The 253,314-nt window shown below is 47.8% G+C and overlaps 11 protein-coding genes across 20 annotated transcripts; 6 read left to right on the top strand and 5 right to left on the bottom strand.

The window, feature by feature from the left end:
- Positions 1-39,204: 39,204 nt before the first annotated feature.
- On the top strand, positions 39,205-61,446 carry MRPS18A (mitochondrial ribosomal protein S18A). Its single transcript, XM_075089212.1, has 6 exons — positions 39,205-39,394; positions 39,543-39,574; positions 43,063-43,167; positions 50,187-50,310; positions 51,131-51,197; positions 60,637-61,446. Exons 1-6 carry the CDS (start codon positions 39,295-39,297, stop codon positions 60,779-60,781), a joined length of 573 nt encoding a protein of 190 aa, XP_074945313.1. The 5' UTR covers positions 39,205-39,294; the 3' UTR covers positions 60,782-61,446.
- Positions 61,447-62,632: 1,186 nt separating this feature from the next.
- RSPH9 (radial spoke head component 9) lies at positions 62,633-81,772 on the bottom strand. Of its 2 annotated transcripts, XM_075089211.1 has the most exons (6): positions 81,420-81,741; positions 81,012-81,174; positions 80,316-80,445; positions 79,607-79,753; positions 68,766-68,823; positions 62,633-62,883 (listed from the first exon to the last, which is right to left on the bottom strand). In XM_075089211.1, the coding sequence occupies exons 1-5, from the start codon at positions 81,647-81,649 to the stop codon at positions 68,768-68,770; spliced, it is 726 nt and encodes a 241-aa protein (XP_074945312.1). In that variant the 5' UTR covers positions 81,650-81,741; the 3' UTR covers positions 62,633-62,883; positions 68,766-68,767. The 2 variants fall into 2 exon arrangements, with proteins under 2 accessions (XP_074945312.1, XP_074945311.1); XM_075089210.1 differs by lacking the exon at positions 68,766-68,823 and having other exon boundaries at positions 81,420-81,772.
- Positions 81,773-108,732: 26,960 nt separating this feature from the next.
- Positions 108,733-120,231, top strand: LOC142055363 (epoxide hydrolase 1-like). 3 transcript variants are annotated; one of them, XM_075089224.1, is made up of 10 exons: positions 108,733-108,972; positions 110,312-110,335; positions 111,618-111,831; positions 112,633-112,813; positions 113,612-113,842; positions 114,181-114,310; positions 115,199-115,413; positions 118,242-118,350; positions 118,668-118,793; positions 119,777-120,231. In XM_075089224.1, the coding sequence occupies exons 1-10, from the start codon at positions 108,944-108,946 to the stop codon at positions 119,976-119,978; spliced, it is 1,461 nt and encodes a 486-aa protein (XP_074945325.1). In that variant the 5' UTR covers positions 108,733-108,943; the 3' UTR covers positions 119,979-120,231. The 3 variants fall into 3 exon arrangements, with proteins under 3 accessions (XP_074945325.1, XP_074945327.1, XP_074945326.1); XM_075089226.1 differs by having other exon boundaries at positions 115,241-115,413; XM_075089225.1 differs by lacking the exon at positions 110,312-110,335 and having other exon boundaries at positions 108,858-108,972.
- MAD2L1BP (MAD2L1 binding protein) lies at positions 120,063-123,991 on the bottom strand. Its single transcript, XM_075089229.1, has 2 exons — positions 123,142-123,991; positions 120,063-122,504 (listed from the first exon to the last, which is right to left on the bottom strand). Exons 1-2 carry the CDS (start codon positions 123,547-123,549, stop codon positions 121,974-121,976), a joined length of 939 nt encoding a protein of 312 aa, XP_074945330.1. The 5' UTR covers positions 123,550-123,991; the 3' UTR covers positions 120,063-121,973.
- Positions 123,992-124,733: 742 nt separating this feature from the next.
- GTPBP2 (GTP binding protein 2) lies at positions 124,734-135,753 on the top strand. 2 transcript variants are annotated; one of them, XM_075089223.1, is made up of 12 exons: positions 124,734-125,043; positions 127,358-127,384; positions 127,990-128,174; positions 128,481-128,589; positions 129,133-129,330; positions 129,617-129,791; positions 130,432-130,651; positions 131,095-131,230; positions 131,641-131,699; positions 132,406-132,577; positions 132,857-133,021; positions 133,451-135,753. In XM_075089223.1, the coding sequence occupies exons 1-12, from the start codon at positions 124,855-124,857 to the stop codon at positions 133,646-133,648; spliced, it is 1,833 nt and encodes a 610-aa protein (XP_074945324.1). In that variant the 5' UTR covers positions 124,734-124,854; the 3' UTR covers positions 133,649-135,753. The 2 variants fall into 2 exon arrangements, with proteins under 2 accessions (XP_074945324.1, XP_074945322.1); XM_075089221.1 differs by having other exon boundaries at positions 124,768-125,043; positions 130,435-130,651.
- A 2,355-nt stretch (positions 135,754-138,108) lies between these two features.
- Positions 138,109-148,066, bottom strand: POLH (DNA polymerase eta). Its single transcript, XM_075089217.1, has 10 exons — positions 147,885-148,066; positions 147,661-147,795; positions 147,341-147,570; positions 146,787-146,956; positions 143,375-143,478; positions 142,236-142,355; positions 141,519-141,642; positions 140,781-140,846; positions 139,916-140,079; positions 138,109-139,106 (listed from the first exon to the last, which is right to left on the bottom strand). The coding sequence occupies exons 1-10, from the start codon at positions 148,019-148,021 to the stop codon at positions 138,248-138,250; spliced, it is 2,109 nt and encodes a 702-aa protein (XP_074945318.1). The 5' UTR covers positions 148,022-148,066; the 3' UTR covers positions 138,109-138,247.
- A 211-nt stretch (positions 148,067-148,277) lies between these two features.
- XPO5 (exportin 5) lies at positions 148,278-178,660 on the top strand. Of its 4 annotated transcripts, none has more exons than XM_075089213.1 (33): positions 148,278-148,458; positions 148,788-148,909; positions 149,552-149,624; positions 150,226-150,363; positions 150,677-150,859; positions 151,872-151,913; positions 152,779-152,805; positions 153,149-153,334; positions 154,007-154,083; positions 154,532-154,631; positions 156,080-156,163; positions 156,580-156,705; positions 156,951-157,041; positions 158,483-158,611; positions 159,402-159,517; positions 160,420-160,575; positions 160,992-161,033; positions 161,610-161,717; positions 163,029-163,228; positions 163,850-163,949; positions 164,727-164,908; positions 169,830-169,930; positions 171,066-171,162; positions 171,706-171,842; positions 172,477-172,574; positions 173,045-173,091; positions 173,299-173,393; positions 174,261-174,323; positions 174,846-174,928; positions 175,679-175,786; positions 175,973-176,110; positions 176,269-176,433; positions 176,962-178,660. In XM_075089213.1, the coding sequence occupies exons 1-33, from the start codon at positions 148,354-148,356 to the stop codon at positions 177,100-177,102; spliced, it is 3,660 nt and encodes a 1,219-aa protein (XP_074945314.1). In that variant the 5' UTR covers positions 148,278-148,353; the 3' UTR covers positions 177,103-178,660. The 4 variants fall into 4 exon arrangements, with proteins under 4 accessions (XP_074945314.1, XP_074945315.1, XP_074945316.1 ...); XM_075089214.1 differs by having other exon boundaries at positions 161,628-161,717; XM_075089215.1 differs by lacking the exon at positions 151,872-151,913.
- A 1,920-nt stretch (positions 178,661-180,580) lies between these two features.
- On the bottom strand, positions 180,581-183,943 carry POLR1C (RNA polymerase I and III subunit C). The gene is made up of 9 exons (XM_075089228.1): positions 183,812-183,943; positions 183,645-183,716; positions 183,440-183,547; positions 182,846-182,978; positions 182,607-182,726; positions 182,250-182,402; positions 181,922-182,071; positions 181,246-181,362; positions 180,581-180,895 (listed from the first exon to the last, which is right to left on the bottom strand). The coding sequence occupies exons 1-9, from the start codon at positions 183,884-183,886 to the stop codon at positions 180,777-180,779; spliced, it is 1,047 nt and encodes a 348-aa protein (XP_074945329.1). The 5' UTR covers positions 183,887-183,943; the 3' UTR covers positions 180,581-180,776.
- A 30-nt stretch (positions 183,944-183,973) lies between these two features.
- YIPF3 (Yip1 domain family member 3) lies at positions 183,974-189,559 on the top strand. Its single transcript, XM_075089227.1, has 9 exons — positions 183,974-184,330; positions 184,414-184,620; positions 184,694-184,800; positions 185,419-185,464; positions 185,853-185,945; positions 186,427-186,558; positions 187,089-187,202; positions 187,669-187,792; positions 189,072-189,559. The coding sequence occupies exons 1-9, from the start codon at positions 184,256-184,258 to the stop codon at positions 189,191-189,193; spliced, it is 1,020 nt and encodes a 339-aa protein (XP_074945328.1). The 5' UTR covers positions 183,974-184,255; the 3' UTR covers positions 189,194-189,559.
- A 4,775-nt stretch (positions 189,560-194,334) lies between these two features.
- LRRC73 (leucine rich repeat containing 73) lies at positions 194,335-200,662 on the top strand. The gene is made up of 6 exons (XM_075089230.1): positions 194,335-194,764; positions 195,221-195,381; positions 196,399-196,521; positions 197,756-197,856; positions 198,536-198,719; positions 200,202-200,662. The coding sequence occupies exons 1-6, from the start codon at positions 194,493-194,495 to the stop codon at positions 200,270-200,272; spliced, it is 912 nt and encodes a 303-aa protein (XP_074945331.1). The 5' UTR covers positions 194,335-194,492; the 3' UTR covers positions 200,273-200,662.
- A 1,557-nt stretch (positions 200,663-202,219) lies between these two features.
- On the bottom strand, positions 202,220-242,465 carry TJAP1 (tight junction associated protein 1). 3 transcript variants are annotated; one of them, XM_075089218.1, is made up of 11 exons: positions 242,314-242,465; positions 241,287-241,361; positions 219,375-219,469; positions 217,681-217,730; positions 215,686-215,844; positions 212,593-212,621; positions 211,319-211,480; positions 210,599-210,665; positions 208,760-208,867; positions 207,954-208,037; positions 202,220-206,263 (listed from the first exon to the last, which is right to left on the bottom strand). In XM_075089218.1, the coding sequence occupies exons 5-11, from the start codon at positions 215,809-215,811 to the stop codon at positions 204,947-204,949; spliced, it is 1,893 nt and encodes a 630-aa protein (XP_074945319.1). In that variant the 5' UTR covers positions 215,812-215,844; positions 217,681-217,730; positions 219,375-219,469; positions 241,287-241,361; positions 242,314-242,465; the 3' UTR covers positions 202,220-204,946. The 3 variants fall into 3 exon arrangements, with proteins under 3 accessions (XP_074945319.1, XP_074945320.1, XP_074945321.1); XM_075089219.1 differs by having other exon boundaries at positions 217,677-217,730; positions 242,314-242,455; XM_075089220.1 differs by lacking the exons at positions 215,686-215,844; positions 217,681-217,730; positions 219,375-219,469; positions 241,287-241,361; positions 242,314-242,465 and adding an exon at positions 212,718-212,831.
- Positions 242,466-253,314: the final 10,849 nt, after the last annotated feature.

Consider the following 253,314-nt stretch of genomic DNA (forward strand, 5'->3'; position numbering starts at 1 on the left):
GAAATCCCTCCTTGCCCTGGCCTTTCTCTTGCTCTCTGACAAGAAGTCAGACTCCATCCCAACACCCACGGCCATTCCCACCACACAGCAAGGCTTGCACTCTCCAGGCAATGGAGAACACCATCCCTCTGATCATGCGCTGAAGACACTGCTGGCCATGTCACAAGGAAGAGGCTGGGGAAGAGCAAAGAGCAGGCTGCCAGTTGCAGGAAGTTTGGAGACCCCACAGCCTGCTCCTCACAGGCCTGTGAGGGCTTCAGGAAAGAGGGGACATAAGAAGGAGCAGGTCCTGTGCCAGACAATGTGGTCTGGTAGGCCCTGGGCTGCGGATCATCATCTCAGCTCCACAGGATGACATGATGGGGTATGGCAGACCCACATGCACAGTAAGCTACCAGATGTTACACCAAGTGTCAGAAACAAGTGGGTACAGTAATACCATCCATCATCACCTCAACCCACTCCAGAGCCAGGCATTGCCCATACCCGGGGTCACAGCCCCACACATGCAAGCTGGCACCACATGGCACCCCGGGGAAGGGTTCATGCTGGTTCCTAACCCCTGGCAAGGCTGGCAATCAGTGCTGAGAGGGGCTCACCACCACCACGGCATCAATAGCTTTGGCACGCAGAGCCACCTACATTCCTTCCCCCTGACTCCAGGGCAGAAAACCAGGCACTGCCTGGCAACTGGCTGTGTTATTTGGGGTTAGGATCCTGGCCAAGTTGGTGGGTTTGGTGCGTTGGCCACGCTGCAGGCAGGGCTGGCTGCGTTCACAGCGCAGCAGGGAGAATGTGCCACTCACAGGTCCCCAGCCTCAGCCCTGGAGGGCTCTTGCCACTTTCTTTCCACCAAAAAACCCTGTCCTTGAGGAAGAAGCCTGGTGGAGAAGGCAGCTCCCAGCAATGGCCAAGAAGATCTGGTGGTAGGCTCTTTGCCTCTGCAAATCTCAAAGGCTCAGCAAGGGAAATTATCAGGAGTCCTGAACTGTCAGACAATGCTCCATCCTAACACAGACATGGTAACAGTCACAACTTTTGCCCTGATGTCCACAGAAACCTTGCACATCCCTGCATCATTCTCAGCCTTTGCCTCTTCACCAGGTATTCCCATGAAGGAGAAAACATGGATTTGTAATTAAAGCACTGGGCTCAGGACTCCCTTCTCTGCATGCAGCAGGCAAGTCCCTCCTTGCCTCGGTCCCTCCCTGGGACCCAAGGCTGACAGGTCACTGCCCCGTGGTGGTGAGAAAAGAAGGCTTCTTCACTTCTGGGGTGGTGAGAAAAGAAAGCTGCTGAGGGCTGTGTAGGCATCAGCCCCCATGCTTCCTGATGGAAAGCACATTAACACGTAGCTTGTGCGTCATATTTGCAGTTTAATTAAAATCAAAGACAGGCAGGAGAATAGAAGGGGTGCGTTGGCTAAGGGCCACTTATCCTGCCACCCCCATGCATGCAAAGCCTCCATTTGAGGCATCTGTACCTCTCCAGGGACACATCCTTTGCTCCCAGACTGTGGGCAGAGCCCTCTCATTCCAGCTACCTCCTGCCCCCTCGCCCTGCAATTGCTTGTGAATTAAAAGGAGCTATTCTTGCTACTTCTTTTGAAACCCAGAGGTTCCCACAAAAAACGCTTCTACAAAAAAAAAAATCTATGCTAACAGGAGCCTTCAGCAAGGCACCCACCTTTGTCTTCCTGCCTCATTGCCACCCACTCAAATCAGCAAGAGGAGTGGGTGGCATCTCCCTGCTGAGAAGCAGAAGCACTAGGAAGGTGGTCCAGATACCAGAGTGGGAAATGCAGTGGTCTGCAAGCACTTGGCCTCAAATCGAAGTGGTTTATTTCTGGTAACTCAGCCACAGCAGCTTCCAGTAACGCTCATAAAGCTCCTTTCCGCTCAGGAGACGTTGGCTTCCAAGGGCCATTGTAGCTAGCATTCCAGTTTGGCTTCCTTTAAAGCAAGCTGGTGGTAGGCTGAAGTCAATGAGGGAGCTGAGTCTGCCCAAGATCCCACGCGGGGGACACCAGAGATTTCCTAACAGAACCCGCGAGGCACATTTACACTATGAGTAGTGATGAGCCAACCTCATATGGTCTGGCCAGCATCCACGTGTTTGGAGAACGAGGGGACAGGATGGCTTATGAAGACTTCCTGTTCCTGTCACTCCTAAAACCTGCCTTATCCAGGCAGAGATTCCCAAAGACCTGCTCTCAACAGGTTGATCACATAATCTCACTCCCACCAAGCCCAAGACAGGGCCGTCTTAGCTGGGAACAGATGTGCCTTTGCCTTACATCTGTTGTAACCTAATGATGTCTTACATCGGCACTCTCCCACAGGGAAGCTGGGGACACCTTCCCAGCCTGGAAAGGCATCTCATGGGGGAGTTGCAGGAGCAAAACCACAGCACATCAAAGCCCAGCTTTGCCCAGAGCTATTGTACAACCATATCAGTGACTCCATGCTGTTAACATGCCACCAGAGCTGCACCAATGTGGAGTGAAGTGATGCTGAAGAGGCCATGGCCCAGCCAGCTACCACAAACTCTTCTCTAGCCATGCCAGACCCAGTCGCTGACTGCTAGCCCACTTCTCATCAAACAGAATTAGGACGTCTCATCTATCATGCTGTCCTGCCTCCCTGACACACTGGAAAACAGTAGCAGGGTCACAATCAGAGCACCAGCTCCAGCAAGGCAGCTCTGTGCAAAGCATCACCTCTGCTCCCCATGGCACCCCTTGCTCTGTGTGGTATTTCTCCTGACTGCATACGTCCAGCTCCTCACCATTGCCAGAGCTGGGCACTTAGTCCTGAAAACTTGACCCTGACCAAAGTCCCTGCAGATTGTAGCTCCAGTGGCTAAAGAGCACCACCTGGGCACTTTATAAAGCAATTGGCTAACATTACTTGTTGGTCATTAAAAATATTACGTGTTCTGCACTTTATTGATCAGCTAGGTTCAAGGATTGCACAACCACCCCTTTTAACTGCCTGGAGTTTGGCCCCTTTGCATTTCAGCCTGTGCCCCCTTCGGCTGAGACTGAAAGCTGCGACATACCGAAGCTTCTCTGGGTTTCTCTACACCATCTATTCTACAACCACGTTGCCCCTATTTCCTCTTCAACCTACTGACAAGGCCACAGTGCTCCCTTGCTTGAGGCCATGCACTTTTCAAACTGCTCCTTTTTTTGCCTCCTGTCCTGTCATTTTGGGGCTCAGAGCTGGTCATAAGGCTCTGAAGAAGGATGTAGCACCAAGACAGGGAAGGATGGAGCAGCACGGAAAGACAAAACCTCTGCCTACAGAGAGCACACCCAATGGGTACATGTAACTCTGCCTGAGCAGCATCCCACTGTGTTAATAGACATGCACATGTAAACACACCAGCAACACACACACACACCCCCAAGCACCACTATTTAACACCAGCATGCTGGTTCCAGAACCCAGGTCAAGGGATCTGCCCCTGAACCTCCAGATGCTGCTTCCCATTTATCTCCCCTCCCAGGGACTCCCCAAAGCACTTGCTGCAACCCATCTTCCAACCCAAAAGTCAGGGCAGGAGCATCAAGCAGATTGTCTGAACAGATCCCATCTCCCGCTCAGGTAGGCAAGCACTGCCAGCTTGCTGGGGCCAGCCAGGGGCCATTGCTAGCAAGGGGGGAAGTGATCTCACTCCCAGCTGATGTGGAAATGATGGGGATCAGCTGAGAGCCCATCCCAGCCCCCTCTACTGCTTCAGGCTGTGCTCTGGCCTTTCCTTGGGGTAGTCATTTTAATGACTGAGCATGTCTCTGAATTTCCTGCCAAGTTTCAGTCACAGGGATGGAGAGAGAGCAAAATACATGCAATGAAGGGGAAAGGGGAACAAGGCAAAGGGAGGGAGAGACATGTTATCTTCAGCACGTCAGCTGGGGAGAGAAGGGCCTGAGCAAATGAAGGCAAGCAAAGCAACGTGTACTAGCAATGGGTGGGTTGGGTTCTCCTCCAGGCCAGCCAAGGGCCAAAGCTGAGCATGTAGGTGAGGTGCTACGGCAAGGGAGAAACACAGCCAAAGAACAAAGAACCCCAGTAGAAAAGGCAGAGGAAGAGAGTGGAAAGGTGACTAAGGGTGTCAGCATCTCTTTCTTCCCCAGAGTCCTAATAAGCAGGAGTATCTAGGAGTCTTTAGGCTCTAGACATGAGAATTAGTAAAGAAGCCAAAGACTCTTCTACTCATGCCTCCCCACCTCTCCAATCCACTCACACCACTGCCTCCACCCCGCTTTGGTTTGGCCTCTGGGCAAGAGAGCCTTGAACTAGTCCCGTCCTCCTGCAGTGACCAAATTTCCCCAGGATATGCTAAAAGTGCCTCCCCACATCAGCTGTATTTGTCACTGTGGTTTTTTGCCAAGCCAGGACCTGAGCGCAACCCAGCCTGGGCTCCTATAACCCACCTGCCTCCCTGTGGGACCCCACATCGCTGGCCTCCAGCAGCCCAGCACACCAAGGTGGGCAGGAAAAGCTTTTTCTTGGTTTTGGAGAGGGGAAGAAAATGAGAAGCTGGTAAAAAGAGAAGAGCTGATGGCATCTGCAGTGTCACCTCTCTATGCAGACTTGGGTTCCTTCTGCCCCCAGTTTTGCAAATAGCCACATATACTATGCATTGATATTAATGCTAATGTTTTAATTATTGTTACTAGTAACATAATTGATATTAATAAACAGTGCTATCTGAGGACTGGAGAAAAGCTTCACAGCAGATCCAGAGGAGAATGAAGTCAAGGAGAAGAGAAACTCTCCTCTTCCCCATGTTACGTACAAGGAGAGTTATGCTTCCCCTGTTCCCCAGGTTTTATTTAACCCACAGTGCAAGACATGTCTCAAAAAACTGCCGAAGCCTGAGTCTTGACTCAGTGGGCCAAAGCTGCTCACAGCCAGCTCTTCTGACAGACGTCTTCCCCCCCCCCGCCCCCCCGTGTTCTGTGAGCTGAGCTCTGCTTCACAGGTAGATATACCACATCTGCACTCCCCGCACCACGCTCAGGCCCCACGCCACTGCTCCCCACCACATCACGGTCCCTCTGGCATATCCCAGAGAGACAGAGCTGGTGTCCTGGGCTTCCTCTTGCCCCACTGGGAGCCACCACGCCAAGTTCCCCCTTGCGGCAGTGCTGAGCTGGCCTGGAAATGACTGCAAGTGGCCAAGGAGAGGAAATTAATTCCCAGGCCCCTCCGCCACAAAGCCTGTGAAGCTAATCATGGAACTTTATTAAAAAATAATAACGGTGATAAAAAGGCAGAAAAGTAAGCCGCCTTGGAAGCTGTTCAACCGTGAGTGCAGAGAGCTCGGGAGGCCCTTTCAAATGCAAACACAAGCGAGCCTCCTCTGGGCCAAGCAGCGCTTGGGGCGGCAGGTTGCAGTTATCAGCCATGCCGAGGTCTAGCACCAGGTCACTTCTGATCAAAACCAGCCCCAGCTGGCTCTGCTGGGAATGAAACACACCCCCTCACCGCCATTTACCAGGATCAGTTCCCGCCTGGAAAGCAATGAATGAAAGCATTTCACAGAAACTGGCAGTGCCTCTTCCCAGCAGTTTTCCTCTCTGCAGCCGGGGATTCCCCAGCAGCATGCCTGAGGCTTACCCAGGTCCTGCTCTGTGCGCAGCTCAGAGCTCTCCCAGCAGCCAGCGATGCGGCAGGACCAGGATCGTCTCAAAAGCCTTTTTTGAAATTTTTTTTAATAGTGTTTATAAACAAAGCATTGCTCAGAGAGCTCAGGGTGCACACCTGGGGCTCCCCCAATATCACAGAAACCAGGTGGGGCAGGGTCTGATGTCCCCAGAGGTACTTCTACCTTGTATTGGTATTTCCTAACCTCTTCCTCCCCAGACCCTCCTTCACCACCACTGCTAGGAAGGGTGAGGAGGTGGGAAAGTCCTGCTGATTTCCTTCTAGTCTGTTCTCCCATCAGGGAGCTGGAGTATGACCGAGACCCATGAACACTCCCATCAAATATTTCCTGGTTTCAGCTGGGATAAAGTTGATTTTCCTCCTAGTAGCTGGTACAGTGCTGTGTTTTGGATCTAGTATGAGAATAATATTGATAACACACCGATGTTTTAGTTGTTGCTAAGTAGTGCTTACACAGAGTCAAGGACCCTCCAGCTTCCCATGCTCTGCCAGGTGCACAACAAGCTGGGAAGGAGCACAGCCAGGACAGCTGATCCAAGCTGGCCAAAGGGATATACCATACCATATAGCATCATGCTCGGTATATAAGCTGGGGGAAGTTGGCCAGGAGGCAGCGATCACTGCTCAGGGACAGGCTGGGCATTAGTCAGCAGGTGGTAAGCAACTGTATCGTGCCCCACATGCTTTGTATTATTATTATTATTATTACTACTACTGTTTTACTTTTTATTTCAGTTATTAAACTGTTCTTATCTGAACCCATGAGTTTTCTCAATTTTACTGCTCCAATTCTCTCCCCCATCCCATGGGGGCGGGGCATGAGCAAGCAGCTGTGTGGTGCTTAGTTGCTGACTAGGGATAACCCACGACAAACTTCCACCCATGCAAATAGTGAGAAGCCAGCCCCTTCCTGGAGATAAGGTATCATTGACTCCGAAATGCTCCTTGAAGTCCAGCCTATTCATTTGTGCAGCACCTCCCCTCCCTGCAGCAGTCCTGCTTCACCACTGGACATCACAGCTTTCCTGCACTAATTACTAGCCTCCACCTGTCTCTGACTTGGGCTGCTCTCTGGAAGTTTCCTGTTGTCTTTTTGGCATATTTCTAGTCAGGTGAGCTTGCTTGATTGGAGGGAAGGCCTCGCCTGATTTATCCTTCCCACTCTGGCAGATGCCCCCTGGGTTGCCATAGAAGAAGTACTCCAGCACATGCCCTGCTTCTCTTCACACTGCAGTCCTTCATCCTTCCAGTGCCCACAGCTTGTATCTCTCACAGGAAATGTGTTGTCTCAGCAAAGCCTGATGCTCCATTTTCCATCACACCTGGAGTACATCACCCCGTCGGTGAAGTCCTCCAGGCAGAAAATTCAAGTCAGCATTCCCCAGTGCTGGAACGACCCCTTTGGCATCAGCCCCTCAGATGATCCTGTCCTTGTAAAGATTCACCCTGCCCATTTTCCCACTAGCAACTAATGGACAAAATGGGCATTTCATGCAGGCAAAGCCCCTATGGCAGAGGAACATCTCCAGGCAGGATGATGTGCTCCTCCAGGGAGCATTTTTCTCACTCCAGGAATGAGGGAGACCCAGGCAAGAGGCAGGAGCTAAAGGGGTAGCTCAGGGACAGAAGACGCAAAGCCACTGCAGGAAACAGAGCTACTGGGGAAAGGGACCCTGCTATGGCCTGTGCATGGCTGGGGCCACCAGGGCTCAGCCTGCCACCCATCAGAGCCATGGCTGCGGTTGGGCCATCACCATTGTACTGGGTTCAGCCAGGACATCCCAGACAAGGTGACGCTGTGGCCATAGGAGATGGAAACCACTTTCCTGTGTTCAGTTAGTGCACATTGCCCTTCACATGACCTTCACGTTGCCCATCCAGCCCCTTTCTTCTGTTCCTCTCTATAGAGCTGTCCCACTGTGGTCACCATGAGCAGGGCCAGACCAGCTCTTGGGAGCCAAAGGCACCTTCCAGAGAGGCCCTCCTGTGCCTAGCCAGGACTGGGTTTGCCACCCTGAGTCAGTCCTCAGACAAACTGCCAGCAGCCTGCCTCCCTGAAAACACAGCTGGTGCCAGGGCAGAGCACACCTGCTCGGTGCTTCGGGTGCCTCACGCACGAACGTGCCCACAAGTAGAAGAGGCAGGGAAACCACAAAGCCTGTCTCCGCATCTCCCCATCCCCGTCACCTCTGGATGCGATCAACAGGAAACCAAACATCCTGTACACACAGCATACCATGTGGCGGGAACAGGAGCTTATCTTCCACTACCTCTGCAAGCCTGCCTGTACCTCCCAAAGCTCAGTCCCACTCCCAGCTCCACCTAACAAGGAGAGGTGCAAACAAACTGCCAGCTCATGCTGACCTCTTTGCTCCCCAGGGAGCCTCCCAAGCACAGCTCTCCTCCCCTTCCCCTCCCCAGGGCACATTGGAAGCAGAAGAAAGTGCTGTTCCTCCACCACGAGGAGGAAGGTAAGCTGCAGCCAGCACCACTGCAAACCCAGGTGCCTTCCCAGGGGTTTGTTCCCCGCCAGGTAGCACCCGCCAGGCTCAGCCCCCAGTGCCTCACAGGCTGAGCAAGGAATTGCTCCAGCCTCTGGGCTTGTCCTTCTCCCCAGCCCCAGGGGTGTCCTGGAGCAGCCCACAGAGTTACACCAGAAGGAGAGGGCAGCAAGCATTTAGGGCAAGGGGGTTAACAGCCACTGAAGGCCACAGGCAAACACCTTAGCTAGGGGAAACTGGCACCAGAGTCCATTCTGCACATCTTGGCACTATTTATGAGGTTTTCCCTTGCAGTCTCTGCTTTCCTTTGGGCCAGATCTCATACTGTTGAAGTCACAATCCCAGCATGAATCCATTGCTACCTCTGTTATTTCCACCGTGTGGTCCATTACCCAGCTGGGTGTCTTGGAGGTAAAAAGCAGCTCTTGCAGCTAAAGTGACCATATTGCTGCATGCTTCATCAGGGCTGGGAGTTTTCATCTTGAAGGAGAAATGAAGTGAGAGGTCACTGCGCTGCCTCTGTTAGGTTAAATGTTAATTTGTCTGGGGCTTTCCTGGAAAGTCAGTCACCTGGGAGCTGTGAAGTGCCTCCGGGGAGGCTGAGAGGGAAGCAGAGATCTCAGAGATCACCCACAGATCTGGAGCGCATCTCAAGCACTGAGATTGAGTAAACCCCGTGAGCAAGTTCTCCCTTTCCCCAAGGATACCCTCCCAAGGGAAAACACATGCATAGCTAGTTACTGGAGAAGACACTGCACCAAAAGCCACCAGCTAATTCTTTGCCTTCACCTGCAGGCAGAGGAGATACACCTTTCACTGGGAGCCTTCCACATTTCCCCTTCACTCTGCCCAGCAGAAGGGGCCAAGGTAGGGATGCTGAAGTGGCTGCCCTGGGTCCCCTCGGGCTCTTTGCACCCCTCCACCCTGCTCCCAGGCTCTGGGAGATCATTATCAGCCACTGGTGACCCCGGATTAGCTCTCACCACCTGCCAGGCTCCTGCCACCCCCCATCCATTATGACCCTCCTCCCTCCTCAGGGGCAACCTGGCTTTCCGGACCCCCCTGCAAGTTTGTCACACAAGGGGTGGTGGGAGCCCTAACTGATAGCCCATGACATGCTAATCCTGGGATTAGCCAAAGTTCAGAGGTTAATTACAAAGGTGTGGAGAGGAAGCGTGGGGGAACAGGAACCACAGCAAGACCCAAAATGACTCCTCCGCCTAAGCAACAAGCCTGGACCCAGGTTGGCTGCAGTTTCTGAAAGACAGCCTGAAGAAGGCAACATTCTGGGAGGATGTGATCTCCCATCTGGGGTCGGTGGGCTGATCCCCCCCAATTCCTGACCCATCTCCAAGCCACCATGTGACCCCAGGCCCCAGCTTATAAAACTGGCGCAGCCCTTCCCACAGGAGGTTGAGGAAACTAAACCCGTTGGAGACTGTGCACAGCTTTAATTCAACCCAGGCCATGCAGGAACATGAAATGTGGACATGCAGGGCAGATATTTCAGGGAGAGGCAGCAGGATTTACAAATCTTCCCACCCAGACTGATTTCTCAGACATCTCTGCAGCAGAGAGAGGCATCACGCAGGGAGACCTGAATGGGCTCCCAAGCGGGAAGCAGTGTAAACGCTTCAACCTCAATTCATTATCAGAAAACATCGCTAATTTGCTCCAGCACAACCCTACTAAGTGCGGTTTTCTGGCTTCCAGGCCGTGAAGTTGCTATCTCCACAGGACATCACTCATGGATTAAGTAGCTTTACCCACCCGCAGAGAGCTGCCTGGGTGCCCAAGCATGGCATAGACAGCCCCATGCCACCCGCCAAGCCCTGCTGATTGCAAGGGAAAGGGAGGGACAGTGGAGGGTCCCTCCCCAGCCAGGGTCTCCAGGCAGCAGCCCCTGGGGAGTTAGTGCTGTCGGCCCACCAACAGGTTCCTGGCATGCCCCTCGCCCGCCCCATCACTGCCGCATCCCTAGGGCTTTCCTCAGGGATGTCATTAGTCAGAAACTGTGGCGTATGACCGCACATCTGGAAAGAGTTAGATGACGAGAGCCTCTGCCAGCTGTCTTCATTTAGGTTTGTTCATACTTGGAAGCGCTTTGCAGCATGATCTGTAAAATAAAAAGTTGCGCTGATTGACATGAGTGGAGGGTTTCCTCTGAGGCGCTCCCTGCCCCCATCACCTCAGCCCTGGATGCTAACATTAGTACACATTACATATGGCTGGCTGCCGCATAAGGTGGAGAAGACTGTGTAAGAATAATGATGGCACAGCAGTTAACCATCACCTTTCTTCCTGCTGGAGTATGACCAGCAATGTCCCCCTGGCTGACTCCAGGACAGTCCCAGTGACACCACCAAGCTTCATCACCCAAGGGTGACCTGGTGGGGCTTTGGCATCACTCTGCTGGGAAGTCAGGGTCCATCCCTCAGGAATGCCACCCCACGCAGGGTGCTGCAGTGCAGAAGTGGCCCATGGGCTCTGGGGCTGCCAGTTTCTCCCCCATCCTCATTTCTGTATGAGGGGCTCCTCCTGTCCCCTTCCCAGGCCTCAGCAACCCCCTCAGCTCACATATTTTGTTCTGCTGGTGGAGGGAGATGGAGGAGAGCTCCCTGCCACAGGGACGAGGCAGGGTCTGGCCTCCCTCCAGCCCTTCCCTCAGACCTCCACACACCAGACTGGGGTGGCTGGGCAGGTAGCGCTGCTTCCACTCTGAGAAAGGAGATGGGAGGGGAGCCACCGGTGCTGCAGGGCACACTGGGCACAGGGTAACACAGCAATGAGCATGCATGTTTGGTGATGTGCATCCTGCATGACCACAGTTCAGGCATCCTTCACCCATGAGTTTAGCCTAAATACCTAGGTACCTGCAACACCACTGAGTTCAGGAAGGGCTGGAGAGCTCACTAAAGAAGCAGACTGGAAGCTCAGGGACCTCCCATTTCCACACCTCGCACCAGCTTCCCATCTGAAGCTGCTTCTGCTGCTTTGTTTTCGGCTGCAGCAGAGATTAACAAGGTCTGGGGTCAACCAAAGGAGACTATCAGGAGAATGGTGTCTAAGCTTCACTGAATCTTCATGGATTTGTCAACAGACTTGGGATCAGCTGTTCCCAATCTGATAATCCAAGTCCCACGCACACAGCCAGGGGCTGCTGGGAATACAGCTGATCTGTTTTAGGATCCCCCAGGGTTGGATCCTTCCCACAAAAGATGAAGCAGGATAGGAGCGGCCAACCACTGACATAGAGTCCTTCCCAAGGAAAAGGATGGTACTATGCGGGGAGGGAAGTGGGGAGGTGTGATGCTGGGGGAGTATGTACCCCTGCAATAGTGCCATGTGTTTGCGCAGCCATGCACAGACTTCCTCAGCTTCTGCAGGGCACGTGTGACCTGCCCAAAAGCAGCATGGGGGGCTTACAGCAGACTCCGGGTGATCATCTCATCTGTGTGATACATGATCTCCCAACAAGGCTGCCAATGCTGGGCCCCAGCCAAGGGTTCGCGTTCCTCATGACATGTCTTCAATTAATGGTTTTTTTCCCCATTTTGTTTAAAATTGGGGTTAAACTGCTTCTAAACAAATGTGTTGGGGTAGCCAAAATATCTGCTTTTCTGCTGGCTGCTTGTTTGGCATCCATGCCTGGCTGATGCTAAAATATTCTTTCTTCCCACCCGCAGTGAGTGAGAAGCAGCTCAGGAGGTGGGGTGGGCACCGCCATTCAAATACCCAGAAAGCCAAATTCATTAAGTTCCCTGCTGCTCCCATGTCTCATCCACAACCCCAGCATTTCCCATGCTGGCTATGTGCACTGTATGCAGTGCCTGGGTGGAAGCACGGGAAAAGCGAAGGGAGTTTCTCCCCTGGGTAATGTATCTCCTAGGGAAGGGTCCAGTGCTGGGTGGAGCAGACAGGAGGCCTGTGAAGGAGCAGTCATGGTGGGGACAGGGCAGCAAGCAAAGCCCTCCTGTAGCACCATGCTGCTGCACACAGCAAGCACTGCTTACTCTGCTCACCCTGCAGCCCCTGAACCCAGCACATACCAACAGCACCCAGAGAAACAAACCCTCCATCAAAGGGGCTGCAGTGGCCCCCACCAAAGTGTCACAGCCCCATCCACCCAGGACTTTTTCAGCACCTCATCAGCAGGGGAGCAGCACCAGGGCTTGTCCACCCCATGGAAGGAGATGGCTTCAGAGATACCCTGAACTTCAGGAAGAAGTAAGGATGCACTCAGGCAAAAGACAGCACACCAGGGGGTGCAGGACAGCCAGCACCCTCTGTCCCTGCACTCACTGCAGAGATGTATCCCACAAAACACAGCAAAGTCCCTCAGGGACTTCCACCCACTCAAGGACGTTCTAAGCCCTGGCTTGTCCAGAAACATGCCCTTGGAGACATTTTCCAGCTGCCTGCAAGGAGGCTTCTCCATACAAATACCCTTGCACTAGATGCTGGGAAATTCCCCTGCTCGCAGCCAGGACCTGACCCTCTGCGATTCAGAGGCCAGGTGGCTGAAGGTACCAGGGGACCGAAGGAAGTTTACGTGCAGGCACCGATGAAGGCATGCAGGTGCATTACTAGATCTGCTGCATGCCTTGGGAAGGAGCCAGGCTGCACAGCGTGCAGACACCCTGTGACTCAGAGCAGCCTCGCCAGCCCGGTATCAGGCTCGGACTGCAGCTGTGGAGCCCACCAGCAACACAGACACAGGGGAAACCTCTGCTTGTCTCATCCTTTCCTTAAGAGGCATAAGGAATAGCACCACACTCTCCCTTCCTTCTTTTTCCCCATGCAGACACAGACCCATTCATGCTGGCAGAAAACCACAGTCAGTTTTGGGATTGGGAATGGGGCTGTTTAAGCAGATTTCAGCATCCCGACACACTCTTGCCACCTGCAGGGTTAAACACAGCCCCCTGCCCTCACAAGTGCTCTCACCAAAACTCCCAGAGCCTGACATGCCAGCTTGACTCTGCAACAACCTAATAACCAGTGGAGAGAGCATTAAACTAACTGCTCCAGCTCAGCAGCCAGATTCATCCCTACTCAGACACGCACCTGGACACCCATCCATGATGCAGACAACTGCTTACGCCAAGGCATTCAGACCACAAACAGCCCTAGCTGTTTTGGTGAGCCTGAGAGGCCATGGTGGGAAGAAGACGTTTCAGCATTGCAAGCTCCTGTCCCTTTTGCTAAGTAATAACCCAGTGGGAAGAAATGCTGCTATCAGTTCACACCAACCCCAGGCTGAGCGATCCCTGCCTCCTTCCACCTTTTATTTCCGTCTCCCATTTCCCAGACTCATTTTTCCACACTCATCACTGCCTGGCTCCAGATGCTCAGGATAGACCTGGATACCAAAGAACAAAACACACCCATCAGGTCAGTCCCTGGATCCCAATCAGCAGCTATTTGAGTTGCACTCAGGGACTTATTTTTGCTGGTGGCTTACACAGCCACTGAATCCTCAGCCCTGTGACTGTAGCCCCACAAGATGAGGTGTCAGGACCACACATCTCCTCCTTGCTGTTCAGCCCTTAAGCCCTTAAGCCTGCAAGTGTGAAGGGTTTAGGTGTAAAGGCATAAAGGACACCCCTGCTGATCCCATGGCTGGGCCAGCACTGGCTCTTTCAAGGAAACGGTCTTCAAAGAAAGGGCCACAGAGCCCAGGAATATCTATCTCACTGCCTCTGAGTGAGGACCCAGAGCCCCTCTCCCAGCCTTTGAGGTAGGAGCTGGCTGGTCTCCTGTGGAGGATCCCCCTCAGCAGGGCTTTGTGTCCAGATGCCACCACACAGGAGCATCCAGTGAGGAGGGAGGATGGTTCCCTGTTCCCTGGTCACCAGCAGCTCACTCACTGCCTTGTCATGGTGACCCAGACAAGTTGACCTCCAATGAGTGCTCCCCCCCACCGAATACCCATGAGGATTAATTCCTTCCCTCTTAGCAGAAATGTCTCATGATGCAACAAGTTTTCCTTTGTTTCCTCAGTACCTGAGATTTAGGGCTTTGATTGCCCAACACTTGTCTGATGAGCTTGAAGGGAGGGGGAGGGAGGTTGAGCTGGTGTCCTCAGAACTGATGAGTATCATCCCAAAACAGCCTCAAGCATGTCGTGAAGGTCTGTCCCAAGTCATTCTCTGTTGAACTCAACGTAGTCATACAGTAAACATCCCAGTCTTCAACCCAGCAATGTCAGACACCGAATGTCCCGATTGGCTGCTCACGCACGCTACTCACGTATTACTAGAGAGCACTGACATTTTCATCACAGCATCAGAGTGGGATTTTATTTTTCCAGTCTGTTGTGACTCATTGGTGAGCAAGTCGGGACATGTGGATGGCGTCTGGTGATGGCGTGCCATGCGTACGCACATCTGGGGGAGTAATTAGATGTATGGCCACAGTCAAACCTCAGCCTTCCTCTGTGGTCCCACACTCAACCTGGAAGCCAGAGACCCAGGGCAGAGTTCAGCCTCACTGACCCCAGGTTGGGGGGAGCTCTGGTTTGAGGACATTGCTGGGGTGAGAGATACTCCAACGTTCACTTCAGCCCTCACTACACAGTGCCCTATAAGCAGGGTAAATGGTGGTGAGATGATGAGGGGGGAAGGATGCTGGCAAGGCTCTCAGTTCCCAAGGCCCAGCACCACACGCTGTGGTACGTGTCCCCAGGGTACACCATTCCCAGCCCCAACTGCCCCAGACCCTCAGCTCAGTGGCATGTCAGGCAGGGCATCTCCCAGTGGATGCAGCCAGCAGGAAGCATGGGCATATTCAGCTATGAGAAATGAGGCCCCATTCCTCAGGGGTCCCATGCTGGACAAGCAGAGATGACATCCACAAAATATTGCTCTTTATTTGTAAAGGGCCCTTTCTCTTTTCTTTACCCTTCCATAATCTCCATCACTCTCTCTCCACCTCTGGCAGCCCTCCTACCTCTACTCCCAAGGAGGAGGCTATGATAATGGCAGATCTGGATAATATCACTCCTCTGATGCCCAGAAAGCCTTTAGTATATTTTCTAAGAGCTGTCTCAGGGTAGCCATGGCCCGGGCTCAGGCAGGCTGAGACACGTGGAAGGTTTTCTGCCACCCAGAGCTCTAATGGGGAGGTTGGGGATTCTCCAGGTTTGGCAAGGTGTGAGCATTGCCACCCAGACCCCTGCAGATAAACTCCAGGGGTGAGAAACGATGCAGCTGCCAGGGATGATGGCCGCCCAGCTCAGCAGGGGAGTCCTCCCAGATGAAGAATGGCTGTAGCTTAAGAAATGCAAAGTTTTCCCATATTTCCCTTTATTTTCTATCCACCTCACCAAACATCAGACCTCGGGGAACATGCAAGGAGTAGGACCACAGTAAGCAGGAGCCAGTTGAACCCACAGACCCTCTGGCAGGGCCACCATCACCCCTGGGTTCACACCAGTGTATGCTCCTCCCTCGGGGCCAAAATGCCACCAGTTTTCTGCCAGGAGGGCTGCTGAAGGGCCATGGAATGGATGCTGCCTCCTTCCCAGTTCTGCCAACAGGAAGGCCAGGCAAACACAAATCTGTAAACGGCCCACATCCATTTTGAAAAATCCCTTCATCAGCATAACAAATGCTTCCTAACAACATGTATCGAAGATATCTGCACTCCCATGCTCCATATCAAAGCTAAGTCTTCTTGGTAAAGCCAGGCTGGGCTGGCAAAACCTGCTTGGCTATTACGGCCTGGCACAGCCAGGGACCTTTGGTTTAGGAGTTTCACGCTATTGTCTTTCATCAGCTCTTTAACACACAAAACATAAAAGCAGAGCGCTGCTCAACCTCTGCTCTCTGCAGAGGAAGCAGGAGTGAGTGTTTTCAGGCTGCTTTTAGAGAAGACAAGCTTATTCCAGCCCACCCCAGCCCAGCTGTCAGCCTTCCCCTTCACTCATAGTCAGGGAAAGGGCTCACCCGCCCCAGCTGTCTCTCCACCCCAGATACCTCACCAGATGTTGGCCATTAACAGGGACCGGCATGAAGCAGGGCTGGCCTCTGGGAGCAGCCTCCATGTGCTGTTAGTGGTACGGGTGTGTAAGCAAGAGCATGCGTGTGCAAGCCAGCATGTGTGTTTGCAAGTGTGTCTCCAAGGGATGCAGTAACATAGCCACTCCTTTGGCCCGCTGCCAGAGGTGAAACATCTTTCTCACACACACACGCTCTTGGCTTTTTGCTCACCCTTGCCCCCTCGCTGTTTTGCAAAGCCCTGGACCCAGCTGACTCAACAGCTGAACTATCTAGAGGCCCTGAGCTGGAGGTCTCCCTCCTCCTCAGCCACGTTCAAGTCCAGCTTTCCCAGTGCCAGCTTCTGACGCTGCTTCTGCTGTCCCCCTTCGTCTCACTTGCTCTTGTCAGCCCAGATCAGCCTCACACACATGAAAAGTCCAGCTATCTGATTCATCTTTTGTGGGTCCTGAGGTAAATGAATCCTCAGCTTTCGTTTTCTGAGGACAGAGTGGGATCTGTTTACTCAGGGAGGCAATGAAGTCATTTTTTTCTCATTTATGCCAATAGCGGAAAAACATTTCAAAGGGAAAGGAGTGGGTTTAGATCTGGCCTCAGACAAAAGTCAAGTTAACTCAGACCAGAATCAAAGGCAAACAAAGCTTCTGGGTGGCTTGTCTGTAATACTGATAAGCCCTGACCCACGTTCTCCACCACCATGATCAGAAAAAGACTCTCCATTATGGACAGGGGTACAGCCTACAAATCCTGTCTCTTCGTTCCCTTTCCTGGCCACCCAACCTCATCCCCTCCCACTGCTAGGGCATGATTTCAGCAGTCCTGCCTCCCAGGTGCCTGCTTCATCCATTAGGTCAATTCCTGTCCTAAAGCTGGAAGGGGAGCCCTGGAGTCCTGCTCTGGCCATTTGGCATCAGTGTTTGAAAGAGCTCTTGTTCCACCCACTGAACCCAGCAGGGGCTGTGGAGGCACCTAGGGATAAAACAAAAAGCAGGGCTGGCTTCATCTGTACACGTCGCCCCTTCAGAACGTGGTCACAGGATCCTCAGCTCATACTTAGCTCAATGCCAGGAGAATCTGAGGTCAGGTACATCTCAGAGGGATGGAGGAAAAGCCTTTGACCCAAACTGAATCTACAAGAACGTTGTCTTTAACATAAGGTTTTTTCTCTCAAACCTTTTTCTGGTCTTAACATCTTCACCATTTGGCATTTAGACGTTGCAGCACAGCTAGCAGATGCAGCAGAGTGCATTAAACACTGGGTGACTGCTTAGGAAGATGAGCAGAGGCTTGTTTGCCTTTCTTGCTGCAGGACCAACGGCAGCCTCTGCTCCCACTGTTCAGTTGTGAGGAGCAGCACCTGAGAGGTGGCTGGTAGACCACAGTGGCTGATAGCTTCAGCATTTCCACAACTTTCTTGGCCACAGTGGGTCAGTGGTCTTAGGGGTGGCCCCAGCTACCACATGGCCTCTACATGCAGAAAAAAAGAAAAATCAGCAAAGAGCACAGAGCCGTGGACAATGTATTTATGAAAATCTGTGTTACTAAGCAGACACGCAGCTGGGATTCACACCAGCTGAAGTCTCCACTCCCCCTTGGCTCTGCTCCCAGGTATAATGAGTTGTACTCAAGGAGCCGAAGGGTCCTGCTGCCAGATCTGCGTCCAACAGAATAGGCATGGGGGCGATCCATGGTCATGTAACCCCCCAGGACTGGAAATGTCATCATTGACTTCACTGGGTGCATTTTACTGCTCTCGAGAACCCCATAGAGCGACTCACTGACATCATTCCTATGGCTGGGCTTGGCAGAGGCAGTGGGGATGAGGCCCACAACAGCCAGCAGGCCGGGGATGGTCGGCATGGTTTCCATATGTTAGTTCTTTCTCGGGACTCTATCTTTGCTGCTCAAAAGCCTCAAGTGCCCTCTTTAGCTCACTGGTGCAACAACCGTGACTGCTGCTGTGTATGCAATTTCAGCAAATCCATAGCAAGACACCCTGGCTAATGGGGCAACTGACTGGAAATCCTTTAGCTGCTCCTGCTATAGGCAAAGGGAAATGAAAGGAATCATCCACGCAGAGCCCTTCCTTGTTGTTGAGTTGGCTATGAAATATAAGATTTTCCGTGCTGCTGGAAGATTTTCAACAGGTCACAGCGGGATTGTGGACTATAGACACATTTGTGCTTCCCCAAAAGGTACCTGGACACTGGTAAGTGGGACATACAAGCACATGCCAAGAGATGGGCAGAGGGGAAGGGGAAAGGAGCAGGGACAGCTGGAGAAGCACAATAGCAGAGCACTGCTCCAAAAATGATCAGCAGAGAAAGAATAATGGTTGCCATTATTAATTAACATCATTATATTCCAACAGTTGAGGTTCACAACATCCGTAAAGCAGACCAGGGTCACAGGAAGCTTCCTCCCATTACACTTCTTTCCAAAAGGAAGTTAGAAGAGGACAGATTTAACTTTACCTGGAGCAAAATGCACACACCAAACAATGGTGTTGCCCACAACTGGCCATTGAGACTAGCTCTGCATCTCAGCACTTCAAAGAGAGAAAAATAAAGGCTATAAGTAACATAACAAAATGGATAAACGTATCTTGCCCTAATGAGCAAGAGAACTAGCTCCTCAAATATACTAACAGATTAATATATGTGCACACAGTCACAGAGCAAGATGTGTTTGAAATGAGGAGAGATTTCACTGCAGTTTGGGAACTGAGGCAGTGAAGACTTCAACACACAGTCTTGGTCAGGATACTATGAACAGGGCTGTAGTTCTGTTGGACTCCTCATTGATGAAGAGGAAGATCACGGGTCTGTTACCTCAGCTGGAAGACAGCACTTCCTGCAGTCTAGTTTCTCCTGGCACTAGCATGTGCCATTGGGTTCAACAAGGGAAAGTGCCAAGTCTTGAATCATAAGGACTTCCTGCTCACTCCGCAATGACTCAGAAGATATCTTTCTAACATCTGTCCACTTCTTATTTCCCTTTTCACCATGCTGTTCGTATTAGATACGGGTAGTCAGACAGAAAATATTACACAGCCTGATTTCTGTTACCTGGTGTGTCAAACTAAAGCTCCTTTCTGTTTTTTCACTTGCTAGTAGGCAAAACTAGTAGGCAAAATGCTTACTGGTAACTTTGTGGTGCACTTTTTTCTCTCTGAGATTCAGCTGGTGCAAGATGATTTCTGGTGCAGGTTCTCTTCTGGGAAGAAACTGACATGTTTGGACTACACCTTACCTGATATTTCTCAGTCAGCTTTTTTTTTTGTTTCTATTTGAAAAGCGTCAATTTACTGGAAATGAACCTTACTGTGCAAACTTCTCAGGGCTGACAGATCACACAAGTCAAGGTTAGGTACTCAAGAAGCATGTGGGAGACCCAGGTTCATGGTCCTCGTCAAATGGACCAGAGAACCTAACTCACTACACTGCTGTGGTTCCTTGGACAGGATGAGGCCTGTGCTCAAATACCTCACCTCAGGAATACTGAATCCCCTATACAACATGAAACTGCTCCCTTGGGAAGAGAGAGAGCAACTCTACACCGATACTCACAGGATGGGGAAAATATCCGGGATGACAAAGACTGAGACCTCAGTCCCTGCTTCAAGCCAAGCAGATATTTAAGCAGCTCTCACTTACAGCATCTTCAAAATATTGTGCGCCACATTGCTCACAGTGCTCCGGGTGGCCACTGTACTCACCATTACTGCAGCAATCTTCACCTTGCAAATCTGACCTGAAGCACTGTTCATGTGCCCTTTCACTCAAGGGGATCAGTGGAGATGGCTGAGCTGCTCCCAAAGCACAGACCCAGTCGTTAAAGAGCAAAGCATTGAACACCTGCAAAGATCAGCCAGGTACCCACTACAAGGGCAGTCAATAGTGACCACAGGAGATGTTAAAAACTGTCTGGGCAGCCAGTTGATGAGCCACCTCACTGCTGAGAAAACAGTTGGGCCTAAATCTCCTGCAGAGCCAAAGTTCCTGCTGGCACACCCAAAAAGCAGTTGGGATTTCAGGTGCTCCAGGCTGCCCACTGGAGACCCTTCTCCTTGCAGGCCCTGGACAGTCCCTGTAGGCAGCACCCAAGCTGTGTCACACAGTGGTCCCAGGCAAGTATTTTGCCTCATCCTCCCCACAGACCCCATTGCCTAAGTAGGTCCATAAAGCTGGTAAGAAGGCAGCATCTCCAGGAAGACTGAAAAACAAGACAGACTGGAGCAATTAAAAGCTATGCCGCATACCCACTACTCTCCAGCAGAAAGCACATGGTATTGGTCCACAAGCCACATCCTGGTCATTTGGCCCTCAGTGTCTCAGTGCTCCTTATCAGGAGCACAGCCCCCACCACAAGCCATGCTCCACCACCGCCAACAGCCAATAACCCTGACTCCCAGCCAGCCACAACAGCCCAATGGGCCAAGAACTAAATAATAATCCCCAGGGTTTTCCCAAAGCTCAGACTTTGTGTCCTTTTTCTCTACCAACCTACACCTGATGGTATAAGAGGCCGCCTCTGGAGCTGGACACTAGCTGGGGTTCATTTTGCACAGGAAGAACTCACTCTCCAAGTTGCAGTGCCCCAGAACCTCTGCCTGCCTGCAGCAGCCCTGTGGTTGGGCACATGTTTGCCATCCTGTGGGAAACTTGGCTATGAGGGGAGCTTTGCAAGCTACTCCCAGCTGCTCCTTGGCAAAGCTGCTTTCTGGAGGAAGGAATTCCCTATCGCTAGCTGGTTGCCATAGGCTAAGGCGGGCTGCACCCTCTCTGCACTCCTCCTGCTCTTCCTCCCCACTCCCAGGTGCTAGCCCTCGCCCAGCCAGGGAGCAATCCCTCACTGCCCTGTTTCAGGGGGCAGCAGCTCCTGGGCTGCAGTACCAGCCCTCTCAAATGCAGAAAGGCTCTGTGCAATGCAGCTACCCCTGGCTCTGCCCTCCCCAGACAGCCCCATCCCTCTCCAAAAGCCCTGCTGGCAGAGTGCCTCCTGGCTGCTGAGAAAGCATCCCCTCGGGGGCTGCTCCTAATTGGTGGTTTCCTCCTCCTTCTCTTATGTCGCTGTGTTTTGCTTCCTAGCTCATATTTTATAAGGCTGGCTTTTAATAGGCCGTGGAGGCTGCCAGAACTGAGTCTACCATCTAACTTCTACTACTGGGAGAAAACATCCTGTCTGCAAACCAGAGAATAGCCATGGCTTTGTGTCTGGATGCAGGCAGGGCTGGTGGGCCCATCCAGAGGCCAGTAAGAGCGCTAAGCTTTGAGGCTTCAGGCCTTCAACAGTTTGGGTACTGCCCAGATATCACAGTGATAGGTGCCGTAGCCCAAAGAAGACAACCTGGGAGTGGTTTTCACCATGCACTCCTGAGATCCACTAACCCATTATATAGTGTATGCAATGAGCAGGTGAGATCTTCATGGACCATAAACAGCCTGAATATTACCTTCCCATCATTGCTACACCCTCCTTCTCCAGGTGATCATCAGCTGAGAGAGGGAAGAGACGAACCCAAAAACAGCACTACCTGAAACACAGACAGATTTCATTGCTGTATGCCCCAACTGCTGAGGAAGGAGTGAATGGACACATGTAATATGCCAGGACATGACAAACATACAGGAGAAGCTGCCTTCTTCCTTCAGCGGGCCCAGCACCTTTATCACAGTCTCACTGCTGCTGGGAAGGTTTCTCCTCTCCAAAGAGCCCACACATGGTGTGACTACTGAACCCCACACGTGGCTGGCAAGTCATGAGGGGCTGTTTGTGCTCCCACTCCATTTTGCAGAACTGGCCAACGTGCTGTGAATTACTAGTGTCAGATATCACAGGCACATCCCCAGCTGGATTTTCCATTCAGAGGGGAGGTATTGGTTCAACAAAGGGCAGCAAGCACCTCCCAAGTGTAAGAAAGAGGGGTGACTGTCAGAGAAGGGTCAGGGTTTGATCCCCTGAGTCCATCCCTCCTCCTCACTCACTGAATTGAGGATGGGTTGCTCTGAAGTGCACGGCTTGTCATTGCCTGCCAGTGAATATTCAGGCAGCATATCTCCCATCTCTGAGCCTTTGATCCTATTTGCGTACAAATGTTCTCGGAGATAAGGGGCAAAGGAGACAGAGGCAGGACTGTTTCTAAAGAGAATGGTGTGCCCTCTGCTTTCCCATGTAGAATCAGGAGCGCTGAGTCCCTTCCAAGCCACTGGCCTTGTACTCTGGGGACAAGCCCCACCACCAAGCCTGGGCACCAGGGCACCAAGAATAAGCTCTCAACTCAACCCTGTGAATGGCAAAGCAGGGTTTATTTAAATATGAATTATTACTAACGACTGCACACATTACAGTAGAGCATAGAGGTTCCAGCTGAAATCATGGATTTCAGGCACAAACATACATACACAGAAGCTCGTCCCTGCCATAGAGCTTAGAGTCTAAAGAAGAGCAGATGCTGATGCAAAAGGCCTCAGCAGGGAACAGACCAGAGGCTGGCTCAGTCCAAGCTGAGTGCCTCAGCTATCAGGTAACACATGTAGGGAGGGAGAAACACTGGGGGGGAAGCAGGGTCTGTAAAAGAAAGCAGGTAATGTACATGGCAGAATCGAGCAAAGAGATTCACTGGCACAAATCCCCTGCACAGTGCATTCTTGCAACAAGAAGGCACCCTGATGAAAGCATAGAAAATACTTGCGAAGTGAAAGACAACTGGGTGTTGCTGTTGCCCTCAGACACACAAGGATGAACAGATATTCAATAAGATGAAGAAGCAACCAGTCCAAACTTCATCAAAGTAAGTAATTTCATTCACATCATCTGTAATTGGGTAAACCATCCCTAACACAAGAATATGGGGAGGCCAAGAATTTAGCAAACCTTACAAAAATATTGAACAATGATGTGGATGAGAAGGAAAAGAAAAGCATAATAAAGATAGCTAACAATGCTTTTGGAAAAGATGCTAAAATTCATACTTCTTGTCCCACCCCCATTTCTAACAGGTAGGAATCAGAAAGTGATGTTAAGTGTGGAACAGATTGTTACATCTGCCTACTGCAAACTTCTTGCACCTTCCCTTGAAGCATCTGGCAAAGGCATCAGAGAAAGCATCGGGGCATGAGAGACAGCATCCTAGAATAAATGGATTTTGGGGCTCACCCAGTTTGGCCGTTTCAAAGCTCCAGGTTTCTAGGGTCAAGATTGCAATCTCCATATTTGCATATACAAAGTCCTTGCAGACACCAGGGAACTGAAGCCATTTGAAGTAGCATTCCCAGTGCTTGTGATGGGTTGTGGATCTCATTATACTGTTCCTGTTTTTCCTTAAAGCTCCAGATCTTGATGACAGATGATTAGGTGAGAAACACGTTTTCTACATAAGACAAGTTTCTAGTCCTCTTGATTGTGAGGAAAACCAAAAATTATGATCCCAGTGCAACATGCTTTCTACATGACCGAAGTTTCTAGTCCTCTTCACTGTGGGGAAAACTACAAAATCCAATCTGAAGGCAACTCTAAGGATCAGAAACTGAGGCAAAGAGAGGAAAGGCAGAATTTATTCTTTTACAAAAGTTTGTGATTTTAAAGTTTTCGTGTATTTTTGTGGTCCAGATTGAGATGTCTGAAACCTTGGAGCTTAGAACACTGCATTTAAGGCAATATGAACTTCCTTAAGCTCCCTCACATCTCAGATCTTGCTAGCTTCTCTCAGTCACAGGGCTTCTGCTCAGCAGCTCTCCAGAATCCCTCTTCTGTGGGGTCTGTCTCCCTCCACGCTGCTGGCTTTCTAGATTTCATCAGAAATCCCATTCGAGTCACTGTTTTTCTTAAAGCTCCAGCTCTCAGACTCACTTGATTATGCAAAAACATACAGCTTATAAGGGAAAGTTCCTACCCTTAATAACTGCCAGGAAAAGTTAGCAATGGAGCCTGAACATAACCCGAAAGCCCAATATTGCAGGCCTGAGAAAAACATCAGTATCTTCTTACACTATTGAGACATTTATGATTTGAGAGGTTTGGGTCTTGGATCGTGTATCTGAATTTCTGCTGGCAATGTTGCTCTCCCCACCCCTCTGTTTTGAATGGGTCTCTCTTGCCTCCAGCTTGCTGCTATGCCCACCCAAATTTACACCACCACTTCCTAAAAAGGCTAAAAGGCTAAAAAGGACTCCACAGTAGTATGGGTTCTGGATGAAAAAGGATTTTGATGTTCATTTCCATCCCTCAAACACCAGAGCTTTGGCAGAGCTCAGTTCAGCTCAGGCACTAGTGGCATGTCCTTAAAGTAGTCCTGGGCTCTGAACCAGCGAATGTCAGCATTGTGCCTGCCTCCCATCTTCCAGCTGAGGTCTGTGCCCTTGTCCTCCCTTGTCTCAAGGCACAGCATCCCCTGGTGCCAGGGAGAGAATGCAGCTTTCCTCTTCTACCTCTGCTCCATTCTTGGCTCCCCAGTCAGGTGAGCAGAGGTAACTAGGAGCTGGCAAAGGTTATGATCAGTTTCCCAGTGCTGTTGTAATTTAGCTTTTGTTTCTGCAGCACAGCACCCTGTCGAGGCTGGGCTTTCAGAGTCCCAAAGCCTTTCCGCCTGAAGCTGGAAGGAGTTGGGACCTGACAGTTAGGGCATTCACAACTTGCATGGGAAGCAAGTTAGTGCTCAAATCCAGGCTCTGACCCAGGTTTAGCATACAGTGTGAACATACCCACGTACTGCAGTCTTGTCCTGGGGCCAACATCTTGTGGCAGCATCTTGAAGATGAGGGGACACATCCCCTAACTTTGTGTAACCTGCTCAGCGAGGAGTTTCCAGTATGTCCCTCATCCCAGTATGCAGGTGTGTGAGATTTGCATCTGTGGCTGCTGCACCGGCAGAAATTTCCAGGGAAGGTGTGTTTTCCAGCTCGTTTCTGTGCCAGTATTGCCGCCACCTGGAGATGAGAGGAATGAAGAGCTCCCAGCCATTTCCCTACCTTCATCCCTCTGCCTTTTCTCAGCCACAAAGCACCCTCCTCTACTTCAGCTGGAGGGAGAGCTGGCAGCCTCTCAGCTCCTGTGGTTACAACGTTCCATGCGTACAGCCTGTTGCAAGCCCTGCTCTGAGAATGACAGGGCCCTTACGCTCTTGGTAAAAACACAGTTCCTAGGCACTAGGGGAGGCTTTGGCAAAAGAAAGTAACCCCCACTCAGCATACTTTCAGTGCTGCACCTTCTGGGAGAAGGCAACTTGCCCTGGGCTTTCCTGTTCTTGTTAGTTTAGAATTTAAGTTGCAGATCCACATGAATGAATACATGCTTGTGTGTTTGACAGCGCTGTGCATGTAAAGGAGAAGGGGTTTTCTGCACATATTTTATGGTACTGTTTGGGTACGGAGATGGGAGAGAGCTTATGCACTGCATGTGCACGTGTGCATTTTCCTCTTGTCTGCATGTGCATGCATGCGTATGTGCATTTCTATATTGTGTCTAATAGGCTCTTTGTTTCTCCAGAGAAGAAGGAAAAGGAAATCCGCATGTAATGAATCCATTTATTTTATGGAGCTCCCCTGGAGAGGGGCAAGGGAGCACAATTTATGCAAAAAATCAGGCAGCTGCTGTTGGGAGGGGGACATCAATCTGGTTTTGATTTTCATTCGTAAGTGGAGGTGGCCACACAAGCCAAGGCCTTGTAAACTCCCTGTAGAGGAGAGTGGCCCATTGGTGTGAGGCTGTCAGAGCCTATCTGGCCATTAGTATCAAGGCCCTCTCCCCTGCATCTGACTAACTCCCGTCCTGTTGTCCAGCATTCCTAGGACATTTTTCCCCATGCTAAGGCCTCCCATTAGAAGACAGAAGCAGAGCTGTACTGGGGCACAGACTGAAATCTTTGTATTGAAGAGCAAAAAGCCTTTGCAGAGCATTTGCAGTTCATGTCAGAATCCAGTGTATACTGTATACTATTAAAAAAAAGAGGCAACATGACTTATATGCTACAGTCTAGTTCCTCTCTGCCATTTATAAAAACACAGGGAGTGAGGTGGGATGGAAAGACTCCTGGCCTGGAAGAAATGGCCTGGAAACTAGATGTCACTCATCAGTCTTTTTTCCATCCCCACCATTTTGCATAACTCAATGCATACTGTCAGGGCTGTGAGTGCAAAGGGACAGTGGAGAGCTTCCCAGTGGGAAAGATGTCTTAAGAGGGGCAGATCTCTCAACAGAATTCTGTTCTATTATCTGATTCTTCATCAGACTAAGGGTCCATGGAGTTTATCCATCAGCAGCATAAGAGAAAACTGCATATAGCATACTCTAACTCACACTATGACTGTCCCATATGACAAGGAAGTTGCATTTGGCTTCCTGATGATCTCTCCAGCTGTCTGTGCCAGGCACAGCTCATATGCAAAGAATCTAGCTCAAAATCTAACTCAGGGTCTGTGTTCTTCACCATCACCTCATGCATGCCTGGTGGAGGTAGGCTGGTAAGTGGACAGACAGATACATCAATTCAGGAAACCAAGAATGAAAACTAGACTTTTCTGAAAACTGTCCTCACATGCTACTAGCAATTAATTACTGGACAAAGTTAATGAATTCTATAAGTGTGTAAAAATTTGTTGATCTGAGTTACTCTCTGTAATTCACATCCCTACAGAAGGGACAGATTCTCTAGTTCTCAACACAGAATGATATTTTTAGATCCCTCTGTTGTCCTAACAGAGAACAGACAGCACTTGCCCATTGACACTGAACTTTAAAATACTTTTCCTTGGCAGAATTAAGGCCCAGTGGTGGGTCAGCAAGAACTTGGAAGAAGAGGTGTGGTTCACTTACCACTCCCTAAAATGCCCAAACTGCCTTGCAGGAGAAGGATTAATTTTGACAGCTGCAAAAAGGAAGGTGGCTCATTCACATGTAACACCTTTGTTGATTTTCCAGGTAGTCTTTCCATGGCTCTCTAAGAACTTCCTTTGCTACCAGCTTATTAGACAAGCATGTTTATGCTATGCTGCCAGAATTACAGCGCCTCACATCACACTGCTCTGGCATTACCAGGCATTCTGAACCTCTCATTCCCTAGTATCTGAAATGGAAAAAAAAAAAAGCTGCTTTGATAGTATAAAGGCCAAGTATGCACTCATGTGAAATGCTGACTTTAGAGTAGCAGCCACAAGGAATGTTTATTTCTGAAACCAGTGGGATCAGAGCCTCTTCCTGAAGCTGAAAGTGACAGGTCAACTGGGCCATCTGTTTTCAGGCCAAGAGAAGGAGCTGCATTTGCAGGCCATGCTGGAAAAAGCTCCTTGACCTGTGGAGGAACAGACCACGTCACAGAGCTTCCAGAAGCAGAAGCTTTCAAGGATAGAGTTGGATCCATTTCACAATTTTGTTTTGAAAGAGATATAACTCCACACTAAGTCTCAGAACTACTAGCCCTGTAGCAAAGACTAACAAAGATCAGCTAAAAGGCTTCAAATTTACAATAAAGTGCCATTATCCACACTTGCCCCTTGAGAATCCCCAATTCAATGATTTTACTCCATTTGCGAGACAAGACTGAGAGCCAAAAACCTAAAATACTGTGCAAGCTGGGTGAGTAGCTAAAAGTAAACAGATCACCTTATAATGCTCTCCTGTTTTACATTTTCCTTCCTTGTATATAAACATGGGTATCTTTAGTAGCATTGCAAAGGATATTTAGAATTAGGGAAATGTCGAACTGGTTTAGCTCTCCACCTCGTGCATGTTTTCACCTCCACCTATCAAGTGCATATGTTTCAAGTCATCTTATGAACTGAACATCTTATGAAATCTTGGTTGAATGATACTGTATCTATCAAAGTTTTTCAATGGTCCCTTCAGCTATGGCTTATGCAACTCTTAATTTTAATGTGTTCCTCTTCATACAGACCTACAGGGAAGAGAGGCACAATTATGTCCCAGTTATGGTTAAGTGTCTGAGGAACTCAAAGACTTAAGGCTTGTCCCACACTGCAAAGCTCATCCATCCAAAGAGGGCTGCTGATGTAATTGTGCTCATGTAGATGCATTTAAACTGATGCAACCCTATACTGTCTTCATTTTTGTCACTGGCTAAACAAGGGAATGGCCCTAGGCAGGGAAGAGAGGAGGCAGTAAACGATGCCCAGTCCAGCAGAAAGACTTCAAGACATGCAGACCATATTCCCACTAGGTGGCTCTGCCAATGTAGCTATCCTCTTAATCATTTGGTAATTACTCTAAGCTATTATTTCTCAAGCACAACCACATAGACCACATGTAGGTACTCTGTTCTTCATGAACGGCCAGCATACAAAAGCTTATTCTTGCTATTCTCTTGGAGTTTGACTTTTGCTTCTAAAAATGTGTCATTTGACTGGTCACAAGAAAAACATGTTGGAAAAATCCCTTCATGACTTGCCAAGGTCATGTAGAAAGTCTGTGGCAAAGCAGAGAATTGAACCCAGGTGGCCTGCATCCTCAGCTAGTCACCTAAGAACACAGATCAGATGCTGCATTAGAAGCAGGACAGCCTGGAGGCATCCTGAGAAAATTTATGCCATCACCCAGATGTAACAACCCAGAAACAGGTAGCAAAATAATCCTGGGAGAACAGGTGAGCTGCCTTGAGAGATAGACACAAGGGCATGCTCAAATATGCTACTGCATGGCTAGAGATATGGCATGCAGAATATCCCACAATGTAGCACTACATACATTTGCATGTCATGCTATGATATGACACCTCTTCTCCAAATAGACAGCTCTGAGGAGAATGAGAGGAAATAGTTTCCTGCAGTACCTCTGAAAATCAAAAGAAGCCTCCATACAACTGGGGTGAGGACTACACAGTGGAATTAGACAGCAGATGTGAGCAGAGAAGGTTCCAGCCTGGCCTTAGGGCACCCACAAAGGGCACAGTAAATTCTGCTACTCCTTCTGCAAAAGCTATAGGTCCATTGCTGCCTGTTTGGAAAGAGTCTTAGAATACAATGAGGAAAGTTGAGAAAAACTTGAAAAGCCCAGTCTAGTTCAGCTGGTCAAGAACAAAGTCCCTTCTAGCAGCAAGTAACTCAGCACATCCCTGACTCCTCCATCTAGGAGGTGACTTCCATCCAAGAGCTCCTCACCAGGAACTACACCTCTGCAGTTCCTACTGACTTGGCCTCGTGAAACTGACTCCTAATCAAGACTGGTTTAGTGAAGTTCATACTGGATCAAAACTGACCTCAGCTGGCTCCTGTCATTTCCAAAAAGCTCCTGCTGATTTGGCTGACTGTCCAAGCTCCAGGAAAATTGCATGTAAGCCATGCATTCGCAGAAGGTAAATTCTCCCTTTCTGGAACACAAAGGAGACAGGAGCAAAGCCAACAGGAACAAAGTCATTTTGTCTGGATGGAAATGTTTGCAGCAACCCCTGCTCTAGGGCTACTGACCCTGAGCAGGACACCAAGACATCCTGGGCAGAACAACATCCTGTGCTTCAGTGGAACAAGCTGCCCCAACCCCTCAGTCACTTTCTTTCAGCTTTTTTTTTTCCTGCTCCAGGCCTGGACACCAGCACAACCTCATGCTGCAGCCACTAGAAGAGAGAAATATCCTTACAAAGAGTTATTTCATCTTGTAAGGGGCCAATGATTTAGTCCCAAAGAGGACACTCAGAGGCACCCTGTACTTTGGAGATGAGCCCAGCAGGATTTTCATGCACTTTCCTGACCCCTCTCAAGCCCTAGGCAGAACCAGGACTCAAAATGATCACTTTGATTAGAGGCTTATGGCCACTTAAGCATCTGACTTCCACGCATGGCCCACCTGGCAAGGCAGGCACACCTCCTCCAAACCCATGCTGGGCCCATAACATTTGCAGGCTGTGTGGGCTGCTCTGCTTCAGGACCAAGGAGCCTGCCGCATTCCCCTCCAGCTGCGTCGTCAGCAGCATCATGCTGACAGGTTCAAGCCATGCAGAGAGGGTTGTTTTTATAACCCGCACTCTTTTAACAAAACTTAGCCAAGCTTATTCCTCTATCTTATAGTCAAGATCACCTGCTGATCAGGGGGATTCAGATTCCTAAAGGAAAATTGCAAAAAAAAAAACCAGGAAAGATTGACACATAGTAGCATCCAAAGAAGAAGAAAACACCTTAGCACTAACTGGTTACTCCAAATACTGAGCTTTGCTAACATCCCTCGTTCCTGACTGGCAACAGCCCTCCTTTCTCTGTTGTTCCCTGGTGTCTCCACAACAAACTGCAGATGATCCTCATACTGACCTGCAGCTCTCCTACTGTTCCAACCCTGGGACCACAACATACTGCCCAGTAGTTGTCTTTGAGCTTTGATCGATAGCCCCCAATGCCACAGTGACACGCTGGTCTACTCACTAGTTAATTGTAACCCAGCTCTGTGATCCCATAACCCATCTCTGCTGACATGCCTTGGCCTTCGCTCATGACACCCCAGCTGTTCTTGTCCCAGATTCACAGCACAGCTCCTTCCATGCACCTCAGCCCTGACTCGTCACCTCCTTTAGCCTATACAGACAGAAACCAGCAGATGTGAAACATGAGAGTTGCTCTGCTGTATCAGTCCCAAGGTTTCTATAGTTCAGTATCTCACCTCTAGAAAAAGCTACCAGACAAGTGAGGGGAGGATGTAAAATCCACTTAGTAACCTGTCCAACATCCAAACTTGAACTGATATAAGTTTAAAAGCCAGAAACATTATGTTTATTCTGGCTTTCAATTATGTTATTAATAACTACAGTGACTCTCCACATAACTTGCCATTCACACACTGCCCAATCAAGTATATTCTCAGTAATAACGATGAGCACACTGCTTAGGTCTTTTCCTAAACTAAAAGAATTAAATTAGAGCCCTTCAAGATGTCTGAGCAAATGAATTTTCTCACAATCATGCATTATCTTCTAACATTCCACAGGGAACTTAATGTGCCATTGAGCTGCCATTTCAGTAAGCTTAGCTGGGTCTCTCTGAACTTCCTCGCCATTCCTGTCTAGTCTTGACCAACATAAATTTGGCTAGTGCCACATACTAATATCTAAAGCTCCCCCAGTGCAAATGAAATATAACAGGATTCTCAACAATGCCATTTGTTTTTTGTTTAAAAATTTTTGTATTGAATTTCATGCTCTTGCATCCACAGCCCTGGAGACCAAAGCCCCCTTCTTACCCAAAAGGAGCTGCACGGGCAAGACAAGAAAAAGTTTCTTCACAGTGTGCTGGAGGATCAACTCTTATGTTCCCTAGCGAGATTAGGCTCTGAGGAATATTTAGCCCACAACTTCTTTGATTAAGCTATCAATGAGCACAATGAAAGTCCAATGCCTTTTTGAGACAGGGATATTCTCACCCACTAGGAACTGGACTACAAAAAACCAACTTATTTCACACATGTGCTGCCAAAGATCTGTCAAATGGAAACAGCTTATTGTGAAATGTTTTTGTCATGAGAATGAATATTCAATCAAGAACAAAACAAAATCTATCAACTCTCTGACTTTAAAAACAAAAAGCCCTCTGGCCAAGAGTTTGAAAGTTGTTCACCACCCCAGTTGGCTTGAGATCCAGGATCCAACGAAGTTCAAGAGCTGCTGCCCAGTAGGGCAGAGAATGAGATCCCAAACAGGTGTGGACCAGGTGTGAAAAAGTAGAAGGTTAACACACCCCATCCATCACTGGACAGCACATCTGTAAAAATGGAAATAAATATTAACTCAAGTCAAAATCTTGTCTGGAGATGAGCAGAATTTTCCCCAGTGGCAACTAAAGAATATCATGTGGTGAGGACTGCAGCTGAGCTGATTTACTGCTAAACTGTGCTTGTATGGCTGCAAGAGGCTTTCATGCCCTCACTGCTGAATTGCTTCTTCTCAATACACGAGACAAAGGGTCCTAGTGCTCTTCTGAATACCTCTCTGATTCATTTTTCCAGTTACAAAGCAAATGGTTTGAAGTTTCATTGTCTTGCCAGACTCATAAAAAGAAACTATCAAGCACTAGCCAAATTGTGAAGAACAGCATGTTTTATGAAAACCCAATTAAACTCTGGCCATCAGTATCTCACTTTTATCTCTGCCGAGCACTGTCTCAGCTTTCTTGTTGCATGCCAAGCTCATAATCTTCTCTGATTCACTCAGTGAGATTACAGTTAACAGTTTTGTTTTGTTGTTTTGAGGGGGGAGGAAGGCAGAGTCCTTGTTTATATACAAGATCTGCAGGGTACCAGAAACAATTATCGTTGGGGTCAGGAGGGGAGTTTATTTCCATGCCTCAGATATCAAAATGGGAATTGCTTGTCATTATCACTCACACAATGCCTTTCCCAGGAAGAACTGACAGAAATCAAATGAAAAGAGAAGCAGCACTGCACTGCATTACACTTTGGAAATCCACATCAGTGGAATAACTCTTTGAGCTGCACAACATGGCATAGGCCCATGTAGACCCTACAGTCCAATGTATCAGGAGAATTTGAAAGCGTCACAGAAGTCCTCCCATGCCCTTCTTTCCCCAAGGGAAATTTCCTTTTCCCTTACCTGCCCCTGAACAGATAAGGTACCCAGCTGGTTGTGACTCATATTAGGAAGCCCTAAGAAATGCAAGAGAATATTGTGTTTTCACCTGACTGGCAAGGAGGCCAACGCTACTATTTTCCAGCAGCCTCCAAGCCTCTTTCAGGCCACTGATTGATGAAAATAAAGGATTTGCTAAAAAATGCAATGCAACAGATTGCAAAGCACATACAGTTAGGGATGAAGTAAAACTGATTTTAATAGACCAACAACCATCACTCCAGATTATCTGATCTTTTTTCCAACATGCCAGTCCAGGAAGCAAGCTTGATGGTGACTGAAACAAAACAGAGATGTCCTACTGTCTTGTACTGATATCACTCTTCTATTGTCTTTTACTGTCTTCTATTTAGAAGACTGTCTAATAAGAATGTCTCCTATTGTCTACTACTCAGTGTAATTTTGGAGCTAAGTGATAAAAATGCAGTGAGAAGGGCAGTCCCTGCTTTTTTTTTTTTTTTTCATGATATTTGAGGCTTTTCCTGCTGGACAATATCAGCAAATGCAAAAAAAAAAAAAACAACCCTAGAGAGCAAATATGTTATTTCCAGATTTGCAAAATGCAAAGATAAATCAAGGTTCAGATAACTGCTCTGTTGATTAGACTAATCTGCTAGGAGTCAGGGTGGTAGCAAACATAGGTGTGTACAAGAAATGCCATGTTCTAAACTTCTAACCAGCTGGAAAACAGCAGCATCACAAAGAAATACCACTCTGAGAGCTACATCAACAGCACAGTTGCCTAAGTGAGCACTCTTCTCAGAAATACTTGGAGGAGTTAGACGACTGAAAGCCTCCAGAGTGAAGGGCTTTGAGGTGAATCCAGCCGATATATTTGTTATATGGTGCCAGCATAATTTCCCCGAATGGCTAGAGAAAAGTGGAAGCATGAAAAGGGTCAGTTGGGAATGTATGTGCATGTGGGGGAGGGGGGCAAAGAAAAGGCAAAACTAGCTGAGAACAGGCTCCATTTAAATTGCATACAGACCTCACACAAAGCACAGAGAATTGGTCAGTAGATTGAAGCCATCTGGCTGGAGGAGCCATAAGAGGAAAACCCTGCTGGAGATCTCTCCATCACGTCCCATCATGGTCCAACATCAGAGCACAGCACGGGCTTCCCCCACTCCAAGCTCATGGAGCTAAATATGGGAAGAAGATCAAGAAGAGGGCTGCAAAGTTCATCGTTATGACAGAGCCTCTACTCTTCTTGCAAAGTATAAACCCAGCTGGCACTCTCTCCTGCAAGCTATTTCAGTCTTGACTCTATGGCTTTTTACAAAAATCCCACTTCACTTAAAGTCTAGGTGTTTCACTCCTGGCTGGAGTGGGCTGCAGAGCCTGTTCTGTGCTCAGATAGCCTCGCGTCAGTCTTGACCACAGTGATCAGAGGCTGAGCTTGTGGATCCTTCTCTACTCGAAGACAGGGATGTGAAGCTTACAGAGGTCCACGCTAAATACTCAGTGAAGCATTTTCTACAGTGAGGCATCAGTTTGCCAGAAGGAAGAACTAGGTATCACTGGTTTTGCCTATGCTGTCCCAAGGCCTCTCTGATAAACCTCAGGCTTTGGTGGCAGCAAGAGAGAAACTGAGTTGAGGCTATATGTGCTGCAGGCAGCTGGCTTCAGGCTTTCATGACTCCCTAGTGAAAGACCACCCCAGGGCTCTCCTCGTGTGAATGAACCAGAGGATTCCAGGTCTCCTCCTGCTCATCCTCGCCGTTTACAAGCACGTCTGTAGTTGAAGGCATCTGTTACAATCCAGCCTGGAAACATCTGAAGACACAACATTTTTATTATAACATTTTTATTATAAAAACATATAAACATGTTTTAAAATGTATAAAACATATTTTATTTTTATGGCCCAGATAATCCCTCTGACTTCCATTAATGCAAATTAGCACTGCCTGTGTTTCAGCACACTGGTATCTGAACATTCAATGATGTAGTGGTCTTTATGCAACCATCCCTTACAAATTCAATGTTTTAACTGTCTGTTTTTTTGAAGTCCCTCCTTCACCTGGGTTGGAAAACAAAAGGCACTTAACATGTAGAAAAATTTAAGCTTTGGAAGTTTGCCTGTCTGATTGCCATGGTATTGTTACAGAGGTTTATTCCTTATGATTCTCCCATGCAGCCCAAATATTAATTGCCAGAGATCAAATCTCAGTGCAAGTGGTTCAGTTGTTTTCCATCATTTTGACTTGCCCAGATGGAGCATTCCCAAAATGTCAAAAGTCATTAATATTTTTTAAACACTGAAAATCTCAGAACTTATCATTTCTGTGTCAGAAATGACTTTCAGTGATCTTAAAGGTTTCTCCCTCTAACACATGCCATCGCTGAGGTATTTCAGCTGGTGTCAGCAATGCCACAGATACTGGGTATAAGAACAGTAGCAGTGAAAACATATAAGGAGAGGGGCGGGGGAAGAAACAGAACTGAAGCGCCCTTGAAAAAGGAAGTTGGATTAATTTTCCCACTGGATTTTTCTTGTTTACACTTAGCTCAAAATCTTGGAAGGAAATGTAATGAAATTATTACTTGGTTATTTTACTTTGAAAAATAACCATATCCACTGGGAAAATAAGAAAACCTTAAAAATATAAACAAGTTATTTTCAAGTGAGTCACTCATTCTCCTACCAGAGTGCCATCTCTCCCTGCTTTCTTTGCAATGTTTCCTTCTTACCATCTCTAGCCACCTTTTCATCCCCCTCTGCACTTTGAATTATTAATTTCTGTCCCAATATTATTCTCCTCCACCCTCTGAAGTCTGTTTCAGAAGCTGGTTGTCACTTCTTCATGGACACAGGCATTTGGGGTAAGCTGCTGTTGCATGGAATGGGTAGGCCTTTCCTGCTGATGAGCACATGGCCACTCTTGACAGGACACCTGATCCACATATGCAAGATGAACCCTGCAGGAGCCTCTGCTCCCTAACAGACTCGTGACACTGGACAACCTTCAGAAAGGTTTCTGTATTGCAGTGGTTCAGTAGGACAAACCACATTTTTGTTGCAACATGATTATTAGTTATTCCCTTCTCTTATTCAGACTTAAGGCATTTTTGTCACTTTTGTATTTTACAGTCAGAGATTTGAATTATCCAGACATTTTTTATGTAACTATAAAATATTATTGTAATATGCTCTTCCTCAGTGTGGACTACCCAACAGGATAAACCTGTGAACCTGTGTTTTTCTCGCTACAGCCGAGCATCCCCTGAACAGTTCTCAGGATCTGTAGCATTTAATATACATACATAGCCAACAAGTCATCTTGAAGAGCTCACTAAATTTGCTCATTTAAAATCTTAGATGATCAATTGTTGGACTTGAACACATTTCCTCTGCTTTTGATCACTCAACATCAAACTGCAAGCTATAATAAAAATTCTAGACATTTTGCAACCTATTAGTCACCAGATTCAGAAAGTTTCCTGATTTTTCAAGAAGGGGGAAGGGAGGAAGGCTGTTGGATGCAAAGTGAACACTGACCTGCACTGACCCCTTCTGGAAAGCACCAAAAATGTACCATTGGAAACAAACCTGTACTGGTCTGGGGGGGTGCATGTGGGAACTACGTGACCTGGTAATAGCTTTTTCCATTTTGATTTCTATGACTTTTAGTCATGTTTGGTTGGAACAACATCAGCTTTCATAAGCTATTTGCTCGGGTAAGGCTCTGGAGCAGACATACATGTCATCCATTAGCATCCCATGGACCAGAAAAGGCCCAAAGGACCAGGAAAGTTTCTTTGTAGTTGGAAGCAGAAAATAGTAATATGTTATAGGAAATACAAAAAATTGCAAAACAGAATTCCATTTTTCACACAAGAACAGAACACAAGTTCATATGAAAAGCAAAACAGAGCCTTACAGAAAATCTACAATGTCTTATCCCAAAGCAGTTCAAACATGGGAATACCATTTCTTTGAGAACAGTCCCATAAAATCTCTAGAGGCAATAAGCAATTAGGACATAAGTTTTTAATCTAAAATACAATACTCCCTTGCTCCTGACCAGATACACACTTGGGAGCGCAGGTTTAATTTTAATTCAAAAGGAAAAGCAGTCATTCTTCAATGGTCCATGACATCCCGTTCCGCTCCTTGGAAACATCCAGTTCTATCTAAACTGGATGACCCTCCGCAGCGCTGACAAATCACAGACCACGGCTGAACCGACTTACAGAACAAAAATTACTCTCTTTTCTCTCTCATGTACATGGGCATAGTATTCAGGGCTATTTTTCTTTTCCCCTGAATACAAGGGCTTGATGAAATAAACACATTCAAAAATTATCTGCAAGAAATCAGAAATATGTCAAATTTCCAAACTTGGAAAGAGATGATGGGCTTCAACTCAAATTGGCACATGCTTTGTTTGTCTCCTTGGGACTTGATGGTCTGCACTGCTAACAGTTGTAGAACATACTCAGAAGACAAAGAAAACATCTTGGGAGAAAAGACAATTCGCTCAACCCAGAGGCCAAAGGCTTTTAAGAAAGCAACTATCTTCCTTCTTTGCATTATGTGTCACTTAAATGCCTTTAGAGACAGCGTTTGTCTGAAGGCGAGGTGAGCAAGCAGAGTACTTACTGTATCTGAATTATCACCATGTTGCTGGCCTCTTTCTGTCTGACCAAAAGCCATAGTGCTGCTTAAGTATCTTCATCAAAAGTCCTATGACATGCAGAAACTCTCGAACAGCCCCAAACCCTCTGTCTACATATCTTTACCATGGTGAGCCAGCACTGTGCTTACCAACTGTTTGTTTCTAGCCCATGAAGAGAGTCACCCCTTTAGTTTTCCCCATCACAAGAGGCAAGGAAGCCAGCAGAAGAAATTGCATTTAATTTAAGCCATTGAATAAACGCTCCTGTCAGGCTGTTACAGCCAAACTCCTTCCACTAGGATAAAACTCTCTATATAAAGGGAAAAGAAAAAAACCCCACACTCATAAAAACACGACATCACTACACCACTGTTTCTCCTCCTCATAAGGAAGTTATCCCTAGACTGGATAGCAGTAAATATTTTGTTTGGCTCTTATGTTTAATCTTTTGGACAAGCTAAAGATCGCCCTGCTTCTAGAGATCATTATATAGCATAATGCAGCGAGAGAGGAAAGGATCTCTTCTGGCAAGCATTCTTACTCAATTTGTTCTCCGAAAAACTGGGATGGCCCTGTTTTCATTGATTGGCATGGAGCACAAGAGCCTGCCCTCATTCCCACCTCTTTGGAAAGTCAGTGTTGAGTCCTTAGATCTGCCATGGAGAGATATTTGCAAACTGGACTATAACAAGAAGCAAGTGTAACATGCAGGAGAAAGGAGGTGGAAGGCCTCCTGAGACAGGAAGACCAAATTTTATTTTACATTGAATTTCATATTTATGTCACAATTTATATTTACACCACATTTTATCTAGAAACTCAGAAAAATGTACAGAACATTTTTCATGAGCACTGTTGACCACTGACGGAATAGAACAGCATGAATGTCCATCAATGCACATGACTTCCAAGGGATTTTTGTCTCACTCCGCTAGTTTTGCTTCCTGCATATTTTTTTAAAAGAGTTGAAACGACGAAGAAAAAGCAAACAAGCACTTGGGGACACCCCATGAATGACCTTCACTATCACATCCAGTTCAACTCAACCTTAAGTATGCTCTTCATGAAGATACAGCATTACCATCTAAAATGAATGGTCTGTTGGTGTCTGAAGTCCCAGCTATCTGACACACCCCATCAACTGGCACCTCCAGGCTACCATCCACCAACAGCAGGTGGAATAAGCTAAGAGATGAGGCATGCTAAGAAAGACAATGGGAAAAGTGATCTCTTAGCAGCCTACAAGTTGCCCAAGACCTGCCAAAGGCAAGTAATATTAAAACAAAAATTGAAATCATCTAAACAGGATCAGTTACAAGAGTAACTTTACAGCCTGGCAATATGATGCTTCAAATATTTAGCATTACATGCATTACATGAGCCAGTGCACGAACATGCACTGACCTCAGCATCCCTGGCAGATACAGATGTGAAACAGGCAGATTTGAAAAAAGCCCCTTCCCTGCACCCCGCAGCTGGCCTGAAACATCCCTAATGTCCCCCCAGAGCCCATCCAAACAGAGGACCCTCTCCACCTCAGTTTAAGCTAAACCACCCCTCGCTCTTCCTTTCACTGGAGAGCCAGGAGTGACTCAGGAGCTGTCAGGAGTGTAGCTCAGGTCTCCATAACATGAAGCCAGCACTACCTCTACATTCACCTCCACCCCAAGCCGATAAGAAGTTAAAAAAAACCCAACAACAACAACAAAGCTTAAAACAAACAGACAAACAAAGGAAAAAATAAGGAAAACCAAGGCGCGGCGGGGAGGGGGCGGGGGGCAGATGCCGGTCAGGGTAATAACGGCCTCGCGGCTCCTCCTTCCCATCAGGTGACAGGGGCGGGGGAGAGACGAGCATCAAAATGGCGGCGGCAGAGCCCGCCTTCCCGCCGGCGGAAGCGGTAGTGACGGTAGCGACAGCAAGATGGCAGCGCCCAGCCTGCTGCGCGCGGGCTTGAGGCGGTTGTTTACCGGGCTCTTCGGCAATGCTTGGGCCTCGCCGCCGGCCCGAGCCCTCCGGGAGGGTGAGTCCGGGGGATGCCCCGCGCCCCGTTGCCTCACCGCCGTCGGGAGAGATGGTTGCGTTTGCTGTAATTCACCCTCTCCCCCCGAAAAGTACTGTTTCTTACAGGCTGAATGAGTCTCATTTTGTCCCCCCGTCTCTCTTTGCAGTCGTGGAGGTGACTGAAGGCAACACGACCACAGTAAGTCCTTGCACCACTTTTCCTCAGTACCTACCCTTGCTGTCATTTCTTCCTCCTTCAGTCTCCCGTGGTGTGTGTCTGTCCGCGTCTGCCTCCCCGCCCCCACTCCCCCCACCCCCACCCCCCGCCCTAAAGGAAAAAAAAACGAGCAAAAGGGTCGCCTTTCTTCCTGAAAGACATCCCAGGAGTGAAGGGAAGGCAAAGCCCAAGTAGGAATGTGTTGTGAGTATAGGTAAACCGGATGAAGGGTTTGGCTGCCAAAGGTCAGGTTCATCACCCTGTTGATGGTAACGAGTGCCTCCAGTCCGAGCCACTCATGAGCACCAAACCCCTTGCCGCACTTCTGGTAAAGTTGGAAGCCCTGACCAGAGGCACTTGGGTCCCAAAACACAAGAGGTAGTTCTCCAGATGCATTTGTTTCTTAAAGTAGTGACACTTGGAGTCGTCTTGAGCATAGGCAGGTGCAAAGGAGGCTTGCCCAATGGCTTTGTCACTTTGCCCTGGGCCATCAACACGATGTGGCATCACAGGGTGGCTCTGTGCCAGCTGCGTGCCACTCACATCACTTGCCTTTGATCTGTCTTGTGTTTGTTAATCACTCTGTGTGTCATAGTGACTGCAGGTGATACAAAGTTTGCATCTTGTAATGCATTTGGTAAGAAAAAGCTTTCAGTGAAAGGGGTGTCATCAAAGGAAGATCTTAAACACTAAAGGAAAACTGCTTTTGAAAATAAAACAAGTTTGAGATAACTGAAAAAGAAGAGCATCTTTTCAGCTATGGCTTAAGACAGGAAGGAAAAAGACTAAAGCAGTAGAATTAAAACTTTACGTAATTAACACCATCTGATCTGTTGCACTTTATCAAGAGAACCGTCATTTTTTTGAAGAAGCATGGAAATTATTGGGAGCAGGGGGCAAAGGAGATTGCATTATTCTGCTCACATTACATATGCCAGTAGCAATCTATGCTTTGGCTAGAGACAGGCAGCACAGATATTTTGACATGTGTAGACACAATGAGGAGAGTAGAGCAGGAATTATTTGGGAATAGCTAGAAGACAGTGTACTAAATGCTAATCTATATATACATAAATAATGAGGGGACAGACTTGAAACAGATAAAACCTAGTTGTTCATGCTTTTGAAAGTCTGAGATTCCATCTTGTCATATCTGTATTAGTGGACACTGTCATGTTTGAAACCTGAATGGAGCAGGTTACATATATTTTAGATATATAATATCAAATAGAATATGGCAGTTAGCAAGATCTCTAAGACTGTCAACAAAAATAAGTTTAAGGTGTGACAGTAGGTGCGACGGAAATTCTCATGTCTTCAAGCGCCAGACTACTAATCTTTGACGAGAGACCTGAAGAGAAGAGCTTGCAAGCATGCCCTGAAGCTGTTTTAACCAAAACAAGGTGGGAGTATGCACACCAATACAACACACACAGTGGATTGCTGAACTTTGCACTCAGCCAGTTTCAAAGGGGATGTAATCCTAATACATTAACTGAGGCTTGAAGAAAAAAAAAAAAGGTATGCATTGCAGCAGCAGAGCCCTTCAGAAAAATAATTCTTCCTGGCCCATTGCAGAAAAATAAGGGACATCTGGATATTTCTACTGTAGAATATTGTAGCATCAATCTAGGATCTGTCGGTGCCCCTAGATGAGGAAAATCTTGTAACAAATGGTGTAAATTCACAAACTAAAGGGCTGATATGTTTCTCAGCATATCCTCTGGTTGCTCCGTTTCTCCTACCAACTCTGTCAGTCTTTTCTGAATCAGTCTTTGTATGTGTCCTTGCTTTTATCAGTATTGAAGGAAGCGTTTGACAGGAACTAGATGAACAAATCCCAGAGAAATCGTGATTTCATCAGCATACTAAGAATGTAGAGCCCCTGTATTCCCTCTGAGTTATTATTCTTCTGTTGGAGAACTGAGTGGGTTAACATTATGAAAGCCCTCAGTAGTTGGGGAGTAATTGCCAAAAACTGTACACTGAAGTTTATCTCAAGAAAAATTGATATTGACGCAGCATTCTGAATCTTTATTAATTTCCAAGAGGGAATTACAGTCAAAGTATAGCCTGAAGCCAGACTGGCAAGAATCAAGACTGCATACATTGGCTTCCCAGAAAATAACTTTACCAATTAATAGAAAGTTAGATACCAGCCTATATTTTACATTTATAGAGTTCTTTTTTTTTTTGTTAAAATTGGCTGTTCTGCTTGTTGGGCGGAGGAATCTTACTTAAAAGTTTACAGTATTCTCTATTTTTGAGGTACTGAGATGCTTGAAGTACAAATTACTTACCTGTTTCCTTTTTGTTATCACTAGACAAGAAAGACAATTCCATGGTTTAAAATAGTTCTGACAGTTTGGCTGGATGCCAGTGTCCCATGCACACTTACAGAAAATGTCATGCTTTTCTCTTCCCAGGTTTTCAGGCACAGAACCTGATGGTTCAGTCTAAATCAGTCAGCTTTTTTTCTTAAAAGTAACATTGCATTCTACCCAGGATTTCTTTTTAAACTCTCTTATGCTTGTGCTATTTGAGGCTGTCAGTTGGTGTTCAAAAACTGGTTTTAATATTAATTTGACCAGAGGAAATTTCCAAAATATTTTGGAGGAAAAAAATGGCATAGTTTTATTGTCCTTTTCTGTCCATTCAGCTGCAGTTCGAGATAGCTCTTGCTTCTATTCCTAAGTCCCCAAAAAAAAGATAAGTGCACAGATAGACTTTATATTGCTAACATGTCTACAGTTAGAAAACATATTTCTCAATTTCTTCCCATACACACCTTCTGCATCTCTTTACGCATTACTTTTGAGGAAACTTGAGTGTTAGATGTCACCACTTTGTAGTGTTATAGAAAAGATTATTAAAAGGAATTTTTCAGGGAATTAAACTGGATAAAATATTGGTGTGTTTAAAAAAAAAAAAAACGCCACAAAAACCACACACAACCACCTCCTAAGAGTCCCTTCTTAAATTTAACTTTGAACTTTGGCTCAGAATTTTCCCTGTTAGTGATTTATAGTCTAGCAAGCCCCTGCATGTTTTGGTCCACAACATGCTTCTGCTAGTCTGTGGCGTTCTTGTACTCCCAGAAAAAAGTTTGTTAAAGGACCACTACAATTTCAAGGCATAGTGGTTCAAAGGAGTACTGCAATAGATGGAATTCAGGCAAATATGAGAACTTCACACTGACTGTGAACTAGTTTACTAAAACATAGACAAGAATTTACGAAATGGTTCTCTATGCCCCTTGGATTTGTTCTTTTCCCCATAGTCTGTGTATATCCAGAGTGCTTGGTATATCCTTATATAAGCAAGTTGAATAATGCAGATGCCGTTCCCCTTACATCTGCGCAGTGCTGGTCAACATGTTGTAGACTTGAGGAAAAGCATTCCTCAGGTCACAGGTGCAGGTAGAAGTCTAAACTATGCCTGATCATTATATCCTTTGAATTGTTCCCTAGATTGAAGGGAGAATTATAGAGGATGCTGAAACACCAACTCCTCCCAACCCCTCTGGCCAGTGTCCCATCTGTCGCTGGAACCTGAAGCATAAGTACGATTATGTGGTAAGTTTAATGAAGGAGAGTTCCCCCATCCTCATAGCTAGATAAATACTGACGTCAGATCTATGTACTGCAAGACCTGCCCCTCTCATCTTTTGCTGAGTGTAGTAAAAAGTTAACTCCATCTCTGCTTCTCTTGGGTGTAACAAGAGCTTCCTACATAGTAATTGTTTGCCTTGGCTGATGGTGTTCCTGGGAAAAAGAAGGATGAGCTCATATCAAATAGGAGGTTTGGAGTTATACACATGGCCGTCTGATCTGAGAAGGCCATGTATGTCTCTTGTGCCCAGCTGCCTTTCAGCATTGCACTTCCAGGAGAATCAAAACTGGAATGCAACATTTGGTCAACTCAGGCCTGTTCTAACTCCAGAGAGGCCAAAGACTTGACTAGATCAGTTATATGTCTTCAAGCACTACAATTTCTTGTTGGGTTATTGTTGACTAAGGTAATAACAGTTTTATATAACTTTTAAAACTCTTGATGGGTTTGAAGGAGAGCATACATGTTTACATCCCTTGCAACAGAAAAAATAGGTTTGATTCAAGCTTGGTGCTGGAAATGCTAATGAGAAGTTTATTAACTCTTGAGAGAATTACTAACACTAAATGTAGAATATGGGAGGGAAATCCTGCACTGCTTTAAAACAAAAGCACAACAGTCAAAAACACCTTAGAATAGGAAGTGTGAGATGGAAGATGCAGAATATAACTTTACAAGAGGTCATTCAAACACAGAGTTTAGAAGAGGACCAAGTGCCCCCTTGCAAGCTAAAAACCTAGTATTGGAATTAGAAAAGATGACGACCAGACAGGAACATGCTGTTACTAAGATAAGACAACAGAAAACTCAGAATAAGTTAACGTCAATAGGATTAGGGCGAGAGAGATACAAATGCTTCTGGAGCAAAATAAATCTTTGTGAGAAAGTCCATTAATGAGAGAAGGGGACTGAGAGCTGCGTTTGCTGCAGAATGGCTAAGCTGCTTGCATGCAGTCCTAGCACACACACACAAAAAAGAAAAATCATGTTTTAATATCTAGGTAGTAATGGCAATCTTGCAAATGTAAAACAACAGGGAAAAAACAGGTACAGAAATAACTTAAGCATTTAATTAGGTACAGACCAGCAGGTCTGGATTGCATGTAGCCCCAAGATGGTAAGGGAATTAGCTAACAAATATATTACTTCACTTGCAGGATTTCCTTAAAGCATGAAAAAATCAACGCATCACCAAATGGTTTGAAAGTAGCAGGTGAAATAATGAGTAGTTGAGAGAGGAAGGAGAATGATGCTGATGATTACTACTTGATAAATCAAACATTGCAAATTCCAAGTCAAAATGGTATCAGCTAGGAGTAAAAACAAATGACCTGTTGGATAGGACTAATTATGGCTCATTAATTATGAAGAACATGAATACAGAAATAGTGCCAGATTAAATACTTGCAATTACTCCAGGCAGGTGAAACAACAGATGTGAGATGTAAACAAAATACCAGTTCAGTATCTATCAAAGCCTGTATTGCAGAAATTGTCTAGGCTATGAGCATTGTCTGTGATTTTGACTCGGGCTGTATGCAATATTAAACAGTAAAATAAGTTAGGGGAGGGAAGTATTTAGCGTTCTCTGGTCTGGTTTCCCAACAGTCTGGGAAAGTTAAAAATACAATGAATTTGCAGATGATAATATATTAGGAGAAATGACAAATACCACTAAGGTATGGAAAGTACTACAAAAACAGATCGTGTTTGGTATGTGTTGCCCATGTTTGAATACAGTGATTTCTTGCAACTCTTTTCTTTGTGGTTACTGAATAGTGCTGTGATCAAAACAGACCAATTACTTACGCTGGAAAATACTTTCTTAAAGGTTAATATAGCTTTATGTGACTTTTAAATGCAAGGAGTCAATAGTATTTTTAAACTGGGTAGTTCTACAGATTCGCAGAAAGCATTCTGTGAGTCACACATTAACAGCTCCAGAGAAACTATAAACTGATGCTCAGGGATTAAACGAGCCATGGGAGTGGATTAAATCTTGGAAATTAATATGTAGACTCACTTTCTGCTGTTGTCTGTGGTAGAAGACTCTGTTGCAAGTAGAGATAACAGTGCTATCAAGATCCAAAGAAGCAGTTTTAGACAATGTGATGCTGTGGAGCCTGACTTCCAGGATTAGAAGTAGGCTGTTGGTCCCAACAGACTACATCAAGCATGAGTCTTAGGTGTGTTTGTAGATTGAGCTAAGATTACAAGTTGTCTTTCGCACTTCAGTTTGATTCTTAAAACCTGATTTCTATTAGTCAGTATAGAGGCAAAGGCAAACCAAATGTGAGGAGAGATCCTGCAGCCAGAGCCTTGAGAATCATTGCTGAGATCGTTCTTAGAAATTGTCATCCCAAGAGACAAACTAGGAACATGTCAATCCTCACTGTCATGTAGCTTTTGAATGCATATCCATCTTGCATATATATATATCCAGTACTCCTGCTGTAGAGCAGAGAACCTGGACAATAAGCTAAAGAGGGCAGTATGAACTGGTATTTCAGAATTACAGAAGGTTTTCACCTCAGTATTTAGAAGCATTCCTTTGTGGGGCTGATGAGAACTAGGAGAAATTTCAGTTCTGGAGTACACCACCTCTTCTGCTTGAGTAAGTCCCTTATATGTTTGAATGCTTTGTACCAGTCATGGATTTTCAGGCTCTTAAATGTTAAGGTGAATAAAGTCTCCCTTTCTGCACAAAAGCATTCTCTGCTATTTTTCTTGGCTGCAGCAGTGATAAGTAGCAGAATCTTGACATGCTTAAATAATAAAGCGCAAGCATTTAACTCTGTGAGTAATTAAACAGTGGCACAGTTTACTCACTGGTGGTTAATTGTCCTAAAAGGCTGTAAATTGACAACAGCTATTTTTGTTAAAGATATAGCCTAGTTCATACAGCATAACCTATAATCTGTGCTTGGTAAGAGATCAGAATAGATGGATCACAGTGGTTCCTTTGAGATTGATAAACTGAGACCAGTCAGTTGCACAGAAGGGAAAGTGTGAGCTTTTTTGCTTGGGATGCTTGTAATTAGACTGAATGAGGTACTATGAAAAGGGAAGTGTTGCATTAGCCCCTGAGGGAGCTGAGTAATATGACCTCATAGGACTTCCCTTTTGTCATGTGCAACTAGCACAGTGTAAAGTAGCAGCATAATGAGTTACTTTGGCTGTCAGAGGACTGGGGGACCAATGTCTCCAAAGTTATTAATCAACTGAACAGGCATTGTGAGCACTAGCAGGTCATGATTCCAACCTGCCTCAGCTGTGGTGTGGAGGGCTGCAGTTGTCTTTGCCAGTTCAGTTGTTAGTCTCTGCCGAGGCTCAGGATAACAGAGCCTAAGGTATAAATTCCCACAGTTTGTGGTCTGTGTGTGTCTGTTCATTGAAACAGATCTCAGTTGATTTTTTTTTTTCCCCATATGCATTGGAGATAAAAAATTATTTTGGTCACTGTCAGGATGCAACCAGATTGAAACATGCAGTCCTGTTACAAAGTTCCTGGAGAATGGTGCACAGCTCACAGAAGTAAGGGAGAAAGGAAAAACTAGACTCTTGTATTACTGAAAATAATGGCTGGCAGACTTGGCTGAGACAGCCCAGTAGTAATTTGGCTACACAGATGGAACTCTTTGCAGTAAATGAAGGTTTTAATGACTCGCATGTAACCAGTCAAGGATCCTGATTTTCAGGATTAAATTTTCAATTTAATATCTGCAGATATTAAAAAGCAGAGATGCTTCCGGATTTTAGTTGCAAACCATTCACAAGAAGGTGCTGTATATAGTGTTTTGTGTAGCAAGTTTATCCAGCCCTTTTAGAGGTGAAGGCTAAACTTGTTTTTCATTTTCCCCCTTATCCATTTCATCCGTAGTCTGAGTAAGCAGTAAATATATCATCTTGCTTTGGCAGCAATTAGGGGAAACCAAACTGCAAGCTTTGCCTATTAGCCCTAGATTAATTCAATCCAAGTTGTTTTCATCAAATACTGCAGATTACAGGGGTGGGAATCTGGGCCCAGCCTTGTGGGAGCTGTCCAGTGATTAAAGCAAATCTGTGGTTACAGGCTTGGCTGTTCGCTAGCACAAAATGTGAATTTCATGGAACATGACGGCACCATGAGAACTTGCCAGACATATTTTTTTTTCTTTGACCGCTTCACATACTTGTTAGCTTCCCTCCACAGCTGCCTCAAAGTTGGCTGTACCTGTCTGCTTTCTCCCTGTGGTAAGATTCATCTGTGCGAACACTCTGGGAGAGGCACCTGGCCTGTTAGCTGTGGGGATCTTCAGAAATGGACAAACCTTCTGTTGATTGCACAGCATTTTAAGCCAGACTGTAAGCTGGAGGTGCAGCAGCTCGGACATAGATGATTTCAGTTAAGAAATGACTGCCACACAAGGGTGTTGGTCAATTGGTGACGCTGTTGGTCAGAAATGATAACAGAATGGATTTCCTGGGTTTTTTTTTCCACAGGGAGAAAAAGACTATCGCCCTTTGCTTCTCACCTCCCCCTTTGAATGGAAACACTTGATAACAAGCTTGTGACTCCATGAGGTGTGGTGGTAATATGAAAAATCACTTGGACCACACACACCCTTCAGAAGAGCCTGTGGCCTACTTAGGCTTTCACGGCTGCGAAGACTGGAATAGAACTTGCCGACAGCTCCCTTTTTCCTCTTCCCCACAGAGTAATGCAATAGGGTAGCAGAAAAGTGTAGAAAGTTTTTCTCTTTCTGGGTACATGGAGCTGAACATCCCCCCTTCGCTTAGGGAAGTGATATGCTTGTGCTAAAAGGCAAATTGAGCTGTTGGTGATTCAGAGAACTGGATGGCTACAGAAGGGGAAAAAGGGGGATGAAGTCTTGCTCTAGTTTTCTGAATCCAATCTGGTACATTTCAGGAGTGGCCGAAAGTCAATGCCCTTGGACTGCTTGGCTGGCCTCCATCCAGTTTCCACCAACGCAGCTGGCACCAACTGGTCCCCTGGTTACTATTCTCTTTGGCAAGGCCATGTGTTAGCTGGGCTGAGGACACTTTGCTTCCTTTTTAATCATAGAGGGCATCTCAGGAGCTTGCTGCTAGTTGCTCAGCTGTGCTTTTCTTGTTCTTTGGATACATCACCACTCTGTATGGTGGTTAAGTCATTTTCTATCAGCAAGAAGTTGCCTAACCTGCTGTGTTTTCAAAGGAACTGGATCTGAAAATCAGTCTGAACACATTTATTGCAGCCAAGTGGAGGTAGAAAGGAAGCTAGATAAAGGAAGAGGGAAATTGTGTGTCATGATGGTATTAGTGAGGGTGGGATTGAAGGTGGGGAGTGGGAAGGACAAAAACAAATCACAAAAACCCGAAACAAACAAAAAACCTCTAAATTTTGACTGCAGCGCTTGTAATGACTGATTCTGACAGATGATGTCATACCAGAAAGCCACACTGAATTCCAGTAGCCCACTTCAGTGCTGAGCTGGTCTTGTGCAGTGGTGGTAGATGTATAATTCCTAGATAGCTAGGTTTTCTGAATATTCATTTTATATCCACTTGTGATTGTTTGCTTTTGCAAGGGCAGTAAATGAAGCTAGGAATGCTCCAGGGAGCTTTTTGTAAAAGAGCAAAGAAAGGGGGATGGGAGCAGGTCTGCAAATCTGAACAACAGTCAGTCAGGGTCACACAATGTGAAATGCAACAAGCACTCTTTGTTCTTGCCTCCTGCCCTAGAACGGGTAGGGTTGTAAAGTGCTGACATACCTGGTTTGAATTCTCGCTCTGTCAGGGTGCTTGCTGGCAGGTTCCTTCCAGCCTGCAGGCAGCCTCCACATGGTCTGGCTACCTCAACTATGAACATGTTCAGAACAGTGGTGGAGAAGTAAACCCAAGTAACAAGTCTATCAACAGATGGGGGGTAAAAAACAAGCACAGAGTTTCCAGAGGCCCTTTGGGCCAATTTATGATGATGTCAGCATGTCAAGAGGACCTGCCTATATTGGCCTGAGGGATACATTTGCCATGGTGCTGTGTGCAAATGGAGAGCGCATATCTAAATACTGGGCTGTTGTACTGTGTAAAGTTAACGGGACACTCATGCAACAGCTCTTTCTGCTGTGTTTAAAAATCTATCATCCCAGCTCTATGATACTATCTAATCCTAAAGATCCCTTTAATTTTGTTTTCATTAAAAGTGTTTTAACACTTCTAGAGTTCTTAATTGGAAAGGTCAACAGCAGTGTAATCTAAATGATTCTTGAATCACAGACGAACCCTCGATGTGCTCTGAGTGCTCCACCCATCCAGCATGGCTCTAACAGCCCCACCTCATACAGACACAGTCGAAGGACTGAAGGCAGCAATTTATCCTATTAGGTCGTTCTCATCAGCACATGTTCTTTTCTTACAAAAAGCTTCTTCGTGCAAGATCTTGGACCATTTCCCTGCTCTCCACCCCTCCAGAGAGACATGAGGGAAGCTCCACCATGGGAAACTGAATAAAAGTTTCAGGAGTAGATAGCAGAGAACAATCCTGCACTGAGGGAACAAGGAGGGGGCCAGAGGTGATCTAACGTATCTGTGACCTTTAGGATAGCAGCTGTGATGGCATTTTGAGTTGTGTAAACACTATCCATCTGTAGGTCTTGTGTAACTGTGCCTGAGTACCTAGGACACATTATCTTAGCTAGAATCTTGGAGCAAGCAACAGTGAAGTAGCAGAGATTGCAACTGACATCATGTGTTTACACTAGTGAAGTCAGGGGAAGACTCAGACCATATGAGTGACCTTATTGAGCTAAGCTGGCAGGCAGAGTGACAGCAAGAAAAAGCCACTTGTCAGGCAGCAGCCAAAATGCATAGGAAGGAATCATTGCTTTGTTCTGCTTTGTTTTGAGTTATGTACGCAGCACAAGGGGCAGCCCAACACCTAAGAATCACTGCAGTTAAAGTAGCTGTAGCATTGATGGTTTTGCACCTCTCTCACTCTCAGGATGTCTTGCTGCTGAGTCAGTTTATCCGTTCTGATGGAGGGATGCTGCCCCGAAGGATCACAGGCCTCTGTTTGGAGGAGCACAAGAAGATTGCTGTCTGTGTGCAGATGGCTCACCGTGCAGGTACCTAGCCTCCTCCTGAAACAGCCCCTTACTGTGGGGTACCCATAGAACCCCTTGAGAGGGGTCTCCCGCCTAATTGGTATAGCTCAGTGAGATGTCAATTGTCCAGTCACCCAACAAACTCATTATGGTCCAAGTGCTGGGACAGGATAATGGACCAGAGACTACTTGTACTGCTTTCTATATGTCTTGGCTCCTGCCTTGGCAGCAGACATTTATCCCTGTAGATGAGTCTACTGTTGCATAAAGATCTGGGAAGTGGCTCAGTCTCAAGTAACTAAAGATTAAATACCAGCTCCTGAAAGCACTTGATTGAGTAAGCTTGACCTACCCCATTACTAACATGCACCTACCTACCATCTGGCATGTGAAGACTTTTTTGCTTTAAGCTGGGAGTGGGACACAGGTTGAGACAGTCAGAGTAGTGTGCTGATCTTTATGCCTGGTACCTGAGTTGCATCCAGGTTAAATGGACTGAGAATTTTAATAGTCAGATTTTCATCACGGAGATGGAATCTGATTGGACATCAGTGCCCTATGTCCTCCCTTAAAGCCTCTTCAGTGAACCCAAGTGGCTGTATCTTTGGTGTGTATTTCCTCTCTATACCCAGCAGAACCTCCTAGCTTCTCTTCGGCTGAAGTGCAGGTTCAGCAATGACTAAAGATAAAATACCCTTTCTACTGTACTTAAGTTTTTGCTGTGTTGTCCCAGTGTAGGGATCTGGGTTGTCTGGCTTACAAGGTGTAATGTAACTTCTGGAAGCTGTAGAGGCAAGGAGGCACTGCAAAATATTCTCATGCCTTTCCTTTTCTGTTTCAGGTTTGTTGCCAAACCATAGGCCTCCACTTCCTGAAGGGCATACTCCCAAGAAACCCAAGCTCAACAGGTGAATAGTCTTGTCTTTCCACATATCTTGTTGTTTTTTTTTTTCCCCAGTAATACATTGGAAGAGGAAAAGCGGTTCCTCAAAACTGGGTAAAATATGCCTCAGGCAACAGAGGTCGTAAAGAGTACTCATAGCATTTCAGAGAAGGAAGGTCTGTCACGATTATCTCTTGTCAGTCTTCTAAGGACAAACTACATCTCTTTCGAACCATTTATCCACACAGGATTAAAACTGCCACATGTTAAGAGTCTGCCCTTCCTTCCTCAGCTGCACTCGCCTCCTCGTAACTAACACTCAGTCACAGGAGGATGCTGCAGAGATGGAGTCACAGCATCACAGAGTAGTTGAGGTTGGAAGGGCCCTCTGGAGATCATATTGTTCAAGTGACCTGCTCAAGCAGAGTCACCTAGAGCAGGTTACCCAGGACGATGTTCAGTTAGGTTTTGAATATCTCCAAATATGGACCTTCCACAGTTTCTCTGGCCATCTTGTTCCAGAGAACCACCCTCACGGTAAGACAGTGTTTTCTTACATTCAGACAGAATTTCTTGTGTTTCAATTTGTGCCCATTGCCTCTTGTCCTGTCACTCGGCACCACTGGGAGGAAGACAGAGCCAGCTTCTTTACTCCTTCCTTTCAGATATTTGTAAACATTGGTAAGACCTCCCTGAGCCTTCTTTTCTCCAGGCTGAGCAGTCCCTTCTCTCTTAGCCTTTCGGTGCCTGGCCCTCAACAGCAGGAGGGTGCCCAGGAGTCCCAGCAGCAAGTGGGGGGTCTAAGCAGCCAGCAAGGGCCCATCACAAGCCTTGTTCCCCTCTGTGCCATCCCCGTTTCCCCCCGTCAGCGATTTGCCCTCCACCTGCCCTTCCTGTGCAACAGGCTCTCTTCCCCCTCCCCAGCCTGAGTGGCCCCTGGCCTCTGGTGGGCAAAGGGAAAGCCTACGGCCGCCTGCTCCGCTGGGCACTGGGAGGTGCTAATCCCCTGTTTATGACCTCACACTCTGTTTCCATGGGGATGTCAGAGCAGTTTATGAACCTCGCATTAGCAAGCTGTGGGGTTACCAGAGGCCATGGGGCTGTTGCTGGGAGAGCTTAGGCTGCAGGGATGGCGGTAGCCAGAGACTCCTGCATTGCAGGTCTGGCTCTCTGCAGTGGAGATTTGAGGCAAGCTCTTGGAAATGTCCCATGGATACTGGCAGGCTGCACACTGGATATCAGTGAGGATCAAATTAGAGAACTACATTTGATGCAGCCCTGTAACCATCAGATACCTCAACTCTGAAAACTTCTTTCCTGTGTCTTACAAGTCTTTGGGATTCTTCTTTAGTAGCTGTGGGGTGAAGCACATTATATAGTTAGCACTCACATAGCAACCCTGCATAGCAGGTTGAGACAGGAAATGGTAAATCCTGAATCTTGCTGGAATCACACCAGATCTAATGCCTCGACTCTTATAAATTGTTTCATAGACTTTCAGTGAGAACAAAAACCAGATACCTCTGGATATGTTCTACATGCAAGTAGGTATGCTATACCTCTAAAATGAAGATACTTGAATTGGAGATTAATATCCAAGCCCTCCATATTGCAATGTTAGTCCCTCCCTACACCACCCTTGTTTTTTTCCCTCACAGCAAGGGAATGTAGCAAGCAGGGTAGAAGCAGAGTTTAGAAGAAGAGAGCAGAGCTGTTGCTGAGGAGATGGAACAGCATTGAAATAGGCAGGCTTTGGGGTCTGGATGGAGATAAGACAATGGGATCAAGAAATCAGATTGAAAGTTTTGGTGGTGGGGCTGGAACTAAATAAGTGAATCCCAGAGCCAGGATATACTGCAGGGGTACTTCGGGAGTGCTCCCTTGGTCCCTCACAATATTGTCTTCTCAGCCTGCTGGAAGGGGAAAGCCCTGTGTGTTGGAGCTTTGTGAAATCTTGGCCATTGCGGTTCTGTGAGAGTTTTGACTGTGCATACCCCCACCTATGCTTCCCACATTGCTCTCTGAAACAGTAGCTGGCACCACATAAGGCAGGAGATATAAATTGCTTCCTTCCTCTAGCCTGAAGGGTACCCACATGCTGAAGACATTCAACCAGTACTTATTTTGGGAATGAAGCTGGAGCTCATATCAAATGTTTCCCACATAAATGACGTGTCCAAGCTTATGTTGTCTCTGCCTTTGTACTTGTTTCTAAAGCTTTCTATAAGTCCAAAGTAATTTGGGAAGCATTCAACCAGTGGTGCTGTGAAATGCAAGTCAGCCAGCAGGGGAGGACGGGGCAGAATTGGGCTGGGACTTCTGAGTGGAAAAAGTGGCCTTGTTTAGTACCACGAGAATGTGACCAGGTCATCCTCTAATCCTGTCTGGTGTAATATCAGGGCACCTAAATTAGCTTGTCATTCCACTGTTTGTGTCTGCTGGGTGTTTTAAGTGTCTATCCATGAAGGGATAAACAGGATGTACAGAGAGCCAGTCATAGCAGGCAGTACATTGCACAGTTAAGTGAGGTATTTTCTAAATCTCCGAGCTTCAGCTCTTCTTGAGATCACAGTATTGGCTGCTCTAGTTGTCTTCACTTCCCTGCTTAGATGAGAGGTAAGAGTGCCTTTTTGTGCTGCTGCTGTAGCCCTGGGAATGCCAATGGGCAAAACTGAGGTGTCCCATAATATGCCTGGGCCCCTTATTAAAGCTCTTCCAGGACAGGAACACAGGTAATGTACATTCCCTAACATTGGTTTAAGCAGCCCTTGTGCTCTCCAGCTCTGCCTGCAGTGATGGCTTTTTCCGTGCTCCACCAGTGGGTCTACTCTGAGTGTGGTGTTGAAATACGCTGTTATGCACCCCATCCCCTCCAAAATAACCCTCACCAGCCACATTTCAGGAGCAGACTGAAGGGCCCATGTTGTAGATGCTGGAGCATTGCCACCAATTGTAGAATTGCTACCAGCTGCTTGAGGGACCCTTAACCTAATCTGTGAAGGAACCAGGGATCCTGGCACAGCTTTGCTGTGTACTGGTGCTTGCAAAGGTGAGAAGGGCGTCACTTGCTTGGCCCTGTAGCAGTCTGGTCCTCCTTGGTCAGAAGAAGGTAGTCGTGGAGACAAGCCAGCGAACAGAAACAGAGACAAACTTGTGTCCGGGCTGCAAACTGAGACGGATAGTTCTTACAGGTGGGCTAGTAGTATCCAGTATACTGAGAACTTAGTCCATTCCCAGTCAGATGTCCTCTGTTCCTGCTGTCTCTCCCCCTCTCTCATCTGCACTTACCCTTGCCATCAGGAGCTTGCATTGCACATGGAAAAATCATTAGCATACAGAAGACACAGTTCCTGCTACACTGTTCTAAAATAGGAAGGTCCAAGATGAAAAGAATAGACAGAGCACCGTAGAGGTGTACTGAGTTTGTCTCAATGCTATGACAATAAGATTTGCTCTGCTGTGGGACAGCATTTCTCTCAGTCTCATCTGTACTTTTGTATGCTCACCCCTTCTGCCCTGAAATTCTTCTCATTGCCCCCCTGTAAGCAGTGTGTTGTCTAACTCTTCACTCTGAATTGAGAAATCTTTCACTTTTTTAAGAGGGACTTCTGAGAAGTCACTGTCCACTCCAGATGTTACCCCACATACTTCTATGAGAATTCCTACCATCTGGGGACAGAAAATCTTACATTGAGCTGAAGAATGATTTGCAGATGGTAGAGTTCTTGACATTAGACTACACTATCAGCTGCTGGAATGACAGGACCAAGATGAATACCTAAGATAAATTTAGGGACTAATTCTACTCACACCACCTGAGACTGAAGGAGATTCATTGTGGGGAGTGTAACGAAGTGGGAGTCAGAGCCCAGTACCCCTATCATAATATAGACCTGAGCATTCACTTCCTGCATGTAGGCTCTGTGGATGTTCTATAGACTCAGAGCAGCAACCCCTGCCTGGCAGAAGTCTGGCAGATTACTTCATTTGGATGAGCAATCCCTTTCATTTCTCTCCAGTCTTGCAAAGTTCTGGTTGATGCTCCCTTTGGCCAGGCATCTTCCAGGCTTGTGTCAGTATTTTTGAGAGCAGCTTCATCTGCTGCTGAAAGAGGGACAAAACCAGCCTGATGAAAAACTGCTTTGTTTCTGCTCTTGGCCCCTGAGATGACGTACAGGCCAGCTGCATGGGAGGAGCTCTAGCTCCTGGGCAAAGGTGCCAAGGAAGTACATAAAGAAGGGCTGAGGAGCTGTGTTAATGCGTACTTTTGAGAGCACCAGAAAAGCTGCTCCTCAGCTTTTCCTTGGCTGCACTTGTGGCTGTCTTGGCTTATGTCATGGTCACCCTGTTTAAAGTGAGCCTGCTTTGAATACAAAGTGTGTGGTGTGCGCTAGGTGTATCACCTAGCTGAGACTGAGATGTAACATGCCACCGTATGGAACCATTGGCAAACTCTCTTGTTTTACCAAAGGTCAGGGGTGCTGCCCTGCTGTTGATCTGGAGTGTGGATTTATTATGCAGAATGCCTCTGCCTGCTCTGCCTTTCCAGAAGGCATTCTTCTGGTCCTTACTCAATGATGTTTTCCAAAAAGCAGAATCCCTGCTCTATTTTCTGAAGTGGTTTTATTGTCTCCATTGTATGAACTTTGGACATTCCCTCCTACATGCCCCAGAGTTCTCTGCAGAGAGGTAAGAATTTCCCTGCTTTGCACTGGGTCACTTAGCAGCTGGCCTCCCTCTAACCCACCCCATCTCCTGATCCTGTTTCTACTGCTGGAGTGCAAGAGGAAGAGCAGAATGCTTTGGGAAGTAGTGGCCTGCAGGTCCTGCCTTGTTCTTGATCATCCAGCGTTCTAGCTCAGTATGAGCTCACCCATCCAGGATGTAATTTAACGTCGAGGAAGAGATTGGGAACTGCAAAAGAAGGTGTAACATGAAAGTGAAATTCCAGTTTGAGCCAAGTTGTGTGGTCCTTGGGTGGTGGGAGATGTGTAAGAACAGTGATCAGTATTCAACTGGGGAGTGTTCCACAGGTCTCTCCCCTACCCCCTGCAGTTGGGGTAGGGACTTGGACTTTAGTTCTTTGCCTTTTTGCTTTCTGCCTGATTTATTTAAAGACAGTGATAGCTCATGGATGTTATCACTTGACTGCTTTACTAGCTACGGGTGCTTTTGAAGAAATAGAGCCGTTGGAGTACTTACATCATCCATAAACTCTTGAGTGTACCATCCTCCCCTCTCTTCTGTATCATTTGCCTGCAGAACTTGGACATGGAAAACCAATGAAGTTCACCCCATGTCAATGCAGAATTACTCCCTATGGTTTGTTTTCTCATGTTTGGCCCAGTCTGGGGCTTTTGCTGCTTCCAAGGGATGAGTCCACAAGCAAAATTGTCTTGCAGCCAAGGATTGTTCCTTCATCCTCAGCCTGAATTCTCCTTTTCATAACTTCCTGCTGTTATTTCTGCATCCATTAGTGCTCCAGCCTGGCATGTTCCCGTGAAGTGCTACAGAAACAAAATATTTTCACTAGCCCATGAGGCCAAGCAAGTTCTCAGGGATTTCACCAACACTGTGCAGAGTGACAGACTGTTCTCATATTCCAGATTCATGTGTGCGCAGGCCACCACACACCAGAATCATTTGGGAAACAGTCAAGTACAGCTGCAGGTCAAACTTCTATCCTTGCTTTCAGGAATGGAAACCTGAATAGCTCAGCAGTTTTCTTTCCAGCGTGGAAGTTGTCGCATGGCTAGTGTGGACTAACACTCTATCCAGAACAGTCACTGAGTTCAGGCCAGCATCTAGGTGCTCTCCTAATGTAGCACTCATTTTCTTCTGGCAGGTCCAAAATATTGGTTAAAGCACAACACTGTGAAGTTTGTTCCCTTTCCAAAAGGACTAAGGGATGTCACAGAGTCCCTGAGTCTGGGCTGTGTCAGCAACAGGTGCTGTAGATTATGGAGTACTTGGTTATGAGTGCTCAGCTGCCACTACATTTCCAGCTTCCTACTGGAAGAACAGAACTTGGCACAGATAATATCCAAGTCAGTCCCTCCTCTGTCACCTGAACTGAAGAAGTTGCTATGTGTTAGGAAAGAGGCAGGTTCCGTATGAACTCCTCATGAATTACAAAGTTCTCAGGCTCTGTGGACACCTCTTGTCCCTGGGAGCAGAATCTGGTTTCACTGCTATCAGCATTTCACTCCAGCAGCATGTGGTTTCTCTCATCTGCATGGAAACTGTGCTGTGCGTAGCCTGTGGATTCAAAAGCAAAGAGCCAGAGTGGCTGCAGGTGAGCAAAGCCAAGAGATGTCATGGGAAGGGATGTGGCAGGGAGGACGCAGTCTTGCCAGCACTTTGATCGAGTGCTTCCTGCAGTCTGTAGCCCTCTGCCTTCTGCTCTTAATCCAAACAAAAGCCAGATTGAAAGAGTTCAGTGAGGGTTCAGAAGTTCAGCCTTGAACTGCACCAACATGGCCTTTGCTCGGGCTGCGTGCAGGACTGCAGTTGCCCCATGGGTAGGTCGTTTCCTGTACCCAGCACATGGAAGCCCTGTGCACCTGCTCCTAGGTGTTATGTGGCAGCCTCTGAGTGGGAAGGCTTTGGGGCCCTCCTGTTCACTGAGTAAAATCCATGGAAAGAGACTTCCACATGCCACGGAGATTTTAGGCTATTGCCATGACTGCAGGTAACTAACCACAGTTGTTTCCATCCTGTCTGTATCGTGCCTTTTCCCATCAGGGAAATCCCACCAGGATTCCCATCATGCTTTATCCAAACTACTGATTTGTGCAGCTGGAGCCTAGGGATTCTGGTTGTTGACCAGGATCCTACTGTACTTCCAGAGGCATGCAGACCCCAAGGTGAGTTGCCAGTCCCCAAGATTGGCAGTTCTGTCCCCCTTTGTCCAGAGTGAGAGCTCTGCATGCTGAGATAACAGGATAGGAGACTGGACCAGCTGTACTTGGCATCCACATGGAGGCTCTGTCCTGACAACCCTCTGCTGGTTGAGAAAATTCAGACCATCTGCCAGTGTGTGTAGGTTATTGTAAAAACTCCCAAGACAAAGCTTGTGGTTGGATACAATGGCAAGCTGGGTGACTTGGCTAGAAAAAGGGGTATGCTACCTTACATGGACAACAGAGTTTGCAGAAAAGTCCTGTGTGCTGGTCTTTGAAGCTCTCATATGTGAGTTTCATGGGTTGTTTTTACTGTCAGGAAGAAAAAAGTCAGTCTGTGAAACAGTAGGAACTGGGCTTAGTCAAAGAGGAAAAGGAACTTTGTAGACTGACTGCTCTCAGCCGTCAGCCTTTTGCCACTGCTGAATCAAGGTAAAGGAAAAAAAAGGCAGCAAACAAAATAGGACAAGTTTGAGTTTGGGACAAAGCAAGTATTAAAAGCGCTAAAAGCAAATGTGCTCCAGGAAGGGAAAGCATCCAAATGTCTGTTTCAGCTAACAATGAAAAGCCGCAGCCTGCAGTCCCCAAAGGAAGCCAAAAGCCTGGACCAGAGGGTTGGATTAGACCTGCTCAAAAGAGAAATAACAAAAGCTTTAAAATCAGGCCATTACTAAATCCTCCTTCCTATGCAGAATTGGGGTGTGCACTTCCAGCCCCCATATAGAAACAGGGATTTCTTAAAAAGCCACTGTCTCTCTAAACCTGCACACAGTGTTGATGTGTATCTCACATTTACACATTCACTTCTCCCCCAGTGAGATCATTTATTATCAAGGGAGCACTTTCCCGTAAGTGTGTGGACACATGATCAGAACTGCACTTGGCACACTGATGCATTAAAACAATTTGGGATTTTTTCTTCCACTCCAAGTGCAGCAGTATCAAAACTTGTGCTATAGACCTCATCCTGCAGCAAGGGGAATGTGAAAAGAACCTGACCCCATGTGCCCATCAAATAACTCTCTTTCTCCCAAAGGAGCTGCCTTTCCATAGTTCTTTGCCAGATTCCAAACTGGGGACCTGTGTTTGGGCTCTCTGAACTCCTTTTGCATGTGAAATTAGAGACAGGAGAGTCTTTCCTACTTCCTGTTCTGATGTTGTGGAAGGGATTCCACTAATGCACTAGCATAATATTAAAGGTCAAAAGGGACTAATTTAATGCATGCATAGAACAAGTGGCTGGATCTTGCTCTACACCATCTCTGAAATTCTTCCTCCTGTTGCTTCTAGGTGTTTTAACTGTCATAAACTTCTCAAAGAAAAAACAAAGCATTTTGGAAGTGGCTTCATTTCAGAGGCAGGAACTTGCAAATGCGATTTATTTTTCAGTCTGTTCTTTGGGATTGCTGAGGAAGAGTGCTAGGAGAATGGGCTGATATTATACAGCCTGTAGCTGCCTGGCATAGCAAGCTTTCTTTGTAGTTCTCAGCAATGTGCCAAATGCCTTCAAACAAATGCATTACGTGGTCTCTGTCCAAAGTTCTTAATATCTCAGATTTGCATTATGCAAATAAAAGGTAACAAAGCTGTTTGGGGAGAGGATGACTGATTGAGGTTACATTAAGACCATGGGATTGCTCAACAGAGGCATGCAAACATCGCTGGACAAAGTTTATCAGTCTGTTCCAAATTCTAATTTGTTGGAGCACTGTTTGTGCAGATTATGCTAGGGTTTTACTTTGAATCTTTATTGTCTGAAAAGACTCCTCTTTCTCTAAGGACCTCTATTCCCCTCTCTACTGGTAGCAAAAGATTTAAAGCCTAACAAAACTCCAGGCCACCCAGCCACAGCGTAAGATTTCCAGTAACTGATTCTAGATCTAAAATCCCCTGCCTGTTTGCAAAGCCAAATCTAAAACTTCAAATGGTCAAAAGCAGAGGATATTTGCTGGACATTGCTTTTCACAGAGATTTGTGGTTGTGATGATAATTCCATTCTAGTACCTCTTACATTGTAGGTTCTGACTTCCTGCACCAGCAAGCTGCAGTAGTATTGTACAGAGAATGCTAAAGCAAATTGGGACATATGAAAATACAAGACTAGGCCAGAAACCCATCCCATGCAGAAAAAGTAACTGATTATCCTCTGAAAGTAAACAAATCCCTTTTTAGAGGCTTTATTTTTCACAGAGTTCAGCCTTTGTAATTAGTTTACCTTACTGAGGCCAGCTGTTGAAATGGCACCTCCTATAGAGGCTGGATGCATTCAGTCTTGGATTTAGTTGCAATGAAGGAATTGGGCACTCCAGTTTAGCTACAGGTGGACAACTTGCCAGCAGCCTGGAGACTACACCTGATTTGTTTTGTGCTGAGTACAGAGGTGCAGCTTAGAAGTTCCAAAACAAATATAAATGCCTTTCCAATAGTCCCTTCTCTCACGGTTATTCCTTTAATAAAGAGGCATGTGGGGAGGCAAAGACTACAGTGCCCGGTCCTGCGTCAGCTGGAACCCTTTCTCAGTGATCAGTCTCAAACTGAAATGCGGTTGTGTTGTTTTGACAGGTATCTGACCCGCTGGTCTGTCAGATCTGCAAAGCCCATCTGGAGGAGGGGCCCCAAGTGGTGCAAAATACCCATGCCAGTCGGACATCCTTTGCTGAAGGATAATGTCAAATATACACACAAGCCTCTCTGTTTAAACCACTAGTGGCCAGAACTGGCACAGTCACTAAGCACAGGTGTTTTCCACTGTTCTGCTCTTTTTTGCAAGTTTGTCAGTAACGCCAATTTTCTTATTCCAAAACTGTCGTTAGTACTCTGTTGTCTCCAATGAACGAGCTATGATCTGCTCCTCCAGGAGAACACAAGATTCAGCAAAGCAAAGTTCAATGTGGAGAATGATTTGGAGAAAGCAGGGGGCAAAGACTTTTACCTCAAAGCCAGAAAGGATCTGAAGGCTTTTGTTTCATCACAGTCTATGACTGGGTTTGGAAAAGGATGTTTCCTTCTCTTTCAGTAAATGGTGATTCCCCATTAACGTGTGTTTCAACTCAGATTTGCCTCATTTGCGCTTTTGTACCTGTGATACTGATGGAAGAAAAAGACTCGTGCAGCACAGTGTTTCCTTGGCAGTAACAAAAATTGTTAATGACTACTGAGGTTAATTTTTTTTATAATCTGTAGTATGCATAATTTGCAGCAGAACACCTGTGGCAGTGGCAGACAGGCGTGCGACTTACATGTCGCCTTAAGGATTCCTGGTTTGTGCTTCACTCCTGGATCTAGCAAATACAGAATGTTGACATCCTTGATGACTTGGCCTGTTTTTTCCCTCTGCAAATAAATTTACCATAATGTATTTGCTATAATGTATTCCGTGTTAGTGATATGGCTGCTTCCTGGGATAGTTTGGGGCTGATGTACCATAATTTTCCGTCCTGTAACTAATAGGTGGCACCATTTCTCTCCACTCCACACAGTACACGTATGCACCTTCTACCTACTGACCACTGCTACTTGAGGAGTACTACTTATGGGCCTGGTATGAAAAGCTCATTAAATTTATCAGGGTCATTACTGCTTTGACTCCATTTCTTTGATATTTATCTGTGGCTACAAATCAGCATAGTTTTTTTGTGTACTACTGTGCCACTTAACCTTGTACTGCTTTCATCAGAATCATCTGCTAATACCTATCAGCATGGACAGGAACAAAGGGTATGGATAAACCTGTATTACCCAGGAAATCAAATTAGATTATAATGGTTCTTTTTAGCCTTACTTTGTGAAATGGAAGCCCTACATTCAGCCCCTTGAGCTGGCCAAGATCTTTTTGCTTTAGGAGACAGAGCCAAGACTTCATTAACTATACAGAGATAAAATCTCTGACTGACCATCTCTATTTTATGAAGCTTTGCAACGTACAGCCCTTCAGAAAGGAAGATTTTTCTTTCTTCTCCTACATCCAGAAGTTACTATGTCTTCTAGCCCAGGTAGCTGTGCTTGGTGATCTTTACTAATGGAAAAGTCACTGGATTAAACCATTGCCTTGAAATGAACCTGAATTAGCACATTTTGCAAAAGACCAGGTGATGCCCACGGTTAATTTTTTTCAACAGTTTAGTGCCACGAGCTGGAAAGATCCCTCTAATTTTGGTGAAACCAAACATCTGAAAAACAGAATACTCTCTCAATATGACTTTCTAGAGTTCAAGGTTTAGTACTGAACCCTCACAGTATGCACAACTTTCTACTCTGACTCCAACTCTATTTTTGCTTGTCATTCATGGGTGACAGCAGGCATTCATTCATGTTGTCTCCAAATTAGTTTTTGTGTAAGTATGATGTCTTTGTAATCTGACAGATGGCCTAGGTTTGGTTTCTGACCTAGGGCTTCACCCATCACAGAAGAAAACACCATTTGTTACTATTTAAAGGATCTGCAGTGACACATTACAGGGAATCCAATCTGGAGTTGAGGGAGGACTGCACACAATGAAGTCCTAGGGAAAGAATCAGGGCCAGACTCCTGGCACAAATGAATCCTGCTCAAAGGGCAGAGGTTTCACACATTTATTAGAACAAGCAGTAAACAAAAATGTAAGTATAAAATCTAAATGTTCTCAAGTCCTCATCCCAGACAGGAGAGTCACAGCATGAAGGGCAGATCTAAGTTCTTCTCACCAGTGCCAAAGTAGACGTAGCCATATTGTTTGGTCATTGGGACATGGTAGAACGTCAGTCCCAGCCACAGCAGGCTCCGCAGCACCACCACAGTGTCTCCCTTCTCTAGCTGGACAGTCCAGGAGCCTGTGCGAGAACATGTGCTAATGAGTCACTGCAAAGGAGAAAGAGGCAGCATTCCTGGTGTAAGCTGTCCCTCCCTAAGCTAGGAGAAGGGCTGTGGTGGGTTCTGCCTGACCAGTTCACAGTGCACAAGGCTGCAATGGAGTTTGTGACACCTGAAAAGAGGGAACTCAGGGAGACCAGAAACCTTGATACGCTCTCTTGTCAGTTCAGCATTACAGGTTGCCCTCATTTCCACATGTTTGTGTCTAGTTTCACACGGTAGCATATTCCCATGGCTATGATGGTAATGTCATATGCGTCACAGGAAGGGACCCTTGGAGCTCCAGACTTGTTTAGAGACTACAGCTATTCTTGGCTGCTTCTGAGTGGGCAGCAGTTACTCTAACAAGCTCTGCCACTGACTTGGTCTAGCTAATAGCTACAGAGAGCCAAGACTAGCTATAGCAATCCTGCATAGGTATGAAATTTCTTCGTAAAATAAAACTCATACCATGAGTAGTGGGAAGAGGAAAAAGGCGCTTTACTGCTCCAGGGAAGCCTGGTTTCCCTGATGCAGCAACTGGGAAAAGAGGAAGAAGAGAAAGTGAAAAGCAGGGTATTTCCTATCAGAGAAATTTACAGAAAACGTTAATTCTCTTCAGTCTCTCTTGGCTCCACCGTTGAAGAGGATATGCGTGGTAGGGGCAAAGGGATTAGTTTCCACATTAATTTTGCTTTGGCTCTGCAGAGGAGGTTCAGAGCCAGTATGAAAATGCAATTTCTCTTGGATGCAAGGAGCTCTGAGCCACTGAGTATTTGTTTTGCATCTGATACAACATCCTAGGGACAATGCCGGAGGGGAGGGGGCTGGAGCATCAGCTTGGATTCAATGCCGGAGGGCAAGGAGCTGCCAGGGCAAGAAAATAGCAGCTTCACCACCAAATCAGTAATGCCTAGAGGCTACAATGTAGGGAAGAAGGCTCCTGCTGAATCTCCATCTAAAAGCAAAAGCAGCTGTTGGAGATGTCAGGCTACTACTGGCCTAGAGTCAAGCGGTCAGCCTATCTGTACCCAAAGCCAAAATCCGCCAATTCCAGAGTAAGCAGAAAGCCCATAATGTGTTGGGCCAGTTAGACGGTATTCATCCTTGTAGATAATTTTAGGCTCATCAATTTATGCTATGACTCATGCTTACTCATGTCATGGTTAGCCTGCGGAAGGGCTGCTGTGATTGCTGTCAGCTGCCAGTCCTCCCTCTCCCACTAACTTCTGACTCTTGGCCAATTTTAGTCACATCCAACAACAGGCTTTAACACCACAAGTTTCTACAGCAGGTTGCCACAGGACATGGCCCAGAGGTTCGCTGCAGCTCTTGACACTCTTTGTTTGGCCTGCCAGCAGCTGGGAGGAAGCACAGGCTGTTCAGCTTGCCTGGTAGCCAAGAGGCAGCAGCTATCTGGGCAATCAGTGCATGCTCACTTACAGTACATGTAGTCTCTTATGCCATTCATGGCAAACTACAGTAGTTGAGGGCTTGACAGAGGAGGGAAGTTGAGCAGAAACATATATATGGTGTCTGCACAATCAGAAAGGAACAACACATTTCAAAGCCCTATAAAACCAGGTGTCGCGAGTTGTGCTGCTCACTCATTACCCATCTCTTTGTATTTCTGTACTTTTCAAAAGTGGCTTGGGCACCATTGTTTCCCCTGTCTACTTCAGTTGCAAGTTCCACAGGTTTGCTATACCGCAATATGCACAACATAAGTCTTGTGTCATCTTTGATCTGTTACCTTTCAAAATACCCTCTTCAGTTACATGCAAACATGGAACACATGGAAATGGAATCACAGAATGGTAGGGTTTGGAAAGGACCTCCGGAGATCATCTGTCCAACCCCCCTGCTTGAGCAGGCACACCTAGAGCAGGGGGCACAGGAACGCATCCAGGTGGGTTTTGAATGTCTCCAGGGAAGGAGACTCCACAACCTCCCTGGGCAGCCTGTTCCACTGCTGTCACCCTCAACAACCAGCAAGAGCCCCTGCCTTCCATGAGAGTCACTGAACTTTCTGACAAATGCACTCTGGCTGCAGGATAGAAGTACAAAGGAGACATTCACAGTCTTTAAAGACTCAAAAGATTTGTGCACTGGAGAACTGCTTACTTCTGACTCACTAAGATCCATGTTTCCACTAAAGACAAACAGCTGGAATCACAGTAAAGCAAAGCACCATTTAATACAGGGCAGGATCAGTACAGGTGTGCGCCATTTTGTCACCTTCCTTGCACTGTGACATACTTTGCTCAAGTCCTAGTTAAAACATGAGCTAGCATCTTCGCCAGCAATGGTTTCACATACAAGGCAACCCCAATCTCCCATGCAGCCTGTCCAGTGCCGCTCATATGGGCACAAACTGGACTGGGTCTTGGTGTAACCTGGAGTAAAAGCACATATTATGGTTCAGCCACTGGGATTACAAATTCTGACTGACTGGGTCTCTGACAAAATCTGTATGTTCTTAAGAAACTTCACTACTTGCATAGCATGGAAACCCAGATGAAGAACTCTTCACTACAAGGCAGATCATCCATCCAGTCACTGAAGCACTACAACTATCTGCTGTCAAGGGACAAGCTTTCAATTTCTTGAAACTACTAGTTCCCAGCATTTGCTAGTGGCAGTAGCTAGACTATGCATAGCGGTGCTGAGGAACAAGTGGCAAGCAAATAGGTCTGAATGTAACTGCGACAAATAACTTCTTCCATTTTGCCTTTGAATGCTGAACTGACTTTGCTGTCAGTGCAGGGTACTTGCAGCTTGAACTTACAGAAATGATTGGCAAGCCCTTCATCCAAATACTGGTGGTTCTTGCTGCAGCTTTACACATTGGTTTGCAGGGGGACTGTAAACCTTTGGAAGAGTTTTCTCTGACAAAATGATAATGGAATGAGGAACTCTCGTTGTCTTTGATTTAGGACCAGTCCTCTGAGAAGCAAGTCTGTCAAGGATAGGACTATGCCTTGCCTTGATGGGTGGTGAAAGCCTTTGGGGATTATCTAGTTTGCTAATGCCTCCCAACATACCAGAAGCATCCAGCAGCCTGGGTACATGTGATAGCTTGTATATGTGTGTACCTGTTTATGTACACAGATGAACTCTTTGCCCCAAACTATTTACAAAGACCAGAGGAAATGCCCGGAGCGTGACAAGTGGGAAAGGTGAGGGGAAAACAGGGGTGTTAATGTTCTCAGCAACTACATCTGGATTCAGACTTCTTTTTGTTGGACAAATTTGCAGAGAAGGTAAAGTTCAACTTGATTAAATCCCCAATCTGTGCTCTGGTGCAATACAGTACATGGATCCATGATCTCCTCAGAACATTTACCCAGTGTCACACAGGCTTATCAGTCTCTCCAGAGTATTGATCAGCAGTTAACTGCTGATCAAAGGGACTTCCCATGCACCTTCACACCTGGCAGAAATGGACAGATGTAATCCAAGATAGTTCCATTCGCTTTTATGCTAGATCTCTGAAGGCTGTGATGTACGACTGCTTCATTTCCCTACCTTCTGTCCAAGCTGCAAACTCTCAAAGGGCTCAAGTTTTTAATTTCATAAATGTGAGACCTTTGCAGAATAGTTGTTATACTTTCCAGCTCTTTCTGTTCCTTGACTCTGCATCTATTTCTGTGCAAACATGGACAATAAAGTTTTGCTGATGCTGCTTAAATCTTCTTGTGAAATGAGGACCTGAACAAAACAAGCAGGTTACTTAAGGGCAGTCCCAACTGGACTGATGTAACATAGGTTGAGGAAAGGAAAAATTACAAGAAACTGCCTGAAACTGTAATGTCATTTTCACTCAGATCCCATGTTCAGCCAGAATGATGATTAGTCATAGAGCTGCTCTGTATTCTGCAGAGCCAAAGAGCAGCAGCAGTACCACCTTCCACCTTTTAATTACCAGATCACTGGGGACGTTTTTCTAACCCAGCTATCAAAGGTGATTTATTCAGTATAGTTTTCCAGACTGGACTTTTGCAACACACAAAATCCATTCAGAAACTGCATTTGATACACAATGCTAGTGTCTGCCTTCTAAGAAGAAGGCATCATGTTAAAGTTCTGGAACCTATCTGCTGATTTTGGTCCTTTTCTGTAAAGGAAGAAATTAGAGCCCATTATCGCAGTACTTTCTTTTTTTCTTCATACCTCACCACACTAGCAGCATTTGAGGAAATGGTCCAGAAAACTAAATATTTGAACTCTTAAGACATGGAGAAAGTTCCTCTCCTTGAAAGATCCAAGATAATTGTATCCTTTTCCATCGCAGCTCAAATCTCACAATCTTCAAACAACAAGATGTTTTTTCAGGCCCACCTTTCTTGGAGGAGTTTGAAATAACGATGTCATAAATCACTCTAAAATTACTTTAATCAGTAGCTAATGAACGGTATGACATAATAGCTTAAAATGAATATGCCTTCTTTCCTCCTTCAAGAGAAAGCCTTAGAAATGCATGCAATAATACAATATAAAAAGGGATGAGAATTATGAAAATTAAATGCTGCTTTTATCCCTTTCTTTTTTTGTTTGTTTGTTTTTTTAAACTTCCATGCTATTACAAATCATTCTTGGAATAAAATCATTGCATAGGTAGGTGTAGGTCTGTATTACTATAAAAATGCAGAAGCAGGATGCTGGGTTCAAATCCTTTCTACCATCAGCTCAGAATATCCCATGGCAGCCTGTGCTCATCACTGCCCCTGTGTCAGACAACATGTCTCTTACTGGGAGCCCTGGAAGCTCAGAGCATCAGTCTGTAAGGTACATCAAGACTCCCAGATAAAAGTCGTCAGGAAAAAAAAATTAAAATTACTATTATTTGCATTGGAAGGAATACAACTAGCACTAGGAGACAGCAAGTAAAAGCTGGCTTTCCTACAGTTAAATACTGATTTTAACTTGCATCTACATGGGAGCTGTAGCCTGTATTGTCCCTAAATCAGACAGCAGAATTAACTTCACTCATCACGCAAAGTTTGCTGAGGTACAGGGAACTGGAGGTCACTGCTCTCACGCTAGAGATTTCTCACAGTAACACTCCTCTGGTGAGGCTTCCATTCTTCAAAATACATTTTTTTAAAACAGAAAGTTAATTCTTAAGCTGCAGCCTAAGGAAGCCAAGCACTGCCTGTGCTGGAACTATTGCCTGTTGCTGCTCCAGAAGGGAAGGGAGGGAGCTGCTGTGTGGGAGGAAAGAGCATGGGAAAAATATCCGCTGGATGAAGATCTGGAGCTTCCTATTCCCTCTTTGGATCAGGCTGCAGCCTCCACCCCTCCAAACACAGGCAGGAATTCTGAGGAGTTCCTTACATCTTTCCCAAACAAGAAAGTGCTTTGAAGATCCTGATGCTCTCCCAGTGTTAAACCACTGCCTGTTTTATGGCCCTTCAACAGCTGCCAGGACACCAGGGCTGAATTTCAGAAGTCAACCTCCTTCTCAGCTTCTTCTTCCTTTCTAGTCGCCTATAGAAATCCCTGTCTCATCCCCCATGTCTGTCTCAGCTACAGGCTGAATCTTGTAATTCGCAGAGGCAGTAGGGTGCGTGTTAGCTTTTAAACAAAAGCCTTTTAAGAGGGCTGTTTGCAGAAGAACTTTCCTGCCATAACTGGTCCACTTTCAGTATGACCTCTCATAACATTGCTGCTTTGGTGGTGATTCAGCAATGCCTCGTTTCAGTGCAAGCTTGAGAGGAAACAGCTTTAAAAGCTAGACAGCCTGATACAGAGGCTCCATGTTGCAAAAGCTCACAGAGGGTCATAAAAGTGACATTATCAATTCCTCTTCAAAGGAGGAAATGTCTCAAGGGAAAAACAGCTACAGCATGGTTGCACTTACCATTAATGCAACATGCTGCCACAAGAACAGGTTTTAACAGATCTTGCTGCGGTCAGTCCTGAGTGAGAGTGAAGTACCGAGTTATTGGACAAATATTAACACCCAGAGAGGGGCAACAAAACCATTTCCCTTTGCAAAAGCAGCCACTGCTTGGCTGTGTGACCCCAAGCACTTAGCTCTGACAAAGCTACACTACACCCTTGGGATTTAGCTTTCATTTCTCTCCAACAGAAAATCCTACACTGGGAAGACACAACAGCTTCCTACTTCTCATTTGTTGTCTGTAAGGAACAAAGACAAATTGCAAAGCAGAGCAGCTGCAAGGAAAGGTCACTGCGCTCTGACTTTCAACAAATTTCGCCACACAGACATTCCATGCACAGCCTACCAGCCATAAGGACACATCCAAACGCTCTTATGCGGGGCTCAAACTCCTTCATGCCACTTACTGGCTGCAAACTAAATCTCTTTCATTTGCTTGACACACCACCTGCACCCCATATGTTAACACTGCTGTCAATATTTCCAATTCCCCATATAACTATTTAATAATAATTAAATAAAAACAGACTGGTTGCAGGTTCAGTAGTATTTTAAAAAGCCACCAGAGCCAGGAAAGCACAGCTTACAAACAGTCAGATGCTGCCAAGTGGCTCTTTCATGGTCCTAATGCCTGCCACATCTTTGACACACAAATACAACCATGCCCAAACCTCAAAAGTAAAATCATCTTACTTCAGAGGCTTTTTCTCTCCATTATCCTCTCCCACTGAGGACGCCTCTGCAGCACAAATGATTAAGACAGGCCTGGGCCTTCTGTTTACAAAGTACCTGTTTCCTGCTGACAAGGAAGACTCAGGGATTGCAATGTTGTCCCAGATGCACAGTATTCAGGTGCCTCCAAGTACTGCGTGAAATTCAGGCCATACTTGGACATCTGACAAGAGTGCTGCTTAATCCAGCTGAAGCAGCCTCTACCCTCAAACACTTATTCCCTCCCTCATCACACTTCCATCATAGAGACCACCGAAGTGTTTATTTACTGCTCAGTGAACCAGGTCAGGGAAACGATATGGCTGAAAAATAGTCTAGTCAAAAATAAAGTTATTTTTCCAGCTGGAATCTGGCTGCACAGCCAGCAATGCCAACACAAAAGAAGTGACAATATGCAGGCATAAATGAGCAGCAGAGGATGGGAAGGACTGAAAAAGCTAGCACAGAACTAATATGCATCAAATTACAGCCTCCCTTAAAGCCCAGTTAGTTTGCCCTTTAGTCCTAAATCCACCTGATAATTAGACTAGAGCTAGAATCCTTTTTACTTTTTTGTTGTTAAGAAAAAGATGCAGACTTTGCACAGAAAGCATCCAGAATAAAGATTTGGAAGGGGGCTGTGCACTAGCGGAAACAGCAAGACAATATGCAATCAAAACTTGTAAGGAGTAGCAAAAACTGATTAAAATCCCTGCTATTTGGATTCTGACAACTACAATAGATCATTGTATCTTGAGTCGCCTGTAGTAAATTTAGAAAACTCTCAGAGTGGCAAAGGACCCTCCTTCCAAAGCACAGGTTTATGCTGGATCCCGTCACACTCCATATTTCTTGTTCAGCTGGTCGCTGTGGAAACGTTTTTGGAGCGTGCCAGGAGTCACGTAGCATCTACCTGGGGAGCCCCTGCATTAATCCGTCACCTTCGTGGGCTTCTGTGAGCCCATTGGTTGGTAGGAAGAAAAAGGAGTCGTCTCTTGCTCCTCCCTGCTCCAAATGAAAGACGCTTCCTCTAAATCTTGCTACAGGATTTCAGGCTCAATTCAGCTTCTTTGGGGCCTTTGTCACCCAGCAAATGTGATGTCTTTGAAAGAAAGATTAACAGTTTGATGAAAGGATGCAATGGACAGCTTTGTTCTAGCCTGCTTCCCCCTAGAGCTTTCGGTCACTGTCACTTTCTTACCCACAGGAGAATATCTGTCTGACTCTCAGAGGAGATTATGGCCACCTTGTAAGATTTTGCCTCTCCTGATAACAAAGCACTGACCACTCTGAGGAGGTGATAATGATGAACAGGGGCTGGATTAGGGGCAAAGAACCTCACATTGATCTCTGAATTCTGAGAGAACACAAAGCAGTTGCTGCTGGGATTCAAAACCCACTGAATGCTTAGAGGATGTCCAATTCACTCTCCTGCAGGAGGGGCAAGGCTACAAGCCCTGTCAGTCTACAGCTGTACTTCTTACCTCATCAGTAAATTAGCAGGACTAGTTAAAAAAAAGGCCTAGGACAAGGAACAGATGGCATGGATTATAAACTGTCAATGTTTTCACATACTAAATTAGATATGAATTCTGGCCCAAATTACCTGTGAATTACCCAAATCACACTGAGATCCACACAGAACAGTGCAGTTGTGTTGATATTCAAGCTAACTCTGAACACTAAAGATGGCTAAGCATCTTCTAGTGCCTGGGATAGCCTAGCTATCTCTGCACAGCACAACTGCTGTACAAATATACCCATAGATGAACCATTCCTTGTCCTTTTCCCTCTACACACAGCCACACACTCCTTCAGCATGCAGAATTTCAATCCATACGGTATTTGTGTACGGTAAAACAAGACAATGCCCGTTGACTTCCTCCCTGCAAAAGTTCTATGGCCAAAGGGGCAGCAAACAGCAAAGCAAAGCTATATGCAGGGCTGGCACCAATGCCAACTGCTGCGCAAACAGGAGCTGCCACTCTTTATGTGGAGCCCCTTCAGAAAGAGATCACTCCTAGCAAAAGCTGACCTCGTTCTGACTTCAGTGACACACAGACTGCCCTAGGCTTTCCCCTGCAAGTAATTTTTCATCATTCCCTATAGAAAGGGTTAGGCCAAGGCTGACTAATATGGTGATAAAACTACAACTTTTGATACTAAGAGGCTTTACCAGCATTTCCCATCAGTTCAGCAAGAAGTTCATCTCCTTTTCATGTCCAGTCAACGAGAAGCTGAAATGGTGACAGGATAGGAAGTGATTTCTAAGGAGGAAAAAACTTCAAATAAAATCCCTGGAAAGTTGCTACAAATACTCTGCTTCTGTCCTCATTCTCTCATTGCAGCAGTGAGGAGGGCGAAAGACTCCACTGCAGCTCTCAGTTCATGGGCAGCCCTGCTCCAGTATAAACTCATTCAAGACCTCTGACTAAACAAGACCCCTGAGGTGATACAGACCTAGGACCCAAAAGCAGTGAACGCACTGCTTTATTACCCGTAGACACAAAGCCCAAGGAAAACAGACTTCTTTCCAGAAATCAAGGCAGACCATGGACAACCAGTCAAAAGCCATAATACTAGCTGGCTCTAGAGTCCTCCTGCTATGCTGCCACGTGAGAGGTTCCAGTCTGATCTTGAACTCCTGAGCTGGGAGCTCCCCAGCTGTAGGAGGGACATCATCTTGTATTGCTCCCAGGCAACTATCTCGGGTCACTGCAGGACTGGCCTTAACAGCCTATAAAGGCTCCCCAGTCCACACATCACTAGCAAAAATGAAGTGTCTCTGCTTTTGAAGGATGTAGGAGACGTGCTTATATATTTGTGTATGTCCATTACATGCCTGTGATCACTAAGGATGCTAAGAAAGCCATTGAAAAGTCTAATGACCATTCCAGAAATTGCCTAAGTTTGGAAGGGACAGCCTCTTCTCCATACTTCAGGAGGTCAGTATACCACACACAGTCTGGGAACTCAGACCTTACCTTCTCCTTAATCCAATGCTCTTCTTGGTGCTTTTCTTTCTCATTTTACTTTTCTGTGGTTTCCTTTTCTGTTCTCAGCACTGACAATACTGGCACCATAGTGCACCCTGCTGGAAAGTAGCAGCCACGGCCATCCTAGAATTATTTCTAGGGGTGGCTGACTTCAGTTTTAACAGAGAAATTCAGGTACCAATGCTTTAACTAATAACCCACTGAGCCAGCTATTCAGTTAGATTCCCACATCTGAAAGGTGACTGTTCTGATGCACACTAATCTGTTTTACTCCTTCTGTACCACTGTGTTATAAAGCTTGTTCATCAAAACCACTTGTATAGATGTCAGGTAACTCCATGGGGTACTGCAGCTCAGCTTCACACATTCACCAAGCCTAAGGATCATCCCTCTTCTAACCAGAAACGAGGACAGCTGGGAGCCACACTAGGTATTTTGGTCTACATTTCGTCCACCTCTTTTTATCCTTGCTAACATGAAGCACTGCCTTCTCATTCATTACAGGTCTTTTCGTTTGGATTTCAGTGAGATAGCTTGAAAAGCCTTGTCCCCGTGTGGCTCTTGGCAGGCTAAGAAGTGCTCTTGCTCTCAGCTTTCACAGAGCTGGGAAGGTGCTGCTTATTGTTAAGCAATGAAAGGGGAGGGCTCAGGTCACATCTGTGAAATGTTAGTGGAGAAGGGAGGCTCGGTGAAAGTAGGTGGCCAGCACAGCATAGCACTTTGCTGGATTTTGCAAGGCCACTGGGGAGATAGGCAGCAGCCATTTGTCTTAGAGCCCTGATAACGGACCAATTTGCTCTCTGCTGGCTAGCTGTGGGTTATAAATACCTCTGCAGACACAGACTCTTCAAATGGCTGGAGACGGAGGCTGATAGGGGATTAACTGCCTTTGGGGGGGGGGGGGGTAACGACTCGAAAGAGAGTTAATTAGCTGTGTTAATGCATAGAGATAAAGCAGGTTTGTGACTCCTGGCCTTCTTCCTTCCAGTACCTGGGCTTTTGGGGCAGCCAAGATGGGGCGACCAAAATGGCCCTTGAGAGTGGCCAAAGGAAAGTATCTCCCACTTAGAAATGCAACCTCTCAATCTTCAAAGACCCATTAAGCACCAGCTTTTGCTAAACCAATAAAGAGCATGCTAATGAAGCTCAGAGGACAGGACCTTAGTGTTCTAACCCAGGCTACTGTTAAGCAAGTTTACAGAAAGTCTAGTGCCCAAAGTATTCAGCCAGGGAAACAGCCATAAATCCTTTTGTCTGTTAGGCTGTATAAGAAATTCTCCAAAACCACTACACATTTGGGTGAAGAAAGAGAGGTACCGGCTGAGTGACTGTCATCTCCTCCACAGTCAAAATGGTAAAGGGGCTGAAATTATCTTCTGCCTAGGCACTTCTCCCCTTCCTCTAGCTGAATCTTGAAACAGCAAGTGGACAAGACTCACCATGATCCATCCTGCCACTGTATACCCATTTAGAATGATGCTATAAAATTTCTCCCAGCATTACCAAGTCAGCAACTACATCTGAGGGGCCTTGGGTCCTCAGTTCACCCTCTGCAATGGACAGCAGTAAGTCAGAAATTTCCTCAGTCCTCTTTTGAACCCTCATGCATCATAGTTCAGGAAGCAAAGCCAGCTGTACTGCGAGTCCTGTGTTTACGGTGACCATCTCAGGAACCCACTGTCACCTTTGTGTTATTGTTACTGACAATGAACAAGCCCGAGCTAAATATCAACCTCCACAGCTGTCATCAAGTTTATAGCCAGGCATACCAGGAAATCACCTGTTCTGGACTCCTACATACCACTGCCCATTAAATTGAACTCAGTCACTCATGTCTGGGGCTAGCAACTTATATTTGCATTTGGCTAAAACACAATTCGCAGGAAGACATCCAGCATGATGCTAAGATAGCAAGAGACACAGAATCATCCATTGCACTTGCTAGCTGGTAATCATTTCACTGTTAAGATTTGTACCTAATTTTTCATTTTAGTTTTTCTGGCTATAATTTGCAGCTGCTGGCTCCTGTTACACCTTTCTTTGCTATACTAAATAGATCTGCAGTACCCAATACTTAAACTCCATGGAGTATTTACTCAGCATAATACAGTCATTCTCATGTTCTTTTCCATAAGATAAACAGATTGAACTGTTTATGTCTCTCACCAGCCCCTGAATCATTTTGTGGCTGTTTTCTGCAACTCTCCAGTTTTGCAATATACAGTAATCCAGTTCTGATTCTACTAACAGTATGTGCAAAAGTAAAGTCACCTCCCTGTTCCTATTTGCTATGCCCTTGTTTATACATCTACTGATCAAATTAGCCTTTTAAGTCTCAGGATCAAACTGGGAGCCAATGTTCAGTGGGTTGTACCTGGATTTCCTTTCAGAGCCACAGCTTCCAGAATACAAGTCTGGCTTCCAGTCCCTGCTCTTAGATATGGGATTTTGCAGGTAGCTACATCAAAACATACTTCATTTACATAAACCGAGTCTGCCAGATCTCTGTAGCCATCTTGCCCTTGTCATTATTTGTCTCTCCACCAATCCTTTACTTCTAGATCATTTATAAATAAGTTGAACATCAGTACTGGCACTGGTCCCAGCTGAAGCTCCTTCTGACCCCTTCCAGAAATACACCCATTCAGTGATTTCTGAATCACAACTACTAATCAAAATCAGTTTAGGGGAATATCTCTGCAATGCTGGGATTTATTAAAAGGTTAGCGTCGTAAGTATGTCACAAGTCTCCTGAGATAATGATCTCAGGAGTAACTTATTGGGTCTGCCATTTTCATTTTTTGACGAATGGAAAAGTTTGCCTAACTCTACACTCTCTTAGCAAATAGTCTGAAAACTGTCTGAAAGAGTTTTTTATTGTCTTCATTTGATGTGAGCCGATATTCTTTCCAAAAACAAACCAGAAAAAAAAAATTGAGCACATCTGCCCTTCCACATTCTTATCAGCCTTTTTACCATCACCGTTTAGTGACAGTTTCCAGTACCATTATTATGCATTCTTTTCCTCTCAATATATTTGGAAAAATCCTCCTTACAGTTGTCATGGATTACTCCAGGTTATCCTGGCTTCCTTTTTAATTTTCTACTCATTATCAACTCCAACTTATATCAATCATTAATTGTTCACAACTTTCTGCATTTCCTTTTATATTGCTTTTTTTTTTTTAATTATTCTAATTCCTACTTTTATTCCACCAGTGAACTGTGGTAGGCTTTCAGCCAAAAGCAGCTATTTCTTGACTGGGAGTCATGACTTCTGAATAAACTTTTCTCATAAAAATCCTATTTCCACTCATATATTTTCCTATCTACATTTTTCTTTCCCTTTGCCTCTGACATACCTCCCCTCCTACATCGGTTTTTAATAGTGCCCTGTTGGTGTCCCTTATCTCCATATCAAAGTGATCTGAGTCAGTAATCTGTAACAAACCTTCAGAGTCAAGTTATTGCTTTTCTGAACTGTAGTTTGAAAGTGCCAAAGAACTGAATTCTCCATCCCCTACTTTACTTCCTCCCAAGTTTTCCATTCTGCACCAGTACCTTAGGCTTTCTCCCATCCCCTTCCTTTATCCTTGCAGAATGTAGCATTGCCTGATCTGATACCACAGTCACAGTAAAATCATCCTTCCCCTTCCATTTTCACTTTCCCCATCAGGCCGATGCCTTAAAAGTGACTATTATTTCATATCTACACAACATTGGGTCATCAAGTGAAAATGCTGCAGGCATGCTAGAAATTATTGCTATTTGCTTTGCCGGTCTATTATCTACAAGCACATGTAAAACTGCCACAACTCTTGTTCCTGAAATGCTATCGCCCAGGGTGCCGAACTCCATGCAGGAGAAAGGACCAGGCTGGCAATCTGCCAGCAGCTGAGAGGTCACATCTAATTGTGCATAAAGTTGAGCAAATCGTCTGCTTAGACTAGAGCAAACAAGCTTATCTTTAATGCAGGTATATGGCTGCACCAAAACCTACAGATCCCAGCAAGCAACATTCTAGCCAGCTGGCCATTTGGATTGGAATGAACCGGTACATGATCTGATACTGTGGTCACAGAAGATCAGCATCACAACACCTCCATGTTCAAAAATCATGAGTCAGACCACTCAAATTCATGAGTTTGGCTCAGAGAGCTGCAGGTTTTACAGGAGATAAACCAATTGAATTTGCTTTTGAAACAGGGTTCACATTCTCCCACTTTTCTCTACAGTCATTTAAAAAATGTATTTTTAATAAAAGCTAAGTCACACAGTCACTTGTCTCTGGGAGCTGAGACGCCAAGAAAAAACAGACTCCCAGTATGATTAGAGAAGGAACAGCAACGTATTCTGAACTCTTAAAGTGCACTGATAACCTGCTAGATAGACACACAGGCAGAACCTGGAACCTGCAATCACCACAGATATCACTGGTAAAGATAAGGGTGGCAGGCGGTTTTGTTACAAAACTCCAGGTTTTCAAATCTTTCACTAAACTCTCTGCTTTTACCATTGTTTCCTTTATTCAACCCTGTTTTAACTTCCTTTCTTCCCACCTCTCAGCTGTCATATAAAATGTTCTCTCTGCCTCCAACTTTCCATTCTGTAAGACACCTCTGCTCTTCTATAATGACACACCATACATTTTATGACAGTTACCCCCTTGACAGCCGTCATAGATGCTCAGTCTCCAAGTAATAAAGAAAACTATTCCAACCAAATTGTTACTTTTAGACAGGTTAAAATCAGCCCTTAATCTCTCAGTCATGTTCTTTAGGTCTTTTAAGATGCTAGGGAAATTCTAGCCAGTGCAGGCTGGGAGGGAAGCATCACTCAGATGTTGCTCACCTTCAGTCCATTTTTGTGTATTTGTTTTGGGCAGAGAAAATTCTGGCTTCAGTCACAACTTTTTTCCTTCTTCTTTTTTTCTAGATGCATCCTTCTTTTTCTCAGATGCAATAGATCTGGGAATTCCTACTTCTGCTCTGACAATAACTGTCCAAGAGAGGATCTAGCCAGGAAAGGGAAGAAAAGCTTCAAGTCAAAATTAGGGGATTTGCCAGAGCTATGAACATGTCAGAAAACAGAAAAAGCACTGTCTGCTCTGGGTCAGGACCAACATGCATTGGCAGACTTGAAGGAAGGTAATACAAGAAGCAAAGCTTGAGTGCCTTGCAGCCGGGAGTGAGTGACTCGGCTGAGCTATGCTGATAAAAACAGCAGAAAGCCTGCATCTGCCCTCTGTTCTTTTTTTCCCCTGCATTTTCACAAGCAACCAGTACTTTAGGCAACCTGAATGCTTGTTAAAAGGTTGACCTTTTTTTAATGTCAGAGCTCCTATGTGCATGTGATAGAGTGCAATTAGAGGGGCTACATGTCTTGCTGATCCCATAACCAGTTCCTGTCTTACTTCCTTTGCTTGACAAGCTCATTCCATCAATCCCCAGGTTCAGTCCAAAGAAGAGCAGGATAATACAGCCAGACAGAACTGCACAGGCACCATGATGAATCTTCTCCTCTTCCATCAAGAAGCACTCAACTGCAGTTGAGCTCAGGTAGTCTTTGAGAGCTAACTTTTTCTGAGGAGACTGAGATCTGCACTAACACCAACAACCTCCCAGGAAGGGGGCAAAGGTTCACGCTTACACAGACCTCAGGTTGCCACAGGAAGACAAACATGACATTGGCATGGCTGAGCCCCACTTCCTATCTGCCACTGGGTAAAATACAGCTACAAGTCAAATTTTACTTAAAGACTTCATCAAAACTGCCATCTTCATGTGTAACACACAGCACAACCTGTCAGTTGCCCGGTCCCGTAAACTAGATACAAAAACTGCAGAACGATATCTGTATTTTTTCAAAGGCACCGTTCTCCCACACAGCTGAAGGTGGCTAAAACCAACTCTGTGATGCAGTCAAAAGGGCCAACTCAACGAGCCAGTATATGTAAAGATGCGCAGTCTCTCCAGATTACACCTCTGGAAAATGACTGCAGCAAGGACACTCCCAGTAAGTTGAACAATGGTTTAGATTTTAGCACTGTTTATGCTCTGAACAGACAAAAATGATCAGAATTCAGGCAGGAGCTCACTAGGTTCATTCTCAGTTCTTTTTTTTTGCCAAAGGAAAGATTGGTATGGAGACATATATTTATTTATATATGACAACGATCTGAAAAGCTATTTACAGCACTGGCAATTCACTGTCCTTCCAGCCAATTCCATCTGGCACAGGATGTCTACTATTCTATCCTGCTACTCTAGGATAGGAATAAAATAGCAAACCTAAGTTCTAATTGTGTCCTAAGAATCTTTCTAGACAGCAGGATGTGGAAACACTTGTCCCAATCCAAAAAAATACAGCAAATCAGCAAAAAGCAGTTAGAAACAAATAAGTCATCCCCATCTCTTTAGAGAAATACCCTGCCAGAGGAATCCCTAGTAGAGGTTTTAAATATATTTAACAGTTGTCCAGCAGAACCATAGAGATATGAACTGAAGGTACATTTCAGTATGCACATCTTCCTTTCTCCTTCCACAGTGTGTAAAATCCCAGCAGAGTACAGATTATTCCACACTACAGCATTTCTAAGACAGTTTATCAAAGGAAAGTTTGAATTCAGCTTCTCACAGATATCACCTCAGTGTTAATGAGAGCCCATTTAGATAAAAAAGAGCAATACTGGGTGGGGCAAGAGGTGTGAAATACTTCAAACCACATAAATTCCTTCTATCACTGGTGGTGTTATCTCTCCTGGTAGGGACACCAGCTGTCACATGGTTTACAGAAGTCAGGAGGGAACATGGCACTCAGGCAGAGGGGGTAACTGCTGATGTGGTCAGACCTGTTGTGAGGATGTGACAGCCCTGGTACGCTTACCTCTTGACCACTGTAAGCATTTATAATTGCTTCAAAAGGGAATGAAGTACAACACAACACTAAAGAATACAGTTCCTTTACAGATTTGCAGGAGCTTCTCCCAAGCATACCAACTCCACAAAAACCCACGCCTTGTCACCTTAGCATTTCCCAGGCTCCTTGGACTGCTTTCCCTTTCATTACATCCCTTGATTCTGCTACCATTACCTGGTGGGATATCGTGCTCCAGAGAGTCTAGAAAGTCAGTGGATGGGTCCAGGTCAGCCTTTTCCAGCAGGGTTTTATCCTTCAGGTTAACAGGCTCAGTAAAATGGAAATAGGAACTTAACTTTTTTGCCTCCGTCAGAGAAAGACCTGCAAAGAGCCATTGGTGACCATTAATACAGCCCATTAATAACGGGCTAACATACATTATACCATCAAAGGTCATAGTGCTTCTCTAATGCCCACAGCATAGGACAGAATCACAATCTTTCTCCAATGGACTCTACAGAAGATTAACGACTTGCCAGAAATGGGTGGCAGTACTCTCTGCTGCTGTGCATTACAGACCATGCCGACTGCAGTCCCAGATAAGCAATGGCCATGAGTTGAGATCAACTCTCTGTGCCCAATTGGTTCCATCCTATCTCTAGATGGAGAATTCACTGCAGCTGTAATAACACTACCATAAACTATACACAGACAAATGAAACTAGAGGTTCAATGACTCAGAGCCACAACTGACTTTCCTCCCACCTTCCAGAGTTGAATCATGCACCTGAACATTAGTGGCATTGGATTCTCTCCTCCCTATTCATCTTACCCAAGATAAAAATAAACCTGAAATCAAAACACCAGCTAGAGAAAGTCATCTTAATTTACAGCCTTTATGATGAAAGTACAGTTGCTCCTGATAAAGACAATGAGAATTTACCTTCAAAGTTTCTGTTTTCATGCACAGACCCAAGAGGAGTCTTCACAAATGCCCCCCGGGGGATGATACCAACTGCTCTGTCTATCTGCTCTATCGTAGCTACAAGGCGGGACTCCTCCTTGATCATGAGCTTTAAAGAAAAATAGGCAGATTTTAAAGGTGGGGCTTTGTCATTTCTGAAAATAAACTCGAGGTGACAATAGAAACCACAATAGACTCATCACCTTAGAGCCCCATGGCACTGACAGGAGGACCACAAATAGGACAGCCTTCTTATGAGAAGAGAAGCAGGAGCAGACAGTCTAGATTCACCAAAGAATTAACTGTCCCTCCCTTCATCCATCCTTTCCTCCCTTTCAATTAAGCTTTTAATGACTCGTCTGTTCAGTTTTAAAGAATGGTACCTGCAGTTCCTATGTAAAGCTTTAGACACTGCAGCAAGGATCTGTGCCAACTGTGCATAATAAAACATAAAGGAGAAACGATATTTCTGAGCTGTGTCTAACTCCAGGAGTAACTGAAGTAAGAGTTCAGTCAAGAGGCCGTTGCAACACAGCAACAGTAAAGAAGAAATTGTATATATTGCGCCTGAGCACAGGCTCAGGCTTCTTATTAGAAACAAGGAGGAGGAGTCACCTATCCCGTGTGAGGGGTACAGCTAGCTAAGAGAGTTCAAAAGTGTTTTGCTGTATTTACCTCCTTACCACCTTCAAACAATCTTTCGGCATCTTCTGCATTTATCTCAGTGCATTCGTACTCAAAAGAAGGATCCCCATGGAAACGGCCCTTCAGCTGCTCAGCCCGCGCAACCATCTCCTCGGTCGCTGGTGGCAGGAGGCTCCACTCCACGCAATTCAAGCTGCCAAGCGACAAGCACGACACAGGCCCGGGCCTGCTCAAGCACAGGGCTCGATGCGGCCTTGCCAGGATCGCCCCTGAGGGGCACTGCGAGGCTCCCCCCAGGAGAGCTGGGCAGCCCCTCCCGACCCCCCACTCCCTCCGTCCTACCCCCGTCCCCCAAACCGGCTCCCCAAGGCCGTTGAGGCCTCCCTAGGGAGGTGCCCGTCCCCGGCCCGGAGCGGCGGTGAGGGCCGGCCTCCGCACCTGTAGAGGCGGCTGCGGGGCGCGGCGCGGTCAGCCCCCAGCCCCTCGGCGATGTAGTAGGCGCCGCGCACGCCCTGGACGCAGCCCCAGAACCAGACCCGCTCGAAGCGGTAGTCGCGCCGGAGGAGCAGCAGCGAGGCCCCCAGCACCGCCAGCTTCTCCGGGCTCAGCCATGCGCCGCCGCCGCCGGCCGCCAGCTCCAGCGCGGCGGGAAGGGACGCCGCCTCCATGGCGGCTCCGCGTCGCCGTTGCCGTTGCCCGGCAACGCCTGTGGGTCAACCCCGGGCCTCCTCCGGAGCACGGGAGGAGCAAGCGAGGCCCGGGAGAGCCTGCAGGCCGCTGCCTGCGCAGGCGGGTCTGGCGGGGCCGGTCCTGCGTAAAGCGAGCCCTGTCCCGAGACCCAGAGGCGCTGACACGCAGCAATCCATGAGGAATGCAGTTAGGGGTGGCCGTCCTGCCTAGGAGTTCCTCAATTTCAAGAGGCCTAGATCTAAGGATAAGTCCAGAGGACGTACAATTGTATTGCATCGTAGCTGGGATACCACAAAAGGCTCCATTTTCCTCACTTCTTACGTGAACAGCAGAGGGAAAAAAAAAACCCACCTCTGAATCTCACTAGTTACAGTGACGTTTTCACTGGTCTTATCTAGCTCACATACATCTATAAATACATGGGTTATTTATAAATGACAGCATTTGTATCACTGTTTAGGGCCTCATTTTGCTGAATCACAGACAGACATCCATGAAACAGCTCCTGCCCTGAAAGTCTTGCAGTCTGGCTTAATACAAAATGCAATAAATAAGTAATGAGCTTGTGCAGCTGCTTAGACAAATGGAGTTTCTGTTTGACGTCTTCAGGAAGTTTAAGCTTCTATATGTGTGCATTATATACATAGATATATGCGTGTGCACTTACATTTAAATGCATTGTCATGTCATAAATTCTTGGACTTCTTTTTCATCCATTTCCTGTTCACTTCTAAGGAAAACACTGATTCTGGGACCACTGCCTGTAATAGCCGTCTGCTTGTCTGTCAAGTGAGATGTTTAACAAGCTGTACAGCACACAAGATGACCCATTAGTTTTACTTACACCATACAAAAAGCAACTCAGGTTCCTGAAGGTTAACCACCTCTCTTTGATGTGCATCGTGCCAAGCACACAGGAGTGACCACAAACTTTTTGTCCATGCTGTCGCCTACCACTGTGCCATAGTCTGATTTTCTCTTTGGGAACAGGAATCTTCAGGCTTTGTAAGTTCACTTAATCACCAATGTCTCTAGAACCATGTGTTAATATTTTATGTTGCGGCTATTATCCGGCCAGTAAGCAGTTGAACTGCAAGCCAAACTCATTTCATATGAGTCAGAGAGGCAACCTGAGACCATAATGAATTTCTGCCACTGTCAGCCACAGCTGGATTCAAACCAGATGCTAACAGCTGAGAGGCTCTTTAGCCTGTTATGGATCTCCTAAGCCACTCAGTCTCCAGTCTTTGCCTGTCTTGACCTAAGATTATCAAAAAGGAAATCTATAGCTTAAGGAAATTCTTCCTGGTTCAGTAAAGTCTGGTGGGTAACTGTACTCTTCCTTGCTTTGTCTTGACCCCAATTACTAAACACTGATAAGGATCGGGAAGTAAGTGGTTGTATTATTTAACAAATGAAAGGTCAAAAGAGCTGCTATTCAGTAAGGTTAAAGGTTACCATCACTGTTATTAAACAGTTTGAAAGTGGTTTCTCCCATCCATTGCCATCCCAGGCTCAAACAAGGAGCTGCTCAGCCGTGGGGCAGCCAGCGGGGAAGAGAGGCACCAGGCATCATTCAGCTGGCTGCTGGCTAGGCAGCTTTTCTCTGAGCCCTGCTTCAGAGAGAGAAGGTGCCCTGCTCCAGCAGTGCACAGCAACTCCCATCGGGGCACTGAGCTTTTCTGCCTTTGCCCATAACACGCACATACCTGTGTGCCAAACAGCTTCAGCTCCTCTCAGCTCCACCCTGTGAGAGCTGGCATCCTTTTGGGAGAGAAATCAAACTCAGGTTCCCTTCCGTTCGTCTTAGGCAAGGTACTGAAGCTCACAGAACTATTCGCAGCATCAGAGTTAAGCATCTTGAAATAAATGTAAGTTATTGCTGAGTCCACAGGGGCTCCTGTATGCTTGCACAACTTTATAAAACATTTGAAAATACTTTTAGTGATGTAGTAGGAAGTGAGCTCAGCTTCCTTCATATTCTTTAGTATACCTCATCTGAAGAGAAAGAAAAATAGTTATTAATCCATGTCACCATTTCTGCTGGTACAGATTAAGAAGGCTGCCTTCAAAATATTCTTGCAGGACAACTGTAGCACTGTCCTTAGCATCCATTAGGCTGACACTGCTTGCAAGTTGTACAGCTATCCATCATCCAGGTCACTTCTTCACGTGATGGGGACAGTCTGCAGTTGGTTCTGATGCAGCAAGAAATAGATAGGGGTTATTCCTCCAAGGTGTGTTGAATATAAAGTCTGACTTTCCTCCCAGTTATGTCAAAAGGACAGACTGTATCTGGTTGCAGAAATATTGTGGCTTTGAATCATTTTCCTGCATGTAAATCATTACTGTATAAGGCAAATAGGACAGTAAAAGTATGAAAGAAAGGAAAGTAGAGGGTTTTTCTCAATAAGGAAGGCATGATAGGTGGCTCCTTGAGAGAAGGGGAGGAGATTGTGGATGAGCATAAAGTAAGGAACTGGAGCCAAGTAACAGTTTAACACAGAAGGGAGATGAGATGTCCTTACCTGGCATAATACAGGCACTTTCCTCTCTCTTAGAGATTGTACTAAATATGGCAAAACTCTGGGAATACTTTGACAGCAAACTGTTCAAAGAAAAAGGATGTGGGTCTCTTGGCTTGTCCGGGACCAATGCCATTTTCTCCATAAGTGAGACTTGAGCTAGCTCTGCACAGTCACTGAAAGACTCAGAGAGGAAGGGGTGAAGGTGCAATGTGTGCCTGTGCTGGCCTCGTCCACATCTGGAATACCTGCAGTAGCATTCTCAGTAACAAGACAGCAAGAAATCAGGTTAGTAGGTCAGGATGGGAACAGCTGCAATGAGATAAAGAGGAAATCTGCAGGATGACTGTGACAAGCCTTCCCCAGAGATTCTCTTTGGCATAATCCCAGGCAGGCATTATGCCCAAAGAAGTGGTTATCCTGCCCTACTCAGGAAAAGACAGGCGTGAGGGCCAAAGAGCTTTGTGATTCTTGTGATGTGAAGGTTTCTGTGTCTTTAAGGTTCATTTCATTCTTTTCATCGCTCCCCATACAGCATCTATCTTCCTGACTGCTCTTGACACAGGGGACATGTAAAGAGTTTACTAGGGTAAGAAATACCAATGTGCTGATTATATAATATTTCCTGGGCATCACATGAGCAGCTGTGATTTTTCCAGCTGGCAACTGAACACACACGTCTTTGTGTTTTTCAGGTACCCAGATGGGCAAGATGCAACCCTCTGTCCTTGCATCCACCATGCTGCCAGTCCAACTGCCAACAGCCTGAGTGGGAGGATACTGTTGGGGAACCCTAGGAAAGGAAAAATACCACAATGAGAAACTGCTATCTAAGCATAATCCTGACTGTGGTTAGGCTTCAGGAGGATTTAATGCATTGGTATAAGTACTATCCACATTTCAGACTGCCCATCATCCTAGTGTCTTGGCACTAGGAGTTAATATATTCACAAATAACTAATAGAGGGGGGTTTCAGACATCCTAAGCAAGGACAGGCACTGCATGTAAGATTGCTGAATTGTTTTGGTGATTGCCTGGAAGCAGCTTGCTGACGATGATCCCTGGTCTTTACAAGTTCAATTTTTAGGACTGACAGTCGTCTTGTCTCTACAAGCTGCAGTTGCTACAGTGAAATGGTGGAAGAGCATGTCTTATAGTAGCAGGGATCTGCCTGACTGAGGCTTTTCAGTGCCACGACCAAGACTACATATCCCAGAGAGGAATGAATCACCAGCCATCAGTAAGCACAGTCTTGGTGTAACAACATTTAATCAACTTATCCTTGGAAGAAAGGTGAAAAGGCCAACAAGTCTGCAGCTTGCAGGTAGCTCCAGGCAGAACCATTCTAACCATTAAGCACAGGGGCAACAAAGACCTGGGTGGTGTGTGAGAAAAGCATGTGGAAAGCTGACAATGGAATGAGTGTTTCTGGCCTGCTGCCTGAGAGACAAGAGCAGAAGTGAGGAAGTGGATCCGGGGGGGGGGCTCTGGGATCAGAACAATTGACAAGGCAGATCTCATTAACTAAAGATGATGTTTTGAGAAAACATCCTTCTTTTAGTAAGCTTTGCTTTTATCTAGGCAGAGTTTACTCCTGTTGTAGACATCCACATCTCTCCCCTCTGCCAGATAGTCAGAGACCACTGGCATTTTCTCATGTCACTTTCTATAGTGATTGCCATTTCCAATGCCTTTTTTTTCCTCAGGAAAATGCTTTCCAGTCTGAAATTTCTGCTCAGTGTCAGGCACCTGCTTAGAACTATTAACCTTTAAAAATGTGCAGGAGCCTGAGACCAACTCAGGTGGGGTGGTGTCTCCAGATGACTGTCTGTGCCCTCCAAGCATCTAACAGCCAGAAAGGTGTTTGCATCCCCATGTCTGGGGCACTGACTTTAGTTAACATAGCTCAACCATACCCTCAGCAAGCCTTTTGCCTTTGTGTGGATTTGTTCTTCCCACCCACTGCTGAATTGCTTTGTTTGCACAACCCAGCTGCGTCATGCTGACACTTTTGTGTGGTTTCTTGTCCCAGTAATAGAGTCGAGCCAGGTAAATATATATCTGAAAAAAGGAGGAAAAGAGGGCTCCCTATACAGCATCTGCTACAGAGTCTGTCCCTCCATGTCTAGCATGTGGTTGGTCCTTGCCAGCCAGCCTTCCAGTTGCACTAACAAAGGAGGGTTTTCCTCATTTTCACTGCAAGACTGAAAAACATGTTCTTTCTAGTTCTGGAGAAAATGTTACTCCTCTGAAATTTCCAGCCTTTCTTTCCTGCCTGTGCTCAGCCCTGGACAGAGATTGAAGAAATCTGAGATGACCCAGGAGAGAGAACAGCAGAGACTTCTGCCTAAACTGTTTGAATAGCTAATACCCTTTCCAAATACTGGCACCTGGGAATCCTTTAATGACTTGGATGGTGTTTTGGGTGAAAGGAATATCTCCTTGCAGAAACAAAGACTTATTATTATTATTTATTTATCTGCCTTAAATCTTACAAGCAGTTAGAAAGTAACCCTTTCTTGTATTATATTCCTGCCCCTGTGCTGGATATAATGAGGCCACAGTGTGCTCTCATTTACTCTGATTTAACAAGTGTAAGTCTATAGTAGGGCAGATATTTCAGATTTACGTCAAATTTTCAAAGAGCAGAATTCACCCCTATTCATTTAGTAAAATCTTAAACACACACTGACCATTCAGAAGGGAATTATATGTGAAAAATTCCAAATATTAAATAGATGTGTGCCTCCAACATAGCTATTAATAAGCTAAGTAATCATTTGTAACTGAGAGAAGGGTTGTCACTGAAAGAAGTAATAGACCACCGTGTAAAATGTATTTTATCCTCTGTGTTGGGAAATTGTTTTAATCAACTGAACCTTTATTGCCATTTCTTTATTGACAGAGCTCCAGTAGGAGAAATTTTTCCTTATTGTCTGCTTAGAGACTTCTACTTGATCTAAAGAAAGAATGTAGTCTGTGGTTTCATGGGCATGCATGAAGAGTCTTCTTAATAACCTGATCCAGAGTTGTAATCCTTTGAAATTTATTTCCTACCTCTCTCCTTCTTGCCTTGATTTGTTTATCATTGTCTGCATCACTCCCCAAACCTGATTAACTCTATAAAATCATTATTTGTAGGCTTGGGACACACAGTTCCTCGCAGGCTCCAGCCTTTCTTGGTTTGATCTCTTTTCCAGTTGTCTGATCTTTAAATAAGTGAAAGAATTTATAGCAAAAAAGTGAACAAGTAAATGCTGCAACTTTAGAGATTTTTCTTTATGTGAGCCTGGCTTACACCTGTAAACTGCAAGGGTGGAAGGTCACTCTGGTTTGTTCAGCACCTAGCAGAATTAATCCTTCCACCAGTCTCACTTGTAGTCTTTAGACTGTATGGGCATGCAAGTAGTGTCACATATAATAATGATAATACAACTACCAGCTTGCTTTCCTGCAGTAACTGTTATATTTGCCTTTGCTTCTACCAGCCTCTATCTCAAAATTTCCTGCAGCATGGTGACCTTGCCCTTCTCCCACAAGGTCTGGAGATCACTGCATATCTGAGCCAGGGAAGTTTCCTCAGTAACAATAAGAGAAACCACACGCCCAAGCCCCCACAGAGAGTTTGTCAGTGCAGCAGCACAGCACTATGCCAATGGAAAATGGGGTGGGTCTCACATAGTCAGTTGTTTAAGCTTTTTAGCCAGCCACAGGGCAATTTTATGTTCACAACAACCTTTGAGGCATAGAGGTGCATCTGAACTGCGAGGCCTGGGACCGGTTTCCAGCTCAGAGGCCCAGATGTGCAGTGCAGTCACATCCTGCTTGCTTGTCAGGATGCAGCCTAGGTGCGTAACTGTCTGCCCTCTCTTCCCTCCCCTCCCTGCCATGCTTCCTGGTTTCCGTTAGAAAGAAAACTGGGAGTGAGGGCAGAGGAGTGGGTGCTGTGTTGGACTCATGGTTTAGACAGCCATAGTGTCTCTTATGGTTCACCTCAGGCTAATAAAAACATATCACAAAGCTTGACCTGGCACAGAATCACTGTGGGATGGACTGTTGCCAACTTCTGAGCACCTAAGACATGCAGACTTGGACTACAGCAGTGCTTTTGAACTAAATTTCTTTTCCCAGAGAACCACCATGAGGCAACTTCAAGCACTGTTTGTTTTACAGCTACCACTATCAGCAGGGTTAAGGTGTAATTGTTTTGGGAGAGAGCTGTTCAGGTCAGTACTCACTGATCTGCATGCCTAGTTCTAGGACTTCCGTGAGTCTCTTTGTGTAAATGCTTAGTTTCAAAATATGAAACGTTTCCTTTTAGTTTGACCACAGCTTTATTTTTGCCCCTGTTAACCCAGAATTACATCTTGGCAGCTTGAGATCATTTATCTTTGAAATCATGGGCCACAGCTGTATGAACTTGGCTGAGGGTAGGTGAAAGCTGCAACCTATTTCAAAACATTATCTACTTGATGTAAGCAGAAATAGGAGCTCAGGTAGGCTGCTGGATGTGTGTATTGCTGAGTGGTTGGAAAAATCATGCTGTGAAAAAAAATGAAATCAGAAACTCTATCTGGGTTAAAATACAGGTTAAGCAACAGCCAGAGGCTACTAGTTGAAGCCTAGGTCTGGTAGAAGTCAGTGGCAAAGCTTTCCTTGATTTTACTGGATCAGGATCTCATCTGTAAAGTGCAAATGAGGAGTTAATGGAACAGCAGTAGCAGAAACAGTGGTAAAACAGTTGTGAGGTTGAGTTGATGCTTGATGTTTTGCGTGGAGAAACAAAATTGTAAACCTACGATATTAACTTGATGAGAAAGTTAAGTGGTTGTGAAGGGGCTACATACTCTGAAGAAAAGCTGTCAGATAACGTCGTGGGACATGATTAGAGCATGACCTGGGCTCTGGTCATTGGAAGTACCCCTCACCCAAAGAGAGCTCACAGCTGCTCCACATTACTGACTAAGGGGAGAGATGCCTTACAAATTACTTGTTGTGCGAGCACAACAGCATGGTTCAGAGTCTCAGAGGACTTCTGGTTACAGTTATATAACAATGCTAAAGTCCACTCAAGTGATTGCTTAAGCCAGAAGCAACCTTGGCTGATGACTATCTCCCTTGTACGCTGTAGAAATCCTACCTTGTGAACACTCATAGGCTTTGTGCTCACCAGAGCAGCCTCCTTGCTCCTTCAGTAGTAAAAACATCAAAGTATTCATTCTTACCCTATAAGAATTGGCTTGGGAGAAGCATACAAGAAAACTCTTTTCTGACTAGTTTAAACAGCACTTCCTTGGGTGCTATGTATAAGTCATGCATAGTAACAGTATAATTTCTTCTCTCCTTCACTGTTTTTAATTGTTTTTAATTTAATACTATTAAAATCTGAAGGTAACAAGGGAAGCTTTTGGTTTTCCCTTTAGTAAGTACTTCTCTTTTTTAAATCATATTCTATAAGAACTTGCAGGGTTATGACTCTAGAAAACGTCTGGGGTGGATGAAGAAAGATCTCTCTCTTAGGTGCTGTGTTCTGGAAACAGATGCGGATTGTGTTCTATGGGCAACTCATGTTGATTTTTTTTTGTTGTTGTTACAGCAATTGGGTCAAAAACTAATAGGTCTAGTGAAGACAGTCAAGACAGTAGGCCTGTGAAAATAGGGAGCAGGCAAGCAGCAAATGTGATTTTCACTGAACAGATTTGGTACAGCAAAAGCTTGGTAGACAGTGCCCTCTTTGTTCCACAAACAAGAATGCATCCCTCTGAACCTTGCTGTTGCAAGAAGTAAGCAAAATTGTGGCTAAGATGTATGTTGAAGAGATGCCAGCCATTCAGCCTGGCCTGCTTAATCTTTGTGTGTTTGGAAATCCTGTGCAAGTCAGGGCTCTTCCAGCCCAAAGTGGAGACCGCAATAAATATTTGAGCACAGACTTTTGTGTCCCTGCAGGGAGATCTAGCAGACATGGACACGCAAGCCTTTGCCAGCAGAAATGAAGAGGGACTTTGACCCTCTGTAGGAGCACCAGAACTGTATCCGCTTCAAATGCTGTTTCTGTTGAAAGGCTGTTGGAATTTAGAGCCTTCATAGGACCCAAATGCAGGGATCCAGTGAGCTCCTCACTTGCTGTATTCCCTGTGCCTCTACTGAAGTTCAGCCAGGCTTGTCACAAACTAGAACCATCTCTTCCCATTTTGGTCACAACAAGAAAATGGGTCTTTTCGGGGAGTGCTCATGCTTGAAAGAAACAGAAAACATGGATGTGCCAGGGGCTAAGAGCAGAGTTTTCATGCTGCAGGAAAACAGAAAGTTTTTGGGCTTAGAAACAAGCCTGCATGGGAAGGATCTGGAAGTAGCCTTATTGCCCCGTGGTGTGGAAATATGTATGGTGAACAGGCTGCACTTGGCATTAGGGGATGCGGCAGCTGCTGTGCCTGGCACACACACACAGGTGCTATAGAGGCCCTCAGCTCCTCGCAGTTCCAGGAACTGGAGGAAGAGGCAGCCAGGAGGAGCAAAGAAAACACAAACTGAATAATCAGGAAAAGAAGATAAACTGTGCTGAGTGGCAGATGGTCTTTAGAGAATGGGCTGTGTAAATACCCCGAGGACCTTGTGCATCATCCCTGGGAAGCGAGCCCCTGGAGAGGGACTCAGCTGGATCACCACACCACTCCACACTGGAGGTATGTTTACTTCTGCACAGCCCGCAGTGTTTCCTATGAGAACATTCCCCTGCTCATAACCAATATATGCTGACCTTTCAACAGGCTGTGTTTCCTTTCCATGTCTACACACATCTGTCCATGCCAGAAAAAGCGTCCAAATAAATTATTTACTGCTCATCCTCTTCTAGGCACAGAGGTAGAGGTGCAGTATAGTCCCGCTTGTCCCAGCGTCGAGTGGAGACACCAGCCACTAAATAACAGGATTCTTCATTTTGTCCTCCATGCGCTGGTGACATACAGTGTAGTTTCTCTAACTCTATGTTCTTATACTGGAAGCAGTTTGTAGGAAAAGCTTGCTTGGCATAATTTTCAGCATCATCTATACTGACAGCTTTACACTGATACTGTTGCAGTGGTTGGGATGGGTGACTTTGGAAGAATGCAGCTTGCCAGCACAGTGAAGTTTCAGTGCCAGTTGTTAATGTTGCTCCTGGCTGTAATTGTGCAAACCATCATTCAATGACTATTTAACAAAAGGTATTACCAGTTTGCCCTTATGTCCATTTTGTGTCTGCTATGTCCCTTTCTTTTTCTTTTTGTCCTTTGCTGTGTCTCCCTCTTCTTTCTCTGTCTCTGTCCCTCCCCTGGATCTCCAGCAATGTGCCTTGTTATGTTCGTTCCCTACAATTCAGTTGTACTGGTAGACTTGCCAGTGCTGGAGGCACACAGCAGTTTTGGCACTGGCTTTGACGTGATCTCCAGTGATCTTGGCTTGGCAAAAGAACCAACCCCAGCCTGGAGTTGTGGGTTTCCTTACGGGGCTCTGCAGAGGCCCCACGGAGCAGAAACAGCCAAAGGCGGTGAACAGCTGAAATGATTTATGATCAAACAGTTGCTTTGTAGAAGCTGAGGCTTGGATCAGAAGCCCATTGCTGTCAAAAGACTGCTTAGGTGCCTTCTGGCCCTGCTCGGAGCTTGGGCTGTAGCTGTTGCAGCAGTGACACATTTGGTCTTGCACCAACCAAACCCTTGGGCTCTCTTCCACTGTCCCTAAGCTGCAGCTTCCACCCTCTTCCATGCTTTTGGTACCTGTCATCACTCAACACCTGGTTCAACAAAGAAGCTGTCTGACAGAAAACTTTCAGCAACTGATTTACTCTAGGAAATTAACAGATAAGAAACTCTTCCTAGTACAGTCTACACCAATGGCCTGTCAAGCACACTGTAGTGCTATAGGCATGCTGTGCTTGCTCCCTGACACAGACAACATCCCTGCTCCAAGAAACTGTCAGTCTGATTTAGAAATTAAAAATGTCAAAAGACAGCAAGGAAGAAGAAAGAAGATACGCTCCGTGGCAGGGATCTGCCCTGTCTCCAAAGCATGCACCTTAGTTAGAGTGTTTATTTCACGCAGGGGAAAGGAACTAGAAATTAACTGTTGTCTTTACTCTGCAAGTGAGAGGCAGGTAAGAGAAACAAACCAGGGAGTGAAAAACAAATGTAAAGAAAGAACTTGGACCTTCAGAAAAGTAGATGAAAGGGGCTAATCGCATGGTGACTCCTGGGATCTACTTCTGAACTTACTGTCCCACTCCTTAGTACTCTAAGATCCACACAGCATCAGTTAAGGATCTGAGTCATCCTCTGTTTATTGGCCGTTGATGGTGCCCACAGGCTCTAAATGAGAACAGATGATTATTTGCATTTACTGCAGTACAGGGAACTTCTGCTGTGGATCAGAATCTAATTGTTCCAGGCATATAAACAAACAGAAAACACAGAAACAGAGTTGCTTTCAGTCTAAGTAGGTAAAAGAAAGAGCTGGAGAGAGAAAGCATTGTCACATCCTTTTCATGGATGGGAACTAGAGCATTAAGAGGTCAACTAACTTACCCAAAGTCATAGAGAGGGTGGGCCAGGAAGTGAACCCAATCCTTCAGGACCCCTTGCTTGCAGTCCCATCTCTTCTTTGCGTAAGGACTCAGCTCCACCTGTGCAGGGAATGTGGCCAGTTAGCTACCAGACAGCAGTCTAAAAGGGAGCATAAAACTCCCATTTTAGGATGTAAGTTAAGTTGTAGTTTGTATACAGTATAAGAACTAAGCTTTGGAATTTCTGAAAGAACTGTTGCTGCTAATGACTGGCTATTCAATTCCATGGACCTATGAGAAGGACTAAATCAGATAATTTCTGTGTTTCTACTCATTTGCATCTGTGACTTGCCTAAATCTGACAACTCAAAGGAGGTGCAACAACCACCGAAGTACTCAGGGCAATGTTTTATGACAGGAAATCAGGGGAACTAAAGACTTGGAACAAATCTCTGTTTTGTGCTGTTTTTAATGGAGACTGTCTTGAATATCCTCTTGAAGAAAGCCTGTCTGGAAGTTGCTGAGGGATGGAAAAGACAGCTTGTTTTTCCAGAGGCTGAAACGGTTGCAGCCACTTGTTGTGTCGCAGGTGGGCAGTGGGCATGCAGCTGGTGGCTCCTGTGAGCCCATCAATTTGCCACTGTCATCACAGCTGCTGGAGATCCATTCCTGCATCCTGCCCTCTGTAAACAGCAGCTCATAACCACAAAGCACCAAGCCTCTCTGGTCCAGCATCAGCTCAGGGAGCCAGAGAGCTGCTTGCTGAAAGCTGTCTTCTGTTTGCTTGCAGACATGTCAATATTTACTGAGTGAGGCTCCACTTTTGCCCAGCTGGAGCATGACAGCTTTGCCACTCTTGCATTCAGTGGCCCTATCTTCCAGCATTAACATCAGGAGGTGATGAGTGACCAGGCTGGCCTGATAAATGAGAAGAGATCTGCAAATAGAGAACAGCAAACACTTCCTGGGGGGCTCAGGACACCTGCTAAGAAAGATGTTCTTTTTTGCAAGGATCAGGTAGCATTGATGCTGTATCAGGAGAGACACAGAAGAGGTGCTGTTGGTGGCATTGGGTGCTGGGGAAAGCTCAGCTGCAAGCAGGGATACGTAGTGAGCTGTTAAGGTGGTGCCACGGGGAAGGCATGGCGAGATCTCAGAGGTGTAGCCATGTCGCAGGGCTTTCAGCAGAGCCCTGTGAGCACAACAGCCTGGAGCATGCAGCAAGGAGAGGGAAAAGACAGTCCGAGAGGTGCACCAGCAAGGTGGACCACCTCTCCTTTTCTGACTATATAATAGATGAGGAGGGCAGGACGCAAGATACACTTGCAGGGAAGTGCCGTCACAGGCTGGAAGGCAATGAGCTTTACTGCACGTTTGCAGCTGCAGTTCCTCAGTTATCAAGCATGTATGAGTGATTCATTATATGCAAATAAAAATGATGAGGCCAGTTTCTGCCATTAAGTCTTCAAGCTTACTTCTCTGGGATTTCACAGCTATTTGTGGATACTGTAGTTGTAAGCACATTACAACTAATGGTTTGAATTTGGCCGGAGCTTACTGGCATGTTCTGTTTTGCATTATGCAGACAATAGCTCCCAGTGATGGGGACTGGCAGAAGGGAGGGATCAATAAACAGTAGAAAGGGCTTAGGGATAGCGAGGGAGAATATTTTAAAAAAGGTAAGCTGTTCAGTTTGGGCTGTTTCTTCTTGGTTAGTATTTTTTTCATCCCTCTCCATCAGGAACCTCTAGGGAAAGAAATTGAAATGACTGAAGACTGGGCCTTTTTTGTACTAAGTGACACAGGAGCATAAGTTCTTCAGAAGTTGGCTGGGGCAACCTTGAAAATCCCTCAAAGACATCAGTGTGAGTGGCAGCATTTCCCTGAGGATTTAGGAAAAAAGAGAGGGTGAGCAAGGAGGGTATGAGGAGAGGGAGTCCAGCCATTATATGAGTAAGTGGTGGCTTGATACAGCAGCATGCAGAATAAGGGAGCCAGGCTAGACACAGCATTGAAAGGAAGGCAGGAAAAAGGTACAAAAATGAGGAATAATGTGGCTTGTGCACTAAGTGAGAAAAAAGAGTTTTGGCAGCTGAACTGTGTATAGAGTCAGGCAGTGTCAATAGCCCATTCTGGGTTTTCTGATGGCAAGCTTTGCATCACAGATGGTTTAACATGGCTTGGGACTAATGACCCAGTCACTCAGATCTCCTTTCCCACTATGGATTGAACAGTTCACTTCAGTGGGGCCCAGCATCCTGCAGTTAAGCACTCATGTCTTATGGTCACAGGTTCATTTCAATGAATTTTTACAGGAAGGTCACCCCATGAAACAAGCTGCTACAGCAGGCAAAGGGTACCAGCAGGGCCATACTTAGTATTGTCCTCTGAAAAGCACTGCAAGGCTGCAAGGATCCCAGCCCTGTTACCCTGAGCTAGCAGAGACTGAGGTAGAAAGCAGCTGCACTGGGCTGCCTCCCAGGAGCAGGGTGGACAAGATCAGCCAACATCTTTCTCCTTTAATCTCTCATTCCTTTATGTTTTGGTGGAGCGCTTTTCTGTATAATGAGCTGCATGCTCTGGCACATCCCCAGCCACTCTCATGGATGGCGGTTCCTCAGGCAGGCAGTGCTGCTGTGACTGAAGAGCTCTCCAAGGCCAGGATGTGTCGGGAGATGGTGCAGCCTACAGACTCAAGCGTGTTTCTGATGGCCCAGCTCCTCTCACCCTGCCAGACCCCACAGGATTCCCAGGGCTCACCAGACCCTATCAGGAAGAGGCTGTACAATACAAGCTGGTTCCCCTTCATGTCACTGCTTCCAGTTGTATTGATTATAAGGTGTTCATGTCAGGACAACCTCCGCTCGCCTTGAGCCACTGATGCTTTTAAACACATGCATATGCCATTGAACATACTCAGTTGCATTAGGAGAAATGGAAAGAGGGGAATAACGTATTAACAGTCTTCCACAAAGGCCTTGTGCTTTCTCAGCTTCCACTGCTGCCTCCAGAAGTTCACTGCAATCCTGGGAAGGGAGCCAAAGACAGCCTCCTGCTGAGAAAAGTGGTCACAGATATTCTGTGGCATCTTTCTCCATTTAACCCCCTGCTGAAGGAACTCAGAAAGCAACATTCAGGGCAGCAGCCTGGAGCATGAAGGCTCCTTGTGATACAAAGGTTTTAGACAGACTTCAGGATGGGAGGTGCTTTTCTCTCCAATGTATGAAACTCTAGATAACCTTCTTCTGCCTTGGTGTTTGATGGCGTCCCTGCAACTGCTCCAGGTCAGGAAGCACAGGAGGATATTATTAATTGCCTTCCACCTCTGAGCCTTTTGAAACATGAGGGACAGGTTCCATGCAAATGTTTGTCATCCAGGAAATCACCAGCAAAAGGAACATACACGGGTCTGAATTTAGCTGAAGTAGTGAAGCACCATCTTCTGCACAACAGCACGCTGCAGTCAGGAACAGTAATTATGGCAGTATCACACATGGAAGAGCAGTTCAGATGGAAAAGGGATGTCAGGAATATGCAATGGGGCAGATATTGGAGGCCAGCAAACCCAGAGCAGCTCCAAAGGATTATGAAATTACTCTTCTCCATGTCCAGCTGTAAGACAGAGCTGGCTGGATCTATGTTCCTAAAACTCGGAGCAAGGGAGGATGAAGAAAGTGTGAGGCCCTAAGCAGAAGGCGGTGCCAGCTTCCAGATTTCCTAGACCAATATAATTTCACGCTGTCCAGTGTGTCTCTGCTTTGGTAGACACATTCTCCTCCTTTTGAAGTAAAAAAGTGAAAGGATGGGACAACAGTACCCTGTAGCTAAAGTAAAAGAGCAAGAAAACACCTGGAAAGCTGAGCTGCTGCCCTGCTCACACATCCAAGAGGCAGGAGCCAGTGATGGCTGTCACCTGTTGGTGATGCACCAGCAGATATTTGGATACCTTTTCCTGTCCCCATCTCTGTGCTCAGGAGAGGATGCTGGACTTTCTCGCACCTCCTTCCTCAGGTCTGTGCAGCAGGGAGGGGCTGTCATGGCCAGGGAGCACATACAGCTGTGGAAGCTCTTGCTGTTCCATGGGTCACTGTTCAAGGGCTCAGCCTGGTTTTTTATTTTCATGGTCACAACACCTTTAGTTTCCAGAAGCCAGTGAACACAGGATATGATGAAATCAAATAGACCTCTCTGCTTCTCCCAGGAAAACAGCCTGTGGGCAAGGACCCTACAAAGCCAGGAAGGAACAGCCAGGAAAAACAAAACAGTGTCCTAGCGGTGACTTCTCCTCCAGCTAAGGGGACCTCTGCTATGTCTTCTGTAACAGAACAGTTTGTATCTCCCTCTTCATGTCACAGCACTGGTCAGGTACTTGAATGCATTGCCAGATCTCCTTTGTGTGTTGCTTTGCAGCAGTGGAACCTAAGGGAACCTAAGATATAGAAACCAACACAGAGCAATAAGCACTTCAGTATTGGTCTCCTCCTTTCCCTTTCTCATCCTTGGCTCAGAGATACCCAGTTTGGGAATGTGCAGAGGATGCTGGTAAAGAACAGATAGGACTTTAGGTTGCCAGAAAAGCCATGGGTTAGTGCCCTCCATTGGAAAATCACTTTGTCTTTTTTCTCCTAACACTTTCTTCTAAGTTTGCAGGATAGGGACCTGTCTTATGGGCTTATGTGCTCCAGGTCCCAGCTGCTGTGCTATGGAGGCATGTAAGCCTTTTGGGCACAGAGCTGCCCACACCAACTGTCCAGAAGACGGAAGGAGAAATTTGTCCTCTTTCCTGGGAACCAGTAGTTCTCAAAACAAATGAACACTTGTTTGGTTTGCTTTTGCTTAAACCAGGCTTGAACCAGTATTACAGTGAAAACAAAAGCTATTTGCTCTTTGATTATTAATCTTTAACAGGAATCAGAAAACAGCAGGCTGAGGGGATAATGCTCTAGTGGAGAGGGTGCATTAGACCGCCTCCAGGGTCTGAGATAGGCTGATGTATTTGAGTGTTGACTCCTTGATGTCAGAGAAAAAAAATATTGCTGCAGACTGTAGGAAAGGAATCTGGTTAGCCATATCTGCAAATAAGCCATCTGAGAGAAGACAATAGATTTGGCCATCTTTTTTTTTTAAAAGACCTGTCATCATTGGTGCAGTTCAGTCCTATAATGGGACTGTTAGAAGAATTAGGATTTTCTTTCTTAAACGGGGGATCTCAGAAGGGAAGGACAGGTTTTATTGTTTTCTGTTTCGAGACAGTTTAGTTACTATAACTCAGCCTGCTTCCCAAATTTTCAGGCTCTGTCACACTTCGGGCATTCCTACCACAGCATCAGTGTTTAACTGCAGCGTAGGAATTGTATATGAATTCTAACAAGGGTAAAGTAACAGACTTCCAGGAAGGCTAGTCAAGTCTAGTCAGGGGCTTGAGCAAGCTTGTTAGACTACGCTGCTGTGGCTTCACTGCTGCTGACATCCCAACTACTTGGAGCTAGATGAGTCTGCCTGTGCAGCATTCCCTTCTCCAGTTGCATTTTAAATAAAGAACATCTTGTGGATCCTCTGCAAAGTCCTGGTGTAATGGGGCACTTCACACATTGGACAGGTCCAGAATTGCTCCTTTTCCATTGCTCTTCAGTGGCCCCAGATCACCCTGAAGCTTTTGGCTCTGCACTTTTTAAGAAAATGAATACCAAATCCCATGCTACTGAGATGCAAGTCTACAGCTGCTAATCATTTCCCTTCAGGATTAGCGGAGCCCACTCCACTTCCACCTATGGGCCAGGCATGTATGAAAAAGCTGGGCAGATTTCTGTGGTTGCAGGGAGCTCTGTGCAAGGAGCTGATTTTCTTGCTGGCATGTTCCAAGGGCTGGTGTGGCCCCATCAGTGGCTAATGGAGGAACAGAAAGGGAAGAAAGGGCATGGGGAGATATGAGCCTGGCATGGGGAGATATGAGTTTGGGTGCCAGGTAGATGATTTATGGGTGGCTGAGGGAGAAGTTGGGAAAGAGATGGCTCTCAGCTAGACCAGTATCACTCAGACTTCACCAGCAATGGATACTAAGAAGGGAATCGGGCAGGAGAGCTGGAAGTGGTGAAGGTTAAGTAACTCCAAGGCCTGCACAAAAACACCTACTCCGTGCCACAAAGGAGCTGGATACGGCAGAAATGCAGACTGGGCTTAGACAAGCAGACAGGAGGTGCCATCCCTGTACTGTCCTGGTTTGTAACATTTGCTTTATTGAGCACTGCTAACCTGGACAGGCTGGCAGCTCCTACCAAATGACAGGCCATGCCTCTGTCTTAGCACCATTTTCTTTCTTGTTTTGTGCCTACAGGGGCACACAGACCCCCCTGTGAGCAGTGCATAAGGTTTTCCCTTCCTGAGCAGAGGATGGATGCTAACTTACCCCCAAGTGCCACAGCTTCAGCTCTGCAGCTTAGCTCTGCCTTCAGCATTGGCACAGTGTGATCCTGCCAACTATGTGCATCCCCAGGTTGCTAAATCCACTCTTTGTCCTGAAGAGACTCGGGCAGCACCAGGGCTTGTGGCACCACAGCTCTGCTAGCTTGCCCAGTGCATCCAGCTCACCCTGTCCTATCCTGCTTGACACCTTAATGGAAGACTCCTTGCACCTCTCACCTTGTCAGGCAGCTGGGGAGGGCTGCCTGCCCCTGAGGAGGGACCAGGCTGGACCAATTCTGTCATGGCCATCCTGTGGGCCATTGGAGGTGCTCAGTTGTGTCCACGTTACATGGTGTCCAGTCCTCAGTCCCCTTGGATCCCTCCAGCACAGCCCTCTGAGCCCATGGCTCACTACAGGTTCATCAGCACAGTGAACAACTCATTGACCACTGCCATGAGGCTCTGCCAAAGTTGTGCTACTGTAGACAAATACATGCAGTGAAGAAGCCAGACCTGGACTGCAGGGCAGGCAGGACTTGCGTGTCCCCTCTCTAGAACTGTCTGCACATGTGGGTGGCACTTCCCATTAATACTATAAATTCATCGCTCCCTTCCACGCTTTTTTCTAGGCACCAGCTCAGTGTTTGCACAGAGCAGGACACACCTCCACACCCCTCCCCACCAGAAAAATAATCTCCAGTATCAGGGCAAATGGTGATATGTTCCATGGACTCCCTCAAACCACTGTCATACCTGACCAAGGGCCCAAACACCTGGTTCCTTGGAAAGGCATGGGAAGGTGGAGGTGTAGCCCTGGCCTGAAATCAGTATTGCTGATGATGTAGGTTGGCAAAGAAGAAAGATCCTTCTTGGGACAATATGTATTTGGATGGGGAAGAACAGCTTGGATTTCCTAGGACTTCTGACACTTTTCTTGGAGGAATGACTTCTCTTTTTCAAAGAATTTCTTACTAGGTACCCCTATCCTTCTGTCTCCACAACACTCGTGTTCTTTACCCACTAGTCATCATCTGACCGTCACGTAGAATATGAGCTGCTCTTCTTGACCAAGGGTCTTTATTCCTGGCCTGTACTATGCTTACCCTGACAGAGCCTTGATCTTTCATTAGAGAATCAGAATATGAATACCTCCAATTCACAGCCCAGTATCTCACAGGAAGGAAAAATACAGGAAAAAGACCAGGCACATTTTCCTTGCCTCATTTCCACCAATTACTCATAGTTCTATCTTCCTTTATTTTGCTGAATAATTTCTATTCACTCTTCAAATATTTGGAGGCCAGGATCCTGCTCCTAATCAATCATCCCTTAGGCAAACTAGATTTTGCTTTTGTAATGTTTTTCTGCATAGTAGCTCCAGCCTCCTAATCATCTTTGTTGCTGTTCTTTGAGCTGCTTCTCGTTTGTCACGATTTTTCTGGTAACGCGGTTCCTGGAAGCAAGTGCAATATTCCAGGCACATGAGCCCTGCATGTCCAATTGCATGTGTGATGTTGCCCTCAGGTGGTTAATCCAGAGAGAAGATGCAGCTTTAAAAAAACCTCCAGTATCTTCGGGACAGAGATTTGTAACTGCATGGGAGCTGCAGAAAGGATAACTCTGCACTCTCTTAAGTGATGCCTTTGCAACAGAAACCAGGATTACACTGGCTTTTTCTGGCTGACCATCCTCAGCTCTGCATTTTAAGTGTATTTCCCCATGTGGACACTGCTGCGCTTAAAGAGCAGCAGGAAGAATCTCAGCTTTAGTGAGTTACGCAAAGCTGAATGGGAATCCTGAGACAAGAGGCACAAGAACTGACATGCTTTCATCAGCAGCATCCTTATTAATACTAATTTTATTACTACAGCTACCTGTCTTGGTCACATTTTTCAGCAATTCTTTTTGTCTCAAAATTAGATGCGGCATAAAACTAAGATTTAGTTTCTTTATTACAGCAGGTGTTCTGTAACTCCTAAGTTATAATTCATATAAAGTCATGGAAGGTGCTAAAAAAGTGACAAGAATCTTTATTAAAGGTCAAATTAGAAATTCATCATGCTTATCAATCCTCTAACTCAACTATTCACTAAATAGTTAAAAGCTAAGTTAAAGCTAAGCCATCCTGCTCACTCATTCCCTTCTGCCATCACAGCCTCCACTGTCACAGTGATTATGGCACTGTTTTATTTTCTGCCTTTTCCATTCTTCTCTGCCCCTTTGTTATGGAAGTGATCATACCTAACACTGATTTAAAGGCCGAAGTATACAGCTGATTTATTTAGGAATTATTATAGTAATATATATGTTCCTGACCTGTTTAATACACGGCATCTTATTTTGGTTTTGCTTTGCTCTGCATTGAGCTTCCCCTCTCAACACTGTGCTATCTACTGAGGTGCCCAGAGCTTTTCCCTGAAATCAGCTCTAATTCAGAATTTTTCATTTAAATGAAAAGTAAAGTTAAATGAAATATTTTTTTCCAGCTTCCCTTAACTTACATTGGCATACAGAGAGCTCCCATCTGCTATCACTGTGTCCCAGTTACCTAACTTTTGGTTCATTCCTGCTCCCACCAAATGCAAATACCAAAACATGCATTGAGTTTAAACGGAGCAGCCTTTACTGGGCCTTTTGAAGTCTTTCTCTGTCATTCTGTATCTTACATAGATTTGCATACCTCACCGAACACTTCATCCTCCGGTTGTGGTGCAAAAGTAAGCTGTGGTCTCACTAATGGCACTGAAGATTTTGCCACTGTAATCAAAGGAGGTGGATTGGATCATTCTTGGCTACTGTACGTCTCAGAGCTGATCATGGGGGATGATGCCCTGCAACTCCTGTCAGTGCAACACTGCTAAGAAATGGGTGCTTTCTCCTATGTTTTTATTCACAACTTCACTTTAGTTCCTTGCTTCCTGCAGAATCAATGCTTGTACAATCACTTGGTGTGTCTATAGGTGCATCCTCCCAGTAAGATTTTGATCTGTTTGCTGATTTCAACAACTTCAGCAAGCAGAGATTTCAAAAATAGTTCTGAAAGGTGTTTCTACCTGTTTCATGAAAGTTGATTGCTTTGGGAAGTGCAGGGGGAGTTTTATAAACATAGCTGGAAAAAACAAAGTCTTAGAACAATTCAGTTAGAAAAGATTTTGTTTGTACTTGCAAATAGTGGCTGTATTTTGCAAATACGTGCAGGAAATGAAGCTTCATAAGTTCCACTGCTTGTGGAACTGCTCATTAATCTTTGGCAAGGATTCATCCTCCAAACTGTTGTTGCCAAGTGTTCTTAATAGCCACTTGCAAAGGGCTTTATCCTTGTATCTTTGGGAAGGGCCAGTCAGTTACGTATTCTGGGATTTTGCTTAGATAAGTCTTTCCAAATACGCTGAAAAGCTGGAAAAGAGAAAGAAATTATACTTACAGACTTGTTGCTAGAGTCTTGTTTACCATATTCAGACTGATATCTTAAAATACAATACATAATTATTTTCCCATCTGTATTTGTGGGTCCTCACATAAGGCTTAAGGTCCAAAGGGCTATTTTCTTTAGGTGAGCTGTCTGCAGTGCTGTTATTACATTACACTCAAACATCCCTGCTTTTCCAGACTAGCTGTTTTTAATGAAAAATGAAAATCATATCCTTATGTTAGAAGTTCAGCAGATTCAGTGTTCATTTTCTTAAATGCCTCTGGACCTGAAGAGTTTCTTCATTTTACTGTTGTTTTTGTTGTTATACAATGTAGGCATAACAACTAATAATGGACAGTAGGAAAAACCGTAGAGAGAATAAATAATTATTCAGAAAGGAGGCCACAGAAATATTTCCAAATAGCTAGCGCAGTTCTCAAAAAGGGCGGAAATAACGCACAGGATCAGAGCAGAAAACTTCCCAAATTTTCCAGTGAACTGAACACATCATGAGACAGACTTCTTAAAAAACACATCTCCTGTTACACGTTTCTTCAGGCCTGCAAAGGGGAGTTCACACGCTCCAGCAGCCCCTCAGCTGCCTCCTGTACAGATCATGGGAGCTCTGCAGGTGCCTAATGCTCAGCTGGTGTCTCTGCAAAACCCATGCTTAAATCTGGGCTTCTCCTTTTCCCTCTGAAGCCCTTCTTTGTAAGGACTAGTTTCAGGCAGTTGGCTATGCGGAGCTATGGCAGAGCAATGGGACAGGGACAACTTGCCCCTCTCTGGCAACTCACCTGCCCCTCGCAGCCACTGAGCACTGATGCCCACCGAAAGCAAGACCAGGAGTTTGCCAAGATAAGGTTGGAGAAAAGGAACTTGGAATCTGGCCTGTAATAATATTTACTATTACAGGATCCTCAGCAGCAGTCATTGTTATTGAGAAGGATTGAGCTCATTCTCTGTCATTTCTTTTTGCCCCAGCCAAATATGATAATTGCTTTTTTAGAGATTTTTTTTGATAAACCCTTACACATACTGATTTATCTGCAAACCTTTGTTGAAGATAAGCCCTTTGTTTCTGCCACCAATGCTTCTGTCACTACAGTAATGAAAAATCACCCAGGATATTCTTTTCCATGAGATATTTATATCTATGTTGTCCTACAGATCTTAAGACTAGTCCCTCCCTCAGGTGCCTGTGGTCAGTTGCTTTTTTTTTTTTTAATTGATTCTTGCTTTCTTTGCAAGATCATAGCTTTACATGGCTTGGAGCAATGGTTGCAGGAGATACACAACACACTCCTAAGATTGTAAGACAACAAAACTGGCATAACTGACTGGGGTTTAAAGTTTTATCTGCACTGAGTGTATGGAGTTTCCTTCTGAATAAGAAATTCCTCGTGTCCCACAAGCCTCCACCACACTCACTTACCAGAACGCCAGCTATGTGTCCAAGCCCAGGAGGGCTCTGTCTCACATCACGCTCCAGGATTAACACTCCTAGAGTGCAGCATAGCAGAACATATCCCAGAGCACATCCCGCTTTCAGTGCAGGGCCGGATGCACATGCAGGGACCATCACCTTTTGCGCATCCGGGCTCTAAGCACAAGCTCCCAGTGCCTGCCGCCTGCCTCCCATCACCAGTATCCCCGAGATTATCCCCAGGGTATCAGTGACCTAAATAGAATGGTTCGGACTTGAAAGTTGCTTTTGTTTTTATGTTGCTGAGCCTCTAAAACCAGCACACGTAACAAACTGCCGGTTTCCAAGCAGCTGTTGTGTAACTTTGCTCCCCACCCCCAGAGATGTTGCCTGCCATTCATTTAATGGGCTTGGTTTCACTGGGAAGTGCCTGGGGGAACCTCTTAGTTCCCTAATTAGCAACAGAAGGGGCCACTTCTTGCTGAAGGTAGCAGTGAAACATTTGTGAGGTCTCCTGAGAATAAGGGAGGCAGGGGTGATTTCCAGCTGGGAAAACACTAAGTTTTATTCACTGTACGGTGCAGAGCAGAGGACTAAAGAGAAGGTGGGGTGGGGGGAAGGTACTTGCAGAAATGATGATGGGCTTTCTAGGCAAGAAGGGAGCATTTGTGAAGGTGAAGGATAACGGGATAGGAGAGATTGTCTCTGGCCCCCCCAAGTTCTTCATTGCTCCTGCAATCTGAGTTTTATATAAAATACCGTGGAGCTGCATGGAGGCCTTGTGGGCTGGCTACCAGTGGAGGCAGGAGCAAGGTGTTGCCATGACCTGTTCTCAGATGTTTGAGCTGGCTCTTGTTAGTAAGATTTAGGAATTAACAGCTTGGAAGTGCTTAGGAGCTCAGTGTTTCCTCCAGGACGTGATCACTGAGGCTGAGCACAGAGTCTGCCATTCAGGGCCGGAGTAGATTTTGGTGCAAAACAAATCTCATGCCAACCAGCTGAATGTCCTGAGACCTCACTGGGAGGGTGAAAACTTTGCCTGTCCATTGCCAGTAGGGTAATGTGCCTGGGGCTATTTCTTAATGCCCAGGACACAGCCACTCATGGTAAGCTCTCTGATTTTTCCCTTGCAATCCCATTTCTGGGCAGTGCTTTTTTCATACAGTACCTATTGAGAAGAGTCCCAGCTTGGACGTGTTGGAACATGGGGACCATTCTCCTTCTGAAGTCATGCAGGGAAATACAGCATCTTTGCCCTGTGTGAGCAAAAATGCAGTGAAGCAAAGGAAAGCCTTTTTAGCCTTAAGGACCTTCCTTAAAGCAAAGGAAGAAGGTGAAGTTCAAAGACAGAGTGATACTATGGGGCAATCAGGGTTGCAGGAGCCTGGAGGAGAACAGGGGAGATCTGAAGCTTCCAGATATTGCCCTGCTCTGGACCTTCACCAGCCAGCAGCTTGCCAGTTGCAGACACTGACCAAATAAAAAGGAGAAAGCTGGTCCCTGGTGTAAGTCAGGAGACCATATTCATAAAGATCCCCTGTTACTGAGCACCATTTGCTGTCTAGTAATATTCTTAAGACAGTGAACCTGATTTTGTGCATACAAAAGGAAAATTATGCATACAAAGCCTTCATGCTGTAAGATGAAGGGCAGAGCATTAGAGCCGGGGCCATAAATCCCAGCAAGGGGCTTGCAATGGCTCTAAAGGTCAGAATAACCACTGCCACAGCATCTCAAGCTATAAAAGAGCTGTGTTCAAAGCTGCTGTGCTCCACTCTTACCTCTCTTCACTAGCTCATTTCATAACCAAAGGCACCAGCTTTCCTCCCCATCTCTCAGGTTTCAGAATTAACAGTATTTATGAGGCTTGGATTATGATTAAATGCAATCGGCAATGAGAAAAAGAACAGAAAGTCCAGCACAGGAAAAAAGGGGCCCCCTCCAAAAAAAAAAAAAGTGATATGGCATGTACCGCGAGCTCCTCTTCCCCACTAGAGGGACCCAGTATCTGCAAAACTGCTGCTGACCTATGGGTGCTTTCTCCAGCAGCAAGTCACACTATGCCAGCATGAGTGTATGGGCCTGGGAGAGCTGGAAAGTTACGTTGTGTCTGGCTCCTCCTGCTTGTATCCAGCTGCTAAGCCAGCTGGAAAAAAATACATTATGGTAACATTTTCATGTGCGCATTTTCTACCATTGCTGCAGGTGTGATCCTGCAGATCAGTGACAAGAGCAAGAGAAAAACATAGGAAACAAGTTCTCTGCTAGTATGTGATTTGTGCAATGAAAATGTATGTAATCCCTTTATAAAATTATGCCAGTCATAAAGGGACTGTGGGATGGCAGCAATTGGAAGTTTAGATGGAGACACAATAGTGAGGTAAAGTACATCAAAAATTCTTCTTTTTTTTCACCCCCATGCCAGAATAGCAGCTGAACCAGCAACATCACTACACTGGGGTAGAGGCAGAAAACTTTCTACTGGTGCTCTGAGGACGCTTTTTAAAAACAGAGTGCTAAGATGTCTGTCATTAGGGATAAAGGATCCTGCCCCAGTGCAGGGAGATGCTCCCAGGCACTTTTGCACATCCTTTCCTGTGGGATCCCCCTTTCCATTTATGGGACACACATCAAAATTTCGTGGGAGGCAGCCTTGTTGACTCCAGCAAGAAGTTTCTGCCTGTAATTGTGCATTTTGGCCACTAGAGGTTGTAAGAGAGAAGGGGAAGACCTTGTTTTCCATGGACAAACTGCTGCAGCATCCCAGGGCAGGGGATTGCCTCTGGGACCCTTTGATCTCTGCCCACCAGCACTCACACAAAATTCCCGCACGCGCCCAGCATTTCAGTAGATGGGATCTTGGCATCTCAGCTGTTTCATATTTATCAGTGGGGGGTTGTTGCCTTTTATCCCCGGGGTCTTAACAGCCTTGGTGTATCCCCTTATATCTTAAGCAAAAGCTGTTCTGATTCTCCCAAATCTTCTAGAGAGAGAGCAGCAATTTGTATCTTTTCTCTGCAGCTTTAACTAGCTCTACTGGGTCTTCCCACATTCTTGGTATAGATAATTTCACTCTCAGTTATTTAAGCCAGACCTTCCTCCACGAGCTTCTGTGCTTTTCTGAAGTGCTAGGTAAGACATAGAAATTTCCCAATTTTACCTCCTGGAGGCACCACAGCCTGTTGTACCTCAGCCTGTCACCTTATGGGGTCCTCAACTACCTTCCACATGGGTTGTAATTCTTTCCTCTTGTTAATAATTCTTTAGTCGTCTGACTTTAGTCCCCTCTGCAATCAGTGATAACATCTTCCAAAAGGCCTCCAGAGACCTTGTTTTGCTTTGGAAATAGGACGTTAAAGCTAAGTAATACCAGATGGCCGTAACAAGAAATAGCTATGGTGTAGCAATAAATTGAACTTCAACCGAATGAAGTATTTACAAGCCTTTCTTCCTGATGGCTCCTTTTGATGCCAACAACAAGACAAGGGGCAATGGGCACAAGTTGGAACACAAGAAGTTACACTTAAAATGAGAAAACACTTCTTTACTGTGAGGGTGACAGAGCAGTGGAAGAGGCTGCCCAGGGAGGTTGTAGAATCTCCTTCCCTGAAGACATTCAAAACCCACCTGAACATGGTCCTGTGCCCCCTGCTCTAGGTGTACCTTCTTAAGCAGGGAGATTGGACAAGATGACCTCCAGAGGTCCCTTCCAATCCCTACCATTCTGTGATTCTGTGATGGCACAGTGGCTACATATGAACACACAGCAGTATGAGATTAATCACTACAGATCTCACTGGTGATGGTACTTCACTTATAGCATTGCATGGAGATAGGAATAATTTCCTCAGACAGTAAAATGTAGCTATTCCTGGAGTGAAGTACAGCAAGGACACTGCAACAGTTTAGGAAGGGAAAGTCTTCATCCAGTAAGATTTTACCAACCATGAGGGAAATGAAATCTAGTTCTCTGAGGTAAAACAAAGCATTGATTTCTGTGGAAAATTAAAACCTTAATTTCTCATTTTTGTTTTGTTTTGGCTGCTGCAAATCACAGGTGCACATGGAACATGTGCACGTCATACAGAGGTTGGAAGGGACACCTGGAGGTCAGCTTACCCCACCTCCTGCTCAGAGCATGTCCAGGTAGGCCAGGTTGCTCAGTGCTTTGTTCCTGTCAAATTTTGAATGCCTCCAAGGATGGAGATCCCACATCCTCGCTGGGCCCCTGTCCCAGTTTCTGAATACCTCCATGGTGAACATTTCTCCTAATAGCTAACCAGAATTTCCCTTGTTGCAATTTGCATCCATTGCCTTTTGTCCTTCAACTGTTGCTCCTCCAGGATGAGTCTGGGTCCATTTTTCCTATGCTCTCCACTAGGTAGCTGTAGACAGCAATAAGACACACACCTTCTCTTCTCCAGGCTGAACAAGCCCTGGTCCCTCCGTCTCTCCTCATATGCCATGTGCTCCATTCCCCTGGCAGTTTGGTGGACCTACACCACCAAAGGTGGGCTCACTCCAATCTTTACTCTACCAGCAAGGCCAGAAACTGGACACGGCTATCCAGATGTGGTCTCACAATTGCTGAAGAGAGCAAAGGATCACTTCACTCAGCCTGCTGGCTAACATGCTTGCTATAGCCCTTTACACAGCTGGCCTCTTCTGCAAGGGCACCTTGTTGAGTCGGGCTCAGCTAAGGATGTCAGGCCAGTCTCCAAAGAGTTGCTTTCTATGCATTTGGCACCCAGCCTGTGCTGGTGCACAGGGCTATTTCCTCCCCATGTAAGACACTGCATTTGCCTCTGCTGAAATTAATTTGCAACTGCACACTTGGGCAATAGGTGGCACTAACGGATGATGTAGCTTGCATTGCCACCAAGAGAGCGTCACTGCCCAAGAGAAAGCCGGCAGAGGAGACAACCTGGGTTGCTTCCCTCGGAGCAGCGGCTGGGCGAGGAGGAGCAGACATGTGGCAGGAGATCCTTCCAAACGCCTGGTGAGATCCCCTCAGTGCGGGGAGGAGGGACCACAAACGGGGTTCCCTGGGACCAGGGCAGGAGAAAGTCCCTGGGAGGGTCACCAGGCCATTGGAGGGTGGGAGCATGTGGCTGAGTTCTCCTGAATGTGAGTGGGGAGGAGGTTTTATTAGACTGAGCCTTGTTTTGCGTTGCTTAGAGAGCTGCTTCTGGGACATGCTTGCTTTGTTAGCAGTGACGAGTTTGTCCTATTGCCATGATAACTGGTTTCATGCCTCTGACTCACTAAACTGATGTTTACATGGATGTAAGTCCAGGGGATATTATTACCTGTTGCATAAGCTGCTCAGCCTCCAGGGAGGTGGAGGCTGACACTGTTTGCTCTTAGGAGCCCTATTCTTCCTTGTCTGGGAGTGGTTTAAGGAGCTACATCCTTAAAAATCACACACAGGCTATCTCAACGATTGTTACCAAATTGCCTTGGGGACTGCTGGGTTCTGCATCACAGGCAGCCGTAGGTAAAAAGAAACAGCCACCAGACTGGGTCGTTCATGGAGTGTCATGTACTTTTTTTTTTTCCTCTCAGGTATTGTAATTATGACACCAACTAGCTCCCTAATCTAGCTGCCTTCCACAAGACAGAGTAACGAGACTTTCTTTTGTCACTTCCAATTTTGCTAGGTTTTAAACAGTGCTTTTCTTGCAAGAGAATCTACCAGGCTGAAAGAGAGCCAAGGAGGACATTTTCTTTTTCTTGCAGGCAGATGAGACCTAAAAGCTTGGTATCCAGTCAGGAGTAGTTAGAAGTAGCAAAGGTATGGCAGTTCATTGAAATCTGAACAGGGAGAGGTCCCACAAGCCTCTCCTCATGCCAGCCCTGCAGTATGCTGAGTATCACATGGCTGGCAGCAGAATAATCCTTGAGCTTGAAAGGCTCCTGCCAATGCTGTGCACCTATTGCTACACCGAAGTCAAACTATTTTCTTGGCTGAAGTAACACAGCCGCTCTTAGGATGAAATGTCACAAGGACACCTACCCAGTTGTTTAGTGCTTTTTATCTAAATTGTGCTGAAGGAGGGAATATTACGGCAACAAACTAGCTAAAACACAGCCCAGAAACACTGTCTCTTTGTACAGAGACAGTTCTCTGAGCCCCTCTCTTTCTGTCCCATCCAAAAAGTAGGAAAAATAATTGCAGATGTTGCCCGGTGGTTAAACAGCCTCTGATCCCACAGCTGGGCAGTAAATAGTGCTGGCAGGTGGTCTTTGCACCATCCCCAAGGGTTGGTATCATTCAGACAACACTATCAGACTATAAAGATCATATCTTTTTTTTTTTTTCCACCCCCCTTTTGTAGGCAGAGCATCTTGTCCTGGATCAGGTGAGTGAAATAGCTGCCCTGTGCAAGCTCTTGAACAGTTTGAAACATGTTGCATGTCTGCTAAAACAAACTCTGGTGACTTAGCTCCCACACTTCAAGAAAGTCTGAAACCTTGCTGTCTAGAACAAAAACAAGGGCATTGTCCGAAAAAGCTGATTCGTTGCCCAGGGTGCAATGAGTCAATAATCACACACTCAGGAGAGACGCTGTTAATTTTTTTCAGGGTTGCGCAAGCCTGGATGCTCAGTGGTTTTCCACAAATCAAGCACCCTGAAGCCAGCTCCTTTTATATATTTATACAATAAATTCATACATATCCTGCCTATCTATACATATTAATTCTTATCTACGTAGGTTGCATAATGGCATTAAGTACCTCCTCTTGGCTCCACTTCAGATCCTTCTGTACATGTCTTCCTCTCTTCAGGGGTCCTTGGTGGTCTCTGGTGGTCTTTATGGATGAAGTACCCTAACCCTTTTTCTCCATATATATGGTTGCATGTCACCAAAGGACAACTTAAGGCTGATTTCTCTTGCCAACTCTCCTTTATTTTCTTACACTGATGGCCAGGATATCCTGTCTTTAAGCTGAGGTTAAATATTAAAACATCAAATGCTATATAAGCAATGCTTGATCAAAAAGGGGTTTAGATTCACACTAATTAAACAGAGACAATACCTTTTCTTTCCAAGGGGGGATGCCAAGGGGCACTAGAAAGACAAGCTGAGACCCTTACCCATGGAAAGCTATGGCGGACAGCCAATGTTGCCCTAAAAGATGATTGAAGGGGGTGGGTGGGGGGGAGGCTATGTATAAAGCACTGCCAGGAGGGGCACATCCAGCACATCCAGCTCCCTCCAGCAGCTGAAGACCCTTGTCTCTGCTCCTGCTCCTCAGCCCATTCTATCTGTGCAGTTTTTATTCCTGGAGGGTTCCAGCTGCTACTATCCCATTCACTCCAGTATCTACCTTAAAGTACACTGGCCCATATCCTATTGACCCTTGTCGCCCAGGCACCCTGGTTCACAAGGAGGACAAGGAAGACTTGTGACCAGCAAGTCCTGATCAGCAAGGACTTGACATCTGTAAGAAGCACCGGTAGATGTAACCCTGCCCCAAATCTTGCCTGTGTTCTTCAAAAATAACAGAGCCCCCCAGCCCCTGCTGACTCCATGGGGTTTGAAGGCATTTGTTGCTGCTCAGGCCCAACTGATATAAATACAAGCCTCAGCATAGTCCCTTTACACTTCTGTTGTTGAACACAGTTTTATGCCTCCCCAGGTCTTTTGAATATTCCCAGAAGAATGCAGTCCTGGTCCCTGTGGCCACCCTGGGGGTTGGAGGGATGCTGGTTTACTGGCTGAGGTCTAGACACACAATCAAGACTATTGAAATGGGCGATGGATGGTGGGGCTCAGGTGAAAGACCCCTAAAAGGGAAAGAAGATGAAAGTATCCATCCCTTCAAGATTGAAACATCTGACAAAGAAATCGAGGTACCAGTGGCTGGGATGTAGGGAGGGGCAGAAAGCTGCGAGGTGGAGCCAGTCCATTGCCCACTTTGCTGCTTTGATGTGATGTGTTGGGGGTGGCAGCAGTGCACTTACATATGCCAGTGCAGCTACCTAGCACCAGTAGATGATGCTCTGGCTCACAACCCTTTATGAATGGGATTTGAGCTCAGATTCATTGCAGTGCCCCATAAAGACTTTCTGAGACCACAGACCCTCCATGCAACCCACAGCTGCTCCTGTAGAAAGGCCACACCTTGAGCAAAAGACTTTGACTGTGGGTCTGCAGACGGTGGAGCAGGGTAGGAGGGCATCAGGGCAGCAGTTGCACCAATGTGGCAGGACTGAGGGGCTTCCACAGAAGGAAGGGCTGGAAGGATGAAGATGGACAGGGTCTTGACTGAGTCGCAGCACCTCTGCCCGTACATGCCTGTCCCTAATTCTCTGGCCAAGTAGCAGTCAGCAGCTCTGGCTGAGCTTCTTGTTATTCTCCCAGCCGGAGGTGCCAGCAAGCTTCTAGTGCCAAAAACCCTAAAGCCAGTTAGCAGCAAGGCAAGAGTAGGATCCGGTACTCCCAGATGTCCTAGGGGAATTGGTAACCTGTAGAATATATTCCCCATATAAACTATTCAGGAGGCCATGCAGAGTATGCCACTGCTTCAGGAGGGCTCGTGGTGTCCCGGATAGCGATACAAGAGCCAGCCAGGACAGCTGATCTGTCCCTGCCCTGGCATAAGGCATGCGCAGGGGGCTGGCCAGCCTAGCGAGAAGGGCTCCCCTCTGCAGGACCTGCACCGCCGCCTGGAGCAGGCCCGCTATGCACCGCCGCTGGAAGGGGCTGCCTTCCACTACGGCTTCAACTCCAGCTACCTGCAGAAGGTGGTGGCCTACTGGAGGAACCAGTTCGACTGGCGCAAGCAAGTGGAAGTCTTGAACAAATACCCCCATTTCCAAACCACCATTGAAGGTGAGGAGGTCTCTGTGGCTTGAGCAGGTCTTACTCTGCAGGTCTTACTCTGAAATGCACAGAGAGAAGGGGGAGATTTAAGATGTTACAATATTTAAGGCAACAGTATACACAACAGCTTAGTAATACAAGTGAAATACCACTAGTGGATGCTATATTAATAAATAACCTTCCATAGATTAAGAGCATTATACAGTGGCAATAAGATTAGGTCTGCTTCAAGATGAGCTTCATCTGGCTCTGAACATGTACTAACTAATGATGAGGTTTTCTTCTGCTATTGCCTTGAAGCCACCTTTGAAAATTGCAAAACTTACCAAGACTCTGAGGCTAGAATATCCCCCACCACCACCCAGTTTAGCCAGGTGAGGTTAGCCAGACTTTAGGTAAGTGATCTGCAGGTTAAACTTCTATCTTGCACGTACTTTTTCATTTTTCTTTTTTTATCACCCAAATATTTTGTAATTTTGTCATGTTTTTCATGTGTCTTACCTGCATTATGCTATCCATTTAAGTGCAGCTCTAGTTATGTACTGTGAGACCAGTTTCTCAGATGGGTGCTCAGTCTCCTGTGACCCCAGTATCTGGAGTTGGGCTCAATACCTCTGTATGTAACGATGAGACATAGGTACAATACCAGGCATCCCCTTTCAGCTAGGCATCTTCTTGCAATGGGTTGATTGTGTAACTTCTGCTACAAATGCTAGTTGCAATTTTGCCACCCCCCTTCTTCAGAGTCCAGAGCAGAAACTGTGATGGAACCAGAGCTTTAATTTATCTGTCTTGGATGTGTGGCAGGGATTGATATACATTTTATCCACGTGAAGCCCTCCTACGTCCCTCACGGTCGAGCTGTTCAACCTCTGCTGATGGTCCATGGCTGGCCGGGCTCCTTCTATGAGTTCTACAAGATCATCCCTCTGCTAACAGAGCCAGCTGGGCACAGCCTGAATGAGGGTGATGTAGTGTTTGAGATCATCTGCCCATCCATTCCAGGCTATGGCTTTTCAGAGGCACCACACCAGAAGGGTAAGTGATGAAAAGGCTCTGTTGGAATAACAAGGGTTTTGGAGTAACACCTCAGCCACCCCTGAGCCCTACAGTTTGTGAATGTGGATGCTTGGCTCTGCACTACACCCATGTGGCTGAGGGTCTGGGGCTCGCTATGGAGATATGGAAGGCAATCATAGCTGGAAGCCAGGTCTGCTTTCCACTTTCTCCACTTCCCACTGAATTTCTATCATCATGTGTTCACTTTATTGCCAAGGAGTGAGGTATAGCAGCATACTCGCATACCTCGGTTGGGCCATGATCTTTGGTCAGGGGATAAACACTAGGACAAACAGGTCTCCTGTGTTTACCTACAGGCTTTGACACCATAGCAACTGCTCGGATATTTCATAAGCTGATGAACAGATTGGGCTTCAAGGAATACTACCTACAGGGAGGAGACTGGGGGTCTCATATTACTACAAGCATGGCCCAGATGCTGCCACAGTGAGTAGCAAAGGGAATCAGTGCAGAAAAGCGCTCTCCAGTTCTTATGCTACCTTCTGGCTCCATGGTCCCAGTCCTGTCTTCTGTTTGCCCTGCATCTCATTCCCTTCTGCTTTGTTTCCTCTAGGGACACCCCCACCACTGTGCATTCACTTGTATTCATAAGCTTTGAATTAATATTGGCACAGTTCTCACGCTTCCTAATTTTCAGTGCTGTTTGGCTTTTCTTCCATTAGCTGTGGAAGTAAACTCTGCTGCATTTTGATTTGAGACTTCAAGGAGACAGATCATCATTCTAAATCAGGAAGGAGATAAATTTAAAATCAGCAGGAAAAAAAGGAAGGAGGGAGCTCAGGCTTTCAGCAGCTGAACAGTACCACAAAGTATAGGACCTTCCTATCTAAAATCGGAAAATAACACAATACCTTCCTTAGAAGATGGCACCATAGCTCATTGTTTAGCATTTAATGAAAAGCAGGTACCACAGCCACACTTAGATCAGAGAACAGATAAAGTGGGAAAGCTCTTAAAGTAGTTAGATTGCAGGCTAAACAGCTCACTGTTCTCAATTGCAGTTGTGCTTTACAGCACCCAGAGCACTGTGGCCACATGTGATCTACTCAAGCTCTTCCGAAAATACCCAGCACAGCCTGTTCTCTACAGCACAGAACACCACAAGGTGAACAGCCAGAGCTACCAGCATTGATATGCCACATCCAGAAACTGAGTCCCTAGAGCTAACACCATACCAGCGGCACAGCTGGATGGAGATGGCACTAGCTGTACCATTTCCAACTCCATAATTTTTTTTTTAAATCATGATGAACATGAAGGGCTTTATGTATTTGGCTCAGTGATTTAACCTTCTATTCATTAACTTAATTTTAGATCTGTGAAAGGGCTTCATCTGAATCTCGTCTTTGTCAGCAGACAAGGTTTGAGAAGGATGATTTCTGTGATGCTTGGGGCTTATGTACCATGGCTTGTAGGCCTCACTAGGGAAGATGTTCGACGTACGTACCCTTTCATCCAGAAGAATATATATGAACTTCTGCAAGAGTCTGGATACTTACACATCCAAGCCACCAAACCAGACACTGCAGGTAATAAACCTTCTCTATATTGCTATGAACATTGTATACTAACTGCTTATGGTATATAAAAACTTAGAGTTGAACAAAGGCCAAACGTGTTTGAGAAGCAATGAGTTCTGGTGACTGAATGCAAGACATGGGGGCAAGAACTGAGTAGAAGGAAGTTAAAAGGAACATCTTAAAAAAGATGGAGACTATAAATATCACTTTTCAAGGTCTTTCAAATGGCACGTCACTTCCCTTGGAGAAAGAACCCCTTTGCAAAAAGCCTCTTGAAGTAAAGCAGAGTGTCCTGAAATTGAAGCTTCTAGAAAAAAAAGGGTGAAAACATGAAAAATATCATAAGCAAGTACAATGTGAAACTTGCAGAAAGGTAGACACAGCCCTAACACCTGAAAAGCCAGAAGCTTGCCATACTTAGTGAGGCCAGTAGATAAGGGGTCTGAAGAAAGATATGGCCGTCCCAGAAAAGTTAAATGAATTATTTGCATCAGTCCCCACTTGCAAGGATTATAGGGTAATCCTTTACTGAAGTAATCCCTCATCAGGAAAGACAGTGGAGCTGTTTCAGAATGGTATCAGATGTGGAGACCATAGAATGAATAGCACCCCATCCTGGAAATTCACTGAAAAAAGAAACTCAAACTGAAACATCAACTAATGCCTGGTCTATTGCTTGAACTGGTTGCAATATCAAAGAAATAAAAAGAGACAAACAAGATACCAGGTCGGGGGCTTTTTTGTTTGTTGGGATTTTTTTTTTGTGGTTTGGGACTTTTTTTGGGGGGTTGTGGTTTTTTTAAAGAGCCAAACAGTGAAGGTAGTCCCAGAAAAATAAAGACCAGTAGGTCTAGTCTCTGATCAGAAAACTAGCAGAATTATTTTAAAGAGGAGAATTGATTTACAGGTCATAATATCATAGGGAAATCATGCTTCAAAAATCAAAGCTCTGGCAGAATCAAGGAGCTGTGGGTCCAGTAATGGAAAATATTTCATTCCCAGAAAAGTTTTTTTGAGGTTCTCCCCCATTGTTCTTAGAGATTAAACTGCCTTAAGAAAATGATTAAATTAATGGATTAATAACTAATTAATATGAGAATCCAAGCATAGAAATAAGTAAGCAAGTTCCAGGGGAGGGAGAGTATGACAAAAAACTGTGCTGTCACTTGTACGTTTCAACATGATCCTAATTTCTCTACAGATAAAAGTTAATGGTTAAGTCAAAATTTGACAGCTATCCAGGGTTTGATTTAATTTAAAGATAACTGCAGAGAGTTGCAAAAACTTTTAAGTGACTGGTTGATGAAACTGGTCAATAAAAACTGATGTCAACAAAGTCCAAAGCAATTTAAGCAGAGGAGGAAAATCACAATGGGGTCTAGTTTGGCTGCTGGCATATAAGAGAATCCATGAGTCATGGATCATGCTTTGAAATGTCAGCTGGCTCAGAGTTTAAGAGAATCTTACAAACTCTTAAAGAACACAAAAAGAGATGAAGACAAAAACCTAAATCCATTATATTCAGAATCTGTTGCACCCCTGTTCACTCTGTTTCATAAATATATTTTAGAATCAGAATACAGGAAGGGGAGAAAAGGAAGACTGAAGTGACCAAGCAGCTTCCATACAAGCACTGTACATAGTCTAGGACTCTTCAACCTGGAAAAAGAGCAGGGATTTTGTAGCACACTAAAATTGTGAAATGTAGAAAATGAATAGGGGGAAAAAATGTATTCCCTACTCAGTTTCAAGAAATATTTATATTACCAGTTTAGTTCTCATTAGGCAGGTTTAAAGCAAGGCTAAAGTATTTTCACTCACCAGAAGCTATAGTACCTAAGATGTGGTACAGGTTGAATGACTCAGAAGCTACAAACAAGACTGATATTTCTGAGCATCTAATCCATGGACATTGAATACAGTGGCTCAGAGGCAGCTTTCAGCCCAGAAAATGCTCGTCTCTGGACAGGTCACATGCTAGCTGGCACATTTTAGCCTGCCCTACCATTGCTGGTTAAAGCATATACATGACTTCGATCTGTAGTGTAGATCTAGAGTGTAGATCACTCTAGGCCTGCCAGTGCAGGGAAACTGTTGTGCCAATGCACAAACTTACTTTGCATTAGCTATGTCCACTATTAAATTGAGACCATGTTTTGCATCATCTTCTACAAAGCCACTCTGTGCTAAAGGAACACTAAAATAATGCTTGAGAGTATAGGCAATGCTGAGTATACTGTAAAACTACAGCCTAGGGTATGGTACAGGAATTTTCCCAAGGCAAGCCTCTTTCACTACTGAGGTAATCCCTATCCCTGTTTTACAGGTAAGAACACAGATATAATGCACTGTGTACCTGCTGTGTTTATAACATTTGTTAGTGTTCCCCAAAGGCAGGAACAGACACCAGATACACAATACTCCACTGTTTAAATTAGATGAAAAGTGATGAACAGCACTCAGGGTCTTGGATATCCATCCTAAGCAGGACAGTGCTCCCAAGTAGTTTATCTGAAATTCCTTTTCAGAGCGTAATCTCTTTATATCTGAATTTGCTCCTTCTGCCACACATTACCAAGAAGCCAACAGGACTTTCTTAGCTCCTAGCTTGTTCTGTAGAGGAATTATCTGAGCTTGTAGTGCTGTCACTTACGGCTGGAATTCCATTGGGGTGAATTTGTCAAGAAGAAAGTACTACCAGGGCTAGTAAAATACAGGCTCTCTACTGAATTGTCATAGAAAACTCCAAAGAATTAATGAATGTCCAGTTTAACTTCCACTGAAGTATTGCATTGCCAGGCAACTGCGATAGCTCTCCCGTTCTTCTCCTGAATTAGGTTGTGGACTGAATGACTCCCCTGTGGGGCTTGCTGCATATATTTTGGAGAAATTCTCTACCTGGACAGATAAATCATTTCTGCATAAAGATGATGGAGGCCTGGAAAGGTAAAAAAAAATGGTGCTTTTCCATGAGAAGACTCATTAAAAGAATGAGTGATGATAATTAATGAGGAGATAGGTAAAAGAAGACTGACCATTCAAAGATGAATTTTAAGGATGAAAGGTTACATATGACAAGTAGTAGTTTAAACTTATAGCAGATTGCCTGCAAACCACTGCATCAGCACCAGGCAGTTTTGCTGTGGGCATTAATTTGCTGCTTGAAAACAAGCAGAGAACAAGAAGAACAACTGTTCTTCAGGGCATGAGCCTAATACTGAAAAACAGCTTCCAATGAAGTTTCTTCATCTTTCTTTCAACAGCAAATACTCTCTTGATGACCTTTTGACAAACGTGATGATTTATTGGGTGACATCCTCCATTGTGTCCTCTATGCGATTCTACAAGGAGAACTTCTCCAAGGACCCTGGTCTAACTGCTAGTGCCAGGTAATGAAGTAGCAGGTGCAAGACAGATTTGCAAATGAGATTGCATATACTGTGTGCACATACTATATTTGCCTGTATATACATTTAGGTCAGTTACAACAGCAAATTTAACTAGTTAAAAAAAATCCAAGTTCTTATTTTCTTTTGATAATTTTAGATAAAGGTCACTTTTCCTTTGAACCTATAATTCACACAAAGTAGCTTATGGCCAAGACAATGCAGAAGACTTACCAAAATATATTGTCTTGTTTGTGTTCAGAATACAGATCTATATGCTTATTCACCAAACAAATGTAATCTGTGGCTCAGTTCAGAAAAAACCCAAACAAAAAACAATCAGAAAATCATGAGCATTTCTGAGAGAAGTTTAAACCAAATTAAAAAGGATATGGCTTACTGGTAGATAAACTAAGAACTACAGCTGTTAAGCACAAACATGGGGAAGCAATTTGGAGAGCAGTACTTGAAACCAAGCACCTTCTAACAGCCACTGGCTTTAAGATGCCTGTAAGAGAGGCTGACAGGAAAATGCTGCTGACCACAATTCTCCAAGTGATTGAACATACAAATAGGAGAGCCTTTTTCTTTGTAGGCTGAATCAGTTTACCTTTCCTCTCAAGAAAATAATTTGTTACACTGGTACCATAAATTCTAAAGTAAACATGAGCTAGCTCATTTGATTTTCACAGAGTTGTGGTACCTTCCCACATATCACAAAACTACAAAACAAAGTAAGCTTAAAAATCTGAAACATATCAAGATTGAACTGTGTGCAAAGTTGGCTCTACTTTACACACCTTTGTGTATAACATTCATAAACTCAAGGTGGTCTAAATACAAGTAAAGCTCTTCAGAGTACAGACTGCAAAATGGGTTGCTGTGGTGAAATTTCTCCAGCTGACTGTGGGAGTTACCAGAGCCAGAGGGTTTTTAGACTTTCCCTAGGACTTCTTTCAAAAATGCAGTTAACTAATGTCTTCTAGGGTTGGAGTATATGTTCCCACAGGGATTGCAGCTTTTCCTCAGGAGCTAGTACATACACCACGTGCCTGGGCAAAGGAGACCTTCAAGAACATCATCACTTACTCTTACATGCCACGTGGAGGGCATTTTGCTGCCTTTGAGGAACCAAAGCTTCTGGCACAAGACATCATGCACTTTGTCAGAAAGGTGGAACAGCTGTGAACCTGCAGTTTGGATGCAATAGAAGCAAGTTGCCCTGCCACTAGCAGAACTTTTACTTTGAGGTATTAAATAAATCCAATGTAATCATGCACAGAAGCCAGCATTTTATTTTGATATTGATTATAATACTAAACTTGTTAATCAGGCTCTAAAGCTCTTCACAAGAGAAAAAAAAGGCATCTTGTCTTCTTTCATTCCTGGCACCATATCATTGCTGCATTCATAGTTCAAGTATTACAGAATATGTAAACAGTTTAATGGAGTAACATTGCACTCGTCTGGGGAAGAGATTAGAAAGGAACTGGCCTCTTGTTCCTCATAACTAAGGCTTCTTTAAATACTTGAGCGCTAGCGTTCTTAAATATGCATTACAAGCAGCTTTGGTGGAAACAAAGGGTTTTGATCTCCTGAGCAAACACACTCCTACATTCAAGTTATATTTCCATTCAAGAGACCTGTGATTACATACTCAAGTGGGCAGCTGCACATAAGGCAGCTGTCTTCATTCTAGCAGTTTTTCCCCTAGTAACTGCTCACACTAGCTCTACACATTGTAAACAGCTGTTAATGGATAAGGCAGAAACAGCACTCCTACTGTTCTCCAAGCTTAAAAATATCAACGTACTTTCCTGTTAGTTCTATAACCTCGTTCCATTCCAAAAGGTCGAAGTTAAAATATGTATCAACTGTAGAGGGTTACTTCAACCTTTACTCTCCTTTCAAAGGATTTTTACCACCCCAGAGCGCAATTTTTGCTAGCAAGAAACTGCAAGCAACCTTGCTACCCGTAGGCTCTGGTTTCTTTTCAAATGGGATAGAGCTATTTGGAGCTATTAAGCTCATTACATTACAGGTACATACCCAGCTGACTGAAGATAATTCCAGCAGATATCTTGTTCTGACACCCTGTGCTCTAAGGGTTTCTCTCCCTACCTCTCTGTCCCATTCCACACTAGACACCAGGCCAGAAGAAAGTGCTCAAGCTCCGCTTCCCAGCAATACATTCTGGCTTAGTACAGGAATTTGACCGGTAAAGATAGTGCTGAACTTAAAATCATAGATTAGAACTTGATCACACTCGCCTCACTTCTTCATGTTTCAGAAGCATTTAGAGTCTAAGACTCTAAGACTTCTAAGGGGTAAAAGTAAGCAAAGAAACCAATTTTTTTGTTGTTACATGGGAACAAGCGAGCATATTGAGGCAGGAGTCCTAACTTCCTCTGAAGAGGGTTAGAGCAGAAACTGCTTACTTTTAATTTTAACTGTCTATCTAACTGATTGTCAGGGCTGTTGGACTAAAGGTTAGTAAAAAACATAGGAAGATGTGCTTCCCTGCCTCCACAGGACTGCTCAACCACTCTTCATCACCAGCACATGACAATGCTAGGTACAAAACCTCCCAATAATGCAAAGAGTGGGACTCAGCAATTAACTGAAATTGAGTTATGGGGAAGTCTAATTTTATCAAATAGCTAGGCAAACACTTGAGTACTCAAGCCTGATCAGACTGCAGAGAAAGGTCTCCTTTTACAGGAATAGGGTAGGTAAGAATAGTTATGGCCTTTACTATAAAGGCCAAGTGTCTTAATAATCACATACATTCTCTAGAGTCCCAAACAATCAGCTAATGTAGTAATCATTAGCAGAGAAACAGCTGCATTAGGAGAAAATAAGACTAGATCTAGTGTTGGCCAGTTCAGTAAGTATACAGCAGGGAAGTTTTACTGCCAACACACTAATTCATTTCCTGTGCCACAACTCTAGCCCCTAAAAAATCACTGTATCTGTGTGCAACTGTGCCTTAAAGGGTATTTGCTTTCAACAACAATTCAGGAGATGAAGTCAGATGAACACAGTCAAGCTTCAGGAAGGCAGTAGATGCCCTGGAGAAGAGATCCAGACAGACAAGAATATGCAGTTACATTTGATAAAGGTATTATCACTTAAAGCAGCAAAGGTTATTTGATATTCCATTAAAGTTTCACAGAGCACAGGTCATTCATGAAAGCCTTTGAGTGTCACTGGTGCTTGAAACCAGACATAGTCCTCCCAAGTAGAGGTCACGTGCTGAGGAGGTGAAGCGCTTATGTTGATGTCTTCATCACAGGACAAGTTAACAGTTAGCTTCCTCCCTCGGGTTGGCACTTTATAGTTGAGCTTGGGCCGGAACCAATCAACACCACAATTGCGGTGTCCTTGGAGCATAACAACAGTGCCCATGATGGGGAGAGCCTTAAGTTCACTGAAGACATCTGCAATGAAGAGTGAGTGAAAGAGCTTGCGAACACAGGATGCAGTTTTCAGGCTCTCCTCAGCACTGCCCTCATAGATACCCTCCAAGTTGAGCTCATAGAGCTCCTTGGGGCTCATGACATTGCCTCCAAGTAGAATAAGAACCCGAGGAACCAGTGTCAAACTAAACATTACTTCCAAGTGCTGGAGCATTCCCTCCAGCTCCATCAGCACCTGCTGGCACTTCTTGCTTGCCAGGTCCATGGAGGGTGGCTTCTTAATCACATCTCTATCCTGGAAACAAAACAAACAAAAAAAGATTAGTACATCTCATTATTAGGACATATTAGTCCTAATACACTCTTCAGAAAGCATGATCCATCCCACCCCTGAAAGTCAAGGAAGGTTTAAAGGGTTTTATGCTCCTTTTAAAGAGATATAAGTAGACACATATAGAATCAGGACATCCAAGAGGAACACAAAAGGCTGCTCTGCAGCTACTCAGTTTGAATCTGAATCACACTACTGATAAAGCTCCTACAAAAACTAGAAGCACCATCTTCTAAAGATCAGCTATCACTCCAAAATAATTTTTTTTTCTTAAGAGTTGTTCAAGTAATAAAAAAATAAAAACCTAGTGACATGCTTTGAGCAGAAAATGGGGCAACAAGAGATAAATAGTAACTTGTTGAGACTTTTCACCACCTAACCTAAAGGTCTTTCTTTTTTTAAATGACGTTCCGGTAACAGTTAAGGATACAGCTACAACAAGCGCTTTACTTTAGAGGCCGTTGAGACGTTAAAGCACGAGTTACCGAGCTAGAATGGCTAGCTGATAAGCAAAACTCAAACGCCAACGCCGCCGCCTCCCCGGGGTCCGCCCCGGCGCCGTCGCCGCCGCCCCCCGCCCCGGTCCCGGCGCCCCCCTCACCGGCGCCGCCCGCCGGCAGAAGTAAGCGAGCTGCTCATAGGGCAGCGGGAGCTGGTGCCGCTGGTGCAGGACGTGCTTGAGGAGCTCGCAGGCGAAGCGGCAGCAGCTCTCACGGCTCACGGCGCCCGGGAAGACCACGGACACCGAGGGGCAGCCCACCACGGGCCCGCTCCGCCGGGCTCTCATCCTTCTACCACCGCGATCCGAGGCTGGCGGTGCCTCAGCTATAAGGAGCGGGGATGTGGGAGAGGTCGCTTGGGCGGGAGCGAGAGCTACCGCAACCCCAGAAGCCGCCATTTGCTGGCCTGTGGAGGGCGACCGGCCGAGATTTGAATGGACGCCGCCGCAGGGCATCATGGGAGTCGCGGAACGCCCTCCCCGTGCGTCTGCCGGTAGCGCAGGCGCCATGTTGGTGGGGAAGAGGAGGGGTTTCTTGGCGGCGGCTCAACCTCGCCCACCAGGAGGGGGTTTGTGGACAGCCCACCCCACTCCCTGGAGCTGGGCTGGGCTGACTTGGCCGGCTCGCTTCCTCTCCCCTGGGCTTGGCAACTGCGCGGGGAATCAGCAAGCGCAGGGGCCGTGGCGCTCGGTGGGGCTGACGGTCGCCGTGCTGAGGAGGCACCGCGGCAGCTACGGCAGGCCCGGGTGCCCCAGCCCGGCCACGGGCGCCGTGAGCTGTGGCTGCCTCTTTGCAGGGCCGCACAGGTTTTTCACCCCGCCGCGTTGCGCTGAACTCCCTCCGCCTCTGGCCGGGAGCCCTGTTGGCTCTGTTTCCTCTCAGAAGAACTGCCTTCGCCCCGCGGCGGGCTCTGATCCTCCCGCAGCTGGGAGGCGGGGACCAGGAGCGTGCAGTCAGTGAGAGCTGCCGTGTTTGGAAACAACGTGGCCGCAGCCCTATTGGGTGCTGCCTCCAAAACAGGGCGAAGGGAGGGCGGTCGCTGCCGGTGGGGGGCGGGAGGAGCAGCTCCCCGGCGGTGATGGGGGGCCAGGTTACTTGGCAGCGGCGGCGGCTGCGTGCTAAAAGTGCTAAAAAGGGTGAAAGTTTTACGGAGGCTAATCAAGCGTCGCCCTGCGCAGGGGATGCGGCGGGGAAGAGCGAGGCTTGGTGGCGGTGGTATTGGAGGCTGGCAAAGCCCTGGGTGGGGGGATGCGGTGCAGAGCAGGAGGGTCTTTTGCTGTTTTCCCCCACCCCCCGGCAGGAACTTAAGGCGTGCTTTGGGCTGCCGCCTCTGCGTGGTTATGGCGTACGTCCAACGCCAAGCGCCTTCAGAACCTTTGCAACTCTCCCATGCCAGTCAGAAGGGGTGCTGGTATTTCCCTGTCACTGCACAGGGGACCCAGGGCTCTGCCCCGCCGCAAAGCCCGTGAGCTGCCAAAGGGGAAGGCCGCGGGCACCGGCAGATCCCGGAGGGCACGGCCGGGGTGGCGGCGGCGCTTGGCGCCTGTCCGCCAGGCGGCGCCGCCCCCCATCGGACTCCAACTCCCACCCGCCCCCGCGGAGGGAGCCGATATGGGAGCGGCGGGGTGAGCCGCGGAGCACGCCGGGAGCTGTAGTTCTGAGGGGCACGGGGCGTGCCGGGAATTGTAGGCGGCCGGGACTCCGTTTCCCGTGGCGCCGCGCGGCGCTTGCTGACACCGGGGCCGGGGCGGGGAGCCCGGGCGGGGAGAGGGCGCTGCACCGGGGCCGGCGGCTGCGGGGCCGCGCCGGCTGCTATGGACTCGCGGATGTCGGAGCTGTTCGGGGGCTGCTGCCGGCCGGCGGGCGGCGGGGCAGGCGGGGCGCTGCGCGGGCGCGGGGGGGCTGCGCCCGGCGGCGGCGGCGGCGGCAGCTCGAAGGCGAAGAAGAAGAACGGGCGGAGCCGGGGGGGTAAGGCCAACAACCCGCCGTACCTGCCGCCCGAGGTGAGCTTCCCCCCGCCGGGCCAACGACCGCCGCGTCCCGTCAGCCGCGGAGGGGGCGCCCCCCGCCCCGGGGCCTGGTGCGGCGGGGGCCCGCGCCGCTCCTCTCGGGGCTGGGCAGGGCCCGGGGGTGGGGGGCGCCGCTGCTGCTGTGGGGCTGGAGGGGGCGGAGGGGTCGTCCGCGGCAGCCCCGGACCCGGGCGGGTTTGGTCGCGTCTCAGGCTGGAGGCGGCTTCTGGAGAGGTTCGGCTGAGGGTCCCGGTGGCGTTAATGCGGCGTCCTGCCGGGGTTGGGCTAGTAGCCTTGCGGGCGGCCCCCCTACCCCGGCAGCTGTGTAGCCTCCTGCCCCGGTCTTTTCTCTGGGGTTTGGCGCGGCAGCACCCGTGCCCCCAGTGCCATCCAGCCTCCCTGCGTGGTCCACCCAACACCAACCGTTAGTACTGTCTGGCTGCCTGGTGTCCATCTGTAGGTGCTTTGCTCTCTGAGAACTAAACAGCTTCGGAAACAAAGCTTTGCTCAACTTGTAGTCCCAAGCATCCTGTTCACATCTCTCCCTGAGAGCCAATCTGGTGGGTCTAAGTCCCTTTCCAGCTGCCAGACTCATAGGCATTGCTCAGCAGGCTCTAGTGACTCCCTTCCCAGCTAATTTGGCAACTGTTTTCTTAAATGGAGATGCAGGTGGTACTGACAGAGAGTGTGAGGCACTTGCCTCTTACAGCAGGATAAAATGCCATTGGTAGTAAGTGGATGTGTTGGTTAGTTGGGGCAGTTGGCACCACACTAATAGGGCTGCCTCCATGCCCCGGAGTCGATTGCTTGGCCCCACTCAGGGAGCTTTTGTAAAATATATAAAAGCCTGCGCTGGGAGGGAGCAATTTCTCCACAAGGCAGGGCTGTGACTCTTGGCAAGAAGGGAAAACAGTGCTTTGCTACTGTTAGATCTTCTCCATGGGCAAGATTGTCCCCTGCAGCTGCAATTTAGTTTTTGTTCCTTTCAGCTGGAGGCTGGACAGCCCCCTGCGGTTTCAGCACAGCTTCCTGTCCCTGGCTACCCCGTGTAGTATGTGGCCCAGCAAGTCGAGGCTTGTTGCTTTTCTAGTCTCAGCTGCCTTGAAAGAGACCCACCCCCTTATTTAGACAACAGCGCAGTATGTGAATGTGTTTTTCTTAGAGCTGGAAAGCTGGTAGATGGTAAGAGAGAAAAACCTTCTACGAGTACCCTTTTCTAACTGCATAGCTCTGCTGCCCAAGAGCTGACAATTCAGAACTTCCCTCTGTTGGCCTTTTGCCACCATAAACACCGCTGTGGTTAGGAGCTGAGCTGGAAGGCAAGGAGGAGGCTATTGCCTTTCCTGACATGCAAATCGGTGTCCAGAAGAAAAGGAAGTGCTTAGTGTTGGCAGCCCCATTGAGTCTGCCAGAGTACTTGGCATCCTGCAGGCTCCAGCCCTTTCTCAGTGGTCCTTAGACCAAATCAGTGGCAAAATTACTTCAATATTAGCTATACATTCTCTTTGGAAAGCTGGATCCTGCTGTGGTTGGAGTGAGCTTGATGGGTACCCGGGCCTTCCTGTGACAACCCAGTCTGGTTCCAGCCCTTCCTGGGAAAGTTCTTCTGAGTATGTTGTGTACAGACAGTCCCAAACGGGTCTGGTTCTCTAGAACTGCCAGGCCAGTGACCAGTTGGCTGTATGGCAAATAATTCAGTAGCTTGCTTCCTTGTGTCTGTAGTCCTTCTCTCTTGAAGAGAGAAGATATGCAAGGATATGTTAAGGAGTCATTGAAAAACTAATTGAGGGAGGGAGGGTGTCAGTGTGAAGAAGAGGCAGCGACTTTTGTTCCCAGTGCTCTGTTTCTGTGCATATTGGGTGGATGGAAGCTGTTGGATAGGGTGGGAGCAGGATGCTGTGGGTGGCATTGTGGGTCATGAATGGGTAAGGGGGGAGACTTTTAATCATCTGCTGGCCTGTGCTGTTTTGAAACTGGAACTCTCTGTGACTGTTAGACTGGCCCTATTCTTTACTGGCAGTAAAAAAATCCCCCCGAAACAGTACTACCTGCTTTGTCCATCTCTAGCTTTGTCCTCTGGTTTTCATGATGCAGAATGCAAACAGCAGAAACAAACCTGAAGTAAGTTCCAACTGAGTGTAGGAATGAATAGTAGAAGAGACTGTGACCTAACACGATATAGTTCTGCCACTTTCCCTCTTTCTGAAACAGTCAGCATGAGATGCAGGGTATCTGGGCAGCTGATGCCTACAGAAGTCCCTGCTGGCACAGCATCTAACCTTTCTGTCTTGTTCCGTTCTTTGACCAGGCAGAAGATGGGAACATCGAGTACAAGGTGAGCCTTTTCAGGTTGCAGAAGGAGGTCTTCCTCCCAGAGGGTTACTTTGCAGTGAGTAAGTTCACTAAAGACAGCGTATGGGGAACATGTCCACCAAAGTGGACACTGTATTAAGGAACTATCAGTCATCTTCTGTGTCTGCCTAGCAATATCCAGTATGCTGAGCTGGAAGAGTTTCATCTCAGTACTCACTTTTACGAACCTGTTTTAGGAGATGAGACCCACTGTGTTTTTCCTGAAGTCTTCCTTTTGAGAGAGTGATGCAGGTGTCCCTGATAATCATTTGTCACTTTCTTGTGGCTGTTCTGCCATTTACACTTACTTCCTTGCCTCCTGTGTCACAGATAGGTCCCACAGTGCTATATTTATCTCTTTGGCAAGATGCAGGAAAGTTCTTCACCATATGTACACACCTTTGTGAAACCCTTTCTCACCTGTCCTGTGGCTTCTGTGCAGACACTAACATGGGCTGTGTTTTCTAGAAGTGGGTCAGAGTTGGGGGGGCATTGCTTCACAATGTTGGATGAGGGAGTTGCTGGCTTGAGCAACGGGATTCCCTCTGCATCCAGGCTGTGACTATAACTACCTCCTCTGTTAAACAGCTAAAGCTAGTGAATCCCTCACAATATCGCTTTGAGCACCTGGTGACACAGATGAAGTGGCGACTACAGGAAGGCCGAGGTGAGGCCGTCTATCAGATCGGTGTGGAGGACAACGGGCTGCTGGTGGGCCTCTCAGAAGAGGAGATGCGTGCCTCGCTCAAGACACTGCGCCGTATGGCAGAGAAGTACGTGTTCCCTTTCATCTGCAGGACCTGCAGGCATAAACAGCCTCCAGTAGAGAGGCTCGGCCCCAGGAGTCCCCTGAGGAGCTGGTGGCTCCATTCTACAAAGCCCCTGTATGACTGAAATTCCCTCATTGTGAGGCTGTGGAAATATGAAGGCAGTTGTAGAGCTTTTGGCTGGAAGCTTGAGGCTCCTTCCCTGCTATCCGCAGCTTTCATCCCATTCACTTTGCCAGCTGTGATTCTAGATGTGCAAGAGCTGCCAAGTACAAGCGTGTGTCTCACTACTTCCTTTTGTGCTTATGGCAGGGTCGGGGCTGACATAACGGTGCTGCGGGAGAGGGAGGTCGATTACGACAGCGACGTTCCAAGGAAGATAACAGAGGTGCTTGTCCGAAAGGTGCCTGACAACCAGCAGGTAGGGATCTGCAACTTGGCTGTCTTCTCCTGCTGGAGACTTGATACAAGCAGCTTCCTTTTGGGATGGGAGCCCAAACCCTAAAGGTACTTTGTCATAGGTCAGCCCATAGCAGATGCTTTAAAGAGCTGCCAGAGGGAGGCTTGATGATAACACTTTTCATCTCCAAGATTATGGTTGAGGCAGATACCTGTAGGGGAGATTGCCTGGATCAGAGGAGAGAAATTACCTCACTTCTACAGCAACAGTTCTGATGCAGGCCAGTGTGCAAACAAGGAAGGATTTAGAGGCCCTGCTGCAGCAAATGGCCTTTTTTGTGATATCAAAGCCTGATGTGTCACATCACAACTCTAGAGAGTGTATCACAACTCCTGGGCAGTGGTTTGCTGGGAGCAAGAGCAGAATCTGAGCAAGATTACAATGCACAGTGTCCATCGTGGAGGGAAGCTCTCTGAGGCACCATCTCCACTGCCATGTAGTGTTCACGCATACCCAGCACAGCAGCAGTTAAGTTTCATGATTTCTCTGTTCTTCTTCCTATAGTTCTTAGACCTGCGAGTAGCTGTGCTGGGGAATGTGGACTCAGGGAAGTCAACCCTGTTGGGTGTCCTAACACAAGGAGAGCTGGACAATGGGCGGGGCAGAGCACGCCTCAATCTCTTCCGGCATCTCCATGAAATCCAGTCAGGAAGAACATCGAGCATCAGCTTTGAGATCCTTGGCTTCAACAGCAAAGGAGAGGTAAGGGAGTGGGCTGCTGAACTCAGAAAGCTGGAGGAGAATAGAATAGGACTACCCTCCTGTTACAACTGTGAGTGGGACACGAGGGAAGAGAGGTAGCACAGCTCTGTGTCCCTTTAGCTGAACCCGAGTGCTACTTGTCCATTTGCAACAGACGTCATTTCTTGCACCCATGGTAAATGATCTCTCCTCATTAATTCTGAAGTCAAAGTGGATAGATAAGAGCTGGGTTTTTGTTACTTGCCTGCGAGGGCTCCTTCTCTCACTGAGTCCTTATGTTCCTCAGGTGGTAAATTACAGTGACTCTCGAACAGCAGAAGAGATCTGTGAGAGTTCTTCCAAAATGATCACTTTCATTGACCTGGCTGGCCACCACAAGTATCTGAAAACAACCATCTTTGGCCTCACCAGCTACTGCCCAGACTTTGCTATGCTGGTGGTTAGTGCCAACACCGGCATTGGTGAGTGTTGACTGACCTGTCTGCATGGATTGACAGCAATGTGTGAAGAGAAATGGAGAATGGGGGGAGCGGGTCCTTCTTAGCTGGGAATGGTTGTCAAAAAAAATACATTAGTCTTGAAGCCTCTTCCGATTTCTTGTATGCCAGTGCCTATCAGTGTCTGGGAGGGGTGCAGAGCTGGGATCCTCTTACAAGCTATAGACTGCATTAAACTGTATCCTGGACAGAGAGGCTTTGTTTGGAATTTGAGGCTGCGTTTGTCAGAAAAAAACAACTTTGACATATTCTTAGAGGTGCTGAATCCTGAAGCCTTGTAAAAAGGCAGCTGGAGTTCTCCCACATCTTTCCTTGACATTTTTGTGGCTGCTTTCTGGCAAGCTGTAGTTCAAGAATGAAAACTACTGCATCTTTCTGAAGCAAACAGATCAGTCACAAAAATTCTTTGTGGTTTTTATTTTTCTGGACTGATGTTTGGTTTTGTTTTAAAGAATAATTTTGGTTTTTCATTGCCTGATGAACCAAGCAGTTAGGGTGAAATCTTAAGAGTGGGCCTGTGGGAGAGCCAGGAGACATAGCTGTCACATAAACATGCAACAGTGATGACCACTACTGCACCTACACTCTCACTTGTCTCCTGCAGCAGGCACAACACGAGAGCACTTGGGCTTGGCCATGGCCCTTAAGGTCCCCTTCTTCATTGTCATCAGCAAAGTTGACTTGTGTTCGAAAGCCACTGTGGAACGGACAGTGAAGCAGCTGGAGCGAATCCTGAAACAGCCAGGCTGCAACAAGCTCCCCCTGCTTGTGAACTCAGATGATGATGCTGTTACAGCAGCACAGCAGTTTGCACAGTCTCCCAAGTAAGGGACCATTCCTTTAGTCTGCTGGGAGCAAGCAATTTAGACTGGGCTGCTGTGCAAAGCTGGGGAAGGGTGACTACAGGGGAGGCAACCACATCTTGAACATATTGGCTCCTCATCAAGTTTCCTACCTTTGCATTCTCCAATAAGGCATTTTCCCCTCCCAGGCCTTTTTCTGGGCTCTGGAAGCAGAAGGTGGCCAAAGCTGCACTGGAGTTACTTCTCCATGACAGAAGTGTGGGTTGGCAGGGAACTGGTGCCTCAACCAACCAATGAGGCAGGGGTTACTGCAGAGTTGTACCTAGCCCATGTGCCCTCCTGCTCTAGCCATTTATTGCTGTACTCTCTGTCTTGTTGCTGGACTCGGTAGATTCAAAATCCCAGCCACCTTCTGCAGCTGCGCTCTGGCCTTCTGCTTATTCCTGTCTATTTGTGTCCGACAGCATCACCCCAATCTTTACACTGTCTAGTGTTTCTGGGGAGAACCTGGATCTCCTAAAAGTCTTCCTCAACATCCTCCCGCCCCTGACCAACAGTAAAGAGCAGGAAGAACTAATGCAGCAACTCACAGAGTTTCAGGTGTGTAAGGATAGTTTGTTTCCAGTTCTGGTACTGCACTCCTTGATGTGACATGTGACAAACATCTGGGGGATCTGGACACCATGGGAAGAGATATGGTGAACTCCTGGACTATTGGGAAACATTAAAGTAAAGAAAGGACTTGGTCCTTGAAAAAAGCCTATTAGGCTGGGCTCTGCCCTAACCAAGGGATGCCCATCTCAGGGATAAGATTGTTTCTTTGGTTGCCACTTAAAAGACAGAGGTTCCTCTGATGGGAAGGTAGTGGGAGATGGTGAAAGCTCCGAGATGGTGTCTGATGACCAGCAGAGAGCTCACGTCCCTCCGGACAAGGGGTAGGCACCTTGTCCTCTTTCCAGAGTAATACTTCACAGCTCTCTGAGCAGCTTATTCTTGTTGCCTTGTTGCAGGTCGATGAAATTTATACTGTGCCAGAGGTGGGGACTGTTGTGGGAGGAACTCTGTCAAGGTAAGTGAGGTCAGGCAGAGAAGTGTGGGTGTGAATGGTTGCTGGGGTTCCCACAAGGTTAGAGTCACCCACTGCAGATGTGGAAGCAGTGCAAGGCTCAGTCCTGACTGCTGCCAGATGGCTGAGCCAAGTGAGGGTAAAGCCTTACAGGGTGTTGGGAGGTGCCATGAGCAGACTGTTGGTAATGTGGTGGCAAGCAGAGCCTGCTTTAAAGTTGCTGGATTAGGAATGTGACTTGTAGCGTGCTGAAGGAAGGCATGCTGGGACCCAGAGTCAACAGAGGCTAGCCATGACCCCAAGGCGTTGCTTTCCTTCCTCAAGCAGGGGGGAGGAGATGTAGAGGGCAAATCCTCTGATCCCAGCAGAGGTTGACTATGCTACCCCATGAGAAGGCAGCTAGGGGTCAGGAGTGATCAGAGCAGTTTGGCTACCAGCACATCTACACAGAACAGGCATCAACTGCAGTCTCTCCAGCGGAAACAATGCAGTGAGCAGAGCACTGGGGACAGAATGGCCCATCTGTGGTATTCTTAGGAGTGATAGTGTGGCTTTCACTCCTACCGTAGGAAATCCCTGTTGGTCCTAGGTAAGAGTCCAAGGGCACTCACCTCTTTGGCCCTGGGAAGTTTGTGCAGGTTGATCTTAGAGGGTGAAATTTCTTCCTCGTCTCCTGATGAACACTGTCCTGCTCTTCTGCCCTGGGCAGTGGAATCTGCCGAGAAGGGGAGAACCTGGTGGTTGGTCCCACTGACGATGGGAAGTTTCTCCGGTTGAAAGTGTGCAGTATCCAACGGAACCGCTCTGCTTGCCGTGTGCTGCGGGCTGGGCAGGCAGCTACGCTGGCCCTTGGACCCTTCGACCGCTCCCTGCTGCGCAAGGTGAGTCCTGCTGTTGCCAGATTGCTCACTGGTCCAGTGAGCAGGACCGAAGGCTTCCCTGGAGATCCCCCATTGGTCGGGTGGGAATGAAGTAGGGCTGTTTGCAGGAAACTTGCTGGAAGGGGAGGAAATGGCAAGGCTATGAAGTAGGATGAGTACAAGGCTGAGTGTGATGTGAGCCGAAGTCACAGAGTGGAGGAGATGTGTTTATGATTTTGGGGACTGTTCAGAAGCAAGGGGACTGGCTCTGACTGGTCTGAACTTTGGATTGTTGTGCAGGGCATGGTCATGGTGAGCCCAGAAATGAACCCTACCATCTGCTCAGTGTTTGAAGCTGAGATCGTGCTGTTGTTCCATGCCACGACTTTCCGGAAGGGGTTTCAGGTGACAGTACACGTGGGGAATGTGCGACAGACTGCTATTGTAGAGAAGATCCATGGAAAGGTAGGCATGGGAGGAAAAGGAAGGAAGATGGAACTCCCTGTGGGGTTTGTTGAGATTCCACTATGTCCTCTAGTAAAGCTAAGGGCCACTGGTATCTTGAGTAGCTGTGTCCCTTTCTAGGAGCACACTCCTCCCCTTTATCCTGCCCATTTCATTGCTTTTCCCCCCAACATGTTAAAGAATTCCCTCCTCACAAAACAAGCAGCATGACGGACTACAACAAAACTGTGAAGGGAGGTGAACTCTCCATTCTCCAGAGCTTGCGTCTTCTGGTATCCCCTTATGCATACAATAATGGGAAGGGCTCAAGCCATGCAGTCTGAGGGAGGCAACCTGCTCATTTGCCTCATCTTCTTAGCATCCATGTGCACCTCTCCTGCATACACTGGTATGGTAGATGGGCCTAAGCTCTCCCCTTTTTCTTTTCAGGACAAGCTGCGGACAGGAGAGAAGGCAGTCGTCCGTTTCAGGTTCATCAAGCATCCTGAATACTTGAAGATTGGAGCCAAGCTGCTTTTCCGTGAAGGAGTCACCAAAGGCATTGGGCATGTCACTGACCTCCAAGCCATCACCACCAAAGAAAACGGCCTGGAGGAGTCCCTGGGGCCTGGACAGCTGAGCTTCTGACTACCACTAGGTCAGAATGATCTCCACTCACCAACACTTGGGAAGAAGGATGGAAGCTCCCATAGCTCTCCAAGTGATACCTGGAGCTGCTGCTGTCCCGTTCTAGCATGGATGTCCCTCCTCCACACTGTGAGATGGAGCCTGGGAGAGTTTCTTACATTCAGTGCCGTACATGGGGCAAATTAAGCATGTTCTCCACGTTGCCTGCAGCTTTCGTTACCCTGCCCTCCTTCAGAACAGATGAGAGGCACCTGCAGACCTGGGCAGGCAAGTTCTGGCTTTGTTTACTGTTTGAAAATTACCGGTTGGGAGGAGCAGAACCCTTGAGGACTAGTAGTGAAGGGATGTTTTTCCATCTCTGGCGCAAGATCTGGTCCCATTTCTGCTCTCTGAGCACTGGGTTGATAACAATTCTACCTGGAGTCATCCTGCAGCACATCATTCTGGGAAGGGAATGGAAGATGCCCTGCTATCCAGAGCAGCGGCTTGGTTGAACCTCTCAGAATGCATTCAGGACACTTTTTAACAGTTTTAATCTTGGTTGGCTTTAATCTGCTGTGTGTCCATTTGTGTGTTGGTTTTTCATTACTCCAGTCTGAGTGTCTTACTGTTGGACAAATGCCCTGTTCCCCGCTCACATGTATGCACTCCTTCAGCATCCCACTTTGACTCCTGGGAAGCTGTGGCTGCTTCGAGTGGTGCAGCCTCCCGACATAACGTCGTGAAGGCAGAGTTTGCAACTGCATCTGTTCCTTGCAGCAGCTGGGCAGGAGGCTGTTCTGTGGAGCGGAGCAGGGCCTGGGCCTATGCTGGCACGTGCAGGTTGTTTCCATGGTTGGTTGGCTGACAGTGTGGATCTGCACGTTGGCAGCAGCGGTTTGCGGTGGGCTCCCTGGTGTGACTGTTCCAGGTGCCAGCCCAGCTTGTTCCACACATACTTGTCTTAATGTGTGAGGGGGACAGGCTGTGTTACTTACAGAAAACCAGGAGACTTCTATTGTTTAGATGTGACTTGACAGTGGTGTGATTTTATTTCTGTTTCTCCGGGAGGAAGAATTCTTTTCTTTCCCTTGCCACTGGGGTTTGTTGTCAAAGGAAAGCTGATGTTGCCAGCAAGGACTCTGTGCACAAAGAGTGGAGCACGTTTGTCTCCCACTCACTATCAGGCAGCTCCCCTGTGTAGCCTGGAGGGTGTGCAGCAGGGGCTGTATAGCTGTACCTAGGCTTTTGGTTTTATTGTTGACTGTTAGACCAAATGTGTCTGCTGTGAGCAACGGGTCTTCGGCCAGCCCTGTCACATGGCATGGTGGCCTGCCAGCTCTGACTGAAGAGAAGGGCGAGGGCCTGTGATAGAAGGGCTGTTTGGGTGTCCAAGTGCTACCATCCTGAGGGCAAGTTCTGCTTCTGGGCTGCTGGCGCAGGCAGTGCCTGCGGGACTGAGCGGCCCGTGCTGATCTGTGGATGTTGCAAAGCAGTGCTCTCCACTAGGCTGGGCTCTAGCAGGTGAGGAGGTGGTGGCTGCACGCTGCGAAGAGCATGCTGAGGTGTGGGGAAGCCAGTGAAATGGTGGTATCAGTGAAAGAATTGAGAGGCAGCTCAGTAGTGACAGGAGTGACCTGTGTCTTGAGGGGAGCACTGACCCAGCTGAAAATCTGCTTGTTCCCCATCAGCCCAGCAGTGAGACAGCAGCTGCAGGCTCAGGGTCACTGTTCAAGCAGGATCCCTCTTTCTTCCCATCCTGGCAGTGGTCTGGATGGTACAGTGATGTGGTCTTTCACCCATGCAAAGACAGACCCAGCTGCCAGCAGGCTCTCCCCTTTGGTGCTAGCGGGTCACAAAGAAAGCTGCCTTGGGGGTGGGGAGGACTCCAGCTGTTCACAGCAGCCCTGGTGTTTTCTGCCCCAAAGCAGGCATGGGATGCTGTGACCTCCTGAAATAGCTGATGGCTGGTCTCACCTCATTCCTGGTAGCTGTGGCATGACTGTTCTTGGTGCCATGCTCTTCATAACTGTTGTTTTGTTGTCTTGAATTTTTTCTAATGCTGGGAGTTGTCCCTGTTCTCCAGCATCTATATATAAATGTACAGAATAAAGATGTTTTATTGAGCTTGCTGGCTGAGTTGTACGATGAGCAACGGTGCAGCTAGGCTCTTGCCCTGCTGCCCTTGGAGCTGAGTCACAGTTGGAGATGGCTGCCCTTCACCCCTTCCTAAGCTTCCCGCATTCAGCCCTATAAATACTGTCCTGTGGCGTGGAAGGAATGCACGCACACTGCTGTTTACAATCGTGCTCTCTCAGCTTATCTGAGCAAGCCTGGGTGTGCAGCCAGGGATGACAGGCAGCCACGTCACCCTGAGCACAGCACTTTGGGCTGCTGTGGGTGGAACAGGCTGTGGCGGGTGCTTCCTTGCAGCCACAAATTCCCGCGGAGCCTAATTAAAGGAATGCTTTCTAGGGCACACATCTAACCAGTGGTTTGATTTTAAAAATAGCTTCGACCTTATCAAGGGGTTTGTGACTGCCTTCTCTCCATGAAAACGAGACAAGCAGAGGCAGAAAGACCTCCCTGTGGAGGTGACTTGTGTCACTGAAGGGATTTGCCTGTTCTCAACTTGGTTTTGTGTCAAGTAGCGTGGTGTCTGCTGAGTCCAGTCCTGCCAGACACTTAGGAAATGAGACGTGCTGCTGTCACCGGAGTGTGAGGCAACCCTGCTAGACTTGTTGCTACTTCTCTTCACATGAGGACTTTGGGAAACTTGTCACTTTGCAATGTGAGGACTGTCATTAATGGGTGTGACTCCATAATTCCTTCTTATGAATACCAGCAGAGCTGCACACACCAGAATGAGCTTGTGCTTCCTGAACTCTCGCAACAACTACGTTGTGAAGTATTGGATCCCCACTGAGTGCAACGTAGTAGCTTCCCAGTCCAGGCTGTCTGCTGGAAGGAGAGCAGCTCAACAGCTGCAAGGATAGTGCAGATCAGAAATGAAGGGGAAATAGCACATGCAAATACAGCTGCACTTTGCATCATTATCGGTTGCCTGAAAGGCGCTCTCCCCTGCTCAGGGACGGGAAGCCTGCAGATGATGAAACTCTCTGCAAAGCTGTGTTTCCAAACCCCACCCAGTGCTGCCTTGACGTGGCACATTTCTTCCTCCTGCCCTAAGAGCTGCCAAATTATTGGCAGCAGCACTCCTCAGAGGCCAGCCAGCTCCAGGCAGCTAGCAGTATAGCACTGAGATGAGCCTGGATGGGTAGCTGAGGGCAAGCACATCTTTTGCCTGGAGCCAGTCTTGCCCCCCTCAGTGCCCACGTGTCCCCTTCATGATCACAGAATCATAAAATAGTTTGGGATGGAAGGGACCTTTAGAGGTCATCTGGTCCAACGCTCTTGCAGTAAGCAGGGACATCCTCAACCAGATCAGGTTGCTCAGAGCCCTGTCCAACATGACCTTGAATGTTTCCAGGGATGGGACATCTACCACATCTCTGGGCAACCTGTTTGTGTTTCACCACCCTCATGGTAAAAAATTTCTTCCTTATATCCAGTCTAAATCTACCCTCTTTTAGTTCAAAACCATTACCCCTTGGCCTGTCACAATACTCCACTTTGTTGGCTTTTGTAATTTGTGGAGTGCTGGGGAAGCCACTCTGATGTGAACCGTGGCCCAGAGAGCAAGTCATTCAGTCAGCAGAGCACAATCAAAACAGATATGTGTCATCAAGATGCATGTAGTATCACCCAGAGCCTGGGACTAGGAAGGAGGAAAAATGTGGTTATACACTCTTTCTGTGGTTTCTACACTCTTTCAAGCTTTCAGAGAGGGCTGTGTGATTTGGGCTTGTTTCCCATCCCTTCCATGAGGACTCTGGCAGTTTATATGTCAATAGCAATTATCAGGAACTGGTGCTGAGATTTCAAAAAGCCCAAGAAAAAGTATGCCTGTGCAGTTCCAGCTTCCTCAATTTTTGTTTGTCAGGAACAGTCCTCCTTGTGTGCTCCACAGCTGGTGATAAGCATCACACAATGGACTGCTACACAGAGGGAATTGCCAAATCATCTGTAACAAAAATCATGATGGGGGGTGTAAAAATCAGTGTCTTCCAGGTGCAGAGGAGAGAAGGAACCATATATATGTTATAGAGCAAGAGCAAGGCCTACAACTGCAGCCAGAGGAGAACCACCATGAGGTGAAGGCTTCATACTAAGTGACTGGATAGGGGCTCAAGCCTAGGCTTGGCTGGAGATTCCCTGAGAAAAGCTACTGTGCTTACATTGTCTGCTTTTACAGTAGGAGCGGAAAGCTGTAGGAACAGAATTACTGAGCAGTGATGCTACGGAAATACTCAGGGCAAGGGATGCAGCTGAGAGTACGATGCAGCTTCTGGTAGCACCAAGCTAACTGGCAGCAGCTAAACTGGGTGTGTCCAGCATTATACAGAATTCATCAGTTCCAGTTAGACTTGGGGTAGAGATAATTTATTAGACTTTTCTGCGTTAAAACATGATAGGCTGTATGAAAACTTTTAACTGTATTTAAAAACACTGATTCTTAATCAATATTTTTAATCTAAAAGCTCCCAGCATGGCTGGGAGTTAAGGAGGTAAGCGCTTAAAGAAGAAATCTAAAGTTCTTGTCACACCTTCTCTGGGTCGTTTTGCACTAGATCCTGCTGGCGTTTTGGGCTTATTCTTTGCCTTGGTAGGAGACCTGGAAGCTGCAGCCTTTTGGCTGGGAGCTGCTGCTGGAGCCGTTGGAGCGCTGGGCTCCAGGAAGGAGCTTTGTAGCTCCAGAGCAAAGTGGTAGTCCATGTGCTCTGGGAACTCCCACACCAGCACAAGCTGGCCGCACTTCTCACAATGCTGCTTGTCCCCCGGCGAGGCAGGAGGGAGTGGGGTGAACTCAGGAGAGGGTGGCAAATTCTGTTCATTTCCTTCCATAGATGGCTCTAACTTCAGAAGGGTCCTGGAGCTGGGTGGAGTTGAGGGTGTTTGTGTAGCATCAGACAGCGACTTCTCACAGGGAAGACTCTTGTAAGGAGAAGCAGGACTCCCACCTCTGAGACTCTGCTTCACAGGGGATCCCAGGTCACGCTGCACAGAGCCAAGTCCAACACCGTCTCTCTCTTGGTGTTCTGGGGAGCTGGGCACAGGTGAGACTGCAGTGTTAGCAGCAGGCAGGCTGTTTGCTTCCACCGTCTGTGACTGCTGCCTTTCTGCCACCTTTTGGAAGAATGACTCGATAGCATTAGCTGGCTTCTGCCTAAGCTCTTTGCTTGGGCTCCTGAAGAATTTGACCCTGGGCCTCCCAGAAGACGCGGCGTTTTGGATGGCGGTGGCAGTGCCATCAGGCTGGGTATCACTCGTCAGGAAGGCAGCGATGCCTGCGGAGAGGAGCGTGGCAGGCTCTGAAAACTTGTTTGCCGAGAGAAGCACTGATATGAGCGGTGGAGACCTGCAAAGGACAGACCAATATCAGCTCACACATCAGCTTGGGAAGCAAGAAGTCTTCTGAAGTAAGACTTTAAGCAATGTAAACTGTTCACAGGCAGTGGACAGGGGAACTGCAGTGTGGGTATCTGGCAAGGGGTGGGAGAGATGTTTCCTCTGACAAAACGTTAGTATTGCTACCTGCAGAACCGAGTCTCACAGACATAGCAAGCTGTGTTGGGCAGAGCAGAATGCCTCTTCCCAGAACAGCGTTTCCCAAAGGAAAGAGCACTGGAGTAGGGGCACCTGGCTGCCAGTCTGGTCAGTCCACCACAGGCCAGAGCTGCTGTGAGTCTCCCAGGCAAGGTGAGAGGGCCTTAAGGGAGCAGCAGCCTTGTCAGAGCCTAAAAACAGGACCTTCTTGCCTTAACTCAGCCCAAGTAACATTGAATATGGGAGCTGCTCCTTAGTTTTCCTTCCTGCCCTAATGGCCTCCTCCCAAGCACTTTTGTCCTTAGGGGAGAAGAGAAGGCCTCGCTAGCTTCTCCAGCCTAGCAGGGCAAGGACTGCCTCACTCCAGATGGACACCTCACTGCCAGTAGCAACCATCAGCTCCAAGTACAGAAGTCAGAAGTGTCTCACCAGGCTCTCACAGCTGTCCTACTGCTAGCAAGTGGAGGTCGCTGCACTCTGCTGTGTGTGTGCTGGGGATCACTTTTCCAACCAGCCAGCATAACACTCTGCTTCCTTTCTGTCAGGTCCCTGGCTCATTCTGTACCTCCCACACCAGAACCACCCCTGACAGGGACATGAACCACTTTCTCCCACACTCACCAGGCCGCCTGGTGAGCCCCAGCCATGTTGCAGTTTTGGATGAGGGCAAAGGCATCGTTGCACATCTTCTGGGCATCATAGCGGGACAGAGCACAAAAGCGCGACACCCGGGTGTCTCCCTGCATGCGTATGACCACCATCAGCTGCTTGGCTACTCGGTGGTTCTGCAGAGAGAAGTAGCTGTGTTTCAAGCGACACCTGCAGGCAAGAGCAGGAAAGGCCAAGGAGACCCTATCACTGCCCAGAGCCCTGTACTACCCTCTACCACCTCCCGATGATGATGCTGTGTGACAGATGGCAGCTTGTCCTGCCTGGCCTGATCTCTAAGCAATGAGATACAGGACAGCAAGTGTTTGTACAGCTGTGCCACACAGTACAGGAAGCAGTTAGTCCTTGTTCTCCTTCAAAGGCATCTGTGCACCTTTTCTTGCCCCCCTTGCAGCAACGAAACTAGCAGATTAATCTCACCCTGGCTTGCAGTCTACCATCCGGATTTGAACGTATCGCTTCCTCTCACAGCCCACAGCTCAGGCAGAGCTTTGTCAGCCAAGGGCTTGCAAGGGAGCAGCAGTGCAGCAGGATGAAGGTACAGTGGCTTTTAGGTCCCTGCATCCTAAAGCACGGGACAAGAACCGTCCTTAGCCCTACAGTGTTCTGGTGCAAAACCATCCTTCCTGGCTGGGCTCCTGCACACCTCTCTGCTTGGGGTATCTCAGCACACAGGCACACATCTGAGGGCAAGCAGATTTCCTCCCCCACCACACACCATTCTCAGCCTCCTGCAAACAGTTCATGGTGCAAACATGCTGAGTCGCTTCCTGAAGGCCAGCAGGGAGAACACGATCGCCACACCTCCCTTCCTTACCTGGCTCCTGTCCTTGATCAGTCTGGATTCCAGCTCCAAAGCCAGCTGCAGGAGCCAGTGTTGCACCTGGACAACAGACAGGTAACAGACAGGCTGGGCCTCTGCTCACAGCACTGCCACCAGCCCAGAGCAATGCTCCGCACACCGGGGAATACTGGAGGGGGATGAGACTGGAATGGACACAGACTATCATGAGGCCCCATATCTGGAGTACTCCTGGAGAAATAGTCCAGGTGAGGATTCAACACCAGAGGCAAAGTATTGTAGATACCATACCAGTCCTGCAGCATTACTACTAGACTTTGCCAAGTAATCTGGGTCGCCTGCCCAGGATCTCCCTTTGCGTCTCCCTACAGCTCTGTGGGAACCTCTTCCCAGCTAACAGGTAAGGTGCATCCTCCCTCGTTCTTTGGGCTAGTTACCTTCTTTTTAGCAACCAAGCCCTTGAAGCCTGGCACTGTGAATATCTTTTGAAAATCACAGGCCCACAGTTTTGCTTGTGGAAATTACAAGGTTGGACCCCTCTGTGCAGGAGTTCATCATTGCATTTCTGTCAAATGGGGGAGTTCCATAACTTCTGGGGCCCAAACCACCGCTTCCCACTGACTCTTTTGGCTCAGTTTCAGGGCACCGTGACACAGAAAAGCAGCAGTTTTGCAAGCCAGTTTCAGCTTTTAGCGTTCTCATCTTCTCCAGTGCAAAGGCCAAGCCTTCATGTTAGATACAGGCTCGTCCTACCTCCTTCTGCGTGGCCAGGGCTGTCTTCCCAGGGAAGTTCTTGCTGCAGCCAATGGACTGGGGCAGGTACCGGTTTTTGACAGGTTCATCTTCAATTCCTCTGCACAAGTCATAGAGCCAGGACCTGAAAGCCACAGAGGAAGCTTGAGGCGAAGGCAGCCACAGACACCTAAACATCACTGGGCAGCAAGTCAGACTTCTGCTGAGCCATGCTTTCAGCTCTGTGCAAGCTGACTCTGCCTCTCATCCCCAGCTCCGCAGTTGCAGCTGCAGAACAGGCAGGTTTCCTTCAGATCACAACCGCCTGTCAGCGCAACTCCTCCACCTCTTCTCCTGAAGCGGCAACAATTCATCAGTCTGCAGGGCACCCCAACTGCTGCTCTTGGCCCAGAAGTAGTGTTTCAGGCTCTAGTCCAGCCTTGTCCTCTGTAATGTGGCTGTCAAGCCTGCCTGCTTCCCAGCCTGCAGGGAGCCTTTCCACAGCTTGGCCCCACGTAGAGGAAGGCAAAGGAGCTGGCTGACAGGCAAAACATTATCCTGGGGAGGGTGCCTGGGAGCAGGCAAGACTGGAAACCTGTTTGTGGGCCTGCCAGACCAATACGTTTCAAAAATGTCACTGAAGTTTTACCTTCCAGTCTTCCTAATCACAGCAGAACAACCTGTGATTGAAAGGAAGTCTAAGTTCCTACCAAGTTGTGGTGAGTGGTTTATCATTACCCAGTTTTCTCTCCAAAGTGAGTCTGGAGCTCTGTCTCACTGAAATGTGTCAGTTCTCCAATGTACTCTACTCCCAGGATCTCTGTGATGGCAGTGCCAAGCTTGCCTCCTAGGTTACGGCTACGACAGAAAAAAAGAGAAAACACAAATGAAGCATCATGTGGAGACTATGCCAAGCCTCCTTGCAGCAACTGTCCCTAGATCAGGACAGCTAGAAGCAGTCAGGAACTAGCAGGACAAAAGGGAACACTTGGTGCATAACAGCTCTTCTGCTCGTAGTAGAAGAACACATAGGAGTTGAAGTGGGAACTGCTCCTTGGCTCACCCAGGTTCAGTGCTTCTCCCTCAGCTCCATCCTCAAAACGTGATCCCAAACCATGCTCTGCAGAATGCCTCACACACTCCCTGCTTTGTCCTACCAGACAGGGTCTTTCCCTACACACACACCCCTTCATCCCTAGTGAGACACTGAAGGCAGAGAGCAGCAGCGCAGGTCTGGAGGGCAGGACCAGGGATCCATTCCTTTGGAGCAGTGGTGCTGGTAACTCTTTCCTACACCAGGAAAAGTACTTGTGCAGAGTGTGTATGCTCAAAACCAAACCACATCTGCTCTCTGGGAGCACAGCTATGGCCTCCTTGCCCACATTTGCTCCTGGCTTACACCTGTGCACCCCTGCGGTCATCTGAGTACAGCTCTACCCAGGGAAAGGCTGCTCATAGGATGCTAGTGGGCTCTTTGAGTGTGGTCCTTTCAACTGGCAGGGCTGCAGCTTCTCCTGAACTGTTGCTCACAGCTGTGAGGGATTACTGGCAGGATTTCCTCTCCATTTCTTACAAGCATTCAGCTGTGGAGTTGAAAGCCTTTGCTGGCTGCTATCAATTAGCATCAAATTGCTCTCTGTTGAGGTGGCCAGGAGCAGTTTCCTACCCCCAAGTCACTTTAATTCTGCTCACACAAGCAGTAGCAAGAAACTAACAGGAGCAAGTACCACAACAATGAAGACAAACAGGGCTCCCTTTTTGATAAAAGTCTGGATTGTGGAAGCACAGCACCAGCATTTTGAATGTGTGCCCCAGCTACAGAGCAGCTCAGCCTAAGCCCCAAGCTGCACAAAAGCAAGCCGCTCCCCAGTACTTACATATTGCTGACAGGCAGCTGGCTGAAGAGCTGCGGGACAAATCGCAAAGATACAAGTGTCTGGCGGTTGGGCTTGTTTAACCCACAGGCCAATTTTGCCAGTGTCTGTAACAGAAGAGGGTGGAAACCCTGTTATTACAAACTGTGTGCTGACTTTATTGTGACTCTACCTAACAGCTTGTGCTGTATCACCTCTAAGAGCTGCCTTTGAAGAAGCTGCAAGGAAGAATGTGCAGGTTGCACTGTTGCTTGCTCCCAGGTAGTACCCACCTTGGCACTTAGCATGCACTGGCTGGGTACTCTGAAAGCACTGCTGATTCCAGACTTCTAGCTCTGCAAAGGGCTGGACTCCTGCTCCAGGTAGCTTAGGAGATCTGGGTCTATCACCTGTTCTGGCTGGCTTAGTTTTTCATCAGGCAAGCATGCTAGAGCTTCCAGAGCATCCCCATAATCCTCCCCAGGCTATTTCTCTCACTATGTCTTGCTCCTTTATCTTCTGTGTTTGTCTTGCTTTTTCTCAATGTCACTATTTTAATCTTCTCTCTGCAAGAAATTTGCTGCATAATCTCTGCATAATGCTGCAAAAAGAAATCTGCAAAATACAGAATTGCTAGCCTGGAAGGGATCTTCTTTCACCTGTCTGCTGTACAGCTTCCTCTCCCACTCTAATCTACCACAGAATCAAGAATACACAGACCAGCTTGAAATATGTTTAGCTGGGTGTTTGGCAGCTTTTTTTAGCAAGTCGAATAGTTTCCTCTTTCATGACTTTACCACACATCCTATAACTAAGCAAAATTTCTTTCCTGCCTATTGAGCTATGATCTTGTTTTACAGGCTTACGTACATTCTCTTTTCTAGACAAAGTAGATACCTTTCCTTCAACTTTTCATATCCATCATTTTCCATATGTCCAATTAGTGTTTTTCTTGTTTCACTGGAGATTCTTCCAGGTTTACCCACACTGTTCATAAAGTGAAGGGCTGCAAGCTGAACCAGTCACTGAGACTTCATGGGGAGAAATAATTTACTTTTTCTGACACCTTCTCTAATCTGCACATGCTGAAACAGGGTTTGCCATTTCTACAAGAGTACTTATATTACTGACTCATCCTGCTGCTTGTCCACAGTAACTCCAGGCTATTTCGTGACTTATTGCAACTTAGCCAAAAGCCTGCTGGTTGCTTTTTTCCTATAAACTACAAAAACAGTCAGTGAGGAGCATAAGAATCACTGCTTGGTGAATTCAGACTGTTTCTGGGTTTTTTCCAAGCCCAGAATTTTCAGCTCTAATTTCACCTCCCAGAATTCTCACAACCCAGACCGAGCCCCATCTGCTTAGCATCACCTGAGTTCCTACAGCTATTCCCTCTCTATAGGCTTGAGTGAAAATATTGACTCTTACCAGATCACAGAGAGAGAATCCCCCCAGGATCCCACTCTAAACATCCCAATTTGAATGCAACTCACTGAACAAGATCATTGTGGAAAACAATATTTTCTTCAGAGAGATGCATGCCCTTCAGATAACCTCAGTCATGTTGTGTTTTGCTAGGGTGTCATCGTCAGCTTAAGCAACTCAGGGTGAGGTGTATTAGAAACCATAAGGTTAACACCTCACATCTGCAATTTTCCCTGTACATTAGGCTGCTTATGCTGTCAAAGAGGGCACAAAAATGAGTTTGGCATGACTGGTTCTTGATAAAACCATTTTGTTATCCTCCAGGTGCTTCCAAAGAGCTCAGTTATTTGGTCTCATTTATCAGCTGGGTTCCCAGTGTACGCTGAGGAGTTAGCTCACTAGGAAGAATGGTCCCTCAGGAGAGTTTTCCTCAGGAAAAAAAACATGAGCTTAAAGGAGGAAACCTCTACCTTGAGTTTCAGGCAACAGTGGCTGTAGCCAGGGAATGGTTTTTACTGACACAAATTCCCAGCAACTTGGAGGAAGAATACCACCAGTTTGGGGCACCGAGGTGAGTCAGGTTGCTTTTCCTCTTTCTGGTCAGTCAATCTTTACCGTCGCTGGCCGTGTGCGCTTTGCGTGATGCTCAGCCAGCTGTTGAGAGCAGCTACAGGAGCACTTCGTGCATGACAGCAGCTGCAGAAACAAACGGACTTTGATGCTGCAGCTATAGAGGGTTTCCTGCTGGGTGAAATGCAGGGTGGTTTACTGAGAGGCCCCGGCACTTGTTTCATTCTTTGCAAAAGGGGCTTACCTGTATGGTTATGACTTTAAAAATGCAGGCTCTGGCTTAAAAAAAGAAAAAGACTAAATGGATGCTTTGGAACTTAAGGAAGATAAGTTTCATCTTAGACTGCTGCAGAAACAACTGGAGCTATTAGCAGCTGTACATGGGTACTGGAGCCAGTTCTGCACTGGCTCACCTCAAAACCAGAGCAGACTGTGAGGCAGAAATGAGCTAGCTGTGGAGGATCACTGGTGTAGAAATTCCCAGTGGAAGGGACGTTCAGTTTGCCTTTTTGCTCTCTTTAATCACAAATAACATAGAACATCCCTACTATTCCTAGCAGCTTCCCCCAGCTTGCATTTTATATGCCAGTGTTTGTTTGGTTTTTTTTTTAAAAGGGAGTAAGGAAATTATTCTGTACTGTGCTGTCCCTGAAGAACTGTATATCTGTACCAGCAAGCATGTTGCAGAGATTACCAAGCCAGCATGTGGCTGTGCAGAACATGCTACAGTGCTTCCACAGCCAGCTCACCTCTGTAGGTACAAACCTTTTCTGCAAAGAATGAAACAAGTGCCGGGGCCTCTCAGTAAACCACCCTGCATTTCACCCAGCAGGAAACCCTCTATAGCTGCAGCATCAAAGTCCGTTTGTTTCTGCAGCTGCTGTCATGCACGAAGTGCTCCTGTAGCTGCTCTCAACAGCTGGCTGAGCATCACGCAAAGCGCACACGGCCAGCGACGGTAAAGATTGACTGACCAGAAAGAGGAAAAGCAACCTGACTCACCTCGGTGCCCCAAACTGGTGGTATTCTTCCTCCAAGTTGCTGGGAATTTGTGTCAGTAAAAACCATTCCCTGGCTACAGCCACTGTTGCCTGAAACTCAAGGTAGAGGTTTCCTCCTTTAAGCTCATGTTTTTTTTTCCTGAGGAAAACTCTCCTGGTGGACTTAAAACCCTTTTCTTCCTAGTGAGCTAACTTATTAGGGTACACCAGGAATCCAGACAATACATTGAGTGCTGACTGCATAGGCCCTGTCTCTGGGGAAAAAACTCCTCCCCTTCCCAGATGTCCTATAATTTCCCTGCAGGTATGCTCCCACACGGCTGCATTCCCCACTCAGCTCATCTTGTATGGGAGACTTGGAAGAGGGCATAGGAGAGCATCTACAGCACATTCCGACTCTGCTGCTCAGAAGAAATCAGGCTGATGGGTTACACAAGTACCTTGTTGTGCGAAATCCCAGCTGAACACCTGAATCCAGTAGCTGTTTCTACAGCCACCCTCATTTCTTCCACAATTACCGCACCCATGGTCAGCTGCAGGTCAGGACAATCAGGGTTATCGAAAGACAGCGACGCCAGCCACTCCTGCAAGCCACGTTCACGCAGCTCCTCTGGAGAGGAGACGCAAAAGGGATCAATATGGGCATTTTTTTTGCTGAGCCCAGCAAAGGGACCAGTAGCATCAGCCAGCCAACAGCCATGTGCTTCTGTAACTGTGTGCCAACAGCAAGGAGGAGGCGCCTTAAAAGCCATTCGTTGGGGAAAACAGATCCCATTTACCGTGCTCTTACCTCGGGGGAGATAAAGCAGCCCACCCTCTACCTCTGATGTACAGGGGGTGTTACCGATGGAGCAGGAGAGGCGGGGCGTGCGGGGGGGGCGGGTAGCAGCAGCGAGCTCCTTTCTCGCTGTGCGGCCTCAAAGCAAAGCCGTTAGAGCCACCCCGCCGCGGTCTGCAACGGGCCGAGGCCCCGCGGGACCGGGTCGGTGCATACCCTTCCCGCCGGGCTGAGGGCCAGGACCGGGCCGGGTGCCGGTGCCGTCGGGCAGCCCCTGCACGAAGGTGGTGGGCAAGAGCGCGGCTGCCAGGGGGCGCCCCCGCAGGGCGCGCAGCCGCTCCCGCGCGCTGCCCGTCAGGTCCAGGTACGCCTCGTCGATGCTGGCCCGCTCGATGGCGGCGAAGCGGGACAGCACCTGCATCACCTCCACGCTGGCCTCCCGGTACCTGCCGGGCGGCAGGCACGGCCTCAGGCGCCGCCCCTTACCGTAGGGCGGCCCCCGGCCCGGCCCCAGCCCGACCCCCGGCTCCGCTCACCGAGTGAGGTCGGCTTTGCCCCGCGCCTGGGGCACCCGCGCCAGCGCCAGCTCGGGGCACAGCGCTCGTGCCTCCGTCGCCCACATCCCGCGGGATACGCCGAAGGCGCGGGCCTCGTAGCTCACCGCGATGATCCTGCAAGACACGGAGGGCGGTGCAGGGCGGGCGCGGCCCGCGTGGAGGGATGCAGAGGGCCGCGACCGACTCGCTGCCGCAGCACCTACCCGCCGCCCTGCCACTCGTTGTACTGCACCACGGCGCAGGGGCGGCCGCGCAGCTGCGGGTCGAGGCGTTGCTCCACCTGCATGAAGAAGCAGTCCATATCCACCAGTGCCACCACACGCTCCCGCCCCCGCGACATACCGGTACCGCGGCCTCCCGCCCGACTGACTGACTGCCCGCCCGGCCGGCGGGGTGGAGCGCCGCCGCCCCGCCCCGCCCCGCCCCGCCCCTCCCCCCCTCCCCTCCCCTCCCCCCGGGAGCCGTAAGCCCCCGCACGGGGCATGTCGGGAGTTGTAGTTCTGGAGGGGGCGGAGTTACCCATGCGCATGCGCATTCCCCGCTAGCGCCTTCCCCTGGCACATGCGCAGAGCCGCTGTGGTGTCGCGCGTGCGCCGCGTGCTGGCTGACACCCCCCCTCCCCCCCTCCTCTCGCCCGCCGGTGGCCGGTGGCGCGGGCCCGCCGCCACTGCCATGTCCGCCGAACAGGTGAGCGGCCTCTGCGAGCAGCTGGTGAAGGCGGTGACGGTGATCATGGACCCGGCCTCCACGCAGCGGTACCGCCTGGAGGCGCTCAAGGTACCTGGCTGGGGAGGGCAGGGGAGGCGCCGGGCTCCGGCCACGCGGGTGCCCCGTCCTGCACCGCCTCGGGGCCCGCTCGGAGTGGGCGGTAGGAGGGGGACACTGGAGCGGCCCCGGGCAGCCCCCGGAGCGCTGGGAGTTGTCAGCAGGCGGGGGACGGCGGCGAGGGCTGCGCCTGCGCGGCGCTGAGGGGTCGGGTGCCCCCACCCCCCCGGTGTGCTGCCTGAGGAGTCGGGGCGGTCCCCCCCTCCCCCGCCCCGTTACCGGCCGCCCCGTGCTCGTTCCCGTGTTTTAACTGTGTGAGCTTGTCCCCGGTCCTTTCCCAGTTCTGCGAGGAGTTCAAGGAGAAGTGTCCGATCTGCGTGCCCTGCGGGCTGAAGCTGGCGGAGAAGACGCAGACGGCCATCGTCCGGCACTTCGGCCTGCAGATCCTGGAGCATGTGGTCAAGTAAGGCCCCTCGTCCCGCCGCCCGCGCCCCTGCGCCAGGGAGGGCTGCCAGCACGCTGCCACGCAGCCACCAGCGTGGGCTCTGTGCTGGTTCCGGCGCCTCCTGCTTCAGGGAGGCACTTTCAGGACGCAGAATGTCTGTTCTGCAGCAGAGGACGGTTGCTGTCCTGCTCTGTTCCTTTTCTCCTCTGTAAACGAAGGAGAGGAAGGGGAGCCAGGTTGGGAAGGTTAATTCAGCAAGCTGTAAGACACATTGTCATCGCAAGGTGTAAATAAGTATGCAGGGTTATCAGCACGGCTCTGCAGCATTCTCTGTCATTAGTCTCATCCTAAAAAAGAGGCTTTGTATTAGTTCAGTTGTGAGGTTCCCCTCTCTGCCCCCTCTACAGACCTGGTGCTTTGTGCTTTTGCTGCTGCTTCCCATGTCTGTTGACTTTAGTGGTGTATGCCTGTTTGCTAGCTGCAGTTTTAACTCAGCCTTTTCATTAAGGGATTGGGCACTGGCAGAGTCTGCAGTGTCTCTCTCTAGTTTAGGTGAAGAAGTGATGGTTCATTGACAATCAAGTCAGAGATCTTTATAAATGTTTTGACTTGGTGTCCTTTTTGTTTCTCGCTCTCTTTTTTTTAACCTCTTTCAAACAGGTTCCGCTGGAACAATATGCCTCGCCTTGAAAAAGTTTATCTAAAGAACAACGTCATGGGCCTCATATCCAATGTGAGTACCCCAAGCTGTTCTCTGAAACAGGATTTTCTCATTTGGAGATAGAAAGTGGGAGTGAAAGGAAGAAAAGACTCCAGTTAATCAGCACAGATGAGCTGAACTCAATTCTGCATTTATTACTTTCTCTTTGTGCATCCCTGGTTGTTCCAGTGCTTTTGTCTGTCTTGTAGTCAGGTCAATAACCATGTCACCTCACATGGCAGGAGGTTGGCAGGCTTTTATAACATAGAAAAGGTACTTTTTCTTTTCCTGGGAGAAATTCAGTAGATATGAATGTTCTTATTCTTTGCAAGAATACAAAAGTCGTTAGCTTAGCAGTGTTTTCTCTGTCATTCTGATTGCTCTCATGACTGAGTGACCTTCTTTTGAGGAAAATCCTTTTCGTTCCCAGAGTTCTCTAGCTGTGGGTGCTTGGGAAGGTAGGAGTGTCATCCAGGATAGCTGGGTTGAAGAGCTGACCAATGTTGTGTTTTGTTTTGTTTTTTTGTTTTTATTTTGTGTAGGTTAGAACATTTGCAACTGCTGTGCTTCCTAGGTCAGAATTATGTGTCTGATGTTTGCTGGTTTGTATAACTCTGCTCCTGTTCTGTCATAGGGTACTCAGAGTATTCTGGAGGAGGAAAGTCACATTAAGGATGTTCTGTCTCGCATTGTGGTGGAGATGATCAAGCGCGAATGGCCTCAGCACTGGCCTGACATGCTAAAGGAGCTGGATACCCTCTCCAAGCAAGGGGTAGGAAACAAACCTGTCTGTTCTCTTCTGCTTGCTCATAGGATGGGTTTCAGTTTTCCATTGTCCTGAGGAAAGCCTAACTCACTCATGGTCAGGTGAGACGGGCTGATGATGGGTTCAGAAATCCCTGTAAGATGAAGTTATTCTAGGAGATTATTTTAGCAGAGAGAGGACCATCCTCCTGTCTTGTTTTCCCTGGGTGTGACTTGTATCTTCATGCATGCTCGCTTTCTCGCTACATCTCTGAGCTAGTCTCTAGAGATTTGAACATTTGAACTATGCTGATGGACTGTATTTCATTTTGGGACATCAGGAAACTCAGACGGAGCTGGTGATGTTCATCCTCCTACGTTTGGCAGAAGACGTGGTGACTTTTCAAACTCTGCCTACCCAGCGTCGACGAGATATCCAGCAAACCCTCACCCAGAACATGGAGAAGATCTTCAGCTTCCTACTAACTACCCTTCAGCAGAATGTCAACAAGTACAGACGCATGGTAAGAGTCTCCTTTCCTTGGGTTCAGTCAGTGCTGGGGGCGTTTAGGAGTTGGGATACAACTTGCAAGGTGTTGAGGAAGCAAGTGCAGAAACTGTCTGAAATCCATTGCTGTGAGGTAGGGATCTGCTGTGGCCTGGGAGGCCAGTGCTGATCAGAGAAACTGAACACACAGGGTTGACAGGGTTAGTGTTGAGAGTTTGGATTTGCTAGTGTAAATGGCTTGAGTGGATGGGTCCTCATTCATATTGTTGGAATGCTCCACTGACACTAGGGGTGTATAGCTTAGCTAAACGAAGGTGTGGTTGTGGCAGAAACCAGGTAGATTTGGGCTAGTTTGTGTAACATGCAGTGGTAAAGAGATGCTGTCCAGGATTGCATCTCCTCTTGTGCTGCAGTGGTGTCTTTGTGGTGAGGCACCAAAATGCACAAGTTTTTGATGTCTCAGCATTGCATCTGGGCCACTCTGGTCCTTTTCTCCGAGAGCTCAGGTCAGGAAGCCCTTTTTTGTTAAGTTGTGGTGAGGAATACTCTTTCTTTTTGTGTAAAGAGACTTCTTTCCTGAATTCTTACCTAGAGTCAGAGATGTGCAGGTTAGCCAAGATGGATGGTGAAGGCAAGTCTCTACCCCAGTCTGTTCCTGTGAGAAGGAAGTGGATTTGAGAGCGAAGCACAATTGAGGAAGCAATGTGGAAATAAGTTGCTTAGGTGTATCTCCTGTTCTTTTTTTTCCTGTGAATTAAAATCCAGAGTTACACTAAATGTGAAGCTGGGAGGCAATGAAAAACCCTCTCCTACCTGACTTCTGTTCATTTTCCTGATGCACTGACAGGCTGAACAAACCCACCTGTAGAGCAGACAGTTCTCTGTGCAGTTCATGGTGGTGGGTGGGACACCCTGGTGCATTTTGTAGTCTGGTTGAAATGCATTTCCAGGTAAGGTTTGAATTGCAGTGCTTGAGGCTCTGAAGTGTGGCTGCTTCTGCTAACGGTGGAATCTTTCTGATTGGCAAGGTTGGAGCACCCCAGGAACAAGAAGCCCTCACCATTCCACAGGTTAGCAGATCTTTGGGATGTTTGCGCACAGGGTAAATTCTGAGGGTTGGGTGTTCAGTTACCTGTCTGCACACTGAGAGTGGGGGAGATGACGGATAGTTCTCCAAGACTGTAATAATCTGCAGTGCTTATAAGTATGCAGTTCTGGTATGGTGGCTCGGTTGTTAAATGTTTGGGACACAACCAGAAGGACTTGAAATCACTGCACTGAATACACTGATGGACAGAGTTTCCAAACCAAAACCTTGCAGCAGAAAGAAATGCTTGTGGTGTCTTTGCATCTGAAAAACAAATCAAACCTAAGTGTCTGAGGGACTTGTTTGCGTTAGTCAAACAGATGGGGCAAGCAGTGCATTGCTGCTGTTAAGTGTTTGGAACTGGGAGTCAGGCTGTAAGCTCTTGCCCCAGCTCTCTCTCCAGCTGCCTTTCTGACTGTGGACAAATCACTTACCCTTTCAGACATAAAAGCCACCAGCATCTTTCAGAGTCTGGCTTTTGGGATGTAAGATGCTCTGAATGGTCAAAAGTTTTATCCCTGGAAGCTTCCAGGAAGCACCAAAATGCCTTTCCTTCTTGTGTCTCCCTGGTGCCTGCTGACTGGAGTGCCATCTTTTGGATGAGAAGGAAATTGTGGCTTAACCTGCAATTCAAAGTGCTGTTTTCATACCTGCCAGGGAGCTGTGGAGATGGTTATGATGGCTGCAGCAATGTCCGAGCAGGAGACTGTGTTGCAGCCTCTGGCACTAGGGAGATGTTCTGTGAAGCTGCTTCTGCCTGTGTTCTTGAGAATAAGCCTGTCCAGCAGTGGCTGGGTAGAAGTGTGTGCTGTAGCTGCTCACTTACCATCTCTTATTTTCTTTTTCAGAAGGCCGATCTGGCTCAGGAGCCAAAGGTGAGTGGAGCTATGCAGCAGTTAGTGCATTAGTCATTCTTAAGACCAAGATTACTTAGAACCAGACTTCTCCAAGTCTTTGGAGTCTGTTACCTGCAATTCCCACTTATGGATGGGTTTGTTCACCCATGATACAAATTTCCAGAGAAGAGAGAAGTGAGGCACAAGTAAAGGAATGCCCAGGCCTTCACTGATATCCTTAGTGTGGGGACACTTGGACCCTTCTGCTACTACCTCACTCTCAGGGCGGTTCCTGATACTGTTCTCTCAGGGAGTGGACAGCTTTAGGTAGGAATTGGTGTTTCTCTCTGACTCTGACCTCTTGTCTCCTCTCTGTTCATAGGCCCAGGCAAACTGCCGCGTGGGGATAGCAGCGCTTAACACCTTGGCTGGCTACATTGACTGGGTGGCCCTTAGTCACATCACAGCAGATAACTGCAAGCTCTTGGAGATGTTGTGTCTGCTTCTAAATGAACCTGAGCTCCAGATAGGAGCAGCAGAGTGTCTCCTGATTGCTGTCAGCAGGAAAGTGAGTGCTTCCTCCTTAGCTCCTCTGGCTCCCCTTTGTTTTCTTCCTATTATCCTAAGTGATTCTTCAGACTGAGCGATTGTATCTTTGCCCTTCTATTTAAGAAACAAAACTCAAATTTGGCTGCGTATGCTAATAATATTTAGCATGAATGTCATGCCAGCGCAATATATACAGCCACTGTTGGAACCCTCTCCAACTTCTCTGCTCATATCTCCTTGCAGTTTTGAAGTTGGTGCTCTCCATTAAGTTTTTTCCCCCCACTTCCTACAACTGTGAAGTGGGAAATACTGTCACCAGCTGTGTCATCTGGCAGCTCAGAACAATCACAGCAGGATCTGAACAGGTGATTTGACCCATAGGTTCACAAGCAGCTTAGTGTCAAGGCTGAGTGTTTATCAGCTGCCTTTACATAACTAGCCAGTCTTCAGTGAAGAAGAGTTCATGTCTCGGGTTCAGTTTTTCATTTTAAAGTTTCTGTGGTGGGATTGCGTGGGGAAATTCCTTGAGATCAGGAATACCTTAGATTTTTTGGCCAGTTTTTACTGAAATAATTTGTGACTATAAGCCCCTCCCTAGATGGAATGACAGCTGGAGATCTCCTAATTTCACTTGCAGATGGGAATAAATAGTTATGTTCTAATTGAGGCGTTTGGTTTATTTTACACATAGGGTAAGCTGGAGGATCGGAAGCCTCTGATGGTCTTGTTTGGAGACGTTGCCATGCACTACATTCTCTCTGCTGCCCAGTGAGTACCATCCTGCTGCTGTAATTTCACACAAAATTGCATACAAATGGCTTTAGAGATGTGATTTGTGGAAGATATTGCTTACCAACTGCAGGAAGCTGGGACTTGGCTAGGAGAGAAGAAAACCATCATTTTCTTTTGCAAAACGTGAAAAATTGCAAGTTTTTTCAAATCCCGTAAGTGAAGGACAAAGTGGTGTAAATATCACAGCTTCCCCAGCTTTCTCTTTTAGCCTGAAACTGATGAGGAGGGACTCTTTCAGAGAGGCAATTTCAGAGATTTTAGATGCCAATAAAGCAGTGCTTCTTGATAATAGCAAAGAAAATCCCACTGCAGTAAAGTCAAATTACTCTAGTCCTCTTTTTATCTACAAGATAGATAGCACTTTGCCTGCTACCTACAGCGTGAGTAACTGTGATCCTGTTTTTCCCCCTCCCCTCGTTCCCAGGACGGCAGATGGAGAAGGCCTGGTGGAGAAGCACTATGTTTTCTTGAAGAGACTTTGCCAAGTTTTGTGTGCATTGGGCAGCCAGCTGTGTGCGTTGCTAGTAAGTCTCTACTTGTACCAGCAGCAATCCTGGCAAGGCTAGTTTTTAGGGCTGGAGGTGAGGCACCTCTGATCTAAGGTGGGACCAGGGTTCTGTCTGCACATTTGGTATACATAGGGATCTACCCATGCATTTGGTAGGGGCAGAAATGGCTCTGCATACAAGTGGGATAACTATCCTGCTAAGTCATAGGAATGTAGAATGGAGGGACCTTGACTGATTCCAAGCCTCTACTGGCATCAGAAATCATCTCCTATAACCTCTGTAAAATGCTAACGCTTTACTGAAAGTTAGTCAAGTTTCTTGCTGTCTCTACTGCTACAGAAAAACTACTCCAGGAAGTTGCTGCTATGTTGGAAGCCTTTTCATTTTCCCTGTTAAAAATAAAGAGTATACTTGTTTGTTCTTCTACCAAGTTTCTCTCAAGATGAAGGAGGAAGCAGGTTTTGTTCCTGCTGTTCATGTTCCCGATGCTTTGTGTCAATGTTGAGATAAAGATGCATCCTGATACTTCGCATGCCATGCTGGCTGCAGAATTCCTGCTCCCTCCTTTCAGCACAGTGCTCTTACAGTAAGGAAGGCAGGCACATTGAGAGATGATGTTCATGGGGAGACTGAGGCAGCCAGCCTGTGTAAGTGATAAAGCAGAGTAAATTCTCACAGGGAGGGAAAGGAAAAAAAAAAACCAACCCGTGAGAATTTATCCCTAAAAATAATGGACAGCAAACAAAGGGTGTGTTATTACTTTCAGTGACTTCCCTTGCTGTTAGGCAGTGGGAGCTGTTAGTCAGTAATGAAGTAAAGAGTCGGGGATTTGAGTCCTTTCATCCAGTTATACTCGGGAGAGGCAGCACTGAGCTGTGCAGCTCCAGAACAGGGATCTTGAGGGCCTCGGGTCATATTTTGGTTAGTGAGGAGCAGCAAAACCTTGAATTTATGGCTCTGGGTAAAACTGGATTTTCCCGACAAACTTCCCAGAAAGTTATTGATAAGAGATGTCCATATGTTAAATGCAGGAAACACCTGGAGGAATGGGAGTGAAATCATTTGGGTGTATTTGCTTGTGACGTTCTGCAGTTGAGAACTGCTCCACCTGGGTACTGCTGGGTGGGCTTGACCCAGTAGGAGTAAAATTGTGACTCAGTGGCAGCAGCGCCAGCAGTCATGAATTTGGTTTTAACGGAACTCCAGTATCTGAGAAGTCACTCTTTTCTATTGAATGAGGGTGTTGCTGTTTCCAGCCCCCCAGGGGTGGTCAGCAGAACTTGCTACTCTTCAGGCTAAACTGCTTTCATTAAAAATCACAGTTGTCCGTGTTTTTCTCTCTGCTCCTTTATAGTCTGTGGCCTTGGATGTAGTGCTCCTGTTTTACCCAGAGACATACCACCTGTGAGCTCAGCATGACATACAGTTAGTATTTTGTCTGAAATTGTTTGTCTTCCTACTAGGGCTCAGATTCTGATGTGGAAACACCAGCCAACTTTGGAAAATACCTTGACTCGTTTTTAGCCTTCACAACCCATCCCAGCCAGGTATGTAAAGGGCTGAAAGTCTCATGTATGTCTATGTAAGAACGTGTGAACACATAGTTGAACTAACCTATAGAAGACTGCAGAACTTGAGCTGCCAAATATTGTTTTCCAGGCTCTCCATTTCAGCTGAAGACCTGGAAGGCAGAGTGTTTTTTCCTCCATTACCACTCCATTAGGAACAGCGCCTGACACAGAGGTGCTGAGTAGAAAGTGCAGAATTTGCAATCAGTCCTATTACTTACTTGAGATCTTTGGCGTTCTGGAATTTTGGGTTGAGCCTGGAAGGTGCCTTGGACTCAAGTAAATCATAAGTGTAATTTGCTGTTGCCTTACGAAAGCAACACTTAATGCTAGCAGTGGAGATTCCAGCACTGAAAGCCTTTTGTGTTTCCCTCTTTTCCCTCTTCCTCCCCCAGTTTCTGAGGTCTTCCACCCAGATCACATGGGGAGCCCTCTTTCGGCATGAAGTTCTGTCTCACGACCCCTTGTTGCTGGCTATGATTCCCAAGTATCTCCGTGCATCTATGACCAACCTAGTAAAGGTATGTGGGGACTGTGGCCAGATAGGTGTGAGAAGGTGCCTAGGTGAACATGGCCTGTGGATCATGGGAGAGAAACTACATTTTAATTGTGTCTGCCACAGACATGATCTCCAGGCCGCTTAGCACACAGCTCTATCTCAGCATTTTGCTGTCTGCTACTTGCCTTCAGTCTTCATCTCCTTGAAGCTGGTGTTAGCTATGAGGGGTGACTTCTCTTCCTTCCTGACCTTGTTCACTCTCTCCAGGTGGGCTTTCCCTCTAAAACAGACAGTGCCAGTTGTGAATACTCCCGCTTTGATTTTGACAGTGATGAGGACTTCAACGCCTTCTTCAACTGTAAGTTGCCATTGGCCTGTGTGGAAGCTGTTATCTGTGCTTTTCCTCTTACTTTCTGTTGGTGGCTGAGCTTAGAGCCTACCACGTTGGCTTGGCAGCTTCCATGTGTCTTGACTCTTTCATTCTGGATCTTGGAGTAAAATTTAGGATTTTCCTGTGTCAGCTCGGGTGTTTCATTTTACTTACTCTTTGATACTATTTTGTTTGCTGGCCAGATAGGTGGCCTAGTAGCCTTTGCTACCTAGTGTCAATGAAAATGTGCCTCTTGGTCACCTAGAGGAGGAAATTAAACAGCTCAGGTTAGGAAAGGAAGGCAGCTTATGAAAGAGTTAAAATGTCATTCCAGAAAGAAAATCTGTCTTGGCCCTGCTAACATGCTTCTGGTTCAGTACCAATAGCTAGAGCTGAGCAAGGAAAATAGCCAAATTTAATCGTGATCTTAAATAAGCAAACAGGGAACCCTGGGTATTTTTTTTTTTTTTTGTATTTTACTTCCCAAAACCGGGGTTGCTTCTCACTGGTTGGTATGGTTGGGTACTCACTTTGTGGTTGGGACAATATACCTAATAAATTACTTAAATTCTTACTTCTTACATTTATGTTTGAAGACTTGAAGTGATGCATTTTTTTATTGCTTATTAGATAGTATATTTTTTATGTATGGCAATATATCTATTTGGGTGGAAATCAAACAGTAGCTAAATGCATAAAGCCAGAATTTGAAGTAGTTTTAGGGAGTTAAACAATATTGAAGGTATTGCATATGTAAGAAAATAAAACGGACTTGAAACACAAAATAAAATTACTTGATAAAAACCAGCTTTTTTAAACAATGCAAGTTGCATCTGTAGTCAGCAGAGCTGATTCTTCTGTGTGGTCATGTACTTGAATATTTTGAACAAGGAAATTCCTGTTCTGTACTTTGTCTTTCTTATCTTTGAAATTGAAAACAAGACTTCTTTGGGTGTTTTGAGTTTGCATTAGCTTGTCAGCCTAGAATCTGAACTGGGTTGTGTTAAATAACCTAGAAAAAGTGTTTAGCTGAAGGAAGTGGTAGTTATCTAATGCTGTTTTTTTATCTCAGTATCTCAAGGTGCTTTCTAAGCAGCAAACAGGTATAGTTTGCAGAATTTTTTCATGAAAAATAGGGGCTTAATTGTAGTAAATCTGGGTTTAGCATAGGTTTTCAGAACTCATATTGCATTTTAATTGCACTTCTTTTTGTGTTAATCCATCATTTTTTAGTCCATTTAAATCTCTTCCAAAAATTGCCCATCCTGTTACACCTGGTTTACTGACCGTATATCTGACCCTACTGCACAGCTATTGTCAGAGCAAGAGTCCATAATGTTCCCAGGTCTGCAAAGCTGCAGGTGGGCTTTGAGGAAAGGAGCATTTGTAGCATCAGCATATTGCATGGTGTCTGATTTTTAAACTGCAGCTTTCCGAGCCCAGCAAGGAGAGGTGATGAGGATGGCTTGTCGTCTGGACCCTCGAACTGGCTTCCAAATGGCTGGTGAATGGCTGAAGTACCAGCTCACAGCTCCTGTTGATACTGGACCTATGAACTGTAAGTTACCTGAAAAAAAAAAAAGGGATGTGGGATTTGGTTTTTAATTCAAGCCAAGAAGAAACTTCGTTGCCTCATTTTTCTTTCGGTTTTGTTTTGTTTTGTTTCGTGTGTGTTTTGGGGTTTTTTTTTGTTTTATTTTAAGTGGGAGCCAAGACTCAACACTAGGCTTTCAGGCTTTCATGGTCTTTGCAAATTAAAATCAAAATAAAATCAAACCCACTCCACCCCAAATTTAACCCTTTGCAGTCTACCTATGGAATAACTAATGTAAAGCCCCTGGCTGCTCCTCCTTGCCCAATCTCTCACAGAACAGATGCAGCTGTTCCTCTGATACAATTCTACAATTATTTGGGCCTTGTTATCTCAGTAACATATTCTTTTTGTCCGGGGAAGTTCTTCCTGTCTGGCAAATCCCTTTGTCAAGTCACCTTGCTTTCCTCCTGTGAAGGAAGGCCACTTGGTGCTCTGCAAAGTCACACTGAGGGCAATCTTGCCTGCAGTGCTGACTCTGGGCATGTGATCTCCCTCCTTTCCTTTCCCTTCCATGATTTGTTGGTGTTGCTCTGTATAGTATCTCAAAGGTCAGACTTGAGTCTCAGGAGCCTTCACGTGAATGAGGCAGATCACACAGGGTTACGTTAGTTGCTGCCAGTGCATCCCTGCCAGGCATCTGCAGGGACCAAAGTACTTGTGAGTGCAAAGATTTTGCAACATGGGAGCTTATCACCCTGGTGGCGTGCATGTGGGGAGGAGCATGGTGAGAGCTCCAGTGTTTTCTTCCTTTCAGCTAAGACAGGCGAAGGTCTCTGCTCCATCTTCTCTCCATCCTTTGTGCAGTGGGATGCCATGACCTTCTTCTCAGAGAGCGTCATCAGCCAGATGTTTCGAACCCTGGATAAAGATGTATGTGTACCAGATGCTCTTGCTTGCTCTCCTGGCTTGTTCTGGGTGGACATGAGTGGGTTCTTTTAGCTATGTTGTCCTTGAAAAGTTTTTAGTAACTGGTTACCTCCATGAAAAGCCCAGGTTGTTTGGTGAGTCATTCTCATGAGGTGTAGTGACCCTTCTTTAGATGGAACCAAACTCATACTGGCTTACTCTGTCGGACATGTCTTGGTTCTGGAAGCTATGCTGTGAAAGTCAGAGGTATAGCTCAGGTGGCATGCTTTAACATAATGTCTTGCTAAAGGAGAAGAGGACTGCTTAAGTGGACATTTCCAAAGTTTATTCTTTTTAATCATCACCTGATCAGTTGGGGTTTTTTTCTGTTTTTAACTTTTAAATAAATGAGAGAAAGTCATGCTCAGGGAGTAGATCAGAAGCAATTTCCCTCTGCTTTTTGTTCAACAGCAGACAAATCAGAAGGAAAGCATTTTTTTTCCTCAGTCTGATGTAGACTGATTTTTTTTTTTTATTAGATTGGGTTGATATAGTTGGTTAAGCATGGAATCAATTGGACAGAGTCAGAAGAAGAATTGGGAGCCAAACTGAGAGAGAGGAAAATTGCTGTTCCCAGAGGTGCAAACAATAGTATGGGAACTTGAGATTGACATCTCAAGACTGCCCTATTAACAATGGCAATACTGCTGTGCTTTTTCCCTCAGCAAGTGCACATAGCATGCTGTTAAACTGAGGTTTCTACTGCTTTTCTCTCTGCTTTGAGAACAGCTGTGTTCAGCCAAGAGACCTGATAGGATAGCAGTAACTCCATGGCCTAGCTCTAGGAGTTGTAGGATGTGTGCTACAGGCTGAAATACTGAATGTTGCCTCCTTTTTTCTTCCTTTCTACTTTTCTGCCTCTGTAGGAAATCCCAGTGAATGATGGCATAGATCTGCTGCAGCTTGTCCTTAATTTTGAAACAAAGGATCCTCTTATACTGTCCTGCGTGCTCACCAATGTCTCTGCTCTCTTCCCATTTGTCACTTACCAACCAGAATACCTACCACAAGTACTTTCTAAGGTAGGTACTTGCAGACCCTGCTGAAATCAGGTAGGCTTTTTGTGGTGCAAGACCCTCATACTAAAGTGCAGGAGTTAATCCTCCTGGCATTATTATCAGGAAGGACATCCCTAAAGATGGGAAAAACTGAGACTGAGTCTTGTTCAAGAAGAAACAATGTCAAATAACACAAATTTTGCAGTTCCTAACCTTAAGTCTTAACATTAAGTGCATGCTCTGGCCAGTAAACACCATGTTTTATTTCACAGTCTCGCTGTGCTGATGATTCATCTGTCAACTTAGTCAAGGGTTCTTCACTGACTTTAATGAAAGTGCACCAAAGTCTTATGTTCTATTCCTTGAGCTCAAAACACACACAAGTGCTAGATGTTAACAAATGACATGAGGTTTTGGATTTTTCCTCCCTTTTCTTACAGCTGTTTGCGTCAGTTACCTTTGAAGTTATAGAAGAAAGTAAGGTATGTCTGAATTATTCTCTACTAATAAGCTATAACGGTTGGGTCAAATTATATTCTGTTAGAGAGCATGCTGAGTCTGAAGACTCTGCTTTCTCAAGTATAGTCCTGCTTCTGGAAAGGGCTGGGAACTGATCTGTTCTTGGTTGACATAGCCTGATAAGCTTTGGCTCACAAACTTAGAAGGCCACAGGTGTGGTCTAAGGCCAGTGCACTTAGCCCCAAAGTCTATGTTGGCCTTCCTGAGAGTGAAATCCCTTCAGAAGCTGTGGGTATTCTTCAGTGGTTGGTGTATGTGGCTGTGAAGGATGGCTGTAAAGCTGCTAGCTACTAGGGAGTGCTTGGAATCTTGAAATAGTAAGATCCATGGCATCCCTCTCCTTGAGCACAACTTGTTCGAACACGGGTTTCTTGGGTTGGCTGTTGCTCCAGAGGAAATTTGGTTGCTGCGTCATTGGGATGGGGGTTGTGGAAGTGTTTTTTTGATCTGTACTCAACAGTGCAGAAAACTGTATGTAATGCATTTGTCTCTTGAAGATACCCTGCATTTGTCTGAACTTCTGTTTTGTTGCATTGAAGTTTGTTATGTCTGTCCAGGCTCCTAGAACTCGAGCAGTGAAGAATGTGAGAAGGCATGCATGCTCCTCAATCATAAAGATGTGTCGGGATTACCCTCAGCTTGTCCTGGTATGTAAATTCAACTCTATCATGAAGAGTCTTGCCTCAATTTCAGCTGCATTTTGTGGGATCTTCGGCTTCCTTGGCTACAGCCTCTGTTTTTCTTCCAAGAAACATTCCTGCTGCGCAAATGGCTGTGTGTTATTTCCTGCACCTCCCTTCTTCCCCCTGCCCCTGGAAAGTTTTCTGCCTGAAGATTCGAATTGTGAAGTGATGAGTTAAATGAAAAGGTGATGAGTTAAATGCAAATGGGATGATGAGGAGGATACAAGCAGCACTAGATTCGTTTTATGGGAATGTTTGCTGAATTTCCATTTTGTCACTTGTGGTGGTCTAAAGTGATTCCTTTGCTGAAGACGCTAGCAATGACTCATCTCTGTTCTGTTAGGTAACAAAAGAAAGTCTGTAGGAGCAAGAGGAGAGTATTTGTTTTCTGGATTAGCTTGAGGCTAGAAAAAACAGATACATCTAAAATCCATGAACTTGTGTTTTGTTTGGTTTTGCTGACTTAAACAGCCCGCATGCAGTATGTGTAGCTCTGAACCACTTCCTTTAGTGGTGTTTGTGTGGAGTGGCTCTAGGATTATGGGAGACAGTTTTGGGGGATGCTAATTAAGGTAATTTAGGGCTTCCAGTCTGCATTCTGCAACAGCTACTAGGAACTAGAAGGTTTGTCTTTGTCCCACTCTACTGGTCCTTGAACTTCAGCACTCCCTTTCCCACAGCTAGCCAGACATCCTCACTGGATGAGGCAAGGGCCCAGAGCTGCCCCAAAATATGTTCAGATGACTTTGCTGAAGGGGATGATTACTAATGCTCATATAAAGTTACAGGAAAACATGGTTGTGACTAGGAAAAAACTCAACCATTCCTGTGGAGATAGTGATAACTGTATGAATCGTTATTAACCTACTTGTGAGCAAAGAGGTGGAAGAGTCCTAAGTCTGGTACCTGAGAGCCAAAGAAGTGAGGTACTTTCTGTGAGCAAATAAAAGCAGCAGAACTATTTTGATGTGTGACGCTGCTGTAAGGGATATAACTGCCTGGAAGAGAGAGATTTCCTGTGGTTGTTTCAGTCATTCTGGAGACTGAAGTAAGCTGGATGCAGGATGGTGATAGAGGGTAGGGAAGAAAAGAGGTTCTTTTAGACTGAACTTTCAGAGAAACTTGAGACTGAGAAGATGGCTATGTAGAGAAAAAGTCACTTAGACATGCTCCTCTAGCTTTCCTGCATAGTACAGTGCACGCCACCTCTGCCTCCCCCAGTAGCCCTCCTCCACACAAATGTGTGACGTTCTTCCACTTGGATGTGTTTTCTAGCCAAACTTTGAGATGTTGTACAACCACGTGAAGCAGCTGCTCTCCAATGAGCTACTTCTGACACAGATGGAGAAGTGCGCTCTTATGGAGGCCCTTGTCCTCATCAGCAACCAGTTCAAGGACTATGAGCGGCAGAAGGCTTTCCTGGAGGAGCTCATGGCTCCTGTTGCTGGCTTATGGCTCTCCCCAGAGATGCAGAGGTATGGGTCATTTTTCTGAGCTTTGAGCTGGAGGTGTTGCAGAGGTAATGTCATGCCCAATAAGGAAGTACACAAACCAAATGAGGGTGGTGGGGTGTCTCGCGAACTCCTGTGCTCTGGGCAGTCACTGTGGTAGTAGGTCTTCTGCAGTTCAGAAACTGCCAACTGCGCCTAAATGCTGTTTGTTGAAAATTTCTAGGCAAGAGTTGTTTAAGGTGATAGAGGAATACTTCCCAGCATGTTCAAAGCATTTGCAGAAAATGAGAAATAAAAGATATCTTTGCTGCTCTCCAGGACAAGCGAGGAGGCTGAGCTCCCCTTACTAAGGCTGAGGTGTCCTGCAGCCCTGGGCAGCTGGGCATGCACAAGAGTGTTCCCAGCAGGGCTATCTTCATAAGAGATGCAAAGGTTTTAGGTCCCCATGGCCCAAGAGAACTGGAGGTGTTTGGATAGTGCACACATCTCTCATGCTTTTCATCAGGATCCCATGTACAGTGTGGAGCACTAGCTAGTCTCTCTAGCCTGCTCTGTATTTGTTAAGAAATGTATTGCCAGTGCAAAGGTCTGCTCAGTTCCCTGGTACAAACAATAATCCCCATTGCTGTCTTCTGTTGCTGCCAGAGTCCTCTCTGATCCTGAAGCCTTTATCTCATATGTGGGTGCAGACAACAAAATTGCCGATCCGGTCTTGGAAGATCCTAGTGGCCTGAACCGCTCTAGAGTGAGTACCATTACCAGGAGAGGTGTAATCCTTAGGGAGATGGGACTTGCCTCCTTCCATCCCCCATTTCTGTTGTGGTTACACACAAGATATCTCCTGATTATCTACTTCTTTAGGCTGCAGATCAGTAGTTTTTCAGATAGCAGAATAACAGGCTGGCTTTTGCATCCTTAAGCTACAGTAATGAGCACGCAGGACATGCAAAACCAGATTATTCAGCTGAGTGAAGCACACTATTCCCTACTCCTTGTGTAGCAGAGTTTGGTTTTAGAGAAGCAATTGGTTTACATGATTTTTGGAAATATGATGCAGTGAATCATGCTTTTTGAGCTAGGCAGTATGGAAAGTGTCATGCTGAGACTGCAGCATGGAATAGAATTAAAATTCACATGAGAAGATTTGTGTTGTTTGAGTTGTTAGTGAAATGTCTTCACTTCTTGGACAGGCTGCAAATGGAGTTGCTATCTTTAGGTCTGTAGAAGGCACTGAAATACAGTCCACAGAGCTGTGCTTGTGATTTGCGGCTCATGCAGTTTGACCACTGTGTCATCACAGACCTCTACATCTGCAGATCTGTCACTGAAGATGATGGAACATAGCATGATTGCTTAAGGCATTTTCTTGGCATCAAAGCCACCAGAGTTTGTTCCTATCACCGGATTAGTCTCACTGTAGATGGTTCCCTTTGAGATGGGATGATGATGGGTTTCTCTGAAAACGTATTTATTCAGGTTGCACTCTGGTTAAGAAACACTGTCTCCACGTCTCTTGCTGCAGATAAGCTTTTGTGTGTACACCATCCTGGGAGTTGTGAAACGAGCGCGTTGGCCTGCTGCTCCTGAAGAGGCGAAAGCTGGAGGATTCTTGGTGGGATACATGCCCAGTGGAAGTCCAATCTACCGTAATCCCTGCACTGAGCAGGTCCTGAAGCTTCTTGACAATTTACTTGCTCTTATAAGGTGGGTCAAGTTGACTTGAAATCATTTATGTTGACTTAAGAATCTCTGAACGCCAAACCGTGATAAATACATGGAATACTCAGAGCATGTTCTCCCAGTGAAGCCAGCGGGAACACAGGCTGGTGCAGGTGCCCAAGTACTGTTCCTGACTGTTCACAGTGGGGAATGGCACTGGGGAAACTGGAGCCTTCTGAATGTTCATTGGCCTGGCCTACAAGAGTCCATCAAAGCCAATGGGAGCTTGGGCTGGGGTTGCCTCCCCCACCTCCACTGCTATAAATCTGCCACACAGTTAATCGTTTCTCGACTAACATCTCTGCTCTGCCCTCAGCCTCTACAAGGCCACCTCTCCAGTCACCACCAGGGCAGTCCCAGCTCTCATCGCATCCTGTTTGCGTTGTTCTCTCTTCAGTGTTAAATTAAGCTGGTTTTGCTGAACATGAACACCAGCCTTCTGAAGCACTGTCTGCTATTGAAATCAGTGGATGCATACTCTCAGGCTGTTGCTACCTTGCAGTGCCTCTCTGCATGTCACTGGTGTTGTGTACATCTGGGGCAGCCAGAGGAGGGAGCAGGAGGAGGCAGAAAAGGGGAATTCTGAATAACACAGTTCCCAGAATAATAAAGGAAGAGTCTATCTCAGGGTAACCGCTGACACTGGGATTTTGCCAGGTTTATGGGGCAATTTTGTGAGATAACACTACGTGTTATGTACTTGAAAACTTGAGGCTCTGTCCTTGGCAAGAGCCTGTTGGGAAAGAGCATTGTCAGATCCACTTAGATCTTTCAGCTCCCAGGTTTGTGAGGAAGGGGGCCCTATTACTCAAGCTGTGTCGAATCAGGTGAGCAGACTGAGCTCAGGACTGCGCTGCTTCCAGTGAGAAGCAACATGCTGGGCTGGTAGGACAAGCACATGCTGTCTTGGCCCACCCTAGCAGTGTTTCTCATCGCAGAGCTCTGTGTAGCACAGTAGGTGGTACTTTGGCCAGTGAGCAGGGTTGAACCACCTTGTTACGGCTGTGGGGTTGTGCTTGAAGTGTTTTTGCCTTGTATCCTGGAAGGCTAAAGATCCTATTGATGAGCTCTTGGGAGGGGTTGGGTAGAGTTGAGTTGCCTGAGTAAAGGTAGCCTCATGCCATTTTTTCCAGAGCCTGGAACATGCTCCATATTGTGGGAGACCAACTAAACCAATGCCCAAGGTCTGAACAAGCTGCAATGGACAGACTTCTTGCTTGTGCAATCACTGTTCTTGCCAGAACTTATGCGTTATTGAAAACACTTGGGATCTTTGTTACAACAAGCTTAGGAAAGAATTGTCAAACTCATATCACTACCCATAAAGAAGCAGAAATTCTGTGCCTGCTTGTTTGCCACCTCCAGAAAAACACATGAGCTATGTCCCATGGTCAGTGCTTCAGCATCTACATAAAGGAAGAGGCTCACTGGCTATTTTTTGAGATAATGCATCTGTTTTGTTCAAGCATCTCCCCTGCAGACCAAAATATTTTCTGAGCATGTGGTAGTTACGTACATGGAGCGGCCTGTACTTCACGCAGGTATCCAGGCTTTTCTTAAGGCTGGATGCTCCAACAAGAAACAATGATGTATTAAGAGCAGCAGATACTCCACACCTTTCCTGCCTTCTGCAGGATGTAGAGGCCTCCTCCTATGAAAACTGCAAGCTCATAGTTGTTCCGTGCAAATGTTGATGATGCTTATGTCTTTCTGGAGAAAATGGAGCTTCTGGTGTGGTTTTTTTTTTTTGCTGGATTTGAGTGCTTTTTCCATGTACTGCTTCCTTAGACCCTCTTTAACATGGATCACACAAGAGAATATGGAATCTGTAGCAGCATGTCAGCAGACAGGAAGTACAGGGATATGAGAAAGGCTGGCTGGCAGGAAAGCTGCCTGTGTTGAGGATGTCTTCAGGAACATAGCTGCATTACTACTTGGGAATGGATGCTTCTCTTAGCTCTGTGCCATTTGGCAGCTTTCTGTGGCGATAAGCAAGGTCCAGTGTTGCTCGTGTGCTTATGCAGGAAGCAGATGTGGAAGTCCTCACAGATTGTGTTGGTTATGTGCGCAGATCTGCAAGTAGCAGCAGTATGGATCCTACTGAGCAGCTGAACTGAATACCAAGTCAGACACCAGTATACAAAAAAGGGATGTTTTTCAGGCTGAGTAGTTGGGTCTGCTGCTTTCCAGATGTGTGGCATTCTGCTGTGTGTGCAGACAGAAGCAGTGAAAGTTGTTAAGACATTGGGTCTTTGCCAGGGTAGCAGCCTGAGGTAGATCATGGATGAGACCAAAGACCCAAGAGGAATGAGAGGGAGTCCAGGTAACAAGATAAAATAAGGTAGTTTTGAGTGATATAGGCAGTGTGGTGTTTTTCCTGCCAGCCTATGTTTTTGTGCCTACCCATATATGTCTCTGTCTTGGTAGCTGTATTTACTGAATAATTTTGAGGGTGCTCTGTTAATCGCTGGTTGAAGCTTTTTGAGTGATGATTTTCCTGTCCTCTGTGGTACCTCATTTCATCAAGGTTCTTTCTAGCTTCTGGCTTGAATTGTTCTCTCCTGAATTTAAACGCAAATCATGATCTTCAGCCACCTTTAGATAAAGGTTTAGATAAAAGCGTTTCTGGAGTCAGTAGCTGCATGAACTGATTGGTGCAGCATCTTTATTGTGCCGGGGTTTGCTTGTGTTTTGTTACAAATGGACTGGTTAGGGCTCAGCAAATGCTTTGTATAGACAAAGGCTTTTTTGGAACTCCTCTTGATGAGATGCTGACATTACCAAGGCATTAATGCTGGTGAAAGAATTGTTGGATAGACATGAATGCTGACGGCATTTTCAGTGTAGATGGCTCTAGCTGTGATCAAGAAGATCACGATTCTTCAAGTGTGGGCTGTCCTAAAGGACTCATCCTCTGACCTACAAGCCAATCTCTCTAGGCATCAGACACTCTTTCCAGCAGAGCTGTGACCATCGCTGAAAATACACTCCCCCAAGTCCTGCCATATACTTGTCTTTCCTAAAGCACAAATGTCTCTTGAATTTTGTTCTTCCATGTTCTCCTGTGTGGGGGATGCCCAGGAGTGTTGCTCACTGCTGAGAGTCTCAGCTGGAACATGACTAGAGGCTACATCTTCATCATGTCTGAGGGCTGTTGGATGCATTTTATCTCCCATGGGGAGCAGCTGATTAGCCATTTTCTCTCTGTTACCCATGGGACCTTGCTAAAGTATTTATTAAGGGACACCAGCCTGTGAGTGAACATCTGCCCTCCCAGCTGTCAAACTGGAAAAAATGCTTCAAGGACTCTGAAACAACTAAGGACCATGACTGCAGCTTCAGTATATGGCTGTCTGACCCATCCTGCTGGGGTTAAAGCAGCACGGTTTCAAGGTTCACCCCCACAATTCCACAGTCCTTGGGTTTGCCCTGCTGCCTTTCTGCCCAGCATGAGGCAAAGCCAGCGTTGGCATGGAGCAGGCAGGAGACGTACAAGAGGAAAGGATTTTAGTAGCTAGGTTTCAGGATAGCCTCAAGTAGAAATGCAGTTTTTTGAGTCAGCAAACTGCATTATCCAAGCTTTGTGGAGGCTGGGCTGCTCCCTAGCCCCTCTTGGGAAAGTAAAACCAGCTTGTGCCCCTTTGAGGCCTGTTGCATGGTGTTAGATCCAGCCCAGAATGAGAGTATGAGTCATTAAGAAGACATTTGTGTAGCTCTTTCTTATGAAACTTACATACTCGCCTTCCTCACATGCAGTGAGCAGGGAAGTATTTAACACTTGCAGAGAGAAATGGGACAGCTGCTGTTTTGGAGCTAACTCTGGCTCTCTGCAAACTCAGGCAGGTGTCGCTGCATCGGGGTTGCCAGGATTATGAACAGAGACCTTCCAAAAAAATATATTAAAAAGTCATTAAGACATGAGTGAAAGCTGAGACTCTGGAGACAATACTGAGGTCTGTCTGCGCTCCCTTCCCCCAGCCATTCCCATGTACCCCCTGCTTTGGGAAACGCTGCTCTAGGGGGAGATACTGAGTTGCCCTTGATCACCTCTAGCAGCAGGTACAATGGCATTGCAGTTTTGGAGGAGGCTGCAGGATTTGTGCTGTGTGCAGCTGGCGACACCCAGAGTGGAGGTCTGAGGTCTCAAAGGAGAGAGGTAGGTGAGAGAGACACCCCCTGCCGAGTCCAGCTCTGAGTGTCAGTACCCTGGCTAAGAGGGGACCCATTTTGGCCTGGATGGCAAGAACCAGCCACCCGTGGCTGAATTGGTGTCCCTTGTGGAGAGCTGACCATGGCCGCCTCCTGATGATGCGGAATTGTTCCCAGCTGGATGTTTTGTCCAGGAGGCACGTGTGTCTGCCATGAGTAACATCTGATCGGACTGATGTTCTCCCCAGAGTCCCTCCAATGCCACCTGCCATTCTGGGGACTGTGACCCATCCCTGGGGGGCAGTGTGTGTATTTTGGAGCTGTAACAGCCCCTCCCTCTGCAGGGGCCTTAGGCACAGAAGATCTTTTGAGATTACAGAATCCATGTCTTGTCGGTTTTTAAAATACGTTCTCTGATCCCTTTGGCCAAGCTAATAAGCTGTTGCCAGCATCAACTGGAGAATTGCTGGGAGTTTTTACTGCCAGTGCTTGCAAGGGGTGGGGTGAACTGAAATAAGTGGAAGGGGCAGCCAGGAGATTCAGGACATGAGGTGGACTCACTCCATGTCTCTGTTGGGTCAGCTTCCCCAATATTTCTGCAGGTGGGGAAGGGGGATCCCATGCACACGTGCTTGGTCTCACCTTCCTCATCATCTGCCTCAGAAGAGCTGTTCACAAGCTGAAGGAGAGGATCCCACTGTCAAGGGCAAAAGGGGTTGACCCACACGAGTATAAACCAAGTGCTCTTCTGTTTCAGGACTCACAACAATCTCTACATGCCAGAGATGGTGGCTAGGCTGGGGGAGACATTTGCAAAGGCCTTAGACATGCTGGAGGTGGAGAAGAATGCCATCCTAGGTAAGGGGCTTCTCTTCGGGAGGAATGTGTGGGCAGACTCTCGGAGGTATTTGAGATAAAGGTCCATCGGTAGTGGTAGAAGTGAAGAGGGCCTGGAGAGCCATCTTCTTCATAGTATTCGGAGCTCAGACAGATATGATTTGATCCTGCTGAAATGAAGAAGTTTAAGTTATTGGTCTCAGACAAATTGGTTTCTTCTGCATGAAATGAAGGGTACCCTACCAAACTGCTTATCCCAGCTGAGTGGTGGTCTCTCCAACATGACATTTCAGGCTGGAGAAACTGGGGGTGCTGTAATTGTCTTCCTCTGAGCAGAGTTAGTGCTCACAGGATCCCCGAGTACTGGTGCAGAGACCTGTCCTAGAGGACAAGAGCCAGGTCCTGCAGTATGACCTTGTCATTTGTTTCCAGACGGTGTATTAGAAAGAGGCTTTTGGAACCATCTTAAAACAGGTTTGACCTTATGAATACAGGAGCCTTTCCAGCCAAGCAGAAGTGGGTGGCCTTGTGGATAAAGTATAGACCATGACTCTGGAAATTGGGGTTTAATTTCAAGTTCTGACAGACAGTGAAATATTTTGGGAAAGTTGCTTTGTCTGTGTTATCTCTGTTTCCTGTCTGTAAAATGAGGACATGCTTCCTTTACCTGTTTTCTGTGACCTATAAACTCTCTGTTTGTGAACCACTTCACATAAAGCAGCAGGGCCTGGATCTCTGTTCTAAATTTTTTAATGTCGTAGTTCAGCAGTAGCTTGTGTCTCAACAGAGATTAATGCAAACCTGAAGGGATGGTCTATTAGAGGAGCTGCACAACTGTCAGCTTTGCTTCTGACTGGGTTCTGATAGCTCCAGTAAGTTTTGCTTTAGGGAAATGAGGGGGCTGTAAGAACCTTAGTGGGAATACCTCTGCCCTGGGTACAACCGATCTGAACTTGGCTGACCTCTGAGGGGAGGTTCTGCACCAGGGTTGTTGCACCTTTTCCCGTTTGGCTGCATGTTGATCTTGCCAAGCACCTTCCTCACTGCCATCAGGCTGGATGGGCCTGCCCAGCATGTTCTGAAGAGTGTGACATGTTGTGATCTGAATGAGATGTGTGTTCTCATTAATATAGCTGAAGCTTATTCTTTCCCACAGGTCTCCCTCAGCCTCTGCTGGAGCTTTATGATTCTCCTGTTTACAAAACAGTCTTGGAGAGGATGCAGGGCTTCTTTTGTACCCTCTATGACAACTGGTAAGAGCACCAGATAGCCGCCACGCAATCCAACATTGCACAGCTGGAGCAGTAGACTATTGCTGGCTGCTGACTACTTCTAGAGTTACACTTTTCATGTGAGCTGTATCCTATAATATCCAAGTACGAGTTGCAGTGGTGAACGATCCTCGGTAGTTGTAACCTACCACATGCACATGGAATACAGTCACTGGAAAAAGTACCTCAAAGTGTGGATCTGCTTTTAGCTCTCCTGCAGTTAAGTAGTGAGATTGGAGCACTTATCTGAAATCCTGACCTAGTTTGTCCCTCTGCTGCTTTTAACTGTGTATTAGGATACATCAGCACTTAAAAGTGCATTTTAGTGCTTAAATGCTTAACTCATTGTCCCTCTGTGAGTATCCCAGAAAAAAAAAAGAGATACCATGCTAAAATTCCTCTGTAGTATTTGTTTAAGAACATGGCAAGTATCTAATCTCAAGATGATAGTACTTGAAGCCTTTGCAGGCCAGAGGCATGGTATCTTATCTAGCAGAGTTGCAACTAACTTGTTTTTTGTTGAAGTTTCCATATCCTGGGAAATGTAGGCCCCTCCATGCAACAGGACTTCTACACTGTTGAGGGTCTCGCCACCCAGCTCCTCAGCTCAGCTTTCGTCAACCTCAACAACATTCCTGATTACAGACTGCGTCCCATGCTCCGTATCCTTCTGTCATTGTCTCAGGCCAGCTAGAGAGGCTTTGAGCATGTAAATTGAAAACCTGGTGGCTTTCTAGCATTGTTTCCAGTATGGTCAAGCCAAAGAAGGGTGATTGAGGAGGTAAACAAACAGGGATACACCTGGTGTGGATGAGGTGTGAGCCTAGGAGGGCATAAGCAGAAACAGCAGTGCATGGTGTCAGAGAGAATAAATGCAAAGGATTTTTGTGGTCCTGGAGGCACCATGAGAGATTGGGTAGCGCTTTCTGGGGGGCAGGGGGGCTTGGGTAGTATAGGAGCTTGGCAGTAGTGTGTCTGACTAGACTTTGTGTTTGTGTGCAAGACCATCTGGGGTTCACAGCCCACTTTCCAGGGCTGGACATTCAGTCTTACAGCTAGGAAATGGGTGCTAAGCACCCTCAACTTTGTCAGCTAAACTGTCAGGGGAAGGAGCTGAATATCTCATGCTCTTGCTGTGTAGAGATGCTATTTGTTAATTCAGGGCTGTGAGAAGATGGGTTTCAAGGCGTCTGTCACTTGGCCCCCCAGTGGAATGGGATGATTTGGGCAGCATGCTGCAGTCTCCCCAAAAGCTGGCCGTATGCGCTGGGTCTTTTCCTTAACTGGCCTGTGCAGGTGTGTTCGTGAAGCCCTTAGTACTCTCCTGCCCTTCAGAATACTACGAAACCCTTGTCTGCCCCATGCTGGGACCACTCTTTACCTATCTGCACGTGGTAAGAAAACAACTTGTTTGATGCCTGTTTCTTGGCTGCCCAGACTCCTTTGTAGCAGCTGGCAGCAATGGGTAAGAATGTCTCTCCAAAGACAGTAGAGACAAGGGCAGAGCCTCAGCGCTTAATGATTTTAATGCTATTTAGGGGGCTTTTGAGGTGCATTGAACCCTGGCTGTTGCAGGGTTGTCAGCTCCTCAACCTTCAGCCCAGAGAATTTTTGTGGCGTTTTTATTTTGCCTCTGTCCCCTCATTTTCCTGACACCCCACTCAGATTCCATTGGCCATCACAGCCACAGCATCTTCAGCACAGTTGGTATCAGTTCTTGTCCCATTCAAAATGGGGCTTAGCATGAAAGCTGTGTGTAAAGCTCCAGTGCTTCTATCAGCAGCTATCACTTGGGCCTCTTTGCATTGTGTCCAGTGTGGCTCCTTAGGAAGGTACTGAATATCTTCCCTTTTGCCTTGAACAGAGGTTGTCTCAGAAATGGCAGGTGATCAACCAGCGAAGCATGCTCTGGTAAGCTTTCACCCCTTGTTAGGAGTATGGAAAGGGGGAAGTGAGAGGTGGGATGGAGCTTCGGCCCTTTGTCCAGGGAAGAGACCTGCCCGGAGAGGACTAGAAAACACTGTGTTTACCCTGATAGTGACTCACTCCCTGTGCTTGGGCAGAAGGGACACTTTTTAAGACACTGGCTCCCTTCACAATAAAACTTGTTCTCTTTAGTGAGGATGATGCTGCAGATGACAACCCTGAGTCTCAGGAGATGCTTGAGGAACAGCTGGTCAGGCTGCTGACCCGAGAAGTGATGGATCTCATCAGTAAGTGAAATCCAGCTAGGTCCCCCGGGGTATTTGGGAAGTTTTCCCTGGAGAGGACAATAGTAATTTCCAATGTGCAGTAAAACTTAATTATAATGGCCAGTAGTATTTAACATAATCCTTAGAAGCTAGGTGTCAGACAGCTAACTCTGCCAAAATCTTAGCTAAAAACTAGTAAGAGATCAATTAAAAACCTTCAGAAGAGAGTTTTCTTTCTTTTGTGTAGGGCTCCATGTTTTTGGCACTGTTTTTGTAGGAGTCCAGTCCTCCTTTGTAATCTGGGTTCTCCCTTTCTGTGCCCTGGAGCCCAATGCGGGACATGGATTTGTGGACAACCTGAGTGTAGAGCAGTTCTGTTGCTGGCAATTGCCGTGTCTCTAGCCAGACAGAAGGGAAGAGTCCCCCCTCCCAGGCAGTCTCTTTTGTGTTCCCTTTCTACAACATTGTGTTTTTGCCAGCGAGGCTTTGAGCGGAGATGCTGGGAAAATTGACTCTGCATAGAGATTACAGGGCCTCAACCTTATATCTCCTTTCTTGATCTGCCTTGTTGCCTTAAGATGCTGCTCTTCTCAGGTTATAGGCTTCAAATGGTTTTGCATGTTCCTGGTTCTCAGTCATGAACTCAGTAGGGTGAAGCAGCCACTGTGTAGCAGGTTCCACTGCAGGATGCTGTGGGTGGGGTGTTTCAGCCTTTCAGGTAGTGCAGTATTTGGCTTTTATACTGGGCTTTCAGATTCTTCAGCTACTGTGTAAGAGCTGGGGGAGCCTGAAGCAGCTGTGAGACCATCAGAGTCTGGGATAATCTCTGCATGTTCTGAAGTAGCATCTTCCCTTTTCTGCAACTCTGACCTGCAACTGTTTTTGCAGCTGTTTGCTGTGTTTCTAAGAAAGGTGTTGAGCATAACACTACTGCTGCTGTAGATGGAGACGGTGAGTAAATGCCCACCTGTTGGTGTGTGCAAGCACTTTTCCCATTTCTTCATGCATTTCTTGAGGGAGAGGCTGGCCTGTTGATGGAAATTCTGTGTGAGGGGATAGGTTTGGTAAGAAGCTGTTGTGGTTTGTCGTGGCCAAAACCATGACAGAAGCCTTCAGCTCTGTCCTGCCCAGTGTATCTGCAGGCCACAGAAAAACCTGGTCCAGCCTAGGAACGAATGTGCTGTGGAGTTTACAGGTAGCATGCTGCAGCACGGATTCTTAAGGTACCAAAAGGAGGGCTGAGGAGAGGACGGGTATGTGCATGGTCTTCCCAAGAGATGGAGGTAGCTAGCTGGGTGCTGTTCCTGCCCCACAAAGGATGAGTGCTTTCTGCTTGTAGAGAGACGTTCTGGCAAGCTGTGCCAGCATACTGATTCTGTGTGCTGTCCCCTGGTTCCCAGCTTAGTTCTCCCAGTGTCTCCCTCAGTCCTCTGGAGGCCATGTTCACAGTGCTGCCTTTTCTCTGCTCTGCAGATGATGAGGCGATGGCCACGGAGGTGACTCCCCCTGCCAGCGCAGAGCTCACCGAGCTCGGCAAGTGTCTGATGAAGCAGGAGGTAAGAGCGCATGCTCTGACTTCCACCATCCTTTCCCTGTACTCTTTGTCACGCTTGTCTGTGGTGCAGCCAGATGCTGCTACAGAGATCTAGGCTGCTGGAGCATTCCCCAGTGTGAGAATCTTCTCTCGGGGACGTAATGTGGTTTTTAAGGGCCTTGCTAATGATTGCAGAAGCCAGAAAGGAAATGGGGGTTGGGATCCAGTATAACATGCCGCCTACAGAGTTTCAGCCCTTCTGTGGGTGAGGCCCTGGGCATTCAGCCCCCAGGATGCTCCCTGGCTCTACCTCCGTCCTGGGCTCCAGCCTTCACAACAAATAACTTAATCCAGCAGCTCTTTTTTTCTGTAAAATCTGCCAGAGCTAGCACATGAGCCAAAGTGTTAACAGACTACCTTCATCCCAATACCTCTGTACTCGTCCTTTTCTGTGGATGCCTCAGAAGCTCTTGCAGAATTTTTTGCAGTGACTTGAGAGTAGCAGCCGCTGGGAGTCCATGGGTGCTCCAGGGCCTTTCCGGGGGAGATGAAGGGAGCAGGGTTGCTTGATGTTGGTTCCTCGTGGCTATGACAGTGCACATTGGGTGCCTGTGATCACCTGTAGCTGGAGCAGCAGCAGTATACAGGATTTTCAGAAGATAGCCCCAGGGAGCTCCTGCAGAGTCCCTGGGTTGCTGCTTGGCTCCCTTCAGGTTTGAACCCTGGAGGTGGGAAATCATTCCTCTGACTAGTTTCACTTACTCCTTTTCAGGATGTTTGCACTGCGCTGCTTATCACTGCCTACACATCCCTCTCCTGGAAGGACACCTTGTCCTGCCAAAGAACCACAACACAGCTTTGCTGGCCGCTGCTCAAACAGGTACCTCTGGGAGGAAGAAGGGATTAGTTTTGGCAGGGTTGGGAGAGGAAGCTCTGAATGTAGTGAGAAGTGTGGCTGCTTCACCCCTGGGCACCCTTCTCCCTTGAGAAGACCAAACTGCTGCAGAAAGGCAGTCACGCATCAGTATCCTGCTTCCATGCTGACGGTGCCTCTTCCTGGCTGCAGGTGCTTCCAGGAAACCTCCTGCCCGATGCTGTGTCCTGGTTTTTCACAAGTGTACTGAAGGGTTTACAGACACATGGGCAGCACGATGGCTGCATGGCAGCTCTTGTCCACCTGGCTTTCCAGATCTACGAGGCCTTGGTAAGACACTGCTGTTTGTCCAGATGCCAGGTTGGCTGGGGAGTGGTGGAAAACTAATCCCATGCCTGCTTGGGTAGGGGCAGAGGAGCTAACAGCCCTCCAGGGAGGGCAGGGCTGCTCCCCTAGCAGAGCTGTGTTAACTGTACTTCTCCCTGCAGCGCCCTCGCTACGCTGAGCTGAAGGCAGTGATGGAGCAGATCCCAGACATCCAGAGGGACTCTTTGGAGCAGTTTGATTCAAAGCTACTCAACCCAACACTGCAGAAGGTGGCAGACAAGCGCCGGAAGGATCATTTCAAGCGCCTCATCACAGGTTGCATTGGGGTAGGTGATATCCCGGAGGAAAATGAACCTGTTTCATTTCATGCCCATACCTTGCAGAAATGACGAGGCAGTCAGCCTACCTCTGGCTCTCCCCAACCACCCCCCTTCCCAACCAGGAAGCTGTTGCAGCACGTTCTCAGGGTTTGTTGTCTCTCTTCAACCTGGAGGTACGGTGGGGACAGCAGCACAGGCTGCCTGGCCCCTCCAGCAATGACTTCTCACTGAGAGGCAGGGGGTACCTTGCAGCAGGGTGGCCGGGCGAACAGGGTGTTCAAAATGTTTGAATGAAGCCGCTGGGCTCTTGTGAGGATGGTGGCATTGGAGTTAAAAGGCACGCTGAGTTAAAAGCTAGGGAGCTGGGCACTTGGGAAGGACCAGGCCTGAGAAACCCCAAAATGCAAGCATGGGGTCCAGGCCTAGGGAGTGCTCAGAACTTGGGGTCTGCCTCTGATCTGCAGGTGGGCTGCCCAAGTTGAGTGGGGCTCTGAAGGCGGTAATGACTGATGCCTGCCTGTCTGTCCTCTGCAGAAGCCCCTCGGGGAGCAGTTCCGTAAGGAGGTTCATATCCGGAACCTCCCATCTCTCTTCAAAAAGGTGAAGCCATCATTGGAGACAGATGTGCTAGAAAATGAGGATGGAGAGGGCCTCACTGCACTCTTTGAGCCCTGAGCCTGGGATGCTGCAACCATCGCCTCCCCTACCTTATATTTTGTCTCTCCTCATAGAAAGCACATTAGATTCTCCTTGTCATCGCCTCCACAAACGTTCTTCTAAATAAAGCCCCTCATGGGTCCCATCCCATTCTCCTCCCTGCACTGGGATGGGGCCTGCAGTGGCATTTGAACCAGTCTATTAAGCTTTCCCCAATTCCTTCCCCTTCCCTCCATCAGATGAGCATCTTCAGACCTCTGCCTCTCTGCAAGGCGGGAGCTGAGCCCATAGACTCTGTTAGGTAAAGCCTGGTCATCCTGTAGCCCTGGGTCACTCTTGCTCCACTTCATGCCTTGGGGTTTAGGATTAAGGCCAAAGGCGGAGTAGTACACCATGTGAAAAGGGGCCACCCTAATCTTCCTCTGGGTACTAGCAGCCGGGCTTTGCAGGGAACACATCAGACACTCCCATCATGCCCATCAGCACTTTTCCCTAGCAGACTGGTGTTCCAATGGATCCATTTCCCTCCAGGATGCTGAGCCTTGGGCTGAGGGCTGTGTGCCAGGAAGCCTAGCAGTGCTCTAGATCTCCCTCGAGGTCAGCCTTTCTAAGGTGCAGCTGCTCTCTAGAAGGAGGCAGACACTGTAATGCATATATATACAGATACATGTATATGTATTTGATCATACAGCTTGTTCTACCCAGAGCCAAATGGAAGGCTTTTACTTTGTGCCAGCCTTTCTTGGACATCTCTCGGGGGAGCAGGACAGACTTTCCCCCCCCCCCTTTTTACCATGCCCTGTAGACTAGAACATGGCCAGTGCAGGGTACACAAAAGCCGGACCAATACCTGAAGCACCTGCAAACAAAAAGGGACCTCCTCACCCTGTTGCTGTGGAGGTGACAGTAATCCATGTTTTCACCCAGTCTGGTACTTCTTGGAGAATTGTGGGGTGGGGTGGGCTTTATACTGCAGTTTACAGGCAGGGGAGCCAGGTCAGAAACTGGGTTTTAGATGAGATGGGACGCCATCAAACCACTCCAGTCTGCAATACTGGTTCTTCTTACATGATGAATGGTTCACATGATCTATCCTACTGTTAGTGCAGGAGCTGGGAGAGTCTGGCCAGAGCTAGCTAGCAGTTTTGCCATTCAGGAGACAGAACAAGTAATAAACTGATGGGCAGAGAAGGTGGTGTCTCCATGTGGACAGGCTGGACAGAAAAGCTGGAGAGGGGTGGGAGCGTAGAAAGGACAAACAGGCCTTGGGAATCCACTCACCCTCCTGCCCCTGCTGTTGCACCAGCGCCCTCCACTTTCCCCAGCCTCAAACTTTTTTAACCTCTGGGCTATCATGGCTCCTGGCCCTAGCAAAGGCCAGGTGTATTTATTGTGTTGTGATATTTTTAACATTCTGTGACTTCATGCTAGACACAAGGGGGGTTTTTTTTAATGGTTTTTAGACCCTTTTTTGTAGGAATGTTTAAATCTGAAGCTGTCTCTGAACTGGTTGTGTTACACCTCTGAATGTCAGTAAAGCTATTCCAGTTTCATATACATGGTGTCATGGTTTCATTTTTATTCTCTTATCTGTTTCTGTAAGATCTGAGACCACTGCTCTGCCCAGCCTGCCTGCCTAAGGATTGTTCAGCACATCTTTTTTGGTACCTAGAATAAGAGAGAGCACCTTTGCTGGTAGTCAACATACATTATCAGGGAGGGGATGAACCATTCCAGACTACATAATTAAATTAGAAGGCAAGGGGAAAAAATTGCATTTTAAAGTATTTATGTGTCACTCACAAGTGGTTTATATTAATTCCACAACAGCTTCTAGGTCCCAGTTTACAGCTTGAAGGGTACGTGTTGCCAAAGCAAAACCCTTTGGCATGGCTGTTCCATGCTGTGTCCCATAAGCAATATGGGAAATATGCGAAGCAGTGCACAAAAAAGTGCATATGCTACTGAAGTAGCCTCCAAGCTACTTTACCTACTCCCCCTGCTGTCGCTGGGAGGAGCAATGTCTTGTGATAGTACTGTAGTTTAGCCATAATGCTCTTAACTGACCTTTTCAGTAACACAGGAAGGTGACATAGCTCTTGCCTTTGGTCTGGCCCCTTACCTGATAAAGGCTGCATGAAAGGTCTCTTACAACAAAAGCAGAAGCCCTCAGAGAGGTGGGCCTGAGCAATGTCAATCTAAGCTTTTGTTACAAAACCTTTTCCCAAGGCCCCAGCTGTAATCCAGCTCAGCATAGAAGCTGCTTCAGCTTGTTTAAACTGAAGGATTCGGATAGAAACTACTATTTTTTCAAATGGGATTAACACCTAAAGGATGTTTACAGTGTCAGTAACTATGGACCAGTTAAACAGGTAGGGAAAAAAGTATGATTTCCTACACTAAATTTTAGCATCGCAGTGAGGATTGACTTATGCAACTGGGACACACCACTACTCCCAGCCCTTCTCTGAAGTTCCAGTTTCTTCATCAGTTTGTCAAAAGAGACTTTCACAAGCTGAGGCCTACCTGGTGCTGCCTAACAGTAGTGCTTACCACTGAGACTAACCTGCAAGGTCCCTGGGTAGAGACAGGCCTTTGACTGTCACCTGCCCTCCACCATCCAGGTCTGCTTCTAGGTCAGCCCAAAGTACTTTCAGTCACTGAAAGGGAGAACAGTGTAGTCAAATCTAACACCTGGGAAGAAATGCTGTACCCAGAGATATTTAAGAAGGGACAGTCAGTCCTTACAGAGCATAGTTTTAAACCCCACCTTTGCACAGAGAAACCCAGTACTATCTATCACAATCACAGGATGGTTTGGGCTGGAAGGGCCCATCAAAGACCATCTGGTCCAACCCCCACAGCTGTGGGCAGGGACAGCTTTCACTAGGTCAGGTTGCACAAAGCCCCATCCAACCTGACCTGCAACACTTCCAGGGATGGTGCACCCACAACACCTCTGGGCAGCCTGTTCCAGCATTTCACCACCACCCTCATCTTAAAAAAAAAAAAAAAAAAAAAAGAGGCTTATGTCCAACCTTAAGTTTACCCTCTTTCAGTTTAAAATCTTTGCCCCTTGTCTTGTTACTCCAGGCCCTGGTAAAAAGTCTTTCTCCATGCCCTCTTTATATATTGAAAGGCTGCAATAAGGTCTCCCTGGAGGCCTTCTCTTCTCCAGACTGAACAACCCCAACTCACCTATGAATAAAGGCTGAGAGGCGCGTTCCAGCCCACTGACAGTACAGCCTTTTAGCTACCACATTAACTACCCTGGAGCTTGTTTGAGACACCTGCGAAACAGCCCTACACTGATACTGACTTGTTAAATCTCACTGGTGTGCGCTGCAAAGTGCTTTGCTACACTGCCGTATCAGTCCTTTTCACATACTGCATGCAATCTAAAATAAATGCTATTACTCATCTTTAGACACGCTGCCACTTTCTTCTCTGCATATTACAGTCTCACAATTGTGAACAGCACAAAAGGAGACAGCTGTAAAGAAAAGCCTTTATTTTAGTACATCGCCTCACTGAGGCTCATTACCAACAGACAACAAATTCAGAGATAGTCCTAAGACTCTTAACAAGCCCACCTCAAAACCTCTTGCTTACAGAAGAGGAATCACCCCTGCAGGCAGGTGCAGGAAGCCCAGAACAGCAGCGCAGGGATATGCTTCCCAGCTACAGCCTGGTCACTCCATAGGCACAGAGTCCAGCTCATTCAGGAAGCGCTGACACTTTCCCATCAGGATCTTGATGGCTTCACTCACCAGCACATCTGGAGGCAAGATACCTGTTGACTCCACTGAAACTGCACAGAGACATAAGTCAGCACAGCCGCAGCTACCGTGTAGCTTCCTCCTACACCTGGCTCCAGCATTTCTGTACCTCATCTTTCCTTACACAGCACTACTAACAAGCCAGATCTTCACTGCCAGAGAAGAGGTTACGTTTGCCGGCAGGAAGCACACATTCAAATTCCCAAGCAACACCAAACCACAACCTCAGTAGTTACCCGCTGGAATATGAATGCATGAAGGCTGATGAGAGGGGCAGGAGAGAAGGGAAAGGCAGAGACCCAGTTGTATGTGCTGGCCAGTCTCTGCTTGTTTACATAAACCACAGCAGGGCTCTGTGTTCTGTGCAAAATGGGACACTTACAGATGTAATGGTTTCGTACTCTTGCCAGGCGCACAAGGTTCTTTAGACCCTCATGACGGAAGACTTCTCTGCTGAATGTGTCCAACCGTGCATTGGCTACTCTTGCCACCTTTTTTCCTGAAGAGGAAGAGATGAAATGAGATGGACACCTACAGCAGATGGGTGCCTTGTGGTCATGGCAGGTGGTCACCCCTCAGACATGCACTCCCCCATCAGCAAAGGCAGCAAAGCCACAACTACAAAGAATTAGCACATCCCCAGCACAAAACTCCAGCCTCACAGAACTGGTCTTCTTGAACAGTTCCAACCCAAACACAAAGCTTGTCCCTGGGCAGGACACAAGAAGTCTTCTCCATGCACAGCTGCTAGAAAGAGCAAACTCACTACCCAGGCTTACAGACAACTGAACAGTATCGGAAGCTGCAGTCAGCAGCTGCAGAGCTCTGCAGAGACCCGATGCCTTAGCATTTCAGGGAGATCCCAGTTCATCACCTCACACATCTACACATGACAGCCACTCATCCATAAAACCAGGCTCGGAATAGCATGAATGGCTGCTGATTGGCAAGACAACATCACAATGTGGTTTTGTCTCTGCAAGGTTTGGCTCTAGCTTCTAATCAGCCTCTGCTAAGGCTTGTGATGAAAAAGGCACTTGCGAGCAGGAAAAAAGTACCCTTGATGTTCTGGATCTCAATGACTCCAGGAGAAAAGCACTTCTGCAACATCTCAGCTGCCTCATCCTCGATAGGCTGCAGAAGAGTAATGTCAGGAAGCAGTCGATAACTAGCCGTGGCCACAGGAGAAAACTTGGCATGATCTTTACCTGCGTGAAGAGTTAAGAGTCAAGGACGAGGGCCAGCCGCAGGGAACGAGAATGCAAGGATGCCAGGGCCTAAAGTTCCAAGGGGAAAGCCAGTTCTCCACCCTTCCCCTTTGCACATCTGTGCCGTAGCCCAAGCATTCACACTCCTCCTCCTGCCACCCCAGGACCCATGGCTCACCTATACCCTTGACACAGTGCATAAGCACATCTATTTCCTGGCCAGGTCGCAACAGTGCAATGAGGATGTCATCATGAACAGGTCGAAAGTCAGCATCTGGAAAGAGGTCTGTCTGATTCCCCAAGGGCACCCAAGTCATATGTTTGCTGTACACTGCAAAGAGAAGCCACAAGCATCAGCCAGCTGCTGTCTCAAAACAGGTTGCTGACCTGTACAAGGCTGGAGATAGCAAAACCTAAATTTAGCAGAATGAGGGAACTAGCTTGCTCTGCTCACAGCACTGAGAGAACAGACCAAATCCTGTCTCCCAAGACCAAAAGCAAAAAAAGCAGCACCTATTTTTAGGAGAGATCTCACCTTTGTGATTGAAATACAGTTCATTAGGATCAGATGACTCTTTGGCTGCTTGAGGGTTTCGGCTGCATTTTATTTTCAGCTGGAACTGCAGAGTGTCAATTTCTGTACCTTCTTCATCTCCTGGGAAGGAGAGAACAGCATGAGCCTCTCCAGAATCACTCTTCTGCCCAGTTTATGTGACCCTGATTTCCTACTTTGGGGGAAACCTTCGATATTTCTATTTCATCCAAGATTCTCACCTTGGTTTCTATATTCAAAGAGGCGAGGGTCTGCTCGGATAGGGATGAGGCCCAGGCGATGAGCCAGAATTTCATCCTGCACAATGGATGTGTTGTTGTACACAAAGACTTTCTCTACAGCCATCGTTGGCACCTCAGGGAGATGAGAGATCAAATCAGCGTAAGATGACAGTTGACCTATATGCAAACAGAATACCCAGCTACTGTCCCTTCTCTCCCATAAACAACTGCCCCGCAGACTCTTTTCAGTGGTGTCTCAGCCAAACCAGGCTACCCAATATACCCTTATACCCAACATGCTGCCTTCCACTTTTTTTTTTCCTTTTTAAAACAAACGATCACAAGAGGTGAGGGGGAGGCTGATCCACTGTTGTTACACACAGCACCCTTAAGAGCAACAAGCACTATTGCTGGTGCTGCTAAGGCCCTAACTCTCTTTGGGCTCCTGACAGGCATGCAGAACTTCCCTTCCAAACCCAGCACCGGCCTGCAAGGGCTGACAGAAGGCAGGGCCCTCCCCACTCCCCACCACTCGCGTACCCACGCTCCCAGGCCAGCGCCCCAAGCCCCACCCCGCAGCTCCCTGCACCGTACCTCCGCAAGCAGAATGCGGCGAAAGGCGTTGGCGATGGCGGCGTCGATGCCCACCATGTCGAACTCCAGCGCGCCCTCCTCCTCACGGATTATGTCCACGCGGAACGCCTGCACGGGCCACGCGCCGTGGGTCATGCCGGGCGCCGCGTGCGGCACCCGACCCGACCCCCGCCCCCAACGGCCCCAACCAACAGCGCTCCCGTACCTCCTCGAAGCGCCGCTGGTCCCAGGCGTCCTCGTAGCCGGGGTAGTTGCCGGGGAAGTCGGTGGTGTGGACCTGGGCGGGGGCAGACAGGCGGGGCCGTGAGGGCAGCCGGGGCTGTGGCCAGGTGCCGCCAGGTGGCCCCCGACGCCCCCCGACGTCCCACTCACATTGCGGACGCCGAACTCGCCCAGCACCACGCGGTCCCGCATCTCGTCGGTGCCCCGCTTGGCCGCCATGGCCATTGCCGCCGCCGCCGCCGCCAGCGGGGTGACCGAAGGGGGAGTGGCGCACCCCGGCACGTGACGTGCCTCCGCCCGCCCATGCGTGGCTCCGCCGTGACCTGGGAGCGCGGCGCTCCCCCACCACCGGGCGGGGGTCCCTGCGGCAGCGCACCCCTCCCGCCCTCTCCCCCTCACCGTCTTGCCGTTCCCCTACCCCACTGCGCCCTTCCCACCCCCGCGCCACACACAAAATGGCGGCGGCACCCACGCGCCCGCCCCAACGCGGCCTGCGTGAGATCTTGGAGACACGTTCCCACCTCCGCTAACGTCACATCCGGTCGCTCCGGGGCTGGTGAGCGGCCGCAGCCAGCGCGGCGCGGGACGGACGCCATGTCCGCACCGGCGGCGGGCGGCAGCAGTAGGACTGGCGCCGCTGATTGGGGTGGTTTCGAGGACAACATGCAGGTGGGGCCGGGCTGGAGGTGGTGGCGGCGGCGCGGGGCCGAGCGGAGCGGAGCGGGCGCTGACGTTGCTCTGCCCCGGCGCAGGGTGGCGGCTCCGCCGTCATCGACATGGAGAACATGGACGATACGTCGGGCTCCAGCTTCGAGGACATGGGGGAGATGCACCAGCGCATGAAGGAGGAAGAGGAGGAGGAAACGGAGGGCGAGGCGGGGGCCGCCGAGGAGGAGGAGGGGGAGTTCCTAGGCATGAAGGGGCTGCGGGGGCAGCTGGGCCGGCAGGTGGCTGACCAGGTGAGCGCGGCCCCCTGCCGCCTCCCACCCCGGGAGAGGCCGCCCGCCGCTGCCAGCTCCCTTCTCTCCACAGATGTGGCAGGCGGGGAAGAGGCAAGCTTCCAGGGCCTTCAGCCTCTACGCCAACATCGACATTCTCCGGCCCTACTTCGACGTGGAGCCCGTCCAAGTGCGCGCCAGGTGGGCAGGGCCTGCCCTGGCCTCTCTGCCGGAAGGGAGCGGGGAGGGGGGACTGGCGGGTTCTTGCCGGCGAGAGGCTGGCTGTCCCCCCAGAGCGGGCAAGCCAGAGTAGGCTGGCAGCGGAGCTCAGGTGTGGGGAAACACGCTGCACTTTGTCCTGGTGTCCTTAATGAGGTCTCCCAGGTGGGCTGGCAGCCCTGGCACCCAGCACTGCTGCTCAGGGCAGAAAAAAGGGCTTTGGGGCATCTTCAGCCTTTTACTACTTGGATGCCTTATGTGGCTTCTGTTGGGCTTGCAACATAGCTCTGTCCAGAAAGGCAAAGTTTTGTGAGGCTGGATGAAGGAAGGTGCCTTTCCTTCCAGTCCATAATCTCTCATCCCTGAGTGGATCCCTAATTGTTTTCGTTGAATCCTCCCCAGCAAAGCTAACCCACTGACAGTGAGGTTTGTTTCCTTCGGTTACCTTATGTGACCCTTTAGAAAAAATCTGTCCCCCAAGGCCTGCGATCACAGCAGAAAACACTGGTAATGGGTGTATGGGATCCTCTGAAGCATTTTGTTAACCATCCTGTTGTCCTCCTTGCTCCTGATGTCATTCCCTGCTTTGCTGTGATGCAGACTGCTGGAGTCCATGATTCCTGTGAAGATGATTAATTTCCCACAGGTGAGTTCCCTTTTGCTGAATCAGACTCCATGGTCAAGCAAACATCCTGCAGACACCTTGAAAAACTAAAAGTAGCTTATGTTATTAAGGGCCTGAGTTTCTAAGGTTTTTGTCTCCCTGAAAATATTGGTAAACCCTTTCCTGTGGTTATTCCAAAAGCAGATCTGCTACCTGTAGTGCTGGTACAGTTCTAGACCTCTTTATTTCACACATGACAGACTCCTCGTGCAACCTATCTGCCTGGTTCCTGTCAGCAGTGGCCTCGCTGTTACTTCTCAGGCAGATAGGTGATAAACTTCATTTGAGGCACTTCTTGCATCACTGGGGGTGGGGAGCCTGGTATTCAGGCACACTAACCAAACCTTCCCTGATCTGTCTAATCCTGTAGAAGATTGCAGGTGAGCTTTATGGACCCCTCATGCTGGTTTTCACACTGGTGGCCATCCTTTTGCATGGGATGAAGACCTCGGACACCATCATTGTACGTCAAGTCTCAGTGATAAGTTGTGGTTTGACTGGGCTATGGATTGTTGTAGTGATACTAGAAAGGGAGAGGAAACCTTTTCCATGACTGAATAGCATCTTGCTGAAAAGTAGATTGATTTGAGGAAGAGCCTGTTGGTTTGGGGATGGGAGGAAGGGCACATGAGAAAGTCATGATGCTCTGCTGCTGGGAGAGCTAGGGCGTTGGTCACATGGCACCCTGGGTGCTGCTAGGCAGCTATTTGATAATGCCTGGAGAGGCTCTGGGAACTCTCAGGGGTGGGATTTGGGTGCTGGCAGGTCACTTAGAATCATAGAATAGAATATATATCAAGTTGGAAGGGACCCATAAGGATCATTGAGTCCAACTCCCTGCTCCTCGCAGAAACACCTAAAACTAAACCATACAACTAAGAGCGTCGTCCAGACGTTCCTCCTCACTTCTTTGAGCCCTCCTCATCCTGATGCTGTCTCCACAGAGAGAAGGCACACTGATGGGCACAGCCATTGGCACCTGCTTCGGTTACTGGTTGGGCGTCTCCTCCTTCATCTACTTCCTGGCATATCTGTGCAATGCACAAATCACAATGGTGCAGATGCTGTCACTGTTGGTATGTACCAATGGGATGCCCCATGGTGTGGGTTGGCTGCACAGTGTTCCAGCATGAGGGTGGCCTGTGAGCTCTTCCCAGAGAATTGGAAAGGTCCTTGTAAATCAGTGGTCCCAGGTGACTGCACTGGGACAGCCTGGAATTCCAGGATGCTTTTCTGGCCTGCCCCAACCCTGGCACGGCAATAGCACAAAGAGGCAGTTCCTTCGTGCCGATCTCCTGCTTTGCACTTCCTGATCTGAAAGCCTGGTGGTAAAAAAACTGGAGATTCCAATTTCTCTGGAATGGGAGGCTCTTTCCTCCGTTTCCCAAGTTGCTGCAATCTCTGACATCCCTGTGAATCCTTCAGACAGATTATCTGGGTGGGAGCTGCTGTTAAAATTCTTGTGCTGGTTGACTCTTTGGCATCGAACGAGCGGTTTGCGAAGCTTTGCCTTGGCAAAGCGTTGCAGGAGTAGGCTGCTCGTGCTCTTGATCAACAGCCCTTTGTGGGACTGACGCTTGTAACATGGACATTTTTGTTTTGTCAGGGCTATGGCCTTTTTGGACACTGCATCACTCTCTTTGTCACCTATAATATCCACTTCCACTCCCTCTTTTATGTCTTCTGGTTGGGTGTTGGTGGACTCTCTACACTACGAATGGTAAGGGACAGGCAGCCAGGGGCTGTCCTCTCCTAGGGACAAAAAAAAGGGAGGGAAGTGTTGTTTGCTTTCTATTCCTTGGGCCAGGCAGTTAATTTCTCAAGCAGTCAGGCTGCTGTGAAGAACATCCTGATGCTCCCGGTCATTTGGCCACTGGCATATGGAGGTGACGCTTGGCTTAATATCCTCATGCATTCTAACATGCAGGAGGTTTGCTCCCTTACAGTCCCTGCTGCTGTGGAGAGCCATGCCCGAGCATCCTGAACTCTTGATGAAACTGGGCAAGGTTCACCTACGTGAAACGAAGTCGCATTATTCTGATTTGGTGATGCAAACTGCAGAAAAGGCTCTGAGCAGTGTTTCCGCTGGCTCTTGCTGCTTGGAGCATCCTCCTGAGTGTTCATGACTGCGATGCCAGAGGCTCAGGTAGCAGCTACCTTGTCTCTAATTTCCACCTCTCACTTAGGTTGCTGTGTTGGTGTCGCGCACTGTGGGACATACCCAGCGGCTCATCCTGTGTGGGACCCTTGCTGCTCTGCATATGCTTTTCCTCCTCTATCTGCACTTTGCTTACCACAAGGTGGTAGAAGGTAAGCAAGGGAGATATGAAGACATATCCTGTTAGACCTGGGGGAAGAGGAGCGGGTATTTGTTCTGAGAGAAAGGATGGATGGTTTGGATCTGACCTGAGGGCATCTGTGCCAGTTTACAACCTAAACATGACCAGCACTAGGTTTATTAGAGGAAACTGTGAAAGTAGGGCAGGAGGTACATGTGGGGTGGTCTCTGTGCACTGAGTTTTAGTATTTGGAGTACTTAAGACACAAGTTGTGAGGCAGGATGCTTATTCCTTCCCCACAAGTGAAGTGTTGCAGCACTGACTGTTCTTGCATGCAGATGTCCTTCCTGAATCTTGCTGAAGTCAGGTTGCTTTTCTCTGATCAGGAAATGTGTCATAAGTCTTTTTTCTTCTTTGTGTAACACCTTTTTTTTATCTTGTGTTGTACAATGCTTATGGCAGAAGCTGCATCTTCCCCAGTCAGTTTACCAGGCTATACATAGTCAAGTCCCCTTAAAAAACAAAAACAAAAAAAAAAACCTTTCTGAGTTTAGGCAGCCAGATCTGTTCATGGTATTGCAGCTAAATCTGCGTAATTTGCGGTTACACCACAGTGTTACAAGTCCTTTTAGGTGTAAATACTGTTCTTTCCTGGATCCATTCTTACGGCAAAGGTTCTGAGCACTGATCTGCAACTTTTCAGCAGCTGAAATAGAAAACTGCTTGGACTATATTTTATCCTTCAGGGATCTCTGATTATCAGTCTTGAGAAGGTCATTGACAGGAACTGGGGGACAGTGCATCAATACGCATGTTTCCTGCCAAGCACGGGCTATGTTCACATTGCAGAGATACACATTCCACGTTGCACCCCCAGCTGCAGCTACTGATGTGAGTCTGCAAGTCTGCCTCAGGATGAAAGCAAACAGTTGGTCTAAGAGCAGGGTCTGTGCTGGGTTGAGGTGGGAGAGGATTTTATCAAGCTGCCTCAGCAGAGCAGTATCCCTGGCAATGTCTGGGTTCAGGTCGAATGGCAGGGGACTGGATCTGGTACCCTCAGAGTGAAAGGTTCTGTGTTCTTGGGAACACACAGTTTTCCAGTTCTGATCTGTACCTTGTGGCCTCTGGATGGAGGTGTTTACTGCTGTACATTTTTTGAGGCTAGATGTCTCCTCCCATTGCCTCCAAGTGCTTCACATGTTGGGCCCTGCCACCATCAGCTACTACCTGGCCAGAAAGAAAAGCAAGATGAAACATGCCATCTGCATCTGAACTGATTCTTGCCACTCTCCCCTTTCTGTTCCCTGCAGGTATCCTGGACACATTGGAAGGACCCAACGTGCCACCCTTTCAGAGAGTTGCCAGAGACATTCCAGTTGTTCCCAATGCTGTATTGAACACAACAGCCAAAGCCATTGCATTGGCCCTGTAGTTTCACAGACTTTGACTTGCTTCATTCACTACTTTTGGGGCTGCATAGAGCCATAATAACCTGCTGCCTCTTAGGAACTGGACAGAACAGCAGGAAGAAGACTTGGTTTAGTTTTCCTGGACCTGTCCTTTGACTTGCAGTTTTGGGCAGCGGAGTGGACTGCACCTCAGTGACTCAGAAGAACTACACTGTTCCTCCACCCAGGTCTGGGCTGTGTGGTTCTGTTGCCTATGTGTTTAGCTGGGATTTCCCAGCACAGTTGTCCCTTATACCCCTCTTTCTGCTTGCTGATGTAACTCCAGGGCTATCTGCCCTGTTCCTGTCCTGAAGAGGGAAGAATTAAATTGATGTTGGTGCTGAATGACATCTTGTGTTTGAGCATACCTGTGTAATGGGAGAGTGCTGCTGGGTCTCTACGCCTTTATCTGTCCTGTCCTAGACTCAAAGCTGGATTCTTTGCAATTTTCTGCTGTCCTACTTCAAATGTTGTGTGACACATGGCCTCTCTTGGGCACCTTTTCCAAAAGGCACAGGAACTTCAGTTTCTCTGGAGATTTTCAGGAACAGCACAGTGTTAACCACATTCTCTTCCTTGTCATGTTCCAGATTGATCCCGCTCTTTTCACTTCATCCAAGCTGCTGTCTCACCTCGCTGTCCCTTCTCCTGTGTGTGTCAGAAATTTATGTCTCCATGCTTCCGCAGCACCTATTGTTCTTATCACCCTTCTGCCCGTGTGGCTTGTGGGACGGCAGTTGTGCTGCCCCTGCAGTCACATTTGTGCATGGTCTTCTGTGGATACTTCTGTTGAAGAGGCCAGTTCACCTTGGCTCACCCTGACACAGCTTGCCATCATGTCTCCCAGCCATGGGGCTGTCTCGCCATTGGTCTGAGTAGGAGCGGCATCCTGCTCCCCCAGACACAGCCTGCTGTGTGTTCTCTGGCTTTTCAAGCTAAGCCTAGGCCTTATTACTGAAAGGACTCCTGGAGCCTTGAGAGTCTCTGGTAAACTCTTCTCCAGCATTTACATTAAACAAGGGGAGAAATTGGGGGAGTGTACAATGATAACAGAGTTGGTTACCATGCAGGAAAACCCCAGTAATAGTGGGGGAAGCAGCCCAGCTGAGCCTAGGCTTACTTGCACTGCAGTCACTCACAGCTGCGTAGTTCAGATGTAGCCCTCCCTCACTGCTCTACCTTGTACTGGTCCAAGAATGGAAAGCTGTTAGATGCTAGATGGCTTTCACCTCCTCCCTGTAGCTCTGGATGACTGGAGGAGAGGAGCCACTCCTCAGAGTAGTTCACCTTTATGCTCAGGCTGGAAAAAAAACCAAGATGTTTCCCTCGGTGTACCTACAAGTTAGCTGTGCATAAGGCAGAAGGCATGTCAAAACTGTGCTCTTTGGCCCCTTGCTTGTATTAGTGGCAGAGGGTGCAGCTAAAGTGGCATTTGGGCCAAGGTGTAATGAAAGACAGTGCCAGATACTGTTGTCAGGCTGGTCATCTGCTTCAGTTAAAAATGTCAGTGGATAGGGCCTGCACATTTTCACTCACAGGCCTACTTTCCACTGTTTCCTTATTCCTGAATTCATAATTTGTTCCCCTTCCAAGAGCAAGAAGCTTGTCTGCTAACAAACACTAGCATAATAGACATGTTCTCTCACTCTCTTCTCCTGGCCCAACACACCCAGCCCCAACCTTGAGGAAACATTTTCGCTGAAGAACACTACTTGGAGCAAGTTGTTTGGAGAAATCAAATAATTATTTGAGTAGTAGTCTCTATGGTTTTTTGGACCAACTGAACCACTTTAAGCTCCCAGAATTCCTATTACTTTCAGACTTGACAAGATGGAAGTGTGTGTTTGTAATGCTGCATGACTCTGGTATTTCCTTCTTTATAACTTCACGGGAGGTTGGTTTCTAATTGGCACTACTTGCCCTGGCAGTCTAGAATGGGTCTGTTTCTTTTGGTGCAAACTCTCCAAGCACAGGCAGAGGGGTAGGAAAGGAAGAGACAATTGACACTAGAATAAGTCCAGCCAAGAAGAAAAATTATTCTGTGCCAAATGCTATCGCTGCTGATCTACAGACACTGTTGGAGAAGAGCTGCGCTCCCCTCCCACACCCAGCCACTTAACTAAATCAGAGGGATGAAGCTGCTCCCTGTGTTTTCACTCAAAGCACAGGAGAGAGCAGCAGGCAAACTCTTCATGCTTTCCCTGTGCAGCTTGTGTGTCATGTCAGCTGAGGACAGGTGACCAGGGTAACAACCAACCACCCTCTGGGTGGGAAGCTGTGGGGCTTGCTCTGCTCCAGTTCTTCAGTCCTGATTAATTTTCTGTGCAGCAGCAGCTGGAAGCTGAATTGGTCTGTACTGCCAGAAATTCAGCACTCAGCTGAGAGCTTCAGCATCTCCTTCTGCTGACAGAGAGGGACATACTTTTGCAGGGAAATGCATGCGTGCTGCAGTTCTAGGGAGCATGCTGAGCACGCAGCCTTCATAAAGTCCTTGTGGGAGGGCATCTCTCAGTGCTCACTGAAGTCCTCTAGTTATCAGGATAAGCCTTACAGCCCTATCATGCCAGACTATCTCTGCATTTGTTTCCTGCCATGGCTCTTGCAGCAAATCTAAAATAATTTTCTCCTTCCTCCCTCATAGCAAATCTGAAATAATTCCTCCCCCCCATCACCTTCCCCTTTTGCTGAAGGGTAGCTCTGTACTGTGTAAGTCCCTTTTTATTAAAGCTGAAATAAACACATAAAACTGTCAGATTAGAAAGAGGAAGACAAATTGTATATTAAAACATCTATGACCTCCTCCTCTCCTCTGCAGTATCTGGGAGTCCAACCCTTCTTACAGTCCATCCTTGTTGTAATAAGTGTCACTTCAGTTGTGTTTTGGGCTATAGGTAGGCTGTTTCTTTACCCATTTGTTTTCCTTCCTGCATCTAGTTTCACTTAAGCTGCTCCTCATCCACTGTTTCTCTGTTTCTGTGTTGGCTCTTAATGGCATCAGTCTAGAGAGTCAACTCTCATTCCTTGTCCCCCCAGTAGGTAAACAATAAACTACCTTCCTCATACCTCCTGGGTACCTGCACATGACAAGGAAGCAATATCTAGTTCTTCACAAAACACCACTGCCAAATTCCCCTCTGCACAGCCCTTAATTAAGTTTAGCAAGCAAAAGTTTTGAACCGATATCTCCTGTGCCACTTTTCGCAATATATTTGAGCATAAAGCAAGGTAGGACACTTGTCTCCTCAATGTGCTCCTGACAACAGGCAGCGAAGATACCAGCACTCAGGCACCTTCATCATGCTTTTGAACTGCTGCTGTCAACTGAAGTGGGACATGTCCCAGGGGCTCTCCTCCAAGCACCTCTCTAATAAAAGCCTGTTTAATGAAGCGTGGGTTAATTAGTGCCTGGAGGTAATTGCGAGGTAAGACTGAGTGCAGTTTTCCAGTCAACCTGTACAGATCAGCAGCTGGTATTTCCTTGATCACCCCCTTGCCCACCACTCTGACATCCAGCCTCTGCCCTTGCAGCCCTGCAATATGCAGGATCCCGTTCTCACCTGGACCAGTTAATGTGACCTTAGAGATCAGTTGCTCCTTTTTTTGAAAGCCATCACCTGAACCACAGCTGGATGCTCACAGCTGCAGCTCATATCCCAGCACAGATATGCTGCCAGGCCAGTGGTCTGATCTTGGCACAGCTTGCAGGTACAGTATCAAGCCCATGCACCCCTGTAAAACAGGGAAACAGGGAGGTGCGTATATAGAACAGCAATGGATTACTCAAAGGGCATGATGGCACCTACACCGTAAATTAGATGCTGCAGCCAAAGTCTTAAAGCTGACATCCAAGTCCAGCTTCTTATCTGCTGTTCCCCTTGTCTCATTCCAGACCTGACGTGCAGACCTCAGCTCAGGCAACTTGCTCCTCCATTTCAATGGAGAATTGCTTCACCTCCCCCTCTACATCCTGTTTTCCCCTCACTTTCCATCCCCTCTCTGCTAACCTGGCCTGCAAACCGAGCAGAGGGCCCTGGGTTTGTCCCAGAGTTACCCACAGGACTGGAATTCACTTGAGCGCTGCTATATGCAGCAGCCAGATTAGTTATGTGCAGAAAGCTGCCTACTTAGGCGGTTTAACCTAATTTCCACATCACTGGCTTCCTTTTTCAGCTCAGTGGAGTTGAGAACGCAGGGGCCCTGCTTCCTATTTCTCTCCAAATACAGGATTACCGGTTGGGGGGAGAGAAGGGACAAACCCCTCTGATCTGTACCTGTGAATTAGCAGGGGGTGAGGTATGTCCCTCACACCTCGGGTCAGGCTGAGGGTAAAAGCTGTGTGCTTGCAGGAAAATGGAAGCCTGTGGCACTTCCCCAACCCCTCTGCCTTTCACTAGCTGCCTTTGAGCACTGGCTCCGCAAGCCATGGGCCATGAGGAGTCGTTCACACTGACCTCACCATTGAGCCACGGGTCCAAGCTCGAGGTGTAGCAGGTTTAAGCGTAAATGTCACAGAAGCTGGCAGAAGACTGCTGTTGATCAGACCGGGGGGTGCGGTGCCGGCAGGGAGGGCCCTTCCCCAGGGCTTCTCCCACCCTCTCTCACTCCCTCCCTGCCCTCCTGCGCCCCCGCAGCGCCAGGAGAAGTCCCCTGCCGGCCTTTGTCCCGCCGTCGCCTCAGGGCGGCGGGCAGGAGCCGGCAGGCTTCGAGTGGCGCCCAAGATGGCGGCGAGGGACGTCGGGGTGGGATGGGGGGGGTCCGTCGTCGCTCGGCGCTGCCCGGCGAGGGCCGCGGGAGAGCGGCAGGCGGCGGCGGCCCGCCCCGGGCGGTAGGAGGGCCCAGAGGGGCGGCAGGGAAGAGGCGGGGCGGTCGGCAGGTGCGGGCGGGCGGGCGGAGCGGGGCGGGGCGGGGCGGGGCGGGGAGCGACGTGGCTGGCCGGCTCCCTTCTGGCCATGCTGGTGCAGTGGGGCAGCGGGGCCCCGCGGGGCTCAGAGTCCGGCGCCGGTCCGGATTAGCCCCTGCCGATGGCTCCCCCACGTCTCGCCGCCCGCAGAGGGGCGGCGGTCCCGCCGAGTGGAGCGGGGCGGCCCGGCGGCCGCCGGTAGGGCTGGGCGGTGACGCCCCCGGGGCCGCGGTGGGCCGGGCCGGGACTGCCCGGTGGCGGCAACGGCAGCGGCGGCGGCGTTAGCGCCCGCGCCGGCCCGCAGCGCGGCTCCCCCCGGCGCCCAACCGCCGCGACGGGATCGGCGGGCGGCGGCGGGCGGCGGCTCCCCGAGCCGAGGGAAGATGCTGCCGGGGTCCATCCAGATCTCCGGGGAGACGCTGTCGGGGGCGGAGATCCGGGACATCTGCGAGAGCCTGCGGGAGAACTCGGTGCGGCTGCTGTCGCTGCGCGGCTGTCAGCTCTCCGAGCGGGACTTCGGGCACGTCTGCCGGGGGGCGGCCGAGTCCCGCTCCCTGGCCCAGCTCAACCTCAACCTCGGCATCGTCTCCAACATCAACCGCGTCAAGCAGCTGGCCGAGGCCCTGAAGACAAACCGCTCCGTACAGTCCCTCTTGTGAGTACGCCAGGGCGGGGGTCTGCGGGGTGTGCCCTGGCTCCCACCCGAGCAGGGACGTGTGTTTCAGGGGCTCATAGCTCCGGGTCAGACGCTGAATCTAAGTCTTGTCGGAGGAAAAACGCCCTTGACGTTGCAGAGGGTATCCCCTTGCCCTTCACCCGGCTGGGAGGGAGCCACCTCTGTCCCTGCCAGCTGGGCGCAGCCCTGGCTTTCTGTCGTGGCCCCTCCAACCTGCGCTGCCCCACTGACTTCCCCTGCACCCCCTCGTCCCGGCCGGGAGAGGAGGGTCACCGTAATGGCCAGCTGACCCTCACAGCGGAGGCTTCCTTGTTCTTTTTCCCCACCTGGGGTTAGGATTGTCATCCTCCTTATTTCATCGCTTCTTCCTTCCCATCGGGTCAGTAAGCCCCCAGGAAGAAGACTGCCTAGTAATTTTCCCTTTTACTTGCACAGCCTCCATGGGAGTCCCCTGACAGATGCAGGCTTGGCCCTCCTCAACCCTGCTCTCTCCAGCCACCCCTCGCTGGTGGCTCTGGATCTAGGAGACTGCATGCTGGGTGATGAAGGCATCAACCTTATCTGTGGGCTCCTGCCACCTGATGGGGCCAAGTCTGGTAAGCACCGGGGGTTGTGGGCTGCATAATGACCAGCGGAGCTTTACATAAAGCAGATGTATGCAGCAGTAAATCCTCAGCCCTGGAGGAGGCAAGCTCTGTAGTTTGTCTGGGCTAAGGAATTTCTTTCCCCAGCTGAAGCAGAGCAGAAAAGCCAAGCAGCAGAGGAGTGGTTTCCTCGGGCAGGCATGGGCTTTCTGCTATTGATCTGTCCTGCTGGCAGTGACCAACAGTGACCAACAGTGACCAACAGGTTACTGGAGAAGTGGACAGCTTGGACTTTGAATTTATTATTTTGTATTTATGTGTTGATAATGACCATAGGTAAATACATGGTGTGCCCCCACCTCAGCACTTGGCTTTATTGCCAGTGCCTGGGAACTGTCCCTGTTTGGGGGTGCACTCTGTGAGTGTGTAGCTACATGGTCATAGTCTTAGTGCCAGGACTCAGAACTTTGCAGGGGATGATCTTTGGTGATCAGAGGTGGGCCAGTTAAGCTGAGAGCTGGCATGTGCTGAGGTAACACCACACCCATCTCCTGACTTTCAAAGTGCTTTCTACCCCTCCCCAGCACCTTCTCCTCTCTGTGCTCCCAGTGTCACTGATGCTGTTATCTCTGCTGGCCACCCCTCCCACACACAGGCTTCAGAGTCTAATGTCCCCTTTACCCTCTTTCCAACCTGTCACCTTGTGCCACCTTCTTCTCCTGGTCAGTCACCTTGTACACCCCTTACTTGTTTTCATTGTGTTTGCTATTTAGGGTAAGGAGGACACAGGTTGGGAGAGCAGAGAAACGGGGCAGTCACAGCATGGGCAAATGAAGGGTTACTGCTGAAGGGAGTGAAATATTTCACTGATCAGAGAAACATGTGATGACAGTTGTCAGAGCAACTCAAACCCTTTAGCCCATTGGAGTACAGGGGACAGGACTCAAAGCTGTTCTGGTTAGCTGAAATAGTTCCCCTGAGACTGCTTTAGTGACCCTAGGGCTTTGCTTTGGCTTCTCTCTTCTCCAGGCCTCAAAGAGCTAACACTGAGCGCCAATCCAGGTGTCACAAGCAAAGGCTGGGGACGACTGGCCATTGCAGTGGCTCACAGCTCACAGCTCCGTGTGCTGAACCTGGACTACAACCCTCTAGGTAAGCTGGGGGGGCAGGGAGGAGGAGCAGGGGACGCTGCACTCCTGCCTCTCAGCATTTGTGCAACTTGTGCTGGTAGGTGGCTGGGGACCAAGCTTTAGAAGGGCAGCAGAGCATCCAGCAGGATGGGGCAGTTTCCTGCATAGGTCCCTTCTGGTCCCCAGCAGCAAGTTCACCCTGCCAGGCACCCTCAGCTGTAGGGAAAGTCAGCCTTACTGCTCAGCTTGCGTGAGGTGGCCACATGCCCTGTGGGGAGGTACAGAAAGGAGGTTGTGCCTTGTTTGTTCCACTGCCTTTGTCGTCATGTTTGACCCTCCGTATCTCCCCTGTTCCTGAAGCCCTGGGCTCCGATGCTGGCTTGGCATTGCAGTATGTCCCTGTGCTCGCCCACTTCATCTTCCTGGTGAGGCAGGGAGGAGGAGGAAGAGAGCCTGGCACTCGTTGCCATAGAAACCAACTCTCTCCAGCTCTGCTGCAAGGTGGTGAGGAGGAGACCCGGCCCTGCCTCCTTGAGCATCAGCAGGGCACTCCCCACCCTGCCCCAACCCTGTCTGGAAACAGAGCCTCCCTCCATGCCCTGTCTGTCTGACCAAGTACTTCCTCCTGGACTGGAAAAGCATCAGGGTGTTACCTGACAGCAGTCTGGGTTTTTTTGCAAGAGACAGTATCACAGTTGTATAGTGTCTTGGCACTCGCTGAGGAGTGTCAGGAGAACATGATGGAGTCTTGTCTCTTCACCAGCATCAATCTTTAATACTCCTGGTCCTTCTGCGTCCACCCCCAAAAGTCTGCCCCCTTTCCAGGCAGGCAGTCTGTCAGCTGGTGCAGAGTCCTCTGCCTGGCTCCAGCCTCCCCCTAGACTGAGATATTCAACTCCTTTATTCTTTAGCTGGGATGCCTTACAGGGACTCTTAAAGGCCCTTACATCCTTGAGTAGGAAAGAGATTTGGGAAGATATAGCTCCTTGGAGAATAAAAGTAATTTCTCAGCATTCCTTCATGTTCCCCTGATAATCAGTGACTGCTCCCCTGACCACAAAATGGTGCACCTTTACCTTGTCTCTTTTCTCAGTTAACAGCTTCCCCCCCACCCAAGGTAACTGAGATTTGGAGATTGTCTGATGGCTGTAATACTCAGAGGATGTTTCCATGACAGCCCCAGGCCCATGAGGGCATGTGGTATTACATGAGGGAAGGCAGGCACTGCTGATACCCCCAGTTTGCTTCTCCCACAGGTGACCAGGTAGCAGGGATGCTCGCTGTCGCTGTGGCCTCCAGTCGAACCCTTGAAGTTCTGGACTTGGAGGGAACAGGACTTACCAACCAGTCAGCCCAGGTATGACAGCCTACAGTTACTCTACAGCATCACTGACATCTCAAGGGCATAGATCTTGGCCATCTATAGAGGCCCTAGGACCTGTACCTGCCTCCATTCCTCTTCCCTGCATCCACATACAACCCCTTCCATCCCTGCACCCAGGGGTGCTGTTGCTTTCCCCTGACCGACTGCACTCAACCACAGCAGGAGCTCATAAGATACAGCTCTGACCTAGGGCTCCTGGATGTCCCTTAACTCAGCAGGGAGAAATACACTTCTCTTATTTGTAGTTTGGTTTTCTTGGAAGAGGTACGGGGTTGGACTTGTGACTGAGGATCAGAGCTAAAGCTCTTTGGACAGACAGGGGCCAAGGCTTGGTAGCAGAGGCTCTCCTTTCGGAGCCTCAGTTCCCAGTGCAAAGAAGGGACTAGCCTGGATACGTGGCAGCAACAGGGTCTAGAGCAGTCCCTTCCTCTTTAGATAGAGCCAGGAAATCCAGGCTCAGCTCTTCCCATAGAAAGATGGGAAGTCCTCAGGCTCTCAAAGCCTGGCAAAGGGAGGTCAAGGCTAAGAAGAGGTAGAAGTAAGAAGTAGGAGGGCTGGAGTTTGCAGGGAGACAGAGCATTGAAGCTCTTTCTGCTCAGCCTAGCTGCTGTTTGTGCTACTTGTCAGCCTGTTTATCTTGCTCTCTGCCCAGACCTTGCTGGACATGGTAGAGAATTACCCCACAGCCCTACGGACACTCATCCTGGCAGAGAACAACATTAGTCCTGAGCTGCAGCAGCAGATCTCTGACCTGCTCTCAGAGGGTGAGGAAGAGGAGGAGACAGACGCTCGCGAAGTCACAGCCAGGGAGAAGAACCCCTGGATCTGCCAGAACAGTAAGAGCTCTGGGACCTGGGCTGCGGGCAGGGGCTGACAGGCAGGAATTATGGTGTCCGGGGTGTTTCCAGTGCAACTAGTCTCTCATGGTGGGGTTGGTGAATGGGGTCTTGTCCCTTATCCCTGTGACTGGAATCCAGACCACCTCCAGACACGACCTTCATGTTAAATAGCGTTGGGCTGAGCTGTGCTGGGAAAGGCAGCCTGCAAGGACAATGCGGCTGCTGCAAAGAGTGAAAACAGAACTTCAGAGGTGCTTTCCCTGATGCTGCAGGAACAAAATCTTTCTACAAAGTCTTAAAACTCAAGGGCAGGAGCATTAAAGATCTCAGGGGCCTTTGCCAGGCATCCTAGCCAAAACTCATCTCATTCCTTACTGCTTCCAGAATCTCCCTGCAATCTGCACAGCATCAGCTATTCCTACCTCTGTGTCCCAAATGTGTGAAGGGTTAGCCAGGTGCCACAGCCTGTCTGTTGCTTGTAACAGAAAAAAAAGTATATTATGGAGATCGCAGTAGCCTGTTGTATATTGTGTATATGATATATCACAACCACTCCCTGGGCCTCAAAACATCTGGATCCTCATTTATTAGAGCCATAAAAATCCTTTACCGACAGCTCTGGCCAAGTTTTGGATCCAGTTTCCAGAAATTGATCCCCAAAAGAGAGATCCCACACAGCAGTTTTGAATATGTAGGACTCTGGCTCCAAAGCACACAGGCACTAAAGATCTCCTCCCTGACGACAAATTTTTTTCTGTTTAAAAAGGCTTCTGGATGGGAAACTGGTTCCCTGCTGAGTTTCTCACTTGCTGTGCGTGCCCATCCTCCTTGCAGCTGATTCGCTTGGCATGGAGAGAGCTGCAGTGTTCCTGGCTGGCACTCAGTGCCTTCACAGAGCCAGCAAGCTGCCCTCACCTTCCTGAGGCGGGGAGGGCTGCACAAACCCTCCATTCATGCAGCACAGAGTCAGGATTTCCAGGCCTCTGCTGCCATAAAATGGATGCTTGCCCACTGCATTCCCTGCTCTCAGGAAGGCAACACCACCACCCTACACAGGTTTGGTTGGCTTGCAGCCCGCCAGCCAGTCCCACCTGGACACTGTCCCTCTAGCTGAAAAGATACTTGGTGAGTGCAGATTTAAAGGTCTGCACAGGGCCGGGTCAGCATAACAGTATCACCTGCAAGTGTATGTGGAGAGGGTTCAGAGCAGATGTTCCTCTCAGCTGTCAAGATAACAAATGCAGGTCTCCACCCTGGGTTCTTGTTGCTGTCTCTGCCTTCTCCCCTCCCAAACATTGATTCTGTTCTGCTGCATGGCCAGCGTAGACCTAATTACTACTTAATCTCACAATCCTCTCAGCAGTTTGCTTCCTACCCTGCAGTGCTCTAATTCCTCATTCTCACCTCTGGATCTGGAGTACAGCTCCATGGTCTCTGGCAGCCCAAACAGCTCATGGTTTTCTCCCTCTCTTGCCACAGATTCCAGCTCCCAGATGGTCCTGATGACATCAGGTCTCGGTGACAGCCTCTTAGCAGAAACAGAAATGTAGCTGGGCTACTCTGCCTGCTTCTGCCGAGAAGAGCACTGTGCCTGCTGGGGGAGCGTGTCTGCTAGCCTCCCTGCCTCCAGTGGGCTGCCCCAGCCATCTTACACATTTCACGTCCTGTTGATGCCGCCATTGGCTTTCCAAGTGCCGGAGCCTAGTCTGAGCAAATCTCTAGACGTGTCTCCGTGTTGTCACGCGCCTTGTTGGCCGCTTGTGATTGTCCAGTCGCTGCATGTGTAACTCATGCTGCCCTGCCTCCCCCCCCCCACGCCTGGCTGTGCCCGCAGGGTGCAGGCTGTATTTATTCAGATGTGTATAAGAGATGTTCTTTCTATTGCTTGTACTGCTGTTACAATGAGAGTTTTATAAAGGTCACAGATGTGGCAACACTCATGGTGGTGTGGGCCTCCGTCACGCTGTGCCCTTGATGGGGCGGATGCCGATAGGTACCAGCACCTGCCCAGTGACAGGAGCAAGCTGCCAGCCCAGCTTGTGGGCTTTCTCTATCCTTGCAGAGGCAGGGTCTCCATGATGCTCACCTAGCCCTAGAGGGAGGCTGGTCACAGCCCCATTTGCTTTCTCCCAGGCCTTCCCTCTGCCCAGGAGGCAGAGGGCTGGTCTCGAGCCCAGCTGTAGGGAGCTTGTTACCAGCCATGCACCCTCTGGTGAAGGCTTCAGTCTGCACCACTGCTGCAGGTTTCACTGCTCAGCCAAGTGCTCCTTGCTGGAGCTAGGCAAGGAAGATTGTGTTTCAAGGCTGGGATTAGGCTGGAAAATTAAATTGTGGCAGCAGCTGCTACTCAAGGAAACACAGAATAAAATAATTACAGGGACAAAGAAACAAGAAACTCTTCCTGTGTTACACTTTGCATACACCTAGGTCAGAAGGGCACAGGCAACATAACTTGGGAGATAGCGGAAGTTTTACCACAGCCCTCTGACCTCTGCAGAACCATTCGACATGAAAAGGAAGCACTTCCAAACGTCCAAATCTGCATCCTACAGGAACTCCTCCTCTCTCATGTTTGGAGGGCTTCATCTCTAGGGTGTGTCCAATCAACGGCAATCCTCCCTTCCCACACAAAATACGAACACTAGAATTCTAAAACCCTTATGAATGCCAGGCAGGGGGTGTGTTACATGTTCCCATGTAATTTGGTTTCTGAAATGGAGAACTGATACTCTTACATGACTCTTGAGAGCTGGGGCTTCAAGAAAACCAACAAATATTAAAAGAATTAGCTACAACTCATCCTCCTCTAGATCAGCACATGGAGGTCTTTACCAAGACACAGATCAGACAGAAGGACAGCCACCAGAATAGTTGAAATGGGGTTGGCAGAATTTTATGAGTAAAAATGAGGCTGCTTACAGCACAAGCTTCACTGCAGAGGTTTTGACACGCCTAGCCTTTACAAACTTTTAAGTAGAAAGAAAATTGCCCACATTGATTTTAATGTTTCTCAAAGTTGCCTGGATAAATAATCTGCCCTTTTTTAAGCTGCTGTCAGTTTCCAAGTCAAAAGTGACACGAGTGCTACTGTGAACAGTGGATTCTGATCTGCAGGCTCAGTCTGATCTTTGAGCTGACAGTCTACATTCAGAGCCAGACAGCAGTTTCCAGAGCTTAGATACGATTATAGAAGTAAAACACTGCTCATCCCAGACATCACTCCTTGCCTGGGACGGCACATCTTCTTCAACACAGATGACTTGATTTGCACAAGCACCTTGAACCAGGCTGCTGCTAAAGTGGGCACTCAGGATGGCCAGTGAATTCACAGCCTCCTGGAAAGCTTAGAGGTCACAGGATCACTCACCCTGGGAGAGCTAGTGGGTGGCACAAAGTTCAGCAAACTCAGGACATTGTACCATGAGAGGCTCTGCTCCTTCACACGCTCCGGATCAGTCTGGTTAACCAACAGAGAGAATGCTATAGCCATTGCCACCTACTTTTAAAATAGTTTATTTCTGGTCTTAAAATATACATCAGTTTGAAAATTTCAGAAAAAAAAACCCACATTAGTTACAGATTAACAGTCTGGAGTTGGGACGCTGAAAGTGGGGTCAGTTCAAGTCCCCAGAGCCATTTGTGCTGGAGGTGAGCAGAAGCCCAGAGGGCAGGCACTGTGCCTGCCAGGAGAGAGCTCTGTTCCTCTTGAGGCCACTGCTCCCCCTCAACCTCTGCTGGCAGCCTAAAGCTGCAAATAAGTGTCTGGTGAGGTGTTAGGCACTCCTTTGCCACCCCTCCCTTTCTGCACTGTTTTGCTTTGAAGTCTACCTTGACCAAAAGCAGAGGGAGGCTGGCTCTGCCCAGCACCATAAGCACCAGCTGCTTCAGCAACAGTAGGTTTTGTCCTGACCAGCATGGCAGGATTCAGGGGAGATGGGGCTCAGCCCTGAGGGGCAATGCCTCCCCCACTGCCCAAGTGGCTGTGCTGTCCCACAGGGAGGCCACCAGTAGCCTTTAGAGTCAGAGGGAGCTCATTCAGTAAGCATCCAACCCCAGAAGAAGTCTGTGAGGCAGGAGCCGGCAGCTGCTGCAGGAGTAAGCCCTCAGCAGCCAGAAGAAATGCAGCAGTGGGGTGGATGATGAGAGCAAACAGAAGGACCCCAAAACCACATTCAGGACAGGGAAGATTAGCACCCTGCCGGGCTAGAGGAGGCTGCCACCCTCAGCACCAGCCTGTTTGCACAGGTATCAAGCAAAATACTGTAGTGAAATACTGAGTCCCACCTCCTGCCAGAGGGTGGCATCTAGCTCCACAGCTGTTGAGGTGGGAAACAAGGCGAGTGTGTAGGCAGTAGCTCTAGCCAGGGTGCATAAACCAACCTACACAGCCACCAGAGAGGCCTGCAGCTCCATTTCACAGGCCCTGGAGCCTCCAAGGCTCCAGCTGAAGCCCTGGTTGGCCCCAGCTGCAAGCTGCAGGCCCTTTGCAGAGGCAGGGGTTTGGGGAGGGGAGCAGGGCCCCCAGGCAGCTCTTGGCTGCACATCTTGCTGTAAGCATACGAACAGGAGCTCCCTCCCAGACAGAAGGCTGCTCTCCTCCAGTTCCAGATCCAGCTCAGTGAAGGAGAGGGTGGGACAACAACACAGACCCAACTCAAAAACCAGACAGCAGGTTGAGGACAGTCAGCAGGGTTCAAGGGGGGCACAGCACAGGAAACCAGGCTATTCTCTGCCTCGCACCCCTGCGGGAGTCAAGAAACACTAGACGGACGAGGGCACAGGACAAAATTAAAACAGGATGCCTGGGCTTTGTAAGCCCTCAGAAAATACCTACATCTACAAACCTCTCCCCTTCCCTCCCCCCAAGAAGACACCGATCACACAAGACTGAGAAGAAAAGTCACGCAGTATCACACTACACTAGGAAAAACACACAGAGAGGCCCTGCCCAGAAGGGAAGGCCCCGAAGAGGCACCAGAGCCAGCCTGGAGCCCCCCTGAGAAGGGGATGTGCGAGTAGACCCTGGCAAAGGGCTGCTGCCAAGCCGTGAGGTAGTGCGTCTACAGGGAGCATCTCCTCAGCACACTGACCTTGCATCCCTGCTGGCCCTACACCGAGCCCTGCCCAGAAAAGCCCGGTAGCATCCTTCATGCCTCGCTTGCCCAGGGGGAGACCTTGTTGTCGAGTCTGGAGGGGTTTCTGCAGGCTGGAGGCCAGATCAGAGGGAAGTGCAGCTCGGAGCTGAGCCTCCTCAACACACCCTCATGCAGGCATTGGACTGGCTGCCAACGGCTGTGTCTGTTTATGCAGGGTGGGGAGAAAGAAAAAACAATACACCCCAAAACCAAAGGCTTGGAAAGAAGAAAGAAGCCCACCCAAGAGCAAGGCATCAGCACCATTCAAACAAAGCAACAGCACAGAGAGCAGGGGAAGAGGTGTGAGGGAGGAGACACACAAAACACAAACCCCAGCACCTAGCAGGTAGTTCCTCCCTGAACCACCTTAGCAGGCGGCACCCGTGCCCCACACCACGGCACCAGCATCCCTGCGTTGCCTCAGCAGGGGCCAGGTGCTGAGCCCAACGCAGGAGCCAGCAACGGGGACCTGCTGAGGCAGATACTGGAGAACCACCCAGAGGGCAGCCGGGGAAAACAAAACCCAGCAGGAAAATGAGACCCCAGCAATCCCAGCACATCCCCAGGGGCCCACAGCCACCCGCTGGGAGAGTCTTCGTGCCCCACTCACGGCCCCTGCGGGCTCCCAGGAATCAGACACCACCACGCAGGCACTCTACTCTGTTGGCACAAGTTAAAAGAGAGCAGAGCAGCTGCGGGCAACCAGCATGAGAGCACCCAGGGCCTCAGGTACCTACCTGAGTGGGAAGGGGGAAGGAAGATGCAAGTGTAAAGAGGCACAGGCACAAGGACAAGGGGTACCAAGAATAAGCTCCGGTACAGGCACCAGTGTGAGGCTGTGAAGAGATCTGCGAGTGTGCCAGGGCAGTGGGTGTGCTTCTGCACACTGTGTGTGCTAGTGCTGTGGGTCTGAGGTGTCAGGAAAAAGGGGGACCCCAGCTCTTCCAGGTAGCAAAAGAAGAGAATAAATATAAAATTTCAGGGCAGACCCCCCCAGGAGGAGGGTACTAAGGGAGGTTTCTCCCTCAGAAGGTGGACAGATAGAGGCATGCCACAGCTCTGCAGCATGCGGCTGCTTCTTGCCCTGCCTCAGCTGAGAAGGTTCCCCTGCTCCTGGGCTTGCGTCAGACTGTCCTTGCGATGTAAGTGGTGGACCCCCATCCTCTTGGGGCTGCGGTGTGGCCGACTGAAGGGAGGCTTAATCCTGCCTTCTCCATTTTCCTCTTGGGCACCTCCTTGGCTGCTCTCCTTGCTTCCCTGGAGCAACATTTCTCTCTCCTCAGCTGGGCTCTCAGGCAAGCCAAGGTCCACATAGTCCTTGTGTTTCTCTAGTGAGGGGCTTCCTGGCTCAGCAGTGCCTCCACCGCTTTCCTGCAATAGCTTCTGGGCTTCATCCTGGGAGAAATCTGTACCATAGTCTGAGGAGAAATGGCTTCTGCGGGCTCTGGACTCAGTGCTGTCTGTGTCCACGCTTGAGTCCCGGCTCACAGTCCAGCTGCAGCTCTGCGCAGACTCCTCACCATCCGAGTAAGCCAAGGCTGCCCTACCCAGCTCCTGCATGGAGCAGCTGAACCTCTTCTGGAGCTCAGGGGCTGTGTCACGGCCGAAGGCTGTGCGGTTCATCAGGACCCGCTCTGAAGTGGGGGGCGCCTTGTCCACAAACATACGCTGCCAGTTGGCCAGCAGGTCCTCCTCAGAGCTGGCAGAGCTGGCAAAGGCGCTCGGGATTTGGGGGGGGCTGCTGAAGGGGCTGCTCTGGGAAGAGCCATGAGCCCTGGCTGCTTTGGGGGACTGCTGACAGGAACAGCTGGAGGCTGAACGGCGCCCTTCTGAAGCAGGGCTGTTAGGGAGTGTCCGGTGCCTGTCACAGCTCTCATCTTCACTCTGTACCAGGCTGAGGGAGATGGCCTGGCGTGTAGCATATGTACAGTTGGGCAGGGGGCTGTTCTTTGGGATCCTTACCTTGTCCTCAGAGAACTCAATCACTTTGCGCCCAGGGAACATCGGATGGGGAGGTGAGGGTGTAGGGTATGGGCTTAGCTTCTCAAAGGCAGGCACCTCCTCTGGCATGCTTTCCACACTGCTTTGTGGCTTGCAGCCACCATTCTGCTGTTTCCCTGCATCTCCTCCCTCCTTCGCTACCTGCCCTGCGCTGTTGCAGGCATCAGGAGGGGCTCCACTCATGTCCACATGCACAAAGACATCCTCAGCCATGGGACAGCTGCCACTGCTAGACTTGGCTGAATTCAGAACCAGAGATTCTGGTTTCTCCAAGACTCTGGCAATGACTGAGGTGGGCACAACATCAGATGGAGCCAAGGTGTGGGTTGCTTCTTGACCAGGGCCTGCAGACTCCTGAGTGCTGTGCAAATGCTTATTGACCATGTCCTGCAGCTCACAGGGAAGCTAAGGAGAAGGAAAGGACATTAGAAGGGGGTTGCCATGCAAGCCATTTAGTTCCAAATAATCTGCCTTTTCCAAACAACCTTCATGTGTACTTTGTACTCCTTATCTTGACCCTAACATTCACCTACCTTGCATTGAGAAAGGCATCTCTTTCCAAAGCAAACCTGCCCCATGAGGGACTAACAAGGCTCTCTAGCTGTCACACCAGTCATGTTTCTAGGTCATGGTTCACAGGTCCCATTTTGCAGAGAGAGCAAGGAAAGATGGCACACAGGCTCAGTCTCCAATGCCTGTGAGCACAGATGCAAGGCCCAGCCAGCACATGCTAGGAAGGGGTCTATTGATCTGTGGAAAATCAGCCAGTGGTTGCACTGAAGTGACTCAACAGCCCCCAGTGCTGGGATCCACAGTGCTCCCTGAACGTGGTAATTGCAGCCCTGGTGCCTTGGCAGCCTGCCCGCAGACCAGAATCGATGCCTGCCCTTGTTCCCACCAACTCGACCACCTCATCCTGCTGCCTCACTCTCGCATGTCAGAGGAAAACATGGGGTTTATTACCAAAGCTGCTGGACTGGGGTCTTAACAGGAGGTAAGCACTGCTCCTTGTCCTGCAAATGGGTACTGCTGCTCACCCTGTCACCCTGCCAAGCTGCCCTTACGTTGGTCACCATACCCATACAGAACATGAAGTGGAGAACAGAGCTCCACAAGCCACTCAGTGGCACAGCAAGGTCTGTCCCATCACAGCCAGAAGGAAACTGCGTCCAAAGCTGGGGACATAGGGCACCCTACATGACAACAGCTGGCTGTGAGGCAGACTGTCAGCACAGCTGCTCAGCACCATCCCCCCCTCCAGTGGCAGCTACGTGGGACATGGTGCTCTGGGGGGCAGAATTCAAAGCTCCAGGGAGGGGAGACAGCTGGGAGAGAGGTCAAGGTTACCCCAGCAGTAACTGATACACTGACCTCAAGAGTGCTAATTTGAGACACAATGGGGGAGGGTGACATATTGGTCACCTGCTAAGTTAAAAAAGACAAAGCACATGGTTTTGCTGAGAGGAACATAAGAAGGGATGGAGACTAGGGGTACGGCAAAGAAAGAGCTGGAGTAGGGGCCTGAATGATACTTCCAGCTGAAGTGATGCTACTAATATGAAAGGCCTAAACTCTGTCTTTGCCCAACCTGAGGGCAGGATGAGCTGAAACAAAGGGGGGTAAGAGTTGGTACCAACTTATCCCATTCAGGAGGCCTAAAAGACACTCTGAATGCTGCCTCCCACATTTCTCCTCAGAGCAAGTAGCAAAGCAGAGCCGAACTACTGCTGCTTGACTCCTGATCAGGCAGCGTGGCCCTTCTATGTGGCCAGGTGAGGAAGAGGACACAGCAGGGTAAAAGAGAAGTCTGTCCTCCTGCCAGCTCCCATCAGGCACCCAGCAGGCTATCAAATTCAAGGTTATTGTGCTTTTTATAACAGCTCCTAGCTGAGCTCTGAAATGGAGCTGGCATGAAAGAGGAGCTGGCAGAGGCTCTGTGCTGCCTTCTCAGTGGGAGTGGGAACAGGAGTCCCCCCCACCTCTGTCTCAGGCTGAAGGATGAGAGGCCAACAGCCAGCAGAGAAAGCTGGAAAAAGCAAGATGCAGGCAGAGACCATGAGCCACCCTTCCCCACCTCAGCAGGACTGCTACTCACATCAGCAAACTTGTGGTTCCTGAAGTGGGACTTGTTACACTTGAGCAGCTGTACTGCAAGGTTACAGTCCTGTCGATAGCGTTCCTGCAAGAAAGGACATAAGTGTGCAACAGTGTCAGACTAGCTAGATCTCTTACCTGAAAAGGCACCACCTGACCAGATGCTGCTTGAACAGAAGCAGGAGGCAGCATCTGATGAATGGTTCATGAGGGCACCTGCCATTCCCTCCTCTCCACAGCCATGTATTTTCTTACAACTCAGCCAAGGTGTCGCTTTCAACTCCAGCCCTTGCTCCAGGCATACACTCTGTCAGTGTATCACCTCCCTCTCCCTCTGGGGATTTTAATGATCTCCAGAAGTCCCACCAGATTTGCTATCCCACCCCAGAGTTCTCAGTCATGCCTGAAGACACTGCTTGGTATCAGGCATCTTGCAGACAGACAGACCAGAGGGAGTTGAGAGAAGCTAATAGAAACAAGCACCAGATCCAGGAACTTCTGTATTAATGGTGTAGAAAAGGCATCAGGTCCCTCTCAGCTCTAGAGTAAATGACCCCTCTGTTGGTACAGCCTTGACTCAGGTCAAACCCTAAGCTCAAAAGAGTAAATACATCAAACTTGAAGATCAGTTCTTCCTTGCTCAACCACTCTGACCCTTTTCTGTTTGCCTGTCCCTACTGTTTTGTGCAGCTGCCACTTTCATACACACTGAAATCATTCACATGTGCCTTTACAGTAATGCCTTTGAACAAGAGGAAAAGCCCACACCTCACATACTTCCACGGCCATTTGCAGACTGACACTTACATTGAGCTCCTCCAGCTTATTGATGGTGGTTTTGGCATCAAGCAATTTATTAGTGAGCTCTACAATCTCCCAGTCCAGCGTCTTGCGGTCCATCTCTGCCTTTTTAATCTGGGATGCAAGAACACCAGGCGTAAATCTCCCCAGCACAGAAGAACCCGGCTTCACCACCCACCTCAGTCCAAGCATAGCACAATGACATGTTCAGCTGCAATACAAAAACTTCCAGACAGACAGACAACAGGGACAGCCTTGCTTTTTATGAAGGGAGGGACTCTGGAGGCCAAATGGAGCCAGCCACTCTGGTGGTTACAGAGACAACAGGTTGGGTTTGAAACCTCCTTAATGTGGTTTCTCTTCTTGCAGCACAACCATGCTTCCTCTCTGACCTGGTTCACATGGTGCCTGGTGGAAAGCTAGTGGTTTCGAACAGTGAATCCCATCCTGCCACTAACAGCAAAGACCTCTGGGCTTGTGATACCTAGCCCTCTTCTATGGGGAAACAGAAAAAAACCCACTGCCCATAAAGATCCAGCAGTCAATGCCAAATGGACAAAAGGTTTGTTTGGCAGGGAGAGGCACCATCTTGAAAAGGTCAAGCCCTACTTTAGTAAGAAAAAGGACCTGCGCAACTTCATCTGCAGCTCAGTTAATGCCTTCCCTAAAGCAGGCAATCTTGCTTCTTTAGAGTCCCTAACAGTTCAGGTACAGGGCTGATAGAGACCCAGATATAGCAGCAGAGAGGGCAACATCTCAGAACAACCAAGCCATCATCTTCTCAAGAAGTTCCTCCAACAATTCCCCAGGCTGCTCTGAGGCTGTGACTGTCAGGGCCCAGCTGTGCATCAGGGGTACGCAGCACAGCAACACACAAGGGGGTAGGGGAGGGCAATGCTTCCCACATATGCAATCTCTTCAGGCATCAGCACAATGAATATTAACCCCAAAAATTCAAGTGCTAAAACCAAACAAATCTCATCCTGGGCTACATGGAGGCAATCAGCATCTCAGCTGTTTGACTTGCCTGCTCACAGCCCAGAAGGGAAGGAAAGGGAGCAAATGATGCTCACAGCCATCCACATCTTGTGCAGTGCCACAGCTCACGGGCACCACTTCCCAGCACTGCCATGCTCCAGCTGGCTCAGAGTCAAATGCTCTTAAGAGGGAGCACTGCAAGCTAGGACCTGCTGCATCTGTGGGCAGCTGCTGGATACCAGGTGAGTGCTTGGCTGGACGAGGGCTGGGGCCCCTCAATCTGGGATGGTGTATGTGGGACTGACAATGAAACCAACAGGCTGAGACATGTAAAGAGGAAAAAGAAAAAACACACAAACAAAAAGACGCAACTGCAAAAATCCAGCTTTGGCTGAGAGAGGCCTGAGAGGTGAGTGCACCCAGCGTGTGCCAGCAGCAGCATGGGGAGAAGAGAGAGAGAGAGGGGGAGGGAGAGAAAAGAAACAGCCATGAGTGTTATGAATGCACACAACAGACATACATGCACATTGGCTCTGCTCTGACTGCCCCCATCCTCCCAGGATGACCACCCCAAGACTGGCTGAGACACCCCCGGCATTTTTGAGGAGGACTGAAGCAACATGACAGAATACCATGCAATTATGTTGTGGGGAACCAAAGCTCACATGCATGACCAAGTAGGGGCTCAGTAAATCAAGAAACCAATTCATGATACCAGCCGGAATAGGGAGTAGGTGGTCATGGCCAGAACCTCACCCCTCACCCACTGCCATATCTGCTGGGTAAAGCCAGGACCCCTTCCCTCTCTGCTCCTAACACACAAGTCTCTTCCACCTCTTCTCTGTAGTGTCTTAATAGGGCACTCACCAGGGCATGCAGCTTCTCCTCCAGGTCTTGGTTGGTTCTCTGGGAAGCAGTGTAGCTGTTCTGCAACCTACAGAAACAAGATATATATGGAATGGTTCTCAGGAACCTACTCGAATCCCCTTCATAGCTGCCAAGCAAACCACCAACTCCACAGCTCAAAAAAAACTGGTATTCACAGTACCAAGACAACCAGGCATATTAACTATGCCTCACCTCTGCAACATAATGGCCTTCAGACCCGAAGTTACTCCAGGGAAGAGGAGATTGGCTGGGTGAAAGGGTCTTGCAGGGGAGGGTTTGAATGACTTTGGAGGACTCCTCTGAGCTATATCATGTATAAGCATTTGACCAGTGACAGGCACTGATTTTTTAAACTGAGGTACTTTTCAGGTGAAGTGGTGATGTACTTTCTTGCAGCCATCAGTGGCTCCTTTTGCACATGTCAGATAACCATCCAAGCTGGATCCTGCCTTACATCCAACAGATGAAGAATTTCCTGTTGTTGTCAGCCTCTTGTGCTGGCAGCATTCCCACATTGTACCCTGGAAGAAGTAACAGCTGCAGAGCTTTAACCTCCCTACAGTCTTGGGGTGCACCTTTCTAAGGATGCAGCATGCCTTTGATTTACACAACAGGGCACAGCCTGCTCACACCGGCTGAGGAAGTCCTTGGCGGGAGGGATCTTTCTGACTCTACCCTCTCTCTTGTTCTTTTTCATACCTACGGAATTTGTCCTTGAATTTCTCCAGCTCCTCACGGTTCTGGCCCAGCTCCATCTCCAGGTAGTCCTGACCCGACTCCAGCTCCCTCTCCATCGCCTCCATTTTGTTAGTCACATATGTCAGCCGTCGGCGCAGCTCCTCATTCTCATGCTGCAGTACCCTGAGGCACACAGGAACAAGGTACCACTGAGTGCATAAGGGGTACTCCACACCAGCACACCCACTCTACTAACACTGCCCTGCTCTAGGGCCCAATTCCCTGCACAGGGGTTCCAGGAAGTCAGGAACTGAACTGGCAGGAGACTCCAGGAAGAGGTGCATCTCTGTCAGGAGAGGGAGACTCAAACTGTCTTGGAGTGGGGGCAAAGAAGCACAGGCCAGCTGGCCAGCCATGGCTCCCAGCTCCCTCTCAGGTTACAGTGAGATAAAGCCCACTAGCCAGATGAGCTGCGCAGCTCCAGTGTCCCTTGCTGGTGAATGAAACCCGCTCAATAATTTATCCCAGTCCAGGTTAGAAGAGTTGAAGGTAAAAAGAGTAAAATCATCATCTCCCCTAAAACTGTTCAAAAGCCCTCACAACTTTAATACATGGTGGAGAGAGGACTCCATACACCCTTAAGCCCAGAAGCAGAGGTGGTGGGGTGCGTTTACAGATGTGATCACAGCTGCCAGTCAACACTTCCAAGACAAACTGCTCCATTTCTCCCCAGCCAGGACATGCCTGGTGGTCAGAAGGATTTCCTGTTGTTTTTCATTCCTTTGTGCTCAGTTGCTTGGAGAAACCCAGAAGCACAGCTTCCCTCCGGCAGTTCAAGCTTTCTCCTCACTATGACTTGGAGCTCAGTGCTAGCAGCTGTCTGTGCCCCACACCACCACCAGCAAAGGGCTCAGCTCTCACCTTTGCAGTCAGCAGCAGGCCTCTGCATACTGCTTCTGGTGGTTTACAACAAAACAGTGGCAGCAACAAGAAGGGTTAAGAAAAAGGCACTCCTCTCTCCACCTGTATTAAAGGCTTCATCTCCTACTTTCTTTCACACCCACCAACTCCTCTGCCTGCACTTGCGCTGGGGGTCTATGTTCCCTCCTCCTCCAGGGGGAGAAACACACAAGGCAGAGGTTGGCAAGGCAGAGACTAAAGCTTTGCCCACATGGCCCCAAGGAGACTGAATATGTGAGAGGAGCTTCACTGTGCAGGTGGCACAGGCAGGATGTGAGGAATCAGCACCCACACAGTTGCAGTATGACAAGGATGAAGGGGAGCAGCACACTTACTTCATCCTTTCTGCATCCGTCAGGGGTTCCTGCATAGGGAAGAAAACAGCTGTGAGATTCTTTCAGAGGAGGAGTTGGGGTCTCACACTGTCCTAAAGGGCAGAGTCTTGGTTGCTAGACCCTACCTGTGACTCTTCCTCGCCTGCTCTGACAGGTCATGCTGGGCAAGCTTAGAGCTGTTAGGATCTGTACACACCACTCAGCTGTCTGATACCAAGACAGACTGTGTGTTCTCGTTCAGGGTAGTAGAAGAGCTAGGCTAGAAACCACCACAGAAGTTAGGTAAATTTACTCTCCCACAGTGCAATCTCAGCATCTCTCGTAACATCGTCACCTTAGCTGGTGTTTCAGCTTCCTCCACATCCAGTGTTTGTGGGTAGCAGGAATCTCACAAGCCAACATACACTGAGGATTAAATTGTCTCCACAGCAATCACAACACCCTTGAAGCCCCACAAAAAGAATGAGAGAGAATCATTTGGGAACTGAAAAATGTGCCTACCATTTACACCACCCAGACTGTGCTGTGAAAAGGGTTTCTTTCTGCAGACCTGAAACTAGCCATTGTAACTTTTCCAGGATAGCAGAAGAAACACCAAAGGTCAGAAAAGCCTGTGAAAGAAATGAATGTTCTGGGCAAGATCCCCAGAGACAGCTGGAGCAGGGACCTGCAGAATAAGGAGACAAAACGCAGTGACAAGAGCACACAGTTCAGCTATTCTCACTTCCTTTGCACTCTCTACGTTAACCTGTGAAATGGCTGCTGCCTGCCAGCATGGCTGGGAGAAATTAATTAGCACTAAAGGCAACTCTCTCTTCTGTGAAAGCCCAAGACTGTGACCATTTTCAGTGTCCAAGCTGTACATGGATTATTTTTGGTGCTTGGTACCAACAGCACTGCACAATGCCAAGGTGCTGCCACACTTTAGATTGTCCATTAAGTGTCACAGCAAGCTCTGGGCTGAGAGGCAATGCCACAGACAATTGCGGATGAGGTTAAGTTGCTAGCAATATTACAGATGGCAAACCACCCCAGTCCTGGCTCTAAGACATCACAGGGCTGCTTCCTTCATCAAGTCACACTTTAAAAGAATGGTCCTTACCACCTGCATACATCCTCCTGTCCCTAAAGGCAAAGCATCAATCCATTCTTTTCTTACATCCTGACCCCACATGGCAATCAGTTAATTAATGCAGAATTATCTAACAAGTGCATCCCCTACCCCCACAAATACACACACTAGCAGATGCTAGTGACCAGGCAAAGCAGATAATGATTCCTATTAAAATGAGGTGATGGCCCCAAAGGAGGCTGGAGAAAAGAAGAGAAGGTTTACAAAGACCTGAAACAGCCATCATACAAAGATCCAGTACCCCAAGACAGTCAGACACAGGGCACACACAAAGCACCAGGAGCATCCCAACACCTCCCGACAACAAAGCTGCCTGCCTCCTGCAATCGCCCGCTGTTCTGCAGCCCAGAAAGCCTCCAACTTGCAAACACCTTGGAAGTCTGCATGGGGAGGACAGCACCAGCTCCTGCCTTCCTAACTCCTGGGGGCCAAAGGTAAGCTGGTTCCTCCCAGGAAGATATACCCAACCTGGAGCACAGCCACGAGTGCCACCCACAAGAGAGCAGCTTCTGGCAATTAAGCACCCACAACATGAGGTCTGAGGGCCTGCTCTCACTCTCCCCACTGGAATTACAGACTAGTTGAGATCCAGGTGGGGGCTTTGGCCTCTGTAAGACCCCTGTCTGTGAGCCAGTGGCCCTGGCACCTACCTTGTTCAGTGCCAGGCTGAAGGAAGGGGAGGATCTAGATGGGGTAGGCCCCTCCTCCCGACTCCAGCGTGTTGGACTGGAGAAGGATCCTTTCTCTGGGTAGTTCGGCTCCACTGCACGCTTCTGCCCAAGTTTAGCATACAGATGGTGTGGCTGTAATAGCCGTGAACAGGGACTGCTTTCATCCCTTCTGCCCTCTGCACTGCTTTTCCATGAAGACAGTGAGTGCTGCTGCCCACAGGATGTCCCTGCCAGCCCCAGGTCTGCCAGCTGCTGCAGCTCATATTGACACAGATCTACTACCCTAAGTTTTTCCTTACTGTCCTTCCTCCCAAGGATGGGTTTCTCTCTTAGTCTGGAAGCTCTTTCAGCCTCCTCAGCACACTTTCTCTGGCACGAAGACGTTCCCAGGCCCTCACATTTAATTTCTGATTTTCTTCTGCTTGTGCAGGGGGATCTTTTAGTTTCACGCTTGGTTTTGACCCCTTGCAGGTGACCTTCCCCTTGGCCTTCTGGCATGGAGCTTCTGGAGAAAAGGGGAGAGTTCTGGTCTTGTTCTGCTCCCCTGGTCTCTCCCAGTGAGCGCAAGCGGATGGGACTGAGCACCCGCTGGGTAATCTCATCCAGAAATCTGGAGAACTGCAGTTTTTCCTCTGTGATCTTCTCCCTGTGCCTGACAGAGCCAGCAGCACTGCTGCTGCTGTGCTCCAGTGAGCGCTTCTCCCTACGGCTGAGGCAGACCTGAGGATCACTGTACTTGCGTGAGCCACGGTCACGGGAAAGCGTCTCTACTGAGCGGGACTTGCGCAAGCTCTCGGGTCGTGGGCCTGTCATGTTGGTCTGCTTCAGGATCCCTTTGAGAGGCAGGTGTGTAGAGGAGACCCGAAACTTCCTTGGTGTCAGGACTTCAGGAGGCTCTTTAAACATAAGTGAACGTTCCAGGCTTCTGCTTTTGAAAGAGCAAGTGGGATGGTGTCTTTCATCTCCAGACACCACAACTGTCTCCATGCTACGGCTCACAAATTTGCTGAGGTGCCCATGACTGCGGTTTGGGCACCGCTTCCCACTTCGCTGCCCCATCTTCCCACCTCGTGGAAGTGCTGGAGACACAGTCTGGCTCTTGATGTTCAACTCTGCTCTGCACCCTGTCACTTCCTTCTCACTGCTGGACTCCAGGGACCACGATGAGGAGAAGTTCAGGTTGCAAACCTCAAACCCCTCTGCCTGCTTGAGCTTGCCTGCCTTGGTGTAACTAAACCCTGTTTGCTGGTGCAATGGTGTTAAGCCCTTTGCCACCCGGCAAGCTGTTACCTGACTCTGCTCAGCCAAGATCACTCCATCCTGGTCGTCACGAATGATGGGTACCTCATGGCGGATCTCACGATGCTGTGGGGGTGCCTTGCGGTAAGGCTTCTTTGACGGAGCTGTGCTCGACATCCTCCCACCTGCGTGGCTCTGAGAGCGGGTTACCTGCCAACAGCAGAAAGTGCACAGAAGAGAGACTCACAGGAGCTCCATCGAACCCTAGAAGTGACCCAGCAGCAATTCGGCTCCCCTGGAGTCCCAGAGCAGGTCCCCATGCAGAGTGCTAATAGAGCAGGGAAAGGATGTGGCCACAAGCCTTGAGCAGCAGCTGCAGGAGAGGGAGCAAAGTAAGAGGTAGCTGTGTCCTTCTCCCAGCCAGTGAGAGCAGAGGGCTGGCACATCCTCTCCCCCCCTCTACACGCGCTCACTCACGTAGTTTGTGTGTGCCCGGATTATATATAGCAAACAAGAACAGACCTCACAGCAGCATATTGATTAGGCTCTTTAGGAAAGGCCTTTTCCAATATGGAAACTGCAAGCCTTACGGACAGTGACAGCTGGAGCAGGAGTTATTGATCACATGCTGTCACTGTCAGCAGGGACTATGTGGGAGGAGACTCCAGGCATTAAAGAGCCCAAACCCAGAAGTTTTTGGCTTACACTGGAACCCCAATGGAACAGACCACAGGAGGCTTGTCGAAAGGAGATACCATACCATTAAAGTGCCCACATTGCCAGAAAAGACAAAGACCACCCCCAAGTCACAGGTGGCATTCTATTAGAGCGCAATGCCATCGACATTGGTACCTAAGGCCAGATTTTGCAACAGTACCACTAGCAGAAAGACCAGATTAGTCCCTTTACCCCGAGCCGTGCTGGGCAGGATTCTTCCTGCTGCAGGAGCAGTAGCAGTACAAGAGCAAGAAATGGGGCAGAAGGAAAGCAGCTATCTCGTACACATGGAAGAATCTCCTTTCCACTGCTTTGGGACTGCAGTGGCAAGCAGGAATACTTACCCCCAAGCAGCCAGGATTTCAACCACCCCATTGTACACAAGAAAAGAAGTCTCAGAGATGCCAAGCAGTCCCTGCAGAGCCCAATATCAGACTTTCCCTGATGACAACATATGCATCGTTCATAGTCCCCCTATATTTGGGGTAAGCACCCACTTCTCATTTCCCTTTCCCTTGCAGGATCCCAACACTGATCAAGCCTAGCATCTCAGCAGTCCTCAGAGCCTGACCAGCAGCACTTCAAAGTGTAGGACCTGCCTCAACTCAGGTCACCCTCTCCCCTCTTCTACAGGCAGGGCCATTTGACTCCCATTCACATACCTTCAAGGCAGTAAATGGATACCACTGGGCCAGTGACCTAGCAGACTTCACTTACTTTGTGTTTTAGCCAGTGGAGTTTTATATGTTAAGTGTCTAAATGGAGCCAAGAATTCTCTCCAATTCTTATCCACTGCTAGCTGTGTCTTCTTGACACTTAGACTGAGTAGGAGTCCCCTGGGAGGACCAGCAAGTGTGACGTGTCTGCACCAGGCACAGAGTAGCTCCAAGCCACAACAGGAACATTTGCAAGCTGCCCTCTACTCTGCTAAGAACAAGCTCACAAGAGTTTCTCATGCCTTTCCATAGAACAGCTTCCTTAGGACTAACCTATAAATCTCCACCATCAGAATGGTGGAAACTCCCCCTTACTGTAGTCAATTCCCTCAAGATACCTTTCCCTAAAAAGACTCAAGTTAAGAGATCTCCAACACTTCGGAAAAAAAATCACATCCAGCATACCAAATGTGCATTCTACTGCATCCCCAAGCAAAACAGATGGGTCTGACTTGCTGGGAAGACATTTCTCTTCTTCAAACAATCAAACAGTGATCTAGGGGACTCTTCCATCAATTCATGCCAGGCTAAGCACAGGAGATGCACACAGAGATATCCCAAGCTGAAATCACAATTGTTTCTCTAGTCCACAAGGACCTGAGCACTTACCAACCTGGGCTCAAATTTGAAGCCTCATGGAGCAGGGATGCTCACTCAGATGCCCTGAGGAACAGAAACAAGTAGCTTAGCATCCATCAAAACAGCCAGTTTGAAATCTCACCCCATAAATACGTAAAGAATAGGGAATAGTTATAACCAAGGACAACTGGATGGTCATGTCACTCCAGGCACCTGCCCCAACCCACACCAGTTCTTCTGAAAGTAAATGAGTGTAGGATAGCTGGGCCACATAACCCAGCAAGAGCTGGAAAGGCACCTGGCAAGGACACGTCCAAGGCACTCAGGAAACTGGAATCACACAAACTCCAAGTTAATAAACAGTAGCTTCAAGGGAACCTTGGTTCCAGGAAGGACTAGACAAATCTGTGAAGTGGGACCCTCCCAGCTAATCTCCTCTGGTACTGCAGAGGGATGCTATCTGAGAAGCCTTTGGTACAGAAGCTTGGTAATACTAACAATTATCTCACTCATCCTTTTAAGTCCGTGCTTCTCACCCACAAATGAGCTGGCAATTATCAGACTTTTGTTTGAGCCAAAACATTACATCCTTGTGCCTACAGCTGTGATAACCCACACCTCCATGAGAGAAGGTGGCAAGCTGCTCTGACTTCCAGCAAGCAGCATGCCATGCTCTACCTTGCTGCTAACAGGCTTCTGTAAAATAGTGTCCAGCCAACCAGGGATACAAATTCAGGAACAACCTTCCTCTCTGTTCAAAGGCCAGGGTACCCACCACTACAAGAAGATAATTGGGTTGATCTGTGCACCAGCTGTAAGAGCACAGCTCTGTGGCCATCGCTGCCACTGGCACAAGACATACTGCAGTGGGGCCTTCCCTCCCCTGATGCACTTTTGCTGCTGTGCTGCTTTTTCCCTGTCAGTGGCACCAAGCCCTGAGAGGTGGGACAGGAACGCAGGGTGTGGAGCAGTTGTACGCACATGGGGAGAGCCAGATTGAAGGTGAATAGAGCAGGAAGGCAACCAGGACCACGCAAACTCAAGATTTGCCAAAACAAACTGAAGAGGTGCCCTCGTGCTGGCCCTGCCCCAACATGCTGTCTTGCCCCTTTCCTTACTACAGTAAGTAGTACTTACTGTACTTACTGTACTGTACAGTACTTACTGTAGTACTGTATTACTTTCCTTACTACAGCTGGGTCTTGACTAGCACAGGAGTAAACAGCTTCACAACAGCATAACTGCTCTGTGGGGCAAACTGTAAAGTACGGGGGAGAAAGAAAGAGAGAGGGAGAATGTGCACCTCCAGGAAGGACCAGGCCAGCGTAGTTTGAATCTGCTTTTCCATCAACTCCCAGTAGGAGCTGGTTCAGCACCAAGGCAAAACCACCAGCCACATGGGCTGGCAGACAAGCAGAGGCTTCCAGGAACAGCTGCACCCATGGGTCCACACATGTTTCCACTGCAGAGGTGCTCAGAAAGAACAAGCCAAAGGCCTCCCTGTCTCTCAGCACGCAGTTCCTCAGGCTGAAACAGGACTGTCCGGCTTCCTACCCCAGAGCCAGCAACTATGCTACCTGCTACCTCATCATCTCCACCTACCTGGTAAAGATACTGGGATTTGAAACCTACTCTCATGTTCTGAGAATTTGCAGAGACTGAGAATTTGCAGAGACACTTCAATACTCACAGTGCCTCCAGGCAACTTTCCCTCAAACAAGGACTTACAGATCCAAAGTGATGATGTGTCCCAACATTTCTGTCTGCTTGTCTCCGAATCAGCTTTCCCCTGTCAGCATCCAGCAGCATCTGGCCAACAGCTCCTGAAATATGAGAAAGGAAACTTGGTGTCAGTCACCTATCAGCACAACACATGGAAACAGTCAGGCATGCGCAGAGCAACCTACAGCCAGCTGCCAGGGCATGAGCTGGCAGCAAACTGCTGCACCATCAGGCTACTCTCTAATGCCAGGGCCTTCCAGTGAAATAAGCTCCTTGTCTTCACTGTTTCCCAGAAAAGTACGGTCTTTTAACCATCTCTCCACTGAGCAGGATGCCTGTGCAGACCAGTAACTGATGTCTGAAGGGCAACTGTTCTAGATGGCTCCAGGGGTCACTGCTTCCCCACCTGCATTCCTGTCCAACACCAGGAATCCAGCCTCTGTCATTCTGCTCCAACCACCCTGCCACACCAAACTAATTTTGTTCTGCAGACTTCACTGCACTAAACAGCATAGTTAAGCCCTCCTTGCCTACAATACCTGAGCATCCTTTGCTGCCACAGAGAGAAAATCCCAAGGTGGCTCAATTCACCACACCTCCATTCAGAGAGGAGCAGATACTCTCTGCAGAATAGATGGACCTTGTGCTCCAAAGCAGAAACGGATATAGGTAATACCCAGAAATAGAAGGCAGCACTAATTCTCCTCAGCACCCTATTCACAAGCCTCTTTCTGAAGAAGGTTGCGGTCAAGTCCACATTCTGACTACCCTGGGGAAGCTCAGCTTTAGCCTGGAGCTACTGCAGGAGGTAGCCCTTCAGCTATTCTAATTAGCACTGTAATACAAGAGGAAACTTAACCTCTTGGTTCCTTTTATCTGCCCTTTCCATCTCTCATCAGTAATGTCCCTTAACATTTACAGCCCTCTTCCTAGCAGACTATAGTCTGCAGTAGCTCCAATTCTACCCTCTTTAGCTACTACACACTGTAGTCCCAGTCTCATTTCTAAGGTCACCGACAGTTACAGGTTCACTGGAATGGCTCCCTGAGGGCTACAAGGCTTGGGCTGACACTTGTCAGCAGCAATAGTCACCTCTTCCAGGCAAACAGACATGAACACACAAAGGATCAGAAGACTGCAGTGGAAACCTAACACTTTGCTTTGTTAATGCAAAAAGCTGAGGATTTCTCCACCCCCTCACAAAGAACACATACAACCTCTTTCCTCTTCACAGTGAGGAAGTGCAGTGACAGTGACTGAATGCAGCTGCACAGGCAGCATACAAGCTTGACTCTAGCAGCTTTTACCAGAGAGCATTCCTCAGTGTAAAATCCACTTGCAGAGTAGCTATGTTCTCTGTGTGATCTTAGAAAGGCAAAACCTTTACCATGCACCAGGAACAGATGTGATCTAGCACAGAATTGCTGAAGACTATGCTGTACAGGGCCCACAGAACTAAGAGCCACTTGGCATACCTGCAAAACCACAACACTATCCATTAGGATCACTCTGTCTCCAGTAACAAGAAAGAGGTCAATAGCACACAAAAAAATGTCCAAAAAGGAATTCTTTGGACAAAAAGGGAAAACACCAAAGGAAAAAAAAAAGCAACATTTGTAGGCACCTACTGTCTTCCTGATTCTTGGCAAGTCCCTGGAGGTCTGAGGTAGATAATATGTAGCTTTGGTTCTAGGATGCACAGTTTCTGCCTGCTTGCTGTTGCAGCAGCTGAACATTCCCTGCAAAGAAGCAGAGGACTTGCAGGGTTTTCCTAATTGTCACCTCCTCTTGTGCTGCCTATTCTGACTGTATAAAACAGCCTGCTTACCAGTCTTCAGTCACCAGTCTCCCTTCCTCAACAAAAATATGGTGACTATGTTGCAGAGAATGTTTCTTATTTCAGGCACTGTGTCATCTTTCCAGCCTTTTCATCTCAAAAGCAGCGTTTCTTTAACCTTTCTTTTCATTCAGTAAGATAAACTTGTATGACAGAGAAAACACATTCCATAACACAGCCAGTCACATTTGTCTCTAATGCAACACTACAGAAATATTCATTGGCTATCACAGAGTCAGTGTACTCCAGAGAACTTCAAATGCAATATCCACATGTAAAAAGAATAAAGCTGCTGTCCTGTGCCACATATCTGATCATCATAGCTTTTCACTGTGTGGGCCAACCTGTACTCTGGATGCATATCCAGTACATGACATAGGCACATCCTGCTTTAGGAGGCAACAATGCCACTTCACTAGCATCATAAGAAGCAAAAGCAAGGCAGACTTGTCCAGTTGCCTTCCTGTGCTTATGGATAGAGGCAATCCTAGCCTCCACTTGTCTCAAGCTGGCCTACATGAGAAGCTGCTGTAGTAAGCCTGATGAAGGCAACTAATCAGCAAGATGGATGATGCAATAACTGCATCAAGAGGTCTTGTCCAGGACAGACAAACAAGCCATGTGACATTAAAAGCAGCACCTGTAGACTGCTGGTGCCAGTACAATGGAAAAGCACTGCAAGGTTACTAGCGGACACTTTAACATTTAATGAGAGCGCGCTTTTCATTCACAGAAGGCATCTCAATTAAAAATACATTCAGATCCATTCTGCTGCTGGCTACTTTGAAGCTCATTTTAACATAAAAGGATAACAGCTTCTAGTGCAGAAACTCACATCTCAGTTCTGCTTGTATGTTAATGCTCATGATTCAGATCTAAGCAATAGCATTACAGTGACTCTTGGATTAAAATAGAGTTTCAGGAACATTATTGCTCATTCCTGCTTTTCCATATGAATTAACCTTGACTGTTAGGCAGAAACCTGTTCCCTGCATGGGAACAATTCCAAGAGCTATCAAGAAAAAGGGATCTGGCTAGCTGTTAAACAACAGTCCATGTAACAAGCCCTACTTAACACCTAAGATATTTCCAAAGAAAATGAAATCCCTAGACTCTACAGTCTTACATAGTTCTTGTTGAACGTAAATACCACCGGACATATCATGTGTCTGTCATACCCACTGCACACTGCGGAAGTCTCTTAAAAGTACTCAGAATCACACTTTTCATACAGTTCCACTCCCTCCTTCCACAATACAAAGATCCCTGCCCCCTAATTCAGTTGCACTCCATATCCTTAAGTATGCATTTTATTATGTACTGTCTTTGCTGTCTTAAGAGTAGCTTAGCTTCCCTAACCCTTTTATAAAAGCCAGGACAGATCAGCATTGCCCAAGAAACACTAACATCACTAACACATAACTGGAATAGAACGCAACAGCTGATTAACAACTGAACAGGAACAGGACAGGAAGCAAAGGACCCAAGCCCAAGCCCCAGAAGGAATGTTAATGGCGAATAAAAATACCCAGGGGAGATTTTGACCAGGAAATGAACACTAGCTTTCTAATGCATATAAATTCATAGAACCACTTTTAATGGCTACATCTGAAATTGCACGAGAACCAACTCAGCAAAAGGTCACTTCCCAAGTTACCTTTAACTCTGACAGCTGTATCAGGGGCTGTCACGAATGGGTGCATCTATCACAGGGGCTAACGACAGCTTCTCATCCAGAAACGCTGATGCACCAGAAGCCTGTTTAGTTTGTTCAGTCATCCCATTAGCTTGATCTCTTTAGTTTGTTCAGTGATCCTTTCAACTCTCACAAGGTGGTTTAGACTACAAACTTCCAGAGCCTCTTTGTCTTTGCACCTTGGGTTTCATGTCCTTCCCCACTCTGCCTTTCTACCTGAGTTCTTTTAAGATATTCCATGGGAAGACTTTTGGAGCATGTTTCTCAGGTATTTGAAGAGATGTATATCAGGCTATTAGAAAACAACTCATGGATATTAGGGGAACTCTTGAAAGTTCCTGAAAATAACTGTCCGGGCCCTGCTAGAAAAAGCAAATCTTGATACTCTAACAACATGTACCTGGCAAAAAGCTGGTAGATCACAACGGAAGTTTGGGAGCCACGGCCTTAAACTTTCTCAAACACAAGCTATGGAACAGCTACAGCAAACAAACATTTGAAGAGAAGTGAAGGAGGGAGTGGGTGAACATTGCTGCAGAAAATCAACATGTAGGAATTCCCTCCCCAAGCCTCTGTCAGCTCCTGTGCTGTGTAGAAAGGGAAGAAAAGGAGGGAAAGAAATCATACATTACCTTCCTAGAGCATAAAATCAAAAGGCTTTTAATTAGGACAAAGTAGGAACAGCTTAAATGCTTCAACCTCTGAGAAGCAGACTCTCAGCCCTCTAAGTATTCCCTAAGTCTCATACAACCCCCAGCAATTAATATCAGCCGTCCTCTTGTTTCAGCAGTTCTGGGAAAACTACAGCCTCCAGCTCCTCAGTGCCAGGGACTGAATGCCACTGAGCCATCCCTCTAGCAGAGAATATAGCAATGCTGGAGAATGCTCCATTAGTGCAACCTATATACTTGCCTCAATATGCTCTCCAAAATCTCCCTGCTGTCTATGAGTCAGTGATGCACAGATGGCTAACACACTATGCAGCATCTACAGAGCCGGACAATGGAGCAGAGCATGTTATTTGCATTATTTACAGAGGACAGATGGACAAGTTGTTGCAGCGACCCAGCCTGCAGAACATCTGCAATGTTGAAGAGGCATTAAATCCAGCCCTGATGGTTGCAGGTGCTGGCAAAAGCAAATTTCAATAAATGAAATGGCTGATTACAGCAGCTAGCTTTATTCTGAAATGCTATCACTACAACCATGCTTGAAGTAATTCACATGCCAGTTTTGCTCCCATAGAGCCTTCACCTGCAAACAGAAAACACAAGATGTATTGACTAGGTTTATCCTTTTCAAAAAGAAAGAGACCTGACACCTGCAGTACTTACATAGTACTTCTTCCTTGGGCATGCATTTTGTATCTGCCTAAGTCATCATACATACTGAGGCACATACTAGGGGGAGACAGTGACTGGGAAAGAGTATCAGAATTGGGTGAAATTTCTTTCAAGCTCTGCCTAGATGTAGGAAAGTCCAGCTCAAACCTGCTCAGCCATGTGGATCTTTTGAAACATTAAACATTTGTGAAAGTTTTGAGACGTTGCTTTTGCTGCATACACAGCACACTAACCAGCTCTGCAGGCACTTTTATTGGCAGGCTGAGGAGGAACCTTAAAATAGCATTTCAGGTGTCTCACATCTGTTCTAGGCAAGAAAAAGCCCAATTTATAAGGAGGAGCAATCTACTTTAATCAAACACTATGGCTAAGAACGACCAAGTTGTACAAAGGTTTGCAATGATCAGTTCGCCCATCCTCCACCAACACTCACCACAACAGGCTCTTTCATTCCTCAATCACATGACTGCAGCCAAACATGACATACTGTTCAGCAAGTAATAAAAAGGATCAGCTTTTTCCCCAAGGTCTTGTCTACATATACACTGTACTAAATTAAACTGACTTAGAAAATAATGTAAAGCAGTATAACCCTCCTGGGTAAATGTTCTTAATTCAGTTTAAAAGCACTTTATGTTGAATCAACTTAAGTTAATAGATAGATACAAGACACAAACTAAATTAAGGATGCCTATACAAGAATGCTGCACTAATATAATCACAGCTGTTTCTAATCTGATTAAGTTAAATCAGTACAACTTCCCTGCAATGGCAAATCCTTACCAATATTGAAGTTAACCCTTTTTTGCCCTTTTCTACTTCCAAAGGTTTTGCTGGGTTTTGTTTTTTTTCTTCCAAAAAACCGATACCTCTCTCTCAGAATCAATAAAAGCTAACCACACTACACAAAGCATAGTAAGGCAATAAAGGTATTGACATTTATATGACTTGAAAGTTTTACTACTCCTATGCCAACTAAACATCATAATAACACTCAGACCAGCATGGCATAACATTTTCTCTATTCTCCCCAAGAGCAGAAGGGTGATCACAAATATTTGCGCTGTACCTTGCTTTCCATACACCCACGCAGCCTTTGCTTGCTGATGTCCAACATACCTGGAGCAGTTCAGACACTAGGAAGGCAATATTCCCTACTCGCTCATTCCTAAGAGTATGGCTCACCAACAGCTTATCTGAGCAAACTGCAGTGCAGAGTTAGAACATGTTATCTAACTGCCCCCAGGCATGGTCTTACTACTGCCCTTCTTCCACCAAAATATAAAGTTCTTTTGCTAACTGTGGGGTAAGCACACACACACATAAAACAAGTCTAAGATCACAGACCTAACATGCTACGAATCCACACTCTAATATCACCTCTCAACTCCTCAGTTCCCACAGCAATTCCTCTTGAAACATACTTGTCAAAATTAAATTCCAGCAATTCCGAAATTAGTGGGGTTTTTTTCCCCATTCCTCATTCAAAACTATCTGAAATGTTCCTCCTGAATATCAAGACTTAATTTATCTTCATTCTTTTGATACTCTCGCTTTCATCTCTACCTGCTTCTTCAGTTGGGTCTCTTCGAGCTCACTCCAAACTCCAGCAACGCAACCATCACCCTCTCCCTCACTGCCGCTTTCTACTGCCCTCTTCACTGCCATCTTCTATTGCCAACTCTGAGCTACCATATACAGAACTAACTTCCTCTTCAGTACAAGTTTCCATGTTCAGCATGGAAAGACAATAGCAAGAATCCTCTCAGAGCCCCTTGCAGAGAACTAAATCCCTCATTGGCCTTCAGAAACTAAATTGTGCCACAACTCTGACAATGTGGTGAGCTGTCACTTCTGCTGAGTACCAGCAGTAGCCATGAAATCAACCAGAGTTGTAAGTTCATTTAAATTATTATTTTTTTGAAAGAGCTATTTGAAGCCCTGATCACATGGCAACATGGACTGTAGGTACACACAAGAGTTCAGTTGCTAAGGGAACCACACTTCCACGTTTTCTATTTACCAAATTTAAATTTCAACTCTCCAAGGGCTGCAGGCACTTTTTTACAATAAACTGGTCTTGAGTCTTAGATTCACATTGGTGGTTTCTAGCAATTATAAGGTTATGTAGCCCTACACCAACTCCAGGATTCATGCTCACCATAAACACATGCAATGAGGAAGGCAGGAAAAATTTCCATTCTGTAAGTAAGGAAATTGAGGCACTAGGAGAAAAAAAACCCCAGCTTTGTGCACTCTTTTTGCATGAAATTCTATTTTACAGAAAACAGCCTCAGCTGTCATAAGAAAGGAACTGCAGATAAATTCAGCAAGACACAGCCTTATTTCTTGCACCTAAAACAAGAGTGATCTGGGATAGAAAAGAGAAGAAAAGTGTGCATGAGCTAAACACCTACCTGACAGCAATTGAGTTGAATAGCCTGCAATTCTTTATAAGCACAAATAAAGCAAAGCAGCAACCCTCATCCAGTAGTGTGAGAACAGTATTTGTACTATACTCAATTCTCCCTGCTGGTGGGGTTTAATCCCAGCAAGAATCATTTTGGTTTAATTAGCTTTTCCCTAGCAGATGGTCAGATGTGAGAGGCAGAGAATGGTACAGGCTTAACTGTTGGGTGATTGTGCAGCTGCATCTGTAGCTGCACAGTTAAGCATGTCCAGGAGTCCAGCTGTAGTTTGCACAACACTGTCCGTCTCTGCCATTAGCCAAATGGCAGCTTCCTCTTTCTCCAGATTATATATCAGAGGCACTACCCAAAGGCAGGCAAACAACTAACATGTAGTCTCACCACCATCCCCTTTCTCAGACAAAACCCTCAAACCTTAATCAACTGAAAGTCCCCCTTTCTTTGGTGACAGAAGCACATTCAGAAGCATTGCCATGGAAACTTGAGCCATCCTCTGTGCTATTCATCAGAGATGATCTTCTAGCACAGAAATATTTTATGATCTCTATGGCACTGAATACAGACAGCAGTCAGTATAATGAAGTAGAATTACAGACTCCAGCATTGTATGAGAATAGCAGTGGGTCATTCTTCAACGAAGCCACCTGATCCTCACTTCACCTACAGCGAGCAATAGCTTGTTATACTCTGGCAGGGAAAATCAGTGTAGCGCTGAGAGAAACAGAAGTGGTGTTAGATGAATAAACCTATTCAGCCAAAGGGAGAAAAGAGAAAGAGGTTTACAGCCTTTTCCCAAAGCTGATCACATCCTGCCACTTTCCCTTCCCAGAGGCTACGAGCAATTTTGCTACTGTCACCTGTGCAAAGCAGGATTCCTACCAGACATGGACACCTCCCACTTAACCCAAGCCACAGCCATTGCCTACTCTGGCATCTGCATGAAATACTCCCTATCAACTCCCAGTCAGCCTCTGCACCCAGGCATGATGTGGAGTGTTAGAGCACCCACACCTACATGCTGGCAGTAGTCGTCTCAACAGGCCACAAAGGCAGAACAAGGAAAGGAGACAGCTTTCAAAAACATGCTTTGGGCCTAGCAGATTCAGAGCCTGAGCCAAGGGCAGGAACAGGCACAAAACTTGTCTCAACTCTGTAAACAATAGAGCAGCACAGCTCCTGAAGCAGAATGTAATGCAGCACCTTCTCTTTTTTGTGGTGTGGCCCTGTAGTTAATCTACCTCAGTTTGCCTCTTTTTTGTTTTGGGTTGTGTTTTTTTTTAATGATTCTCTTAGTTTTCAGCACCACAGAACTGCAGAGAGATTTTTTTCTGAGAGTTCAGTCACAGAAATACAACACAGTTTAATCCAGCTTAGGAAAAACAAACAGATCCACCCACCCATCTTTCACTGGTGACCTGTATAAAGCATGCAACTGGCTATGGCTCTTCTCTCCCCATTCACCTGGGCTCCACTCAGTCCTTTTAACAGCAGGATGCTAACCACAGCAGAGAGGGGACTCACACCTCCCCACCCTGCCCTACAGCATGAGGAGGCTGCCCATCACCAGCAGTCACAGGTTGCACTGTTTGTCCTTCTTTATATGCTGTATTGTACCTCCCAAGTTCACCTTCATCCCTTGAGAGGGATAACCATGGATGCCTCACCTGAGGCCAAGCAGGACTGCTTCAGCTCTTCCCTGAGACACAACCCCTCCTCAGGGCAGAGTCAGAGTTCTCATCAACCATCTCCTTCCACATTTGTCATCATTGCCAGCACCAGTGTTGGTCTTCAGCTGGAGCTAATAATGAACATAAATTGCCTCAAGGGGCAATTGCAGCAAAGGCCCAGCACTTCAGCTTTACCACAAGGTCAGCTTGTCCAGACTAGCACTACATTCCCCTGCCCAGCATTGCTCTTGTAAAACTGAAATGCCTAGTGTTTACCACCTTTACAACCTTTGGGATAGCATAAGCCCATTAATTATTCTGAGGTCAAGGAAAAACATCTCATTTTTAGCAGTGAAGACAAGCTATTCACCTCCACAGGGCTCCTCCCTGTAAAGCCCCCTGTAAGTTCATTCTGTGCAGCTCTTCAGAGAGCAAGCTGGGAACGAGAGCTAGTCGAGCTGCAGGTGAAGTCACTTATCCTCAAAGGGGCTCTAACGGAGAGCTGAGGATGATTGGCCCCAGATATCCTAAAGAAAGTACTTTGTTGTCGTTAAGCATTAGCCTAAACCATTCAAAGAGCTAGCAGCTCACTGCTTGTCTAAGGGCAAAGACTATGGATGAATGCCAGTGTATAGCCAGGCAGATGTTGCAAAGATAAGGTGTTTGTCCAGTGCTGAGAGCAAGCTGTTCACTCACACCTTCAGCTTCATGCAGCTGCACGAGCTGAGCTCTACAGAGTCTGTGACTCTGGACTAAGGAATGTCTCAACTGAAGAAACATATCTGCTGCTGGCTCCAGGTGCTCCAGGATCAGACCAATTCCCAGTTTTACTGTCCACCCCTGCTTTCTGCTCCCTGTCCCACCAGGGGGAGATCTAGCTACTTGGTGAGGATTACTGGTCTAGCCAGGGGAGCACCTCTCCCCAGCAGAGGTGTTTGGGACTGCACACAGAAGCACATAGATCTGGATTCCTACACAGTCCTGAAGGCCAGCAGGGAAGCCAAAACAAGGAACTAGTCACTTTCTCTCCACAACATATTAAAGCTCACTGACCAAAAGAAAAATGCCGAGAATCAGTCCTCCTTAGCCAATGTCACATCCATTTCATTCCAGCTCCCTTACTTTCCTTCCTGGCAATCAGAAAGTGACAGCAGAAGCAGTATTTAATCCTAAACAAGATTTCCATTTTGGCAGCCATAGCCAACATTGCATGACAAAGCTGAAAGATGCAGTGATTATACACACTTAAATGTTTTATCAATAACAGTCCACTTTGAGACTTACTTATATTTTACTAAACCTCATGTCACCACAGGGCACACTGTTCAGTTTGGCACTGCAGAACAAGGAAGAAAAAAGAAGATTTAGGCAACACACTTCCTCATCAACACCCAAGCCCTAAAAGTCAGATACGGAGTCAGTGACAACTAGTATGAAATAAAATGCACAGTTTACATGAAATCAAGGGAGAAGAGAGCCCAATCCAAGCATTTGTAACCGTTTCACAATGGTAAGTGTCTTCTGCAACAAGTAACATTCCCCTAATCAGCTATCATTGAGATTCTGCTTTGAAAAGTGGTCCATCTTTCTCAAGAGAGGGTGGCATGGACCAGTCTGGTAACAGTAGCTCTGCAGGAACTCATCCAGAGACTGCGGCAACAGCAAAAAGCAAAAACTAAGCTATAAAGCCGGTGTGCTTCTGAGAGCCAATTCTTTCATGCCTGCTGCTGTCTAAGGATATCAGTAGGGAGGTCTTCTGCAGAAGACTAACTCTAATGTGGAAATGACTGGCAGGTCACAGAATTTCAGGCTACTAGAAATTGCTAGAAGGGAAACTGCAAGTCCCAAAGATCAAAGCAATTAAGTGAACAGCCCAGGGCTTACACAGGGCACAGAAGATGCTCTGCTGTTCCTTCCACAAGCCTTGCCAATGGGCTACCCATACCAATGCTGCCAAAACAGACTACATTTCCCTGTGCCAGGCAAATAAAAGACTTACATGAAGAGGACAAGGATGGCTTGCATGATAGGAGCATAAAAAATTAGTGTCCATTTCTCACAGACATGTCAAGGATCCCAAAATAATGCATCTGCATCCTGATCTGTCATCCTTCACCAAGCTTCTCATCCTCAACTCTTGAGGTACCAGCCAGGAAAAGGAAGCTTTTCCAGAAGAAGCTGGAGCAGTTCAGCTGCAGCACTTATGTGTAAGAACATTTACCCACTGACTGGGGAAACACACCTACCCAGGTTAAAACCCAGAGCCATTCCATCTCCAGGCAGACATCTCATGCACAGTTTGTACTGAACAGAGCTTGATGAGCTGCTCAATCATCTGCTGATGCCAAGAGCACACAAGCTGCAGGGGGGACGAGCCAACCTTAATTGGCCTTATTGGTGTAAATTAAACCCTACAACACACCCAAGCAAACAGCCAGTTCCTTTGGAGAAGCAGGCATAAGTTATTTTGCTGCAGCTATAAAGGAAACATTGCTGCTAGGACATGCCCCTGGAGTGACTGTGCCGCTCAGCTCTCCCGCTGCATTCCTGGGGTTGTTTAGCATGAACTCAGCTCCAGCCTTTCCAGAAGCAAGAAGTCTGAACCCTGAATGCCATCTGCAAACACAGCCAGACTCCACCTCCTGCATGCCTGCAGGCCACCAGGTGTGGCCAGGAATGGCACAAGCTACACACTAAATACACCTTTGATGTGGAGCTGAAAGCATGTAGCCAGGGGGCATGAACAGCACGACGCCCGCCGCCGTGCTGACTCCCAGTGCAGGAATGTGGCTGCAACCACAGGCCAAGGAAGGCAAACACGTTGCATTCCTCACCAGGCAGGGAAGGAAAACAAGGAGCAAGCCCACACACCCACCACACTGACACCCACCATGCTCCCCACGCATGCCAGCCCTGCCACTGCCAGGACCCCAACAACACTTTCAACCTCAAACTTATCTGTGGGAGAGTCCTCAAGTTCTCCAGGCAACTTCTTGAGCCATGGGGCAAGAGAAACTGAGCAAGGCAGCAGAGTTATCAGCTGGGCACCCAAGCCACAAGGAGAAGAGCTGCAACCAGGGCTGAGGAAGTAATCATGTTCCAGGGCAGGAACTGAGAGCTTTCTGCAGTAGCCTGGGAAGGGAATTTCCCTGATTTTTCCCTATAAGACAAGGGGCAAACACAACACTGAGCCTTGTTAAGCTAAGGGGGCAGAGCTGAATAGGAAGGTGACCTTGGGTATCAAGGGCGCTTGGAAGGATCCAGGCCTTTTCCACCTCCAAGAAACCACTCTACCTTAAGTCAAGCAGCTTCTCTGAGATGCAGGTACTTCCTCATGACTCAAAAATCCTTTTGTAAACACTGTCCCCACTGCCCACAGAAACAGATCTGATCTTCATGTTACTTTATTATCCCCCTACAGCACTGACACCAGGTCACTTACATGATCAAGAGAAGAGAGACTTAATGTACAAAAACCCAAGACATCGGGTAACCTCTTGTCTTGGTGCTTCACTATTTTAGAGTCGCAAGCAGACCCTATGCTCTAGTCAGAAAAAAAAAAGTACTCCTCCTTCACACAGTGCTGCTTTCCAAAGAATCTGTGGCTCCCAAACACAAAGCTACTCTAAGGGGAAAAAGATGAGGATGACTCAGGAAGTGAAGTTGCTCACAGCATTCTCAAGTCCATGAAAGGAAGGCTGTATTCCGACCCCCATGTTCTGAAGTTGCACTTACTTTGTGTAATACAATTAAATATCAACCGACTCCTAAAAGCCCACTGCCCAGTGCTAAGGATCAACTGTGAGACTTAATAGCCAGTGTTCTCCCAGTGCCAAGCAGGAGAGCCAATGCTCTTGAGTACTATAGCAAGAATGTATTCCACTTGAAACTACACCAATATCCCAAAGGCTGCCAAAAAGAGCTTTTATCTGCTGTGCTTCACAGAGTAGGTTCTGAACTTCAGCAAAGCACAGGTATATCAGAAAGGAGGAGGATTTCATAAGGCAAAAATGACAGAAACTAACACAAGCAGATATGGCAGAATATATATTACCTTCTAATTTCCAAGAAGGAAAGAGCACACACACAGAGGGAGCCCTGCGCTGTCACTGCACAAAAGTGTCAGCAAATTCAAAGATCATCAATGAAGGGGTGAAACACACTAATCTCTGGGGAACCTGGAAGAGGAAAGGTCAAGGTAGCCACAAGCTCCAGAAACATGTTGATGCATCTAGCAAACTGCTGGAGCAGGGACCGTTTACATGGCTATGGCCCAGCTGCTCCACACCCGGCATGTGCATTTCAAGGCCCTCACCAAGGTCTGGTATTAGGTAAGAAGAACAGACCAGATGAAGTCCAGTAGACTTTTCCCTGCCCATTAAAATTCAAGGCCTCAAGCTACCTATTCTCTTCCAAGCCAGTAAGGTAGGCCGCTGCAGTAGCTCCAGTACTGGGAAGAAAGAGGCATGAAAGGCCAGATTTACCAATAGATTTATATCAAAAGATATAAATAGAAGCCTGGCAGAATTTACAAAAGCACCCAAATAGATCAGGTGTCTAAATCACCACATGCAGGAGAAAGGGCTTCTCAACTTCTAACCACTCCATACCTCTCCAACCCCAGCCACCACAAGAAAACCCATTTCAGAGAGGATAGAAGCCCCTGCTGCTCTACAGGTTGCCAAGGGCCATCCCTATGCAATCCACTTCGATGTTGACTGCACCCAAACTCCCACAAGTCTCAACAGTGCAACCTGCAATGGCTGCAGCTCTCGCAGAATGTAGGTCCGCCTGTTTCCTGGAATAGGAGCTGCCTCTTCAGCCTCTCCCTTCCCCCACTACATCTTTATTTTTCATAGACTTAATACTGTTTCAAGGTACAACCCTCATCCTGCCACCAGTGGGCGGGTGAGTGGGGGAAAGGGGCCCTTTATAATTGTAGTGTTGCAATCTGCCAGCCCAGCCAGGCGGCCTGTTCCCGCCTGCACTGTATTAAATACCGTATAACTGATTACACCCCCATGGGGCATGATTAGCAGTCTTCAGAGAACAAAGTCTACTTTCATAAGAATAAGAACAGACACGTACTGCTAACCTACTACACAGCTGGGCAGGTGAGGAAATGGGAAAAAAATGGGAGGGGGGGAAGAGTTAACTGTACTGCTAACTCTATTCTTTCCTTCCCTCCCCTAACCCAGCCTCTCAGAGTTGAGATTTCCATTGCCCTGAATTGTTCCCTTCAGACCTACCCCAGAAGATTCAGGTAATATAAGCTTATAAACAAACTGCCACCTGTGGAAGTCAGGCAAAGTCCTAACCTGGAGAGGTAAGTAAGGCCTCGAGGCAAGCAGATTGAGCTTTGCTCTAGGTGACAGCAATTTCTTCACACCAGTTCCTAGGAAAAGGGAAGGGTGAATTCCAACAGCAGCATCAAAAACAAGGAGGGAAAGCTCAAAATACGATCACGTACCCACACCCCGCTCTAACCTCTGTATCTGGAAAGTCTATATAAATAAGTGCAAAGCATCTAACTCAATCTGGAAGTTTAAAGCTCTCCAAAATCAGGCGATTATTTTTTTGTGGGGAGAGAGGAGGCAGCAAACAGGAGGAAAGCCCTCTCCATCTGAGATAGATAATAGGGATCCCCAAACACACACAGTCCACATGCATTGCCGCAACAAAAAACCAGCCTGATGGAAACTTAGCCAATCTGACATGGAATGACCTACAGCTCATTAACAGGTGCCTTCTAAATCTCAGATGCCCACACAAACAGCCACAAACATTATTTGGTGCTATCTGGCCTCCATCTCAGCAAAGCATGAAGAATCAAAACACACTCTACAGCCTTTCACCAAAAGGAATAATAAAAATGGAAGCAAATCCTAGGCTCAAACAAGCCTAGGATGAGTCCTTCCAGCCACTCTCCCTACACCTACGACAGAGGAGAGCAGAGCGGGAAGCTCCAGGAAATGGTCTTCTTTCAGAGGGATACACTGTGCAGCTGCTTCAACAAAATACTGAGAACCCTTCTAACTGTATCATTTTGGAAACGAGTCACCTGCTTTACCCAGAGCCCACTGGCTTTGCCCATGGCCCCACAGATGCTTTTGGTACAATCTGGAAGTACTTGTGTTCAGCTGATGTATGTAGAAGGAGACACCTTGCTGACACATTCCACCCAGATTCTTACCCAACCCACCCAAGAAGGAATTTGTTGATGGAGACACCAGCCCAGCTAAAAGTTATCTACTTCTGTCTGCTTTATTTAGCAGCTGGTCCTTCAGCCAGTGCATAGGAGGTACCTGAACTGTATTGTCTAGTCTCATTCGTACAGCAAAATCTGCATGTTGTCTTTATTACAGAAAGACCTGAAGGCACCCACTGACTTTAGGCTCTGATATACTCTACATTGATGTAAAAGCATCAATACATTTAGACTTATCAAATGGATCGTGCTTCCAGGGTTTGGACACATGGGAGGTTTCACCATAAACACAAGTTAGTCATTAGAAGCTTCAGAGGTAATTTAAATTATCGCAGCTAGCACAAAAATAGTTTTACTTTGGGAGTTGAAGTTGCAAAGCTGTAATAAATCCAAGTGACACAGTAGAACTTTTTTTAAAAAGCTGAAAATAAGTTGTGAAGCCCCAGATAGCCCTCTATGTAACTTGATTCTGCTATTATGGGCTAGCAAAAGGGAAACCACTCTTCACACTGTGAAAAGACAGACCCAAATCGTCCTTCTATCATCCTTCAACTCCTAGGAGACAGAAGTAGCCTGCTTGTATTTTGTGTGTGTATATATAAAAATATGTAAAATATACAGAAATAATATAAAATTTTTTAAAATTTTGAAAACCCACACACAGCTAACAATGAATTGTTCAATCCCCCCACCATCCTGGGCATGAATCAGGCATCTGAGCTCAAATTGGAGCACCCCAATCCAATGCTCTCCCCTAGCTGCTGTACCCACCCGCCCATTCTCAGAGGGAATTGCCTTCCACTGCAGATAAGCACTCCCGCTATTCCCACACCGGTATTCACCACCAGGCCAAGAGACCCTAATTTAGCCCCACACGGGCCTTCTTCAAACTGCTAATCCCCAATTCACAGCTGTTTTTCAAACATACAGGCATGAGCAAACTGTAAACGATTTATGGCGCGTGGCAGGAAGACTCCTGGCTCCCTGCGTAGGCGGGGTTTTGGGACAAGATCATGCTTGGACTAATGTTTATATTGCAAGTTGTCAGTCAGGTAGTAAATCATCTCCAGAGCTGCATAGTAATACAGATCTCCCCATCCAGCTGGAGCCTTGACGACACTGAATCCTGTTATAGCCATTTCAGATACACCTGGGGACCTATTTACAAAGGCATCATCTAATCAAGGAAAAATGGATACACTTGTAAGTAGACTCTGCAGAAATTCTGCAGCCCAGCAAGGGTGATTTGCATTCAGGAATCAAGCCACCCTGGTACAAGACGCTTCCTAAAATTGACACTCTGTACTAGCCCTAGAAGAAAGTGGATTGAGTGCCTACACAGACATCTACTAACAAAGTGTATTACTAGCAAAATGCAGGTACCTGAGAAAATCCTTCTGAGCAGTTTTTGTTTCCTAGTATTTACATAACCACAGTGCAAGCAATGCTTAGAAAATAAATTCTAAAAGTTCAAGAAATATATTTTGCATACTTTAGTGCACGAGACACTTTCTGCTCAGAATAATGAAACCACTTAGATAGGATGTGGACTTGAAGTCCATTCTTAAGAAAGGTTACTTAACTCTAATTTTAAACAAATATCCTGCCATTTCTCATTATTTTCTTCTCCCCCATTTGAAAGGGCTGTGCACAAAATACACTGTATATGGATCTCCCACAGGTAAAAGGGAAGGGAAAAGAGTTCTCAAAAAGGAAAAAATAATAAAAACGCACAAAAAACTCAGAACTATAGAATTAACTGCAATCACTTTTCAGTTATGTAAGATAGACAGTCATCTCCCTAGAATATTTTTAACCTTCCCATTGGGCAGCAGCAGAGTCCTCACTAATGAGCAGCCAAGCTGCAGGATGAAATCTGATTTAGGAGACAATGAAGCAAAGATCTTTGGGAATTGTGCAGAACTTGTGCAGCAAGATATACCCAAGTCTAAATGCAGTCACCCCGAGTAGCATATGCTAAAATAATGGTCAAAAACCTTACTGCCACAATGATCATCTAACTATTATCTCAGGAAAATAACTTACATTCTTTTGAAACAAATGCTATAAAGTAAAACTTGCCTAAGGCTTTTTATGAGCCTAAGTATAAGCCCTGAATAGTTTGAGAAACTACCTCATCTGTCCCTTTTGATTTCAGAACCGTTCGTGCATGAGTGTTGTGTTAATGCAGCTGGACAACTGATACTTTAAACACAAGAGGAAAAAAATCTAGTTATGACTCCTACAACATTGCCAAAGCCAGCTTTATCGCAGAGCCAAAATACAAATACAGAACTCAACCAAAGTCACAGTAGTCACTGTGCAACTGTCCTTTCTGAATTTACTGACCCCTAGAAATCAGAAATTTAAACCAGTTGTCTCTTGCCATCAGCAGCAGGTCAGATCTCCTGTGCCTAAAAACCAGCCTAACCCTTGCAGGAAACCTCCCTTTCCAACCCTGACCCACTTCACTTTCTCAGCATCACAAAACTTCTTTGAACATCTGTAACCCTTTACTTACAGCCGTTACACCTGACACAAGATGGTTATGTAGTGCCCTAAACCACATGCTGCTCCCAGAACAGCCCATAGGGAGGGTATCCATACAGCGATCTCAAGGCTTGCATGACCTGCTGTAGCTCTGAAAATCCCGCCACCGCCCCCCCCCCCCACCCCAGCTCTTTCCTTCAGGAGTTCTCCTAGATTTTCAGTAGGCATTAAAAACAAGCACCTTTTTATATATACACCTCCATACCACTGCCACTTACCTTTATTAGCCTATCCATCAGATTATATGCCTACTTGGCCAGGCAGCACTGATGATTCTCTCAATCCTCAACACACACTGGACCAGAACACAGGACGCAGACTGTGTCTTCCCAGCTATAGTACATTGAGGCTCATGCTACAACATTCCAGATCTCTCTTGAACAGCCTTAAAGCTTTCCCTTTCAGCTGCCTTCTGGATTAAAGTCCACTACAAGACTGCAAGGTAGAGAGGCCAAACTCCACACATTCTTTTCCCTCTTACAAGTAAAGGCAAGAAGCACAAAGGACTTTGCCTGACCACTCAGCATGAAGAGACAATATTTACATGTCTTCACATTCATGAATAAGACGGTCCTCATCCATGGGCTGCACTATCTTTTCCAAGGACCCTGCTCTCCTCCAGCTTAAAAACCTCAACTACCAGCTCTAATCAGAGCAACTGGAGTGCTTTGTGGGTTTGTGTGGTTTTTTTTGTTTGGTAGGGTTTTTTATCCCCTGATGCAGTTATCACAAAAAGGAAAGCTAAGTGGACAACCTAACATAGCAAATAGGTGTGATTCAATACCTTGCCTCCAACACAGGCCAACACAAGGTCCTTTAGAAAATGGAGCAAGAAGCCCCAGTGGACAATTATGGAAGAAACTGCCCTTTCTTCAAACCTTTACCTGTTAGAGATCAGGTTATGTCTGAAAAAATACATCTTCTAAAACGAGTTCTTTAGCTAAAGCAAGTCTGAACATTTCCACTCATAAGTGCTTGATCTTTTCTGAATCCTGCTCAGCTCTTAGCCTCAATGCTATTATGTGGTAGTGAATTTCCACAGATTAGACATCATGTGAAAATACTTTAAAATCATTATTCAGTTTGATGCCTATCAGTTTCACTGAATTGCCTTCACCTCAACTGAAGAATACATTCCAGCTCCTTCACCTTTGCACAGCAGTCTTCCTCAGGCTTGGCATCCGGCATTGTTGAAAAGCAGAGGAAAACTGAGCCCACCCAAGTGATGCTTATCCTGCATTCCAACCATTGCAATGCTATTCTCACACTCCTACTCGACCTTCCACGCCATTTCCTTCCTAAGCACAGCTCCCAGGAGGACATTTGAGAGAGGGTGGCTCATGTCATTCCAAATATGACACAGTCTGCAAGCTGCTGCTTTTGGCCTTCTCTGTCTGAGCATATTGGCAATAAGACCATACACGAACATCCTGACAACAAGAAGAAAAATTTCCGAGTCTGGAACAAACAAGGGGGCAAAAAAGAGAAAAGATTAAGTCAAAAAGATTCAGCCAGATAAGGTGTTAGAAACCATGGAAAGAAATGAACTGCTCCTGGGAAGGGAAGAAAGGGAGGGGGGTGGTTCTCCAAGTGCCCACTTGCTTTAAACAAGGCAGAGCCCAACTTGTACTCTATAGCAATTTTACCATGCTACAGAATACGCAGGACAGTGGATCACACAGGGGTCTGTTTCATTTTGCAGTCACGGCTTGAAATAACCTTTTCATCTCTCCTTCACCAAGCTTTACTAAAGCATTCAACACCACAGTATCCAAACATCTTATAGACACTTACGGACTCTTCCTGTAATCCCCAATAAGGTAAGCATTAATCATATTTTGCAACTGAAGAATGAAGAGCAAGGAACAGTAATGATCTGAACATGTTCACTCAATAAATCCGTGGCAAAAATTAGGTGTCTAACATTGCAGTTCAGAATTCTGGCCACACGGTCATCCTTCCCCTCCAATCAGCTGTAAAGGTCGTTCAATTTTAAAAAGTAACATTATTCCTACTACAGTTACAGACCCAGCCAATCTAGATCTAAGGAAAAGCCCTCAGGTAGGGGAACTGGCAGGGAAACAGGAGGGACAATTTCATGCCTTAAGGCATTAGCCCTGTTTGCATAGATTATGCACGTAGTTCCTTTGCAGTCCTGTATAAAATGAACTTCAGAGAGGATCATATTTACCTATTTACTTGTGACTTGATATACACACAGCGAGCACAGATACCACAAGCACTCACTCTCCATAGCTCAAAGTGTCATACAAAAAGGGGGTATCTTCCCAACAAAAGCCTTCAAGCAAGAAGATTAACATACCCAGCTTCAGGACCTTAAATTTACTCACAAAGCATCAACCAAGTCAAACAGCCAAGAAAATCTGCTCTATTATGACAATTCCAGTTCTTGACAACCCCAATCAAAAGAGCAGAGATGAATCAAAAAGGTGTCAGACCAGATCCTCATCTCTTAGTGGAGGAATCCTGCCCTCAACCTGTATCACATGCGGATTCTTTTGAGACTCCTGTATGCTATATTTCTCCCAGCAACATGAAAGACAGAGGGTTATTGGCCACTACTGTATTAGTCTTGTCACACTGCGCTGTAAAAGCTAGGCTAACAAGGACACAGCACAGTTAATTTATTACGATCTAACCTCCAGAATTACTTCTTGGGACTATGCTGTAGGTGTGGCGACACATGGAAATCTCACAGAATCCAGCTTTCAGTGGATTCTTCATAAAACACAGCAGACATTTTAACAGGTTGGGGAGCTCACCTTCAGAAAAATCATCAGCCTCCAGGACTCACAAGCATCAAGTCTGCTTCAAACAACTACCAAAAAATACAGTCACATTTTAATCAAATTTGTTTATTTTTCTATTGCTCAAACAGCCTAGCTTTCTTCACCTTTTTAAAAGCACTTTATACACTGCACTAGTCACCACAAATCTTTTCTCCAAGCCAGCTCTGGTACCATTCACACCAGCACGCTGACCAAAAACTACTCATTGTCCTATCTGACTTTATCCTGCCCTGGGACAAAAAGGGGGCAGACCTGCAAAGGACTACAACTCTTTCAAAGCAACAGTCTACTTCCCCTCCATACTATGAGACATAATTATACTTAGATGGCAGAGATAAGAAGTCTGAAAGCTGCAAAGCAAGTGACTTAGCAGCAGCCGACAAAGTACTTGAAACAGACTGGAAAAGAATGCAAGGTCATCTTTGGTTCAGAAAGCTGGTTTGAGGAGGCAACAGGTCTTGGCACGTAACTCATCCCCTCCTGACCCAATGCCTTGTTAATATTAAGGATGAAGACAGCCACAGGCTGCACTTTGGAACTCCACTGGCCCTGCTGAAATGCATTCCCATTATTTCAAGAACACTGAGTGCCTGGGAAGGAACAAAAAGCCAAAAAATTCTGATACCACAGCTAAGACCTTCTAGCTTAAATGCTGATTTAACATGCAGAAGCTGAAACACACTGTATGCAAAGCACTGTTTTGATACATATGCTTTCTACAGTGATTCATTAAGAAGTGAAGAAAAGAGAAAGGAGTTGTACTACAAGCAATTTGACAAGTAACTGAAAGGGATGAACGACTCAAAGGATCAGCTACTGGGTGCCAAATAACTGCCCCTCTAAACTGGATGTCAACAGTGAGGTTAGGAGAGGACAGAAAGACCAGCAGTACCCATCAGGGGATCAGTTAACATATGGGTGGAAAAAAAACAGCGTAGTGGGAGAAATGACCTAACAGAACAGAGGATCACCAGAATTACCTAACTTTGGCATTGCAGTTATTGCAAGAGGACGATTATCAGAAAGGATTTCACTGGGATTCTGACTGGGTAGACCTCTTGGCATTACACAGAGAACACATGAAGCTATTCCAGCACTAACAGAACAGAATTCAGGCTGTTCTCTGGGTGGCGTGGCTTTACATCTTTAACTGAGCTCTTCTTCCCAGGGGGTCTTACTGAATTCTTCAGGGTCACTCCCATTTCATTGACACTCCTAGTCTCTCAATTCAGGCAACGCAGGCCAACTATGATGCAGAGAACACCACAGAAGGGGAGAGTTTTTCAAGTATGTGGTTTACATATTCTAAAAAAATTCAATTAGTGGAACCAAAAGAACACAGTCTGACTCAGCATCAGCTCATTCCTTGCTTTCTTACCTGCTGTCTGATGCTTCAGCAAGGATTCACTGCTTCCTCTTATGTAAGCCCTTTATCCCAGTTCCTTCTCTGAATCTGTAAAACAGAGATGCATACCTCTGAAAAGCCTTCCCTGGCACAGAACTATCTACATTTGATGGATGATTCTTTTCAGCGGACAGCCTCCACCTGGCATCTCTCAGATCTAGGTCATTCTCAGCCTTGCCAGACTTGTATATTGTTTGCACACCCTGATGCCTACCAATGCAACCTCCTGTCCATCTAAAAATCTGTTTAATAGTGCTCAATCTTTTGCTCTGCTCCATGCAGTGTGCTCAAGCCCAGAGCCAGGCACACTGCACACTAACTCTATAGAAGAAAGTGTCCCTTGCACTAGAGAGGGTGTCCAGGCTGGCAGAGAATTTCCCATTCCCCCCTGCTAGGTTTGGCACCAGGGGAGTGCTGCTCCCTCCCTTCCAACTCTGCCTGTCAGTTATACTCTGGTTCCTTCACACACACATGCTGGTCCAGACTTGTTCCACTTCGCAGCTCCTACTCCAACAACACTCCCTGTACAGATACCACCTTCTCATCCCCCACACCATCTACACCTCCATCTCCCAGACAAAACTACGCCCTGCACAGACCCGGTTCGGCCTGCGGCTCCTGTGCCCGCTCTGCTCCCTGCCGCTCCCTGACGACCGAGGCGGTGGCACTACCGCCCTCCCCCGAAAGAAGGGCCCCTTCCCCGGGGCCAAGGCTGCGGCCCTGCCACCCTCCGGCCCCCGCCTCCCCCCGCCGCCCGCCTGACTCCCCCTGCCCACGGTGCGGCCCGCCCGGACCCGCTCTCCTCGGGGGACTCGACACCTCCTCCCTGCCCCGGGCCACACACGAAGGCAGGGAGAGCCCCCCCGCTGGCGGGGTGCCGGCGCGGAGCCCGCCCGGGAAGGCCAGCGAGGCGCGGGGGGCCCCGCCCGGGCCCGGGCTCAATCCCCAGACGGTCGCGTTCCCCGCTCCCCGCCCGACGGGGCCCCAGCCTGGCTCTGACCCGGTCGGGCTCGGCTCCGCCCGGGGTCCCAGTCACTTTGCGGCCGGTTCTGCCCCGGTTCGGCCCTGCCTCGGGCCCGCCCCAAACTTTGCCCGCTCTCGGCTCGGCCCCGCACTCTCGCTTCAGGCCGCCATTTTGCCGCGGGGCACGCCGGGTAATCCGGCGGAATCCCCACGCCGCAGCGCGGCTGCGTCATCGGGCAGCACGGGACAGGGCGGGGCCGGGCGCGGCGGCGGGCGCGCGGCGCGTCTACCCCGTCACCGCGGCAACGCGAGGGGAGGGGAGGGGGGGCGACGGGACGAAACCAATGGGGTGGGGGGAGACACGACGAGCGAACCAAAGTGCCAGCGAGGGGGGGTCTAGCAGGACCCGCTGCCCCAGGGCTCAGTCTGTCTCTGGGCTCAGCCCGCCGGCGGGCCCGACTCGGTCACCCGCTCAGGGCTGGTGGGCTCCGGGGCCGTGGAAGCAAGCGGCGTGTAGCAGCTTGGGGCAGGTCTGCTTTTGCCTGGGAAAGCTTTGCCGGGCTGTTCGGGCTCCTTCCCGAACACCCCTGGGTGGAGGGGGCTCCCCCCGTGCTCCCCAGTAAGGGGAGCTTCCTGTGAGGCCTTTGTTCGGCTCTGCCCGTGGGGACGCCGGGAGACACAGCCACGCCATGCAGTTACGTGTGGACATTGATATTCAATAAATCTCCCTGACAAGACAAGCCAGCTCAAAAAGTACCACCGAGTTGGTGGTTTGGGGTTAGCCCAACAAAGCGGGACCCAGTGCCCTCAGGCAGGAAAACAAAGATGTCTTCATATGTATTTAGGGACACAGGATGGACTGACAGGCTGTTAGCTGCCTTCCACTGCATGGCTCTGGCAGAGGCCTCCCACCTGGCCAGGGAAGGATGCAGAACCTGCCCCTTCGTTTCCTCCTGGAAGCTTCGATAGAGCAGCTGGGCTTTAGCCCTTGGCCACCTCACAGGCTACTTCCGAGGTTACGCAGTTGTCCCATGTCAGAGCAGACCTTGAGAAGAGGCAGCTCAACCTCTGAGCTGATGAAGATGACAAAAAAGCAATAGTATAGGCTGGTTATGGCAGTTAGAGCCTGTGGGTGCACTCAGGACCCCAAAGTGGGCTCACAGTAATTGCAGGTGATCTGCCCTCCTCAGCCAGGACAATTCACCGAGAGGCAGTGTCCAGGGTCAGCTCCTTCCCCTTGTTATGGTCCTCAGTCCCTCAGAAACCCCCTGACACTCTGAGGCGTATCACAGCCTGAACTAGGGTAGTATAACGCCATCCATGGGACCAGGTAAAGAAGGGAGAAGGGCAGAGCAGTGAATGGAAAAATCCACCTAAACCTCCCCAAGGACAACTGCCTGCTTCTTAAAGGAGAAGGGCTGAGGCCAGTGTGTACCAGCCAAAGGTGGACAAGAGCTAGTCAAACCTGGACATAGCTTAAGTAATGTGCTTTTATCTTTATTTGCAAAATGATCCACACTGCTCTTCTAGCCTTGGGACTTCAAGAGTCAGTACATTTTAATTTTGAACCAAAACACCCCATTTATTCTGCTCTGAGCTCACACAGGTACTTTGTCCATTGCCTCTCACACCTGCTGCATAGTCTTACCCTCCACCCCCCCTCCCTATTACAAACATCTCTGAGTTGATATTCACATGGTAAATAATGGAGCTTAGTCCAGAGGAAATTTACGTGGTTGAGAAAAGTCGTGGTAATATTTGGAAGATATTTCCCAATGTACTACATTTATGAAGCCTTCAGATTTGCATTCAGGTAGTACCAGGCTCACAGCACTGCAGACTCTGCCCAAATGGTCCCTTCTCTTACACAATAAAAGACAGGTGCTCAGCAGGAGCATGCTTCCATGACCTTGGGAATATTGTGCAAAAACGTCTGCCGTGCACCCAGCAAGTGCTGTCTGCACCATGCCACACGTCAGCCAGGGATATTTCAAGACAGCCTTCAGTACTTGTGCCCCCATAAATTCTCCAAATCCTCCCTGTGCTGGAGTCAGATAACAAGCAGGAGGACAATGGCTCCAAGAATCCAGGCTGCCCATCTGCTCTGCACTTCCAGATTCTTGCTTCCACAGCACCAGCTGATGAAATTTTCATAGCTGATGAGGTTTCTCATTTCCACTGGGCCATGCTGCCTTGGGGCCTTCACAGTTGTGGTCTGTTCAGGTTTCTGTGGGTGCGCACTGATGGCAGCAATGATTAGAGTCCTTCGCTTTCTTTTGGTGACCTTTCAGAGTAGGATCTCCAAGCTTTTTGTGAGTCTAGGTGAAATAAGCCCTGCAGGAAGGAGAGAGCTTGATTTTCGGATGGTCTCGTCATTTACTGCGTCCATTAAACTTGACTTTTCGAAATCAGATCCCAAGGTCAGACAGTCAAAGGGAGACGGGAACGGAACTCAGGATGCCTGAACACCAGTCACCTGCTCTGAGCACTGAAAAAACTCTTTCCTTAGATCCCAAAGGCCTTGATTCCCAATCCCTCTCCCTCTCTTTCCACACACATTTAACTTGCCTTTTCCTGTACCTGGTGTGCTTGTGAGCTGGACTCACCATTGCCCTGAGCCCAGAGATGTGACATGATGCAAAAGCATGACGTTAGGTTACATTATATTCATTTATCTAACACCATTAGTATCAAAGTGCTGCTCCCTGCAAGGGCCAGTTGCTCACTAAAGCCTCTGAAGTTCAATTAACAAGCACCAGGTAATCTAACACTTGACTCCCAATAATCCTTTTATTTTAAGGGGCCTCTGGCGGACAGAAAGCCCTCAGCAAACAGTCCTGGAAGTACATTTGAGATTCTCTCAAATACCAGCTGAATTTATGACCCTTACTGAAGAGCAGGGAGGAATCTCTTCAAAATACTTTCCAGCTGGCAGCACTTTATATAGACCCCTGTAACTGTATAAAAGGAACCCCTGGAGGGGCAGGTGCCACCCCGTGGAGGGACAAATCCCTCTAGAGTGCCTACAGTCTCTGCTGGTGGAGAAGCAGATACCGGAAGTAATGTCTCCCCACCAGAAGAAGGCAGTGCAGGCTTGGTGCTCTCAAGTTCCCCACCAACCCAGTTCAAGCTGGGGAGACAGCGGATGCCAGACCACCCTTTGGTAGCTGGTTTGGAGGCTATCGCCTGCCTGAGAGTTCAGTTAAGTCCCATTTCCTCCTGCTTGGATGCTGCAGTCCTGAAGGGACTCTTAGGAAACACACACCTCCTCCACTACTTCGCTGACTCCAGCTCTGGCTCTGAAGAGGCTGCACAGAGGATTCCCCACTAGACCTCAGGTGGGAAACCCTCAAACGCATAAGAGGTTTCATGGATGGGCTGGGCTCCCACCAAAACCAAAAAACCCAAGACATACTTTAAGCAGAGCTTGCACTCTGGGATATGCCAGTACAAGAGGAGCCCAGCACCCAAAACCAACAGCATCTCAGGAACAGTAAGAAGAGCGAAGCACAGCCAGCCTGAGACAGCCAAACAAGTCTGTGGATGCAGAATTGGATGGCCAAACACATCCTGCCAGTATGCCTGGAGCGTGTACCTACCAGAAAAAAAACTACCCACCAGTAAAACAGTTGCTAACATCACCTGTGTGTATAAGTCAGTCCATCCTGCTACATAAGAGTGAGGGTTTGGGCTCAATTTTAAAATGAAGGCGCAACCCTCAAAAAACTCCTGGAGATTTATCACACACAAACACTTTGCTGTCAGATCCCCAGCAGCAGTGGCTGAAGAACAGAACTGTGCTGACCCATGCCGACCCAAAGTGCTGTTTGTCTTATGGGACTGCCTAAAGGCATCCATCGCAGTTGGGGTGTAATTGTGCTGGGCACTGCACAGGAAGACAAGCAGACACAATATCCTGCCTCCAAGGCTTAAATCTCTGAATCTCTTTCAAAGCATTTCTGCCAACACAGGATGGAGGATGAAGGCAGAACTGGAGAATGACAACAGAAAACCACCATCGCAGTACCCTGGCACTTGACATGGCTCGGTGGTTTCATGCCATCACGGAGTTTGAGCAGAGGCATGCACAGCTCACACTGGAATTTCAAACATACATAGTAGCACTTTCCCCTGACCCATATACCTGATGAATACATTGCACATCAACTCTTCACCACTGAAATTGCTGCCTGTGCATGTTTTGTATATTTATAAATGCATGCATATAAAAAGAAAATAAATAAAATAGATATCGGTGACCCCTACTGGCCATTTCTAACTAGCCATAAAATAGTGCAGCAACAGCTGGCTCTCACCTCTTGCCCTGTCCCTAGTGTAGACTCATCACAGGGCAGAGAACACAAAGCCTGGAAGCAGTGGATTTGTATTCTGCACTCACCTTGTGCCAGTTGCATCGCTCCCATGGGCAGGCAGCAGAGATTGGGGCCTTCTGGCCTCAAGAAGTTGGCTGTGGCATCCCCCTCATTCCTCTGATCACTACCTGCTCCCTGCCACGTTCACCTGGTGAATCAGTCCCGGCTCTTGCGCTGAGCCCTGCATAGGTGCCTCTGACTCTTAACCAGGGCTCTGCAGGGAACCAGGTACTAGACTGTGACCTTATACAAGGTATTCTGCCAGAAAAAGCCTGTTCCCAGCTGAGACCCAAGCCACAGTTACCACTGCTCCCTGGGGTGAGCTCCCTGTAGGAGGAGCTGCCCCAGCACTGCAGAGTTTCTCCTCCTGCAGCCTCACTCAAGCCCTGCCAACACTCCCTGTAAAGCCTTTGCCCCAGTGGGTGCTAAATCCAGCATGGGTGCTGCTGCAGTGCAGCAGAGACTGAAGGGCAGTCATCCTCCCACACCAGCGATTTAGCCTGGTGAAGGAGTGGAGGGAAACAGCACGTGTGCCCAAGGGGCAAGACGGCTGCTTGCAATGCAAGGCAAAACCCCATGGGAAGCAAAGGCTAGAGTCACAGTGTCAGCCTCAGACAGAGACTCGAGGGGCTCTGCCTCCCTTCTCCTTTGTCAAAACTTGTTCAGCTTGTCATGCTAATAAAGTGTTTGAAATAAACCAGGTTAAAAGTATGTGGAGAGGAAGGGGGGGATGTCTCTCTCACTGGAGCGCGCAAGGAGGTGGCAGAGGGGTTAGGCATGACGCTGGTTCACCCTGGCATGCACAGGCAGATGGGTCTTCATCCGGATGTGGGGCAGAGTGCTTGCCCGCACGTGAGGGAGGTCACTGCACGCTGGGGTGTTGGAGATGGCACTTCACCAGGGTGCACAAATGGGGAGGAAGGAGCTGATTGCCCAAGCTCTCCTAGGGCAGAGCAGGGACTCACAGGCTCTTTCAGGCAGAGGCACATGTCTCTGTGCTATCTCCCAAGGAGCACTTCTGCATACCTGGCGCATGTCTCCAGCTCACAGAGACCATTTTTTTTTGTGAAATCTGCAGCACTGCTCTCCCCACGCAGCTCTCGTTGTTTATAGGGATGGGTCCAGGCAGGCCTGGGAGGAATTACCTTTCCCTAGGACACGCTTGGTTCTTGGCTGAGCACACTGCCTCCCTGCTTCACGGGAGCTGCTGAAGGCCAAGGAGCCAGCCAGTCTGCAATCAGCCTCCCCTCCAACACTCGTCCACATCCCCTGAGGCTGATAATTCCGGACTCCCCTTCTCTGCACCCAGGGTTCAAGCCTTTCTAAGCACAGGCTGTAGTTCTGTGAAATGACCTTGAAATTCACTGCAACAGGCTCTCCTACCAGGTTTTGCTGCAAACACCAAGATATGCCAACCTCTGTAAATACCCAGAAGCAAGCTCAGAGACAAGCACTGAGGAAGCTCAAAACATTTGATTCAAGAGACTCCCATTAAATGCTTGCACACTCCTGGTGAGATTAAGAGGTTTTGTTGCTAGAGCTGCCAGCTGGAAAGGGAAAGGGAGAGGACATGGCTGGATGTGGGCTTCAAGGCACCCACGAGCGTGTGCCAGCAAAGCGAAAGGCTGGCAGACATCTTATTCCCACTCTGGTCCTTCCAGATCTCCTCCCAGCAGTGGGAGGCAGGAGGGGGGAATGGGTACACCCCCTGAAGTCTGTGCCCTTAGGAGAGCTCTGACATTAACTGTCACACACACATGCGGAGGGAATCCAGAAATCACAAGGCAAAACTAGATCCTACACCTTCTCAATGAACTCATGGGGTTTTTTTGAAGGGGGATGAGACTCAGTCTTCTGAGCTGTGGGGGCTCAAGACAGGACATCTTTTCTCTAGCCACTCTCTATATATACCTCTGCCTCCTACCCTCCCTTTCAAGTCCAACTCCTTTTGCCTCCAGGATTTCTGTTTGTTTGTTTGTTTGTTTTCATTGTGACTCTGTCCTGTCTTGGATAGAAGTACTGAGGGTAGACTCAGGGAATCTGTATCTCAGAATAATGTGTGACTTGAGCGTACTTTTCCACAGCAGGTTTGGAGGCTGCCGGGTACTGAGCTCAAGTCCATTACAATGACCCGTGCTCTCCTGCACTCAGAGGATCTGTTTTAGTGGAGCAGCCCAGCAGACAGTTGGATATTAGCTAGTCCCAACAGAGCAGCTGCCTGAAGGCAAATGCAGGGTTCAGACCCCCATCAGGAAGCAGCAGCCCTGATGATGAGGGACTCCCTGCAGCTGACTCAGGGCAGAAAAGAGGCAAGCTGGTGTTCAGAGGCTTGGATGGAGGCTGATACTTGGCTCTGGACACCTGAGAATCACCCCTCCAGGACATCTCACAGGCACCACCAGAGCATCCATATAGTCCATCCCCACCTTGGTCTTGGTGATGGGAAGTGTACGCTGGGCCACCCCTCTGTCCAGTGGGCTTGTGTGGATGCTGCTTCCTCATGCCCAGCATCCTTCCTTTCCAAGGGCCAGGCCTGCAAAGCAAATTTACTGAAGAACCCACCCTTGTGGAAAGCTGCTCCTTACCCCATGGCCTGGAGCTCATCTTCAGTGCCCTGGAGCGGGAGGTTTCATAGCTCTCCAGATTTAATTTCTATTTATTATTGATACCTATATAAATGTCTAGTTGTTTTTTAAAGAATGCCTTTTCTTGTTACCTGGTGGCAATGAGTTCCCCAGATCATCAATGTTTAGGATAAAGGCAATCCTTTCTGTTGTTCACTTTGACTGCACTTATTTCTGATTTTGCCAGGTGTCCTGGCAGGCCACAAAGGATGCAAATAAAAGAGGCTTGTGCTGTGCTGATCCTAGGCAGTGTTCCCAGGGACTCCAGGGTCACAGGGAATGTGACACTGGGCTCGGGCAGCGTTCCTGGAGGCTTTTGGAAAACACAAAATACATCTCAGGGTAGCCCAAGGTGGCTACCCTTAATGCAGTACTGAAACAGAGGAGGGTGAATCCCAGGGCAGCTCCCATATGCTGAGGCACCCTTCACAGAGCCACCAGGCTAAGGGAATCAGGTACTTCCCTTCCCTGTGCCACTTCTGGTGGCATCAGCCACCAGACCTAGGAAGGTTTGAAGGGCTTTTGGAGGCTGAACTGCACTTTTGCCACCAGAGAGTGATATTTAGGGAAGGGCAACACAGGGTGGATTCACCAAGACCACAGCTTGGCCTTTTCTCCATCATTTCCCAGATCTGCCGCCAGTCCCACAGTTGAATGCATTGCTGTCTGTTGACCCGGCCATGCTCCGCAGGGTGGCAGACCATGTATGATGGTGCAAATTGGGAGGGAAGAGCCAGGTTTTCTACCTTCGACCTACACCCTCTCCCTGCTTCTCTTTTGCCCACCCCCTCCACTTCTCCACTGCAGGCACAAACACCTACTGCCCATGGAAGCTATTTCTAAGCAATCCCGGGCATCTGGGGAATGAGGGTCTGAACAAATATCGGAGCGTGCGTGTGCAGTGAGTGCACACACACACACACACACATGCGCACAGCCATGGTGCTGCTGCAGAGTCAAATATAGACCTTGGGGAAGGGGGAACAATGGCTGGGGTTGGGTTACATGGCTGCAGGGCCAGCGAGCTGCTGATGTTTGTTGTGGGCTGGGGTGGAATGGGAAAAGCAAGGGGGGTGGGATGGGGGAGAACATTTGTTTTAACCCAGAGACCCCAGGCTGGTGCCGTGTGTAAGGCGGAGAGAGTGACCTGGAACAAGAGCTGCAGGAGATGATCATCATTTGAGTTGGCAGCTTGGAGGTGTTTGGGGTCTTTCTCCAGTTGGTTTGTGCCACTCCTCTGCCTCCCTTGAGGGATTAGAGTGGGCAGCAAGGGGTGAGTTTCTCCAGGCTTCTGCACAGGGAAGAGTTCTTTACCTCCTTGCTCTGGGAGAAGGCTCCTCGGTGGAGGAGAAGAGGCAACATCACCTGTTCCCTCAGCCCAGCCACCCGCTCCTCACCTCTGATGTCCGGCTGTCTCCAAGGTGCAGGTTCCAGACACTGGAAGAAAGGGAAGCAGCTCCAGCTGGTTTTGACAGGTAATTCATCCTCCAGCTGGGAGTGGTGATGGTGCATTGGACGGATGGCAGGGGAGGGAGCTTGTGGCTGGCACACGTCAGAGGGGGAGACCGTGGTGACAGGTCATTCCCATTCCCACTCCAGGTGCCTGCTTTGTAGTATCTCCTTCACCAGAGGGAAAAGCAGTGGTGGGACTCTTATGACTAGGAAAAAATCCTTCCTAATTCTGACCCAGCAGCTGTTCCATCCGAGACGCCTCTAGGGATGGCATGGCAGGGATCAGAGCCCACTAGAGCAGGGTCTAAGCCAAGTGCAGGAATCCCCTCCTCAATGCCCATTTCTTGGGTCCACAAATAGAGTTGCTCTGCTTGAGTCACCCTAGGCAGCCCAGGGACTGCCAGAGCAAGACTGGGACTTGAGAGTGTTTCCAGGGACAGAACAGGAGCCCTTCAGTGCTGAGGAAGGAGCACACCCAAGGTCTATGGTGCTTGGGGTTCCCTTCTGGTCCCTTCCCCTTCCTCTGTACCCACCATTTTTACTCCCACCCATCCCTGCCTGCTTCTGTCTGTGATACCTGCACACAAACCCAAACCTCAAACCCCAAACCCCATTTCCTCAAATACACCCATTTCCCCCACCTCTGAAATCCCATCCTGGTTTCTGTTCTTCATTCCCCTGCCTTGGCATTCAGATCTCCAGCAAACAATACCTCCTCAGCCTGGACAGCCTTTGCTCTGCACCATAGCTCTCACCTCTGAAAGAAGCAGCACAGGGAGAGCCATGTGTCCCACTCTGCTGACTGCAACCTAACCCCATCTCCCTCTCCTGCAGCACTTGTGTTGTGGACACAGCTATTTAGGGATATCAACATCCACAGGGACCGCTCTGCAAGCGCCCTCCTACCTGCCCATTCAAATGCACGCGCAGCCTCCAGAGGGTTTTCTTAGGCACGTTTAACCAAGAGAGGTTTAAGAGCACCCAGGCACGGTTGTGCAATGGTGTTGCAGCGCAGTCAGGACTGGGGCAGATTCCAGCAGAGGAGTGAGAGAGCAGGTGAGGATGTTACAGGAGGTGGTGTCGTATCTGAGACAGTCAGTGTAGGCAGTAGGGTTTCAAGGAGGAGGTGAGGGTGAGGCTAAGCAGGCTATACTCATTGTTGGAGGTGCCACCAGGAAAAACTTGGCCTCCAACCATGACTGGCAGAGCAAAGAGTGCAAGGCAGGTGTTGCGGGGGTCAGAGGAGAAAGATGGATCCTCCCAGGTCATAGAGCAGCAGTGACTGAAGGAGGGGCTGTCTGCTTTTTAACCGAATAACAGTAGCCATGCTTTGCGCTCAGCTTCGCCCTCTCCCTTTTGCTGTAAGCCCCAGATATGGTCTGAACCAGGACTCAGAAGCAGGCTGAGCTGGACATGAAGGATGGGGGGATGAGAATGGATGAAGAACCACAGGAAGCACCTCAGAACAGAGCTGGTGCACAACTGTCCCATAAATACCCGAGGAGCTGACAAAGCAGCCTGAGCAGCAGGGGTTTGGACTTCTCTGGGCCTCAGGGATGTTGGAGTAGTTAGGTGGGGTGACAAAGACAGGAGGAGGCAGGCAAGGAAAGGAACAGTGCTCCTGGCCAACAGAAGAGCAGGAAAGAGGCAGGAAGAAGGCAGCTCCTGTGGCAGTGGCAGGGTGGGAGGCTCCCACATTATTGCTCAGTAGGGCTGTGCTGTTAAGACCTGCTGAGGATGGAGCAAGCAGGGGTCTGCAGTCAGAGCTGGCAGAGAGCTGGGCTTCGATGGGGCTGCTAGCTGTTGGGCTGTCCTAGGGTGCTGGGGCCCACAGTGCCACTCACGGCTGCTGCAGGGTGCGTGGTGCTGATGGAGCTGTCAGGAACTGCAGAGGGCTGGCGGAACAGGAGAAGGTGAGAATAGGGATGGGGTGAGCTTTCTCTGGTGAGATGAGATGGGATGTGGAAGCATCCACGTAAGTGCCAGTAGGATGTGGTTCTTCTTCCTGGTGGAAAATAGCAAAACTCATGGGGTGCAGGAGTAGAAGAGGGCTGGCTGTGGTGAACTTGTAATCTAATTAAGGATTGCTAGGACGTTTGAAGGTGACAGATACCATTTTGCCAAGTAGCAGAAAGGCCATGCAAGGTGAGGAGGAGAGCAGGCAGCTGTTCCTCCCAAAGATGTGCTGGCCCAGCCCCTCTCCCAGGGTTGTTTTATGTTTTACTGTTCACCAAGGTGCTGGCATCCGCGGCTTGTGAGCGGCAGCAAGAGAATTGCTGGGGACCACAGCTTTGCCAGATGGATTCTTTCTTGTGGAGTGACCTCTGCTTTAAGGATGGGGCTTCTTAACCCTACAGTTGGCCAGAGGAGGTGTGTTAGTGGCCTGTGAAGATGGCAGGGAGGGGCTGCAGGAGGCATTTTCCCTAATTTTGGATAATCTGAGCAAAGGGCTCGGATCATCCTGCATCTATTTCTGAGGGAAGAACTGGGCTGCGAGGCGGAGGTGCTCCGGGGGAGGCCGGCAGCAGCTGGCTGGAGCCCCTACCCACGAGTGTGTGTGCAACCACGAGGGGGGCGAGTGCTGCAGCC

The sequence above is a fragment of the Phalacrocorax aristotelis genome, chromosome 3 (assembly GCF_949628215.1).
Source record: "Phalacrocorax aristotelis chromosome 3, bGulAri2.1, whole genome shotgun sequence".
Taxonomy (NCBI): Eukaryota; Metazoa; Chordata; class Aves; order Suliformes; family Phalacrocoracidae; genus Phalacrocorax; species Phalacrocorax aristotelis.

Bases quoted from the DNA above. Each gene is read 5' to 3' on its own strand.
- POLH (XM_075089217.1), bottom strand. From the start codon at position 148,021: ATGTCGCGGGGGCGGGAGCGTGTGGTGGCACTGGTGGATATGGACTGC. The intron at 146,957-147,340 runs GTATGCACCGAC...TCTCCTCTCCAG, and splicing joins CCCTCAGCCCGGCGGGAAGG to AGGAGCTGCGTGAACGTGGC. The intron at 140,847-141,518 runs GTAGGACGAGCC...TCTGTTGTCCAG, and splicing joins CCCTGGCCACGCAGAAGGAG to GTGCAACACTGGCTCCTGCA.
- MRPS18A (XM_075089212.1), top strand. From the start codon at position 39,295: ATGGCAGCGCCCAGCCTGCTGCGCGCGGGCTTGAGGCGGTTGTTTACC. The intron at 39,395-39,542 runs GTGAGTCCGGGG...CTCTCTTTGCAG, and splicing joins GGCCCGAGCCCTCCGGGAGG to TCGTGGAGGTGACTGAAGGC. The intron at 50,311-51,130 runs GTACCTAGCCTC...TTTCTGTTTCAG, and splicing joins GCAGATGGCTCACCGTGCAG to GTTTGTTGCCAAACCATAGG.
- YIPF3 (XM_075089227.1), top strand. From the start codon at position 184,256: ATGTCCGCACCGGCGGCGGGCGGCAGCAGTAGGACTGGCGCCGCTGAT. The intron at 184,801-185,418 runs GTGGGCAGGGCC...GCTGTGATGCAG, and splicing joins CCCGTCCAAGTGCGCGCCAG to ACTGCTGGAGTCCATGATTC. The intron at 186,559-187,088 runs GTATGTACCAAT...TTGTTTTGTCAG, and splicing joins TGCAGATGCTGTCACTGTTG to GGCTATGGCCTTTTTGGACA.
- MAD2L1BP (XM_075089229.1), bottom strand. From the start codon at position 123,549: ATGGCGCCTGCGCTACCGGCAGACGCACGGGGAGGGCGTTCCGCGACT. The intron at 122,505-123,141 runs GTGAGGGGGGCG...TTTTGTTTCCAG, and splicing joins TCTGCCGGCGGGCGGCGCCG to GATAGAGATGTGATTAAGAA.
- GTPBP2 (XM_075089223.1), top strand. From the start codon at position 124,855: ATGGACTCGCGGATGTCGGAGCTGTTCGGGGGCTGCTGCCGGCCGGCG. The intron at 128,590-129,132 runs GTAGGGATCTGC...TTCTTCCTATAG, and splicing joins AGGTGCCTGACAACCAGCAG to TTCTTAGACCTGCGAGTAGC. The intron at 129,331-129,616 runs GTAAGGGAGTGG...TATGTTCCTCAG, and splicing joins GCTTCAACAGCAAAGGAGAG to GTGGTAAATTACAGTGACTC.
- LOC142055363 (XM_075089224.1), top strand. From the start codon at position 108,944: ATGTGGCAGGAGATCCTTCCAAACGCCTG. The intron at 111,832-112,632 runs GTACCAGTGGCT...TCCCCTCTGCAG, and splicing joins CATCTGACAAAGAAATCGAG to GACCTGCACCGCCGCCTGGA. The intron at 113,843-114,180 runs GTAAGTGATGAA...GTTTACCTACAG, and splicing joins AGAGGCACCACACCAGAAGG to GCTTTGACACCATAGCAACT.
- LRRC73 (XM_075089230.1), top strand. From the start codon at position 194,493: ATGCTGCCGGGGTCCATCCAGATCTCCGGGGAGACGCTGTCGGGGGCG. The intron at 194,765-195,220 runs GTGAGTACGCCA...TTACTTGCACAG, and splicing joins CGCTCCGTACAGTCCCTCTT to CCTCCATGGGAGTCCCCTGA. The intron at 196,522-197,755 runs GTAAGCTGGGGG...CTTCTCCCACAG, and splicing joins CCTGGACTACAACCCTCTAG to GTGACCAGGTAGCAGGGATG.
- TJAP1 (XM_075089218.1), bottom strand. From the start codon at position 215,811: ATGTCGAGCACAGCTCCGTCAAAGAAGCCTTACCGCAAGGCACCCCCA. The intron at 210,666-211,318 runs GTATGAAAAAGA...TTGTTTCTGTAG, and splicing joins TTCAAGGACAAATTCCGTAG to GTTGCAGAACAGCTACACTG. The intron at 208,868-210,598 runs GTGAGTGCCCTA...CTTGCATCCCAG, and splicing joins AGGAGAAGCTGCATGCCCTG to ATTAAAAAGGCAGAGATGGA.
- XPO5 (XM_075089213.1), top strand. From the start codon at position 148,354: ATGTCCGCCGAACAGGTGAGCGGCCTCTGCGAGCAGCTGGTGAAGGCG. The intron at 161,718-163,028 runs GTATGTAAATTC...TGTGTTTTCTAG, and splicing joins ATTACCCTCAGCTTGTCCTG to CCAAACTTTGAGATGTTGTA. The intron at 171,843-172,476 runs GTATCCTTCTGT...TGGCCTGTGCAG, and splicing joins CAGACTGCGTCCCATGCTCC to GTGTGTTCGTGAAGCCCTTA.
- POLR1C (XM_075089228.1), bottom strand. From the start codon at position 183,886: ATGGCCATGGCGGCCAAGCGGGGCACCGACGAGATGCGGGACCGCGTG. The intron at 183,717-183,811 runs GTGAGTGGGACG...GCCCCCGCCCAG, and splicing joins GCGAGTTCGGCGTCCGCAAT to GTCCACACCACCGACTTCCC. The intron at 181,363-181,921 runs GTACTTTTTTCC...CTTCCTCTTCAG, and splicing joins TGAGATCCAGAACATCAAGG to GAAAAAAGGTGGCAAGAGTA.
- RSPH9 (XM_075089210.1), bottom strand. From the start codon at position 81,649: ATGGAGGCGGCGTCCCTTCCCGCCGCGCTGGAGCTGGCGGCCGGCGGC. The intron at 80,446-81,011 runs GTAAATACAGCA...TTTTCTTTAAAG, and splicing joins TGTTTGAAGGTGGTAAGGAG to CTCATGATCAAGGAGGAGTC. The intron at 79,754-80,315 runs GTAAATTCTCAT...GGCTCTTTGCAG, and splicing joins TGAAAACAGAAACTTTGAAG to GTCTTTCTCTGACGGAGGCA.